Raw genomic sequence first — 288,358 nt, 5'->3', positions numbered from 1 at the left:
TCAAGAAAAATCCAAACATGTGGTATTTTGTCATTTCAATGATATCTACATAGGGCATAAAATGGCCTCGAATATTTGAATTGTGTCACACATCCATCAAACCAAACATATGTTTAACTATTGTTATGCCTCTCTCTTTCAAATTTTCAAAAAACTTCTTAAAGCAATATTGTACAAAAAGTGTGACATGATCCTTATCATCACTGATATAGAAGTGGTACTCTTTCTTAATGACATGACTTCCAAATGTACTATCAACACCATACAAATACATTTGTGCATGTCGATAACACACATGCACCATAATAGTGATTTACTTTGAAAAGTAATACTCTGATTGAATCTCTTTTTGATGTGCAAAAGAGTAATTTTCTGCGAAGTCCACTATGGATAGAATAGTTCTAGGTGGGAAAGTGTCTCTTAATGTTTAAAATTTTTGTGCTTTCCACTTGGAAAAAACGTCATGGTATATGTATGGTTTTATCAACTTATAAAAAAATTTCATAAATGTTCCAATAGGTATCTCCTCTTCTACATAATCTAACCTTGTAGATTCCTTTCCAAATTTTGTTTCAATTTTTTTGTACTTGTAACTCTTGAAATTTAGCCAACTCCCCACATGTTCCACAAATTCCTTTTATGTAATTTATTTGACCGGTTGCATTATCATTTGATTTGTCACATAAGATGGATGCTATGAATTGACTTGTTCATTTAGGAGGAGTTTTTCATAACCATCACTATCTTCTCTAATCTTTTGAAACACCTGATAGTATAGATCAAATTTGATGTGATAACGACAATAACAGGTTTTGAAGACTTTGTTTACCTTCACATAATATGGCCTTAACCTTTCAAACATGGTTTGTCCAATCTTTATATGAGGGTTTGTTTTAGTAAACAACACATACAATTCATGTTTTGTTGTGTCTAACCAATGTTTTACATGGAGATCATAATGATCAGGGCCAATCCTTTTCTTGCTAACATCTCTATTGTTTGATGAAGGACGAGTATTATCATTCCAAAAAATTGTCACCAAGTTCCTAACAAAATCTTCAATTCTATCAGAATGAGGAGCTCTACACATAATTTCCCAATTCCCTTCTGAGCTAGTATCATCCAAACTCCTTCTCCTTTTCACATATTTTGATATTTTCCTTCTACTAAAACCAAACTCAGATGACAGTGAATAGATTTTTATTTTTTGATTCAATCTTTTATTTACTAAAGATGTCAACATCACTCTTCTTGAAATGGTCTTATCTACTGTTCGAGATTTTTTACAAATATTCACCAAACCTTTCTTAACATTATCAACAATAGATTTGTGCAGCTGAGAAGTTTTCCTCTTTCAACTTGTTGTATCTATACCCAAAAATTTTAGTGGATCTATTAAGTCTTTACAAGTACAATTGATAACAATTGAGCTTTATGTAGTGTAGTATCAAAATTATTGAAATGAGAAATTATTTATTTTGCACTTTTATTCATTGACCTCCTTTTAGTATGTCTAGGTTCTTCATTGAGAAGTTTCAAATCATTCACATCCATTTCAAGTAAATCATCTAAATTTTTATAAGAATTATTTCTCTTTGCCTATTTAGCTAGATCCACAATATGCTCATCCATATCGATAGGAGGTAAGGAGCCTGACCCCTCTCCTTCGACTTCCATTGGTTCAACTTGGGCAAGATCCTCCCTATGTTCTTCAACTATAATGTGTTCTTTAATAATTTTGTTTTCCTCAACTCCCACTTGAGAACTTCCTTCTTCTCAAGCCCATTTTGCACATAATTTAACATGACAAAGAATATTTTTAATGCAACGAAATTCCAAGTATAATTTGAAACCAAATTTCCAAGTCATAATAAGACCTAAATATTATGTCATAATAGGTGGACTATTATGTCATATTTAAGACCTATTATTGCATAATAGGTTCTAATATCACATGTAATAGGTCCTAATATCTGTATAATATAGGTCTTAAGGGAACTCTTGAGTATAATGTGAAATGTTTTTGCATATGTGGTCATATTAAGTCATAATAGAACCTATTATGACATAATAGGTTCTATTATGTCATATTTAAGACCTATAATCTCATAATAAGTCCTAATATCACATAATAGGTCCTAATATCACATAATAGGTCCCAATATCACACAATATAGGTCTTAAGGGGAGTTAATTATAATGTGATTTTTTTTTGCATACGTGGTCATATTAAGTCATAATAAGACCTATCATGTCATATTTAAGACCTATTATCACATAATAGGTCTTAATATCACACAATAGGTCCTAATTTATATCACATAATATAGGTCTTATTATGACTTAATGTGACCACATATGCAAAAACATTTCACATTATACTTGACTCCCCTTAAGACCTATATTATGTGATATTAGGACCTATTATGTGATATTAGGACCTATTATGTCATAGACATAATAGGTCTTATTATGACTTAATATGACCACGTATGCAAGAACATTTCACATTATACTTGAGTCCCCTTAAGACCTATATTATGCAGATATTAGGACCTATTACAAGTGATATTAGGACCTAAATTATGTGATAATATGTCATTAATATCACATACATAATAGGCCCTAATATCACATAATATAGGTCTTAAGGGGACAAGTATATAATGTGAAATGTTTTTGCATACATGGTCATATTGTTATAATAAGACCTATTATGTCATATTAGGTTCTATTATGTCATATTTAAGACAAGTATTATCGCATATAATAGGTCGTAATATCACATAATAGGTCCTAGTATCACATAATATAGGTCTTAAGGGGACTAAATGTTAGTCCCAACCAGTGCCGAGAGGGGAGGGGTGAATCAGCACTTTACCAGATTTAACCAATTAAAACATTTACTTTAAGTTCAAACTAATTTACCATTCATCAATGTAAACATTTACTACAAAAGATTATGCATACATGAAAAAGATACACAATGACACACGGATTTATCTTGTGGAATCCCAATAGGGAGAAAACCACGGTGTGAGTAGGAACTCACAAAATTTGTACTCTTCTGGAGTACGCCCGGTTAAGAGCCATCCATGTTAGGGGATTACAAAGACATTGTTAGGTGCCCCCCTATTAAGGGATATTTTTCAAGGTTGGTTAGTGCCTTTACCCCTTTAAGAGTAGCCTAGTTAGAGGAATTAAGAACATCAATTAAGATGTCACCTAGTTAAGGGATTTTTACAATGGGGTCGGTTAAAGTCCATCTGGTTAAGGGATTTATGTTGTAGTTGTTAGAAAGAAACAGATGGATGATCTACTAAAGTTGCTACTCATTAGCCTGATCAGATCATACAGAAGAATCATTTCAGGTCTACATCAGTTGTGTTTAATCTTCACAACTCTGAATTCCTCAATGCACTTTCAACTCTGCCTTCTGTCGATTTGTTGATCCTTGGATATAACATTGTCATTCCTCTGTCACTCAGCTCTGTAGTCTCTTAAACTCCCCCTATATCCACTTTTACATTATCTTCATTCACCTTGACAACAACCATCTCAAGAATGAGATATGTGTATTTATTGACCCTTAAGTCTATCACCATCTTTCCCTCCAAAACATTCCTTTCAAAAATCCATTATCATGCCTTAAATCACGTCTCTGAAAAACATTGCAGGAATCTTTGTCAATACAGTCGAACATGCCGATAAGTTCATCAGTTGAGTGGAGAAGACTCTCGATTTAGCTGAATGTAACTGAACATTACCAGTCTGTTGGTTACAGACTCTTTCAGTGAACCGATCAAAACATGTCTAGCCGGTTTCCTCATGAATACCGGTATGTTCTTTGTTTAGCCGATGGACCTCTCTTGTGCCAATCTACTCACCGTTACTAGGTCTATTTACTACTTGTCGGTCTACTCATTGCTTGTCGGTCTACTCACTGCTTGTCGATCTACTCACTCTACTCACTACTTGCCGATTAGCTCACTACTTGTTGCTCTACTCACTACTTGTCAGTTTACTTATTGCTTCACTGATCTACTCATTGTTGCCCGGTCTACTTATTACCGATGAACTATGAAGGCTAAGGAGATGATGTTGCCAACAATGACAACCATATCACTTATCGGTCATACAAAATAGTATCAGAATGCCAACAAACTCCCCATTTGGCATTGGTGGTAAATACTACAAACCGCTACAAAACTGTGTCAGTTCTAGCCCCTATTTTAGAAAAGATTCCAAAATTTCCAAAAAATCCCCCTTTTGCCATCAATGGCAAAGACTATCCAAAAAGATTTATCAAAATAAAGAAAAAATCTCTGTGAATTTTTCTTGAGCCACTTTCAAGGAAGATTCTCATGAATATTGAACCTATTTCATGGTGGTGAAGTGGCCATGTAAGACTACAATGAAGACCTCCATATCATCCATTGTCTTATAGTCAAGTTCATTTATTAGGCAGTCTACTTCTTTAATGTTTAGTTGCATTAAATCAACAATTGGTGCTAAATAGCACTGGAGCTCTAACAAACTAAGAGATCTTTTGTCTTCATCTTTCAACCTTTTGATTTCATGATTTAGCATTTTGACTTTTCTAGTAAATGTTGATGTTGAACTGATAAGAGGATCAAAAGAGCTTACTAGATCTTGAATTTCCTTTTGAATCTGATTTCTTTTGTCTTCTAAGTCTTTAATTAAAGCAAAAAAACTTGAAGATTTCACCAATAGTTGACCAACTTGCTGCAGAATATTTTTAACTTATTCAATTTTGGTGGAAAGAGCAACTTTTCCAACTGTTATTTGCTCCATTAAGTTAACTCCTCATTTTTTTTCATATTGCCTTACTACAACCTTCTCCAAATTGGTTGCCTCTGAACTGATTGCTTTAACAAGAGTATCCAACTGGTCAATAATGGGTGTAGTATCATCAACTGCAATGTCTGGGATGAGGTCAAAGAGAATTGTCTTGGCAGAAGTGAGGATTCTTGCCTTCTTTTCCTTTCCTCTCAGTTTAACCTTTTCAGCTTAGATTCTTAGTTTTTCTGAGACTTTCATCAATTGCTTGGGGGTCATTTTCTTTATATCAATGATCGAGACACCTTCTTCTTCCTCCTCTGTTCCTTCTTCCTTTTCTATAGTCTCAATTTTTGAGCTAGTTGTTGTGATGATTCTTACCTTTTTTATTTTCACTTTCATTGTTTAATTCTAATTTCCTCTTTGCCAAAGGGGTATTCATCACTGCTATGTTATCCTTTACTTTCTTCTCTTCCTCTTTTCCTTCCTCTGCTTTCTTCTCTTCCTCTTTTCCTTCCTATTCTTTCTTCTCTTCCTCTTTACCTTCCTCTTCTTTCTTCTCTTCCTCTTTTGCTTCTTTAGAGAGAATAGGATTTGGTGACAGTGAGGTGTATCCTCATACAGAATGTCTTCAACTAACACTTCATCTTGACTGGGAGGCTTAGTTTGATTAGCTTCCTTCACCGGTGAAGTGTGTACAAGTTGTTTGATACCCTTTGTCAGATTGGGGATGTCTAACACAACATTTCCTATGATGTCCTCAACTGTGAAAGTATCAAAGTCTTCAATGGAGTCTTTTTCCTTAGCTTTTCCTTTGTCAAGGATAGCTGCACCTTTGCCCTGTTTTGTTTCCTTTTCAATTTCTTCTTCAGCTTCCTTTTGTTGGACCATAATTTCCTTCCACAAGGCAACACCTTCAATGTGCACTACTTCAACTTCACCTACTACTACTCTCCCATTTCTATTCATTATTTTGAAGTGTTGAATGCATACTTCAACCACTAGTGAAGCTTGATCAAGGTCTAAGTCATGTTGCACTTCCATGAGTGCTTTTATTCTGAGCTCCTTTTTAGTAGCTAGAGTTGTCTTCCATCTCCCTTCAATTTGATCTTGTAAATATGATCGGATTATGTCATATAATTCACTAGGAGTCCTACAAAAATTGTGCAAGTTCTAGATCAGGGCTTCCTCAATTTTCCTTTTGTCTTCTTCATTACAGAGGGATTATCTCCTTCCAACACCACCCATACCTCCATATTCTTTTATCCCATGCACCAACTCATCAATTGTTGGGGATTTGTTCCTTCCACTTCTTCTAACCTCCTTTATTTCCACATCTGATGGAGTTTCAGTGACATCACCTTCATTCTCATCCTTTTTAAGCTTAGAATCGCTCTTTTTCTTTCTGGTGTAAGTCACTCCTACAGGTCTGTCTTTACTTGGTGAAGACATAGGAGTACCTAGATCTTTTTCCTTTGAGTATGTTGTAGGCTTATTTGTTGCAGTCCCCTTAGGTTTTGTCTTTGACACTTTCTTCTTTCCACTTGTTGATTCTTCATCTTTACCACGTGTGACCCCTATTTTCTCACTAACACCGGTGGAGGTAGTGGCACCAAATGCTACACTTCCATATTTCTTGTCAAGGGTATCAATCATTTTTCTTACTTTTCTTTTTATGATTGGCACCTAAAGTTTCTATTTTATTTTGGAGCTTGCCTCCTCACATGTTCCAAATCTCTTTTCCTTCAAGTCTACCAGTTTAGATAGGAGCATATTAACATGAATTTTAACAAGATCTGCTGCAACCTCATCTCTCATAGGTGGAACCCAAAAAGTTCTAGGTTGAACTGCTTGAATGATACAACAATTTGTGTCTACAAGGAAACAAATGTTGTCTTTGTATTTTTGTACTATTCCAGTTGGAATTCTTTCCCTCTTGTGTATAATAATTTGGATTTCCTTAAAGTATCCCCACATTGTTTCTCCCAATTTAGTTGAATGTAACTAAAAGTTACCAATCTGTCAGTTACAGACTCTTCTGGTGAACTGATCAAAATCTGTTTAGTCAGTTTCCTCCTGAATACCGGTATGTTCTTTGTTTAGCCGATGGACCTCTCTTGTGCTAATCTACTCACCGCTACCTGGTCTACTTACTTCTTGTCGGTCTACTCTTTGCTTTCCGGTCTACTCACTACTTGTCGGTCTACTCACTGCTTGTCGGTTTACTTATTGCTTATCTGATCTACTCACTGCTACCTGGTCACTTACTACAGATGGAGTGTGAAGACTAAGGAGATGATGTTGCCAACAATGAAAACCATATCACTTATCGGTCATACAAAACAATATCAGAAAGCCAACACTCAAGTATAATGTGAAATATTGTTGCATACACTTGAAAACAAAGTAGACACAATGTTTGTTTGTTTGAAACTGTTTGATTGCTATGATCATGCAAGCACAAATCTAGGGTTGGTCGAGATAATAGTTGTTGAATCTCACTTGGGGGGTTACCCTAAGCTATGCAATTCAGAGTGGATACTTAGGTGCTTGACCCCACTGGCTCCCCTCCACGACACTCACTTCTCTAGGGTAGCCAAGCACCAGTCCCCACGAAAACTCCTCGTGGTGAACTTTGTATCTCTACTAAGAACCATATGTGTGTGAGCTGCTCCAAAGGTCTGACCTCCTGCCCCAACAACTAGAAGTTTTTGGGCTTATAACACAAAAAAGGCACTAGTAAGGGAATCCATTCAGGTGGGCATAGATCTGACGAGTTAATGTCGCTATGTCATTCTACCACCCGTTGCTCGCAACTTTTGTTACAATCACTTTTATTTATAGTGGTTTGGAAGAGCTTGGCTTTATCTTGTTACCACTTTGGGTTGTTCCCTCTTACCGAGCCTTAAGGGCTACTCGGGAGGTAGGCCCCTTTCTAAGGATTAAAAAAAAGATCCTATTGCTCAAAACACAAAACACAAGTTTGTTAATTTTAGAGCACCAATTGAAATGTTTGCTAAACTAAAAAGACACTTGGTTTCAAAATCTAAATTAAATTATATATTTATTGTAATTTCTGATACTCAATATAAAGTACAGATGTGAATAGCTAACAAGATGAGAGGGGGGGGTGAATCATACAAACTTAATCTTCCATAAAATCAACAGATTCAACCTCAGTAACTTAGACTTCAGCAATATAACCAAAAACTGCTAAACATGCAAACTCATAAACACATAATCATCATAACACATATGACACCAGATTTAACGTGGAAACCCAAATAGGGAAAAACCATTGTGGGATTTCAGACCCACTAAGAAATATACTCTTCTAGAGTATGCTCTATTAAAAGCAAATCATGTTAAAGATTACAAACACATTTCTAGATGTGACCCGGTTAAGGGATTTCCCTCATATATGTTAGGATCTTCACTTTGTTAGAAGTGACCTTCTCAAAGTATTTCAAACACTCATTTAGAATGTTACCTTGCTGGAGGGTTTACAAATAAGACTGTTAAGTCCACTTGGTTAAGAGATTTCCTGTCACTTACAAAATAACAGTAATAAAAATATATCTGTAACTTCACATCTAAAATGCTAAAGCGGATTCTTATTTGCTCAAAACAATCTAGTCATAGGACTTATCTTGTCCCTCTACTGGGCTCCCTACTCTGTTATTCAAACAGGGCTTCAAGCTTCTGTGCTCGGTAATCACTATGTAGCATCCCTATGCATACACTTGCCCGCATACATTGTTTATCAACAATTCCTTATTTATAAACAATTTCTAACCACTTAATCTCCTTGATCACATTTCCCATGATCAATCTTAGCCGTCAGATCTTCAATCTTGACCACATTCAATGTATCCTTCTGATCTAAAAATGTTTTACCTTGCCTATGGACTTGCATTCCTTTCTTGGAACTTACACAAGGTTATTGCGGTTCAATCTGAGCTGTAGATCTTCCTGTCGATTTTCCTTTGCCATAGATCCTTAACAAACTTCATGCGCGGCATACCAATCATTCATACATCTTCAGCTAATCATTATCTTTCATTAAATAATGCTTTTATCCATCCAATGTGATCTGTCATAACTCAGTTGCAACTTGGTAAATACTAAACTTTACTCGGTAGACATTAAGCCTTCATTAACCGATATCAATAACCTTAGGGTTGACCGACTAGGTTCCTTAGGGTTTACCGACTAGGTTCTTTGCTCGGTGACATAGTATAGTATTAACCTTACAATCAACAACATATGTAGGACATCAAAGCAATCTAAACATCATGATCTCATCATTGTCTAACTCGGTAATAGTTGCTCATTGAATAACTTATTTCTCCCCTTATTCATCACATTATTTTTGTGTCTTTTACCAACATCTTAATTCTCTTCAAATCAATCTTCTTAAGATATGGCAACATCATACTGAATCAGGAAATCAATTTCTTGACATAAATGACAAAATAATGTTATAAAGATAGTTATCATCCTTTTTCAGTTATATCAATAATCTTCAACAACCTTCTCAATATCCTTATTGAAATGCTAACAATCTTTCTTACTGAAATGCCAACAATCTCCCCCTTTGGCATTGATGGCAAAACCTATAATTAAATGGTAATACCAACAAGATATTCAAATTGATTTGGATTCATATTGTTGTAAGACTTCTCCTGTTATCCTTGAGCTATTAAAATCTTTTGAAGTCTTCTCCTTTTTTTTCATTAGGCTTCTGAGTTGTTGTCTTGCATATAGTCTTCTCTGTTTTTGCAATCTTCTCCCCTTGTCATTAGTCTTCTGTTATCTTCTTCATTTAGGGCTTTACCATTCATTCATTCAACCATTTAGTCTCATTCAGTCAACCATTTAGTCTTCTCCCCCTTTGACAACAATGCCAAAAAGAAAAAGAACTAAATCATGATTTCTTCCCCTGTGAAGTGATTTGCTTTGCTATGTATCATCTCAGTCTCAGTCAGAGAAACTTGTCTCTATTCACTATTTTCTGCACACCTTTAGAAAACCTTCTAAAGTGTGTAAAGCAGCATCAATCCACACATAATATTCTGTAGATTCATTGAATTGATGCTTTCACCGAACTCTGTCAGTGAGTAGAAGATAGGGGTAGGACCCCTAACTTTCTTCTGAGATACTCAAAAGTGTCCCTTGGCAATGGCTTTGTGAAGATGTCTGCTAATTGCTCCTTTGAACTGATATATTCCAGCACAACTTTCTTCTCTTGAACTTCTTCTCTGAGATAATGATACTTTATAGATATATGCTTTGTCTTTGAGTGCATTACTGGATTCTTTGAAATGTTAATGGCACTAGTATTATCATAGAATATAGTTACTGGCTCAGTAACTTTCTCATTTATACCTTCCAATAGTTGTTTGATTCATGCTATATTGGTCCAATTCAATGCTGCAGCAACATATTCAGCTTCAGTTGTTGACTGTGAGATACATCCTTATTTCTTGCTAGGCCAATTCACTAGTCTTTCTCCCAAAAAGAAAGCTCCACCAATTGTGCTTTTCCTACCATCTATGTTGTCTGCCCAATCAGCATCAGTATAAACTTTTAAATCAAAATCATTCCTCTTTTCATATACTAAGCCATAATCTTCAGTGCCTCTCAGGTATCTGAAAATTCTCTTGATTGTTGTCATATGGGTTTCCTTGGGATCTGCAGAGAATCTTGCAACAATACCTACTACATATGCTATATCCGGTCTACTATGCACAACATATTGCAACTTCCCAATCATAGATCAGTAAAGTGTCTCATCAACAAATGCAGATTCATCATTCTTTGATAGTTTATAGTTAGTAGTCATAGGAGTACTTACTGGTTTAGAATCCTCCATTCCAAATTTCTTCAAGATTTCCTTTATGTACTTGGATTGGGAAATGAAAATCTCATCTTTCATTTGCAGTATTTGTAAACCTATAAAATACTTTATCTCACCAATTAGTGACATCTCAAATTCTTTGCACATTTCATTTCCAAAATTCTTGCATAAGGAGTCATTACCACAAAAAATAATATCATCAACAAATATGGCTAAGATCAATATTCCATTGTCCTCATCCTTCTTCATGTACATATTGTTGTTTTCACTTGTCCTTATAAAACCAATCTTGATTAAGTAAGAGTGCAGTCTCTCATACCATTCTCTAGGTGCTTGTTTCAGACCATATAAAGCTTTGTTCAGTTTGCATACCTGATCTTTACTCTTGTCTTCAACAAATCCTTTAGGTTGTTCTATATAAACTTCTTCTTCTAGTATACCATTCAAAAATGTAGATTTAACATCCATTTGATATACCTTGAAATTTTTGAAAGCAGCATATGCCAACAATATTATTACTCCCTCAAGTCTAGCCACAGGTGCAAAAGTTTCACCATAATCTATTCCTTCTTCTTGAGCATAACCTTTGCAAACTAGTCTTGCTTTGTTGCGAATGACCTCACCTTTTTCATTTAGCTTGTTTCTAAAAATCCACTTTGTACCAATTACATTTTTTTACTTTGGTCTTGGGATCAGTGTCCATGTGTCATTCTTCTTGATTTGATCAATCTCTTTTATCATAGCATTTACCCAATCTTCACTGTTAAATGCCTCTTTTACTATTCTCGGTTCAAATTTAGATATTAGACATGTGTTCTGTCTTAGTTTGTTCCTTGTCATCATTGTATCATCCTTATCTCCTATAATCTGACTTGATGCATGATGTCTTCTGACATATTTGGCTAATATAGGCTCGGTAGGTTCTATATGATCTTCTTCATCACTCGGTAACTGGACATTATCTTCATTTTCTTCAATAGCTTTCTCGGTAGGACTTCTCGGTTGAACATAAACAAATTCTTCATAATCTTCTAGTTCTTTGGAATTTCCTTCATCATTTCTTTCTACAAATTCATCAATTTTCACATTTGCACTTTCCACTATTTTATTAGATGATTTGATCAAACATTTAAATGTTTTACTTCTAGAAGAATAACCAAGAAATGTTTCTTCTTCACTTTTCTGATCAAACTTTCCATTTCTGTCATCTTTGTGAACATAGCATCTACTTCCAAAGATTTTAAAATAACTTACATTAGGTTTCTTGTCATACCAAATCTCATATGGTGTCTTCATAGTTCCTTTCTTCAATTGAACTCAGTTCAAGGTGTGAACTGCAGTGTTCATTGCTTCTCTCCAAAATGTTTGAGGTGCCCTCTTTTCTATCATTAGGGTTCTGGCACAATCTACAATTGATCTATTTCTTCTCTCGGCTATCCCATTTTGCTGAGGTGTTCTCGGTGCAGACACTTGCCTTTTTATACCATGATTATTGCAGAATATGTTAAATTCATCAAAAGTGAACTCTCCTCCTCTATCAGATCTAAGACATTTCAATTGTCTTCCTGTTTCATTTTCAACTCTTGCCTTGTTTCATTTTCAACTCTTGCCTTGTACCATTTAAACATTTGAAAAGCTTCTGATTTTTCTTTTGAAAACATAACTGACATCATCCTTGAGTAATCATCCACAAATAACATGAAATATTTATCACCATAATAACTTTGAACTTTCATGGGATCACAAAGATGAGTGTGTACTAGATCTAAAATTCCTTTAGAAGTGTAGGACTTACTTGTAAAGCTTGATCTTGTCATCTTACCCATCTGGCATCCTCGGCACATAGCATTCTCAGGTTTTTCCAGACTCGATAGACCTCTTACTCGGTGCTTCTTTCTTATTTTGATCAGATTATCAAAATTTACATGATAAAACCTTTTATGCCATAACCAAGTATCATCTATCTTTCCATATAGACATTTGTTCTGAGTTGAGTCAAGATGAAATGTATTACCTTTTGTTTGTGTCTTGGTAGCAGCTAACTTTCCATGCTTGTCATGAACTTTGACAATTCCTTTCTGAAATTCTATTCGGTATCCTGTATTGTTTAGTTTTGCTACACTCAACAAATTGTATTTCAAACCTTCAACCTAGTATACATCATCACATTTAGCATTGTCAAGAAGTGTGATAGAGCCTTTACCTTTCACCAGAGATGGTGCATCATTACCAAATCTTACATAGCCTCCATCATAGTCTTCTAATTTAACAAACTTGTGTTTATCACCTGTCATATCATGTGATAATCCACTGTCTATGATCCAAGAATCATTATTATTTATGTGAGATATTAGGGCTTTTTCTTCAAACCTTTCTTCATCAGATCCATCTTTAATAGCCACATAAACAACTTCCTCTGTATCAGTTTCATCAGATTTGTCATTGTTGGATTCCTCATCAGCTACTAGACATGTCTTTCTATCTCTCCTTCTGAAGTCTCGGTGTCCTCTGTATTGGTTGTCTTTCTGCCTGTTATCTCAGTATTCTCTCTTTTCACTAGATTCCTTGTTAGGACAGTTAGAAGCCATATGTCCTATTTTATCACAATTGAAATATTTTAAAGGTAGCTTTCCTTTATACTTACCTTTTCCTCTCAATAATCTTCTGGCTAATAATGCTTCAAACTCTTCTTGCTTCTTGATTTCCTCATATAGTTTGTGTACTTATTCCATGTTCTTACGAAATCTTTTACTTGCTCCACTGTGATTCCCTTCAGAGTCATTCTATCATTGTAGTCATCAGATTCACCAATATGAAAAGAACTGAATGCAGATTTAACTTTATTTACTGAAGACCCACTGTTATCAAAATTACTTAACTCAAATGCATGTAGCTTACCAATAGTAGCATCCAAAGAAACTGGCATGTTAGGTACAGACCTCAATTCATTGATTGCAGAGACTCAAACAGCATAAGCTAGTAGAAGGGTTCTCAACAACTTACTTGTTACATCTTTTTCTTCAATAGTTCCACCTACTCCTTTAATTTGATTGACAATCTCCTTTAGCCTTGTATTGTATTGGGTTATGTTCACCTTCATTCATTCTCATGGATTCAAGTTGTCCTCTTAGACTATCTACTTTTTCTCTTTGAACATGTTCATCGCCGCCATACACAGATATAAGCTTGGTCCACATTGCTTTTGCATCATTACAGCCTTCTAGGTCATTAAACTCTGAGTCAGTCAATGCTGATGTTATTTCAATCATAGCTTGAATATGTTCTTGCTTTGCCTTTATCTCTTCCAAGGTCATAGGGTTGGTGCTCAGTGCAATGTAATCATTCTCCAGATAATATGTTGCATATTCTCCAATTCCTAATAAATGCAGCTTCATCCTTTTCTGCCATATGGAGAAACTTGACTTGTTCAGCTTCGGTGCATCCCTTTTATACATCTTCGGATCTTTGCCTCAAGTAACTTTTAACTTTTCTTCCAGAGTCCAAAGCTTTGATACCAATTGTAAGTTCTGATACTCAATGTAAAGTATAGATTCCAATAGCTAACAAGATGAGAGGGGGTGGGGGGTGAATCATACAAACTTAATCTTCCATAAAATCAATAGATTCAACCTCGGTAACTTAGACTTTAGCAATATAACCAAAAACTGCTAAACATGCAAACTCATAAATACATAATCATCATAACACATATAACACCAGATTTAACGTGGAAACCCAAATAGGGAAAAACCATTGTGGGATTTCAGACCCACTAAGAAATATACTCTTCTACAGTATGCTCGGTTAAAAGAAAATCATGTTAAAGATTACAAACACATTGCTAGATGTGACCCAATTAAGGGATTTCCCTCAGATCTGTTAGGATCTTCACTTTGTTAGAAGTGACCTTCTCAAAGGATTTCAAACACTCATTTAGAATGTTACCTTGCTAGAGGGTTTACAAATAAGACTGTTAAGTCCACTAGGTTAAGAGATTTCCTGTCACTTACAAAATAACAGTAATAAAAATATATCTGTAACTTCACATCTAAAATGCTAAAGCAGATTCTTATTTTCTCAAAACAATCTAGTCATAGGACTTATCTTGTCCCTTTGTTGGGCTCCCTACTCTGTTATTCAAACAGGTCTTCAAGCTTCTGTGCTCGGTAATCACTATGTAGCATCCCTGTGCATACAGTTGCCCGCATACATTGTTTATCAACAATTCCTTATTTATAAACAATTGCTAACCGTTTAATCTCCTTGATCACATTTCCCATGATCAATCTTAGCCGTCAAATCTTCAATCTTGACTAGGTTCAATGTATCCTTCCGATCTAAAAATGTTTTACCTTGCCTAGGGACTTGCATTCCTTTCTTGGAACTTGCACAAGGTTATTGCAGTTCAATTTGAGCTGTAGATCTTCCTGTCGATTTTCCTTTGCCATAGATCCTTAACAAACTTCATGCCCGACATACCAATCATTCATACATCTCCAGCTAATCATTGTCCTTCATTAAATAATGCTTTTATCCATCCAATGTGATCTGTCATAACTCAATTGCAACTCAGTAAATACTAAACTTTACTCGGTAGACATTTCGTCTTCATTAACCGATATCGATAACCTTAGGGTTTACCGACTAGGTTCTTTGCTCAGTGACATAGTATAGTATTAACCTTACAATCAACAACATATGTAGGACATCAAAACAGTATAAACATCATGATCTCATCATTGTCTAACTCGGTAATAGTTGCCCATTGAATAACTTATTTCTCCCTTTATTCATCACATTCTTTCTATGTCTTTTACCGACATCTTAATTCTCTTCAAATCAATCTTCTCAAGATATGGCAACATCATACTGAATCAGGAAATCAATTTCTTGAAATCAATGACAAAATAATGTTATAAAGATAGTTATCATCCTTTTTCAGTTATATCAATAATCTTCAACAACCTTCTCAATATCCTTATTGAAATGTTAACAATCTTTCTTATTGAAATGCCAACAATTTATGGACTATCTAAATTAAATTATAAATGGGAAAGAGAGGTGTTCTAAAGATCTAAAGTTTAAATTAAAACCATCTATTATAAATGGACTCAAGGGGGGAGAGAAATGTCAATTACACAACAAGCAAGTTAATGAAATTTGAAATGCAAATACACATTATTTCAAATTAAAACAAAAATATTTTTAATTAAAACAAGACTATTTTTAATCCTATCATTTCCAATTTATTTAATTAAAATAACATCATTTAGAATTAATTAAGATAGAATTATTATATAAATTAAATTAATTAAATTAAGCTAACATTATTTTAAATAATTTTCGTAAAAATATAACATAAAAAATGTTTAACTAATACTATCAAATAAACACAATTTTTGGTAGGTAATACATATAAAATTAAATAGAAATTGAATAAAAATGCATACTTGCATCATAATATCTTTGCCTTCTTTTTTTTCGATATCTTTGTTCTGTTTCAGGTGAATAATTCCTTGAAGTCTTATTTTGCCTTCTCTTCTTGTTCCCCATGCTTTTCAAATAACCTTCAAATATCTTCAAATTATTGCCCTCAAAATAACTTTCAAATGTCTTCTTTCATTCAAAAATGCGAATTGTTTTGATCATTTGTGTGTAAAAAAATGAAAAAACATGTATATTTATGTGACATAGTAATTGTTAAAAAAATGAAAATTTGGGTCGGTTGGGGTTCGAACGAATGCCAGTTGTTACAAAAGGTCGGGTTCATTCGAACCAAGTCGTTATGTGAATGTTTGTACCATTATTTTGCCTAGGGGATTCGAATGAAGGGGGGTTCAAATGAACCCTGTATGGTTTGAGCGAACCCCCCTTCGTTTGAACCCCTGTTCATACGAACTACCCTTTTTTGACATTTCTCCTCAAATTCTTCAAAATTCTAAGAAATTTTGGCCCTCAAACCTTTGTTTCAAGGCTCAAATGAGATAATCTTGATAAACCAAAAAAACAAGATGGTAGTGCTCATAGCAATCTTTCCAACGAGTATAATTTTAATACATTGTGAATTTATTATGTTCTTGTTTTTTTAATTTTATGAAATATTGGTTTTTCACCGAACATGAACTTATTTGTTCAATGTATTGGGAAAAATAAGAAACTAATTCAAAAAAAATCTGAAAAATATCTATGCCCTAGGTATTGATGTCTTCTTTCTAACAAAAAAAAAAGAATTTCAATATATATAGAACAAGTTATGTGTTCAAACGTACACCTATGTCTAAAATATAATTAGTCAGACTTCAAAACTTAATAAAATGAAAAATATTCAACATATCACTCTCAAACCAACTGCAAGCCCTAGATATTGATGTTACAAACCAAAATTCAAAAAAATTGAGTTTTTATCATTTATAGAAAAAAAAAAGTTGTGTTTCGGGAGCATGTCACTCTTAAAAAATGTAGTTTGTTGTAAAAAAACTACTTTTTGAAGGAGATGGAAAAAAATTGAAAAAAATTGAAAAAAAAATTGAAAAAATATATATAGAATCTATAGACAAAATTCTACAAATCACTAATTTACATCATCTTCAAATTCTTAATAGTTTAAAACTTATAGTTGTCGGAAGTTGAAGATTATTTTAAAAATGTTCATCTCAGTGTCAAAAGTTGCAAAAAAGTGGGAACCATTATTGTGAATTCACCCCCCAAGTTAATGATGAGGATTCCTTCATTTGATCAAAGATTAAATGCTAGATGTTTGAGAAGAAGAAATAGTCCCGGTAGTATATATCCTATACAAAATAGTTTTATTATTATATAGTGATGACATCAATTGATGACCAAAGAATTATTGGATGGTTGCTCACTTTATAGAAGCTAATTGTAATAAATCCTACAAGTATCATTCCACCTTTCATCTCCACCACAATGAATGATAATTCCTACCAACATTTTAGGAGATTGCTATACAATTCTTCCCACAACAATGAGATGGGTGTGAAAGATTGAGAAACTCAAAACATTTCTTAACACCTTGAGAGAACATGTAGAGACTTTGATCCTATGGTTGAGCAGAGTTTCTTCTCCATTAATCAAGAATGATATCTATTTCAATTTTAAGTTAGACAATAGATATTTCTTAGGACTTGAGAAAAGATTAAGGCAGTTTGGGTATGAAAAAACAATTGTTGTAATTAGAGTAGTGCAACATCATCGTGATAGTTCATCACTAGGGTTAACTTGAAAACCTAGAGTCATTTGGAATTAAATAATTGCTAACAATAAGATAGCTTATGATGATTTTTGTAAGTTTATGGATCTAACATTTATCTAATGACAAGTTTCAGAAAAATTCGTTCATCATGAGACTGGTTTTCCTTTTATTGATTTTCAAGAAACCATTTTCTCTAGTGTTAACCTAAACTATGTTATTAAGTTATGGTGCTAAAAGACTTGGGACCCTAGTATCAACTTGACAATTTAAGAATGCTTTTGGGAGGCATTTTCAAGGAAGGCAGACTATAATGTCCCCAAATCCAAACAAACGAATAGGAAGAAATCTAAGTCTCAAAGCTACCCAAATATATAGTAAAGGAATGTTTCAATACTAGACGCAACAATTATAAGAATATGAAAGATTGCATTTAAAACAAATATCATATGTGGAAATAATATTTGAAGATATCAATATGAGCAATGTAGAAGATTAAAAGTCCAAGCTTAACTCATTTTCTAATGATACGAAGATGAAAGCTTGATAACTTTATAATAATATGGGTCTTCATTATCTCTGCCAAAACTATTATCGAAAGTTTGACCTGGGCTAAAATGTAATCTATTGTAATTTTATTGGAGAGTGATTGGTGACATTGCTAGGGTTTGTCTTACTACTCCAAGCTTGTTTCCATGCTTAATTGATAGGAGTTGCACTAGGGTCCCAAGTTTTGTGTTCATCTTCACTTTTATATGATTCCAAAATAGCTTCTTCATTCAATTCAAAAAGTAGATTATTGTAGGATACATAAGCCTCAATCTCAAATAAAGGATTATTCATAAGTTGAAAGTTATCCTTGCTTCAAACCTGTTAGAACTGAGAGGGGTGATGAATAGGTCTAAATAAATAATTACTGAACATATAAAAAATTACAAAACAACACATAACCAACACATGAACATCGATTTGTACATGGAAAACCCAAACTAGGAAAAATCACAGTGAGCGCTTGCCCACAAAAATATATCCACTATGAATATTAGATTACAAAGAAAAGAGTTAACTTCTCCAGACTTGTTATCCTAGGCTAACTGCTCGTGGAGTAAGATACAAAAGAGGAGTTGCAAAACCTAAACCTAACTATTCAAGGAAAGATATAGAAAATGATATGGAAAGAAGGATCTCCTGATCATGAAGTTGTCCTTGAACTCTGCATCAAGCGACCAACATCAGTAGACCTAGACTACCAACACTCTGTCTCATAACTCTGCTATAGTCTCAACATAACTTGCATATCATTTGAACACAACTCTTTTTACTACTCACACTTCCTCTGATTTTCACCCTTTACCACATCATCTACACTCACTCACATCTCACACTTACTACTCAAACACACATGTCTTATATATAAGATAGATTGTCAAAGCTTGAATCAAGTCAGCCTAAATCAAAAATATACTTTTCGAACCAAAAACACACATGTTGATCCATGAGCTAGGAGAAAGAGGAGACCAAAACACATCCTCCAAAGATCAATTCACCAATCCGCAATTACTGAAACCTAACCAACAACATATCCACACGCTACACATCCATCTAAGCATTTATCGATAAAAACATACTCTCCAATGTAAGTAACTCAAATCTAGATCACATGTACAGTGAGACCCATAACATATCAACCAAGCTTCCACAAATCATATCCAAACCTAAGGATAAGTCAAACATAAAATACCACAACCAACAACGAACAATGCCACAATACCTGAAGAACAAAAAGATGTTTCCGGACCACAAAACTATCATATCCATGATACCAAAACCATAACCAATGAAGATAACAATAATATACAACACCAATACCACTTTCCAAAACCAAACACTTCCGAAACAACCAATAAAACAACTTGAACATCAACACGACAAGATAACTCAACACCACAAACATTCCAGACCAAACCGGAACAACAAGTTTGACATCAATGACAACCATAGCAACTCATCAACATAAACTTCCAACAAATCATTCATCCTCTATTCATTTAAGTGCTCACGCTTTTCACTTTTTCTCCTTAGGTCAAGGTGATGATTTCTACATCCTTTAGGAAAGTACTTCATTCTTAAGTCTATGTAATCTCTTAGAGACATGTCATGTTGTAAACCTCCATTTACCCAATCTTATTGAAATTGATTTTGTAGATCAATCAACGTGGGTTCTTTATCTTCGTGATATTCTGGTTTAGGTGGAAATGTTGATATTATTGGCCTCAAGCTTGTTGTAGGCATACGTTTTTGTGGAATTTGATTGTTGATGGATTAATTTGTATTCCCTCCTTTGTTGCCCTTATTGTTTAGTTGTGTTAGCATGTCCAACAATTGAGTCAATCTTTCTTTAGTGTCTTTATATTGTGCCATGGATGGATTCATTTTTTGCTTATCTAAAATGTGTTCCCACTTTCTAGCAAGTTCATTACCTCAGATACCACTTGTAAATCCCCTTATGTAAATTCTAAGGAATTAAATCTCTCGAAATCAATTGCAAGAGACTTCTTTCCAATCAAAGACTCTAAAATCCTTTATTAAACTTATATTGATAGTTATTGGATTTATTTTTTTTAGATAAAATGCACAGAGCATATAATATATTAATAATAGGGAAAATAAATTATAGAAATACATAGATTTAACAACTGCACAAAATATGGGAGCAAGGCTCAACCATTGAGGCAGCAGAAATTAACTAAACCGGAGGAATACTCACCTAGCATTTATGTATTTCAACTAATAAAGACTAAGGCTCAGAGAATTCAAAGAGTCCAACACCAGGTGATTGGACTGAAGACACATACAAGAAACAAAATACTGAGGAGCGACACTAAAACAAACCAAAACATGAGAGAGAGGCGCCATTAGAGGGGGCCCTTAATTAAACTTGGCCACAATTGTGGCAAGGCCTATAAAGAGATCCAAAATCTTATGCTTGTGAGCTTCCGAAAATAAATCCTCATTGTTTGAATAGAAGATGTTCATGGGCGCATAGTCATCATAGGTTACACATGATTTGAAGAGGTTCCATGCCTCCCTCATTTTATCTTCTTTGCCCTCCCTTGAAAGATCAAATACTTCACCTAAAGAGCCCGAGATCAAATCAGCATCAATACCACCCAAAGCTTGAGCTACATTTGGCCAATATTGGTCAGCCACCAATTTAATACCCACCATGCAGACCCAGTCTAGGAATGGGACTGTTTGGAATAATGGGGTGAAGAAAAACTCAAAAACCTGACCATCGTGGATATGAGAGCCATCTCCACCAGTGCTGTGCTTGAGGATAAGGGATATTGCCTCCCAAACTGACTCATCCTCAGAATGGAAGAGTCGGTGGCATTGCTGATCCAAGGTCTCATTGTCACAATTGCATGACACACCAAAGTATGTTGACATTTCGGAAAGAGTGACAAATCTACTAAGATACACAATGAAGCCCAAAACGGAAGCAAAATATCAGTTCTGAGATGGGCCTGCTTAATTATTACCACTTATAATATGGTGATCTTGATCACTATATGATATAGCACTTGTAAATGAATATTTTTGGACAATATTAATCACTGTATGTTAATCCAGAATTTAGATCTGCCATAAGGTGGATAATCGTTGCTATCTCTGATATAGAATATGGAGATTATGCAATGCTGATCTCTTGCTAGACTCTAATCTACACTTTGGAGTTAACTCGGTTATTTCTGATATACCAATATGAATCGTGCTGTGAGTCTCCTTCCAAATGCTTGTTGCTATTTCTGATATACCAATGTGAATCGTGCTGTGAGTCTCCTTCCAAATGCTTGTTGCTATTTCTGATATATTGATGTTGGATATGCCGTAAGTCTTTTCAATATTGCTTGTAGTCCTTCCTGATATGGCAATATGGAATATGCTTAAGTCTGCGTTCTATGACTTATAGCGATGACATAATTTCTTGTTTCTGATCTAGACTTTATTTCAATATCGCTTATAGCGATAAGCTAATTGTTGTTTCTGATTTTGCCTTAGAAGTCTGCAAAGTATGATATTGTCTCTGATTGATAGCCTTAAAATGTATGCCACCTGATTTTGTGGCAATAAGGCAACTGCTCCAAGAGAGCGATTCAAAGAATGATTCGTTGATTTGAAATGATGTTTCAATCTCCCTTTAATAAGTCATGAAGGGATATGAGTGTGGTTGCAACTCTTAAATCACATTATTTAACATTGGACTCTTCATGGTACTCGCACCTCTTAGTGATTAGTTTATTAATTGTTGGTCAGCAACAATGACGGTTCTAATGTTTATTTGTCAAACTTGTATTGTTGCTTTCCCATTGCCCTCTTCCTTGTTTTTGTTAAAAAAATAAAATAACTACTTTTTAAAAATAGAAAGTTTGTGATTTTTATGCTCATCTCTTCAATCAAAGTTATGTTAAAAAAGCGAAAAAGCGAAAAATGGTTTTTGGTTTAATTTTTTTTTAAATCTTTGGAGTTTATTAAGACTATTTGTTTTATATATTGGACCTTAGAAGTGAAAATTTCATAAATTCGAAGATGATTTTTATATATGATTCTATCTCAATATGCCAACGAAGATTTGTCTTAGTCTTAATCCTTTTTACTTGTACCTAGTATCCATGATCATAGGTTTTTTTTAACTTCACCCTTATTTTTGTTTGCTATTACTAAAGATCAAACCTCTTTAAAGATTCATAATTTGATATTTGTGACAAGCAATTTGCATACATTGTTAGTAGACCAAGAAATACCAACACCTAAAGACTTTAACAACTTTGATAGGAAAAATAATATAATTAACATTGATATAACAAGAATGACTTGACATTTGGCTAAAAGCATGATTTAAAACAATGTTTTCTAGGCATACCTAAATCTATACCAACATGTTAATGCATATAATACATGAATGTTGATATTACATTTATAGAATCATAAATATGGGTATATAGAGTGCCAATTACACAGAGAAATCACATATATTAATCTATACCCTTTTTTTTTCTTCATCATCCTTAAGAAAACATTGAAGTACTTTTTGTTCTCACAAACAAATATTATTTACATAGAATATTGTAGTATGAGTAGTGTCCTCCAAAAATATTCAAACTTCACAAAAAAAAAAGTACCTTTTGGGGCCTTTATCGCCTTCCACATATATTCCAATTAGACCAATTAAGCATGATGCAATGACAAATGACACCATTACCTTAAATTTAGATACCAAGACTTGATCTTCCACTTACTTGCCCCTTAGTAGGTTTATTGACAATTGCAACAAATTTGTGTAAATTAGATTACCAATTGTATAGTTGACTACATATAAAAATGTAGGCATGTAATTGTTTATCATGTCCCTAAGAACTAGATATCTTGGAATAGGATTTAAGGGGTTACATAAATGACATTATTTCTCTACCTCCTTGCTTTCTTAAACCCCCTTATTCTTATATCTTGCTCCTTTTCATATATCTTCCCTTGCACCTTTTCTTGTATCTTTCCTTACCTTTGCATTATCTCTTGTTGCACCTTTTTTTGCTTCTTCATTGTATTCTCATTTTTTTAGATCTCCCTCTCAATAGTTTTATTCATATTCTCATTTGTTTGTTATTAAATTTTGTTGCCTTTATATTTTCAATCTCTTTCTTTCTTTCTTTGCATTCTATGAACATCTAAATGTACTCATCTCCAATTAATATATACGATTTTTAACTCAGTCTAATTTTGCCACTCATGAGAACGTTTCTCATTCACCCTTGAAATTGGTACCTTTATAATAGATAATAGTAAGTTATGTGTTTTTTTGTCTTATAGTTGATTATAATATGGATTTATAATATTTTATTGTATCAATTCCTAATAAAATCCCGTCATCTTTTACAAGCCTCTCTTTGGTTCTTATAGTAATGAACTACATTATTGACTGGGAGATATGGTGAGATTATATTGAGAGTCCTAATCTTCATTGTCAATTTCAAAGGTTCACTCCAAAGGTTTCTATCACTTTATATTATGTAATCTACTATGTTCACTTAAGTAGGAACATTTAAATTTGTTTCATCTTGAGTATTGCAGTTCATATGATTTGACATGTTTGTTCTTAGTAGTAGCATCATGTTCTAGTCGTTTATCAGTAGCATAATTTTTTTGGTGATGCGCGAGCATCCATGGGTGTAGGACAATCTTAAATCATCCAAAAATATTATTATTTTAGTTTTCTATTTAGGCCAAGTAAATAAAAATAAATTAGGCAAGCATTTGTAAGTCTCCATGTACATAGAAAAGTGTCCAAGGGGACATATAGTGTTGAAATTATGTAATATTTATGACATATGTACAAAGGCAATTATAATTTCTAAGAAGGCACATTTTTTTATTATTCACTATGCAAATCAAGAAAAACTCTATCTTGGTGTAGAAATGGGGAAAAGTGGAAGTCATGGGAAGGAATAGTGCTAAAGACACCTTTCTAGGAGCCCAATTTGTGAATCCTCCTTAGCTTCCCTTTTGGGAAAGTTCTAGGGACTTCTATGAGCTATATGGAGCATTTTTTGGTTGCCATGTGTTTCTCTCCAAGAGGCAGTGTAGGATTTATAAGAGGCGCAAGAGAGCTATAAATGGGAGGCTTGGGCTAGTGTTTAAGAATTCAAATTTGATTCCTTTAATACATAACTTAAGTAGCAAGGCTTGTACCTAGCTCTGACTTGTAGATTTGTAAAGCCAGTTTTGCTAATATTCTGTGAGTTTTGAATATTGCAATTTGCTATGTCATTGAAGTAATAAGAAGCAAGAATTTTTTCTTGCATTTCTTATGTTGTTGAGTTGTTGTAGGGTGGAGTTTCATTCCTCAAGTGGTATCAGAGTAGGAGTTCCCGAGTGTGGAGATAGAGTGCCAAATGTGAGGAAGTTTGCACCAAGATTTGTGTGGTTGTGGGCTTGTAATCAAGATGCCTTTGTGAGTGATGTGTAACTTATGTGTGGTGGAAGAAATGTCATTTTAAAAGAGTATTTTAGAGTCCTTAAGAGTAGAGCCCATGCAATGTATTAGGAGTTACATAGAGGAGTGGAGTGAAGAAGACAAGATAAAAGTGAAGTTAAAAATGATTCAGGAAGGACAATTCAAAGAAGATTGAGAGTTTATGAGAGATCCAAAAAGGATAGATTTTTAAGGGCCATATCAAAGATTGGGAAAAGGCCAAATGTGGAAGTTTATATATTTTTTGGAAATCTAAATCCAAAGGAGTTGATCAATTTGATCAATGATATAGAGGAATACTTTGAGTATGGAGAGGTGGAATATCCTAATAGGATCAGATTTGCAAAGATGAAATTGAAGGGTCATACCAATATCTGGTGTAGAGAGCTTTAGTTGGAGAGAAATAAAATAGGTAGATACAAGATAATGGACGAGATCATATGGTGGACAAGCTAAAGAGACAATTCATCTCCACTAACTATGAGCTTTAATTATCGAAGAAAATGCAAAGTTTAAAGAAAGTAAGAAAATTTGTCAATGAGTATTGGGAGGAATTCTATTGGGTCTTGATTAGAATATGCCATTTTGAGGCCAACAAGGAGAATGTAGCCCATTGCATCAATAGGCAATTTTCCTTAAAGGCAGAGAAGTTGAATAATATATTTGAGAGAAATAAATGAGGAATAGACCAAGGAGGAAAGATTGGAGGATAACCCTATGGAGATCAAAAGAAGATTGAAGAAACTACCAATCACTAGAGCTAGAGGGGAGATAATGCCCATCGTCCTAAACATCAAAATAATGATCAAAGAGGAAGAGGGAGGTTTGAAAAAGGTCCTCGAAGACATGAGGACTTTGTGGGACTTGTGTCTAGCATGAAGAAGGACATCAATTCTTTGACTGTCCTCAATATCAAAGGGAGGACTAGTAGAAAACCTGAGGCTAATGCAAGAGTTGTGCATGTAGAAGAATATGTTGAGTCTTCACATTTGGGTATGTACACAAACATGGTGGTCAAAAAAGTGGACACCACCTAAAAAAACATGGAAAAACAAGCAGCGCGTATGTGGTTTTAAAATTTGAAATTCCCGCGTACCCACTTAGGTTTGTTCTTCCCAAGCCTAGAGAGGATAGCACATACGTGCTGCTTTTAGGAAAATGAGCACGTACATGCTACGCCTAGGAAAATGAGCGCATATGCACTAATAATCCAAATATAACCGCGTACGTGGTGCCTAGTAAAAAAAGTTTTTTAAAAAAATTTGGGTCTCATTTACCCGTGAATAGCGCATTTTTTACTTCGTTTTTTACCCATTTCTTCTCCTAAACTGCGAACGGGGTGCTAGATTTGTCCTCCAAGCTATTGATCAAGGTTATTTTTTGTTTATTTTTGTCTTTCTTTCCCGTTTGTTCAATTTTTTTTACATTTTGAATTTAATTTCATTAATTTTGATTAGGTTTTTTCATTTTTTGTTTCAAAAACCAAATTCTTCTAATCCAGAACAAGAACAACCAAATGCACCTCCTAAAAACCCACAAGAATAACCAAATGCACCTCCTAAAAACACACAAGAGAAACCCCCAATTCCTCCTTTTGACCGCACACTCAAAACACAGGAGCAATTAATTAATCAATTAGGACAAAATACGTCTAAAATCAATAGACTGATTGTTAAATTAAAAACTTCTGAACTTGAGCATCATCAATCCCTCATTGTGAGTGTATTTAGGTATTTACTTGATTAATTAAACAATATTTGTTTAATTATTTAAGTTCCCTTTATCTCTTTTACACTTAAGCTAACTTTAGGTGCATAATAATTAATTCTTTTATTAATTATTATGTCCAAACCTAGGTTTTCCTTTTTAGGGTTTCTTGACCTATTAAAGGTCAATTTCTTTCTTTGTATTGTAAGGATTATCACATTACACATTTTTGTGAATATTGAGCTCTCGTCTTTTTTAGCTTATTTTCTATGTATTTGTTTTATCTGTGATTTGCTTCCTTGCTTCTCCTTGTAACAGGTTTTTCATCTTGCAGAGATGATTTAGGCTCCTGTGGTGTTGTATTTTCTCAACTCCAATATGGTATTAGAGCACAGATCTGCAACTATTTGTTCTTGTTTTTTAGAATTTTTGCATTGGAAGCAGATCTAGGGTTTCAGAAAAAAAAAAATTGTTCTTAGGGATAGGCTTTTTTTTCTGAGCACTTTGGGCCTAAACGGACCTCACCATCGTGCTCAAACGACCTGAAAACCCCTATAGTCATATGAAACTTGCCTAGTTTTGGCTCTTGAGCCTCTCAGAGTATTTTTCTCCAGATCTAGGCCATACACCCTTGGCACACAGTTCACGAAAAAAAATATTTTTTCAAAAAACAAAATTTTGCCTTTTTACGGCATGCAAGCCGAATGATTTTTGTTTGAAAAAAATCAATTCAAAAAAACAAGGCAAAATTTTTTTAAGGAAAAATAAAAAAAGTTGTTCTTGGGGGGTTCCCCACGGTACGCAGGGTACCATGGGGCCCCCTGACGCTGCCACAGTCTTGCCCTGGCCTCGGGCCCTACACCACCATCATCCAGTACCTTGGTTTCTAGCCCCGTCGGCCCCCGCCGCCGCTGCTCTGCCAGTGCTCTTCCTTGTCGGCTGCTTCCTGTGCACTCGTGCCCACCAGAACGCATTGCCCAGCCACCGCTACTCCACCCGGCTACCACCAGAGCGCCACCCACTGGCCACCTCCCCCAAGCCCCTACCACCAGACTACCCCTCCCTCTTGTTTTGAAGAAGAATTTGGTTTTTTGGCCATATCTTGGGCATACGGAGTCATTTTTTTGAAAACGAATAGGCATCAGAAAGCTGGTTCTGAGATGGACCTCACGATGTTGGAATTTTTTTCCAATTTTTTTGTTTGACTATGTTTTTTTCTAGTCAAAGTTGGGTCTCTTTTTTGCACTCTAGGAGCCATAGAATGAGCATCCGAACTCCATTTTTCAAAAACTTTATATCGTTGGAAAGCTCATCCTGTGTAATTTCCATCTATATGAGTTTTCTTTCTAGATTCTGATCCAGAAATATTTTTTTTCATTTTTTTTCTTTTATAGCATTCTGTGGATATCTTGGTTGTTTCAGGTCCTGAGATCTCTTCTCTAAGTAGGATGTCTCTGTTTTGGTTCTCTTTTCTATTTTCAATCTTCTTATCATTGTATCATTTCATTTATGCAAACGCACTGAGATGAAGTGTCATCATGCATTGTTTACTTGGGATCTTGCACATCTTGTGTCTTATTGTACATGCACTACTTATAAAGTGCCATGAGGGGGTTGATGTTTTCCTTTTGTTTGCCATCTACCTTTGTCCATTGAGTGTTCCTTCCATGGTATTGGCCTCATGTTGTGTGTCAAGTGAGTGTTCCTTCCACGACACTATGTACTGTCTCTACACCTTCGATGTTCCTGGTTCTTCGTCGTGCAGTTCTTGTTGGCCGTTCTTTTTAGTGTACCTATCCCTCTCCCTCTTCAACATTATGGGGAGGTTTATCCTGTTGGTTCTAATGCTTTTGTGGTTCGATTGATCAGCTCTTCACGCTTTGGTGTTTTCATGCCATCTGTATCTTCGATTTCAGTTGTTTTCCTTCTTTGCCTTCTTATTCGAGTAGTGTTATTTGAGGGCACTCATACAGATTATAGTCTTCTCTACCTAGTCATGTTCTATTTCAATGGAGGTTCTTCAGATCAGCAGTTATTCTTCGACAGTGTTTGCAGGTTCTTCATGCTTCAATGTTGTTCTTTTCCATCTCTTTTTGGAGTAGAATTTTTTTCCCATGTGGTTTTCTCTATTTCTCCGGTTCATAGAGATTTGGTTGTATTTGGGTACTTGATCAGGCCTTGTTGTCGACACCCATCTTTCTTGCTTTCAGTAGTTGTTCTAGGTTTTAGCTTCTCCCTAAGTCTAGCTTAAGGGGGGGTGTTAGAGTATTTAGGTATTTACTTGATTAATTAAAAAATATTTGTTTAATTTTTTAAGTTCCCTTTATCTCTTTTACACTTAAGCTAACTTTAGGTGCATAATAATTAATTCCTTTATTAATTATTATGTGTAAACCTAGGTTTTCCTTTTTAGGGTTTCTTGACCTATTAAAGGTTGATTTCTTTCTTTGTATTGTAAGGATTATCACATTACACATTTTTGTGAATATTGAGCTCTCATATTTTTTAGCATATTTTCTGTGTATTTGTTTTATCTATGATTTGCTTCCTTGCTTCTCCTTGTAATAGGTTTTTTAGCTTGCAGAGATCATTTGGGCTCCTGTGGTGTTGTATTTTCTCAACTCCAATACTCTCCACTAGCCTAGAAACATTAACATATACTTCAGCACTATAACCAAAACTGCTAAACATGCAAACTCATAAGCATATAAACATCATAACACTCATAACACTAGATTTAACGTGGAAACCCAAATAGGGAAAAACCACTGTGGGATTTCGGACCCACTTAGAAATATACTCTTCTAGAGTATGCTCGGTTAAAAGCAAATCCTATTAAAGATTACAAACACATTGCTAGATGTGACCCAGTTAAGGGATTTCCCTCAGATCTGTTAGGATCTTCACCTTGTTAGAAGTGACCTTGTTAAAGGATTTCAAACACTCAATCAGAATGTCACCTTTCTAGAGGGTTTTACAAATAAGACTGTTAAGTCCACTCGGTTAAGAGATTTTCTGTCACTTTACAAAATAACAGTAATAAAAATCTATCTGCAACTTCACATCTAAAATGCTAAAGCAGATTCTTATTTGCTCAATACAATTTAGTCGTAGGACTTATCTTGTCCATCTGTTGGGCTCTATACTTCGTTATTCAAACAGGTCTTCAATCTTTTGTGCTCGGTAATCACTATGTAGCATCCCTATGCATACACTTGCCCACATACATTGTTTATCAATAGTTCCTTATTTATAAACAATTTGCCAACCGCTTAATCTCCTTGATCACATATCTCATGATCAATCATAGCCATCAGATCTTCAAACTTGACCAAGTTCAATGTATCATTCGATCTAAAAATGTTTTACCCTGCCTTGGAACTTGCATACATTTCTTGGAACTTGTGCTAGGGTATTGCGGTTCAATCTACGTTGTAGATCTTCCTGCCATTTTTCCTTTGCCATAGATTCTTTAACAAACTTCATTCACAGCATACCAATAATTTAATCATAGCCAGCTCATCAGCTTCCTTCATTAAATAATGCTTTTATTCATTCAATGCATTCTGTTATTACTCGGTTGCAACTCGGTAAATACTAAACTTCACTCGATAGACATTCTGCCTTCATTAACCAATAGCGATAACCTTAGGGTTTACTGACTAGGTTCTTTGCTCAGTAACATAGTATAGTATTAACCTTACAATCAATAACATATTTAGGATATCAAAACAATCTAAACATCATGATCTCATCATTGTCTAACTCGATAATAGTTGCCCATTGAATAACTTATTCCTCCCCTTATTCATCACATTCTTTCTGTGTCTTTTACCGGCATCTTTATACTCATCAAATCATACTTCTTAAGATATGGCAATATCATACTAAATTGGAAAATCAATTTCTTGACATCAATGACAAAATAATAATATTAAGACAATAAACATCTTTTAGTAGTTATATCCACAATCATCAACAACCTTCTCAATATCCTTATTGAAATGCCAACAATCTCTCTTTGTCTGTTATAATGCCAACAATCTCCCCCTTTGGCATTGATGGCAAAACCAATTGATATGACCTAATTGATTTGGATTGCTATGAGATTTTGAAATGCTCTCCCCCTATCATCAGTCTTCTCCCCCATACATTATTCTTCTCCCCTTTTCTTCAATCTTCTCCCCCTTTGACAACAATGCCAAAAAAAATAAAGAACTAAAACATAATTTCTTCCTGTATGAAGTGATTTCTTGTTGTTATGTGTCAACTTAGTCTCGGTCAGAGCATTTTGTCTTCAATTCTTGTTCCCTATTATTGTTAAGTCCACTCGGTTAAGAGATTTTCTGTCACTTACAAAATAACAGTAATAAAAATCTATCTACAACTTCACATCTAAAATGCTAAAGTAGATTCTTATTTGCTCAAAACAATCTAGTCATAAGACTTATCTTGTCCCTCTACTCTATTATTCAAACAGGTCTTCAAGCTTTTGTGCTCGGTAATCACTATGTAGCATCCCTGTGCATACACTTGCCCGCATACATTGTTTATTAACAAATCCTTATTTATAAACAATTGCTAACCGCTAAATCTTCTCTTGATCACATTTCCCATGATCAATCTTGGCCATCAAATCTTCAAAATTGGCCAGGTCCAATGTATCCTTTCGATTTGAAAATATTTTAGCTTGGCTTGGGACTTGCAGTCCTTTCTTGGAACTTGCACAAGGTTATTGAGGTTCAATCTACGTTGTAGATCTTCCTGCCGATTTTCCTTTGCCATAGATCCTTAACATACTTCATGCATGGCATACCAATCATTTATACATCTCCAGCTAATCATTGTCCTTCATTAAATAATGCTTTTATCCATCCCATGCGCACTGTCATAACTCGATTGCAATTCGGTAAATACTAAACTTTACTCGGTAGACATTTCGCCTTCATTAACCGATATCGATAACCTTAGGGTTTACCGACTAGGTTCTTTGCTCAGTGACATAGTATAGTATTAACCTTACAATCAATAACATATGTAGGACATCAAAACAATCTAATCATCATGATCTCATCATTGTCTAACTCAATAATAGTTGCCCATTGAATAACTTATTTCTCCCCTTATTCATCACACTCTTTCTATGTCTTTTACCGACATCTTAATTCTCTTCAAATCGATCTTCTCAAGATATGTCAACATCATACTAAATCAGATAATCAATCTCTTGACATCAATGACAAAATAATGTTATAAAGATAGTTATCATTCTTCTTCAATTATATCAATAATCTTCAACAACCTTCTCAATATCCTTCATGAATATCAACAATCTCCTGATATTGAAATGCAAACAATCTTTCTTACTGTAATGCCAACAAAAAGAAGTTATTAAATTATATTGCAACTTCCATTATATTAGAAATATATCTTATTTAAATTTTAGTGAAAAATAAATTAAATTAATTTCATTTATTGTTTCCTAGAATTTTTTTTTAAAAAATTTAAAAATAATAAATAAATGAATAAAAGAATAAATTAGAATTAAAGTACTGCTTTAATTTCTTTTTTTAGGAAATTAATTAATTTGCATGAGAAAAGAAAAGAAAAAAAAATGATTTTTACTTATTGCATGTTAATTTATTCCTTTGGTGGGAATTAGGAAAGAAAATAAAATTGCTTTTATTACTAAAATTAAATATTAGGGTTTTTTGGGAAAAATATGTGCAACCTAAAATTTTAGGTTATAAGGGGAATATATCTTTTTCTTTTGGGGGAGTCACGGGAAGGAGGCAGAGATTTTGGTGAAGAAAAATTATTTTTGAAGAAATATTTTGTTGAAGAAAAAATAATTAGAGGATTGTTGGAAGAGGGATTGGCTTGGAAACCTTGTTGCGGGAGAGAGCTCATCCACGTGAATCTTCCAGGAAAGCTTCACAGGTTGGGTTTCTTTGTCTGGTGTTCTTTTGTCTTCTTTAAAAAAAAATTCATTTAGTGTGTTGAATCTCTAATCTCTGTTGTGGAGATTCTCATGTTTATTGATTGTTTTCCTGTATGTTTTAGTTTTGGTATTGTGAAAATCATAGGGAAGAAATAATTGGATTAGGGAAGATATTTGTGTAAATAAATATGGAGTAAGTGGGGATGCATTAATTTCTATTTCTGTTAAAAATCAATCTTTTTATCCCTATGGAATTTAATTTTAAATCCATGTGAAAATTTGACTTTTAATTCTCTGTGAAAATGGATCTTTATATTCTGTAAAAATTTGATATTTATTTTATATATTCTCTGTCAATATTTACCTTTTAAAAAAAGGGGGGGTTTGTGAAATTTTAACCTTTGTATATGATCTTGGCATTTATTAAAATTTAAATTTCTTTTAAATTTAAAAATATATATATATATATATTAAAATTGGGTTTTGCATGGCTCGGTAGTTACTACCGGCGGTAGTAGCTGCTATCGTAAGGTAGCAGTACTACTGATAGTAGTACCTACTACCCATCGGTAGCAGTGCTAACGTGCAGTAGCACCTGCTACCGTAAGGTAGCAATACTACCTCGATAGTATTGCTACCATAGGGTAGCCAATAAAGTTGCCATGACAAATTTAATCCACCCTGGTTTGCGTGCTTCGGCATTGATGAAAATTCAGTTTGTTTTTATTAATTTTGTGTGATGTACAATATATATATATATTAATTTATTTATTTATATATATGTTTTTTTTTTTAAACTTGGGCATTTTATTAAATAAGTTGTATTAATATCATGCAAATTTATTTATGTTTTAATTCAGATAAATTTAGTAATATGAATATATGTATATGATATATATATTTGGTGAATATATATATTAATATACTTATATTATATTATTTTATATATATAGTTAATTCGAAATTTGGTTATTTCCACAAAAGTTTACATATTTTTAGATTCTATATTTATTCTTGGAAATACATTAGAAGGTAAATTTTTATGTGCTTAATTTAGCCTTGTTGATCAAATGACAATTCTGCTTTTCTTTACTCAATGAGGTGTATCTTTTCTGAAATGTCGACAATTGCAAGTAATTAATGCTTTTTACTGTTTTAAAAAGATTGACTATTATAGGATCTTTAGAATAAAGGGTATTCTCTGGAAAAAGAATATTTCGTTGTAAATCTGATTTGAGTTATTGTTTTTTTACTAAGGTTGCTTTACCCCTTAGTCAGGTGTCATTGTATAACCCTGTTGATGTGAGTCATTGTGTGTTATGTTTCCAAATGGTCAATCTTGGGTTAGTGATTGTGTATCCTTCACCTGTGGTTTGTTAGGATTAGATATGGCTGTTAGTTTCGCCATAGAATTCTTGTAGAGAGACCTTTCTTGTTAGTGTCCCATGAGAGAGAGTGGCTTTCGAACGGGGGCCGCACCCAAAGTGGATGGCAAGATAACCCCTCGAAAGTGATTTAAGAAGTGATAACCTAATAATTGATTAGGGGGTGGGTAGCTAAAATATTAACTAAGATAATGTGCCTCGCACATGGTTGAGTGCTTGTATAGGCTCAGGATGTGGTGAGAAGGTTTGGAATGGCAAACCTACCACCTTGTCTTCATGAAAGGATTGGTAGGGTCCACATGATTCTTAGATGGAGCTAGGGGTTCAGGAGAGGTTACCAGGATAACCTAGGATGGGGGTCGAGACCTATGGAGGCCCACCTAGGGTAACCATCATAAGCCATGTGATGACACTCTCTCCTTAGAGTCACTAGTGTTTATGAGTTGAGTCACATGGATGTTTGCGGAGTCATATAGTTCTATCGTATTTGTCTTATTTTGCTTGTTTGAGGGTCTTCTACTATCTCCTAGCATGGTGGGGTGGTTCCATTTTGGGATCACATGGTCGCGTGGTAGTACCACTTCCCATTGGATGTTCTAGATTGTATCTTCAGGCAAGGAAAGGCTTCGCTGGTGTTTCTTGGTTCATGGTTCATGTACTAGCTCATGTTCGTGATCATTGTTCAGTTGAGACCTTGTAGTCATTGTATCAAACATTTATGTAACCTTGGCATTGTAACTTTTGGATACTGTGGTATTTTCTTAGAAGCCATGTATTTATAGATATTGTAATATTATATCAATGGAATGTATGTTAAATTCAGTTGCTTTAATCTTTTGTATATATGATCTATGGGAAAATAAATGCATTGGAATACTTTGATTCTTTCATTATGGAATTTAGATGCATGACTCATGAGTATGTTTTTAACTTAAGCATTTAATTTTTCTAATTAGATGGATAATTGGATTAACCATGTTGTTAATATACTATACAAATTAATCTTCATTGGTAACCCTTAGGAAATCATGTGTTAGACTTTCGTTGTGTTATTAAACGTGTAATTGTTATAATTAATGCACTTAATCTTTTTTAAAAAATATTTCACCCTTTAGTTGTCTAGTTGTGTTGTTTTCCTTTAGGGTTTCTGGCAGGGCACTACATTTGGTATCAGAGCCATGTTTCAACACTGGGTACTCTGGGTTTGTAGTGAGCCTATTTAGTTTGACCTTGTTGCTTAGGTCTTAATGTTTATGTTTCCCTTGTTTTATCCTTGTCGTAGATCTGAACCATTTTCTCTTTCACAGCGCTAGGTCATGGCTAGGAAAGCTAGGGGAAGTGGTCGTATGGGTGGTTGCAATAGAGGTAGAGGTGGAGGATGGGGCCGTGGTTCTGACTGTCATAGTCCTTCACCACCACCTACTCATGTGAGTGTTGAGCCGAAGCAATCTGTTCATCAGGATTCATAGCATGCAAGATAGCAAGTTCCTGAAAGGGAATAGCTGAGATAGATGTTTCAGGAGGTTCTAGCCAGGTTAGGCCCCAGGTCTGAGGTTGATCAGCCTAATCATGTTCAGGTTGAGGAGTCACATCAGCAGGTTCTAGAGGAGAGAGGGAGAGAGAGAGAGAGAGAGATCACCCAGGAGGAGGGAGATCCCAGCTGACAAAGATCCAACTTCCTTGGGTCACATAAAGGACTTGATGAGGTCCAACCCTCCCTTCTTTGATGGTATGGGTACCGGTCTCAAGGCAAAGACCTGGCTTATCAATTTGGATCAGTGTATCGCTATGTTCCCATATAGTAGCAACACCAAGGTGAGATGTGTTATCATGCATCTTGATAGTTTTGCTTCGATCTGGTGGAGATTAGACGAGGAGAAGATCAGTGTGTGCATTAACACCATAACATGGGACCTTTTTCTAGAGAGATTCAAGGCACCATTTCTCTCACCCTAGTGGAGGAAGACTCGGGCAAATGAGTTCTATGCTTTGCGTCAGTGTGGTATGACAGTAGACCAATATGAGCACAGGTTCTATGAACTCAAATAGTATGTCGGGATTGGTAATGATGAGGCTATGCTTGTTCAACACTTCTTGAGAGGTTTGAATGACTGCATCAGTGGAGGAGTGAGGTTGTTTGAGCCAGCTTCAGTTGAGATAGCCATGGCGAAAGCCAGAATGGTTGAGTTGAACCTTAGCCATGCATTAGGTGGTTAGTTAGGTGTGCAGATAGGGAGTGCACCTTCCAGTGGGAACAAATTTTGTGGGAATCAGTCTCAATCAACTGCACCGTTTAGGACTCCTCAAGCACCCACTAAGGGTGGATAGCAGCAGCAACAACAACAACCATCGAGACCGAAATAGTTCCAGGGCCAGCAGGGTGGCAACTCTTAGTATAGGAAGAATAGGAACTAGCAAAGGAGCAGACAGGGCCCTTCAGGGAAGTCCTCATAAAGTACATCTAATGCCCCTAGTTGAGGAAGTTTCCAGAAGTCTAGTGGGTCGTTAGGTAGTAGAGGACCAGGTAGAGGAGCTTGCTTCTCTTGTGAGCAGTTTGGTCACATAGTCGCGTAGTGCCCTTAGCATTCCCACCATACAGGTAGTCAGAAGCTTGCAGCATCAGAGCCTATAGTGGGAGATGTAGGTAGATCCCATAGAGTGTTTGCAGTGGTGGATGACCGCCAAGCTGATCATCAGGGTACAGTTATTGAGGCAGCAGGTGTGTTGTGTGGAATTCCTATCTCTGTACTTTTTGATTTTGGTGCTTCAGATTCTTTCATTACTTCAACCATTGTGGAGCAATGCAGACTCATGTCTGCTAGGCAGGTGGATAGGTGGCAAGTAGAATTGGCTACAGGTGTCTGTGTCTCTATAGATGCCTTTATTCCCAGTTGTGAGTTGGACCTAGGATCCCTCGTTACTTCAATTGACCTTTGAGTCATTCCTTTGGGTTCTTATGGAGTTGTGTTGGGGATGGATTGGCTATCATCTCACAGTGCTCATGTAGACTGTCTCAAGAAGACAGTGGAGTGTTTAGATGACCTTGACAGGGAAGAGGAGATTGTTGGAGTTCAGAGACCAATATCCCTACGTATGGTTTCCACTATGCAACTTAAGCGGTGCATGCGTAGAGGGTGTCAGCTTTTTGTAGTCACTCTTGAGGATGTGGATGAAAAAGAGAGTCGATAAATCACTCTTATATGGTCACCCTATTCTTCAAGAGTATGATGATGTGTTTTTGTTGGATATTCATGGTATGCCTCTGAAACGAGACATAGATTTCCGCATAGACTTGGTTCCTAGTGTTGAACCTATCTCGAGAGCTTCCTATCGGATGAGTACTTAGGAGTTGAGTGAGTTGAAGTTGCAGATTGAGGAATTATTGGCCAAGGGGTTCATTCATCCTAGTGTTTCCCCTTGGGGTGCGTTTGTTATCTTTGTTAAGAAGAAGGATGGTTCTCTTCGGTTATGCATTGATTAACAACAACTTAATAAGGTAACCATCCGGAATCGATATCCATTGCCTTGTATAGATGATCCTTTCGATCAGGTAAAGGGATCCAAGGTGTTCTCTAATATTGATATGAAATCTGGATACCATCAGTTGTGCATTCAAGATGCAGATATTCATAAGACAGTGTTTCATACCCGTTATGGCCACTATGAGTTCACAGTGGTGCCATTTGGGTTGATGAACGTGCCTTTAGTTTTCATGAGCCTCATGAATGGGGTTTTTTGCACCTACCTTGATCGTTTCACCATTGTGTTCTTGGATGACATATTGATTTATTCTAGAACTATGGAAGAGCATGAGGGTTACTTACGTCAGGTATTGCAGTGTTTGAGGGAGAATCAGCTTTATGCCAATTTGGCAAAGTGTGACTTCTTCCAGTCTAAGGTGAACTATCCTGGTCATGTGGTTTCGGGAGAAGATGTATCCATGGATCCTTCAAAGATCCAAGCCATTATTGATTGGCCAGCGCTGACCAATGTTTTAGAAGTTCAAAGCTTTATGGGTTTGGCCGGATATTACCGTCGCTTTGTTCAGGGCTTTTCCTTGATAGGACACCCGATTACTTCTCTTCAGAGGAAAGCGAAGAAGTTTATTTCGTCAGAGAAGTGTGAGTCAGAGTTTTGGACCTTGAAGGAACTCCTTGTCAGTGCTCCAATTTTGGCAGTTCCTGATCCATCTAGAGATTTTATTGTATGCACAAATGCGCCTCTTTGGAAGGTATAGGTGCAGTGCTTATTTAGGATGGACGTGTGGTTGCTTATGAGTCTCGCAAACTCAAGAACCATGAGTTGAACTATCTAGTTCATGATTTAGAGTTGGTAGTTATAGTTCATGCTTTGGTTAGATGGTAGCATTTCTTGTTAGGGCATTGGTTTGAGCTACATAGTGATCACCGCAGTTTGCAGTATATCTTCACATGGCCGAACTTGAATACTCGACAGTGGAGATGGATGGAATTCCTCTGTGAGTATGATTTTGAGGTTCATTATATTCAAGGGAAAGAGAATGTGGTGGCAAATTCTTTGAGTCATAGGTAGCATGAAGTTTCAGCATTGTCCCTTGGAGTTGACTTGAGAGGGAGGATTCTTGGAGTTCTTTCTCAGGATACTTGGTATCAGGATGTTAGAGCCGTGATAGAGTCTGGAAGGCCTTTAGAGGGTAAATTTTTTGGATATAACCTTGAGGCAAATAGACTTCTTTGTCACCTTGGATGGATCTATGTACCTCCTTTGGAGGGTCTTCACGTTTTGATCATGACTGAGGCCCATCGTGCACCTTACTCGACACATCCAGGTGTCAAGAAGATGCATGCAGATCTTAGATAGGTTTATCATTGGGCTGGTATGAAATGTGACATTGCTGATTTTGTGTCGAGATGTTTAGAATGCCAGCGAGTGAAGGTAGAGCATCAACACCCGGCAGGGCTTTTACAGCCTAATTTGGTATCGGATTGGAAATGGGATATCATTTCCATGGATTTCATTATTGGGTTGCATGTCTCTTTGCGTCATCATGATGTTGTCATGATCATTGTTGATAGATTCACAAAGGTTGCTCATTATGCTCCTATTCGAGCTTCCTATAGAGCAGCAATGGTGGCACGAGTCTTCTTGGAAGATGTGGTGACATTGCATGGGATTCTGAGGCGGATCATATTTGATAGAGATCTTGTCTTTACCTCAACATTGTGGACCTCACTTCAGCATGCTTTGGGGACTCAATTGAACTTTAGTTCATCTTATCACCCAGAGATAGATGGTCAGACCGAGCGAGTGAATCAGGTTTTAGAGGACATGCTTCGCATGTATGTTATGGACCACCAATTACATTGGGAGGATTATATCTATCTAGTGGAGTTTTCTTATAACAATGGATATCACAGCTCCATAGGTATGTCCCCCTTTCAGGCATTGTATGGTCATCCTTGTTGTACTCCTTTGAGTTGGGATCAGCTAGAGGATAGGGTGCTTATAGGACCGGATATTCTTCGAGAGATGGAGCAGCAGGTTGAGCAGATTCGTGAGCATTTGATAGTTGCACAGGATAGACAGAAGAAGTATGCAGATGCTCATAGGATAGATCATCAGTTTTTTGTTGGCGACCGTGTGTTCTTGAGAGTGCATCCATGTAAGAGTTTGATCCGTTATGAAAAGGGTTCTAAGTTGGTGCCTTAGTTTGTTGGCCCTTTTGAGATCTTTGAGAGGATAGGACCTATTGCCTACCGTCTTGCCTTGCCACTGAGTATATCCCGCATCCACGATGTCTTTCATGTTTCAGTTCTTCAACCTTATCATCTTGTTGTGACACATGTTCTTGATAGGAACTCTTTGCAGGTCGAGGACAGGCAACTTTCCATGGAGCCCATGCGCATTCTTCAGTGTCGGGATTTGACCCTCAGGGGTCGCACCATCGACCATGTAAGGGTCATATGGGACCCAAATGATGAGACCTCTGCGACTTGGGAGAATGCAGCAAAGATGAGAGAGCTTTATTCTTATTTGTTTTAGGCTTCTAGGAGTAAGCCTAGTTTTTTTGGGGGGGGGATGTAGTACCCCTCCTCGTTTGAACTTATTAGACTCATTTTTTACTATTTTTTACTTTCAGTGGATACATTACCATGATGTGTTATTCAGACTTATATGACATTATTTCATGCTTTATCTGGATATGAGATGCATAATTTATTTGCAGTATTTCAGTACTTGTGATTTATGGTATTTTATGGATTATTGCTATGTACTGACACTTTACTTTATCTATGCAATGTGTAATTACATGTTGCATGTTTGCGAGTGTATTGGATGCAAGGGGATGATTTTCTTTCACTCACTCCAGTGAGACAGGGAATGTCGTGATTCTTCTTCATCGGTGTGCATGTCGTGTTTTCTATATTGTATATATACATGTGTGGTTTGGTGATGCCGAATATTGCAGGTACAAGTATTGGGTAGGTACGGGGTATCATCTCCACTTGGCTTCATAGGTCTGAGTATGTCTTATATTTCTCCGATGGAAGTGGAGGAAGTAGTAGTTGACCCTATTTTACCCAGTTACACTCTTGTGAGTGTCGTCAGTTGGTTGTCCTGTCAGTTTGTTCGGCCTTCGTGTATTGTCGTTTGACTTTTTCTAAGTCTTTGCTTGGGGTTTGCTCAGTTTGTGTGTTTAGTGAATTTAATTAATTAATTAAATTTATGGAGTTATCTCATAGTTGGTATTTTTGAATTATGTATTTTATGCATTGAGATTATAAATTTAATTAATTAAAAGAAGTTATTAAATTATGTTGCAAGTTGCATTATATTAGAAATATATCTTATTTAAATTTTAGTGAAAAACAAATTAGATTAATTTCATTTATTGTTTCCTAGAATTTTTTTAAAAAAAAATTAAAATAATAAATAAAAGAATAAAAGAATAAATTAGAATTAAAGTACTGCTTTAATTTCTTTTTTTAGGAAACTAATTAATTTGCATGAGAAAAGAAAAGAAAAAAATGATTTTTGCTTATTGCATGTTAATTTATTCCTTTGGTAGGAATTAGGAAAGAAAATAAAATTGCTTTTATTACTAATATTAAATATTAGGGTTTTTGGGGAAAAATATGTGCAACCTAAAATTTTAGGTTAAAAGGGGAATATATCTTTTTCTTTTGGGGGAGTCATGGGAAGGAGGCAGAGATTTTGGTGAAGAAAAATTATTTTGGAAGGAATAATTTGTTGAAGAAGAAGTTATCAGAGGATTGTTGGAAGAGGGATTGGCTTGGAAACCCTATTGCAGGACAGAGCTCATCCACGTGAATCTTCCAGGAAAGCTTCACAGGTTGGGTTGCTTTGTCTAGTGTTCTTTTGTCTTCTTTAAAAAAAATTAATTTAATGTGTTGAATCTCTAATCTCTGTTGTGGAGATTCTCATGTTTATTGATTTTTTTTCCTGTATGTTTTAGTTTTGGTATTGTGAAAATCATAGGGAAGAAATAATTGGATAAGGGAAGATATTTGTGTAAATAAATATGGAGTAAGTGGGGATGCATTGATTTCTATTTCTGTTAAAAATCAATCATTTTATCCCTGTGAAATTTAATTTTAAATCCCTGTGAAAATTTGACTTTTAATTCTCTGTGAAAATGGATCTTTATATTCTGTAAAAATTTGATATTTATTTTATATATTCTTTGTGAATATTTTCCTTTTTAAAAAAAGGGGGAGTTTGTGAAATTTTAACCTTCGTAAATGATCTGGGCATTTATTAAAATTTAAATTTCTTTTAAATTTTAAAATATATATATATTAAAATTGGGTTTTGCATGGGTCGGTAGTTACTACCGACGGTAGCAGTACTACCAGCGGTAGTAGCTTCTACCGTAAGGTAGCAGTACTACCTATGATAGTACCTGCTACTCGTCGGTAGCAGTGCTACCATGTGGTAGCACCTGCTACCGTAAGGTAGCAGTACTACCGTGGTAGTACATGCTACCGTAGGGTAGCCAATAAAGTTGCCATGACAAATTTAATGCGCCCTGGTTTGCGTGCTTCGGCATTGATGAAAATTCATTTTGTTTTTTAATAATTTTCTATCATGTAAAATATATATATTTATATATATGTTTTTCTTTTAAAAAAAATTGGGCATTTTATTAAATAAGTTGTATTAATATCATGCAAATTTATTTATGTCTTAATATAGATATATTTAGTAATATGAATATATGTATATGATATATATATTCAGTGAATATATATAATAATATACGTATATTATATTATTTATATATATAGTTAATTCAGAATTTGGTTATTTCTAGAAAAGTTTGTATTTTTAGATTCTATATTTATTCTTGGAAATACATTAGAAGGTAAATTTTTATGTGCTTAATTTAGCCTTGTTGATCAAATGACAATTTTGCTTTTCTTTTATCAATGAGGTGTATTTTATGCTTTTTTGAAATATCGGCAATTGCAAGCAATTAATGTTTTTTACTATTTTAAAAAGATTGTCTGTTATAGGATCTTTAGAATAAAGGGTATTCTTTGGTAAAAGCATATTTCGTTGTAAATCTGATTTGAGTTATTGTCTTTTTACTAAAGTTGTTTTACCCCTTAGTCAAGTGTCATTGTATAACCCTGTTGATGTGAGCCATTGTGTGTTATGTTTCCAAATGGTCAATTCTGGGTTAGTGATTGTGTATCCTTCATCTGTGGTTTGTCAAGATTAGATATGGCTGTCAGTTTCACCATAGAATTCTTGTAGAGAGACCTTTCCTGTTAGTGTCCCATGAGAGAGTGGCTTTCGAGTAGGGGTTGTGCCCAAAGTGGATGGAAGGATAACCCCTCGAAAGTCAATTAAGAAGTGATAGCCTAATAATTGATTAGGGGGTGGGTAGCTAAAATATTAACTAAGATAATGTGCCTCGCACATGATTGAGTGCTTGTATAGGCTCAGGATGTGGTGAGAAGGCCTGGAATGGCAAACCTACCACCTTGTCTTCACGAAAGGATTGGTAGGGTCTACATGATGCTTAGATGGAGTCAGGCGTTCGGGAGAGGTTACCAGGATAACTCAGGATGGGGGTCGAGACCTATGGAGGCCTACCTAGGGTAACCATCATAAGCCATGCGATGACACTCTCTCCTTAGAGTCACTAGTGTTTATGAGTTGAGTACATGGATGTTTGCAGAGTCATGTAGTTCTGTCGTATTTGTCTTGTTTTTCTTGCTTGAGGGTCTTCTACTATCTCCTAGCACAGTGGGGTGGTTCCATTTTGGGATCACATGATCGAGTAGTAGTGCCACTTCCCATCGGATGTTCTGGATTGTATCTTCAGGCGAGGAAAGGCTTCACTGGTGTTTCTTGGTTCATGGTTCATGTACCAGCTCATGTTCATGATCATTGTTCAATTGAGACCTTGTAGTCATTGTATCAAACATTTATGTAACCTTGGCATTGTAACTTTATGATACTGTGGTATTTTTTTGGAAGCCATGTATTTATGGATATTGTAATATTATATCAATGGAATGTATGTTAAATTCAGTTGCTTTAATCTTTTGTATATATGATCTATGTGAAAATAAATGCATTGGAATGCTTTGATTCTTTCATTATGGAATTTAGATGCATGAGTATGTTTTTAACTTAAGCATTTAATTTTCCTAATTAGATGGACAATTGGATTAACCATGGTGTTAATATAATCTGCGAATTAATCTTTGTTGGTAACCTTAGGAAATCATGTGTTAGACTTCTGTTGTGTTATTAAACATGCAATTGTTATAATTAATGCACTTAATCTTTAAAAAAAAAATATTTCACCCTTTAGTTGTCTAGTTGTGTTGTTTTCCTTTAGGGTTTTTGGCGGGGCACTACATGTTGTTAATTGTGAACTATTTTCTACAAAAGAAATCTAACTTGGCTTTTGAATTGTTGTTTTGCAGCCATCTACAGAACCGCGTACTACATTGAAGAGGCTTAATTTTGATGATCCAGCACAAGTTTAGGATCATATAGTGTTAGTTTTGGTCCTAGAATGACCAATACATGTAGATATATTCTACATTTTTATTGTATATCGATTTGAAAATGGCATATGCTACATTTTTGTAATACTTGTATTGACTTGGCAGACATGCCTTTTTTTATATATATAAATATCGATATTCGATCCAATAAATGTGTATTGAGTTCATTATTTTGTATTTGTTGTATTTTGTGGTTGTCCTTTTATAAATTTAAATGAATATGTTCATATGTAATCAACAATATGAATATAAACAACAAAAATATATGATACAAAACATTGCAATCGTGGAATATGATTTGATAAAATTTCTAAAATGTTGAATTAACCCTACAAAACTCCTTGTATTTAGTTCATTGTTGTGTATTCGCTATATCTGGTGGCTGCCCTTTTATAAATTTAAATGAATATTTGCATATGTAATCAACAATATGAATATAAACAACAATATGTGTTTGGTGCGAGAGAACCCTCACGCTTGCAATGGTCAAATTTTGTTCATCGTGTGCACAAACCGATGTCGTGAGCATGTCCAGGTGGGTAGGTTTACGCTAGGCATGCCCTTGTTGTGCATCCCAAAGAGTTGGAAAGTCGAGAGTCATACCATACCGGTGTGATCTCTCAAGTGCCCTGAGTCAAAAAAAAAATCAAAATTTGACGGATTTTTTCTTCAAATACAGGACACATATGGTCGATCTGTTTGAACTCGTGGGGTCATGTGAGGCTCCTCTACAATGGTTTGTCTTATTTTTTGATGAGTCGAAGCTATTTTCAATTGGTAGCATTTTTTCGCCTGCTGCAAAAACCGTCAGTTACATGCAATGAAAAGTTTCTAGATTGGCTAGAATTTATTCGGTTCGTCGTGTGCACAAACCAACATCGCCACCATGTCTGGGTGGGTAGGTTTACGCTAGGCATGCCCCTGTCATGCATCCCAAAGCATCGGAATGTTGAGAGTCATACCGTACTGGTTGGATCTCTCAAGTGCCCAAAGTCCAACAAATTGTCAAAACTTGACGGACTGTTTCTTCAAATCCAGGACACATATGGTTGATCTGTTTGAACTCGTGGGGTCACGTGAGGCTCCTCTACAATGGCATGTCTCAGGTTTTGATGAGTCAGAGCTATTTTCAATTGGTAGCATTTTTTTGACTGCTGCAAAAATTGTCAGTTGCATGCAATGCAAAGTTGCCAGATTGGCTAGAATTGATTTGGTTTGTCTTGTGCACAAACCGACATCGCGAGTGCATCATGGTGGGAAGTTTTACACTAAGCATGCCCCTGTCATGTATCCCAAAGCGTTAGAATATCAAGAGTCATACCGTACCAGTGCGATCTCTTAAGTGCCCTGAGTCCAAAAAATTGTCAAAACTTGACAGACTATTTCTTCAAATCCAGAACACATATGGTCAATCCATTTAAATTTGTGGGGTTGCATGAGGCTCCTCTACAATGACCTATCTCATTTTTTGACGAGTCAGAGCTATTTTCAATTGGTAGTATTTTTTCACCTGCTGCAAAAACCATCAATTGCATGCAATGCAAAGTTGCCATATTGGCTAGAATTGATTCGGTTCATCGTGTGCACAAAACAACATCACTAGCGAATCTGGGTGGGAAGGTTTACACTAGGCATGCTCCTGTCATACATCCCAAAGCATCGAAATGTCAAGAGTCATACTGTACCGGTGCGATCTCTCAAGTGCCCTGAGTCCAAAAAATTGTCAAAACTTGACGGATTATTTCTTCAAATCCAAGACACATATGGTCAATCTGTTTGAACTCATGGGGTCATGTGAGGCTCCTCTACAATGGTGTATCTCAGTTTTTGATGAGTCGGAGCTATTTTCAATTGGTAGCATTTTTTTGCCTGCTGCAAAAACCATCAGTTGCATGCAATGTAAAGTTGCCAGATTGGCTAGAATTGATTCAGTTTGTCGTGTGCACAAACTGATGTCCCAAGCATGTTCAGGTGGGAAGGTTTCCACTAGGCATGCCCCTATCATGCATCCCAAAGCATCAGAATATCGAAAGTCATACCGTACTGGTGCGATCTCTCAAGTGCCCTGAGTCCAAAAATTTGTCAAAACTTGACGGACTGTTTCTTCAAATCCAGGACACATATGGTCAATCTTTTCTAACTCATGGGATCACGTGAGGCTCCTCTACAATGGCCTGTCTCGGGTTTTGACGAGTCAGTGCTATTTTCAATTGATAGCATTTTTTCGCCTGCTATAAAAACCGTCAGTTGTATGCAATGCAAAATTGCCAGATTGGCTAGAATTGATTCGGTTCGTCGTGTGCACAAACTGAAATCGCAAGAACATCCGGGTGGGAAGGTTTATGCTAGGCATGCCCCTTTTGTGCATCCCAAAGCATCAAAATGTCGAGAGTCATACCGTACTGGTGCGATCTCTCAAGTGCCCTGAGTCCAAAAAGTTGTCAAAACTTGATGGATTGTTTCTTCAAATCCAAGACATATATGGTCAATTTGTTTGAACCTGTGGGGTCGCATGAGGCTCCTCTACAATGGCCTATCTCAGTTTTTGATGAGTTAGAGCCATTTTCGATTGGTAGCATTTTTTTGCCTACTGCAAAAACCATCAGTTGCATGCAATGCAAAGTTGTCATATTGGCTAGAATTGATTAATTTTATCATGTGCACAAACCGACGTCACGAGCGCATCCAAGTGGGTAGTTTTACGTTAGGCATGCCCCTATCATGCATCCCAAAGCACCGAAACGTTGAGAGTCATATCGTACCAGTGCGATCTCTCAATTGTCATGAGTCCAAAAAATTATCAAATTTTGACGGACTATTTCTTCCAATCCAGGACACATATGGTTGATCTGTTTGAACTTGTGGGGTCGCGTGAGGCTCCTCTACAATGTCTTCTCTCAGTTTTTGACGAGTCAAAGCCATTTTCAATTGGTAGCATTTTTTTGCCTGTTGCAAAAACCGTCAGTTGCATGCAATGCAAAGTTGCCAGATTGGCTAGAATTGATTTAGTTTGTCATGTGCACAAACCAATGTCATGAGCACATCTGAGTGGGTAGGTTTACACTAGGCATGCCCCTATCATGCATCCCAAAGCACCGAAACGTCAAGATTCATACTGTACCAATGAGATCTCTCAAGTGTCATGAGTCCAAAAAATTATCAAATTTTGATGGATTGTTCCTTCCAATCCAGGACACATATGGTCGATCTATTTGAACCCGTGGGGTTGCATGAGGCTCCTCTACAATGTCCTCTCTCATTTTTTGATGACTCAGAGCCATTTTTGATTGGTAGCATTTTTTTGCTTGCTACAAAAGTCATCAGTTGCATACAATGCAAAGTTGCAGGATTGGCTAGAATTGATTCGGTTCATTGTGTACACAAACTGACATCACGAGCATGTCTGGGTGGGAATTTTTATGATAGGCATGCCCCTTTCATGCATCCCAAAGCATCAGAACGTCGAGTGCCATACCCTACTGTAGACATATAAAAATGGCCATATTCCTAAATGAATATTTTATGTTCATTTCCCTATTTAGTTAAATCCAATTTAATTAAATTATCCACATTCTTCTATTTAATTAAGTAAATCATTTCATTAAATTCACTATACCATTTAATGAATAAATCATTTTATTCAATTAAATCCCCCTAGCCACTTTTAATTAAATTCAAATTTAATTAAAAAGTTATCCTAAATTGAATAAATCAAATTTATTTAATTACAACCAAATTGAATGAAAATCAAATAATTCAATTAAATCCTATTATCCCCCCATCCACTTGCAAAAACCCAAACCCCTTCCTAATCCCTTCTAGAATCTTCTAATCGATTCTAATTAACCTAACCCTCCTCTAAACTTTGTCACATCCCTAAGCAAAGGGAAGTCACTTCTCAAATGGCCCAAAGTCTTGGATAACCATTAAAGGTTTTCAACCTTCAACCACCAAAACCCTTAAAGTCTTTGAAAACCATTGAAGGCTTCCAACCTTCAACCACTTAATCCTCAAAGTCTCCAATAACCATTAATGGTTAATTCAAACCCTCCCACATGGTTAAAACATTTGTTTTGACTCAACCTCTACCCAACCCAAAGGTCTCATCAGGCCATTAATGCTTTGACCATGATTATCTCTTAATCATTTGCACAAAGGTTTATCTTTGGATTAGATCTTAATTCATTGGGTAAACCTAACTTAGACTTGACCCTTAGCCTTTAGATAACCATGAGGTCTCCTCAGGCCTTTAATGCCTCCAACCTCTTTTTTCAACCCAATCCTGTGTGGACACTTGTCACCATTTCATTGGTGCAAATTGTGCACATGGATCCCCAACTTTCAAACTTAGCCCTTGATTGAATCTTTCAATCCTGACCATCCATTGCCCTGTTTGTGCTATAAATAGAGCTCTCATTCCTCCATTTTTAACAATCATCTTTCAAATTTGAAGCATCACACTTATGCTCAAATTCTTTCAAGCTTTCATATCATTTTATGCTCATCATTTAGCCTCTCTTTAAATCAGGAATATAGACTAATATGCATGTTTAGAGTAATGTATTATCATTTTATCTCAATCATAGACTAAATATAGTATGCTAGGATAGTATTCATACTAATCTTGTCATCTTATCATTTAGCTTATTGCATTTTAGCATCATACATAGCTTACAACACATCTCATACTAAAATCAATTAAAAACCTCTCTCGTTCTCATATTTGCCATCCCTAAACCATTTTGCTCAGTAATCTGAGAGCAAAACATTGGTTTGAGGGACATTGTGAGATAGAGAACCATGGGACCCTCCTTGGGAAGCTGAGTAACACTACGTTACTCCATAGCTTGCATCAAGAAGTCCTCTGTGTGTGTGTGGATTGGTATCTCTCGTAATTTTCACGTTTTAAGTTTTATTCACCCACTTTTCCACCATACATTTCTGGCGCCCACCGTGGGGCTCGACCCCCAATAACACATCATTTTTTTAAATTGATGACTTTTGCAAGTCCACGGGAAACGAGAATCAATGCGTCGAAAAGATATTTTAGCGCATCTGCCTAACAGTTTAGCGCTTCTAGCCTACTATTTAGCGCGTGTGCCTTCTGTCTTAGCGCGTGAACACTATTCCTTAGCGCATGATACTATTTAACCAATTTTCCTGTAGGTGTCGATGCCGGTGAAACACACATTAGCGCATATACCTAACAGATTAGCGCATCCGCTTAACCTTTTAGCGCGTATAATACATATTCCAGCGCGTTGAAACTAAAAGTTAGCGCATCAAATTCAAATTTTTCCTGCATAACGGACCGCGGGAAAGAGGAAAACACAGATTAGCGCGTACGACACACAGAGTAGCGCATCCAAGTAATAGAATAGCGCAGGAAAAAGAAACTGTAGCGCATCCGCAGAATATTGTAGCGCGTACAGTTTGTTCTGTAGCGCATCACAGACAAAACAAACAAAAAAAATTTATTGTAACCGAATTAAAATTTTAGACTTGTAGAAGTCCCCCGAATCAACTGACAATCTTATCATTTTGTTTATTTGCAGGGTTTTAACGGTTTCTTGCAGGTAAAGCGAGGAAATTTGCTTTTACAGCAAAACAATTTTCTTTTGTTGACCTCCAAAAAATCGAATTTGCTTTGTTGACTATTTCTTTTCCATAGATTAGATAATCATTGCTTTGAACAAATAAAAAGAACATCATGTTTTTGTGGAGCAACATCTCTGCATAGATTTTAGAAAATCACTGCTTTAAAAGGCTAAAATAAACCTCATTGTTTGCTTTGTCTCGAAAGTGGAAGGTATATGCTCTCCCCTTAATTGGGTGATCAAAAAGCCAAACCACTCTTACGCTTTCAGTACTTCAAGCAGTTAAAACCTTTAGCAGACCTGCCTTCCCGAGGAGTTGCAATCAACTCTTAAAGTCGTTTATGGCCGGTGTGAAGGGAACGACCTAAGTGGGGAACGACTTTGATGCCAAGAATTCCAACCCACTATAATCAAATGTGGAAAGTGACGAAAGTCCTTTTCAACGGTTGCGCACAGTGAGTAGCCTTCCCCCAGTAACCTCGAGATACGTAAAGCCTTTGTTCTAAAGGTTGGGAAGCCTCCTGAGGGAGTTTATCACTGACGGCCGAACGGGAAGCCTAATTAACAACCTTAGCATTAGAAACTTTGAGCCGAGTCAGTATCCAAACATTTGTAACATCATAGTGCAAGGGTGGGGAAGAATCCGCCCCCAAGATTACTCACCATATATCTCCCAAGATAACTACTCAACTGTGAAGCAATTCACTTTGGGTTAACTTCTGGCAAAAGGCAAAAAAACGGGCGCCCTCTAGGGGGTGACACGGCTGTTTGAGCTGACGGAGTATCGAGACTAGTGGGCTATTGTGTTACTTATGACCCTTGAATAAAGAGTCTTTCTGAAGTGTTTTATTTTGTATCCAACCTGTTAAAACATTGGGGATTTGAACACATCCTCGACAGAACATACACTTTCTGTTAGATTAGGCAAAATGATTGTACTTTGTGTGCCGTGCTTGCATTTTGTATTTCAGAAAATCATCTATCACACTTGAAAATTCACTCAACAAAATTCAAAATCCTCACAAAAACACCAAAAAGGAAAAATCAGGGTAGTTTAGCGCGTAAGAGCAACATCTTAGCGCGTGTAACAGTTCTTTTAGCGCATCCAAAACACAAAATAGTGCGTACAACAAAAACAGTAGCATTTCAACTCTAAAGCAAAACAGTGAACAATCCTTTAGCGCGTGCAAAACAAATTTTAGCACGTCTCAGGACAATACTAGCGCGTAGGTATCCAAAGTTAGCGCATTAACAAAAATAGATAGCGCGTAGGAGGCACAATGTAGCGCGTTGTTTTCCCAAACAAACTTAACAGCAAAATTCAACAGCCTGTCTTAGCGCGTGAAACAAATAGCTTAGCGCGTGGAAAGCCTATTTTAGCGCATTAGCCGAAACAGTTAGTGCATGTAAAGCCTAGTCTAGCGCGTGGATTTTTCACCTGTTAGAAGAAAATTTTTGCAGAAATCAAAATTTTAGCGCATAACCGGGGGCAGATTAGCGCGTCTGGGAAACATTTTAGCGCATCAGGAAAATTCAGTAGCGCATTAAACTTCTGTTTTAGCGCGTGAGCCCAGGAAGAAAAACAGAGAGTTGAAAAACCAAAAATTTTGAAAATTTCAAAAATATTCTAAAAACAGTTTTTCATCAAAACACATCTTTTATCAAACCAGAGTGACAAAAACAACTCATTAAAACTATTTCTCAAGTCAAATTTGTGTCAAACAATGTTGTCAGAATCTGAAAACGAATCGAGCAATAAAGGACGTCTTTCCTATCATAATCCGGAACATTTTCATCATTAGTATCAATCAAATCCTTTAAACATCTTACGGATTTTATCTCCAAAAACACTTGTCTAAAAATTTTCAAATTGTCAAATCCAGTTTCCAGATCGGGAAGCTTTTATCCATATCATTTGACACGCTTTATCGTGAAGGGATATCTAAACCTTCATTCTGATAAAGTAAAGATTTGAAATTTTTAAAACAAGAATCAACTAAATCCAAACAAATCAAAGGAAATCATTGATCACTCATGCATGACTAATCCCCTTATTTTGAGAAGAAAGAACCTCTATCGTAACATCACGTTGAAGAAACAACAACCTAGCTTTTCCAAATTCATCAAGAGAAATAAGTTTTTATACATCAATCGTCAACTCTTCAAATCCCATCGGGTATTTCTTCATCACGTCAAACGTTATATCCAAAACAAATCCAGTGAATTTGACAAAGAACCCCTAAAAACAAGAGCATACTGTCAAAAGTCTTCTTTTAATCAAAAGATAAACCGTGGAGGAAAGATCAATCCAGCATTCCTACCCGATGAGTGCATCACATATAACACATCTCGACCAGAACCACCAACGCCAGAGCAAAACATCAACGAGGACTTTGTTCCTTTCATCACTGAAAGTTTCTATTGAAATGCCTGTCACTCGCTCTCAACGAAACAAACAAAGCGAAGCACCCGCAGAATCAAGTATGAATCGCAGATTATCGAATCCTTTTGAAGTTCCATCCTCAGAAGAACCTGAAATTACTGACACAATTCTTCGGGAATGTCAAGAAAATCCTTCATTCCAAAAACTCATCGAAAAACTCATAGAAAATGACAAAGAAAAATATTTGCTCATGCTTACGAGTAAAGGTGTCAAACTTCCTGAAGATTTTGACGCAAACATCTTTCAAACCGGGTCTCAACAATATACATATCAAGAACGACAAAGGGAAGAAGAAACTCGCGTACCTGAACAACATATTCCAGAACAACGCATACCAGAAATGCGAATACTTGAACTTGAAACTCCTGAACAACATATACCATTTACTACACCTTTTCAGTTAAGGACAACTACGAGAGAAGAACTCTTCCCTCGGCAAGATAATGCGCCCTTGGTTGCTCTTACTCAACAAATGCAAATGTTGCAAAGACAAATGCACGATATGCAACAAGGGACAACAGTGCGGTACTCTATAAACGAAATCTGTCCTTATCCATTTGACAGAAGCTTAAACATGGTACCTTTTCCTCCAAACTCAGACATTCCCAAATTTGATAAATATGATGGGAAAAGTGATCCTCGAGATCATGTTCGAGAATTTTGTACTATGAGTCTTGAATCTTCTCATAATGACACTTACCTGATGAGGTTATTCCCAAGAAGCCTGGGAGGACAAACAATGGAATGGTTATCCAAGATTACACCCCCTGTTAGATCATTTGACGAATTGGTTAACAAATTCATCACCCATTATTCTTACAACATCCAACATGCCATAACTATGCTAGATATTTGCAACACCAAACAAAAGAACAACGAAACATTCATGTTATTCCTTCAACGTTGGCGACGCATGGTATCAAGATATCCTCGAGATATTCCTAAAAAAGAGAAAATGGAAATCTTCATTGATAACTTAAATGGTGAAATGAGTTACAGACTCAAACTTCAATGCATACCATCTTTTGACAAATTAATCGAAAATGGCATCCAAGTAGAGGAAGCTTGTGTCAAAAAGGGAACACTCAAGTTCTACAAAGAAGGCACAAACTCATCAAACTACAATAACCAAAACAACACCAATCTAGACAAAACTCGATTTTGGACTCAAAACAAAAACGAAGGCAACAATGAATCATATGATCCCAAATCTAAACAGCCAGTGCTTGCCTTATCAGGAAATACTCAAAATACGAAGAATCCTAAAAATGCTACTCCCAGTGCTAACACATATGCACCAAACAATGCTCAAGGAAAACTCAATACCAACAATGCCAACGATAATCAAAACAAAAACCTGAATCCAGGGCCTAACAACAATTCACGCAACGACACCAACAATTTCCAAAAGCGTATCTTCACACCATTGGGCCAATCATTAGAGTCTGCATTCAGAGAACTGTTGGCAAACAAGATTCTTTCTTTGCCTCCAATCAACAATTATGAACCCCCAATCAAACCACCTTGGTGGAATGATTCACACTATTGTGATTTTCATTGCAACAAAGGTCATAGAACAAACGAGTGCATGAGATTGAAACACATAATCCAAGACATGATTGATCGAGGTGACTTAACAGTGGATGGTCTCAAAACAAATAATGATCACGAAGCCTTCAAAGATCCTCTCCCAAATTATAACAAAGATGGAGCATCAACTTCAAATGATACACGCGGAGCTCGTATTAATCACATCTACAACAACACAATCAATCACATATCAGCCGAAGACCATCAAGTCAATGTTATAACCATTCGAGATAAACGTGATCATGAATCTGTCAATGTAACAACCCGGACTCAGAAATATGTCTTGAAGGGACATACTGCACCTCCAACTGCCACACCAAAGATCCAATACGACTTGGTTAACCAACTACGCAAGACTCCGGCTCAGATATCTATCCTGGAATTGTTGAAACTATCTCCAAAACACAAAGACATATTGGAGCAAGCGCTATTAGAAACAAATGTACCTCAAAATCTGGATACAGACAGATTCCAAGCTATGGTTGCCCATATGACAGAATCTCATAACCTCACCTTCTCAGAGCATGATAATACTTCATTAAGTCATCTGCATAATACTCCTCTACATATTGAAGTCATTGTTTGCAAACACCGCGTCAAAAGAGTCTTAATAGATGGAGGAGCCGGACTTAATATATGTACTTTAAAGCTTATCTGTGCACTAGGTTTCTCAGAAGAATCTATTGATCCTTGTAAAAAGATTACTATAAAAGCATATGATGATAAGGAAAGGTCCTCTAAAGGAACAGTGATATTGCCTATTCAAGTAGGACCAGTGCAAAAAGATACTATATGTCAAGTCTTAGATATTGATCTCACCTACAATATCTTATTAGGCCGACCCTGGATACACGAAATGCAAGCAGTCCCTTCTACATATCACCAGTGTGTCAAGTTTCCTTATGATGGACAAGAAATCTCCATATCAGCTGATCACAATCCATTTCAACATTGCAACGCAATGGGGGCAGCCCAAGACAGTTTAGTTCCTTATAACAGAGAAAAGCAGTTGTCTTCGACATCCGATCCACCAACAGCAAAATCCAACTCCTTATGGGGAGACTTCAAACAGAAAATGCAAATCAAAGACCAAGGCATGGGCGAATATTCTATGGAACCTTTATGTTTGACCAGATTGCCAACATCACCTAGATCGCATGGTTTACCTACTATATCAACACATCTGGCAACTCAGCCCATAACTAAATTTGATGGTACCTTCATCCAATTGGGGACTCTAGCACATGAATCAGAAGATAAGGATGTTCTTAACTGGCTATACAAAGATGAAGAAGAAGCTAATAGAGCAGCCGCTCTAGACATTGTTCTACCGACGCACCTGTATGGAAAAGGCTACTTGATCATGAAACAAATGGGATATGGCGGTAAAGGGCCTATTGGGAAACGCAAAGAAGGAGTCACTGAACCTATAGATCTTCCTTCACAACCTAGTAGAAATAAAGCAGGATTAGGTTCTAAAATCACTTTCCTATTGAAACGGCCGCCACACACAAATGCAAAACCTCAATGGAAGGAAAAGAAGAAATACAAGGAAGAATCCTGGCAGGAAGCTCTCTTTGAATCAGCAGAAACAATCCGCAAGGCACGAGAACGTCAAGATCAGAAGATATATCAGGGAAAGCTTTTGAATCATAAGAAGGCCATATCTGCAGCAGTGGCTCATATTCACACACCAATGGCTCAAGCACAAATCATGTCATCACAAGAAACCATCATTCCTCCCCGGGGAAGCACAATCTATGAACAAATCCAGACTATAGAAGATGGATCGGATACAGAATCAACACAGAATATCAAAATAGTATCTATCATCAAAGATTTGTTTTCGCCATACAACGTACCTGTTTGCAGTACAGATAGAATTTGGGATGATGCCTATGAGACAGATTCAAATGAATATGAATGGGGTGCTTGCTCTAATACTACTACAAATATCCCAGATGATACTAATTTCATATCCATTTCTCAAGAAGAACATAACGCAGAAGATAGACCTCTTGAATTTGGACCACAACATATCTATGACGTTCAGGAAAGCAAACAGAAATATTACGAACAAGTCTATGTAGAAGATAATACCATTGAAGACCTCGATGAAACCCTAGACTTCTTTAAAAACAAGACCCATCATGATGATAACTCTATCCTAACACTTACAATAGCTGAACTTGATCCGCCCAATGATTCCTTACCACTTGTCTTCCCTGATCTCATCGACTGGACTGAACCTGAGACTCATGATATCCCAATTTTTCCAGATGATGAATCTATTATCCACTACCTATGTACCGTAAATCCCGAAACAGGCTCTACCAGTGAACCAAATAACGATGTTTGTTCTTCAGGGAGTGCCAAGTCTCTCAGTCGCAAAAATGAATCAAATACAGAATCTAATGCTGAAAACCAGTCAATGGCAGCAATAGATCCCAAAAAAGTAAAAATAAAGGACGCATCTGAGGGTGAAAACCTTTTTAAGGCACCTAACGATGGGCGACTTGACACTCTTCCTGAACATTTTCATGAATGATCACCCATATTGATTGAGCCCACTCAATCAATCAACATTGGTACCACCGAAGCAGCCAGAAACATTCACCTTGCAGAATCTCTGACAGAGGAAGAAAGATCAGCATTCATCATCTTCTTTAAAGGACAGCAAATTAACTTTGCCTGGTCATATGCTGATATGCCTGGAGTTGATCCACACTTAATCATGCATCACTTGTCCATCTCTATAGGAGTCAAGCCAGTCAAGCAAAAGCTACGAAAGATGAACCCACAAGTAGCACTCATGGTCAAAACGGAATTAAAGAAATTATTAGATGTCGGATTCATCCGACCTATTGACTATGCAGAATGGATTTCCAACATTGTTCCAGTCTCAAAACCAAATGGTAGTATCAGAATATGCACTGATTTCAGAGATGTCAATAAAGTTTGTCCAAAGGATGATTTTCCTCTGCCAAGTATTGATATAATTGTAGATCTCACAGCAGGCCATGCAATGCTCTCCTTAATGGACGGTTTCTCAGGCTATAATCAAATCAAAATAGCTCCTAAAGATCAAGACAAAACAACATTCACCTGTCCTTGGGGAACATACTGTTGGAATGTTATGCCTTTTGGCTTAAAGAATGTCGGGGCCACTTATCAAAGAGCAATGACAACCATATTCCATGATATGATGCACACATTTATGGAAGACTATGTGGATGATTTACTAGCAAAATCTTTCACCAGAGCTGAACATCTTGGCATCCTAACAAGGATCTTTGATCGGTTGCAGAAATTCAAAGTCCGACTCAACCCTAAGAAGTGTGTCTTCAGGGTTACATCAGGCAAATTACTAGGTTACATCGTCTCAGCTAAAGGTATTGAAGTTGATCCAGCAAAGGTACAAGCCATCATGGATATGCCACCACCAAATAATATCAGTCAACTTTGATCTCTCCAAGGACGACTTCAATCAATCAGGCGATTCATCACTCAGCTAGCAGATAAAAGTCTACCATTTAACCACTTGCTACATAAAAATGTGCCATTCAGATGGGAGACTAAATGTGCAGAATCTTTTTACCAAATTAAACAGTACCTGATGAATCCACCAGTTCTAGTACCACCAATTGCAGGAAAGCCTCTTATATTGTATATCTCAACAACAGATGTTTCACTGGGGGCACTATTGGCATAAGAAGATCAACAAGGAAAGGAACGTACCATATATTACATTAGTAGAACATTGAATGGCTATGAACTCAATTATACATTCATTGAAAAGGCTTGCCTAACAGTTGTTTTTGCGTCTCAAAAGTTCCGACATTATATGCTAGCACACACTATCAAGCTAGTAGCCAAAATTGATCCTCTCAAGTATCTACTCAGCAAAGCAGCTCTCACAGGCTGATTGGCTAAATGGGTCATGATTCTCAGTGAATTTGACATCCACTACACAGAAAGACGAGCCATCAAAGGACAAGCAATTGCAGATAAGCTGGCTGAAGCACCACTACCAGGAAAACAAACCATGGACATTGAATTTCCAGACAGGGACGTTTTTGCTCTTTCCTCCAAACAATGGACCCTATACTTTGATGGATCCTATACACAACATGGTTCAGGGGTCGGCATTCTATTCATCACCCCTGAAGGACACACTATGCCAAGATCATATAGACTTATGTTTCCATGTACAAATAATGTGGCTGAATATGAAGCATTGGTCATAGGCATCAAAATGGTTGTCGAATGGAAAATCACAGAATTAAAAGTCTACGGAGACTCACAACTGGTCTGTTGGGACTGATTAAAATTGAGTCAAGTTTAGAGGCCCAATCCAAAAATTTGCTCTAAGTACCTAAATAAGTCAGTTTGAATGCTTAGTTAGCAAGGGGGTAAAATGGAGCTGGTTGATTTTCAGAGGTTAAGGCTCGGGATTCATGTACTACACATTTCATTTGGCCTATTCAGTGATGTGCAACTTTCAAAATTCAGTTTGGATAAGTTTACTAGGTACCCATTTCGAGGGGTGAGCTGAAAGTGCATTTTAGGCACAAATGCAAATTTTATGGAATAGCCTTCTTTGAGCGATTACATCTTTTTCCCTATTGATCGTCATGGAGAAATTCAAAATGGATTCAATTATATGCATAAATGTGAGTCAGCCTGCAAAATTTCAAGTCCTAATGAATCCGTTTGCTCAGTTTTCAAAGCTCAATCCGTTTGTAGTTTGTGATGTTTGCACAAGTGTAAAAATGTTTTGGTGAGCGTCATGTCAGAATGTTTGTTCCGAGCTAATGTTGGTATAAATGGTGAGATACATTTCAAATTTCAAGCCTTTATCAATCCGTTTGATCGGTTTTCAAAAGGACTCATTTTGCCATCAAATTCAGTTATCCGCACTTCCAGTGTTATATCAGTTAATGTAGCCGTTTTGGTGAGCGCGCCATTTGCATCCTGTCAGTCAGGTGATCAAAATGAGAATTCAAAGATTCAATATGTACTTAAAGGTACCTATGTTCCGAATTTGAGAGCCTACGGAGGTCATTTGGTATTTTTAAGAAAGGCATCATGTGTTGCCAGAACATTGACTTCATCAGGTCCGCAGTGTCGACAAAGCCAGTTGGCCGTTTTCGGAAATTAATATCTCTTCGCTCGGGACTCGTCTTGAGAAACCGTTTGGTAGATGTCATCCTTGTATATCAAAGTACATGCCTGTTAGATGGCGAGCTCCAGAAAGGTGTTTTGACAGGTTTGAAAATTAAGTCTTCGCGATTAAATGCGAAAATTGTGGCGTAATTGCCTGAAGGATGTAAAATGCAATTTTATGGTCCGAAAGTGATGCCGATCGTTCCCAGAGGTATGTTTGAGGTCCGTGAAGCATTCCAGAGGTCAGTGGCATGAAAACGAATTTTTTTTTAATCGGACCCACTTTGGGGCCCGACCTGGATTATGCCTGTGCCTTATTATTTTTATTGACGACTTTGTTTAATAAAGGATTTTCAGAATATCTGAGTGCGGATTGTGATTATGTGACATGTCATAAGAGTTGAAAAGACTGTAGACCTCCAGGCAATTTTAGATTGGCGATTTTAATGCCAAATCCTCCTTCAACACAGAGAAGAGATAAAAAAATGCAAATGTATTTGGGAGATGGTGTGGAATGGAGAGTGGATTGATCATTCAACAAATATAATTGGCATGTGAAATGCCAGCCAACAATATTCTTGTGCATTAATCATGGTTTTGAGAGATTTTAAAAACCTCAAGCAAATTTCAATTGGCATGAAGCCAAAGTCTCCCTGCACAAATGAGAAAGGGGCAATTTAGAAATTCTTAACAGCAAATGCAATGGTGTGGTTTAAAAACAAATTGAAACTTCCAGCAAGTGCATAACGCCCAATTCTCCCTCCTCCTTGCCATGAGTTAGAATTGATTGCTGAAAGTTAAAATTAAACAAATGAAATGTAATGGCTGGAGAGTGAAATTAAAAAAAAAATTGAAACTTCCAAGTAATGCTCCAGCAAATACACTATGTTGTGTGCGTGATGTTTGGGAGACAAATAAATAAACTTCAGCCAAATTCAATTGGCATAAAGGGGGCCTTAGAATTTTTTTAAACAAATGTGAAGGTAACGTTGGAGTTCAACAAATGCTGAAAGAGCTTTATTAACTCTTAAGCCAAATCCATTGGCATCTCCTCCTTGTTTGTGGCATGATTGGTGTTTGAAAGGTTGCTAAAAAACAAAACAAATGCAACAGTAGTCCAATATTTCCCTCTGCTAGGTTCTATGTGGTGTGACAATTGGATGGCACAAGGCAGTGAAACCCAGCAACTTTACCTTCTCCTTTGGTCACATGGGGGTTTTAAAACATATAAAATGCAATTGCAAATGGTGGCATAATGCCCAGCCAGCTCCTTTGTGTTGCGTTTGATGTGGAGTTTGAAGAAGGGAGCATGTAGAAGCCTCCATGCATAAGGAAACCAGAAGGCTTAAAGCCTTGCCAGCATTTATCCTCCCCTATGTGGTATGTTCTGTGGGGTTCCAAAGTTCTTTTTTTGTGTTAAAGTATGCTTTCAGCAGGAGATTTCCCCTCACATGCCCTCCCAAAGCATCCTCCCAATAGTTCACGTGGAGATTGGAGAGGGAGCTGCAAGAGAATTCCAAGGTGGACGTGGTGAGTGAAGAGGGAATTAGAAAAACTTTCAAACAAATGCACAGGGCAGCATTCTCCATGGCATGGTGGATGGAGAAAGAAGTTTAAAGAAAATTAATGTATATGGAAAGTACAAATTCGACCTTGGTAGCAGTCTCTTTGTGTTTGGTATGAAGCAAAGAGCTTCGAATTCCAAGCAAATGCAAAGAAATCGCCACTAAAACTCAGGGAGAAAGCTTCAAAGTGCAGCTACAGGCAAAACTTAATATCCCACATTGGCTGGGAAATGTTCTTTTTTAATGTTTATATCCAAAAACACACAATAATATAATGTCTAAGCCATAAAGGCTTTTGACACAAGGTGCCCATGGGCGCCCAAGGCGGGCCCACACACGAGCATGTTTCCCGAGGCGACAGAGGAGTTGACTGGACGAAGACCAAGTGGACCCCACGCAGGCACGCTTCCCGAGGCAAACAGGCGAAATTTTGCAGACGAAGGCCGGGTTAACGAGCGAGCAAGTCCGAGAGAGATCAACGGTGCGCGCTATTTCGCAAAGGGAAGATGCACGCGAGTTAAACCAGCGAAATAGCGAGGATGAACGTGAGCCATCCACGTGGCACGTAGGTGGTGAGTACAGCCAACAGTCCAGCACGCGGGTCCCGGTGAGGTGGCGATGACGTGGCATACAAGCAAGCGGCCAAGTGGCAGTGACGAAGCAGATGACGTGGCGATGATGAGGTGTCATCCCAGGTGGCGTCCGGTCAACCCCATCAGCCAGTCAGAGGCCGCCACGTGGCAAGGCGTCAGAGCACAAATGGAGGCAAAAATCAAATTTAAAATGATTAAATGATATAGTTTAAACTATAGAGAAATTCGAAATATTTAAATGACTGAGCACAAATGAGAATTAATTCGCCCAGGGTTCAATTTTTTGCCAACATATAAAGTATTATATATCGCCGGAAAGCTCTCGGAGTGAGGAATCTGAATATGAGGTTAATTTTGGCAAATGTGGGATATTTTGGATGCAGTTTTCATGAGAATGAAATTCAGTTAGAGAAGGGACACTTGGCAATTCAGTTGCAGATTTGATTTTCTTCTCTCCTCTTTTTATTCCGAATTCTTCTCAGTTGTAAGGGTTCCAGAATTCTGTGAGAATGACTCCAGTTTTCATGGCTTCCAATTTTGAGCATTTTTGAAGATTGTACAGGGCAGGGCTTTTCCTTCAGTAATGGAGTTCAATTCTTGTTATAGGTGTTTTTAGTTGCAGGGTCTTGTGTATGTAAGGCATACATAAATTCACACATGATTGTCTCTAGATTTGTATTTCCATTTTATCAAATCAGATCCTCAAGGAGGATGAAATTTGTTATCTCAAGGAGATAGTTATGATTGTTTGCAGGGATTCTTCAAGGAAGGATTTAAATTCTACAACAAATCATAAAAAATGGAATATAGTTTCAAGATCTGATGATTTTGTGAATGATCTTAGTAATGCATTTATGCAAGGCATTAATGCATGAATATTTAATAATGAAGATGGATTTGCAATCGAAGCTTTCATTTATAGTTTGATGTATGACTCTGTTTCCCTTGGATAAGGCACTGATCTTGCAATTAAAGGGGTTCTCAAACCAATTTAAAATCCAATCAGAATACCTTTAGTTTGTGTTACGTTTTGAAATGTTTCATCTATCTCATGCTCAAGTATACTTGAGTTTTATGTGTAGATCTAGCCCATCTGCAATAAACTACTTGTTTTGGAGCCTTAGTGAGATCTATCTGTTTATGTTGATGCTGTCATAGATGTGTAATAGGTTTAATTCTAAGCATCAAAGGTATACCCGCCTAGGTTTTGCAGAGCCTGAAGAGTAGAAGGATTCATATCCTTGTCATGTTGTCCAAGCCCTGAAGTTCTTCATAGATTGAATTGGCTACTTCATAGATCAATTGCAGGTGTTCTTGGGTTATCACTTTTGGTGAACAACATGGTCATCAATCAAATCAATAACAACTATCAGACAAAGGATGACAAGTTATTACCCTACAAACGGATGGTGGATGATTTCAAACAGTATTTTGTGCACATCACCTTTGAACAAATACCAAGGTTGAACAACAAAGCAGCCGATGCAATGGCTACGATCGCTTCATTACTACAAATTCCAGAACAACAGAGTCGTTATGAGTTCCTGGTAGAGTAACTGTTCTCCCCCGCCTATGACCACTCTGAATCCCAGGTTATATATGCCTTGACCGGTTCAGATTCTCCGTTATATGGACCAGTATACGACTACCTCAAGCATAATATCTTACCCATTGACCAATCCTGTAACCAAAAACGTAACTTTATCTGACAAGCTGCCCGTTACACCCTTACCGCTGATACCTTATATCGTCGAGGTCTAGATGGTATTCTTCTTCGTTGTCTTGATCGTAATGATTCTGATTCAACTTTACACGAGCTTCATGAAGGTATTTGTGGCACACATTCAAGTGGCACTACTCTTGCTAAAAAGCTTCTACGAATGGGATACTACTGGCCTACAATAGAAAAAGACTCATATCATTTCGCCAAGAAATGTCCTAAATGCTAGATCCATGGCAATCTGATACATGCACCAGCACAGGAACTACAGCCATTTACAACATCCTGGCCCTTTTGTCAGTGGGGATTGGACCTAGTAGGCAAAATACATCCTTCATCTTCCAATGGACACAAGTTCATTATAACTACAACAGAATACTTTACCAAATGGATCGAAGCAGTTCCCATGACCACAGTGACTGGGAAACAAATTGCCTCTTTTATCCTAAATTATCTGATCTGTAGATATGGTATTCCAAGTTCAATCGTCACAGATAATGGACGACCTTTCAAAAACCAAGATGTGCAGGAACTATGTGAAAAATTCAAAATCCAACATCGGTTTTCTACACCATACTATCCACAGGGAAATGGTCAAGCAGAAGCATCTAACAAAACAATCCTAAAAATCCTCAAGAAAACAGTGAATGATGTAGGCAAAGATTGGCACGTATAACTCAATCCAGCACTTTGGGCCTACAGGACCAGCATCCGCACACCTATAGGAGCAACACCATATTCATTGGTATATGGATCTGAGGCTATTTTACCCTTGGAGGTAGAAATTCCATCTCTTCGAGTCTCTTTGAAAGGTTTGATCCCAGATGAAGAGTATCGAGTTAACCGACTGCAAGAACTGGAACTATTAGATGAAAGATGCCAACATGCTTATGCTCATCTCAAAGCATATCAGCAACGCATGTGCAGGAGCTACAATCATAAGGTCATTCCTCGCAACTTCAAGGTTGGTGATCTAGTCCTAAAAGAAAATCCAAGAAATCAGCAAGATAGAGAAAAGAAAGGGAAATTTGAACCTAACTGGTTGGGTCCCTATGTCATCATTTCAGTCTATGGATCAGGTGCCTATCAGCTAACAAATTCTGAAGGAGATGTGCTTGATGATCCAACTAACAGCATTCATCTGAAGAAGTACTATACTTAAAGCAGCCTAGTGCACGGAAAAAGCCAAAAACAAACAAAAAAAATCAAAAAATCTAGAAAAAGCAAAAATACGAAGTACAATAAAAACAAATGGTGAAAACCTGGTAAACAGGCGCTCTTGTGAAAGACCGGCTCCTTTATCTATATCCATGCCATTTTATCCATCAAAACACTATCGGCCATCGCCCGACACTTAGCATATATCTATTCAGGACATACTTAGCGTAGTCACTATCCTGAGTTATCCATCTCTATCTATTCTCTTATCGCATTTCACCATGGCTTGGAAATCACTGTACATAATCATATCCAGAGGTACACTCAGCTAGGGGCATTAAATTGTTCAAAAACTTGCAAACATTCAAGACATGCCAACTATTGCAAAACTCAGACACATGACATCCAACAAACACAACTACGCTTCATCACAAACAACCAAAACACAAACAATACACAAGAAACTCAAGGATGGATGATTTTCTGAAGTACTAAATGTTGCATTATCGCATTAAAGTCTTGATTATTTTGCATTTTGAACTTTTTAAATTAATTGGAATCTTCTCCTTATCTCATCAAAAGCTTCAAAGCCAGAGATCATGAGGAACTTCCAAAATTTTCTTAGTCTTCTATCTGGGAGGCGATCACTTGTACTGTGTGAATATTTGTCTCGAGACGTGATACATTACATATCACTGAAGGCCTAATTCCATTTCACGCATATAAATGATCTACTCTTGTATGTTTTCGCAATACGCACTCAAGTCGTCCTGGTTCAATTATACCTTGACGCTTGTGCTATCTTGCAAAATTAAATATCATGTAAATTTTACTCAGGTCATTATGGTTCAATTATACCATTATGCTTGTATAAATTTTCAACATATCCAAAAATCAATAAATGCTTCGTGATGATATTTACAAAGAAAGCAAATAAATGGTTATATCAGATGGCAAATATAGAATGAGAGATGCTCCAAAAACAATTAGTTGCATATCATTTTACAATTAGTTGCATATCATTTTGCATTATTATCCCACATCATTTTGCATCATTATTTCATCATTTTACATCATTTCATATTACATGAAGCAGCATATTAAATCATACATCTCATTTTCAAGATACATCTCATAGCATATAAAAACATACATCTTGCATCACACATTACATCATATATGTAAACATTACATCATCGTATCAAAGGAAGTAGCACACATAAAAATGCATCCATAAAAACATCACATCGATCAAAAATGGTGCTCCGTATATATATATCTCTCAAAAAATGATCAAAATCTACAAAATGTGTCTCAACACTATGTCCAGTACAAAGAATACAATGCTCAAAAATACAACGGAGACCATGTCTCTCAAGTGTGACTATCCCCTGATGGAGATGGTCTGGCTCCAGATGCACTTGCCCCTAGATCTCCAGGAGGATCCTGCCTAGCTCCCGAAACACTCGCCCCCGGATCTACAGGAGGGTCCTGTCTCGCTGGCCCCGTCACTCCTCGACTCTCAGATCGTGTCCCAGCAGTTCGAAATCGACTCAATCTCGACTGTGCAAAGCTCTCAACACGTCGATCTCTAGGTACTGCAGCCTCATAGTGCCGCCTGTAATACTTTGCCTCCTGGACACTCTGTGTCAGCTCTCTAAGGGTGTCTCTCAAAGAACCACCCGCCGCTGCTCTCTGCACGGTCGGTAAGGCCTCCTCTGCTCGACCCTGCCACTCTATCTCCATATCTCTCTCAGTAATCAACTGAGAAATTTGCCGCTGATAGGTCAAAATCTGTGCCTGCAGCTGCTGCACAGTGATCTGTAGGGTCCGGATCTGTGCATCCTCTACATGACCCGGCACTCGAACCCGCAGTGGTACCTGTGTTGGCGCCACTCCTCCCACTCGGCCTGTCCTAGGTACGGGAGGTGGGAGTATATCTATCCTCCTCCTCTGTGCTGGTCTCCCCACCTCCTCCTCTCCCCCCACTACAGCTAGCACCTCTGTCACTCTCCCCTCTCTCCCGGTGCCAATGGCCAATCCTCCTCTCCCCCTCTCAATCCTACCCTGCCGTACTACTCTCTGCACACCTCTGCCAACCTGCCTCCCCCTGGCTTCTCTACCTCCTCCATCATCTCCATCTCCTCCCTTGTCTCCATCATCTCCCCCCTCCTCTCCATCTGAATCAAATGCTGGCCTCATCTCCTCTGGATCTGAGATCCTCGCCACGGCCCAAGCAGCAAACAAACGAGCAAACTCGTCAGTCATCCCAGCATCTTGTATCTCTGGGGCATAGTCCCAGATCTGTCCTGCCAGCCCTGTGAACTCCTCTATGGCCACGGCACTATCAATAGTCGGCCCCCAATCGGCCACATCCTGCTGCCGCCGTGCATACAAGCACGCTCCCTGTGGAATCCCCTGCTACCTCCCGAACTGTCGCAAAACTCGGGTAACCAAAAACCGCTCGATAACAAACGGAGTCCTCCCAATCAGATACCTCGTCATGAAAATGAAAGGCATCTCCATACCATCCTCCGCCCACACCTCACAGTCTGTATACGGTCTCCAGGTGACCGTATCTATGTCATCAAACACTCTCCTCCAGTGCTCTAGTTTGCCCAGCTTACGCTGGACAACTAGGCCTCTATATCCATAGGCGTATGCTGCGCCTACGGGCCTATCCCTGTCTGCCAATGGCCTCGCTACTGGGATGTGCTCCCAGCACCATACTTATAATAAGGTCACACCTGCTGATAAGCTCCCATAACCGAGGTATACTACCTCATGCAGGCTCCTGTAAAGATGGGCCAGCATCGCTGACCCCCAAGCAAATCTCTGACCCTGTGTAACCATCTGCTCCAGGACTAACCCCCATCCTACTGAAAATCCCTTTGACCTGCAATCAGGACAAAGGAATCCCCCAATAAATCCTGCCAATACCGATGGCAGCGGTGCATAATCCAGATCCAAGAACTCCTGCCAAGGGATCTCATAGCCACAGACACTCTCATCATGAAATATACGGTGCAGTGCCTCTGTGCCGCCCTCCTCTGTCTGCTCATACGGTAATATGGCTCCTACCACAGGAATGCGCAAAATCCAGTAGCAATCCTCTGGTGTCACTGTCATCTCTCCAGTGGCAAAATGAAAGGTGTTCGTATCACTGTGCCACCTCTCTACCAATGCTGTCAAAAGTCCTCGGTTCACAGTGAACCGAGGCATATCAAGAAGCGAGGTCAATCCACATCTCTCAATAATATCCAAGTCTGCCTGTGACAGACGTGGTATCAATGTCCATGGTCTCGGGAATCTCTCCCTCGACTGCACAATACCCAAACGCTCCTGTCAACAAAACAAAACATATCCAATATCAGTTTCCACATCAACACGAAGATTTCAAAATCAAACTTACATCAACAACATGAAACAATTTGCTCATCTACAATCAAAGTTCAAAATCCTATCATTTCATATCAACTTGTAAAACAACTCAAGTTCTCAAAAACCATATCAAAACTTGTAAAACAACTCAAGTACCACAATCACATAAACTTGTAAAACAACTCAAGTTTCCCACCCATATCAGCTTGTAAAACAACTCAAGTTTCCAACCCATATCGGCTTGTAAAACAACTCAGGCTTTCATACACATTGAACTTGAAACAGATAACGCAAATAATCATATTCTGATCAACACAAACAGCCTGATATCTATACATAACTTGGAAAATTGCAAATCAAAACAAGTTATACACATACTCATCTTGGATAAATTCATCAACAAACACGACAGGAAAAGAAACTTACATTTTCAACTCGGCCAACACTGCAAAATTTTTTGGATGTGCTAAAACAGACCTTCGCTGCGCTAAAACAATCCCACGCGCTAGGCTGCTTGTCCTACGCACTAATCTATCTATCCTATGCGCTAGACTCTGTCTACGCACTACTCTTTTCCTCCATTGCGCTACCCAATATAACCTATGCGCTAGAATCTTCCTACGCGCTAATCTACCCTTCCTAAGTGCTCCCCTTTTCATCCTATGCGCTAGGTTAGTCCTACGCGCTAATCTACCCTTCCTAAGCGCTACCCTTTCAGCCCTATGCGCTAGGTTAGACCTACGTGCTAAACCCCCTTCCCTATGCGACCTCCTGTGGCCCCTATGCGCTAGGTCATACCTATGCGCTAACCTGTTAACTAGACGCGCTACCGAAACCTTTACATGCGCTATTTTCAGTTCACGCACTAACCTAAAAATCCTATGCGCTAGCAAAACATTTTCGAACGCGACCTCTAAATTTAAACCTGATGCGCTACTTCGCACTGCGTATGCGCTAATCTATGCCTTAAACGCGCTAAACCGAAAAGCCCGAACTTGAAAATTCAAAAAACACCTAAAAACGACAAAAATGAAAAATCCAAAAGGGGTCAAAAAGGTTGACTTACTGGTGGTCCACGTGCTGCAGGTCTCCGATATCTCCGGACGCGCTCGAAACGGTGTCTGTGATAAGGAATAGGCATTTTCTCTCCAGAGCAAATTCTCTTTTCTTCAAAGTCAACAAAGCACAAATGACTTTAAATCAACCCCTTTTCCCCTTTTATAAGAGGAATATGAAATTAGGGTTAGCCAACTGGACCTGTAATATGGTCGCGGTCTCCAATTTACCAAAATAGTTGTAATTTATCGGGAGATGAATCAATCTACACACTTTTTACCTGCACGAAATCATACACATCATACGAACTTCATCAAATTACATCAAATTTTTTTTCAAAAATATTGATTCATCTCCCGAGGGGGCATCATCATCAAATCTTGAATCTGGGGCATCACATCAAATCGAATCTGGGGCATGACTTGCAAATCAAAAGAGCGACACAAAAATTGCATTTGATCATAAAATCATAAAAACACATCATTTTCTTTGAAATAACATGTGCACACACGTCACTTCAAAGAGGGGCAAAATGTAGATGTATAAAAATGACCATATTCCTAAATGAATATTTTATGTTCATTTCCCTATTTAGTTAAATCCAATTTAATTAAATTATCCACATTCTTCTATTTAATTAAGTAAATCATTTCATTAAATTCACTATACCATTTAATGAATAAATCATTTTATTCAATAAAATTCCCCTAGCCACTTTTAATTAAATTCAAATTTAATTAAAAAGTTATCCTAAATTGAATAAATCAAATTTATTTAATTACAACCAAATTGAATGAAAGTCAAATAATTCAATTAAATCCTATTATCCCCCCATCCACTTGCAAAAACCCAAACCTCTTCCTAATCCCTTCTAGAATCTTCTAATCGATTCTAATTAACCTAACCCTCCTCTAAACTTTGTCACATCCCTAAGCAAAGGGAAGTCACTTCTCAAATGGCCCAAAGTCTTGGATAACCATTAAAGGTTTTCAACCTTCAACCACCAAAACCCTTAAAGTATTTGAAAACCATTGAAGGCTTCCAACCTTCAACCACTTAATCCTCAAAGTCTCCAATAACCATTAATGGTTAATTCAAACCCTCCCACATGGTTAAAACATTTGTTTTGACTCAACCTCTACCCAACCCAAAGGTCTCATCAGGCCATTAATGCTTTGACCATGATTATCTCTTAATCATTTGCACAAAGGTTTATCTTTGGATTAGATCTTAATTCATTGGGTAAACCTAACTTAGACTTGACCCTTAGCCTTTAGATAACCATGAGGTCTCCTCAGGCCTTTAATGCCTCCAACCTCTTCTTTCAACCCAACCCTGTGTGGACACTTGTCACCATTTCATTGGTGCAAATTGTGCACATGGATCCCCAACTTTCAAACTTAGCCCTTGATTGAATCTTTCAATCCTGACCATCCATTGCCCTATTTGTGCTATAAATAGAGCTCTCATTCCTCCATTTTTAACAATCATCTTTCAAATTTGAAGCATCACACTTATGCTCAAATTCTTTCAAGCTTTCATATCATTTTATGCTCATCATTTAGCCTCTCTTTAAATCAGGAATATAGACTAATATGCATGTTTAGAGTAATGTATTATCATTTAAGCTCAATCATAGACTAAATATAGTATGCTAGGATAGTATTCATACTAATCTTGTCATCTTATCATTTAGCTTATTGCATTTTAGCATCATACATAGCTTACAACACATCTCATACTAAAATCAATTAAAAACCTCTCTCGTTCTCATATTTGCCATCCCTAAACCATTTTGCTCAGTAATCTGAGAGCAAAACATTGGTTTGAGGGACATTGTGAGATAGAGAACCATGGGACCCTCCTTGGGAAGCTGAGTAACACTACGTTACTCCATAGCTTGCATCAAGAAGTCCTGTGTGTGTATGTGGATTGGTATCTCTCGTAATTTTCACGTTTTAAGTTTTATTCACCCACTTTTCCACCATACACCTACCAATGCAAAGTAGAAGTTGCTTGACAACTTTTTTGATAATTTTTTTGACAAGAATGACAATTTTTGCTCAAATTGTATCTAGTCTCAATCTATGACCCCTATGACTTGATAATAACTCAAATAATTCTCCATGATTATACAAGAATAAAAAATGCTCATGATTGACCAGGGACACATCACATATACTCAAAACATAGTCACAAAACATTGACACACAAAATAGTCACAAAACATTGTCACATATTATTCAAAAATTTGCCTCTAAATATGGTCAAATCAGCTCTTGGCTATTTGATTATACAAAAAAATGTCTTACAAATCATCTCATGGGCTTTTATACAAAATTTGGCATTACAATATGTGTGATTCAACTCATCGCCATTTTAATATAGAAATCATCTCATGGGATTTTATACAAAATTTGGCATTACAATATGTGCGATTCAGCTCATCGCCATTTTAATATACAAAATTTAGCATGTACATTTGTACAAATCAACTCATTGCCATTTAAATATACAAAATTATGCTCCTAAACATGTAAAAATCAGCTCATGGGCATTTATATATACAAAAAATGAATATAGAACAATTTGTCGACGATTTATACAAAATTCTCAAAATCATTCTACTCTGAACCGTAGAACCAATCAAGTGAGCCTTCAAGATAGGCTCTAACTCGTATTGTGTCAAGTATTGCCTCGTGGTCATATTCACGAACTTTCCATAAAAACTTGTTATGAGGTCCACCACGATACTTCATCAAATGAATATTTGTTGCAACAACAAGGTTAGAGAAATGAAGAATATGTCTGTGTGTTTCAAAGTCCTCGAACAACCAAACATCAGAATTCTTGATAGGGTATCTCCGAAGCCATGTTCTTGTCAGGACAATAGACCCTATTGGGTACTCAATACCCTCTCCGTCAATGATTGTGGTTGTTAATTTTCTTTTAGGCTCAACACAATGACACAAATAGTAATTTGTTCCTTCTTCATTGTTCTCTTCTGCAACAACTACATACACATGACCTACATTTTATAAAGTGTTAATTAATACCAAAAATAAAGTATGATGTACAACAAAATGAACCAAAAAGAATACTTGCAAAAAAATTAACTCAAAAAATCACCTAAATCCACTAGGTCGGATACATGGTCAAAATCCATTGATGTCTCCATCTGGCTTAATTATAGTGCTTTGGGAATTTGATATGAATCAATGGGAACCAATGGTCTACAAGACCATTTGTCAACCCACTCTTGTGACTCACATTCTTCCCATAAACAATACATGCATGAAGAGAAAAAAACATACCATCTGTCTCGTATAAATTACCAATGAACTTGAATTTGAACTCATAAATGAGTGCATGTCACTTGATCCTGCAACTATACAACAATCTAGATAGTTTTAAATGTTAGATTCAGTGATCAACCAAAAATATCTATGAACCATTGACGTACCTGGATTACCCGGACCCATCGTAGACTTACACCATTGCACAATTGTTTCTACATCTATCAACTCAACACCACCTTTGTACTTCAATTATTCCCTAGATAGGGCTCTTTTCACACATGCTCCTGCACCATCGTGCTCTCCCTTACCATGTCCAGCCTCAATGAAATTCCAAAAATGTTGTACACCACTTGTCATATGCATCCTTGTCAACCAATAAAACATCCTTGCATTCTTGAATCGTGCAGTGCAATTATTTGACCATATTAAGTGTTGGTTGTATCATATATTCCTTTCCCTTAAACTATCATAGAAAACTTTAAAGCAACCTTGTACAAACTCTGATGAATGAGTACAATCATCACTTATGTAGAAGTGATACTCTCTTACAACCTTTCTATCCTTCTCTATGCTATCATCTGCATGCATGAATGCTATGTGTACAAAAATAGAAATTTGTGTACAATGATAGTACATGGATTGCACTTCATTTTGAGGTTGTAGTGTATAATTTTTAGTGAAATCAACGATAGAGACAATGGTGCCAAGAGGAAATGTGTCCTTACATAACTTGAATTTCTCATCTAACCATCGAGCTCTATGTGTATGCATTATGTACTCATAAACTAGTATCTCTTGAAACATTTCCATAAATTGAGCTATACATATATCATTTTTCACTAGCTCACATCTCTTCAAATCTTTTCCATCTTTAACTCCATATGTGACTGTCTTGTATTTTCCAAAAGAAACTAGTTTCGTACCAATTTCATGTGTGCTCTCCAAATGTACGCATCTTGGTAAACGTTGCAAACCACCACATATAGCACAAGAACCTTCCAAACAAGACATCTTATAATAAATGCAACCATCATGTCTATTACATAGCACACTTGAAATAAATTCTCTTACCAACTATTATTAGTGTGAAAAGTAGAACAAATATGAAAAAAAATATCATAATGCATGGAAAATTCAATATGCATCCTACAACAACACGTGGTGCGTACATGATTAATCTTAATATAAAAAGGTTTTGCCATTTCAAAAAATCTTTGAGAAATTCTTATTTGAGGAAACTTTTGAAGGAATATTTTATAAAATTTAGTTTGAGTCATATCCAAATAGTGTTTTGCATGTGGCTCGTGATTTGTAGACCCAATTTGCCTTCTAACAATATCTCTTTGGTTGGGCGAAACTCTTGTGTTGTCATGCCAAAAAATTTCAATTAATGTTTTTAGTGCATCAACAACAACATTATCTTTGCATGGTAGTCTACCCAAGAATGCCCAAAGAGAATTATTGTTAGGTTCCTCTATTTTTTCCCGCCTCTTTAATATTTTACTTAATGTTGTTCTACTAATGTTTAATGACTTACTTGTTTTTTTTATCAAACGATGTTTTTTTATTTTCTTGCTCATTATGGTTGATGTAATGACACGTCGAGTAGCATTAGAATCTTTAGTACGTGATTTTGAACCAATAGCTTGATATGCATCAAATAGATTTCTCACAATAGTTCTTTCACTATTACTTTTAGATGATATTAGGCCTAGAATTTTCATTGTCTCTCTAAAATTCAAATTTTTAATCATTTGAACAATTAATTGACATCTTGTGGTTTTATTTAAGTTATTAAAATAAATTTGCCATATTCTTTTAATCATTCTCCTACAAGTTCGTTCATTCATTTTATTGGGCATTGACTTCAATATATTCTCATCAATGTCAATTAGATACTTTGGTTTCCTACGATTCATTCTAGGAGGTGTTAACATCGGTGCATTATGTACATTCAATTCATCAAGTAGAGAAGAAGTAATGTGTTCATCATTTAATTGATTATTCAATGCGCTATCTTCTTCAATTTCATTAGGTTCAAATAGTAAATCAAATGTCTCTTCTTCAATTGCATTAGGTGCATTATATTCGTTTGGTAAATTGAATTGAGATGTTGAGGATAACATACCTTCTTCTCTCATTGTTCTTATGTCACACAATTTCTTCATACACTGCCTTTGTCTTTCCTTTTGAGCCTCTCGTTGTTCCATCGTTCCTCACTTGTTCTTTCCCATGGTTGATATCGGTTGTCCTAAATAGAATCATATTACATATATATGTAAACAAAAGTTCATAAACAAACAAATAACCATAAATATGCATCTTATCACTATTTTTTGGAATCAAACTATTAAACAATCACAATACTATCTACAAAAACTAATAAGAACAACAATTTAATCATTTGAAATCATGCAAAAATAAAAAATTCACTTACTTCTATGTATAAAACAGTTATAGAAGTGCAGACACAGTTCCAATGGGGCCTTCAACGACCTCAAAAACTTCTTTCGAGGTCATTGAGGCTCTTGGGAAACTAAAACTATGTCTATAAACCGCGTACGCGCCACATTAATAACCGTGTACATGCTATTAGTCCATAAAATGTTGACAAGCCCAACGACATTCTTTTTTTTCCATTCTGGACTAATAAGTAGCGCGTACGCACTCTTAAGCCTAAAAATGTTATCGCATGGTAACAAATAATGGGCTCGATAAAAGTAATAAGTACCGCGTACGCGCTCCTTTGCCTTAAAAAAGTTATGGTAGTGCAGTGAACTAATAGCTTAAGTACCCTGTACGCATTATTGGTAGTAGAAAATATGTGAATGAAAATGGAGGGAGGGAGAAAGAGAGAGAGAGAGGGAGAGGGGGGAGAGTAGGGTGGAGGGAGAGAGGAGGGGGGCAGAAGGGAAGGAGGGAGGGAGAGAGGGAGGGAGAGAAGAAGGGGTATGGAGGAAGGGAGAGGGAGAGTAGGGAGAGGGAGGGAGAGGAGAGCGGAGAGGGAGAGAGAGAGAGGGGGGGAGGGGGAGGGAGAGAGAGGGGGGAAGGGAAGGTAGAGAGAGGGAGAGAGGTAGAGGGAGGGAGAGAGGGAGAGAAGAGGGGGGAGGGAAGGAGAGAGAGGGAGAGAGAGGGAGAGAGAGAGAGAGGGAGAGAGAGGGAGAGAGAGAGAGAGGGAGAGGGAGATGGGGGAGAGGTAGAGGGAGGGAGAGAGGGAGAGAAGAGGGGGGGGAGGGAGAGAGAGAGAGGGAGGGAGAGGGAGAGAGAGAGAGGGAAGGAGGGAGAGGGAATGAGAGAGGGAGGAGGGAAGGTAGAGAAAGGGAGAGAGGTAGAGGGAAGGAGAGAGGGAAGAAGAGGGGGGAGGGTGGGAGAGAATAAGGGGTATGGAGGAAGAGGGAGAGAGAGAGAGAGAGAGGGAGGGAGAGGGGGGAGAGGTAATTGGAGGGAGAGAGGGAGAGAAGAGGGAGAGGGAGAGAGGGAGAGGGAGAGGGAGAGAGAGGGAGAGGGAGAGAGAGAGAGAGAGAGGGAGAGAGAGAGAGAGAGAGAGAGGGGGGGGGGAGGTAAGGTAGAGAGAGGGAGAGAGGTAGAGGGAGGGAGAGAGGGAGAGAAGAGGGGGGAGGGTGGGAGAGAAGAAGGGGTATGGAGGAAGAGAGGGAGAGAGAGAGAGAGAGGGGGGGAGAGGGGGGAGAGGTAGAGGGAGAGAGAGAGGGAGGGAAGGAGGGAGAGGGAGAGAGAGGGAGAGGGAGAGAAAGAGAGAGAAAGAGAGGGAGAGAGAGAGAGGGGGGAGGGAAGGTAGAGAGAGGGAGAGAGGTAGAGGGAGGGAGAGAGGGAGAGAAGAGGGGGGAGGATGGGAGAGAAGGGGTATGGAGGAAGGGAGGGAGAGAGGGAGGGAGAGAGAGAGAGAGAGAGAGAGAGAGAGAGAGGGGAGATTAGGAGGAGGGAGAGAGGAGGGGGGTAGAAGGGAAGGAGGGAGGGAGGGTAGGAGAGAAAAGGGGTATGGAGGAAGGGAGAGGGAGAGTAGGGGGAGGGAGGGAGAGGAGAGGGGAGAGGGAGACAGAGAGGGGGGAGGGAGAGGGAGACAGAGGGAGAGGGAGAGAGAGAGGAAGAGAGAGAGAGGGGGGGAAGGTAGAGAGAGGGAGAGAGGGAGAGGGAGGGAGAGAGGGAGAGAAGAGGGGGGAGGGAACGAGGGAGAGGGAGAGAGAAAGGACACAGGGTACCATATGACTGATCTTGATTGTGACTATAGAAATTAAAAAAGAAGATAAAGAGGGAGGGAGAGAAGAAGAGAAAGAGGGATGGGGTATGGATGAAGCGAGAAGGGGAGAGAGCGAGAGAGAGGGATGGGGTATGGGGGAAGGGAGAATGGGAGAGAGAGAGAGAGAGGGAGAGGGAGAGGGAGATAGGGAGAGAAGAAGGAGGGGGGACAGAGGGAGAGGAAGAGATATCGAATCTAGGACACAATATGACACTATATGACACTATATTATCCCTATATTATCCCTATAGCACACCATAGGACCTATAACGACACCAAATGGTTTCCTAAGGGATCATAAAATATCATACAATGAGACTCCAAGCGAACAAACAATGAGGCTTCGCTAAAAAGCAAGTGTAAGAGCTTGACCTAACCCTAAGACTATTGCCTAAGTTCTAAAACATATGATGCTATTAAATTTGCAAGGTTATAAGATTAATCTCGATTGTGACTATAGGAATCACACACTTGATTTCTTTCATGGGTATCTACTGTTCCAAGTTGTTTGACAAGTGATGATCATCATATACTACCACTGCCATGCATACAACAAACTTTAATTTCTTTAGGTGAGAGGCGTTGTGTAACAACATGGGAACTCTCGCATATCCACCACTATCATTCTAAAGGATGTCATTTGTGTTACTCTCCCTCTTTTTCTTCCTACCTATTGTTTCCTTCTGAAAAACATATTGCAGGTACTCTGACTCATCATGTTACTTTGTTGACACTATTTTCCACATCTTCTCTGCTCATTAAAAACACATTCAAGAAGAATATTGTCACAGGTTTCCTTGTTTGTCACGGTAATACACCTATGGTTCAATTTCAAACCCTATTCCTCCTATTCAATATACACACACAAATCTATCAGTCAAATTTCTTAGGAGAGCATACATGATAAAAATCAAAGAGGAAGTTGCAGACAAGAAATAAATTCACTTAATTCTATAGAAGTGCAGACACAGCTGCAGTGGGGGATGGAGGGAGGGAGGGAGGAAGGGAGAGAAGAAGAGAAATAGGGATGGGGTATGGAGGAAGGGAGAAGGGGAGAGAGTGAGAGAGAGGGATGGGGTATGGAGGAAGGGAGAAGGGGAGAGAGCAAGAGAGAGAGGGATGGGGTATGGAGGAAGGGATAAGGGGAGAGAGGGAGAGATGGGGTATGGAGGAAGGGAGAAGGGGAGAAAGAGAAAGAGAGAGTGAGAGAGAGACACCTTGTATGTGTTTGAGAGGGCAAGACAATACACTTACATGTGTATATATATATATATATTATATATTATATGTATATACACATATTATATATATAATATCATATTATACACATTATATATTACATATATTATAAGTATATACACATATTATATATAGAAAATCATATTATACAATAGCGCGTACGCACTGTTTATAGTAAAAAGAGTGCGTACGTGCTGTTTATAGGAAAATGAGCGTGTACGTGCTGCTTACACCATAAGTACCCCGTACACGCTTTTTAAACTTGTAGTACCTCGTACGCGTTTTTCACTGTTTAGGCTTGGAAATAGGCCTAGATGACAAAGCTACAGTTTGGAAATTTGATTTCCCTCCATTTCTCTCATTTTTGACGTGTTTTATTTTATCGACTTTGTCATCATCAGGTTTACACTTCATCAAGTGGGTATTTCTAAAATTGCCACCATATTTTTACCCATCTTCTGAGCTTTCTAACCATATAATTTTTTTTCAATTTGAACAACAATAACATATTATTATTGAATTTACTTTACCAGTGTCTCCATAGTTCTCACAAACATTGGTGCACCATTTTTTGAATAACTTTTTATATACTTATCCAAATTTAAAAAACTTTATATATTATTTTAGTGCACTTGATTCTTTACAATTTTAAAAAAAAAATGTATTTTTGATTTATTTAGTGCAACTTATGCTCCGTGCATGAACAGGTACCTAATTTTTCAGGATGTGCTCGATTGGAAAAATCATAAAAAAAAAAAAAATTAAATTAAAAAAAAAATTTTAAAATTAAAAAATTAAAAAATTAAAAAAAAAAAAAAAAAAAAATTACTCAACAAAAAAATACACATCTTCTAGTGCTTACTCTTATCTATCTTTTTGCCAAAGGATTTGTCAAAATACTAAATCTAACTATGACTTTTTTGATGCGCACGTTAAACACTGTTATGTTTTTTAGAAAAATCAGGGTCAGTTTTTTGTTCGCGAAGGATTTGACCCCCTTAATCTTATCCAATTTTGAAAAATTTTAGTAGTTTGGAAACTAGATTTAGAGTACTACAATATTTGTTCTTTTATTATCTTCATATCTTGAGTGGATGACTTTCAAATTTTGCCTCCAAGTTCAAGTTCACCTGATTTCAGAAAAGAAAAGAAAAAAAGTGTCCACTTATACCCCCTTTTTTTACCACCATCTTTGTGCACTTACCCATTTTGAAGATGCAAAAGGAGGAAAATATCTTGTCACAAGAAGACCCTTGGTGAATGAGGAGGTGGATTCAATTAAGAGGAGGAGCTTGTTTCACACGAGATGCAGATGCAAAGGAAAAGTTTGTAATGTGATCGTTAATGATGGTTGCACTGACTATCTTGTGTCAAAAGAGATGGTTAGCAAGTTAAAATTGAAAAGGAGGAGACATCTGTAGCCATATCATATTGCATGGTTGCAAAAGGATCATAAGGCTTTGGTCAATGAGAAATGCGTCATAAATTTCAAGATTGAGAACTAACATGGGGTAAAAGCACAATGGTGTGTCACACTTTTATAAAGGAAGTGTCCAACGCAACTAAAACCATTTAACTTCGACCACAGAAAAGTGACATTTCTAAATTGAATTTAAAAATGATATAAACTAATAAAATGTAGAAATATTAATGAAATTTATGTCTATTTTTAATTTATTTTTTTTTAATGATATTCTTTATATATTCAAAGACATATTTTTTATTGCTGAAAAATGTTGAAAATCAGAGGTTCTAGCCAACATCACCAAAAAAAAAATGAAAATGAGCTTATTTTTTCCTAATTTTAATTTTCCAAATAGAGGACATATATATGTAGAGCAAAAAAAATATTAAAAAAAAAATTGATGTTATTTTTCTCGTAATAATATTTTAAAGTCCAACATAGCTGAATTTGGTAGTTTTCATTCAGCGTCACCTTTTGTCTACTAAATTTATCATTATCAAAAAAAATTATACCCTTTTGGAGAATATTCTCTCATATAGTGAAAAATATTTATTGTAATTTTTTTTAATATCATTTAATATTTTTTTAAATTTCAAAGCAGTGTCTTTTTTAACTTAGAAAAACTACTTGCAATGTTTTAAAAATTAAAAATATTAAAATTAATCAAAATATTGAAAAAAGTATATGTCCAAAGTCTTGACTTTGAGCTCTACAAAAAGGTATTTTTTGATTTTTTTTAAATATTCTACCTAAAGAAAAATACAACATGAGTGAAAAATTTCGGAACCACAGAGAAAATGGTGATTTGGTTGTCACATCACCTGACACATAGATGAGTTTGGACGAACTTAGTTCAGCTGAACTTTGCCAAACTTAGTTTGGCTAAACTTTGCCAAACTTAATTCGGCCAAACTTTGCCAAACTTATGTAGTTGGGTCGAACTATCTCTCGCTGGTTGTGGTCCCCTAGCTGACCAAGTGACTAAATGTCATGTTTTTTGGTTTTTTTTTATCTTTTTAACAAAGTCAACCTAGGGTTAATTTGAAGGTCATCATGAATGTATTTTTGTGGGCGACTTTTGAAAGGTATTCTTTTATCCAATTTTATATTATTTTATGTTAATTTTAATTTATTAATGTAGAGAATGGTTCAATATTTATATTATGTCTGTAATTTGACATATTTTCTTTTAAATAATGCCAAAAAATTAGAAAATTTGTTTACATGCGTGTTTGTCTTTTCTTTTCTAGTTTAATTAGGCTCACATATTTTTTGCATTTTGGGGTTAATTAACTTGCTTGAAGTGTCTTGTGTCATTGGCATGCTTTGTGTTTAGATAGAACCCTAAAGGTGATAACAAAAGTATCCTCTCCCCTCGCCTTCCATTAGATCTTGGGTGTACGAAATTGTTATCATCTTCTTTGTAGGTAGGAGGGCTTGCCTCTTGAGTAGCCAATAGGGCCTTGTGGAAGGAATGACCCAAGTGGTACTTCTTTACCCTGCTATATAAATTAATACATTAGGCGAAAGCCGTGACAACTTGGTGAAGTTGGCCTATCTGATAGGTTCCCTTAGTATCCACACTTGTGTGAGATGCATAAAAATCCTCTTATGAGGACTGGGATAGATTCTTAAGTGGATCACCACCACATTGATAAGCACCAAGGAATGTTGAAGTTCCCCCACTAAACACCTTAGAGTAGTGGCCCACCCTTATTTTTGTCCGAACATGACGATAATTTTACTGCAAGGGGATAGTTGGTTTTTATCAGAGATTTGGGCAAAATATTATGCAAAATAATTAGCACACAAATAAAAATGATATTTCTATTTGTTCTCACCTTTTGTTCAAAACATATTTACCAATATATAGGATTTACATTTCCTACTTTATAAGAAACAACTCTCTTATAAATTTTGAGTTGTTTGTAACAACTCAACATATACCACTATTATAATAACTTACCAAACAAACTATAACAAACCTTGTGACTAATAATAATATTAAGTTGTTTCTCAACAACTTAATATTAATATCACATTAATCAACACCCCCTAAATATTTTATGCTTAATTATTTATGCATCTTATGATGCAATATTACCACTTATGTGAACACTAATTCCCAACATTCCCCCTTAGTGTGAACATGGGGTGAGAGTACATCACAATACTTGATGACCAAACATAGTAGCTCACCAAACATTATAAATATAAGAGTAGGGACAGACACATCTACTCATGTCAAGCAATAGTGGAACTAGCCTCACTATGCTCACTATACTTTCATCCAAGGATAGGGACAAACACATCTACCCATGGAACCAAGGATAGGGACTAACACATCTATCTAAGGACTTACATCAATTTTGAATAGGGACAAACACAACTACCCAAAAACAAGGTCATGATTAGAGACATACACTTCTTCTCATGGCAATTATGATTGGGGACAAACGCATCCAATCATAATCACCAACTCTTGTGACTAGGGACAAATGCATCCAGTCATCTTGTGAATGGGGACAAACACATCCATTCAAAAACAACCAACAATAATGATTGGGGACAAACACATCCAACCACTTACATCATCTTGTGAATGGAGACAAACATATCCATCCACAACTTACAAAGCTTGAGAACCAAGTCTTTGTTGTTGTGTATGCAGCCACCATTTGAGATCATTGTCACTCTAATCAAAAATGATATGAGACATTTGTTGCTACCACCTAGAAATTGATCTTGGCTTTAGTCATTTTTCCACAAGTTGTTTTGTCACTAATGCTTTTTCACAACCCCATTGCTAGTGACTGACGAGAGGTCACTAAATTTCCTCTAACCTCCAGTGCCTCCAACCTCCAAAATATTTGCTACTTGCTTAGAAAATTTAGATTTTGAGACTCGTTTTATCAATTATGAGGAAAGAATATATCCTCCCCCCTTGATTTGAACTTCTTACAAGGAGTTTCGGGTACCACCGATCATACACTCCAATTATAATTGAAATCATTTTTATAATTTTATATATTACTTTTGACACTTTTACATCTATTAAATGACAATTAACGACTTGTAAAAAAGATGCTATTCTAAACCTGATTCAATGTCACTTAGAGACACTCAAATGATAATAATTTAACTTTAATAATCTAAAACTTGTCAGATATTTGTGGATAGCTTACCCAAGCCTTAGCAAGATGTGTTGTCACAGAAATGACTCTATAATGTATTTATTGGGAAACATTCAAATCATGTCAAAACTCAACATGTAAATTTTGAGTTGTTTGTAACAACTCAACATATACCACTATTATAATAACTTACCAAACAAACTATAACTGTAAATCTTGTGACTAATAATAATATTAAGTTGTTGAAACAACTTAATATTAATATCACATTAATCAACACCCCCCTAAATATTTTATGCTTAATTATTTATGCATCATATGATGCAATATTACCACCTATGTGAACACTAATTCCCAACAGTTTCCCCCCAAGATACTCACCATATGGCTCCCTTGAGATGAGACAAAATTCCCTGTCTTAGCATAAGCTACTTGTAGATTTTTGAGGAGAGGGTGATTGGGACATCTTTCCAGTCCTAGAGGCCTCTACTTGTCCTCTCTCAAAAAGACAAAAAGTTGTACATGCCCATCTAGGTGTGATGACACTTGAGTCGACAAAGATTCCAAGATGTGGGGTGTTATTATTGCCATGAGGCCTTAACCTTAGGATAAGAAGTGTTTAAACTATTTTTGATTGTGTTGAGACCAGTGGAAATTGGGCTGAATTTGTCCTACGGACATACACATTGACGCAAATTTTTGGACTCTCACTAGTTGCAACAACCATTGTGTCTTCTTGTTCGCAGTGTTTGATCTAATTGGCTACAAGAAATTTATGCTCAACACTTCTTATTTAAAATTATTTGCAGGTAACATAGATATTTAGTATGTGTAACATAATTTGTACCTAACACAAATATCTAGATGATTTAGTACATATGACATAATTTACCTGAGATAGATATCTAGATTATTATTTAGTACATGTGACAGAATTTACCTAACATAGATATAGATAGATGATTATTTCTAGTACATGTGAATTTACAAATACATGAAATTCATATCCAAAATTAAGGTCTACTTCTAAAGGAGAGTCCATAAGTTTCCTGAGCTTCATGGTTCGTTGGTAATGTAATTCAAGCGTGTACTAGCCACTAGCTTTTGTATTCGATTCAAATTTTGTGTATTTATATTTCAACCATTTACTTTTGTGTAACATGACAATATGACCAACAAAGCCAAACGGTTGAAATGTTACGTAAAATTTGAATTGATTACATAAGCTCACTTTAGTAGTACAAGCAACTTATTATGTATTACCAACAAATCATTGATCTCATGCAACTTATGACCTATCCTCATTCACCTTATGTAAATGGATATATGAATCATGTATAAGTAATCACATGTAAGTATAAATAATCATCTAGATATATATATTTTAGGTAAATTATACAGGGTGATCCCATAATACGGGGTTATAGTTTTTGGCCAAACTTGACACTGAAATCAAAATTTTACATCAGATATTTACTTTCTAAAACTTGTAGCAGCTAAATGACTAAGAATTTAAAGATGAAGTAAACTACTAATTTGTGAGATTTTTCATATAGATTCTAAATATATATATTTTTAAAATAATAAAAATCAATTGTCCATATTGTTATGTAACTTTTAATAACTTAATATTTATAGTAATCAACATTTTTTAGAAGTGACATTTATTCCATAATGCATAACATTTTTAATAGCAAGAAGGAAATTATAATTTTTTAAATATAGAATTGTCACACCAATATCTAGTGCATGGATATTTTTCATAATTTTTTATTACATTTTTTTTTTTTTTTTTTTTAAGTCAGAGTAATTGTAACTTGGATAGAGGTGTATTTCATAATGTATAACTTTTTTATATACATTTGAATTAACTTCTTCTTTTCATGTTGAAATGAGGATATCAATACCTAGGGAAAATATATTGTTTATAAAAAAAATTCTCCATCTTTCAATTTTTCCACGTCTAAAAGACAATCCTTAATGTTTGATGAAAAGCTTACATTCATAAGAAATAAAACATAAATATACTAAAAATTATACTATTTGGAAATCTTATAATAAGGACTAAATACTTAAAAAAATAAAACTTCTAAATGAATTCATTTGACCCCCAAAAGCTAATATAAAAGTGGTTTTTTATTAGTATTTTGATAGGTGCAAAGGAGACTCCATTGCAGGTGTCATTTAGAAGTAGAGAGTTTCTATCCAAGACATTTAGCTCTAAGAGCCTTTGATCTAACTCTCTTCAACTAATTACTTCAAATGGGACCTCTTACAGCTTAAATCATTATATTTTCTAAAAAATGTATGATTTCAAAAAAAACAAGATGTACCAACAAGTGTAACCCAATATTGTGGGATCACCCATCACACATGTACTAAATATATGTTAGGACCTTCTTTTGGAAGAGAACATGTATAAACTTGTACATTCATGTAAATGAACATTGACCACTTATTAGATCGGTTAAGGGGACCATTCATTATCAGTTAACAAGAGAGTCATTATCAACCAAGTATTCATGTAGACCATTGATTATCAGTTAAGTGGACCATTCAATATCATTTTGTACATGGACTTGACAAGTAGAATAACTTAAACATGCATATTTAAAGTTGGGTCTAATTCACTTGACATATATGTGCATGTGTGCATGTGTATATAAGGGTTTGCAGATTTGAATTGCTTCTCCATAGCAATTTGTCCAATGGGGAATAAAAGGAGTAGATTATAGAAGTATGATTGAATAAAAGAGACAAAAAAAGGGATACAACACCAGCTCAATACCAAGTTCCCATTGACGATGAAGTGGTTGCAATTAGGAGTGACAAGAAATTGGTCCTACTCAATCCAAAAAAAAATTCTTTGATTTGGGCAATTTGATGGAGATGGATGAAGGCTCTCTTTTCAATGAGATTTCAGCCGAAGATATGGTCCTTGAAAGCACATTAAAATTACACTGCAAAAAAATATGGGATGAATATTTTCAAGATAAATCTCTAATTGGAAGAGCACAACTATTTGTAAAGTTATTTAGGAGAAAAGAAATGACTCCTATTTTCAACTTGTTGGGTGTTGATAACAAGAAGAAATCATCAGACAAACTAGTAAATCAAACAATGATTGAAAATTTGCAAGAAGCAAGTGTGAATTGTATTGAGAGCACGAGTCGAGCTATTGATTTAAGTGTTGTTCATAAAGCATTAATGACTATGATTTCTAATAAGATTATCATATAGAAGAAACACTCAAGAAATTTCCCAATTACTAAATATCTCTAGAAGAATTTGTTGGCCATTTGGAAGAATTAATTATGTGTTGCATTGATGTTTTGTCATTGATGTCAACACTAGTTGTTTTTTATGCTTTACCAACACCCTTATGGTCCCGATAGGCTATGTGGTTTCTAGTTGGTTTGGATCTGGCATGATCTGGTATGCTCCAGTATGTTTGGTTATGGAATTGGCTTACTCATGTTCATATTAATTTAGTTGGTTTTAATCTGGTGATTGGATGATATCATGTTTGCTTTGAAGCTTCTTTGTGGTTCTAGCGAGGGTTTCACTGGCAGAACTTTGATGAAGATCTTTGATGATATGCATAAGTGGTGTTGGTGTGGCTTCTGGTGGAGTTTCGGGATGTTGATGGTGATCATGTTCGAGACTTGGCAGATTGGGATTATTGTTTTAGCATGTATGAACCTATATTGGGTCCTAGTTGATCTAGGTAATGGATCGGCTTAATGTAACACATGGATTGGACCTCTCGATGTGTTTCCAAGATGTCTTATGGGTTGGATATTATTTGTTTGGTCTAAGGCAGACATGTTTTGTAATTATGTCATTGGTTTATTGTCTGGTGACCGACCTTATTGTTTATGGTCGAGGGTTTGTATATATATGATGTAAGATCTCATTGTAGATGATATTAGGATATAAAAAAGGCATATGGGTATGTAATGTGCGAATAATGTAATATCATTCAGGCAGAGGATTTGGTTGATCATTGGAGATCGAGTTGGTTTTATGTAAGAGGATTTAGTCCTCTGATATTGAGCTTAACAGGAACTATACTCAGGCATAGGAGATGTTATCTTTGAAGTTAATTCATTCTTCTTGATTGTAGTCTGGATTTCTATGTAGTCAGTGAGACTCCTTTTGTGATGAGCAATGTGCTCTAGGCTATTGGCCTTCTTGCAAGTGCAGGCCCCTCAATTGTAGTTCACATACTTACTGCATAAGTATTATCTGACTATGGGTAGGCTTCCCACCGTGGTTTTTCCTTTTATCGGGTTTTCCACGTATAAATCTTGGTGTCATGTGGATGGTATTTATTCTTTGATTATTGTTTATGCTTAATTGATTTATCTGTTATTCCGGTATTTGGTTTGAGCATTCTAGTATTAATGTTTTGGGTTCCAGTATTAAAGTCTTAATTGCTAATGATTCTAGTAATCTATGACAACTGATTCACCCCCCCCCCTCAATTGTCTTCCGGTTATTTGAATTGTCTAACAGAATTGTCCATAGATATATTAGGAAAAGAAATAGGTTGGATGAGAATATTGAAAATAATTGGGTAAATATTTGTAGGGTTCCTCAAAAAGACATAATTGTTGAAGATGTAAAAAGATAGGTTATTGAATACTTGACCACTCACTCTAGTGTTTCTTCCAATAGAAGAGACACTATACATATGAGGGATGAAGATGGTACAAAAATTTCACATCCATTATAGTTTATAGATACAACATAAAGAGAAATTTTTGAAGCATTCAAGCAAGAATTTCTAGATGTCAAGATTTCTCAAAGGATGTTTGAGGGATTACGACCATGTTTTGTACATATAAATAATGTACTAGAAACTTGTTGTCGAAATCATGTTAAATTTCATCTACACTTGCAGTCATGTATAAAAAGGCAGTGGCATAAACTAATCCAAATTTAGTCATCCCTGCAAGTACAACACAATTTTTGAAGTCTATTTTATGTGAAAGATTAGAAGATTTAGATGAGTTCAATATACAATATATAAAAAATACATTTGGTGACTGTGAAGATTTGAAGAAATTTTTACAAATGGAGAATGTTGATCTTTCAATGCAAGTTATGTGGAAGAGATTTGAATATGAGGAATACCAGATAAAGTCAGGAGTCGAATCCAAAAATGTTATGTTAAAAGAGAGTGAATTGCCTTACAATGAGTTTATGTCTGGATTTTAGAATATGATATATCCACATATCCAACATTGTCATGGTGCAAGATGGAAAGCTAAATAGTTTTGTGATTCAAAAAATTGTTTTCCTCGAGGTTGTATTCTCTCAATTGTAGAATTCTTTGAGAACTATACATTCAGTCCTCACACAAAGATTCAAAGTCAATACTATTATTCTGATCAAGTTATAATCTTTGTACAAGTGTTGTATAGACATGCAGAGTTTCATGTGGACAATATAGAAAGTGGCTAAGATAAATGCATTATCATTAAGGAAGTTCATTTTTATATCAGTGTCATCTGATACTAGTCATGGTAGGAGTTATGTAGCCCATTGTTTTGGGATTTTTTTTTTAAATATCATACAACATAAGATAAATACTTCACAACATTGGATTTGGTTTGATGGATGTGCTAGTAAGCATACTATTGATTTCAATTTTTTGTAGTCTTTTAATTAACTAGTATAATTAAGTTTTGTAAACTAATATATTGGATTTGATTGTAACTTCATGGGATAATTTAAATATTCAAAAGTGTTCAATTGGTTGTCACAACAACATGCTAAATGTGGTGTAAATTTTTTGTGGAACTTTTTTGAGAGTGGACATGGAAAAGGAGTGTATAATAGAGCAGGAGCATGTGTGAAGTATGCACTTCGCCAACATGAACTTGCAGGTACATGTTCATGTTGTGAAATATGGATCGAAGAATAATGACAGTGATTCTGGAAGATTGATTGCCGTAAGTTATTGATCGTCTCCATCATTGAATCCAGTTTGTAAATACAAGAGGAAAGGTTGCCTACATAGGGACATGTCCATACGTGGCAGTTGCCATGTATGGACATGCCCCTATGGAGGCAACCGTTCATAACAATTAGTTTGTTTATGTTTAATTTCCGAACTGCATGCTCCGTTAATATAATGCAATCGAGAATCACATGGGCACGATAACTATCGTGCCCACTGTGATTACATTACAATGCGTATTGTAATGTAATCACAGTGGCATGATAAAAATCATGCTCACTATGATAATCATCACACTATATACAAAGTTAATGTCCATCTGCATATCGGGACTATGTGTTAATATATCACTCTCCAGAATGACTTTCAGGCATCGATTTAATAACCATATATATATATATATATATAAAATAATCGATTTACCATCAATTAGATTCATGAGGGCTATATCTTAACACTCCCTCTTAGTAGGAGTGGATCTAAGTAATTTTCTTGGGAGCATATTCTGTCATGACTTCCGACACAATTCAGGACAGCATTTAATATAGTCTTGTCATGACAATAAACTCAATATCATGATATCTGGCTCAGTCCAGCTGAATCACTTAAGAAGTCAATCATGAGATGATCACATACTTTGGGATCAAGATATTTGGCACAGTCCGAGACAACAACTTAATGTAGTCAATCTTGACACTTGGCCAACTATTGTCAAGATCGTCACCTTGAAATAGTAACCTTAAACATAAGAAGATTTTCATCTTCTTGAACACAGTTACAATATTGCAATATACATTTTATTTATTTATTCATGAACAAATTACACATGGTAGGAATTTCATCCTAATAATCTCAATTATAATCTAGTCATACCAAGTTTACTTCTGAAGTATTTTATCTTCAATCTTGCAAGTGGCTTGGTGAAGATATCAGCATTTTGTTCCTCAGTACTGATGTACACTAGTTTTATGACATTTTGATCTACCATATCTCTTATGTAGTGATAAGGGATCTCAATATGTTTGGATCGATTGTGAAAAACTAGATTTACTAAGAGCTTGATACAGCTCTGATTATCACAGTGAATTATGGTTGAATTCAGATTTTTTCCAAATAATCCAAATAATAACTTTCTTAGCCATACTGCTTCACGAGCTCCCATGGAGGCTGCCATATATTCTGCTTCGGTGGAGCTTTGTGCAACTGCTGACTGTTTTCTACTGAACCAAGATATCATAGCAGAACCAAGACTGAAGCAACACCCTGTAGTACTTTTACGGTCAATGGTACTTCTAGCCCAATCAAAATCAGAATATCCTTCAAGTTGAATCTCAACATTTTCATACTTTAAGCCAAGTTCGATTGTGCCTCGTAAATATCTTAGAATGTGTTTAGCAGCCATTAGATGTATCTTCTTAGGTTCACGCATGAAGTGACTTAATACACTTGTAGCATAGCAGATATCAGGATGAGTATTTACCAAATACATGAGTGAAACGACGATTCATTTGTAGAGTGTGGGATCTGTAGGTTCTGAATCTTTTGCCTCAATTTTTAGCTTGTGAAAATTAGTTTCCATTGGTGTAGCTAATGGCTTATGCTCCATCATCCCAAATCTAGTTAGAATATATGTGGTGTACTTTCCTTGATTTAGGAAGATATAGTTTTTCTTCTGCCATACTTCTAATCCCAGAAAATAATGTAGAAGCCCTAGATCCTTCATATCGAATTCTGCTGCTAGATCTTGCTTACATTTAACAATGAGATTATCCTCTCCTGTTATCAAAAGATCATCCACATAAAGGTCCAATATAATCATATTGTCATTTGAAGCCTTGAAGTAGATGTTGGGATCTGCTAGGTTCTTGGAGTACCCTAGTTTGGAGAGATAGTTGTCTATCCTTGCATACCAAGCCCTAGGTGCTTGTTTTAGCCCATTGAGAGATTTTTTTAGTTTACAAACATAGCAATTTTTATCACGTATGGTGAATCCTTCTGGTTGTTCTATATATAATTTTTCTTCAATTGAACCATTTAGGAAGGCAGTCTTTACATCCATTTGGTGAATTTTCCATCCTTTGGATGTTGCAATTGCAATGATTGTTCTTACTGATGTATACCGAGCAACTGGGGCAAATGTCTCTTCGTAATCAATTCCTACTTTCTGGGAGAATCCCTTGGCCACAAAGCGAGCTTTATGTTTTTCAATGTTGCCATCAAATGCATATTTGATCTTGAATAACCACTTGGATGAGACAACTGATTTGTCTTTTGGTCTAGGCACTATATCCCAAACATCATTCTTTAGTATAGATTGATATTCTTCAACCATAGCATCTTTCCAAGCCTGTTTTGATAAAGCTTCTCTGACATTTGTTGGTTCAGAATTTGTGAGTTCGGTTAGAAGTGCAGCATAACATTTTAGAGTTCTTGTTCTCTTATTTTCTTTGGAAATTTCATTTGGTTCTACATTATTCTCTTCAATCATTTTCCTTTCCCATAGAGGTCTTTTCTTGTTATTGAGTGTTTCAATATTTTCATCAACAAGAGGTTCAAAAGCTCTTATGATGTCCTCCCTCTCAGTGTCTAAAGGTTCAGAATTTTCTATGATATTCTCCCTCTCAATCTCAGTTATGTGATCTTCTTCTTCTTTAGTAATGTTATCATCCTAAAGTTCTTTGAGTGTAGTGTTTTCTTCAAACTTTACATCTCTACTTATCTCAATAGATTTTTTCCCTGGAATGTAAATGCGATATCCTTTAGTATTTTCACTATAGCCAATGAAGATACCTCTTTTTCTGAATGGTTCTACTTTTGTTCTCTTTTCTTTAGGAACATGTATATACACGGGACAGCCAAATATCCTTAAATGACTTAAGTCTGGTTTGTTCCCTATAAAAGCTTCTTCAGGAGTTATGTTTTCTAGAACTGAGTGCGGACATTTGTTTTGAATGTAGACTATTGTATTTGAAGCTTCTGCCCAGAATGAAGTGTGTAAGTTTTGGTCATGCATCATGGCTTTTGCTACTTCAATTATGGTTATGTTCTTTATTTCTGCTACTCCATTCTGTTGTGGATTATATGGTAAAGTATACTCCCTCTTAATCCCAACAGAATTACAAAAGTCTTTGAAGTTGTCAGATGTATATTCTCCCCCATTGTCGGATCTTAACACCTTAATTTTCTTCCCTGACTGGTTTTCTACTAGTGCCTTGAATTCTTTGAACTTAGATAGTACTTCATTTGAGTCTTTGCACTTTAGAAAATATATCCATGTTTTTCGAGGGTAGTCGTCAACAAAGATTATGTAGTATAAGGATCCAGTTAGGGATGGTGTTGACAAGGGACCGCATAGGTCTGAGTGAATTAGTTCTAAAATAACTTTTGATTTGTGCTCACTTGAGGGAAAAGAAACTTTCACATTCTTTCCAAAGGCACATCCTTTGCAAATGCCTGTGTGTTCAGATTTTAGTTGGGGCAATCCTAAAGTAATCTTCTTTATGTTGGATAGAGAACTATATCTTAGGTGTCCTAATCTTTTGTGCCATAATTTATTATTGTTTGAAACTTCAAGATTTAGTGCTTCCTTTTGATCACTGCATAGTTTGTATAGGATACCATCTCTTGAACCTACTGTTATGGCATTTTTTATATTTGTATTTTTAGGCTAGAGTAGAACTTTATCTTCATTGAAGGTAACCCGATATCCTTGATCAGCTAGGCCTAAGATTGAGACTAGATTTCTTTTTATTCCAGGTACAAACAAAACATCCTTTAATTGTAGAGATACTCAATTTCTTAGTTTGATAGTACAGGTCCCAATTCCTTTCACAGGATATGTGGAGTTATCTCCAATAGTAACCTCTTCACTTGAGTGCCCATCAAGTGTTTCAAACTAATTTTTGAATCTAGTTATATGCCTTGATGCTCCATTGTCTACAATCCAAGTGTTTTTATTTGTATTTATTTCACTTGATAGGGCTAAGAAGAAAAGTGAGTTTTCTCCTTTGACTTCGGCTAGAGTAGCTTTCGTTTTCTTCCTTTCTGGACAATTCCTATGAGTGTGCCCATATTTGTCGCATTTGTAACACTGAATTTTAGACATATCTCTTTTCTGATGGTTTTTATTTCCTCTCTTCCATTTGGATAACTTTTTCTTTTTGTTGAAGGTATTTGTATTAAGTGCTTGGATTTCTCCTTCTTTATTTGGCCCTAATCCTCTTGAGATTAGTTGAGATTCCTCTTGAATGCACTCATTCTTAAGTTGTTCAAATTTGGGTAAGGAGGGTGTTCTGCTAATACATTGAATGTAGGATTCCCATGAAATTGGTAATCCTCTTAGGGCTATGAGAGAGATTTCTTGATCATCTACCTCATTTCCAATAGTTTGTAATTGGTCTTTTACTTCAGATATCCTTGAAAAGTATGTAGATATTGTATCATCTGTATTCATCTTTATGTTTAAAAGTTGTTGTTTCAAGGTTAACATTCTGCTCGCATTGTTAACTTCATATGTATTTTTAATGGTTTTAAATACTTCATATGCTTTAGGCAGTCTGGCTATAGATGGAAGAATATGATCTTTCACTGAGTCAATAATTATGTTCATTGTTTTATTATTATGCCTTTTCCAGGTAGATTTCTTTGGTTCATCATTTGGCATGTCTAGATTTTCTTTTATGTAAGACTCTAATTCTAGTTCTTCAAGAATGGCAATGATTCGTATCTTCCAGGAAACGAAGTTGGAGGCTCCTTCGAGTCTATCTTCCACTCTCATATTACTTGACATTTTGAATATTTTCTTAGTCGGATATATCCTCTACATATATAACCTCTACGTCGATTTGTTATTTACTTCCGATAAATTCTTATGAGTAATATGGTTGTCTAATTTATTCTCTTAATATGTTGGCTCTGATACCATGTTGTGAAATATGGATCGAAGAATAATGACAGTGATTCTGGAAGACTGATTGTCGTAAATTATTGATCATCTCCATCATTGAATCCAGTTTTTAAATACAAGAGGAAAGGTTGCCTACGTAGGGACATGTCGATACATGGCAGTTGCCACGTATGGACATGCCCCTACGGAGGCAACCATTCATAACAATTAGTTTGTTTATGTTTAATTTCCGAACTACATGCTCCGTTAATATAATGCGATCGAGAATCACATGGGCACGATAACTATCATGCCCACTGTGATTACATTACAGTGTGTATCGTAATGTAATCATTGTGGCACGATAAATATAGTGCTCACTGTGATAATCATCGCAGTGTATACAAAGTTAATGTCCATTTGCATATCGGGACTGTGTGTTAATATATCACTCTCCAGAATGACTTTCAGGCATCGATTTAATAACCATATATATATATATATATATATATATATAATAACCGGTTTACCATCAATTAGATTCATGAGGGCTATATCTTAACAGTTCAATGTATATGTGTACTTTATTTTAAAAATCTCTATTTACAAGTATGTATCTTATGGCTCAGAGTTAAATTGTTAAAATGAGTTATTGTGTAGGTAACAACACAAAGTTCATGAGAGATAGTAGAATGGTGCAAAATTCATTTTGGTGCTCGTGATGCAATATACAACAAACAATATTTTTCAGAAGTTAAAAATATTGATCAATCCAATCCTTATAATTTTCAAACAATTAATGGTATTATAAGTTTGCAACAAGTGATTACTACAGGACTTAGCAAACCTCTTGTGATTCAAGTAAGAGAAAGATCATGTTTTTCTGTTGATTGCATTGAAAATAAGTCATGACTACAGGACTTAGCAAACCTCTTGTGATTCAAATAAGAGAAAAATCACGTTTCTCTATTGATTGCATTGAAAACAATGCAAATATTCAATAATGTCAAAACATTGGAGATGGATATGTTTCACAATGGGAGATGAAACAATTAGTTGCAATGCATCCTTATGAAGATAGTGACATTGTAAATATTCATGATCCTCTATATTCATCTAATTATGAACGTGGAATGATTTATTTGTGGCAGGTACACTTGTATTTTATTTAAATATCCTTTTTTTTTTCATGCACTTTATTTAAATTTAAATTAAATTTGAATTCTTTATACATTATAGAAAATACTTTATAATTTAATTATTTGTAATTTGTGGTCTACAGGTGATATGTTTTTCGTGGTTGCAGATCCTGACAATGTAGAAGGTGTTGACTATTATCTACTAAGATGAAAAAAACCAAAATGTAAATTGTCAGAATTAGTGGAAGATGATGATGGGCAATAATATCCCATTGGATCAATCATTGTTGAAGGCACCTATTATCAACAAACCAAGATAGATAATAATGGTGTTACATTTACTAATTACATGCCAGGCCAAAACAATTTGTATTACATTCACTTAGTTATAGCGACAAGATTACATTTTGACACTTTACCAAAAAGAGGTCATGGCCCCCAAAAGTGCAGGTTGCCTATTGAAGATCATGAAAGGATTTTAGAGATAATAAAAGAAAGAGAGGATCCAAATTTTATGTACTGGGTGAGCTTACTTAACTTATTAGTTCAAATCCACTCATATTTTTTTGACCATGATACATGTATATATACACATTCATGTCCATTCGAGTTATTTTTTTGGATCATCATACATATATACATATGTACACATGTACATTCGAGCTATTTTTTGGACCATGATACATGTATATATGTATGTATATGAGTTATTTTTTTGGATCAACACACACATGCGTGCGCGCACACACACACACGTGCACACACTCGAGTTATTTTTTTGGATCATCATACATATATACATATGTACACATGTATATGTGTATGTATACAAGTTGTTTTTTTAGATCAGCATACATACACACACTCAAGTTATTTTTTTGGATCATCATAGATATATACATATGTACACAAGTACATTCGAGTTATCTTTTGGACCATGATACATATATATGTTTTGTTCAATTATTATTTTTCCCATATTTAATATTGTGGATTCATAATGACATTAGATATACATAATATGTCATATGATGAATGCATTGTTTATTAGCACATTGAAAACATCGCATTGCATATTGTTTGGATCATTAAAATTGAATTAAATGCATTTTTTTATGTATCTCACTAAATTCTAGTTTCACATAGTGTCTCTATGCATACTCATTATATAGAATCATATGATAGTAATGAAAGTTCTTTTAATACAATGATTATACTATGTGTATCAACAACATGTAATAAGTCATGTGACAACTTGTTGATGGATTATATCTTGATTACTACTATAGTTTATCTTATCATTTAGGTAGTCAACCATTATAATTAATGCTATTTATGATTATGGAATTCAATTATTATGTAGATTGTTTTGAGATAATTATTATAATGTGGATTATGAAATTCAATTATCATGTGGAAATTGTACATGCAAAGAGTATTGATTAGCATTCATTTTTATCTTTTTGAGTTAAATATTTTAAAATATAAGAAATATCACCACCATTATAATAATGCATCTCACTTGTTTATCATCCTAATTTTTATCTAAAATGACATATTTTCTTAAAAAATTAGTGGTTTAAGCTTAGAATATAATATATATTATTTTATTTTTTAACATTTAATAATGAATGTAGGTCTATTAGAAGAAAATAATGATCTCAATTCAAGACACTAAAAGTAACAAAATATTAGAAAAACATACATGGTTTTTTTTAAATCAACAATTCTACTAACTAAATATAAAGATTTATCATCTAGAATAATTACGAACTTTCTTCTTAAAATCAACAATTCTATGTGACATCAACTAATTATAAAAATATAACATGGGCTCATAAAAAATGCATAAAACAACATACACATGTCAAATAAAACATCATGTACATCTACAACATATATGTATAAAATAAAGTTCGAGCAAATAAACAAAGTGTCAAATAAAACATCATGCACATGTCCAACATATATGTAAAAAATTATGTATTGTATATAAGCTCATCAAACATACACATACACATACACATACAATATATATATATATATATATCTTTGAATTAAAATGAGCTCTCTAGATATGTATCTATTTAAACCTTAAAATACTTGACTGTGAGCATGTGTAGGATCGGGAGGCTATGAATCTCCCAATGTCTCCAACATAATAGGACGTTGTATATAATTCAAAATTCAAATTGTGTTAACAATTTTTAAGTTAAAATACACTATTTAAAATCAATTAAATAATATGGTTGCAAAGAAAACAATTGATGCAGGAGCATCCCTGGTTCTTGGCAATCTCGCACAAACCAAAAACATTTTCTTTAGGTTTTGCAGCTTCAACATTTCTTTCTGTGTTTCTTTGCATTTGCACGCTAGATCTTACATAGATTGATTTTTCTTGTTTTCAACACTGCAGCAAACTGAGAGGGGGGGTGAATCAGTTTGCACAAAAACTCTATAAAATTTAAACTTAAATTCAGATTTGATAATTAATAGTTAAATCACAAATTAATACCACATCAATATCACACATAACACCAAGATTTTTTACATGGAAAACTTGGTTAAGGGAAAATCATGGTGGGAACCTACCCACAATGAGATAATACCCTGTTAAGAGTAAGTGAAATATTACAATGGGGAATGCACATGCATTTAGGCTCACTGTCTAGAGATCACTGCTCAAATATAATAAGGGATACAACCCTAGGGAAGACTCATTGTCTTACTAAAGATTCAGACAACAATTTGAATTATATGAATTGATAAAATAGCATCTCCTAATGCTTGATTATAGTTCCAATTAAGCACATATACTCAAACTCTTCTCTTACACATCTGCACACTCTTCTGCACTTCTTTGCTCTTCTCTTCTGCTACTAAGTGATCAATACAATATTTGCACGTGCAAATGCCTCTCACAAATGAATATTACATGAATATATACAAATCATCAACCTATATTTCAAGGTCGGTTAAACCCTCAATACAAATTACAAGATAATAACCTCACATGTTACAACAACATATGTGGACCAAAAGAATGTCGACTAAGACATAGTCTAGACCCAAATCATCACCACAATTATGAAACACCTCCAAGAATTGTGCCTTGAACATCCGCAACAAGATACAACTCCATAAATGTCATATAACACGAAGAACACCACCAGATCAAGAAAATGACCAATAACACGCACAATGATCAATATGGACCAACAACACAGATAAACCACAATCTAGGAACTTTCACAAGCAATGTGAATTGCACCACAATAATTGCAACAACTCGGATTACTAGAATCATCAACATCTCTTTACCAGAGCTCATGAACACAAACACAATTGACTGTCAACCTAAAATATTTTCTTGTGGAATTCCAAATCATGAACCACCAAAATTGAGGACACACCTGAATGCCCCAAATACTCTACCAAATCTGCAGACCAAGATATTGCAATTTTGGAGCAATGCAAAGCACGAACCAGAACATCAAATAACACGAACACTGAATAAAAAACTTCAATATCAAACCTCATACCTCAATCAAATCATCATGCAGACCACTAAAACTTATACTGAATCAACTAGAGATAAGAATCTCTAAACCTATTAAACCACAATAGCTAAATTGCAACACACTGAAAAAAACAATTCATTTAATTTAACTGCAACACTGGAACACACAAAAGAATATGTTGACATCAATGACAAAACACTATTCCAACAAACATCTCAACAATATAGAACAATCTCCCCCTTTGGCATTGATGGCAACATATGAATGTGAAAAAAAATCAATGCAAAGAAATAAATCAACAACAAACAACTCGCAACAAATTCCCCCTAAATTCAGCATAGGATATAGTAGTTTTTCACATGCCTCTCTCCCCCTTTGACAAAAATTCCAAAGACAAATCTCAACAATATCCACAATTGAACATCTGAACCACCATACTAACTAGTCCCCCTTAGTAGCAACCACCACTCATCAATCCGGAGCACAAAATATATCTGTAGAGTTCACCGGACTGATGCAACTCCATGCATCTTAGTTCTTATCAGGAGGGGCAATTACCCCTAGCTTCCCTCAGAGATATTCAAAAGTATCTTTATGCAAGGGCTTCGTGAATATATCTACAATCTATTCCTTAGTAGGTAGATACACTAATCTGACTTCCTTCTCATTCACCTTCTCTCTCAAGAAATGAAACTTATTTGATATATGCTTAGTCTTATAATGCAGCACTGGATTCTTGGAAATATTAATGACACTTGAATTATCACAATTTATAGCAATAGGCTCATCAAAAATAACTCTAATATCCTTGAACATTCGCTTCATCCAAATTACCTGAGTACAACTGCTAGCTGGAACAATGTATTCAGCTTCTGGAGTAGATAAGGAAATAGCATTTTGCTTTTTACTTGACCATGCATCTAGTCTATTTCTGAGGAAAAACGCACCACCTCTAGTACTCTTCCAGTCATCCACATCACTAGCCCAATTAGCATCTATAAAATCACTCAAGTTAAAGTCATCATCTTTAGGATACCACAAACCAAAATCAACTGTCCCTTTCAAATATCTGCAAATTCTCTTTATAGCAACAACATGAGATTCTTTAGGATCAACTTGAAATCTAGCAAAAAGACCAACAACATTCATAATATCAGGTCCAATCTGAGTCAAATACAACAATCCACCAATCATAGATCAGTATCTAGTCTAATCATCCTTTGTTAACTTACATCCAGTTACCATAGGAGTACCAATAGGATATCATCAAGACCAAACTTTTTCAACAATTCCTTGTGCATATCATTAACAAACTTCTTGCACAAGCCATCATTTACACCAAAAATAATGTCATCAACAAATACTTCAACAATTAAGATGTTATCGTTATCAATCTTGAAATACGGATTACTATCAGCGGTACCTTTATTGAATTCAAGCTTCATCAAATACATGTCCAATCTTGCATACCAGGCTCTAGGGACTTGTTTTAATCCATATAGTACTTTCTTCAACCTACACACCATATCCTTTTCCTTTGTCAACTAAGATCCATCTGGTTTCTCAATGTAAACTTCTTCTTCCAGCTCACCATTAAGAAAGGCTAACTTGATATCCATCCGATACACTTTAAAATCTTTGTAAGTAGCATAAGCAAGAAATAATCTAACAACTTCAATTCTAGCTATCGGAGGAAAATTCTCCTCAAAATCAACACCTTCCATCTATGATTAACCCTTACAAACAAGTCTAGCTTTATTCCTAACAACTTCACCTTGTTCATTCAATTTATTTCAAAATACCCACTTAGTTCCAATTACATTTTTATCTTTAGGTCTGGGAACTAAAATCCATGTATTATTCTTTTCAATTTCATTCAGGGCTTCTTCGATTGCTCTGACCCAATTTTCATCTTTACAAGCTTCATCAACATCCTTAGGTTCAATCTTAGAAATCAAGCAATACTCTTTAGCAATTGTTCTCCTAGTCATTAAAACTCGTTTCTTATCTCCTATGATTTGATTTTCTGAATGATTTAACTTTACATACCTGGGAGTCTTAGGATTATCTTTGTTTTTAGACTCTTGAACTCTCTCCTTTGCATTAGCTTCTACACCATTCTCAAGCTTTTCCAGAGCATTCTGAATTTGATTCTAGGTTTGCATTTATTTTCCTTTATCTGTACTAACATTTTGATCATCTAAATCATATCCGCAAGGTCTAGGTTGATACATATTTCCTTCATCAACTTTCACATTAAGACTTTTAACTATATTTCTCAATATTTTGTTATAACACCGGTAGGCCTTACTCTTAGTAGAATAACCAAGAAAAATTCCTTCATCACATCTAGCATCAAATTTTCCTAAGTATTCATCTCCTTTGATATAACATTTAATACCAAAAATTTTGAAATATCTAACAGTAGCATGACCAAACCACAACTCATAATGAGTCTTATCGGTGTCACCTTTGATATGGACTTGATTCAAGGTATATACTGCAGTATTTATAGCTCCTCTCTTGTAGATTTGCAGCACATTTTCTTCAACCAGCATTGTTCTAGCACCTTCTTGGACTGTTATATTCTTTCTCTCCACAATGCAATTCTGCTGAGGGGACCATGAAGCAGATAATTGCCTCTTCACCCCATGCTCTTCACAAAACAAATTAAACTCACTGAAGGTAAATTCTCCACCTCTGTCAAATCTCAGACACTTCAACTTCAATCTAGTCTCTGTCTCTACCATAGCCTTGAAAATATTGAACTTCTCCAATGCTTCAGATTTCTCCCTTAAGAAGGTAACCCACATGATCCTTGAAGTCATCAATCAGCAACATGAAGTACATGTCACCCTGTTAGCTTCTCACTCTAGGACCACACAAATAAGTATGAGAAAGATCTAATATTCTATTAGAAGTAAACAATTTTCTTTTCAGAGAAACCCTTGTCAACTTCCCTAACTAACACTCTTTACATACCAGATTAGAAGGCTTTACAATATTAGGCAGATCTCTCACAACTTGAGTGGAACTTATCTTAACGATGTAGTCAAAATTTACATGGCACATCCTTCTATGCCATAACCAACTTTCATCAACTTGAGCAATTAAGAAACTTTTACCACCAAAATTCAAATGAAAGATATTACGTTTAGTCTATGTACTTGATGCAATCTCAATTTCGGAGCTACTCAAGATCTTACATTTTCTATTCTTGAATTGCAAGTCATATCCCTTGTCAACCATCTATCCAACACTTAAAATATTATGCTTTGGACCTTCAACAAACAAAACATCATCAGTCTTATGCTTACCATCAAGAGAAATAAAACCTCTACCACGGATTATACCAGCTTTATCATCTCCAAATCTCACTATACCACCGTCATACTTTTCCATACTCACAAATTTACTCTTATCACGTATCATGTCATGAGAGAATCCACTGTCAATAACCCATTCCTCTTTCTCTTCAATTTTAGCAGCCAAAACTTCCTCTTCAACATTGCAGCTAGTATAATCAATAGTCACCAAATCTTCTTCCTTGATAGCAATGAACACCTATTCATCTCTCGATTTTCCCTTCTCAGACTCATCATCTATAACACCTTTGTCAGTAGCATAGTAACACTTCTTCTAATATTTAGGCTTGCAAGGCTTTAATGGCTTCGTAGGATTTCTATCTCTTTTCGAGCATCTAGAAGCAAAATGTCTAATCTTATTACATGAAAAACATTTAAGAGGCAAATTACCTTCATACTTACTGGCACCATTAGGCAATCTTCTAGCAATTAGGGCTTCAAGCTCTTCAATATCTCTCTCTTCTTCTTCAATCTCTTTCATCTCCTTCTCATATCTAGATATTCTTGTAGATATTTCTCCCAGGTCATACTTCTGCTACCTGGATACAATATCTTTGAATGCAGATTCAAATTTAGGAGGCACTTCACCAAATTCACTCAACCCAAAAGCAGTAACCTTTCCAATCAACATGTCTCTGGTCACATCTGTCACAATTCGGATCTCTTCTATAGCACAAGCCTTGTTCTTATTGGCAAGAGGCAAGGATCTCAACACTTTAGTTATAATCTCAGATTCTTCTAAAACTCCATCGGCACATCTAATGTTCAATACAAGCTTGTTCAGCCTTTGCATAAAGGATGTAATGTTTTCATCTTCTCCCATCTTCAACATCTCATACTTACCTCTCAGGCTCTGCATCTTAGGAACTTTCACATGACTATCACCTTCATATAAAGTCTCTATCTTATTCCAGATTTCATGCATGGTCTACAGATCCATTACATTATTCATCTTAGAATCTGTCAGGACACTCAACAATGCTTCCTTCTCTTTAATCTTGAGTTCAGGTTCCTTAACTTCATCTAGAGTAGTAGGGACATTCAGGGGAACATTATACACATTCTTAGTGATCTTCCAATAGTCTTCACCGATACACCTCAAATGGCATTCCATCTGGTTCGTCCATAGAGTATAATTTGTTCCATCGAATCTCAGACTATCTTTATTAAAAGAAAAGGTTGACATCTCGGATCTCCTCAAGTGGTCAAGCTTCTTATGGAGGATCTAGCTCTGATACCAATTGTTGGCAATAGTGCAACAAACTGAGAGGGGGAGTGAATTAGTTTGCACAAAAACTCTACACAATTCAAACTTAAATTTAGATCTGATAATTAACAGATTAACCATATATTAATACCACATCAATATCACACATAACACCAAGATTTTTTATGTGGAAAACCTAGTTAAGGTAAAAACCATGGTGGGAACCTACCCACAATGAGATAATACCCTATTAGGAGTAAGTTAAATATTATAATGGGGAATGTACATGCATTCAGGCTCATTGCCTAGAGCTCACTGCTCAAATACAATAAGGGCTACAGCCCTAGGGAAGACTCGTTGTCTTACAAAATATTTGGACAACAATTTGAATTACATGAATTGATAAAATAGCATCTCCTAATGCCTGATTATAGTTCCCGTTAAGAACATATACTCAAACTTTTCTCTTACACTTTTGCACACTCTTTCACACCTCTTCGCTCATCTCTTCTGCTACTAAGTGATCAATACAATATTCACACATGTAGATGCCTCTCACAAATGAATATTACATGAATATATAAAAATCATCAACCTATATTTCAATGTCAGCTAAAACCTCAATACAAATTACAAGATAATAACCTCACATGCTACAACAACATATATAGACGAAAACAATATCCGCTAAAACATAGTTTGGACCCAAATCATCACCGCAATTATGAAATACCTCCAAGAATTATGCCTCAAACATCTGCAACATGCTACAACTCCATAAATGTCACATAACACGAAGAACTCCACCAGATCAAGAAAATGATTAATAACGTGCACAACGATCAATACGGACCAACAAGATGAATAGAACATGGTCTAGGAACTTTCACAAGCAATGTAAATTGCACCACAACAACTCGAATTACTAGAATCATCAACATCTCTTTACCAAATCTCAAGAAAACCAACACAATTAACTGTAAACCTGAAAGAGTCTCTTGTGGAATTCCAAATCATGAACCACTAGAATTGAGGAAACACCCGAACATCCCAAATGCTCTGCCAAATCCATAAACCAAGATATTGCAATTCTGGAGCAATGCGGAGCACAAACCAAAACATAGAATAGCATGAACACTAAATAAAAAACTTCAATACTGGAACTTATAGCTCAATCAAATCATCATGTGAACCACTGAAACTTATACTAAATCAACTAGAGGTAAGCATCTCTAAACCCTTTAAACTAGAATGACTCAATTGCAACACACTGACAAAAACAACTCATTTAATCTAACTGCAACACTGGAACACACAAAAGAATATGTTGACATCAATGACAAAACATTGTTCTAGAAAACATCTCAACAATATCCAACACATCTACCTTATCCTAAGTTTGTGGGAAATTTGGATCTTTTCCAAAAAGCTATCGCTTCCGGAATTTGGGATAGTTTTCTAGCTCAAAGCATTGGAACCGCTTGGACCTATTTGATAATGGAGAATCTTGTGGATCTTTTTTGTAGCTTGTGGAGCCTAATTTAATTGCTTCCAATGTTCCTTGGCCTGTGAATGACCTTCCCTTGGGTCTACACATCATTCTATGTTGTTTCCAGAGGGATTCTTTTGGTAGAGGCCAGCCTGGTTGTTTTACACGTTACATCTTCTTTATCGGCATTTGTTCCATCTTCGGCCAATATGGATCATCCTTGAGATATGAATTTCATATAAATCAATGTAATCAAGCAGATAGACACAATCTTTGGCAAGTAAGATAGGGATAGGAGTTCTGGAGCTGGCTTGCATTCTTGCTTGAGTCTGAATGTTGTATTTGAGCATGTTTTTAATCAGGCTTGTGTGCCAAATCTTGTAAGCCCACATGTTGCTAGCTAGTTGTACTTGAATTCTTGATATAATATAAATCTCATTTTGCATTGCCTCCATCACGTTGAGTTGTTTATGTTGTGTTTCAATTACTACACAATCCAAACTATTGTCTTTGAGGACTTACTCCTGTCATGACTGCACCAAGTGGTATCAAAGAAATTTTTCATTCTTGAGATTGTGAAGTCGTGTAAGAATTTTGTTGTGGCATGACGGATTGCAGATCCAGCCTACAACTGCAGCGGACTTACGTAAAAATGGCCCGAAGAGGAAATATTAGAGGTGGTGGAGCATGTGGAAATGCAAACCCTTTTGTGATGGAAACGTTGAGAGGAATTGAAGCCTAATTGGAAGCTATTGAAATGGCCCAAAGAAGAAGTTGACATGTTGAAGATGTGAGCGATGATGAAGAAGAAGAAGTGGGAGTGGGAGAAGTAGGAGAAAATCCACCGATGAACGATCTGGATGAAGAGAGGTTCATAAGAGCCTTAACAAGAGTGAATACCAGACCACATTTTAACCCACCGAACTATGATGGCAAGTTAGATTCGGATGAATTTCTCGATTGGATTACGGAGATGCAAAAATATTTCAATTTTTAGAACACTGTTGAAGACAAGAAGGTAATATATGCTTTCTCTAAGTTGAAAGGACATGCATCTCTTTGGTGGGAACATTTGCAGGTAGATAGACAAAGAAGAGGTAAAGAGAAGATTAAATCTTGGGAGCGGATGGTTAACAAGTTAAAATCAAAGTTCATGCATGTCGATTATCAAGTAAATCTGTTCCGAAATTTGCAGAACTCAAAGCAGAATGAATCTAGTGTGAAGGAATATACTGAAGCATTTTATAAGTTGAATATTAGATCCAAACATACTGATGATGAGATTGATCAAGTTGCTAGATACCTGAATGGATTGCGGATGTCTATACAGCATGAACGTAGTCTAATCAAATTGTAGAGTATTGAGGAAGCTTATCAATATGCCCTAAAAGCATAAGAGAAGCTGAACAAAAGACATGAGTAGAAGAAAAGAGGTAGAGGAGGAATATTTCAAGGAGGAAGGGCCTATACCGAAGGAAGAGGACCCTGTGCGGATTAGAACAAAGACAAGGAAACTAACAGAGATGGTAGTTCATACTGGAAGAATGACAAAAAAATTTACCAAAGGAGAGAAATTAATGGTTGCCAGAATGAGGGTTATGAAAATGAAGAAAGAAGACAAGATAAGAGAGTGTTTAGAGGAACCTTCTTTAAGTGTGGAGGAGAAGGACATCGTTCTTTTGAATGTAAGAAGACAGAGAATACTCGAAGAGCAACATTGGTGGAAGAAGAACTTGCCAGACCAACTAACAAACTAGAAGATGGAGAATTATTGGTGATGAGGAGAGCATTATGCCACACCGGAGATGATCAGGAGCCCTTGTAGAGGGGGATTTTTTTCAAGACAAGATGTAAAGTAGTCAGTAAGTGTTGTAAAGTTATATTTGATAGTGTAGTTTAGATAACCTTGTTTTAGAGGAGATGGTGACTAATCTGAATTTGGAGAGATTGAAGTGCCCTAACCCTTATCAGATAGAATGGATTCAAGATAATCATAAGATACTAGTAAGTGAATAATTTTTTGTAAAATTGAAGATTGGATATTATCATGATGAAGTTTTGTGTGATATTATTCCTATGGATATATGTCATATCTTGTTGGGTAGACCTTAGCAGCATGATAAACAGACAATTCATGATGGAAGGAAGAACATATACACTATTGCGGAAAATGAGATGAAACAAACCTTGTTGCCCTTGGAGGAGCCTCTTAAGAGTGAAGTTTGTACTAGTGCTAGGATTTGTTTAGTGGATGGAAGGAAATTCCTGGATGGGATGAGACATGAGAATGTGTTTTTCTTTAGTCCCTAAGAATACTGAAAAATCCAATGCATGAAGAAGAACAATCGGAGGAGATAAAAGAGTTGTTGACAGAATATGGAGACATTATTTCAGATAATGTACATGATGGATTACCACATGTGAGAAGTATCAATCATTGCATGGACTTGATTCGTGGAGCTAGTTTGCCTAATAAAGCAGCACACTAGATGACACTAGCAAAAAATAAGGAGTTGAATAGACAAGTGCAGGAGTTGTTGAAGAAAGGTTTGATCCGAGAAAGTTGAGCCCTTGTGCAGTTCCAACAATATTAGAACCTAAGAGGAAAGGAGAATGGAGGATGTGCACCAACTCTAGAGCAATAAACAAGATCATAGTGAAGTGAAGATTTCCCTTGCCTAGGATGTATGAGATAATGGATTGTTTAAGTGGAGCCAGATACTACACAAAGATAGACTTAAAAAAGTGGATACCATCATATTAGAATCAGACAAGGAGATGAGTGGAAGACATCATTCAAGACAAATGAAGGATTTTATGAATGGTTGGTGATGCCTTTTGGACTGACTAATACACCGAGTACTTTCATGAGGTTGATGAATGAGGTATTGAAGAAATTATTGGGTAAGTTTGTTATTGTGTACTTAGATGACATCTTGATTTTCAATAGGACAAAGGAAGAACATATGTTGAATTTGAGACAAGTTTTGCAGAGATTGAGAGGAGAGGGGTTGCTGACAAACATTAAGAAGTGCAGTTTCATGAAGGAAGAGCTAGTCTATTTGGGGTTTGTGATATTTGTGGATGGATTGAAGATGGATCCTAAAAAAGGTAAGATAAATCAGTGAATGACCTACACCAAAAAGCATTGGGGAGATAAGATCATTTCATGGATTGGCTACTTTCTACTGGAAGTTCATTAGAAATTTTAGTTCAATTTGTAGTCCTATGATAGAAGCAATGAGGGGAGATAGGAAGGATTTTAAGTGGACATCTGGAGAAAATAAGAGTTTTGAGTTGTTGAAGCAAAAGGTGATAGAGTGGCCTGCGTTGGCTTTACCAGATTTTAGCAAAGTATTTCAGGTAAATTGTGATGCAAATGGGAATATGATTGGAGCAATGTTAAGTCAGGAAGGAAGATTGGTAGCATATTTCAGTGAGAAATTGAATGATGCTAGAAGGAGATATTTTGTGTATGATCAAGAGTTTTATACCATAATTCAAGCATTAAAGAAGTGGAGACATTATTTGTTTCATAAGGAGTTTGTGTTGTATATCGATTATCAGGCTTTGCAGTACTTGAACAATCAAGGTAAGTTGAATCAGAGACACATGAGATGGGTGGAGTTCTTGTAGAGTTACACCTTTAATTTGAAGCATAGAAGTGGGAAGTTAAATAAAGTTGTTGATGCCTTGAGTAGGAGAAACTTGCTGATAGAGATGAGAGTGGAGGTATTGGGTTTTGAGGAGTTGAAAATTTTGTATTAGGATGACCTGGGTTTTGTAGAACCTTGGAGAGCTTGTAGAGAATAAATTATGGTGGACAGGAGCAAGTGGCTAGATTATTTCATTCAAGATGAGATGTTGTTCATAGGAACTCACTTGTGCATACCTAGGAGCTCTTTGAGGGAGAATCTGATAAAAGAGAAGCATAGTGGTGGATTAGCAAGACACTTGATGTTGATAAGACGATAGCCTTGGTTAGTGAGAATTACTTTTGGTCTCAAATTAATAAGGATGTCAGGAAATTTATGCAGAACTGTAGAATTTGTTAACTTGCAAAAGGTAGCAATTAAAATATTGGATTGTATTAGCCTTTGACATTTCCAAAAAGACCTTGGGAGGACATAAGCATGAATGTCATACTTGGATTACCTAAGACACAGAGAGAAAATGAAACTATATTTGTGGTGGTGGATAGATTCTCAAAGATGACATATTTCATACCCTATAAGAAGACAACAAATGCAGTTCATATAGCTGACCTATTTTTCAAAGAGGTGGTGAGACTACATGGATTACCTAAGAGCATAGTTTCTGACAGAGACACTAGTTTGTTGGGTATTTTTGGAGGACAATTTGGAAGAAGATGAAGATAGATTTAAAATTTAGTTCTACTTTTCACCCACAAACTAATGGACAAATAGAAGTAGTAAATAGGAGTTTGGGAAATTTGTTGAGATGTTTAGTTGGAGAGAAAACTAGAAGTTGGGACTTGATCCTTACACAAGCAAAGTTCACCTACAACAATTTAGTGAAGAGGAGTACTAGAAGAACACCCCTTGAGATTGTTACCGGGATACACCATAAAGGCATATCAGAGTTGAGAGACATCAGTAATTAAGTTAAGAGGAGTGCAGAAGCAAAGGAATTTGCAGAATATATGAAGACAATGCATACTCAAGTTAAGCAACATTTGGAGGACATGAACAACAAGTATAAGGAGAAAGTAGATGAAAAGAGGGGACACAAGGAATTTGAAGTTGGAGATGAAGTGATGGTATATCTTAGAAAAGAAATATTTTCAGTTGGAACCTGTAATAAGTTGAAGATGAGGAACCTAAAATGGATATGAAGTGGAGTTACCAGATGCTTTGGGTATTTCACCTATATTCAACATTGCAGACCTTCATCAGTATCATGAGGCAGACTTCAGTGAAGACAGTGCATTAGACTTGAAGACAATGCATTAGACTTGGAGAAGAAGATGCCCCAAAGGGTATTGGACCAGATTGAAGATATTTTGGATGATAGAATTGGGCACAACACCCAAGACAAACAATACAGAGAGTATCTTATGAAGTGGAAGGGAAGACTAGTAGAAGACTCACCATGGATTTCTCCGAAAGAGGCAGACCATCTTGGTTTTCCTCTGACCCCTGCCAAATGAGGGACTCACTTTTTCATCAACCCCAGATGTCTAATGTAGGAGCATCCCTAGTTCTTGGCAATCATGCATCCACCAAAAATATTTTCTTTTTGTTTTGCTTTTTGTTTTGAAACTTCTGCATTTCTTTGCATTTTCACACCAGATCTTGCGAAGCAGGATTTTGCTTGTGGACATGTTCATCTACCTTATCCTAAGTCCACAGGACATTTGGATCTTTTCTGACAAGTTATCGCTTCCAAAATCTAGGATAGTTTTCTAGCTCAAAGCACTAGAACCGCTTGGACCTATTTGCTAATGAAAAATCTTGCAGATATTTATCATAGCTTGTGGAGCCTAATTTTGTTGCTTCCAACATTCCTTGGCTTATGGCTGACCTTCCCTTGGGTCCGCACATCATTCTATGTTGTTTTCGGAGGGATTACTTTGGTGGATGCCGACTTGGTTGTTTTACACGTTACATCTTCTTCATCGACATTTGTTTCATCTTGGGATGACATGGATCATCCTTGAGCTATGAAATGTCATATAAATCAATGTAATCAAGTAAATAGACACAAGTTTTGGCAAGTAAGCTAGGGATATGAGTTTTGGAGTTGGCTCGCATTCTTGCTTGAGCCTGGATGTTGTATTTGAGCATGTTCGTAATCAAGCCTGTGTGCCGAATCTTGTAAGCCCACATGTTGTCGGCTAGTTGTACTTGAATTTTTGATATAATATAAATCTGATTTTGCATTGCCTCCATTGTGTTGATTTGTTTGTGTTGTGTTTCAATTGTTGCATGGTCTGGACTATTCTCTTTTAGGACTTAATACTCTTGTCATGACTGCACCAACAATGTACCTCATGTGACTCTAAGACTCTCCTAATCCTCTTGACCTCAGATGAATGGAAGGACATGTGGTCAATGTCTATATCTAGAGATGCATCATCTAAGTCAACAAGCAAACTAGTATAGTAGCCTCGACCTTGAGTGAGAGGTGTAAAATCATATTGCCTATGATGTGGGCGGGGTTATAGGAACATGCGGAAGTGGTATATGTTGTGGGGGATCAAGTGTGGGATCGATTAGTGTAGGTTGAGGAGGAGGTGTGGGATCAACTAATGTCTTTGGAAAAGGGGTTGTAGGATGCATTGGAATATCCTCATCTCTCCTCATATCACCCCAAAATGCTTTGCCACCATGGCTTCTAGATCCACCTCTATGAAGATGTGGTCTCATATGTGACGATACAGAGTCGAGTGGGATCAACCTCTATCAACCGTGCAATGTCAAGGGGAGATGGTATGTCTGCACAGATGTAAGGATCATAACTTCTTGATCACACATTTGTAGCCTAAGGAATGGTAGTCTACGACTGCAACAAATATCTCTCGACATGATCAGATGACATTTGATCGACCCGAGTGGCAATGTGTGCAATGTTGGAGAAAATGTCTCACCTGGCACAATCAGTTGTTGTACCTGTTGCCTATACTAATTCCAAACATTTTTGTAGAACCAAAAGGTTTGGACCAATTAATGCCCATTTATTAACAAGCACTGGTGCATCAGGTGATCTATATTTATCAAGAGCCTCCCTCTCCCCTGCCCAACATGTGATGCTATATTTGTGTAATCTACATCCAACTGCATGTCAAACTCTGCAAACAATTTTTCGCGAAAATAAAGTAGCAACTCATCCTTTTGTGGCCATCTATGATGATATGCCAACCATCTAGGATAGATGAATGGCGCCACAAGTGGATCACTTCATCTGGTGACTAAATAAGCCCTGACCTTACAGTCTCTCCCTGCATAATAGGGGGACATGGTAAGCACTTGTGTTGTAGATGCATCCTTTGAGATGGTTTTCCATATCATCGTGCCAATCACACTATGAGAGAGAGAACTATAGAAAGAGTCTATGGATATATCATCATATGGATTATATGATTGAATAGTTTCAATCATATTTAATAACTCATCTCTAATGATGTGTGTCTTGCCCCTATTTGGTTGGACAGGAGCATTCTATAATGTATTATCAAGATGATGTAGGGCACGCTATAGAGCCTGAAGGGTTTAAACAAAATGTTGAGCCCTATCATCATTACCATCCAAGGGCATTTGACTAGATTAACTAGATGTCTAGTCACCCTCGCGATGAACACTACCCTCAGATGGATGATCAACCACGTGGAAAATATTTGCATGTGTAGTTATACAAGCAAAGAATTTTAAAACTAATTTAAAGTAATTCAAACCGATTCTGAATACTATTTTAAAATAATTCAAACATATTTGAAAATATACAATTCTAATTTAAAGTAATTCAAACTAATTGAAACTATTTTAAACTAATCCAAACAAATTTCAAAATGATACAATTATAATTTAAACTAATTCAAACTAATTTGAAAATGATGCAATTTACTAATTGAATATAAAACATTTGATACAAATTACTTTAAAGAAACATTAAAACTAAATACACATACATACACATACACACATACATACATATATACATATATACATAGAAACACGTACATACATACATGTACATGCATGCATGCTTACATACATATACATAGACACATAATACATGCATATACATAGACACATAATACATACATACATACATACATATACATAGACACATAATACATACATACATACATACACACACACATAATACATACATACATACATACACACACACATATACACATACACATACACACATACACACATACATACATACATACATACATATACATATACATACACACACACATACATACATACATACACATAAATACGTACACATACATATACATATACATACTATACATATACACACATACACTATTTTAAACTAATTGAAACTATTTTAAACTAATTCAAACAAATTTCAAATAATACAATTCTAATTTAAACTAATTCAGGCTAATTTGACAATGATGCAATTTACTAATTGAATATAAAACATTTGATACAAATTACTTTAAAGAAACATTAAAACTAAATACACATACATACACGTACACACACATACATACATATATACATAGAAACACATACATATACAGTTTCCTTGCAACAATGATTAATTCTTTGTGGACCCTGACTTCTAATAATTAAAAGATTTATTAAGTTTGTTTCAACACTCCCTCTTAGCTAGGGAAGATAAATGGAGATCTATGTAAACAAATCATCTAATTATATAGCATCACATTTCTCATAATAGAATGTATTACATGACCTCGTAATACCAAAGATCAAGTCACATATGCTCGTGACATGATGTATCACCTAACACGTGATACAAAAATATATCACATCATCTACTGATATAGAGATATCACATAGCACATGATATCAGTATCGCATAACATGCAATACCTTGGATATAAAATAATTTGAGAATATTGAATTCTCTTATATCCAGGTCATGGTATGTGCACTGACATTACGTCACATAATGTCTACCATAACATATCATGGCACATCCATGAGCCAAGATGATATCAAGTCAGAATGATATCAACATTACAAGATCGTCACCTTGTAATGTTCAGTACAAGTGTTCATTATCTAAAAAATCGTCACCTCTTAGAAATGGACACAGGGGGAGGAGCCCATAAAGTCATAACACGACAAAAGAAGTTTACACATTAAACATCTTATATATTAGTACAAATTATAAAGTAAATTGCAATTCAATCATACCAAGTCCTTTCTTGAAGTGTTCAACTTTTACTCTAGATAGAGGCTTGGTCAGTATGTCTGTTGTCTGGTCTCCTGTACTGATATGCTGCAACTGAATCACATTCCTATCCACCATATCTCTCATATAGTGGTAAGGAATCTCTATGTGTTTGGATCTATCATGAAATACAGGGTTCATGGAGAGTTTTATACAACTCTGGTTATCACAAAGAATTATAGTAGGCTTCAATGGCTCACCGAATAATCCCACAAGTAGTTTTCTAAGCCATACAGCTTCTCGTGCAGCCATGGAAGCTGTGATACATTCGGCCTCTGTAGAACTCTTAGCTATTGAAGATTGTTTCTTGCTAATCCAAGATATCATGGCTGAACCCAAATTGAAGCAGCATCCTGAGGTGCTTTTCATGTCAGTCACACTTCCAGCCCAATCTGAATCAATGAACCCATGAAGATCCAAATCAACTTTCTCATACTTGAGTCCATAGTTAAGAGTACCTCAAAGGTATCTCATAATATGTTTCACAGCCATAAGATGTATCCCCTTAGGTTCACACATGAATTGGCTCAAGGCATTTACTGGATAACAAATATCAGGTCTAGTATTGACCAAGTACATTAACAATCCAAACATTTGTCTATAGAGAGTGGGATCTACCAATGGGGAATCTGTTGCTGCCTCCTTCAATTTGTGAAGATTAGTTTCCATAGGAGAAGACATGGGTTTGCCGTTCATCATACCAAATCTCTTCAATATGTCTAAGGTGTATTTTCCTGGATTAAGCACAATAATGTCAGAGTTTTGCCAAACTTCCAATCCAAGAAAGTAATGTAGAAGGCCTAAATCCTTCATATCAAACTCCTTTTCAAGGTCTTTCTTACATTGTTCAATAAGGTGATCTTCTCCTGTAATCAGAAGATCATCAACATATAAGATCAATATCAGCATATCACCTTTGACTTTCTTGAAGTATAGATTTGGATCTGCATCACTCTTTGAGAATCCCAATCCCCAAAAATAGTTGTCAATTCTTTCATACCAGGCCCTAGGAGCCTATTTTAAACCATATAGGGCTTTCTTTAATCTGCACACGTGTCTCTGCATTGTGGATCTCAAACCGTTCTGGCCTAGGCACAATTTCCCACACATCATTGTTAAGTATGGATGTATATCTTCAAACATTGCATCTTTCCAAACTTGATGTTTAAGAGCTTCTAGTACACTAGAGGGTTCTGATTTGGAGAGATCATTCATAAGGGCTACATAGCTAGAAAATCTTCGGGGCCTCTTACTTTCTCTAAAAGTCCTTGAAGGAGCTGCAAAGTCCCTTGCATTCTCCATTGTTTTGTGAGCCGATAGAGGTCTTAGGGATTTCTTGGGGAGGCATTTGTACTTCATTTTCTTCTGAACACTCCCTCTGAATCTCAGGAGTGGGATCCTCTTCTAGGTTTGAAGATGGGGCATAGATTTCTGACTCAATAGAGTATTTAGCTCTTTTGAAGGTTGTCTTTTTCAAATATAACATCTCTATTAAGTTCAATATTGCTATGTCCAGGTACAAAAATTATGTAAGCTTTAGAGGTTTCACTATATCCAACAAAGATTCCTTTTCTTCCAGAGGGTTCTGGTTTTGTCCTTTTCTCTTTAGGTATGTGAAAGTAAACAGGGCAGCCAAATATTCTAAAGTGGGTGATATCTGGCTTTATCTCGATGAAGACTTCTTCAGGGGTCTTGTCTTCAATGTGGGAATGAGGACATCTATTTTGTATGTAAACAGCAGTGTTGGAGGCTTCTGCCCAAAGGAGTTTCTAAGTTCTGATCAAGGAGCATGGCTTTGGCTGCTTCTACAATGGTTCTATTTTTCCTTTCAACAACCCCATTTTGTTGGGGGTTGTAAGGAACTGTGAACTCCCTCTTAATCCTAGCTTCTTTACAAAATTCCCTAAAGATGTCTGAGATATATTCCCTCCCATTATCAGTTCTTAGGACTTTTGTTTTCTTTTCGGAAAAGTTTTCAGAGAGGGATTTGAATTCCTTAAATCTCTTGAGAATCTCTTTAGATTCTTTACGTTTAAGGAAGTAGATCCAGGTCTTCCTGCAGAAGTCATCAGAGAATATTACATAATAAAGGAACCCTCCTAATGATGGTACAGACAATGGCCCACATAGGTCAGAATGAACTAGTTCCAAAACATTGCTCGTTTTCCTAGAACTATTCTGAACGGAACTCTTAGTATTTTTGCCTAGGGCACACCCCTTACATATACCGGAATGGTATTGTTTTAAATTAGGCAAACCAATTACTAATTTTTCCATTGAACATAAAGCACGAAAGTTTAAATGACCTAATCTTCTATGCCAAATTTCATTTGAATCTGAAATCTCATGTAGTAGGGCTAGGTTAGATTCAGTACATACGTCGTATAAGTAGCATTTTCTATGCCCTATCGTTATAGCCTTCTTGATGGAAGAGTTTTGTGGCCATGCTAGAACTTTACCATTCATGAAGGTTATTTTGTACCCATCATCTTCAAGTGCAGATATGGAGATTAAGTTTCTCTTGATGCTAGGAACGAATAGGACTCCGGTGAGTTGGAGGGACATGTCAGATTTCAGCTTAATGGTGTAGGTACCGACGCCTTTCACTGGATGTGCAGAGTCATCACCAATTGTTACTTCTTCATCAATTTCTTCTAACATGGAATCCAATAATTCTCTATACCTAGTTATGTGTCTTGAAGACCCATTGTAAGTGTTAGATTTATTGGATACTCGACTAGAGAGGGCAGAGTAAAATACATGCTTCTCGAAGTCATGTTCTTCCCTTTTCACTTTTACAAATGTAGCTTGTTGTTTGATTCTATTCGAACATTTCGCTGCATAGTGCCCATATTGATCACACCTAAAGCACTGAATGTGGGAGATGTCTTTCTTAGATGACCCTTTCTCACGTCGGTTCTTCCTCTTCTTGAAATGTTTCTTCTTGCTTTTCTTGTTGGAGTTTGTATTTAGTACATGGAGATCTTCATCTATATTCTTTTGTTTGATCCCTTTCTTATTTAACCTTGACTTCTCTTGAAGACAATCTGCTCTTAGCCTCTCAAATTTCGGATATTTAACCTTTGCACTGATACCTTAGACGAATGTTTCCCATGTACTAGGCAACCCATGTAAGGCAATGAGTGTTAACTCTTTGCTTTGGATCTCATATCCAAGTGTTGCCAGTTCATCCCTTAGGGCTGATATCCACATGAAATAGGCATTGATTGATTCTCCTTTGTTCATACTTATATGATTTATTTCTCTTTTTAGAGCCAAGGTTCTACTTGCATTGGTTATCTCAAATGCACTTTCAAGTGCTTTGAACATATGGTAGGCAGTTTCATGTTTCGTTATGATAGGCATAATATGATTTCTCACTCCATCAACTATGATTTTCATGGCAGTTTCATTACCCTCGATCCATGTCGATTTGTCAGGTTCATTCTTTGGTTCTTTAGATTCAACTCTTACAAATGATTCAACTTTATTCTCTTTTATAATCATCTTAATTCTAAATTTCCATACTGAGAAATTGTCGCCTCCTTCAAGTCTATCCTCAAATCTCATAGCGTTAGCCATGGAAATGTGATGTCTATATCCTCAATTTGAACTTCTCAAATTTGAATGCCTTAGGTTCGATCAATCTGGCTCTGATACCATGTTAAAGTATTCAAATTTATGTTCAAAAGTGGAATGTTAAGGATTTTGTCTTTCTTTTAATTCCTTAGACAAATATTCAATGCTATTAATGTATGCTCTCTAGTTATTTCTGATTATGAACTGAAAGTTCTTTGTTTGCAGGTGGCTGTAGATAATATTTATTGATTTCAATATTTCTCCAGCATTATTCACAGCACATATATATAGGCATTGCCTTGTAAGATCAAGGCATGCCTTGACCTGACATGTCTCATGACATGTCTTGATCAAGGGTGGTGCCCCTTCATAATGCAAACCAATAACTATCGATATATATATATATATATACCGATACATAACAAATGATAATCGATGCTAATCCGTTTGTGATTTAATGCAGTTGGATTATCATTGTAACCGATAATGAATCGGTTAGATTCTAATGCAATTTTAGTTATCATTAACCGATCACTAATCAGTCTATTCTTAATGCTATTTCATGGTAATCGATGGTAAATGCAACCCGATTATGGATCGGTATAAGAGCAAAAATATGCTAATACGATAACTATTGTAGTTATCATATGGCAACACTAATTAGTGTTGTCATATGACAACTAGAATAGATATGCAGAACCGATTACAATCACAGCATATAAATGAAATCATTGCATAGCAAATACGATTATATCTCGATCGATGATAGAAATGCTTATAAAGATGATTATGATGTCTACTATCTCTCATTCAATCATTTATCTTACCAAAGCTACATTGTTTCAACACATTCAATGTTATAACATATATCAATATCATTCTGTTTAGTCACTATATATATATATATAATTTTAGAACATACATTATACTTGCAAGCAATGCAACCATGGTAGCATTCCATTTGCGTGGCACTGACATGGGAAAACTAGAGTGTGAATGGAATTGAATTGCACAGGTTATGTGAAAACAACAATTTGAAACAAATAAAATATGATGAAAAAAAGGAACTGGGTACTTCAAAGCGAATTGCAGAGTTACAAATATTTTCATCAAAACCCAATCAAATGTCAAAAAGAAAGACTTGCTGGTTTGACAAAATGGAACTGGGTACTTCAAAGCGAATTGCAGAGTTACAAATATTTTCATCAAAACCCAATCAAATGTCAAAAAGAAAGACTTGCTGGTTTGACTTGGCGTGCCCTTACCTTTTCTCACGAGTAATAATGTTCTTTTCGCATTTTTTGCTTCTATGCTTGCAACAACAGTTAATCACATTCAACAACTCATCAATTCAGTGGAAATTCCCTGTAACTGATTCATGTATTCATCTTCTCATCGTGGATCCAACTTCAGCATCCTCGTATTCCAACAATCATCTGCAACGAGTTCCATCACCAATTCATAATGACCACAATAGAAGACGACATGTTCCAGCTCTACATCAACTTTTGGGAGTCAGAAATTAAAACTGGGCATGCTAGCCAACAATATGTTATCACATTGTCAACAATATCCATGCTCAATTGAGATTAATGAAATAACAAGGACTATCATTAATTGCACTCATCACTTATGTTATTTGTTAATGTTTTGAGAGGGTGGACAATCATGTGTAGACCAACTGACACTTACTGAACGTTAATCATTCTGTCATGTGGATTCAAGGACGTTCAGTGTAATTTTGATGAAGGGGATTACTAAATACCTTATTAATTAAAAGAGGATATTTTAAAGATCAAATATCTCCTCAATGAGAAGAGGAGGCAATTCCAAGGTGAAACAAATAAAACAGGATCTGGATATTAGATGCCAAATCAGAATTATTATATAACTCAATATATAGGGCATTTTAAATGCTATAATGACGTTGAAATGAAAAATGATAACGTTCATGCCAATGTTGTTAAGATCGGAACATTTGAATGAGATACTGCTTTAGACTTTTATAAGGACTTTAATTATTCTACCTTTGTATCCTTTTCCAAATTCCATATTGTAAATCTTCCCTTAAAAATAGTTCATCTTGAAATTCTGTCCGAACTTTATCAAAGCAAAATGCTTTCATGGCATGATGCTTTTAATGTAAATACCAAGGAAATTATTTTCTGATAACCAGATAATTTGAATGACGCCAGTCAATATAAAATTAATGGACATGGGTTCTTTTAACTGTTAAATCTCATATAGCACTTCCTCAGTCGTCAAACTCAAGTTGAAAGGTTCTGATTTCCATAGGCGCTAATTCCACAAGATATTCATCATTCATTATTTTGTTTCTCTTAGGTGCCTCGTGCATATCATTCTCTTCACCTTCAATTCGCCAGTCCAATGACGTCATTTCTGACTTTTTCTGAACCCCTGAAAGGTTGAGCTCGACAACTTCTTCAATCTACAAAATCACACAAAAAATTGTTTCAATAATATTTTTCAACAATTAAGTGCAAATATGCCCTTTAATCTTGACTCGACCATTTAAAATCATAAAATGGACCATAGCTCTCTACCGTTCTTCATATTCTGACTCAAAAAAATGTGAATATGCGTACATGCTATTTTTTAATCCCCTTATGTGTACATGACTCAAGGAGTGTCTATGCAACAAACAGAATTGCTGCTAAGTTTCATATTTGAGCACTTCTAATAAAGAATAAATGGGCCATTCTCGCTGGATAGCCATTTCGATGGATCAATGCAAATGTATCAATCACCCATGAGATGTGAATGAAAGATGGGAGAGTAAAGATAATGCACGGACCTAAAAGGCAAATATTTAATTAGATAAAGCCATAATGATATATTCAATCGTATTTGTTATAATAACTCTCCATTAAAAATTTCTCTGGAAAAAAAATACCAACAATAAAGGGTAATCATATATTATGCATGAATTATTCTCCACAATATTTTAAATTGTTATGATTACATTTTCAAGACCTTATTCCATTCTTAGAGCTTAGTGTGTTTATTTTCTCAATAGTTATCATAGAATAAAACGTAACGAATCGACCAAAATGACATAGCGATTGAAGCTTGGTGATAATATGGTCATATGAAACACACTGACATCATATTTATGAAGAGAAGTTATAAAACATGTATATATACTAACTAACTAGAGACATTAAATTAAGACAGTTTTTGTACATGCAAAATCATAGCAGTAAATTGTTTAATAATGAGCTTAAGAGATAAAGCATCAAGAAATTCATATGGACAACCCAGGTTCAACTATTCAAGAGACACAATAACAGAATGAAACTGGGTAAAATATGATATCCATATTGCAGATGTGACATGCCCTAACAGTCGAAGCTGAGTGCAAGTCCCCTCAGTTGACATGCCCCAATAATATGTTTATTTATTTGAACTTCAATTTTCTTTTAAATGACATAAAATAATAAAATCACAAGGAAACAAAAAAATAATATCGAGAAATCAACTGCACAAACCCAGAGTGTTTACTTGCTGCCTCATCTATCTAATTCAAGAACATTTATTTCTAGAGTGTCACAAATATTTGTATGAATGACTTCAATATTCCTCTTCACAAGTCACCAATAAATGTCAACAGCCATCAAGGCCCTAACTTTAGAACACTATATACTCAACATTTGAGGTTTTCCCAATGGGACAAATAAAAGTCTTTATTTATTATACTCATTTATTGCATTCGTTAAGCCTACCAAAATTGTTGGAGATCAAATCACGATTCCACGATCAATACTAGGTCGTATCTGTCACAACCCTCCTTTATCACCCTTGGATTTAAAATACAAACTCTATTATATTTCTTTTGGATAAACTATTGAATGAATATTATAAAGGGATAAAAATAATAAAACACACACACACATGGAAAATATACTTTTTTTTAATTGTTTATTTAATTTTCCTCACCCAAATTATGGCACATGTTGTAGGAAGAATAAGAAGCTTCTAGAGGCTTCTCCACCACCTTGCATGTAACTCCTCCCACTAAGTCTAATCAATTTGCATGAAGGCCAAAATTGGGAAAGAATCTCTTTTTTTTAATTAAAAATTTAGGTAGTGGAATAGAGGGATTTTTCTTATAAAAGATATACAAGTTTTCAAAAAAGGGAGTTGGTTATTCCATAAAGAAATTCTTCTCTCAAGTAATCTTTTTCTTTGGTAGTCATATTTCATTTTGAAAATAGCTAAGATTTTCTTTGGAGGAATTTTTTCAAGTTTGAAGATCAAGGGAGGCTGATTGAAGGATTCATAGGGGATTCTTCGTTTGCAAGTATCCAGGTTTTTCTTCTTATTTAGTTTTATTTTGAATCATGCATTTTTACTTTTGCTATGAATTAAATTAGATCAATCTTGGTTTAATACATTGCTAAAATTAGTTTGAAATCTGTTTTCAATTCCTTACTATAAATTGGATTTTGTTGTGGCTTAGTTTGAAGAATTAAAATATTGTCTTTCAATAGATTGGATTTTGTTAGTTTGAAGAATTAAAATCTTGTTTCTTATCTAATTGTTGTATATTAGATTAATCTTATTTTATATGCACACTGTGAATTAAATTTAAAGAATAAAATCTTACTTTTTTTCTTGCTATGGACGAATCAAATCTTCCTGTAGGAATAAGTTAGCTTCCTTGCAAATCTCAGTATACTTGTTATTTTGGTTGTCTCTGTAAATTTTAGATTGAAAAATGGATTGTAAATACACCTTATGAGCTTGCATTTACCAGCATAATCATCTATCTTTCATCTGTACATGGCTGGAAACGATTTATTTTCTCTGGATTATCTATCTCTGTGAGGAAGCAAAATATATGTTTATCTCTGTAAATTTTAGATTGAAAAATGGATTGTAAATACACCTTATGAGCTTGCATTTACCAGCATAATCATCTATCTTTCATCTGTACATGGCTGGAAACGATTTATTTTCTCTGGATTATCTATCTCTGTGAGGAAGCAAAATATAAGTTTGTCTCTGTAAATTTTAGATTGGAAAATGGATTGTAAATACACCTTATGAGCTTGCATTTACCAGCATAATCATCTATCTTTCATCTGTACATCGCTGGAAATGATTTATTTTCTCTAGATTATTTATCTCTGTGAGGAAGCAAAATATAAGTTTATCTCTGTAAATTTTAGATTGAAAATTAGATTAAAATACATTTCCCAGCATAAGCATCTATCTTTTTATTTTCTTGGATTGTTTTATCTCTGTGAATAACTCTCTGGGTTATTCACTCCTGTGAATGAACTCTTATTGTTTTATCCTTATTGTTTAAAAATCTATTCTCTATGTCTAATTAAATTAAATTAAACAGTTATTTGATTTCCTATATTATTCATGTTTTATTTTCATAAGTCAATACTCCTTTGTTATATATATATATATATATATATAAAAAATTCGTTTCGAATAAAAGAAAAAAAAAAAAGATAAGGCGAAATGCATATTAACGCCGATGATTAATGGCAGTCAAAGCTAATAACTCTGCATGGTGTAACGGACGGTCATTGTAACCACCGGGGAGGGACAGCGGTACCCCCCACTGCCCTACGGTCACTGTTACGGCAGTGATCCGTAGGGGAGTGGGGGGGCCCACGGAGTCCCCTCAACCCCTACGGGCCTGCGCATGCAGGACCGCAGGGGGTGATGGGACCCGCGGTCCCCATCCCCTATTTCAGCCCATTTACTATTTAAACAATGCGTTTTTTATATATATCATTACACTTGGAAATTGCGATGGGTTTTTTTTTATAATTTTAATTAAAATTTAAGTTAATTTTATTTTTATATAATTCTTTTTTTTTTAAATATATAATCATTTTAATTAAAGTTAATCTTCATAATTGCATAGTTAAATTTTAAAGTTAATAAATTAGTAAGAGATTGGAATCATAAAATTATTATTGTCTCCATCCCCTTAGGGATTTATTGGATTATTTGATCAATGACTTTTGACTCACTTAAAAACAAATAAGTCTTATTATTTCGATTTGATCCAAAATTTCAAAAAAGTATAAGCTAATCACTCATGTGGAATTAGTAACTCTATAATTAATTAAGTCTCACGATAGGAATAAACATTTCTTCATTTTGTATGTAAATGACGCTACTTTTGCATGGCATTTATATTAGTTCGCATTCATTATCTTCATACAATTGCACGTAAGTTCACAATTATCATGCCAATACATGTATTAATTTGTTTAGTTGTAGAATAATGATATTTCTCTTTTTCAAATAGTATTTAAGTGTCACCAAAACTCGCAAAGTTTAAGTTATGTACATCCATTTCATAATTATATTCAAGCATGATATTTTCATAAGCTCTTAGTTTAGAAACTAATCAAAGGAAGTTGGAAAACCAAAACTAGCAACGTTCGATATATACGGTGCCTCTGGGTCACGCTTACGGGTAATGTCGTCGTGTTGAACTACTGCACTTAACGCCTAATAAAGCTGCATCAACGACGTATGTGGCATCGTCCCTATAAATCGTCGGGGAGTAATAAGGGACACTTGGAAGTTAAAATCCAAGGGGCGGGTAATCCCCCTTGGATCGATAATCTAATAAGATAACTTGAAAATGATTTCACATCTGTTGAGGTAAACCATAGTAAACCCTTTTAGGGATGGTTAAGTTAAATGCTTTTACGAAATTGATTTCTTGTTTTTATCTTGAAGAGATATTGGTGATTTGGTCAAGGGTGACGCCCATGATAAGAATTAGGATCTAGCTATTTTTTTTTTAGGCCACAAGCAATAGGCCATCTTGAGCCTTAGCTTAAGCGCTACCATCGTGGGTAGCAACCGCAGAGAAACTGTCTAGGACATTGACCCTAGAAAGGGTTGCGTACCCACAAATCAGTTTGCATCAAACCATAGAATAGAAAATAGAACTACATACTTTACGCCTTAATCCTGTGCCGAAGCGGGTATGTAGGCAATCTTGGGACGGAGTTGTCCCTCGTACTCAGGCGTTCGTGGGTGGGGTCTGGGCTTGGTTGAGTAAGAATCCTATTTGTAAGATAATATAATTAAATTGAAAAAAGAAATTCAATGCATACTCGGAAGGAATCCCGTATGGATTCGCTTGACTTCTCGAGGCTTTAAGCCAAATTCCGAGGCGGAAATCAAGCTTGTATTATTTAATTACTCCTAAGGACGGCGACCTCGGTGCACTTCTGTTAGAAGAGTGTAGTACTTAGTGAGTGGCTCAGGCCCGAATGGTCCCGATGAGTCTAAGTCTCTGGCCAGAGCATCTCCTATCCCGTTTGGATAGATGCCTACCCCGTATGGGTAGATGCCTATCCCGTATTGGATAGATGGAACCTTATGTCCCGTATGGACAATTGCCTAACCCGTATGGTTAGATGCTCATCCCGGATGGATGAATGCCTAATCCTAATGGATGGATGCCCAAAGTATGCAATTGAATAAAACATAATGATTGAATTAAACACAAACAAAAAAAATATATTCAATTTTGTTGAATCAATTATGGTGGGTTATTACAGTATCTTCAAATTGAACTAGATTCCCCAATGTCTGTATTAACTTGAAAAATTATTAATCAATTGAAAAGACATCCTCTGTAAAGAGTTTCCAACTATTGTCCTCGGGCTTTCCAGTTGTTTTATCATATCTAAAGACCATTTTAAATTTCAACATTCAAAGGTTGATCCTTTTTTACCCAGCAGATTTTTTGTATAATCCATGCAATGTATGGTTATGACAAAAACAACATATCTTTCAATTTAGAATACAGAAACAAAGTTTCATTATCACTTTTGTACTGAAAATAATGACTCTGATGAGGTGGAAAGAACCAAAGGGAATTAATTTTAACTGATTTCCTGCGATGCCCCCTGTAAAGTGTATTTTACAAGCCAAAATTAAAGAAATATACAGCAGAACTCGGTTTTGAAAATTGCATTGCATCAGTGACCCATTTAATGATACGTATAATATAATCCCTGAAAGTTGAAACATACGGTTTTTTGGTTGTGTGAAGACAGTGCATTGGAATAAATGTTTTAGGCAAGTATTATACAACTAAGGAAAAACACATGCCATCAATCTTACAAAGGTGTAATTGGATATCCACACAAAAAAATAGGTAATCAGAAGCTGGTAAGGTCTATTTGCAAAAGAGCATACCTTGCGTCCTGGAAATAGATTTTGAAGATCGACTCTTGCGGGGGTCGAAAATTTGTCATCTTCTCCAATCTGCACAAGAATGCAGAACAAAAAGCAGACATTTTGCCAAAAAAAATTATCATGTTACAATTTCAGACCATTGTTTTGTACAAACAAAATGGTTTGGTTGACAGAAAATTCAAATTTACCTCATAGAGATGCGCTAAACGCAATAAGGTAAGCTTATCCTCCAGTTCCTGTTCTCCAAATTACATGCTCAATGTATAATACAGACTTAAAGAGGAAAACTAAATCTAAATGACTCTCCCAAACTATCTACTTGAAATAAATATTAAAATCTTCATCATCCTCTCAAAAAGAATGCGAAGTCTACCTGAAGTGTAATTATTGCAATATTTGGTGGTAACTCATAACCTGGAGGCAATGCCGAATACTGAGGGATATTTATCAGATTCGTTTCTTTTTCCTGCATCATAGAATTTTCCTATTTCATTTTCAATTCATTCAAGGCAAAAATTTCCATAGATTTCACACTGACTTTTTTTATATTGTATAAAGGCAACATAAGTATATCCAAAACTAAAGCAGGATAAACATGAACTTGGTATAAACATTTGATTTGTCAAAGAAAAAATGATACAAGAACTCAAATAATTTTGCAATTTTAGTAAGTTTCTTGGGGAAAGTTATATAACTTTAATTTTTAAATTATGAATGTACACACAGACACATCATTAACAACCTGAAAAACACTAATACAATTACATAATTTACTGCATCTATAATCAGTTATTCTTATATTATAACTCATATCGTTGGAAGCTGAGTAATGGTAAGGGTATAGGATTGGGTTTGGGTTTGGGATTTGGGTATTACCAGTACACCAATTTATTTTTGTGAGTAAAGGTATGTCTGACTCTGTGTTATATGCAGGCATATATACAATTTTTTAAACAAATATTGCTAGTAACTATACAGAATTTAAAATATATTTGATAATTGATACTAGAAGTAAGTTAAATAACAAAATTGAAAATACATTTCACCATTCATTCAATGTTATATCATGTATCTATATGTCAAATCTTAAAAAAAAAGCCAGAGTAGCCAGATACACCTCTGCCACTCCCTAGGCACATGTATCCCCATACCTGATATGGATACAGATATGATACAACATGGATACATGTTAGACACCATACCCACACATGCCCAAAAAACCTTGATTTTCCAACCATGCCAGATACTGTTTGATTTGATTTTAAAAAAAATTGACATAAATCTTCCTAAACTTAATTTTAAATACTTCAATCCTTGAATTTTTTTTGGTACAAACAAAACCTACACCAAATGAGGAAGACATGTGAAATGTTTTTCTATTTCACTGACCCATTTTTGGGGTATCTTCCAATGTACTCTAATATTTTTTGCATATTGTAAAATGTTAAATCTACTTATAATTATTTATGTAGCAATTATGTGTCTATATTGCTTTTGAAGTGATGAAAATCTCCTCTAATAACTTAGCAAACTGTGTTAAATATATGTGTATGTGTTTTTTATGAATGTTGTATCCAGTCATATCCATATTAGGGATCTTCAAAAATAGCCGTATCCATATTTGATACTGTATCCATATCCATGCAACTTTGCAAAAAACTTGAAAATAATAAAACATTAGAGCTATGAGATTTCCACAATCCATATTTTTGATACACTTATTGCTTATGGATTCGATTGTGTGAGCAATTTTTATCATCAACGTTTCGAATCACACTATGTGATTCATCATTAGGATGAACAAGAATTCAAAGGAGATGAAATATGATGATAATGATGAATTCTTGTTCATCCTGATGATGAATCACGGAATGTGATTCGAAACGTTGATGATAAAAATTTCTCACGCTGAAGCAATAAGTGTATCGATAATAAAACAATCAAAAAATTGTATCTTGCTCTTCATCAAAAGCATCTAGATCTAAGTCATCACTTGGTTCAAATTTGTAGGAGCCTTGTGAACATCATTTGTAGTAGCCAGACCCAGTAGCTACATGAACATCATTTGTAGGAGCCTCGTCATTAACTAGATTGAATTGGAAAGCTGTAAAATAAATGCATCCAAGTTGGCACACTTAGGCACTATATCCCAATTCTCCATTGCCCCTTGTAGTTAACTTCCTTATGTGATAGGAAGCACAAGTTGGAATGGACGTAGACCAGATCTTCTGCTTCTTTTGCAGCCAACTGGCTGTACTTGATTGGGTGGATAAAGAAGCACCTACTTTCAATTCCACTCAATGAAAGAAGTACTCACAACTTGTTGAAATTGGAGAGAATGTCAATATGACTTAAAACTACAAAATAAGGGTAGGAATGTTAGAAATTATAAATTATAAATTATAAAAATGCTAACCTGTGGTAGAATTTTGATTGCAAGAGGTTGGAGGAACATGGAACTCTACCAATGGAGGTATCACTATATATGAGTATCCATCTTATATTTGTCTCAAAGAGCACAAAAATTATGGTCTCTTCCTATGATGAACCTGTAATGTCCCCTTTTCAGTAGGAGGTAATAAGTGGTCCATTAGCCTATTTTGGAAACCCTTAGGCTGACTGGAGGAATGAGAAATTAGGGTTTCCTATTTTCTAGGAGGATTCTTCGTAGTTTTCAGGGATGTTCTGGTTGGAGTTTGGAAGAAAAATTTGAGGATTCCTGGGTTTTTCGAGAGCTTCACGGCAGTTTGACATGCATTCTATTCCGAAGTGATTTCTGAACTTACTATTTTTAATAAGTTGGTGGCAACTGACCGGATTTTAAGGTTTTTCTGAATTATCCGAGCTCTCTCATAGGGTTCAACAAGCATGTCTTTCGGAGATGTTTTCATGACTTATTATTTTTAGTAAGTGCCAGTTCAGGCTGTGCTATTTTTGGCAATCTTGAGCAGAGCTCCAATCCAGTTCAGATTAGTGTTTTTTGCACTTTAGTTCACATGGTTGATTTGGCAGCAAACAGTGGTTGATTTATAATTGCTAATTAAATATTATTACTTTATTCTAAAGTTTGACATTTAATTATTTCACTGAATATTTTTGGAGGTATGACTTTGGAAGGAAAAATTATATCATTTATCCTAAGTCACATTTTATTTCCTAAGTCAGGTGGGCGCTCAAATGAATCATTTTACACTTTATAACATTCCCTCAAGTTCGAACTTGTGTTCCTTGGTAAAGTTCGACTAGGGAGGCTGGAAAAGTGGACACCATGTCTTAAGGGGGATATGTAATGAAATGAAATGAATTTCAAGTGAGTTTGGCACCATTTGCATTTGAATTTCAAATGGACAAATCTATAAATACAAGGGATGGGCTCCTCATTTGATTATCTTGAAGAAATCATATTGTTATGTTGTCGGAATGGTGAGTGCACTTGAGCTTCGGAGTTGTGCTCCCTAGTTTTGTCAGTTTCGTACTTGAGACAGAGTACCTAGCTGGGTGGTGGAACGTTGGTGAAGTTTTTAGTGTGCATCTTCAAATTTTCAGTCTGTGGTGTGGTTTTCAGTGTTGCTGGTTTTGGTGTGGCTGAAGCGAAGATTGGTTCATATCTCCCTGCCTGTGCAATCGATCATTATGGATATTAGCTCGTTGGGAGCGTATTTGGAGGGCGATCCTTCTTCTACTTTGGCATCTCTTTTGGTGTGCATTCTGATTTTTGGCAGCAAATCGTACTTCCTTGCTGACCGTACTTTTCCTGGGGCTTTCTTCGGTTGCATGCAAATCATTGGTGGTGTTCGTGGTGCAGGATTGAGGTTCTAGTTGCATCGCCTCAATCTTCGCTATCATTTGCTTCTATTTTTTTGTCATTCCATGAAGTTTTAGGCGAGTTATGAGCATAATAGTGAATTTGGTAGTGGCTGTTTTCTGCGTGTTATGCGAACAGCAGATTGTATTTTTAGTTTAGTGATCAATGGTGCGTTATTTCTTTATAAGTGTGTTTGAGTTTGCTAATTGTGTTAAGCTTGGAGGTATTCATCAGTATTGGATAGTATAATCTCTCGTTTCAATGCATTGTATCTATTTATTGTAAGGCTGGATAGTTGTACTAACAGCTATTTCTGGATTGTAAAGCAAACCCCCACTAAAAAGTGGAAGAGGTTGGCTTGCCGCCTACATTTGTCTCTATAATACTGTCCTCTCGCTGCACAAGCGGTAGAGTGATTGTAATTTTCATTCATGTCCTCCCGCTGCATAAGTGGTAGAGTTGATTTGTAACTTCTTTGTATTGTCCTCTCGCTGCATAAGCGGTTGAGTTGAGTTTGTTTAGTAATAAGTCCTCCCGCTGAAATATCGCGGTAGAGTGATTTGTGCTTGAGTGTGTTTTTGTTTACTTGGATGGTTTACCGCCAAGTTTCCTTATTTTACCCACTGGAAAGTGGAAGGGGCTAGCTTGCCGCCCATTATTGTAATAAACATTTTCAAAAGTTTGCATCAAACGATCTCCTGCCACCGTATGCTCTCACCCTCCCAGCTTGGGCTCTCGGTGATCAAAAGGTGTAGGGTTCCTTTCAGTTGGTTTAGATTTCATTATTCTAACCCTAATGAGTGTTGGTGTGCTTGTAAATATATTAAAATCAAAAAATTGGGGATATTACAGTGGTATCAGAGCCACTCTTCTTGCCAGCCTGTGTGATAAGGGTTCTCCATGAGTGACAGAGATACTAGATACTACAACAGAGAGCAAAGAAGGCAGGAGTTTCAGATACCATCAGTGCTAGTGGAAGAAACCTTTTCAGAGGTTTTGAGAAACAAAGAGAAAGAGGTTGATTCAGTCGATTCAGTGGATTCAATGCAAGAGAAAATATCATATCAAAATGGTGCCAATGGGGCTGCGGGGAGAGTTGAGAAAAATTTTGATACTATGATGGACATGATGTCCCAGTTGCTGGCCACATTAAATCAGAATACTAGTGGGGGTTGAAGTCAAAATCAAGACACCAATGGACACCATGTTAGTACCTCTAACAATTCAAGAGGTAATGGGAATGGCAGCAACCATAGTAGCAACAATGGTGGAGTACCAGTTGGTTCGGTGTCAAGACCCTTGCACCCTGTATTCCTTCCAAAGGAAGCACCGCCACCTGTGGTAGAAGTCCCAGTAGCTGATGAGATACGAGCATGTTACATGGAGTGCTCATGGAGTATGCTTCACTTCCCACAGAGATCCAAGACATTTTGTCTCTTGATCAATTCATGAATCAAAACAAGAGAAGGGAAGGGAGGTTTAAAAACAGATACTCCACTCCAAAAGACTTTCAACAAGCTCTTGGGAAGGTCACTCTAGCACATTTTGATGGAAGCAATAAGTGCACAGCTAGAGATTGGGTCCAGAAGTTGGACAATTATTTGTCCTTAAGGCCAATGCCCAAAGAAGACGCCATTAAGTTTGCTACCCTGCACTTGGATGGTGTTGCTCAGGAATGGTGGTACCATGGGTTGGTCACCCTTGGACACAATTTGATAACTACATCTGCTTAGTTCACAAACAAGTTGATTGAAAGGTTTGATTCTAAGGACCCAGAGGTTAAATTTAGAGAGCTTGCACAACTCAAACAGCAAGGCTCCTACGACAACTACATAACCAAATTCAAGAATCTTTCAGGTATGGTCAATAGTATTTTTGAGAAGAGGCTAGTGGTCTTATTCACTGAAGGACTTCAACAGCCCTTGAAAGGTTGGGTAAAAGCTTTTGATCCGCCCACCTTAGCAGAAGCAATCAAGAAATCAAGGAGTATGGAGTTGGCTGCTCCTAAAACTAAATTTCAGTCCAAGCCTTTTCCTTTCCAAAAGGATAAAAAGAACTTTTCAAATCAGACCAAGAAGTTTCCCTCTCGGATGGATGACGAGCTCCGCCAAGAGCTCCGGAGGAAGAATTTGTGCTATTCTTGCAGAGAACCTTGCGCTTTGGGACATAAGTGTCATGGGAAAGGTAATTTACATCAAATGGAGTCCTATTCAATTGATGGATCAGATTCTGAAATCTCCGAACAGCAAACTGAAATTGAGGACAGCAAGTATGAAGAGGCTCCTGAAGGGCCTAAGTGAACAAGATGATAGAGGTGTGGTTGCTCAACTCTCAAGCCTTCACAAGAATGAGTCCCAAAGTTAGGGGAGTGTTGGGAGAGCACCGTGTCATAGCTCTTATTGATATAGGAGCAACTCATAACTTCATTGATGAAAGAATTGTTGCTAAGAGAGGGCTAGTGACTGAAGAAGTTGAATAATTCAAAGTCATAGTAGCTGATGGCTCCACCATATCATGCAATCGAATGATTTCCAACATGTCCTTGAAGTTGGGAAATCATGAGATTCAAGATGACTTCTTTGTGGTGAGCATAGGAGGGACTGATGATGCAGTCCTTAGCATTGAGTGGCTAAGATCTCTTGGTGAGATCACTCTAAATCTGCAAACCATGGAATTGAATTCATGTCCGATGGGAAGAGGGTAGTGTTGCGAGGAATGTCTAATGGTGGTCGCAAAATTGTATCACTGAAGAGGATGGAGCGGCTGATCCGCCATGATCAAGTGGAATGGGCAGCAGAGTGTTTGATAATGCCATCAAATCCACTTGAAGAAAGGGAAGCTACTCTGCAAACATTCAAGCACTAATCACAAAAAAGAGGAAGATTTTTGGAAATCCCCCTCTTGGTAAACCTCCTGAATGCATGATCATGCCATCTAATTCACTTGAAGAGTGTAATATCCCCTATCTAAAGATGACTGAAAACAAGGAGATATTTGCTGATACACTGAGTGTAATTCTGTTAACTGCTGCTGTCTCAGTAGTTTTCAGATTTATAAAGGTCTCAACAATCTTACATTTAACATGAAGGAATAACTTCAATTAATTCCTCGAGGGAGATGACAGCCAAGCAAGCTTATATAACCATAGTATGTCATTTCATCGTTCAAATCAAACATCTAATAGCTAGTAGGCATTATGTTAAACAGCTGGCACTCGTCCTCATAATATGAAGATATCATAATGAGATGCAATAAAAAAGACTCCCTTATTCTTATTGCATATGATAGACGAATTTCATGGACAATTTCCAAAACATTTCATGAACATTATGGGCTACCATAAAAGACCAATTCTCAGTTATTCTGAGGACATTCAAACTGCAATTATACTCCTGCATTACATAGGAGAATTAACTAGCAAATGAACCTGATATCAGCGATGTGTAGAATCAAGTGAATAATCCTCCAATGTGCCTCCAATCTGAATTACTCCTGAAGCTGTCTTGCTGTTGTAATATTCAGACTGAGATCTCCAATGATAGTAACCGAATCTTCATCAAACTTGCCCCCAGAATAGTCGCCAAAGATGTAGAAGTATATCGCCTTGCTGGTAAATCTGCAGTGGTGTAGGAAGCAATACAGTGGTCAACAAGCTTCCCTAAGTGCCAAATAGCCCTTCTTATGTGACTGTCGAACTACTGTAAGGCTGAGGACACTGCTGTAGTCTGAAGACACTGAGATGTGTTGTTGATAATACCCAAAACTCCTCCTCCAAGTGCCTGGTTCTTCCACTAAAGGATTGCGATGAACATCTAGGAAGGCTTGGTTCTAAGTCGATGTAAAAAAAAGCTCATTTCAGCTGCCAACCTGCTGCTGTTGAAAATGTCTCAGAAATACCACTGTTGCTGCTGTTAATAGCCTCCAATAATCACTGAAACCAAATCGAAAATTCCTCTAAAGGCAGTGCCTTCCTCCTTAGTTGATTTTCCAAGTATCCACGGTCTTCTAAAGGTGAGATCGAAGGGGTTTAGAGCCACAAACCAGCTTCAGGTCTGAGTCATCAAAACTATCACAGTGGACAGCAAATTGCCCTCCTATTTGTCCCCAAAGGATCGCCTTCCTTCCTTGTGAATTTTGGAACCAATGCAATACAAAATCAAAAGAGATATGAGAGATTATGTTCAAATCATGGTCCCAAGGAGATGGCAGACCTGCCAGGGCTCGGCCTCTCCAAACAAAAAATTAATACACCTTTTCCACCAAATAAAGCCTCTAAAAAGATCACCAAAGCTTTACCTTCAATCTGCAACCAATAATGGGCAAGATCGATGCATAAATGGGATGATATGAGTGAAAATGTGGGTCTGCTACTGTTCACGACACTATAGCGACGGCACTGTTCACAACCACTGTTCACAGCAAGGTGAAAAGTCCTTCAATCTGCTCCAAAACTCTTCCAAATTCTTCTTCAAATCGCCAATAGATTGCCAAGGTTCTAGAATGAATATTGCCGATGTAGAATACCTTGAACCACCTGAAATCTGATATGTATCTCCAATTAGCTCAAATGAGATGACTGAGATGTCACCTCCTCTACGCAACCCCTCGAGAGATCTTTCACCCTCTCAACTATGCGATCAATTGGGAGGTTTCGTTCCCAAAGACCCTTAGTCTGCAAACACCAACTTGGTTCTACAAAACCAATTCAATCAACAATTCATAATCCAAGTCTTCTTTCCTTCTCTTACCCTCTTCTATTTAACCTTTTCCATAACCCGTCATGAGACACCTTCTAGAAGGGGGTAGGTATACTTTATTTATTTTTAATAAGTGACTATTTAATTAATATTTTATTTTTATACTTTAGTCACAATTAATTAAATTAATTAAATAAAGTCACTTTTTAATAAATAATTTATTTTAATGACTTTATAAGAAATTAATTTAATTAATTTCTCCTTATTACTCCTATTAGCCAAAAGGCTAAAATTGGGGACATTACAAAGAGAAAAAAAGTTATCCTGATGACATTCAAGCTTTGATTACAAAAAGGAGTAAGGCATTTGAGAATCCACCTCCTGGTAGACCTCCCGAACGAGGTACTGAACACATCATTGAGTTAGAAGAAAGAACTAAGCCCGTTATGACAACTCCTTATCGGTACCCAAAGAAGCAAAAGGATAGGATTGAGAAAGCCATTAAGGAGCTTCTTGACATGGGGTATATTAAGCCAAGCAAGAGCCCTTTTGCTTCGGCTATTGTATTGGTGAAGAAGAAGGATGGGACCATGCGCATGTGCATGGATTACCAGGCACCCAATCAGAAAACCATCAAAAATCGATACCCCATTCTGAGGATTGATGAGCTCATTGATGAACTACATAGTGTCGTGTTCTTCTCAAAGATTGACCTCAGATCAAGCTACCATCAAATTAGAATGAGGGCATCAGATGTTGAGAAGACTGCTTTCCGATGCAACTTTGGGCCTTTTAAATTTTTAGTCATGCCTTTCGATTTGACTAATGCTCCTGCCACATTCCAATCTTGCATGAATAAGATCTTCCAGAAGCAATTAAGGAAGTTTGTGCTCATATTTTTTGATGACATCCTCATCTTCAGCAAGTCTTGGAAAGAGCACTTGCAGCACTTGAATGAAGTGCTCAGTTTACTGGAGTCTGAATCCCTGTTTGCTAAGGAGTCCAAATGTGAATTTGGAATGAAAGAACTGCTCTATCTTGGTCACATTATCAGTGCAGAGGGTGTGAAAGTTGATCCTGAAAAGATAAGGGCTATCATTGATTGGCCTCCACCTGAAAACAATACACATTTGAAGGGTTTTTTGGGTCTGTGTGGTTTCTACCAAAGGTTTGTGAAGGGTTACTCTCAGTTGGCTGCCCCCCTCACGAATCTCACGAGGAAAAGAGCCTTTGAATGGTCTATAAAAAGCCACAAACCATGTTTGATCAGTTCAAGGAGATTATGAGCTTGTGCCCTGTTTTGGCTTTAGCAGATTTCACCAAGCCTTTTGAGCTACAATGTGATGCATCAGGAGAAGGTGTTGGTGCGGTTCTCATGCAAGACAAACATCCTATTGCCTTTGAAAGCAGGAAGTTGAGAGGAGCTGAAAGGTTATATTCCATATATGACAAAGAAATGTTTGCCATAATGCATGCTCTTGCGAAGTTTAGGTAGTATCTTGTGGGGAGTAACTTTGTTGTTAAGACTGATCATAACAATCTTAAGCACTTCATGCACCAGAGGGACTTGAATGAGAGACAGCAAAAATGGGTGAGTAAGCTACAGGCTTACGACTTCGACATCGAATATGTCAAGGGGAAGAATAACATTGTGGCCGATGCTTTGTCTCGAAGAGCCCACTTGAGCTCTTTGTGTGAGCTTACTGCAAATTGGAGGGACTTGTTGCTTGCTGATTATGCCAAAAACCAATTTGCAACCAATATCATTGAGGTTACTTTTCATGATGAAAAGTACAAATTGGTTGGTGAGTTGATTTTATACAAGGGAAGGATCTTCATTGTGTCTGAATCTAAGCTCAAGGAGAAGATTTTGCAGACCTTCCATGACATTCCTCTTGCTGGTCACCAAGGTTATTTCAAGACATACAGGCAGATCCAAGAAAGATTTTCTTGGAAAAGATTGAAAAATGATGTCTTGAACTACATCAAGGAGTATCATACATGCCAAAAGAACAAGGATGAGAATACATTACCGGCTGATTTGTTACATACTTTGCCCATTCCTAGTCAGAAATGGGAAATTATATCCATGGATTTCATCACAGGGCTGCCATGGGCCATGGGGAAGGATTGTATATATGTTGTGGTGGACAGATTGACCAAGTTTGCTCACTTTTTTGCCATCACCAGCTCATTTACAGCAGCTCAAGTTGTTGATGTGTTCTTTCGAGAGGTGTTTAGGTTGCATGGATTGCCGAAGAACATTGTAAGTGATAGGGACAGCAAGTTCCTAAGTACCTTTTGGCAAGAGATTTTCAGATTATGTGGTACTCTGCTCACTCCAAGCACAAGTTATCACCCACAGACAGATGGGTAGACCAAGATTGTGAATAAGTGGTTGGAAGGCTATCTCAGAAACTATATCTCGGAGCAGTAGAACGCATGCGTGAGATGGCTGCACCTAGGGGAGTATTGTTACAACTCCTATCACATGTCCATCGAGATGTCACCATTCATGGCACTATATGGTTATGAAGCTCCTAGCTTCACTGATTTGTTATTTGGTGATAGCAGAACCCCTTAGGCGAAGGATATGATGCAGCAGAGTCAGGATATTTTGAGGTCTTTGAGGGACAATCTCCAGCATGCACAGAATCAGTTGAAGTTGTATGCTGATCAGCAGCGGATTGAACGCACCTTTGAGGTGGGCGACATGGTTTACTTGAGGCTCCAACCTTACAGACAATCTACTCTCAAGAAGAGTGGAGTTGAGAAAAATTGAAGCCACATTTCTATGGGCCTTTCAGAGTCAACAGGAGAGTTGGGGAAGTGGCGTATGAGTTGGAACTTCCGGCGAGCAGTAGGATTCACAATGTATTTCATGTGTTTCGCCTTAAGAAGGCTCTTGGACATAATGTTGTAGCTTCAACTGAGTTGCCTCCACTTGATAAGGAGGGAGAGTTGGTTTTGATTCCTGAAGCTATCATTGACTTCAGGGAGCATTCTTTGAGAAAAAGGGTAATCAAGGAGTACTTGATCAAATGGAAGAACTTACTAGTTGAGGATGCCACTTGGGAGAATGAGGAGATTCTGCAGCATCCAGGCTTGTGATTGCTTGAGGGCAAGCAATCTTGGGGAGGGCGGACTGTAATGTCCCCTTCTCAGTAGGAGGTAATTAGTGGTCCATTAGCCTATTTTGGAAACCCGTAAGCTGACTGGAATGAGAAATTAGGGCTTCCTATTTTCTAAGAGGATTCTTCGCAGTTTTTAGGGATGTTCTGGTTGGAGTTTGGTAGAAAGAATTGAGGAGTCTGGTTGGGTTTTTGGAGAGCTTCACGGTGGTTTAACATGCATTCTGTTCCGGAGTGATTTCTGAACTTACTATTTTTAGAAAATTGGTGGCAGCTGACCGGATTTTGAGGTTTTTCTGGATTTTCCAATCTCTCTCACAGGGTTCGACAAGCATGTCTTTCGGAGATGTTTTCATGACTTACTATTTTTAGTAAGTGTCAGTTCAGGCAGTGCTATTTTCAGCAGTCTTGAGCAAAGTTCCAATCCAGTTCCGATTAGTGTTTTCTGCACTTCAATTCACATGGTTGATTTGGTAGCAATCAATGGTTGATTTATACTTGCTAATTAAATATAATTACTTTATTCTAAAGTTTGATATTTAATTATTTCACTGAATATTTTTGGAGGTATGACTTAGGAAGTGATGCAGGAGCATCTGAGTAGTTCATCCGGTTGGAGCAATTAGCAGTGGAGTTGCTTGGATATTGTTGCGTTTCTTCCTGTTTGAGAATTTAGAGTTACGGATTTGGATTTAGCACCTGGAGATTGTTGTCTTAATCATATCCGAGATTCATGGCATTTGGATTTGATTCCGATGAGATATCAATTCCGGTATTGATGTGTTCTTACCGGTTGGGCTTGCAGTATGTGGAGCAAAGCAGAATTGGGTTGTGGATGGTTTTCGTAACTTACAGATCATTGGGAGATGTTGTTTTCGACCTAACCGATGTTCTTGGAGGTCCGCGCGAAGTTCTAAGCATTGTTGGAGATGTTCTTGGTGATTTGGGCCGACATATTATTGTTTGCACGTTTCATTATGAACTGGTGGATCTTTGGCCAACTTGATCGAGTCGTTGTTGCTTGCGGATGGTATAAAGAGGAAGATAGGAGATTGATTTGAGACGACAGAGATCCGTGAAAGAAAAGATTTAGAACAGATGTAGTTTCCAGAGAGATTATAGTCCGAGGGGACTAAAGTCCAAAAGGATTGAGGTCCGAATCAGTGCAGACAGGGCAGACTGTTACCAGCGGCTAAATTGTTGAGCAAATGATCTGTGGATCATAGATTTGAGTTCTAAGAATTGTTGGTCGTAAAATGGACTTTGTACTACTTGTTAAGCTACGTTGGTTAAGTATGTTAGTGTCGTCGAGAGTAGTTGTTTGTTGCACGACAGTTCCCCACGATTGGTAACCGCAACCCTCGACCGTATCTTTATATATGCTATTGTACTTGTTGGATACACTGATGCAGAGAAGGATTATTGTACTAGACATTTTGGCATTAATGAAAGCATTGCTCTGAGTTTCTGGTTACTTTTCTATCCTATGGTTATCGTCTGACTGTTGATATGCAATATTAATAACACACCCCACGGGGTAAACATCTGGCGCCGTTGCCGTCTGAATTTGGGTAGCCACGGAGCGAGAATGGCCTACGGAGGATAATGGGCCAGCCCATTGGCAATAGCATCGAGGGGGATGATAGCCGATTGAGAGAACTTTACGAAGGGGAGAACGCATTGACAGGCGACTTCGTGATCCGGTTCTAGGCGGCTATAGAGACTTTCGTACGAGGGGAGGCTACACAGGAATAGGTACCCGAGGGTGTAGTCTAGGACGCTCTCAACGTCAGTCCGGTGGCAAATAGGTTGTTGCACCAACTCTCGCGTCTCCGAGCCCAAGCAACCCTTGCCCACCAACACTGAAGCGAGGAAACCCAGTGTGAGGAGCGATGCCAATAGGTCCTCCAGGAGTACGAAGAAAACAACCGTCGCTGGGAAGAGGAGTGTAATGGCAAGCGACGACGGGAAACTTGAACCTTGAGCCTCAGGGGCAGAATAAAGAACACTCCTACATTATGTACGGGAATTAATTCCCAACTTATTAAATAAGGATAGAAATAATAAGGCACAAAGTGAGAAGTGGAAGGCTGCATAGACAACCCAAATTCTGGAACAACAAGTAGAACATAGATGGAGGCTGAGGCAACTTGCCGAAGGGTTGCCCAAAGGGAACCAAGGAGGTGTCACGGAGGGTGCAGGAGCAGGAGCAGAAGCCGAAGGAGATTTCTACGTGTCGCCAGAACACCGTAGGGTGAGAAGCTACAAAGAATTTTTCGAGGAAACAAGGCTACGAAGAAATCTGGTCAAAGAGACCCAAGATCAGTTCAGGAATTTATCCCTTACACCGCACACGGAGGACCACCGAAAGGAGCGAACAGACGACGAGGGTGAGAACGGAGGGGAGGGCAACCGTACGACCATAGGTGCGGATGAGGCACAAGCACACAGCAAGCAAGACCCCCTCTTGGGACCCATCACACCAAGCACGTGGGTACAAACCACCGTACCCCCAATCACTCAAACAGCACACACCACCAGCACGGGTGGGAGTGGTGCAGATGCACGACAGGTGACACGACCCCCATCAATGGCCAGTAAACAGAAGTTGCCGAAGTTCAACGGCGACGAGAAGGAAGATCTCGTCCACCATTGCCGCACTTGCGAAACCATATGGTTAGCGAACAGTGTTACTGACCAGGATGAATGGGTAACACAATTTCCAGCAACCTTAAGGGGAGTGGCCATCGACTAGTACTCCGATACGGATAAGGCCAAAGTCGGCACATGGCCCAACCTGAAGGAGTTCGAGAAAGAGTTCCCCCTCCTCAGAGACGACAATGAAATAGGAGCCAAAATCTATGGCACAAAGAAAAACAAGAACGAGACGGTCTAAGCCTATAGTCGACGGCTCAAGGAACTGTTGGGGAAAATGGAGAGTCAACTAGCGGATGGGTTGAAAAAGAGATGGTTCGTGGAGGGACAGAAACACTCCCTCCGGAAGAAGATGAAAATTGTTCCACCAACCTCGTACGAAGATGCATATAATAGAGCAATGGATCTCGAGAGCGAGACTAAGACATCCAAGAAGAAAAAAAAGGATAGCTCATCCGAGGATGATGACTCTTCCGAGGGAAGCAGCAGCAATGGCGAGTCCGGCGAAAAGGTGCAAGCCCTGCAGAAGGACATGCTGAGGATGATGAAAGAGTTGAAGGTTATGAAGGGAGGTTCGAGCAAGACCGACGAAGGGGAGCTTTGGTGCACGGAATGTAAGACAGACAACCACACGAAAGGCTCCTGCCCAAAGAAGGCCTATTGTGATGTATGTCAGTTGATGGGGCATCCCACCAAGGAATGCCCCTACAACATGAAAACACGAAACCAACAAGTATTGCTTACGCAGGAACAACCAACTACATCGAGCGGTACCGACAACTCCCAGGCGAACAACAATGCAACATCGGGAGGCTACCGAGATAACCGATGGGGAGGACGAAACAACAATAACAACACAAGGAGCCGGATCCAATACAACTCCAAAGGCTGACCGATGATACAATGCAGAGCGTGCAGCCAATGGGGGCACTTCGCCCGAGACTACCCGAAGGGACAGGCCACACAATATTTGTGCAAATGGTGTGGACCGGGAGACCACGAAGATGCCACCTGCACGAAGTCCGGCGTCAACTTGCTCAATATCGAGGAAACCAAAGAAGAGGAAGTGTTGGTCATAACCCGCGCCCAAGACAGACAAGCAACGTGCCTAGACCCGGAGAAGGAGAAGCGAAGGGTACGGGAAGCACGGGAAGAAATTGAGAAAGAGATACGAGAGAGGGCGAAGGCGAAGGGTACGGTGGGTACTTCCAGCCAATCGGAGGCAGAGGAGGCTATACTAAATCAAATTTTAAAACTGGAGGTGCCTGTGAAGGTACACAATCTCCTCCAGACGATGCCTCAATTACGAACAGCATTGCTGAATAATCTCTCCCAACCACGCACCAATAACAACCACCGCACGGATGTTCCTGGGGGGTCTGCAATAGACCCCAGGCTGCTGGCAATTAACACTAGAAGGAACCTGGCCATTGTGGAGATGGGTATCCTTGGCACCATTCTAACCGATACCATCGTCGATGGTGAATCGGGAGTGAATGTTCTTCTAGAAGAAACCTGGCAGAAGCTGGGAAAGTCGACGCTGTGGCCATCTACATTCAATCTGCTGGGAGCAGATCAGCATGGAATCAAACCCATCGGGACACTGATGGGCCAGCAAGTTACCATCGGGGCGTAACCCTTCATACTGGACTTCGTGGTAATCCCACTAAAGAAAAAAGGGTATGATGCAATCTTAGGGAGAGGGTGGTTGGTGGCAGCCAAGGCCACCCACAATTGGAAGAACACTGTGTCTATGGAGAATGGAGCAAGGAAGTTTATCATAGACCTTGGGACGCAGTTGGTTAGTGAGGAACTGGCATCATCTTCGGAATCGGAGGGTGAAGGAGAAGGTGACCTAAGGGACGAAGGACGGGGCTGCATGGAGTCCAATGACGAAGGGATTCTCAAACTAGGAGTGCTCCGAGGATGAGACGGGGTCATTGAACGAGCTCTTCCACTAGCAGATGGAGGATTACGAAATGTTCCAGAGCTACAGGCTCGAAGTAGAGGAACCAAAGCAAGTAACAGAGGAGGTGTACCTGCCAAAATAGAGAGAATATTGGCAGGGAGACGCTCGTGTGAGTGACACCACCGCACACCAGTTCCCGAAGGAAGAACCCATCAAATATTTGTTGGTGTTTGTTTTATCATCTACCAAACATTAGAATAGGATACCCGAAGGTATTCTATCCTCTCCTGAAAAATGACTACTGATTCCAAGGTCTATGTGTGCGAACAAGCGACTTTAGTGGAATAGCTTCTTGGGTAGTGTATGCTGAAAATCTCAAGGGGGACTTACGTTTAACAACTGTCTTTAACTACTGGACTTAGATGGATTTAGCAATTTTAGGCTCTTCTTTTTTTGGATTTTCTGGGATTTAGACTTTCAAAAGAAAGGGAAAAAGGGATAGGGTTTGAGAAGGCTAATCTAATCCTACGAATTCTGGAGACGGTATCAACTGGGTGCTCTCGAGAAACCAAACCTTGCTTCGCCACACTAAGGAAAACTACACAAAGTCGGTCCGATCTTCGATGGGTTGTGCTTATGATCGTGATGTTGGGATGCACAGAGGACGGGCTCAGACTAACTTTGCACGGTAAGATGGAAATCATCCATTTACCAAAAGTATGAGCAGAGATACACCATCAATTGACACTTATCAAATCCTTCATTCATATTAACAACAATGAAAGCAAATCTAAATTAATTCTAACTAAGTGTTGAGGAAATTGAAACCATGCAAATCATTCAAACAATAGGGATTACAAAGCAGCGCACATGCAATATATTATCCGGAAATGACCTTAAGCAACAATACATCAAAAACCTCACACTCTCCAAATCAGAGGAGGCAACCCTATATAGTTTTTCAAAATAAATGAATGGCCGAGATCAAACGGCGATCAAGGGCGAAGATTGAAAGTCCTAAACCCTAATTAGGGTTTCCCAAAATACTATCAGCTTAAATGAATAGGAAAGTGACACATGGCGCAGCTGCTAATCTCACTGAGGTGAGTGTCCACTTTCTTCTTTCAAAGATTCAACGTATCTGGACACAATGAGCTTGACCTCCTCCATGGTGACACTTGGCAAACCGCCAATCTAGAAGTCGATGATGTCCACCTCATTGGTACATGTGGCAAGAATGCCTTCCCACTCAACTGCTTGGGTAAGGAAGTTCTCATCGATGGAGAGGAAGTTTGCAATCTTTGAAAAATCACCTTTGTCAATCATCCTTGAATCCTTGAAGAAGCTTGCCTGAATCCTGGCTCTTAGGTTCTTTGCCTGCAAATGTTTCTCCCTTAGGCTTTCCTTCTTCCAGATCTCTGACGCCACACGGAATACCTTGCCCAGGATCTCTCTAACACTTTCCTCTGTCTCAAAGCACTTGGTCTTGGATTTCTTCAAAACTTCAATCCGAGTGACCAAAGTATAGTACCATGTGTTGAAGTCGTACCTGTCTCCTGTCTGTATGATACCTGCATCCACTAAGCTTCTCTTCGACATGCCTCGGATAACCTTCAAATGAGGGAGAATTTCAATCTGAATTTCATCCACCTCTTCCCAATTGGTGGCTAGATCCTGGATATGATCGATCAGTAAAGAAGCTGACTCATGCGCCAATACTAAATTCTCTACCAGTGTGTCAGCATGCACCGAAGCGTCTGAAATCCACTCCTTTGCTTGAGTGTACGAGTCCTTAATATCATCATAGTCCTTCATTGATCCCTGTTGAACAGCCTGTGGCGAAGTAACCGGGACCTCACGGTTGAGTGGGCTGGTAAGATGGAGAACGTACTTTCTCCACTGCTGGTTCTCTTCTTCAACCTTCTTCCTCTTTTCTTTTTCATAAGCTAGACTCATCTTTAGAACGTTGCAGGAGTTGTCAAAATATTGGACCTCTTGGTCCTAGGTGGGCTTACCCAGCTCTATGGTGGTAACCTTGTAATCATCCGCGGTGACATTGTCTCTAGTCTTCCCTTCTTTGGGCACCGCTATCTGGACCGTCCTAAATCCTGCACTGTCTCTCTGAATTAGGGAAAACTTCCTGGCGGGTTTGGGTGGTTTAGTTATAGTGGACTCATTCACCTTCTCCAGAAATGTTGCAGTGACCTCCTCGGAGCGGGCCTCCTTGGGAACCTTGGCCTTTATCCTTTCTCTCAGCCAATCCGAAATGGTTGACTCCTCTATAGTGTTCCGGTCAAACTCATCATCTGCCTCTCCTGGGTTTGCTGGTATGCCATCCAAGAAGACTGTAGGTGCTTCAGTTTGCTCTCTGTCTGGACTTTGGACGACCTCTTCCACTACTTCCCTAACTGGTTGAGAAAGCACTCTTACTTCCTCATCAATCATGCAGATGTCCATCTCTTGCTCCCCAATTGCATTCTGATTGAGCACAATGAAAGCAGCACTTAAGATGGAATGGACTTCGCTAGACTGTCTTCTTTCACCTATAACCCTTTTCCCTGTGACCTTTGTGGAGCTTCCAACCAACTCCTTCCTCTTTCGAGACCCAACACTTTCTGGATTTCGAACATCACCAGCAAAGGTACAAGGATTGATGGACAGAGTATCATCTACTCCCATCAATTCGTAAGTCAAGGTCACACCTTTGGCCTTCAACTGCTTTGTCTTTTCAGACATCCACCACCTTGAATACTCAACCACCGACCTCATGAGGTCTACTAGATCTGATTTTTCAACCTTTGTCCAATCTATTAAAACTAGGGATTCGTTTTTCATCTTTTCAAAGCCCGAATGCTGAAGTTCTAGGCTTTCTTCTACCTGATCGGCAACTCTGAATACTTTTGTTGCTCTCACCATGCTCAAAGGGATTCTTGACCAGAATCTCTTCCTGATCTCGAAGCTATCGGCTGCATTAGCCCAGTAGTCTTCTAGATCCAATCTGTGCTCAAACGTTGTTCCCTCGACCTTCTTTATCCTATGGAATGGATCAAAATTCCTCCTTGCTTTGTATTGATAGAAAGGATACCAGGCTAGCTCCTTGTCAGCGGTTGTAGCAGCTTGAGATGACGGACATGTTTCCAGCCAATTGCCAATTGTAAGTGAAGACATTCCTGCCTTTAAATCACTATATACTCCTCCAATTGTCTCACAACCTCGAGCAACACCACTCGGTTGGTAGGGTAAGCTGGAAGCTTGTATGGAGGCTCAGAGAATCCCTGAATTCGGAGGTAAGTGAACTTTGGATATTGGATGTACCAATACCCAAACCGACCGATGAAGTCCATAGACTCTTGAGAGAGTCTCTGGTCCAACCCACCTTGAAGTGTCCGAGTAATGTGCATAAGGAAAGTATCATTCACTCTTTTGAAATGGAATTTCTCTTCCATGTGGAGCTGGGGATAGCAATCATACGCTGGAAACTGGTTCTCCTTGTTCCCTACTTCTCCTCTACAAGTCAGACCTTTGTATCTGTAGGTCCTGGCCAAGGAATAAAATAGGTAAGAACTCATGAAGAAAGTCCTACTCGTCTCCAGGTTCCTCAACTGGCTATCTAGGTTGTCGCTGATCATCCTGGCCCAGTCTATCATTTTTACTCCATTGATTATTTCATTAATGAAATAATACATCCATGGTTCGAATGGAGCTCCCTGAGGGTTTCCCATTATTCTATTGAGCAGGACAATCATGTCCCCAATGTCTTCCTTGAAGTATGCTCGTACTAGGCTCTTCCTCTGAAGTTTGGAGGCACCCTTCCTTGGCTTGTCTAACCAGGAATGGTTAACTATGGCATCATATTCCTCTAGGTGGTCTTGATACAGACTATTACCTTCGTCCTTTGTCATATACACTGTGTTGTGATATTCCGGGATCCTAAAGGCCTCTCTGATGGCCTCATCACTGATATTCGCCAACACTCTTCCATCAGGTGCAACAATGTCCTTACTGATGGGGTTGTAGTGTTTGGCACATTCGACTACTAGTTCATTGCACTGCATGGTGGGGAGGAAGCCAGCAGCATGCACAATGCCACTCTTCATCATCTTTCGCACAATGGTGGTAGGCACAAGGTTGTCCAGACCAAACATTCACTACTTAATGTCTGAGGTTGGTGTCGCTGATGTTCTTCCATTTTGAAGTCATCCTCGACTCCGGAGGAGCATCTTTATCCACCTAAAATTTCATAATGTTTAGGGCCTGCAAACAAACAATGAAATTTTAAGTTAGAAAATAATTTGCAAAGTTTCAAAAATAACGAGGCTGCAAAATGGTAAGTGTTGGAAAATTTTCATTTTATTCCCATACTTAGCCAAAAGAATTGAATTTTCACCTCAAAAACCCTCAATCTTAAGGCTGGTTGTGGTTACCACCAAGTGTCAAAACTTGCAAAAAATTTCATACTTGGCCAAAAAAAAATGATTTTCTTTCTCCAAAATTTTCGAAAAAAAATCATTTATTAAATTCTGGAAAATATTCAGAAAATTCATAATTTTAATTTCACCTTCGACTTGGATAGAAGGCTAGAATTTTCTCCAGAACACTCAGAAAATTCAGAAATGTTTAAATGATCCTTCCTCGTACTAGTTGCCTTTCTCCAAAAATCTGTGAAACTTTTGTCAAAAATGTTATCCAACTTCCAGCAATATCAAAATTTTCTCCAGGTGATCTTCAAACAGAAATACTTTACTAAGCTCTCCTTAGTAACTTTGAACTTCTTGGTGTAATAATGAAGTTGATAATGAAGTATTTGTAGACAAGGTTAAATCCTCAAGTAGAAACCCTTAAAATCTTCCAACTCATACTTCTAATTTTAACTTCATGTTTCCAAGTTTTAAGAAAATATCTCAAAAAAAACTTTCCATTTTGATTTAAGTTTGAAAATATCCAATAATCCTCCAATATTCTCTTTCAAAAAAAAACTTTCCATTTTGGATTTAATTTTGAAGATATTCAATAGTCTTCCAATATTCTCTTCAAAAGCTTTCTATCTTGATCTTCAAGTTCGAAATCTCTGTGGATTTTCCAATATCCCCTTTTTCAAAAAAAAACTTTCTATTTTGGAATTAAGTTCGAAATCTTGTAGGATTTTCCAATATCGCTCAAGCTTGTTGACATTGCTTGACTTTTCATGTGTAGGTGGACTCTTGATGATAACTCTTATCACCTTCAAATTTTGGCAGACTTTTGGAGGTCTCTAGGCTAACATGGCGGAATTTGGAGGTGGTACCAAGGGTATGGCGGACTTTGATAACTCTTCCTTTCACATTGTATCTACTTCCTTGGGCCGAGTTTTGAAGGGTCCCTTCAACATGGAGGGCGGACTTTGAACAAAGCTCAATCAAGGTGAATTTTTGGCTAAGGCATATGGCGGACTTTAGAACACACCCCCTTATGGCGGACTTCTAGTCATCTCCAACATGGGCGGACTTCTAGACCTCTCCATCATTTTGCTAGGGTAGGGCGGACTTTAGGAAGGACTCCAACATGTTCTTGGATAGGGCGGAGTTTTGGTGTTACTTCCACCAACATGGGCAGACTTTGGAGTCACCTCCACCAAGGCGAACTTTGAAGGCTCCAATATGCTTGGAGGGCGGAATTTAGACAAGGCATCTCCTTTATAGGGCGGACTTTAGGCAACATCCCCTAGGGAGGACTTTGGTGACTTCTCCACCATGGCGGACTCTTGGACTATCTCCCCATGGCGGACTTTGGAGAGTCCTAAGACATGGTAGACTTTGGTGGCATCTCCCCATGTGAAGACCTTGGGCGGACTTTGAACACATCTCCAACATGGGCGGACTTCTAGAAGTGGCTCTTCCTTCATGACTTAGCATCTTGGGCGAAGTTTGGACTAGCTATCTCACATGGCCTAGGGCGGAGTTTAGAACACATCTCCCTAGGGCGGACTTTAGAACACATTCCCCCGAGGGCGGACTTTAGAACACATCCCCTTTAGGCATCACACATATGGCGGAGTTTGAATGCATGTCTAGGATGGCGGACTTTGGAGGGTGCTCCCACATGACCTCCCACACACACATGGCGGACTTCTTGCATCCCTTGGGCAGACTTTGAAGGGTTCTCTAGTTTGGGCGGACTTTAGACAAGGCTCCTACATGGCCTAGGCAGACTTTAGAGACCACTCTCAAAGCTTCTCCAAGACAATGGCGGACTTTGGAGTGTTGGCTATCATGGCCTCTTCAACACATGGCGGACTTTAGGAGGGTCTTCTCTTCATGGCCTCCCGCATCATGCAAAAACCCTTGTTAGCTAGACTTAGAAGAATTCTTAAAAAAAATTCAAAATTTCACAGCTTAATCAAATTTAACCGAATTAACTTGAAATTTGAAATCCATGCCTAAGTGGATTATCTGGAGCAATATGATCCCTAAAATCTAGGGATTTAGCTTTTTAGGTCAAAACTTGGAATTTTTTGAGTCTCGGTCGAAGCTAGTTAGTGGTGGCAATGTAAACCCTAAGTTCGCATCCTGAAAAAGCAAAAAAAAGCCTAAAATCTAGGGATTTAGCTTTTTAGGTCAAAACTTGGAATTTTTCAGTCTCGGTCGAAGCTGGTCAGTGGTGGCAGTGTAAGCCCTAGGTTCGCATCCCGAAAAAGCAAAAAGTAGGGATCCCTAAAATCTAGGAAAAACTTTCTAAAAATAGCCACACCGAGGATCGGGCTGAAAATGCCAAAAACCAAACTTCCTAAAAAATAGGAAAAAGCAAAAAAAGCAAACTTTCTAAAAATAGAAAGTTTTCCAAATTCGTCCAAATCAATTGCGATCTTCGTCCATTGGCCTTTCTAAGCACTCTGGTGGTGTTTATATTTTGGAATCACATAATTTGCAAAAACTAACTTTCAATTGTCAGGGCCTGAAATGCTCAAAACTGGACAAGGCTTGGTGAAACTATAGCGGAAGGTCATAGGACACTAACAAAACCCTAGAAAGTAGGAAAAGAGAGGGTCCCCATTTGCAATGGGGCGATGTGGGAAAAAAGGTCACAACAATATCAACAGGTAAAATTGAAGAAGACAAACCTCGGTGACGTAGATAATCCCAAGATCATTCGTGTCGGCAACGATTGGAACCCTGTGTGGAAGGCCGCAGCCTTCAAAATCTTTATTCTTCTTCTTCTTATGTATGGGAAGGAGACCATGGTCCCTGTAGAATTTATGGTTCCGGGTCTTCGGATGGCCATTGAAAATAGACTTGCCATCAACGGGTCCAAATTGAAACCCTGCCACGAGAAGCGCACAGGGGACCCGAGAGGCCGGAAGGACACCCGAGAGTCTGGAGGGGGACCCGAGAGGATGGAAGGGGACTCGAGAAGTCAGGCAAGCGACTCAAGAGGCACGGGACCAAAGTGGGAGACTCTCGAGTGAGGCAAACCGAGAAGGATGAAGGGCGATCCCAGAGGCACGAGACCCGAGCTGAAGACTCTCTGGACAATTAGATTAGGAAATTAATTTTTATTTTTTTAAATTGAACAAACAAACAAAAAAAAATCGTGGCCACGGTGGAACCACCGTCAGGGGGGGCTACCGCCAGTGGAACCACCGTCGGGGGGGGGGGGGCACCATACAGTGGAACCACCACGGTGAGACCACTGTCAACGAAGGTCACCGGTGGTGGAATACCACCATAGGCCTGAAGGAGCACGGCGACAACAACGGCGGTTTAAAAAGGGGTGAAAGGAAAAATACCACGGCACAGCAGGGATAAACGATGGTGATGGCACATGAAAAGAAAAAATGCACCGACATTCAAACAAGCATGCATTTAATTTAAAAAAAAAAAACGACGATCAGATTTAAAAATCATTCGATGGAGTATGGAGCCAGGATGCTGAAAAAATTAGAGTCGAGAAGAAGGTTTTTGGCATCTTAAAATATCACAAAAATGATGTGCGCCATGGACTTCCGTGTGGTTCTGACGGTTGTAAATTGGTGTTGGCGGCCCCAAACCCCGCAAGGGGCGCTGCCCCTCGACCCCGCTGGGGCGCTACCCTTGACCCCGTCGGGGGCACTGCCCCCAGACCCCCAATTTATTTTTGAGCTACAATACACTTTTGAGTTGGGCGAAGGGCACCAGAGAAGTCACAGTAAGTGTTGGGGTTGTTCCGTACTGTGAGAAAGAAGCCTGAAGCTAAGCATTGGTGGGGAAGCCATAAGCCGTAGAGGGAGACGGATTTGGAGGTTACGAACAAACAGAGTTTGAGGGAAGGCATTGCAAGAACGCAAAGTCGTACAGCACCAGGGAGTTATTCAGTTCAATTATCAGCCTTTGGGGTGTGTGATGGAGGATTTGAGGCATCTCCTAGCCTTTGTGCCAGAGGGTTGTGCCCACTTCCAAGCATGAATGGTACGCTTTGAGTAACTCGGAGTATGTCTCGACTGGACGTGAGGTTGCCTTGGTGGATGCACAGAGGGCTCGGGAGGAGCTGACCACCAAGTTGGAGGCAGTAGTAGCATGAGACTTAGCTCAGTGTACCCAAGAGTTGGATGCCAAGAGGGCAGCGCGGATGGCTATCGAGGACAAATTGGCTAGGGAGACAGTATCATTTGAGTAGCAGTTGGTGGAAGCTAAGACTGAAAAGCGTGTTTTGCAGACAAGTTTGGTTTAGGCACAGGAAGACTATGATGTCAAGGAAAAAAAAGAACTCCTTGCGGAAGCAATAATGGTGAAATCCGCACTTGAGCATTGGATGGTAGCAGAAGAGGGTTTGCAGGCGAGGACGCAGCAGGAGTATGAGTTTCAAGCTCGACTAGCATCAGCAGTTCCTGCATCTTCTTCATCAGCGATGCAACTACCACCTTTAGGGACGCCCCCTCAGCCCCTTCTTCTCAGTGATTTTCTTATTGTATATAGTGTACTTCATCCCCATTTTGTTGTGTTAGTCCTGGATTTTTGTCCTTGTCATCCGGAGACGACTTTTCTTAGGAAGGGGATGATGTTGGTCGTAAAATGGGCTTTGTACTACTTGTTAAGCTACGTTGGTTAAGTATGTTAGTGTTGACAAGGGTAGTTGTCCGTTGCACGACGGTTCCCCACGGGTGGTAACCGCAACCCTCGACCGTGTCTTTATATATGCTCTTGTACTTGTTGTTGGATACACTAATGCAGAGAAGGATTATTGTACTAGACATTTTGGCATTAATGAAAGCATTGCTCTGAGTTTCTCATTAATATTCTATCCTATGGTTATCGTCTGAATGTTGATATGCAATATTAATAACACACCCCACGGGGTAAACAAGAATTGTTTTGTAATCCTGGGCTGCGGTTCAGGATGTGTAAAGCCTGTGGGCATATGTAATTCATTAAACTATTATAAGGATTTCTCTTTTCTGTTTTCCACGGTTATATCTTGTGTTGTGTCAACCAATTACCAGTATCATTCATGGTGATTGTGTTATAAGGCTGCAAGGCAAGGTTGGCCTTCATTGGGTCTCCCTACCTTGTCTGCACCAACTGGTATCAAAGTTGGTTATGAACCTGTTGATAAAGGAAGAGCTGGTTGTGAACTGGTTGGATGAAAAGAACTTGAGGCAGCTTGAAGACTTGTTCAGATCACCGAGCATTCAAGCAATACAAGGCTTGCAAGCAGACCGCCGAACCTAGGAGCATGAGCTTGAGGCAATTGACAGCTGGACTTGAACAGATTGCCAAATTGAGGCAAGGTGCAAGGTTGTAGAGTAGATCACCAAGGAGAGGCAACTGGAACTTGTAGTCAGACCACCGAACTTGAGGCAGTTGCAAGTATCTGTGAACAAATCGCCGAAACAGATTTGATGTAGCATTGGTTATCAAGTGATGGGACTCACTTTTCAATTAACCCCGAGAGTCTGATGCAGGAGCATCTAAGTAGTTCATCCGGTTGGAGCAGTTAGCAATGGAGTTGCTTGGAGATTGTTGCGTTTCTTCCTGTTTGAGAATTTAGAGTTGCGGATTTGGAATTAGCACCTAGAGATCGTTGTCTTAATCATATCCGAGATTCATGGCATTTGGATTTGATTCCGATGAGATATCGATTTCGGTATTGTTCCAGTATTGGTGTGTTCTTACCGATTAGTCTTGCAGTATGTGGAGCAAAGCAGAATTGGGTTGTGGATGGTTTTCGTAACTTGCAGATCATTGGGAGATGTTGTTTTGGACCCAACCGATGTTCTTGGAGGTCCCCGCGAAGTTCTAAGCATTGTTGGAGATGTTCTTGGTGATTTGGGCCGACATATTATTGTTTGCATGTTTCATTATGAACCGGTGGATCTTTGGCCGACTTGATCGAGTTGTTGCTTGCGGATGGTCTAAAGAGGAAGATAGGAGATTGATTTGAGACAACAGAGGTCGACGAAAGAAAAGATTCAGAAAAGATGTAGTTTCTGGAGAGATTTTGGTCTGAGGGGAATGAAGTCTGAAAGGACTGAGGATCGGATCAGTGCACACTGTTACCGAAGGCCAAATTGTTCAACAGATGATCTGCGGATCATAGATTTGAGTTATAAGAATTGTTTTGTAATCCTGGGCTGCAGTCCAGCATGTGTAAAGCCTACAGGCATATGTAATTCATTAAACTAGTATAAGGATTGCTCTTTTCTGTTTTCCACGGTTATATCTTGTGTTGTGTCAACCGGTTACCGATATCGTTCATGGTGATTGTGTTATAGGCTACAAGGTGGGGTTGTCCTTCGTTAGATCTCCTTACCTTGTCTGCACCAAGAAGGAAAAATTATATCATTTATCCTAAGTCACATTTTATTTCCTACGTCAGGTAGGCGGCCCAAATGAATCATTTTACTATTTATAACATTCCCTCAAGTTCGAACTTGTGTTCCTTGGTAAAGTTCGACTAGAGAGGCTGGAAAAGAGGGTGCCATGTCTTGAGGGGGACATGTAATGAAATGAAATGAATTTCAAGTGAGTTTGGCGCCATTTGCATTTGAAATTCAGATGGGGAAATTTATAAATACAAGGGATGGGCTCCTTATTTGATTATCTTGAAGAAATCATATCATTATGCTGTCGGAATGGTGAGTGAACTTGAGCTTCAAAGTTGTGGTAGTTTCGTACTTGACACATAGTACCTAGCTGAGTGGTGGAACGTTGGTGAAGTTTTTAGTGTGCATTTTCAAATTTTCAATGTGTGGTGTGGTTATCTGTGTTGCTGGTTTTGGTGTGGCTGAAGCGAAGATTGGTTCATATCTCCCTGCCTGTGCAATCGATCATTCTAGGTATTAGCTCATTGGAAGCCTATTTGGAGGGCGATCCTTCTTCTAATTTGGCATCTCTTTAGGTGTGCATTCTGATTTTTGGCAGCAAATCATACTTCCTTGCTGGCTATACTTTTCCTCGAGATTTCTTGGGTTGCGTGCAAGTCGTTGGTGGCGTTCGCAACTTAGGTTTGAGGTTCTGGTTGCATCGCCTCAATCTTAGCTTTCATTTGCTTCTATTTTTGTGCAATTCCATGAAGTTTTAGGCAAGTTATGAGCATAATAGTGAATTTGGTAGTGGCTGTTTTCTGCGTGTTATGCAAACAGCAGATTGTATTTTCAGTTTAGTGATCAGTGGTGTGTTATTTCTTTATGGGTGTGTTTGAGTTTGCTAATTGTGTTAAGCTTGGAGGTATTCATCAATATTGAACAATATAATCTCTGTTTTCAATGCATTGTCCTTATTGTAAGGCTGGATAATGTTTAGTCCTTACGGTGAGGTTGGTAAACTCACGGATAAACAAAGATATTCCACAAATACCAACAATTCATATAACAAGAACATTAACATATACTAAAGCATAAATAACAATTACAGTACAGCTATGGCAGAATAATGATATCTTTATTGGATTCTCAAATATGCCAGTACAATACTAATTTGCCGAGGCTCCATCCATACATTATATAGACTGGACAGTTGGCCAAGTTGTCAACCGTCACTAACTACCAACTACCCCACGGGAACCTGTCGGCAATTCATGCATAACAAAACATAAACAGCCAAACCAACTATAAACTAATATGTGTTATTGACCCCTAACATTAGCCCCCCCAAAAAAGTAGTCTTCTAGACGACTAAGACAACAGGAGCTGGAATAACAAAACAAAAGACTAAGACTGAGGAGGGGGAGGAAGCGTCCCTGTAGTGGTCGAAGAAGAAGGTTGTCGTCCTGTATGGAGTTTGAGGTTCTTCTCCGCAGTCAGCTGCCGCTCTCGTGCCTTCTTGACCATGTGTGCAGCCTCCAATAGTTTTTTGTCCTTCTGCCCCATCTGCAAAGTGAGGTCAGCCACCTATGCTGTCAGCGCCTGTGCCTCCCCCTACATGCTGCAACGGGCCTCATAAGTGGTCACCTGTCTCCAGCTCAATCCTCAAGTTCTTCTCTACTGCGGCTAACTTCACACGCTTCTCCCCTTTCTTCTCCAAGTTTGCTACGTACAGCCGCTTGGTCTGTTGCTCTATCTAACTCTATCGCATCTATATGTAGACATTTCAGAACAATCCCTCCATACTGCGGCAAGGTGGCTCCCAAGGTGCCCACTCCCTCCACCAATCACATGTGCGTCCACTCCTGTACTATCTTCGGCGTACTGCATTCTGGCCACCCCTGCTGCTCAAAGTGGCGTGCAAACTCCTCCGCATATTCGGAAGCCATGAAGTGGAACAACTTCTCAATGTCAGCTGAGTTGTTGGCATCCATCTATCCAGTCAATTGTGCCATACCTTGTACTATATCTAAGATCCCCTATAGCTCCCCAAGGAACCGCTAGAGCGAGCCTACTGGATCACTAGGGTCTAGCAAGGTAAGGCAAAGACCTATCGATGGTCCTCCGGACCCACTCTCCGAGACATCAATGATCTTCAGGTCATGTCTACCACCTCAAGTCGCTCTGTTCTGCCCCTCTGCAAACATCATCTCCTCCTGATCTGTGATAAGAGTGGTCCTCTGTTGTGTCTAGTTCCGTCCAACTGCCATGGCATGCGGTGAGGGCGAAGTGGGAAGGTAAGGTGTGAGTGCCAACTGTCCCAACCACCCGTCCAAAGATGCATCTATATCCTTGTCAGCTAGTGTGTCCAATACTGCCAACTCCTCCAGACCATCTCCTCCTGCCATTGGTACATCCCCGGACTCATTTCCCCCTGTTGGTACCGTATTGCTCTCAACTACTACAGTCCCCTTCGTACTAGTACATGTCGTACCACTACCTATCTCTTGTACGGCTACTTCCTGCACAACTGTCTTCGGTGCAGCTTCCTCTGGTACGACTACCTCTTGTACTACTACCTCCGGACTATGTTGCACGTCCTTCTCTGCCATCGTATGGTCCATATTCCTACGTCACCTAGGTCACTACCCGTACGGTCTGCTGGCCTACTGGAACGCTCTGCTATTGGTACGGCTTGTGATTCAAGTATGGCCAAGCTAATCTGCAGCAGCAACACTCGTCGTTGTGTTGGAGGTTCCCCTTCATCAACTCTCCTGAACAGAACTCCTACTGGTCTTACGTCGCCTACCGGCTTGGCCACTGTGAGTGCTTCCTACTGTACCAAGTGCACAAAAGGAGGTAATTTGGGGGGTGTAAATTTCACCCACGTCGTTTTCCATTGTGCTCGCAATCCTCCATGTTGCTCTTCCTCCTCCTCCCCTTCCTGTTGCTGTGATTCTGCTTCCTCTTCTTCTCCGGCCGTGTGTGGTGCCATTCAGAATCCTTCATCTCCACTCTCCTACTCCTCAGTTTCTTCGGCCTCCTCATCCGAATCTTCCATGTTGCTATACTCTTCAACCTCGACTGCTATATCCAGCTTCCCCCTCTTTGTTGGTTGTATGGTATCACCGAGGGTGTCTAGGTGGGCATAATAGTACATGGATGGTTTGTTGGGTTCCATCCTACCACGTGGTTCAAAAGTGTTGGTTTTAATTAGGGAGAAGAAAACATAATCAGAATATCACTATCTTCCATCTTGCACACAAGCAAAGAAAGATCCTTAGATCTGATTATGTATTAAGCATAATGATCTGATTACACATACATCAATTGTGAAATTCGGTCTGCAACCAGCTAATGCGAAATACATCAAAAAGGTGCGAATTCATTTCCAGTCAAGTGCGAACTTTGTAGCTCGTCCTTCATTGTCATCTTTGTTGTTGAAAGTGCGATCTCCATCCAAGTAGAGGTCTTGGCCCTGCATATTATCTCAAAACTGTAGCAAACCTGTGAATGCTGAAAGAACAGATCTGATTGTTGATTCATCCACTAAGGAGAAGTGCAGATCTGAACAACAGACTACAGACCTATTGTTGATTGATGAAGACAACCTAAGAAGCAGCTTGTGTGCTGACCTAATTGCTGAGTGAACTCCTTCATCAAAGCCCTAAAAGATAAGTTGTAATCAGAACATTATGCTTAATACATAATCAGATCCGAGGATCTTTCTTGCTAGGTTTTTCCTCCTAGGAGGTTTTCCCAGGGTAGTTGTGTGTTGTGAGTTCATTTTGTTCATTTCTCTACTTATGCTTAATTCTGGAAAATCCTAACACTAACAGCAATCAACATTAATCTGGAAATTTAGATAGATTTCTATTTTCTGAGTATTGTATTAATCTGAAAGTCTAAAAATTAACATGGTATCAGAGCTATAGGCTAGATCAACTTTCAGATCTCAAAATTTAGTACTCTTTTATTTCCAGATTGTTGTCTCATTCCCAGGTCAGGTCAATGGGACTGAAAGTTGAAGATAGGCTCGATGGAAATCTCAACTTTGCTGCATGGAAGGTTCGCATCATGGTTGCCCTAGAGGAAGAACATCTTCTTCACTTCCTAGAAGAGAAAGAGCTAACTGAACCTACAGATGCAGCTGAGCTAAAGCAATTCAAAAGGAATGTTGTCAAGGCCAAAAAGCTCCTTATTGATTCAGTTAAAGATCACCTAGTCACCTCCATTTCCTCATTTACTACAGCAAGAGAAATATTCAGTCATCTAAAAGGTACTTATGAAATCAAAAATCTCTGTAGGGCAATTACTTTGAGGCAGCAATTACTTAATATCAAGATGTCAAAAGAAGATTTTGTTATGTCTTATTTCATAATGATTTCAAAACTAAAGAATCAGCAAGGTACAAGTGGACATAACATGGAAGACAAGGATCTTGTTATGATTGCTCTAAATTTTCTACCATACTCATGGGATTCCTTTATTCAAACCATAGGTGGAAGAACTGAATTACCTACCCTTGATCATCTTAAGAATGATTGCATTCAAGAAGAGTCGCGTCTTATCACAAGGGGACAACTCAAAAGTCCTCAAGTGAATGATCAGCATGTACTTGCAGCCCAATGCAAGAAAGGTGGCCATTGGAAGAAGAATAATCCTAAGAGGAATAGAGACTTCAGATTATCAAATGCTCAGAATACTTGGAAGAAGCCAAGAGATCTCTCTCGTGTTCGATGCTTTAGATGTGACAAATTTGGTCACTATGCTAAAGAATGTCAGAATGAACCTCCGCAAAGAGAAGCCAACCTAAATGAAGTCTTAGATCAAAACAAGGACTTCCAATTCATTTATGCTCTGTCAAGCATCATTCCCACATACAGTAACACATGGTTGATTGACAGTGGTGCTTCCAGACACATCACAGGCTATCGTGAGCATCTTTCAGACTTAATAGAGAAAGATACCAGTCTACATGTAGTAATTGGTAATGATGTTAAATATTCGGTAAGAGGTTCTCGCACTACTTCTCTGAATTTAGATTCTGGTATTTCTCTTCACCTTAGTGACATCTTATTTGTTCCTAGAATTAAAAGAAATTTAATTTCTATTTCTGCGCTAGAAGATAAAGGTTATCAAGTTGCATTTTCTAAGGGTAAAGTCCTTGCTTGGCCTAAGAAGGCTAGTTTTAAATCTGCTCATGTAATTGGAAATAGATATGATAGTTTATATAAGCTCTCTGCTAACCCTGTTCAAGCCCTCATTAATGAGGCTCCCGAATCCTGTGAGCTATGGCATAAAAGACTTGGACACTTACACTTTCAAGCACTTCCCTCCCTTGGAAAGATTGTCAAAGGTATGCCTAAACTCACTCAAATTCATGATGATACATGCAAAGGTTGTGCTATGAGTAAAAATGTTAATAGTCCTTTTCATAAAAGTGAAAGTAGAGCTAAAGAAAAACTAGAACTTGTTCACTCTGATTTATGTGGTCCTATGTCTGTAGCATCTCCTAGTGGATTTCTTTATTATGTAATTTTCATAGATGATTTCTCTAGGAAAACTTGGATCTACTTCTTGAAATCTAAAGAATCTGATGAAGACTTAAGTAAATTTAAAGAGTTTAAAGCATTGGCTGAAAACATTTCCGGTAAAAGAATTAAATGTTTAAGATCTGACAATAGAGGTGAGTATACCTCTAGTAGCTTTCATGATTTTTGTGTTGAGATAGGAATTAAGAGGGAGTTTTGTGTTCCCTACAATCCTCAACAAAATGGGGTCGCTGAAAGAAAGAATAGAACAATTATTGAGGTTGCAAAGGCTATGATTCATGATCAAGATTTGCAAACTTTTCTATGGGCTGAGGCTTCTAAAACAGCAGTATACATTCAGAATAGATGTCCTCACCGTATTCTAAAGAATATGACTCCTGAAGAAGCCTTCATTGGATCCATACCTAACATCAGCCACTTAAGAATTTTTGGAAGTCCTGTATATGTTCATGTACCCAAAGAAAAGCGAACCAAGTTGGAGCCTTCGGGAAGAAAGGAATGCTAGTTGGATACAGTGAATCCTCCAAAGCCTTCAGGATCTACATTCCAGGTCAAAGGTATGTTGAGGTAAGTAGGGATGTTACTTTTGAAGAAGATATTGCATTTAAGAAATCAAAAGGTTCTCATGTTATTGATGAGGCTAACGATAATCAAGATATGAATGTTGATACTAACCTTGAGATTCGGAGGGAGTTTGTTGTGCCTCCACATCAAGAAGTGCATAATGATCCACCTGAGCCTATGGATCCCACAGATGTACCTGGTGACATTCTTGTTAGCAAAAAGAGGCCACTTTGGGTGAGAAACACCATTCAAGAAGCTGAAAGATTTGCAGCCCCCAGTGGTACCTTCAGAGAAAGCAAGAGACCTCAAGTATTCTCCAACTACGTTGCATTGATGAGCAATCTCATTGAGTCTAAGCCATGCAATGTTGAAGAAGCCTTGAACCAACATGCCTGGAAGTTAGCCATAGATGAAGAATATCAGTCAATCATCAAGAATGATGTCTGGGATATTGTGCATAGACCTAAAGGTAAGTCTGTTGTTTCCTCTAAATGGTTATTTAAAATTAAACATAATGTTGATGGTAGTATTGAGAAATATAAAGCTAGATTTGTAGCTCGTGGTTTTTCTCAAAAGGAAGGCATAGATTATGAAGAAACATTTGCTCGTGTTGCTAGATATACTTCTATTAGAACTATAATAGCCATTGTTGCAGCTAAAGGTTGGAAGCTACATCAAATGGATGTTAAGACTGCCTTCCTTAATGGAGTCATTGAGGAAGAAGTCTATATTGAACAACCTAAGGATTATGAGATTCATGAAAGAGAAACTCATGTTTGTAGATTAAAGAAAGCACTATATGGCCTCAAACAGGCCTCTCGAGCTTGGTATGAAAGAAATGATAAGAGTATTTGGTAAGCTTAGGGTTTTGCAAAAATGATGTTGATTCTAACATTTACTTTAAAGTATCTAATGATGAAATGCTAATTCTGGTTCTATATGTGGATGATTTATTTCTTACTGGTAAAGATGAACTCATTATTAGATGTAAGAAAGAATTAGCTTCAGAATTTGAAATGAAGTTTTTAGGTCTAATACATTATTTTCTATGTCTAGAAGTATGGCAAAGACCTAACGAAATCTTTTTAAGTCAAGGAAAGTATACTATTGATATTCTGAAAAGATTTAGAATGATGGATTGTAAACCTATGTCTACTCCTATGGAATCTAACTTAAAGAAGTTGAGTGTTTCTGCAGCTAACTCTGATTTTGTAGATCCATCTGAGTACAGGCAGTTGATTGGATCATTGATGCATCTAGCTAACACTAGACCAAATATATGCTATGCAGTGAATGCTCTCAGCCAGTTCACAAGCATGCCTAAACATGTTCACCTTGTTGCAGCCAAACACATCCTGAGATACTTGCGAGGCACAGTTGGCTTTGGGTTGAAGTATCCAATGAAAACTCCAATAACACTGGAAGGTTACTCAGATGCAGATTGGGCAGGAAGTGTAAAAGATAGGAAAAGTACTTCAGGCATCTGCTTCAACTTAGGATCTGCAGTGATTTCTTGGGCTTGCAGAAAACAGTCCTCGGTGGCACTAAGTACAGTTGAAGTTGAGTACATTGCAGCAAGTGTTGCTTCTAGGGAAGCAGTATGGCTTCGTAAGCTTCCCACTGGGTTGTTTGGACAACCTTGGAAACCCACACTCATCCATTGTGATAATTTGAGTTGCATAAAGATGTCTGTCAATCCAGTGTTCCATGACAAATCAAAACATGTGGAAACTCATTATCACTTCATTCGGGATATGGTGCAAAGAGGGGCTATTCAGCTGAAGTATGTCAGTACTGATGATCAGATTGCAGATATCCTTACCAAGCCTCTATCCAAGGTGAATTTTGTGTACTTCAGAGACAGGCTTGGCATTTCGGAAAATGAAACCTTGGTTGAGAGGGAGTCTCAACCTCAGTGATGCATTGTGTTGCATCAACCACCCTCTGCGGGCAATGTAAGGTGGTAATCGTCTCAGGGAGAAGAGTAATTGTTACCATCCTTTGCGGACAATGTAAGATGGTAGAAAAGATCCTCGCCACCCTCTGCGGGCAGTGTAAGGTGGATTCTGTCTATGCTTGTGTGCAAGATGGAAGATTTTTGTTATGTAATTTCATTCTATGCTTGTGTGCAAGATGGAAGTCTACTATGTTCTGATTATGTAATCCATTCTTTGCTTGTGTGCAAGATGGAAGATAGTGATATTCTGATTACGTTTTCTTCTCCCTAATTAAGAGGGAGTGTTGGTTTTAATTAGGGTGAAGAGCGGATTCCAATTGCCTAAGGCAACATTGGAATCCGCCCTAAAGGGTTGGGCCCTTTAGCCTCTCCTCTAGCGTGTGGGGCTGGGCCCTCTTTACTATGTGGCATGTTCAAATAAAATAGGGCCAGCCTCTTAAAAGGACACGCTACACTAAATCAAAAGATAAAATATCTTTGGCGCCAAAATACCACATTCTAAAGCCAACCTAATTTAAGGATAAGATGGATATAAATAGAGATGCAAAATGAAACATTACACACACTTGCAACACATACATCAATTGTGAAATTCAGTCTGCAACCAGCTAATACGAAATACATCTGAAAGGTGCGAATTCATTTCCAGCCAAGTGCGAACTTTGTAGCTCCTCCTTCATTGTCATCTCTGTTGTTGAAAGTGCGATCTCCATCCAAGTAGAGGTGTTGGCCCTGCATATTATCTCAGAACTGTAGCAGACCTGTGAATGCTAAAAGAATAAATCTGATCGTTGATTATCCGCTAAGGAGAAGTGCAGATCTGAACAAAAGACTACAGACCTATTGTTGAATGATGAAGACAACCTAAGAAGCAGCTTGTGTGCTGACCTAATTGCTGAGTGAACTCCTCCATCAAAGCCCTAAGAGATAAGTTGTAATCAGAACATTATGCTTAATACATAATCAGATCCGAGGATCTTTCTTGCTTGGTTTTTCCTCCTAGGAGGTTTTCCCAAGGTACTTGTGTGTTGTGAGTTCATTTTGTTCAGTTCTCTACTTATGCTTAATTCTAGAAAATCCTAACACTAACAACAATCAACATTAATCTAGAAATTTAGATACATTTCTATTTTTTGAGTATTGTATTAATCTAAAAGTCTAAAATTAACAAAAAGTACCCCACATCTCTAGAGGTACCTGTAAACGTACTGCATCCAGGAATAGACTGATGGCGTGGTGGCACATATAAAATGTTTTGTGCTCCAGTTTGAGGAAATCATAAATCCTCTCAGCTAAAAGTTGTCCCCAACTGTAAACTTTGTCACACTTGATGCCATTCATCAACCCTATCATCCAAATGGCTATATAGGATGCACGGCAACGACGCCAAAATGTTTAGTCCTTATGGTGAGGTTGGTAAACTCATGGATAAACAGAGATATTCCACACGTACCAACAATTCATATAACAAGAACATTAACATATACTAAAGCATAAATAACAATTACAGAACAGCTATGGCAGAATAATGATATCTTTATTGGATTCTCAAATATGCCAGTACAATACTAATTTGTCGAGGTTCCATCCATAAATTATATAGACTCGACAGTTGGCCAAGTTGCCAACCATCACTAACTACCAACTACCCCACGGGAACCTCTCGGCAATTCATACATAACAAAACATAAACACCCAAACCAGCTATAAACTAACATGTGTTATTGACCCCTAACAATAGTAGTGCTAACAGCCATTTCTGGATTGTAAAGCAAACCCCTGCTGAAAACTGGAAGAGGCTGGCTTGCCGCCTACATTTGTCTTTGTAATATTGTCCTCCCGCTGCATAAGCAATAAAGTGATTTTAATTTTCATTCATGTCCTCCCGCTGCATAAGTGGTAAAGTTGATTTGTAACCTCTTTGTACTGTCCTCCTGCTGCATAAGCGGTTGAGTTGAGTTTGTTTAGTAATAAGTCCTCCCACTGAAATATCGCAGTAGAGTGATTTGTGCTTTAGTGTGTTTTTGTTTACTTGACTAGTTTACCGCCAAGTGTCCTTGTTTTACCTGCTAGAAAGTGGAAGGGGTTGGCTTGCCACCCATTATTGTAATAAGCATTTTCAGAAAGTTTGTATCGAACGATCCCCTGCCACCATATGCTCTCACCCTCCCAGCTTGGGCTCTCGGTGATCAAAACGTGTAGGGTTCCTTTCAGCTGGTTTAGATTTCATTATTCTAACCCTAACGGGTGTTGGTGTGCTTGTAAATCTGTTAAAATCAAAAAAAAAAATTGTTGGGGATATTACGGAACCTACCAAATTTAGTCCTAACCTTATTCCCCACTTTTGAATCTAAGAATATTCTTTGAAATGCTTTCATGTACACATGAACAAGTCAATTGTCATGGTGTCATTCTCCCTGGCAAAGAAAGTATTTCTATGTTGTAATATTTGGGAAATAATGCATGTGCAAGGAAATGCAAGGGCATGGTCATCTTGTTCCAATAGTTGAGAATTTCTTTTACCCTTAAGAAAAATGTTCCTTCAAGGTCATTCTCCTTCTCTACTATTATGGACTTTATTTTTTCTACCATGGAGTTCACGCTATCATAGATGTCTCCCAAACATGACTGATCTATATTAGCAAACTTGACATAGTCATGATAGCTCAATAAAACTCAAAATGTAGTCCACACAAGCCCGTCGATCATTATCTAGGATCAATCATGACCTTTTGGGCCCTATGTGAATTCGATAGCCTTATACCACTCCATTGGTTTCTAATATGTTGCTCAACACCTTTCACACCATCACAAGTTATCTCAATATGATTGTGTGATGTGAAATAAGTCTTAACAACCTAGTGCATTGTAAAAAATTGTGTTACCCCAAGTTTCCAAGACAGGGACGAGGGGACAAGTTTCAAGGATGGCAATTTTTTGAGTGATTTTTGGGGACGATAGGGGAAGGAAAAGGGTACAGTTGTATAAAAATAGAAAAATGTTAATCTATATAAGAAATTTTTAAATATTCATATGATAACATTGATAAAGATTTGATATATACATTATAGATCCTTAAAACATAGCATTTGTGTTCAAATGAAAATTGACATGAAAGTCAAGAACGCAAATGTCAAAACTAAATTTAAATTGCTTTCATAATCCATTGTCAATATGTATGTGATATTAAAGAATAGAATATAAGTTACAACAAAATGCTTGAAGGCTCCAAGTTTCACTTTCAATTACAATATGAAAATACAATAAAAAGCACATTGCTGCCCCTAATCTGTATCTCCAAACGTTGCATCAAAATCAGAGTCCTCTAAGTCATTGTCATTGTGAGGGCCAACCTCATCCAATGAAATCTCTCGTGTGCCTCCTAATCAACTTGGGCAGTGTCTTGGGGATCAACATCCCACTCTATAGCTTAAGTCTCTCAATACTATGAAGTCTAACAACGATCCTAAAGTCAAAGAGCACTATGAACAACTGCTAGCTACTCCGCTCATCTAGAGGTAAATCTATTCCTCTTGATGGAAATGATAAAGGCATATGTTAACCGATTCCTCTCTACAATAGAGGGACTAGCAGTCTATGAAAGGAGGCGAATGTCAAGCATCCTGAACTGTGGTGTATCGTTCATGTGTCGTGTCCACCATCTAGTATGGTCAATTCGAGCTAATGTAGCTCTATCTATCTTTGCCTCTAGTTTACTAAATGTTGGACTACAAAGAATTGTGAAGGCAAGCCATTATGTGTGATGTACTGTAGACTCCTCAATTGATAACATCTTTCCAAAGGCCTTAATTAGCCCTCTTTCACCTCTTTGTCATCACAAGGAGGCAACCTTCTAGGCTTTGGTGCATACCATTTGGGATTTAGAGCGAAGGTTACCATATGATGCAAGGTGTTCATTGTGTTCAACCTCTATATCACAATGGGGTTAGTATGTTGTTCATATAATCCCAAAGTAAGATTCTTAGCCAAAATTGTTTGCTTTATCTTTCCAAGCATGTTGTCAAATGTCTCATAAATGTTTTTCACTATTTATATGATTTTTTCAGCATTTTTAAGTTTCCCGATTCGCACTAGATTTGAAGAAATATTAAGATTCACTATCTCTGATACAAAACATTGGACAACATTACAACTTAGTGCAAATTTTAGCTTCTTCAACCCATATTTTTTATATAAATGATAAATTGTAGCTTCTTTAACTGCTTTTTGTAATTGATTTTTCAAATATTAATTTTTATATATTATTTTAATAATCAGTCCCGCTCCATTAGCCAAATCCAGAAAAAATTGCCCATCCCTAAACCTCAAATAAACACTGGTGCTTCTGGACCTGACTAATTATCATATTTAATTTCCAATATTTATGGTCTGTATGCTAGAGTCATCATCAGGATAAAAAGGTTACAAGCCAATTTAACATGAGCCCAGCAGAGGGACCTGTTGATGTGTTTTTTATGCACATGCGAACACAGAATAAAATACCAAAGTATCTTATTCTCTCTTCAACAAAGTTTCCCCAAATGCTGAAGATTTCACCTTAAGGATCAATCTAGGCAACTCCAAGGGTCTTATAGGTAGGGTCTCTACATGTGGATAAGCTTTTGTGGTGTGATGTGATTATGCTGGAATCACAAGGGGACTTATGTTTGATGACCTAAGCATTTGATTTGCTGGAATCACAAGTCCTATCTACTGGCTGGGAGATAACGAAATATCAAAAGATGAAAGGCTTAGAAAGTCTAATCTAGAATGTAAGAAGATGGATGAATGACTAGGTGGAGTCCTACTAGGCTGGGTCTCACCATCAGATTGAACAACCCAACACCAACTTAGTGCAATCTTCTAAGGGATGCTTCAAATAGATTCAAATCATACACCATCAAACACTAATCACCATTCAAGATAACGAATGAACAATAGACGTGTAATGACTTGAAATTAAGTTCATTCTATGCCAGTTGACCACGCAAGGCGCCCTTACAGTCAACAAGAGGCTAGTGGTTTGGACTAGGCGGATTCCACACGAGTGCATTCAACAATTTTCTCCATTCAATCTAATTATTTACCATCTAACACGAAGATTCAACAAGAGACCATGCATATTGCAAAGAAACAACACATTTCACCATGATTTCACTGAAAATGGGGTTTATTTACAATCAAGGGCAACAGTTTCTTGCCTTGTCCTCCTAATCTACTCTAATTGCTATTCTATCTGTTGACCATTCACTAACTCTCTTTTAGTTAACTCCCTAATTATCATCCATTAACCTTTACAAATGAAGAGCCAGAGCTTTATAAAGGGAGCTCTTTACAATTCAATGTCTCTGATTGATTTACAATCAATGGCTAGGATTACAAGATGGAAACCCTAATTAGGGTTTGTTACAACAAAATCCTTTAGCCAATGAGAAAATTACATTCAATGAGTGTGGACCAATAGGACGCAAGGGTAGGTACATCGAAGTTTGTGCCATCATTAGTGAGTCAAGTACATTGAATCTGGACATGCCAAGGTGGAGCTATCCGACTGGAGGAAAAGTGAGTGAGATGCCACCTTGTCTGACGTTTGCGTCTTGGTTAATCTTCCTCTGTCTTTTGATGTGGTTCCTTTGTGTGGCGAAGTGAAGGTTTTGGAGAGAGCTTGCAACTTCTCGAACACTTGTAGTCTTCCAACGCTTCAAAACACCTTGAGTCCTCTATGCATTTGGAATGTCCTTGATGATGATGGGACTGGAATAGGTCATCCTTGTTCTGGCCTGATCCTCTTCCATCTACAAAACAAACCAAAAGATGATTAAGTACACATGATATATTTATCTTGGTCATAGTATCTCTTACCTTAAATCATTAATAAGAAGGCATCAAAATGAAATTTGCTTTAGGATCCTCCCCAGGAATAGGCCCTATAAGAATTTCGCTCTGGACCCTTTGGAAGGGTCGGGAGCGATTTTTTTCTATTTTGCTCAATTAGACCATTTCCTTCAACATTTCACAATCCTAGACTTAACCTTCAAACCTCCTCCCATCGTGATCTCATAACTAGCCCTTTGCCCAGCTCAAACAAGGTGAAAAATAGGAATTTCAAAGGATTTCGCCCTGGACCCTTTGGAAGGGCCAGGAGCGATTTTTATGATTAGGTCCAAATTCCATCATTTCTTTACTCCAAATTACTTCCCAAGACAAGTATATACTAGTCTTCTCTCCACCAAGGCCTAGGAATCCATATTTTGGCCTCCATCATGAGAAAATTAGGTGTTTTTGAGAATTTCACTATGGACCCTTTGGAAGGGTCAAGAGCAAAATTCAAGATTTGCTTGTTTTCTCTCACTTAACTCTATCCTTCATCCCTTAAGTCATTAAGAACAAGTCTTTGGGCTTCAAAATTGTTTGGGAATGCACCAGCTTGTAGATTGGAGCAAGGAATAGTGTCTTATGAAGAAATTCACTCTCGACCCTTTGGAAGGGTCAGGAGCGATTTTCTTCCTTTAGGTTGAACTCTACCTTCTTCTTACCTTGCTATGCCATGATTCTCACCTTTGGATTCCTCTCCCATGAAGACAACACTTGCTCGATTCTTAGGAAGGCCTGAAAGGAGAAATTTGCTCCAGACCATCGCCAAGGATAGGACCTATTTAGGATTTCACTTTGGACCCTTTGGAAGGGTCAGGAGCGAAATTCATGCTCTAGCTCAAAATCTTCACTTTTGGTGATCACAAGCTATTCAAAGGCATGCCTAGGGGTATCTTCAAGTTCAACTCACTCTGATCAACACTTGGCTCAACATGAAATTGGGAGAAAAAAGAGATTTTGAGAATTTCGCTCTGGACCCTTTGGAAAGGTCAGGAGCGAAATTCAAGTTCAAGGCTTGATCCTTCATTTCTTCAACTCCAATCTACCTCAAAAGGCTAGAATACATCACTCCACCCTCAACCACGCCATAAGAGCTAAGGTTTTGACTTCACACAAAGGAAAAAAGGTGCTTTTGAGGAATTTCGCTTTGGACCCTTTGGAAGGGTCAGGAGCGAAATTCATAATCTTGGACAAAATCCTTCATCTCCTTCGCTTTCAATCACTTCAAAAGGCAAAAACATATCAATCCACCCCCACTATGTCCAAGGAACAAGGACTTTGGTCTAAACGAGGAAGAAAATGATGTCTATGGAGAATTTCACTCTACACCCTTTGGAAGGGTCAAGAGCGAAATTCCTATTCTAGGTTGATTTCACACTTCTTCTCTCCTCAAATCACTTCAAACTTGATCAAACCCATCTCTCCTCACCACAATCAAGTCAATTTGTCATCCACTTAGCTCAAAACAAGGTCTTTTTAGTGCATTAGGCAAAATAGAGGGTCAAGTTGAGGATTTTGCTCTCGACCCTTTGGAAGCGTCAAGAGCGAAATTCCTATTTTGAGTTGATTTTCACCACTCCATTGCCTCAATCCACCTTTCAAAGGCAAGAACACATCAAAATCTTTCCAACCATGCCTTAGAAGTCAACAAATTTGGTCATATCAAAGAGCAAAATAGAGGATATGGGAATTTCACTCTGGACCCTTTGGAAGGGTCAGGAGCGAGATTTTTCCTTGAGCTTGTTTCACACCTCCTTTCTCCTTTCCTAGCCTTGGATATAACTTCTCAGGCCTCCTCCTATCATCATCAAGTTCAAATTGGCATTTCGTTAGGATTTTATGTAGAAATAGGGTCTTACAAGAATTTCGCTCTGGATCCTTTGGAAGGGTCAGGAGCAAAATTCACCCTTAGGCTCAAATCTTGACTTCATCTCCCATATTTCTTCATCCAAACAAGTGCTTTGCCCTCACTAATGCCTAGGAATGAGTTAGTTCCTAGTTTGGGTCAAGGTGGAATGTCTTATGGAGGAATTCGCTTTGGACCCTTTGGAAGGGCCAGGAGCGAAATTCCTATTCTAGGCTCAATTTACCTTGAATTTGACTTGACTTTGCCTTAGACTCAACCTTTTGATGCATTTCCTTCCATATCCTTGCAAACGATCAACCACTCTTTGACTTAGGTGAAATCTTAGGTCCTTTAAGAAATTTCGCTCTGGACCGTTTGGAAGAGTCAGGAGCAAAATTCATGATTAGCTCAAGTTTCTTGACCTTTTCCACTCAATTTCACCAGGTCTGGCCTTATCCAAGGCATTCCAGGGGATAAATAAGTCAACTTCACATCAAATCATGCCTAGGACTTCATCTTTCATCAATTGGACCAGTCCCAAGCCCTTCAAGATGGTATTCACTTACAAATCTTCATTAACTTCCCCAAACTCAGGCTAGTCACACCTAGGAATAAGAGCAAAACTTGACCTAAAGAAGGTTTCCAAAAGACCCTGACTTAGCCACCTACTGACTCACCCTAGCACAAGTAGAGCCTGCTATCAAAATGGTCTCTCTAACAACTCTCAAAATGCAAAGGCTAATAGACAAGAACCTAAAAGACCTAGAAAACAAAGCCCAGAAAGCAAAAAGTAGGGGTCCCCATTTACAATGGGAGTGATATGTGAATACGTCACAACAAGACCCAAAATGCCTCAAAGTACACGATATACAGTTGATTAAAAGGCACTAATGTAATGGACACCCTAGAATGCGCAAAAACTAAACCAACTGCTGATAGGAATGTAGTCAAATAGTTTGCATCCAACTCCTTATTTCTCCGTTTAATGTTCAAACCCCCTTATGGCTTCGGAAATGAAATGTTTGTTTGTTTTTTAGTCTTTGCATAGATTTGAAATCACATAACATGAACTAGAAGGAAATTACAATAATATGCAACATGAAGATTGAACTACTGCTGATATGATATTATTTCCAAAATTAATAAAATCAAATACATAGCAGATTTTTCAACTCACTAAATACTCCAACATTTTTGACATAATGTTCCAACAATGACTTCCCATCTTGCTGCTACAGTAACATGAATACTGTCGCGCTACAATAACGTGAATAGTGTCGCGCTACATTGGCGTGAATAGTGTCGTTCTACAGTAACGTGAATAGTGTTGCGCTGCAATGCTGCTACAGTATTAATTAGTCTTCAATCAGTCCAATATCTTCATAAAATCATCCCTTCAGAATGCCATAAGCATTTTGACAAGAAGTGAAGAAGGTATGAGCAAAAACACCAAATCTGCCTGTAGCTGGAGATGCACCCAATCTGTCGGCTAATGAAGCTGATAGCAATGGATTCCAAAGGCCAAACCCCAAAGGAATGACGTCTAGAATGTCACAAGAGAGGATAGACGTCCCCTAATGCCAAGAACGGATCTGCAACTCACACATCAATTTCTTCTCATATTCAACATGCCGAATGAAGCCACAAAAGCTTCCTTTTATTCTTTCTCCAAGGGTCGACCCAACTCACTTGAGCAATGTGGGATAAAAGATGTGCAATATAAAACATATTAAAATATTCACTTATGTTTCCCTTGGGTGCCCCTTTGATTTGCACACATCCCCATAAAAATAAATATTAATGTAACACTTTAATATTTTACAATTAAATTAAATGTTACTTTAATAACACTTCAGGCATTAAAATATATTAGCAATCGGACTCCGAATAGCACGAGTAATAGCTCGTCGGAAAGCTCTCACCGAGGAGTATCGAATCCAATCACCAAAGCTAGCCTCCGTTGTGTCCTGCAAACTTACTAAAAATAGTAAGTATCCCTGAAACTAAGTAAATCAACTCAGTTTTAGCCCAAACTGGAAATGACTAGGCCAAAACACTCCAGGATCCCCTTAAACCCTTCGTTAGCCCTCGAGACCATGTCGAGCTAGGCTAACGCACATACACTTGGTCAACTGCTAAAGTGGGGACATTACAACTAAGCAAAAGATGAAGCTCCATTAAACTTGTATTGAAATTGCACTTTATTAAGTAAAAGAGAAGCAATTTCTTGCATCCTTAAAAATACCATTTGCAAGAAAAATAGAAATATTAGTGTAATTGTCGGGAATTGAGCGGCAAAGCTATTGCCAAGGTGTTTGGTCAATCACAACTGACATTTAAACTGCATTTCACATCTAGAATCCACATAAGAGAAAACACAACCTTAAGTGTCTAATAATGTCTCATTATACTATAATAAAAATGTCACAATTCAGAGAAGCACGTTACTAGTTACTTGAAATTTCAAGTTCAAAGTTTGGCTAGACATATACCTTCACAACTTCACAACTTTTTGTCATAGTTTGAGGACTCGTGGATTCGCCATGGACTCGTGAGTCCAGTGGCTCCACAAGTCGACTCGCCAAGGACTCGCGAGACAAGTCCTGTCGAGTCTTTTTTGAAAGACTCGTGCGAGTCAATTACACGAACTCGCGAGTCTTTTGCAGGGACTCGCGCGACCCAGTTATGACACCCAGCAATGTTAAAAAGTGATTTTTTTGGCATTTTTTCGTTCATTTGCCTTTCTTCCTTGGTGAAAACAGGTTTGTAGGGTTTGAAGGAGGAGAGCAAAGAAGATCAAATCAGCAAAAGAGATCTAGGTAAGGATTTTTCCCCTCTTTTTTTTTTTCATTTCCATGTTTTGAAAATCCAAAAAATCTTGCAAAACAAGGGTATATGCTGCCGAAAAAATTTCTATTTCCTTTCCTAACTTATTTCCTAATATTTTTTTTCTTGTTTTTGAATGCTATTTTTCCCAAATGATTCATTATCATTTTTTATTTTTTTTTCCACAAAACCCTGCTGATTTTTTTATTTTTCATGCTAAATCAGCAATGGCAACTTCAACTCCAAGGTCAACCCCAAGGCCGGGAAGACAAAGAGATAAAGCATGGAAATATGGGATTCCTGGAAGCAAAAAGGGGGAAATCACTTGCACTGAATGTACAAAATGGATGACGAGTGCAATCAATAGATTAAAATACCACCTTGCACAAATACCTGGATATGGTGTCGACATATGCCCCAAATCAACTCCTAAGATTATTAGAGAGATGAAGGCCCTTCTTGCTGAGCATGATTGGACCGTGAATGAACAAAATGATGGTGATGATGTCCTCCTTACCGAAGAAGAACTTGCAAAAATAGAAAGGAGCATCACAAGAAGCGGAAGGAGAAAGATTGGAGGAAATGGAGGAGGACGAAGATTAGGATGAAGATGAGGACTTTCATTTAGAAGAAGAATCATCTCACCATTCAGATACCACAACACCCACTGCTACTTCTTCTAGCTCAAGGCCTGAAAAATTGAGCTATATTAGGATAAGTGCAAAGAGGAAGATGTAGTCTTCTCTTTAGTTTGTTTATTGTTGTTTTTCACATTTGGAGTTGGACATATCATTATATGTAATTTTGTAAACATTTATAAACTTATGCTGCTATCATACATTTTAGAGTTTGAAACTATGAGTAATGAGTATGATTCTATGAGTACGAATGATAAATTTTCAAATATTGAGTGTTTGGAGATCATATGACAAGTGTAATGTTTCAATTATGGCTCATATGTTCTCTAAATGCATTAATTTCTTTATGTTTTTTTGCAAAACTACGGGTTTTTTTTTTGCAGAGTCTTTCACGAATCCGAGTCCGAGTTCAGTTTTTTGGTTTGCCGAGTCCATGGCGAGTCCGAGTTTTAAAACATTGCTTTTTGTCCAAAAAAATATTAGGAATCCTAATCCTTATGAAGGAAATCTAATCAAATGATCCTCGAGAGTCTAGACTTTCAAAGTAGGTTAACTACTCTTAAGAATATTATTTTGATTCTTTCTTGTCATGTTTAAAGGAGCACCTCTGCCAATTTTGCTGACTCCATACCATGTATCTATCAATTTGAATATTGACATAAAATCCTGTTCTAAGCTCAGCTGTGAAAATCATGAAAAAGAAGAGAAATTAATGTTAATCTGTAACTAGAGGTTGAGAAAGATAGTATTTACAAATTACTATATAAATTTCAGTGATTAGATCATAAATTAAGTATCCTACAAGGCAAATAATTGTTGTTTCAAACTGTCCAAGTATGCCATTTGCTATTATTTGTGTCCTGGAAATCACACTCTTTGCATTCATGCATCATCAAATTTGTTTCATTTGTATGATAAAGTCTGTATTACATTTTTTCTCAATTCAAAATGGAGTTTGTTACAAGTCAATTTCAGTAAACTTACTTCTAATGTTGCAAATGAAATTTGAAGCGGAAGTGCTACTTTTAGTCCCTTTGTCCTCCTCCACTCTGAAGCTTTCCTTACAGGTCCAACATTCAGATATATTTTACCTTGAACCTGCACCTCCCAAACAGCAGAGAGACAAATTACAAAGCATGAAAAAAGAGCATTTCTTCCAAGTACTTAAATCTCCATTTACCAATATTGGTGATCTGTTATTCCTTTCCTCCCATTAACCAATTGATAACATAGATAAAAGACATGTCAAATAAACATAACCAAGAAGAATATTAATCCACTTCTATTTACCAAAAAAGTGTATACAGTCCAACAATCAACTACACCGAAAAGTTAATAATCCCAGGGAGAGAATCTTCAAAGGTTTTTTTGAAAGTCGCCTATTCTTCCATTCCATCATGTTGCTATCAAAGGCAAAAACCATCCTGAAGCATACCATTGGTAGGGTGTCACAGAATGCCTCCATATTTCCCTATATTCATTTGCATCTTCAAAACATGAAAGTCCATTCAAGGACCAGGATTCAGCACTCTAGGTTGTAAATTTATTGCAGTGGGATCATGTCAATGGACCCCTCAAAAACATGTCTGATGGCTTGGAGATTGCACTAAGCATTGTCTAGTTCAACTCATCTGTAAAACCACGGCTCTCTCTACCTTCATATACACGGGATTTCTAGACATTAATGTGCAGACTCTGGTTTTGTTGGCCACTAGCAGTATAGAAACGGTTCAAAGGTAGGTTGATACCAAAAAGATCCCAATGTAACTGAGATATCAAACATCATCAGTACTTTGCTCCATGTCCCTTCCCTCTTATAATAATCCCCTTCCATTTGGATAATTGAGATCCACACAAATGAAATCCGAAACTACACACACAATTAAGAAGGATAAGATTCCCAAAAAGTCTTTGCTTTGAAAGACCTATGGAGGAGTAGTTGATTTATTCCAAAGTATCTTAGAAGCTAGCATAATGTAGCCTAAGATGAAACAGAGTTGATCAACAAGTTTTGCCCAAAGATGATGTGCATAATTATCATCAGCATTTTCTTTGTCACTTTCAAGATAACTCAAACTGGAATAGTATGTGAGAGTAAACCTCGACACACAAAATAAGTCGGTTACCAAGCAAACCTGCAACTACAAATTTGAAAAGTGATGATGGGCAGGAAAGGGTCCACTTTGAAAGTTATGGTGCCAAAAAAAAAACTGCTGGAAACAATATGACACATGCTGAGAAGTTACGCGAGGAATGGAAACACACGAGAAAATATTGGGTATCAAGGTTTAGCCATACCACTAGACACATACTATCGGTAAGGGCATTGGGTGTTGAACAACAAGCATGCTGATAAAGGCAAGTACGAAAGTTTGACAAATACAATGGTAAAGCAGGGGACAGATGGAAGGCATGACAGGATTAATAAGATAAAGTTGAAACTCTGACAAAAAGAAGGGAAGATTGAAGTTGGAAATCTGTAAGATTCCTATCTAATTTTTCCTTTTATTTTGTCAAATATTTGATGAAATATCAATTATTTGGTGCTGTGATATTTCACTAAATATTGGATATCAAGGTTTAGCCATACCACCAGACACATACTATAGGTCAGGGCATCAGGAGTTGAACAACAAGCATGCCGATGAGGGCAAGTTTGAACGTTTGACAAATACCGTGGCAAGGCAGGGGACAGATGAAAGGCATGACAAGATGGATAAGGTTGAAACTCCAACGAAAAGAAGAGAAGAGTGAAGTTGGAAGTGTGTAAGATTTCCTATCTTGTCAAATATTTGACGAAATGTCAATTATTTGGTGTTGTGATCTTTCACTAATTCATCTTACCCCATGATAAATTAATAATACAGTTGGGAATGATAAATTAAAATAAGTGGACTATAACTCCATAGATCAGACATTTCTTTGCTTTGCAAATCTTACAAAAAATACATATTATCACCAATTTAAGCACAACTATGAATCTTGAATGAATCCACCTATAGATTGGTGATGAGGGTTTTCATCCTTAACCAATTTTGAAGGGTTTTTGTCCTAAGCTAAAGATGAATAGTCGCTCTCTTCTCCAAAATGAGATTTGTAAAATAAAAATGCGAAAAAAGCCTTTTCTCTTATCAACTCCTCCTTTTATACAATTGTTTCCCAAAAATAACAAAATAATATTTAATTTCCTCCTAAGTTACTTTATTAATTTAAACTTTATATTTTAGAACCCCAAAAATCACTTTTTTCATTTAATTGTTCACTTTATAAAAATAAAATAACTAATTAAGTAGAAGTTACCTGAACTCAAACAACTTAATTTAACTAATTAATTATTCCCTTTTCATTCCCAAGTAGCTTATGGAATAAATATAGGCTAAGGGTCCTTGACTTGCATTTACACCTATGAAGGGGACACTACAAAGTAAAGGCATACCTAGGAAAGGTAAACACACAACAAATGGATATAGGGAAGACACAAGTACAAACCCGTATGTATAGACTTAGATTGACTGGAAACAAGACATGACAGATGAGAGTTCTCCTTTCAACATTAAAGCAAAAAATGGTAGAAAAAAAAGAGGATATTAGAGACAATGGGAGCCTCACCCACCTTTTACAATTCTACAAGTCAAACACTAAGAAAGATATGCGGGGCTTTTCTACCATTGGGTGACAAATATGAGGATTAGGCAATGTGGGCACCAACATCCACAATTAAATTTTTGTTCCTCATAACACTCCTTGTTTGCAACCTGCATTGGAAGGTACTACATGAATTATTGAATTGCATCACGAGCTAAAGTTGACATGTGCCAAATTTTGATACTACAATAGTATTCCCTTTAATGTCATTTCAAGTCCTTATTGGAAGGAGTTGTTTATTGCATTGACTATGGTAGGAAAGGGGTTCAAGGCCCCAACCATTTATGAATTGGGTGGTCCATTATTGGACAATGAGGTCCAAAATAAAATATATATAAGTTAGTAGAGGAACAAAAATGGATTTGGAAAACCAATGGCTAAAGAATTTTATCTATTGGGTGGACAAATACCAAGAATAGGACACTTGTTAACTTCTGAATGTCATCGGGAGGAATATTAGTATTTTGAAGTTAGTTGATGCCTATGGTGATATAAAATATGTCGAGACCCTGTGTAGCTTGTTGGATGGGATGATGAAGTAGGTAGGAGTGGATAATGCCATCCAAATAATTAAAAACAATGCATCTGCATATGTGGCAAGTGGTATATTACTAGAGGTGAAGCCCCCTACATTGTTTTGGAAGCCTTGTGCCACCCATTTCCTTGAAATTCTCCTTAAGGTAAGGTTATTGGGTCCTTCCTCGGCACCCTCAAGGTCCTGGTCCAATTCAAACTAGGTTCATAGTTGGGCCAGTATACTATGGATCTGAATAGGATACTAGATCGAGCCTATGGGTTTGGCACTGCCGAATCCAGGCGGACTCCAGATGTATTTGCCCCAAAAAATTTGCAACCAATCGAACCTAGGCCGAATTTCCCTTCTTTTAAAAATATTGAAGTGCTTTTTTTTTTGTGAAAAGTCTAATCCAATCCCCCAGCTCTACTTTTGACCACTGAAAACAACAAAAAGGAAAAACTTATCTCATTTATGCTATTGTGAATGAAAAACAAAGACATTTTGCTCCATTGCTGAACTCGTTTTTTTGCTTGCCATTGCACAAAGAGAGATGAAGATTGATCGTTGAATGCTCCAAGCTAGTTGTTGTGCTATTCCTACGCATTTGCAAGTGTTGGTTTGTTCTCAAAGAGATTGTAGAGGACAAATCCTTCAAAAGAGGTAGGTTTTATGTTCTTTTTTTTTTTTTCCTCACTTTTTTTTAACAAATTCACTCTCTAGTTTTGTTTTGAAGTTTTTTCTGTTTTGGTTTGTAATGAAATAACTTGCACAAGTGAGGAAGATAATATGAAATATTTTGCACATACTTTATTAAATCTGAAAGCACTTGGCCACTTTGAGGGGGCAAACCTCCAAATTTCTCCAATGAGAATACACTTCACAATATGATCCAAAAAGAAGACTCACTGCCTCCTATATATATCCTACTTATGCCTAGGATATCACCCATGCCGACCTAAATATGACTATATAGGACCAATGCTGACCTAATCAACTAAATAGCAATGTAATAGAGATAATATAATTTATAAAGGAGTTGAGGTAGCCACAAGATGACTACACATAACCATATGTCCAGTCTAGGATTAAGAGCGTAGCATGCCCCCCCTCTTCATAGAAGCATTGTCTATAATGCTAACCAAGTGTGGATTCTTTTGAATGAACTCTTCATCTTCCCATGTGGTACCTTCAATAGGTAGATTCTTCCACTAAATGAGATATTCATTGAGCGTTCTAGTCCTCGGATTCTTTGTACGTGTTTGGAGAATGAACTTTGGTTCCAATATGATTCTTCCTTCTTCATCAATCTTTCGTAATATTGTTTGTATGGTGATGTTATTCCCTATTTGTTCAAATAGGAAACATGAAAAACTAGATATATCTTGGTTGTTGGAGGTGACTCCAACTTGTAAACAACACTACATCTTTTGCATGATCTTGTATGGGCCATAATATTTTGGTGATGACTTATTATTCTTTTTTTGTTGCTTCAACGATGTTTGCATATAAGCTTGCAATCTGAAGAACACCAATCCCTCACTTCAAAGCTTCTTTCACTATAATGCTGATCCACGTGTTGCTTCATTCGATTTTGTGCCATGGCCAAATTTTCATTGGGTTGTAAAAGTATTGGATGTTGATGAATTATGGGATCCTCCACAACCTGAGGTCTTGGTGACACTCAATGATGATGTGATGGAAGGAGGTTGACATCCATATAGTGCCATAAAAAGAGACATTTTTTATGAGCTATGGAAGTAAGTGTTATACCACCATTATGCTAGCGGTAGCCAATCTACCCATTGTGATTGCTTATTTTAAGAGAAACAACGTGGATATCCTTCCAAACACTTATTAACAACCTCAATTTAGTTGGAGTTTTGACATTGATGAAGGAGAATGGTGTACTAGCTACTGGTTGTCATTGATGTCAACATACTTCTGTTGACTTGTTCTGTTGCTGCTCCAGTATTTTGGTGATTTTGTCTATCATGTTTTGCTCCGCCTTGCTCCACAGTTGTAGATATGGGTTTGCGGTTTGGGTAGTACATTTATAGATATCAAATGCACCTATATTCCAGATTTCATGTGTTTTGGATCTCCAAAAGGTGAGATGTTTAGTCCGGCAATTCAGTCTGTCAAACCTCTTGTTCCTCCGGAACAAAACAGTTGGTTTTGGCATCCACATTTCTTTAATTAAGTGATTTTAATCTTGCGGTTTTGGGACATGGTTAAACATTGTGGATAACATGCATATCCTAGTTGGCTTTAATTTTTGTTATACCTTTGGCCAACATATGAAAGTGAAATGTGTGATGTATTTTGTAATAGCGTGTAAGGCATGTATGGCCAACTTGATATATGGATCGATATATATATATATATATATATATAAGATGCATATCTTTTGATATAGGTGATAGGTGTGGATGTATGCGAGAGATATAGAAGGAAATGAAGATATAAAGACAAAAATGTGACTGAGTGATCAGATTGCTAAAGAGCGAATAAAGTTTCAAGTCAATCTACTAAACTTAATTGGAACTATAATTCATGCATATGCAACCTTAGCAGTTCATTTTGTTTATTCTTTTGGATGGTGAGTCCTCTTGGTAGTGAGCCTCGGGCAGTGGGCCTTGCAGTGAGCACTTGTAATATTCTATAACTAGTTATATTATATTGAGAGTTAACCCTCTCCGAGGTTTTTCCCTAACAGGTTTCCACGCAAAAATCCAGTGTTCTCTTGTATATGTTGTTGTGGATGATATCTTTGTTCTACTATTTATTTTAATCACTCATTTTATTTGATTGAAATAAACCTGCAAAGTAGTAATAACAATATTGTCTTAAAGAGTTTTAGGGAATACCGATTCACCCCCTCCCCCCTTTCAGATTTCCAACTGTTCAACAATTGGTATCAGAGCTTTGGTCCCTCTTTTTAAGCTTAACCACTTGAGGGAGATCTTGTTGATTGAACACAGATGCATGTACCTACGATATGTGATTGCATCTTGGCAGTGGAATATATCAGATGCCTGTACCTACGATATCTGGTGCCCAAATCAGTCCCAACAGCATCCAGGCATATTCAAACCCCAACAGGTCCTAAAAGAGTTTATAAAAAAGCAGGACAATTTTTTATTCCAACATGAGGCACAACACTAATACTTGATATTATTATACTATCTGTCTAACAATTGCAGAAGACTCCTGTTGGCTCTTGCTTGCTAAACTCAACTTACTGTCTTGGAGAGGTAGTTTCAGTTCAAGCCATAAAATTATCATGCAACTTAATTCTTAATTTTCTACAAATATCAGAGCACATGTAATAGAAATAATTGGCACGCTTTAGTTAAAAAGATAAGATCAGAATTTGAGAGATTATAAATGCAGATGCTCAGCTTACAGTTAAGCCCTCGCAGGAATTTGTTCCATTAAGGCATATGGATTCATTAAGGGCCTCACCAACACCCCTGCCATCATCATGGAGCAGCCGCCTGAAGGGATGCAATTGAATATCAGTTTCAAAAGAGAGGAAAAAATAGGAAAGGCTTGTGCACAAAAATATCATTTCATATACCTGTGTAGCATTAGCTCTAATTCTCCATCAAAAATGCTTGAACCCCCAAGAGAACGATCAACAAGTAAAGAAAAATCAGTCTCATTATCTTTCAAGTACATACCTAGATTCACCTGTGCATTACAAAAGTGACTGAGCACACTCAATTTGAATGAAATAATAATAATTTGTTTTTTTAAAAAGGTTATCAATAACTTAAAACAAATGTTGAACGATCATTTTAAGTAAGTATTCAGTGCATCCATGGCAAGAAAATACCAACCCCTCATTCCAAATCAGTGATAGAATAAAAAATTTAAAATGATTTCTATCATCTTGTGCTAGAAAGTCATCTTCCAAACGATAAATACTACAAGACAATCAAAAAAAATGCATGTACGGCATAACACATGAAAACCTGCCAATCAATCAATCAGACTGCCAATGTGTAGTAGCTAATTATTGCCCTAAACAGTGGAAAGGACAAACATAAGGCATAATACAATGAGCCAGGTCAAAGAAAAGCATCCAAATTGTATGGCTGTTGCATGGGACAAGGAATAAGAATGAACATATACAGTTAGAACAATAGATTGTACTCTATTTTAGACCAGTCCAAAAAATTCTATTGAATTAAACTGTTTTATCCAATAGAATAGACAGAAAAATGCATCCTCTTTACAGTTCAGATGCATTTATGGTAGTTTATATGAATGGGGATTCTTTATATATAATGAAATGCAGTGGCCTCAAATATGTTACTTGGTACCATTTCTTTGAAATTTCTAATATAAAAGATTTAACCAAATTGTAATAGAGCTCTTTTTCCCATCACAATCAATGATGTGACTTAAGTTTACTTGATCATTAACATTACAAAAATTTATCTAGACCCTATTTGTTTATTATGATCTACCTCTTTTCATGCCCCCTTTTGCTTATCACTTAATTATATTTCTTGTCCTCCTGCAAAATTTAAGCTCTGGCAAATACTTGCTGATGTGGGAACAAACTAAAAGACTGTATTTAAGCAATAAGAAAATGCAGAATAAGCATTCTTTTTAACTTGCTGGCAATGCTAAACAAATGCTCTTAATTAGTTGATACAACAAATCTGGTAACAAAAAAAATTGTGTGAAGTATGGGAAATGGTTGAACAGAAGTTAGGTTAGTCATGTATTATGTTTGCCTGCGTAAGACCAGTTTAAGTCAATGCCTATATGGGATCAATGAAAGAAAGGAAGAAACATGGGGTGTATATACAGGAAGACTGGCTATGAAAGAAAAATCATCCAATATGATAAGCTCAAGACAAATCACATTTTAGAAGCATTATTTAGTCATGTATAGCACATTGCTCATTTTTGCTCTATTTTTTCTCCACTAACATGATGGCTTAAAGTTTGGTACTCCACTAGTCCTTTTTCCTACTAAGATCCTTCAGGTTTATGTTGTCTAGTCATTCCTTTATAAGATGTATATTCACATTAAGCATCATTGTCTACTTAATAGGCACAAGGCTCCTATAAAAGAAAAATAGAAATGTTAGGTCAATCTCAGAAACCTCTGCTTATTGTTTGATAACATTTACACATCTTTTTCATAAAGAAGTCTTCAGAAAATAAGTGATATTTCTTACTGGCAAAGTGTTTAATAATGAATTTTATTTTCTATAGGTATTTGATAATGAATTTTATTTTCTACGGATATTTATGCTAATAGCTTTCATGTTTAAAAAAATTGTATTGTCATTGATAGCTATGTTTTGTTTTGTATTTTAAGATATGCCCGCTTCATTATTCACAGGCAATTGAAGCTTGTATTTTCTCATGCCATACTTGTGTTCTATGATCAGCTCCCTATTATATGTTTTCCATTAGCTATACATTTGCATTTTAGTCAAAAAATTACCCTTTGTTTGGAGATTCCTGCAGCATTTATATCCCAACATTCAAAAAGGTGTTCATTAAATTAAAATTTTCTAATCTGAAAATTCTTATTAATTTATGTTCCTCTGCCAATGTCATTGGAAACTTCAGTTTTTAAATGTCCATAACAGCCCTGTATTTTTATAAAAATAGGCCTATAGGTATTCAAGCTTGACACAAGTAACCTACCTTAAATGCTTTGCTCTCTTTTGTCATGGTATGAGTTTAAACAATTTGTGATAATTTTTCTCAATTGAAATATTGCAAGTAAAATTTAAAATAAGAGTATGCTTCCATAATAACCTGGAAGGATTAAGCTAAGGAACTAAATTTCTTTCTGCTTACCGGGTAATAATTTCCAGCAATCTCTTCATGGATATCCAAATCCCATTCCTTCCTGTAATTTCTTATCTGCAATAATCAGCACATAAACATGACACTAAATATTATAATGGAACCCCTGTTTCACATAAGCAAATCTAATTTACCACTATGAAATTAAATGGCAAAATACCTGAAATATAGTCTAGAAGAAACAGGGAGAAAATATGTGTCCATAACTGACTAAAACAGTCAAAGGCACTGGAAAATATATAGATGCTATACACCAAGGAGGGCATACATATCTCGGTCACATATAGAGGAAATTTCTTCTGCATTACACTCAATCAGATAAGAAAGCAATTTTATCTAGTAAAACATAGGGTTAATCTCTTCCTCAACTTGGTGAACAAACAGAGCACTACATTAATTGACTTTAAACTAACAATTTATAAGCATTTCTCTAATTCCAGATTAGAATTCAACTACATCCATATGCTGTTCATGTTGATTCTCATAATTTGTGCAGGAAAACATAATTCTCATTTGAAGAGATGCTTTCACCCTTATTAGAATGAGCATATTCAATAACCTCACAAGAATTGTTAAATGATCTTCTCATATAGGCATGATTTATACATAAAAGTGTGAATCCTTGAGAACTCTTGAATTTAAGATGAAGAAACTATGGTAACATTCCATTGACACAGCATTGACATGGTATGGCAAAAGTATAAATGGAGTTTAATCATCTAAGAGGACTTAAGCAAAAGACAAAAATCAGAAGTCCTGTTCTAATATAATAGAAAATGCTGTCATTGACCACTGCATAATATTTTAGGGGTAACCGTGTGGTTTTTAACCAACTGTGAATACGGCATTTATGTTAAAAACCAACCCTCACTAGAGTTAAAATTTCAACTTAAAAGTAAATCTGTCCAAAGTAAAGCAAAAAAATATGTATGTCCTAATCCTAAATCCTAAAGTAAAGGTATTCTGTTTGCCTTGTATTATTTTACCTCTGTGTAAATTTAGCCAAAAGAAGAGACAGGTATATATTATTAAAAAAATAGAATGAAATCTTGAAAAACTAGGGAGGTGGCACAGCAAATGCAGCAGGTCCCAAGTAATCTCTGTTGAAAGGTAGATGACATTCTGTGTTGGTATTGTTGGTTAACAGATTTGCATTTTCAAAATTACAAATAAATTGACTCTCTTTTGCCCAAATACAAAGACAAACTATTAATAAACAGTTGGTTAAACTATTGATTAGTTTCCCTCTGAATTTTGGAAAGGTACAGCTCCCTTCGTACGATCAAAATTTTGGATTTTTAAATATGTAAACAACTCAGGTGTACTTTTAACCAAAAAGTAGTGAAGTTACTAACATTTGTCTATCACCATAGAACAAACACGAATAACAGAGAACTGAAGAATTATATATGTATAGCTTTAGGATTGCAACTCAATAACACAAAGATTATCACAACATAGAAGAGGATTCCAAACATAAGCACCAACTCAAAGATTGACAACCAATGTATGGACAGCACAATTGACAGACTAAAACACCATCTGATTTCCTAAAAAAAATGAATAACACTCATGTGAACACCAACATTCAAAAGAACATGAATTGCCTTTTCAAAATTACAAATAAATTGACTCTCTTTTGCCCAAATACAAAGACAAACTATTAACAAACAGTTGGCTAGATTATTGATTAGTTTCCCTCTGAATTTTGGAAAGGTACAGCTCCCTTCATATGATCAAAATTTTGGATTTTTAAATATGTAAACAACTCAGGTGTACTTTTAACCAAAAAGTAGTAAAGGTACTAACAGGTATGAAGATGAATTGCAATATATTGAGGAAACCACCTTGTTACTAGTACCTTATTGATCATTTAAAATTTAGGGTAATAATTGGTTTGAAAGACAGTCCTCGTGTTTATAGTTACTAAATGAATATCAAGATTCTGTTACTGTTGACAATCAAATTGGTTCCTCTCAAGAATAACTGTCCTTGAGTGAGAGTTCTATAGTGTAAAATGGTAGAAGAGAAATACATAATGTTTTGCATGCTTAAAGTTTTCTACTTGAGGGATGAAGCATGGTAGCTTGTTGTGCCTTACACAACACATCCCGTTTTGCTTTTGGCAAAATAGGGAACCCCTCATTTTTCTTAGCTTAGACTATTCCCAAGTAACAGCTTTGGTTTTCTAATTTCGGTCAAAATCCAAAATGGTTCATTTTCAAATTTCAAGTTTTGATCCCTTCATAATCAGATGAAGCATTAAAAATAAGCTTAAGTCTCTTTTGGAAGGTTGTCAATAGAAGCTGAGGAGTAAGGAAAGAAAGGAATTGCCTTGCGGACTTTACCCTTTGAGTGGAGAAAATACAGTTCACATGGCCTTTTGCACAAAATCCAATTCGCTTACAAATGCCCACAATAGGTAGTGATGTGAAGAACTTTCTAAGGTTCCCTTTTGCAGAAACCCCGATGTCCAATTGAACATGATTTGTAATGAAAATTCAATTCACTTCAGTTTTAGGGTGGGGTTGCTTCAGTGTAACAACCTCAAAATCAAGGTAGTACCCACCTATTTTTGGTCAATTTTACACTGTTATTGCTTGGAGCTGCTCAAACCAAACCCTGCCATACTGTAGTAGACACCATAGGCATGGGAGAAATTATGACAGGCAACCAAACCAAGGTTTTGGCCAAGGGCATTTTCAAATTCAGTTGTGTGAGGGCACCAAAAACTGGTACGACCAATCTCCCGAGCAGACAGTCACATGGATAATCAACATGGATCACCCACTGAGATTAATGGAATAGAGGGTTTATCCAGATTTGCCTAGGTTCACCCAGGTTCTGTCCAGCTTCATCTGGAACAGTTCCAACCACATTTGACAGGACCCTACGCATCCCCACAGTAGAACCAAATAGGAATCTGGATGGAGTTCAAACTGGACCTGGATCCAGGCCTGCAGGCCAACAAAGTGGTAACCAAAGATTTTTTAATAGCTTCTTCTTGCCAATCATACAAATGATGCTTAAGATACAATCTATAAGCTATCTTATAGTAAAAATGAATCCTGATATTCCCTGCCAAAACATAATCTTCAAAGAAAACTTGAATGCTGGGATCTATACTGTGAAAGAAAAGAAATGTTGTTGTAAATTAAATATTAAAAATTACTTCTGAACATGTAACAGAAAGTCACTCTTAAACAAAAAAGCAAAGGTTGACAACATTTCGAAAGTGAAGTTATTCTCAAAAACAAAAGACAATTGTACAATTTCTAGATCAGAACAGATAACCGATAAAGTAATTTTTCAAAGATCATATAGAGACATTTAGAAATACCAAAGCATATCACATAACAATATCAATCAACAATCAATATAACTTACTCTTTTTAGAAAATCTCGGCCATTGGAATCTGTGTAAAATTCTTTGCTTGATGAAATGTTTGTCATGAACCGTGCCACTATCTCCTTCCCTAGATTGTCATCAATTGGAATTGGCCCAACCTGTTAATTATTGTAATTTAGACAGATAAGTTCAGTAAACAACTGCTCATTGAAAAGAGAACCATTCAGACAGAACTACACACATACACACATTCAAAGGTGACAAGTAATTGAATATATATGGATTACACAAATAATAAAACTCTCCTTCTTGGGACTGAAGGAATACACCCAGATTTTGATGAATAAGTTGATATCTCAAAACTTCTGGAGATAGCTTTCTGTCCTCTTCTAAAATTTTCAACGGAAGCAATTAACTCTTTTGAAATCAATGCAATATACTAGATGTTTCCATATAATGTTATTGAATTTGGGGTCATGCATATATGGGATCCATATGAAAAAATATCATCTCATCAAAAGCTACTGAATGTGAAATGATGGCTGGAATATTTGTGCTCATTGGGAATATACTGGTCTAGAGAACAATGGAGGGAAAGACCACATAATTACCACATTAAGAGGAACCACAGCATCCCTTAGCTTGTCATTACAATTAGGAGATTCTGGTGTAAAGGAGCCAAAGAAAAGCTTTAATTCTTGGCCTTGTATGGGGTTGCTATCATTTAGACCACTTCATATGCGATGTGTCTGCTTGGAGACGTATATTCTGGTAAGCTTAAAAATCTTAGTGTTCATTGCTCCTCATCCCAATGTAATAAGTCAGACCCAGTAAATAAAATGTTAGAACCGTTACATCCTAACTCTATACTATTTTGCCCATTGTATTTAGTCATGGTATAGTTAATTAGTTAATAATACATTGTGCGGATTTATTCCTTATTGGTTGGAGCTCATAAGTCACGGTTTGTAAGGAATTTATAAAGATGTTGTAATAAAGCAAATATCATATGGGAAGCAAATTTTGTAATAGAGCTTTGCTCTCAAGGAGGTTGCCCCTTCAAAGAGGTCTATGATTCATGGGATCAATTTAAGCATATTTGTAGCTGTTTTCTAAGCAATCTGTTTTTTTCACATGTTCTTGTTCTGTTTGATAATATTTTTGCAAGTGAGATCCTAACAGAGAAGTGTTGTTTCTAAGTTACATGCATGCAAATACATGTTGATCTCCCAATTCCAAGTTGGTTCCATTGACGCTGAAACAAAATGTGTGGTGTCCCCTTTTCCACTCTAGTTTGTTTTGGGGACTGTTGGCCAGTCCCAAGACCCGCTGATCAGTCAGAGGCAGAATTAAGGTTTCCTATTTTCTAGGAGGATAATTTGGCAGTTTTAGTGGCTTTTTTGTTGGAGTTTTACAGTTTTGATTCTAGATTCCTTCTAGGTTCTCAAAGAGCTTCGCGATGGTGTGACATGCAAATGAATCTGAAGACTTTTTCGGACTTAATATTTTTAGTAAGTTGTGACAGCTGCTCAAAATGTGGTTAAAATGCATTTGGATAAACTTACTATTTTTAGCAGTATGCTATTTTTAGTAAGTACTATTTTTGGTGGTGCTATTTTTGGCAGGTTTTAGTGGTCCAGTTCAAAGGCTATTTCTGGCAGTGCAGTTTTCAATACTTTTGGCCTTCAGTTCAATATGGCAGTTGTTCAGCACATGGGAAAAGTATTTTTTATATTTTTTTATGCCCCTTGACCTAGGCGTATGACTTATGTATTTCTGGTTATGACCTAAGGGGACGACTTGAAGTGATAAAGTATTATTTTATGTCATAAGGTTGGGCAATTCATTGTCGAGGGAAAATATTTTATAAAGTGAAATATTAATAAGGCAAGATGGACGCCTTATGGGAAATAAGTTAATTTTATAATATATTTCACTTATCTACCTTGGACACCACATTATTATTTTATTGTCGTTTTTATAAAGTATATTTGCTTCTATGTGAAGGTTGACTTGGAAAGGAGGGGAAATGAAATGCAAATTTCAAATTAAGTTAAAATTAGTGTGCATTTGGGTTTGGCGTCCATTTGGAGGGAATGTGAATTTGAATTTGGAGACACCAAGGTTATAAATAAGAGTGTTGGGCTCTTGTATTGGTATCCATGAATATTTGTAACAAAGTGCTACCGAATTTGTGTCAGACTTGTGCTTCGAAGTTGAGTGTTTCCTAGCTTGTGTCAGTTTCGTGCGTGATAAATAGCACCTAGCTGATTGGAGAGCCTATTTCTCATTCAGAGGAATATATTGAGCTACATTGAGATGGATTTTGTTATCGCATTTTCAGTTTTCTGAGTGTTGGTGTGTTTTTGTATGTTGCTGGTTTGTTCATGGCTGAAGCAGTTTTTCGCTCATATCTCTCTGCCTGACTGTCTGTTCGTTATGGGTATTGGCTCGTTGGATTCCTCTCTGCTAGGCATTCCTTCTTGTAAAGTTTCATGAATTAAAGTGAAGAGCTCTATTTTTAAGGCAGATCGCCCCTCTCTAGGCAGGTCGTACCATGCTGGAGTAACATTGGAATATGTGCATTAAAGTTTTGAGGCTGCTTGGCTTAGTTGGTGGTTTAGAACTTGGGTGTACCCTTCCTAGCTCTCATTCGCCACTGATTTGGAGCCATTCGGAGGTGTTATGACGGAGTTATGGCCTTCCTATGCTGCTGGTCTGATTTTGGTGATGCTGGTGTGTTATTTCAGATTTGATAAAGTGTTCATTTGGCTTGTGTTTTCCAATTTTCTTGTTTGTAGCTTCTTGGAGTACCTTCTTGTATCTATTAGAGATTGGAGCTTTGATGTACTGGCAGTATCTTGCAAAGTTGCTCATTGTAAGGCTCTATTCAGTAGTACTGAAACAATCCATTTCTTACTGTATTATACTTTCTTGTATTGCCCACTACATAAGTGGAAGAGGCTGGCTTCGCTACCTATCTCTATTTCATATTGTACTCCTATGTAATGTCCCCATTTTTGGAGTAAGAGTAATTAATTAATTTAATTAGTTAAGTTGTCCAAATTATTGATATTTCTTATGGATAGCTTAATTAATTATTTTAATTAATAGTATTAAGTTAATTATTTATAAAGTTATCAAATAAATCAAAAATTAAAAGATGATTTTATATTTAATTAATTTAATAAAGTGACTTATATTTTATCATAAAGTCACTTAAGTGAAATAATATTAAATTAATATTATTTCTAGAAGCTTCTGGATGATGAATTGAAAAAGTATAAAAGGAGGTTTATCTCAGCTTCTAATCATCGGGGAAGTGATTTGATATTGATTGAGTTTTGTAGAGCCAAGGGATTTCTGCAGAATATTGTCTTTGGGAACAAAAACTCCCATTGATAGCATAACTGAGGGATGAGGGAGTGAAAGATCTCTCGAGGGGTTGCATTAAGGAGGTGATACTTCAGTCATCTCGATTGTGCTTCATTGGTGGCCAAAGGCCAACTTGTTAGGTTCGAACTTGAGGAAGACTTTGAAGACCTTTGGAAGTCATAGGACCTCATTGTTAAGGAGCTGATTACACCTACTTCATATCTGAAGTCAATCACAGTAACTTTCAGACTTACATCAGATTGGAGAAGAGCCACGATTTGGATCCTTTTTGACCTACATCAGCATCTGCATTTTGGGGGAAGAAAGGCGATTCCTCTAGGAGTGATTCGGAAGAGTTTTGGGGTGAATTCAGGTTGCATATCAGTCTGAAGTAAATTCATATCAGACCTCCATTGCCACGATTTTGCTCATAACCTTTGGTTTATGCATCGAACTTCCCATATGATGGCAGTGCTATGATTGGAGGAAGGCAGCGATACTATTCAATGACTCAGAGGGAACTTGAATGCCAGCAATTAATTATTATCAGTCATATTTGTCTGCAGCAGGGGCGATTTGGGAAACAATTAGCTTTGGCAAAGTGAAGGCTCCAATCGACACAATATTGCTTGCCTCTTCAAACACAAGCCTAGGTGATTTTATCAAGTTCTTTTGGCATCAATTCTCCCTTGTAATTATCAGTTGTATGCATACTTCAATTCTATCATGTGTCTTCAGATTATCTGAGAATTCATTGTTGATGTTGCTAGGTCATTTGGCACTTGTTTGACCTTTGTAATGAATCTATTGTCTCATGAATAAAAGAAGTAATAAGGTGCATCGCATTTGTACCTTGTTTCAAGGTTCCATGCCAACTGTTGGCTTAAATTACAGTCAGCTGTAGGTGTATGCTTTGCACCCAAAATTGGTGTAATTACTTTAAAACTAGTTGCACAATCATCCTAGGAAATTATACCATCATTGAGAAGTTGTTTGTGAGTTATACTTTGTTGAAACTTGTGCTTGATACCTTCCAAAACAAGCTCGCTCGTAACCCGGGCACGGGTGGGAATAATAGTATTAGTTTGATAGCTTGTTCGAAAGCCATCCCTCCTCACCTTTCCGATGTCAGGTGAGCCATCCCTCCTTGATTCTGGTCCAGTTGGAGTTTCTGTCTTCGTGGTCTCTGCTGCTATGGATCGAAAGCCGGCCCAAAGAACGCGGTAATTACTTTAAAACTAGTTGCACAATCATCCTAGGAAATTATACCATCATTGAGAAGTTGTTTGTGAGTTATACTTTGTTGAAACTTGTGCTTGATACCTTCCAAAACAAGTCTGAAACTCTGTGACAGCCATACAGCATAACACGCAAGTTATAAAATCCGCATAACACGCAGGTTGACAGCCAACTGTTTGTGAATATTCCTTGTATGCTCAGTCTAATAACTGCAAGGGATACTTCATCCTATCCTCCCGCTGAATAAGTGGTTGAGTGATAGTTTTGTTATTTCTAGTCCTCCCGTTGAAAAGTGGTTGAGTGATAGTTTGTTGTTCCTAGTCCTCCCACTGAAAAGTGGTAGAGTGATTGTCATTTGCTTAATCTCAGTCTTCTTGGCTTTGTTATTGGCTGGTTATACCGCCAAGTAGTGCATTAATCTTCAGTATTTCATTATCCCGCTAAAAAGTGGAAGTGGCTAATCTAACCGCCAACATGTATTGCTCTCAATATTTCATCTTGCTAACGCTAATGGTTGAAATTATTGTGTTTGAAAATTGAAAAAAACTAAGGGGGACATTTCAATGTGGACTGTGGAGATGGCTAAATGATGGACTTGAGAAGAGTTCTGGTAATCAATTCCAATTTACTTCCAACAATTATCCCAAAAGTGGGTGTCTGTCCCACCATTTATTCTTCCAAATGAGGTACATTGTAGTAAAATATAAACATATTGCATATGCTTCCAAATTTCTAATTTGGATTTATCATGCCAAGAGCCATTCTACAGTGGTAGCAAGGTATGGAGTGTCATCTCATGACTATGTAAACAAAAAACAAAACACAGCTGACACATACTTAAGAAAAAACTATGACTATAAAATAACTCTCATGTAAATATTAACTAAAAATAGCTCTTCAAATAAAAATAAAGTAAACAATGTAAACAAAATAAAAAATTCTTAAATAGTTCTAAATTAATGTGTGGGGAATAGGTCTAATTCCTAGTTTACATAGCTAAACTTGTAAACTCCTATTTTCTTACATTACACTGCGGTATCGTGTTTTGTTGTTGTCTATGTTTCAAAAAAGAGGTGTTCCATAGGGTTTTTCCTTGGTCCTTCAACAGGACATTATGTAAACCAATAACCCCTCACAAATTAACCAAAGAGCATAGCATCGTAAAGGAAATTAAGGTATGCATGTTGACCTCGTTGAGAGATAAGGAAATAAATGTATGTTGGCTGACCTGGAGGATAAAAATATCTATGTTGGGCCGACATCATCTAAGTTAGCCCCTAATGAGCAGCGATTATAATAAGTTTAAATCAAACTTATCCTGGGCCGACCACCTTTTGGCGTCTAATCGACCAAGTTAATGAAGATTTAAATTGTATAAAGGTTACATCTATATTGATCAAAGGAAGGACTTCATTAATAAATAAAATGATTCAAGTGGAGCAGCACTTGACATTGACTAAGGCAGCGATTAAGATATATTTAAGCAGCGATTAATAAAGGTAGCAAACTGAGTTTGTTAAGGCAGCACTTAATATATGAAGCACTTAACCCTATTAAGGATGGCCGACCATGGACAGATAACTAAGATTAATAATCTAATAAATTAAAGCAATAATCAAAGGAGGATGGCTCATTATGAAAAGGCAAGATTAAAGGTTTATTAATAAACGAACATGACCCTTTGAATAGATGCCTCTATTCATATAATGAGGATATAAATTGCAGTAAGAAAGGAGTGAAGAAGGGAGTTTTTGTAATATCCCCCTTGATTTTTTTTTTAAATCTTTCAATTTTCAAACAACACAAACACCCCTTATGGTTAGAATGACAATCAAATACTGCTGAAAGTAACCCTTCCACTTTTTGATCACTAAGAGCCCAAAGTGGGAAGGTGAGAGCATACAATGCTACGGGGATCGTTAGCACAATTAATTGTTGGAAATTACAATGCAAGTACAATATTGGGCGACAAGCCAGCCCCTTTCGCTTGTCCAGCGGGTGAAAGAACTTATACAGCAGTTTGGCAACGCAACCAGCCAATTTACAATATTCCAAGAAGTTGAGAATAACAACAATCACTCCACCACTTATCTAGTGGGAGGACTGAAAATGAAATTGCAAACAACTCAACCGCTTATTCAACGGGAGGACAGTGTTACAATAATTAAGAAAAGCGGCAAGTCAGACTCTTCCACTTTTTCAATAGATCCTGAGCAACAATCTCAAATAGATAGTTGTTAGTACTACTAATTAGATTTACAATGGACAATATGGATTTCAGATTAATAGATATCACTATCCAAAGATATGCGGCAAAGCCAGCCTCTTCCACTTATGCAGTGGGACTAAGAGTGATCAAGAGAATTGTTGTTAGTACTACTAATCAGCTTTACAAGATGAATATAAATGATAAATCAAGAACTGATATCAAGTCTAACAGCAGAAACTAATAAGATATTCACTCCCAAATCAACATAGACCAACATCACCCTAAAAAACACTCCACACCAACAACTTCAGAATCTGATATCCAAACAACCTGCTGGGAAAACGCAGACCAGCAACTACAAAACTCACAAATTTACTCAACTCTCTACCCACAACAAAAAACCCCCGAATGGATGCAAATGAAAGATACAAGGTAGGGGATAAGGATAGAACCAACAAACTGCACCCCAAACCCCTAAATTAATTTATGCACGCATCCCGAGCAGCCCAGCATAGTACGACCTAGGCAGAAGTTCGTTTTGCATTATAAAAATAAACACTCAACATCAAGCACTACTAGCTTACAAACATAATCGCCTGGGGTATAGGGAAAGAACGAGCCATTACCCAGAATGAGTTGAAACACGAACAAAGAGCTACGAACGAAAACATGCTACAGCCACACCAAACCAGCAACCTGAAAAACACACTGACAGCACTCCAAAATCATAACACCACAAAAATCTTCATTTTCGTTGCCCTCAATCTGCTCCTCTGGATGAGAAACAATCACAAGTTCAGCTAGACGCTATCTCTCAAGCACGAAACTGAAGGCACTAGGAGGTATGCATTCCTCGAAGCAAGAGTCTGACAGTATTTCAACAGCACTTCATTATCATAGCAAATGGATACCAAAACAAGAGCCCATCACTCTTATTTATCTAAGTTACCGGTACTTCCCATTTTGCCCACGAATCCGGATGCGGTGCGTATCGGATTCGGATTCGCCCCGGAATCCCTGTGGATTCGGACAGGGTACCGATTTTTTCCCCCTGAAACGTATCCGATATTTGACTCACGAATCCCGACGCATCCGGTGTAGACGTGGCGATTCCATACGGTTTTTTTGACGAATCCGCATCATTCGCAAATTTCGAGGGGTTTTTCCACGGGTCGAATATGTCGTTTAACATTTAAAACCCTAAAGCAAAGGCAAAAATAAAAACTCGTGAAAACCGAAAAAACGCGAAATTTTGAAACCATATCGCGCGACGGCACAGGGGTTTGAGGACGCGCGATGGCACAGTGGTGAAAGAAGGCACGCAAACACAGAGGAAGCGCCACGGGCCACGGCAGGAGGCAACGGCACAGAGGAGGCCCGCGACGACGGCGGGAGGCGCCACGGCAGGAGGGCGAAGGCACAAAGCAGGCGCGCGACGACGGCGGGAGGCGCCACGGCGGGAGGGCTTCGGGATCAGGTATGATATTAATTTTTTTATTATAGTGTGCTATATTTTATTAAATTTTATTATAGTTAAAAAAATAATTAAAATTTATTAGTTTGTTAAATTTTAATATTTATTATAGTTTTTTTTTTTTTTAATAGTTTGCTAATTAAAATTTATTAGTTTGTTAAATTTTAATATTTATAATAATTTTTTTTTAAAACTACTCATTTTTAAAATATTAAAAATAATAATAATTTAATAATAGGTATATTTTTTAAAAACTATATTAGTTTGTTATATTTTTAAATATTTTAATTTAATAATTAAAATTTATTAATTTGTTAAATTTTAATATTTATAATTAATTTTTTTAAAAAACTACTCATTTTTAAAATATTAAAAATAATAATAATTTAATAATAGGTATATTTTTTAAAAACCTAATAACTTTCATAATTATAATAATTTCACTTTTATTTTAAATAAATTATTAAATTTAATTTTATTATTTATATATTTAACATTTATAATCTATTGTTTAATATTAAATATTAATATTTTTTTTTTAATTTGTTGTAGAAATCATAATGGCAACGACTACTAGCTCTACTCCTCAAAGCTCTACTCCTCAACGGAGTTTCAAAACTGACCCAAATTCACCTTTATGGAAATATGTCAAAATAATAGACCAAGTAAAAGGTGGTGGAACATTTTTATGGATATGCAACTTCTGTAGTACGAAAAAAACTAGCTCCTACAGTCGTGTCAAAGCCCATTTTTGTGCCATTCCCCAACAAGGAATCAAACCATGTCTAGGAAAGAATGGAAATGGGATGTCACCTCAAGAAATAGCAGGATATATTAGAGAGCAAGAGGAAGCAGATGCAAGAGTTGGTCGTGCCTCAAACCATCCTTTGTTGACAAGAAGAGGAAGTAAATCAAAGAGGCCCCCTACTTCTCCATCTTATAGCGATTTTCTTGATATCGTGGTAGAGAGCCACCCATTCTTGGACCCAATTAGTGAAGAACCTGTTATTGTGAAGAGAAGCAAGGGACCATTAGAGAGAGCATTTAAGAATGATGCTAGAGAGATTGCAGATCAATCCGTTGGAAGATGTCTATATGCAAACGGTTTGTCATTTAATGTGGTACGATCACCATATTGGCAGGATATGTTGAAAAAGGTAAATGAGGCTCCACAAGGGTACATAGGGCCAGGTTATGAGAAGGTGCGTAGCACCTTACTAGCAAAGGAGGTAAAAAACATAGACAATGCATTGGCTCCCATTAGAAATTCATGGAAACAAACAGGGGTGTCCATCATTTCAGATGGATGGAAGGATACCAAAAATCGGCCATTAATTAATGTAATTGCAGTGTGCCCTAAAGGGGCAATGTTTCTGAAAGCTGTGGATTGTGAAGGACAGGTGAAGGATGCACAATTTATTGCTAACATCCTTATACAATGCATTCAAGATGTGGGACCTCAAAATGTTGTCCAAGTAATAACGGATAATGCAAAGAATTGTAGAGCTGCAGGTATGTTGATTGAGACACGGTTTGAACACATATTTTGGACACCTTGTGCTGTCCACTCTCTCAACCTCATGCTACAAAAGATAGGCAGGAAAATAGATTGGATCAAACAAATTTATGTTGAGGCTGAAGAGATCCAAATGTTCATCACAAACCATAACATGTCACAGGCCATTTTCAGATCATTTTCACAGTTGGAGTTGCTAAAGGTAATTGAAACACTTCAATTTTTAAAATCTGCATTTCACTTTGATGGTTACTTAATTTTTATTTTTTTATCATGTCTTCTTTGTATTCTAATTTTTATTTTTAATTTTTGAATAGGTTGTCGAGACCCGATTTGCATCCAACACAATCGTCTTGAGGCAACTTGTGAAGGTGCGACAGCCACTTGCTAGCATGGTAATTAGTCAAAGTTGGTCCCTATGGAGGCAATCCAATACTGAAAGGGCAGCAAATGTAAAGCGCATGATCCTAGATGACACTTGGTGGGATCGAGTGGAATATCTTTTGAGTTTCACTGAGCCCATCATGAGTATGATCCGTTATACTGACATGGATCACCCATGTTTGGGAGAGGTATATGATGGCATTGACTCAATGATTGAGAAAATGAAAGCCATCATCAATGCAAAAGAGCAAGATCCCGAAGAAACTTTCTTCAAAGAGGTTCAATCAATTTGTGTTGAGCGGTGGAACAAAATGACCACCCCACTACATCTTCTTGCATTTGCATTGACTCCCAAATTTTATAGTGATGAAATGCTTGCTAAGCCATCAAGGGTACCACCATATAGAGATTCAGAAGTCAGTGAAGGGTGTAGGACAGCACTTACTAAACTCTTCCCAGATTCTGAAATGGAGGATTTAATGACAAGTGAGTTTGCTGATTTTGTAGCCTCCAATGGTCAAAGTGTTTCCGCTCTCCGTGACAAGTATAAAAAGGATTCTCATGCTTGGTGGTACCTCAATGGCCATACATCACCAAACCTTCAAACTCTTGCAATCAAAGTTTTATCGCAAGTAAGTTTCTTAATTTTTATTGCTCTCTAAATTTAGATTTTTTACTATTTTATAATTGTCACCCTCTCACTTTGTGTCAATTATTCAATAGGTTGCTAGTTCCTCTTCATCTGAGCGAAATTGGAGCACATACTCCTTTATCCACTCAGTGAAACGCAACCGACTGGCAGCAAGTAAGGCAGAAGAGCTCGTTTATGTGCATTCAAACTTGCGCCTTCTTACTCATAAACAAAATGAGTATAAGGATGGGAGCACAAAGTTTTGGGATGTAGATCCAGAGCGAACTGATTTGGATTTTTCAGCTGCCACACAATCTTTACTTTCTGGGGAGTCTGATAGCCAATGTGCTGCTAGTGCAAGTGGCAGTGAGGCTGCATGTGGTTCCAGTACTCTACCTACATCATCTAATGTCAATGATGATGTTGATCTTGATCTTCCTAGTGACCCATATGATGCTATTGCTGATTATTAGTTGTGTCATTTTATTGTTGAACGGTTGAGCCAGTGAACAATGAATTCGATATCTATCATAACATTCAAAGTTTGTAATTTTGTTATAGACTTATAGTTATATCAATATGAATCATATATGATAGTTCCAAGTTTTGTTTAGCATATGGATGATATGTGGGATTCTAAATTTAATTTTTGTTTCTACTTATTAGAGTGTATATATGTATATATTTATGATTTTTACATTTTTTTGTACGGACGTACCCATACGTACCCAGGCCCCCCCTAAAAAAAATGCCGTACCAGCGTACCGTACCCACGTACCCGTACCCGTACCGGCAACTTAGTTATTTATAGCTTTTTGTGTCTCCAAATTCAAATTCACATTCCCTCCAAATGGACGCCAAACCCAAATGCACATTCACTTCATATTATTTTGAAATTTACATTTCATTTCTCCTTTTCTCCAAATCGACCTTCACTAAGAGGCAAATTAAATATACTTTATTAAAAATATCAATAAAGCATAACGTGGCGTCCAAAGGTGATAAAGTGCATTATATTATAAGATCAACTTATTCCAATATGAATAAGTGAAATATATTGCAAAATTAACTTATTTCTCCCTTAGGCGTCCATTATGCCTCAGCTAATATTTCACTTAATAAAACATTTTTCCTCAACAAAGAATCGCCCAGCATAAGCACTTGTCTACACATTTTTAAAGATTAAAATCTTTAATAAAATATTTTAAGATGGACGCCCCCAAAAAGCAGAAATAACTTAAGTCATTTAATTAATAAATGACTAGGTCCATTTGATCATATAATCCAGCTAAAGAAGCTGAATCCAATTTGCTTGTCAAAAATAGAACCGAATCTCTAGATCATCATGCCAAGCTAGACTGCCATAAATAGTCTGTGTTGCACTGGCTCAACCCAAAACCCTAAAAATAGTAAGCGTCTCCAAACTCTGCTAGGGTACAAACCAGAAAGCAACTGTCACTTACTAAAAATAGCATATTGTTGTGTCCAAATGCAATTTAACCACATATTGAGCAGCTGTCACAACTTACTAAAAATAGTAAGTCTGAAAAAGTCTTTAGATTCATTTGCATGTTACACCATCGTGAGGCTCTCTAAAAACCCAGAAAAGTATGTTGCTCTCGCCTCCACTTACTAAAAATAGTAAGTTTGTCAAACTCCACTACTTGCTATGCATGTACCATCATTGCGAAGTTTTTCGGAAACTCAAAAGGAATCCAGAACCCAAACTGACAAACTCCAACATGCAGGCCACCAAAAATGCCAAAACATCCTCCTAGAAAATAGGAAACCCTAATTCTGCCTCTGACTGACCAATGGGTCTCAGAATTGGCCAACAGACCCCAAAACAAACTAGAGCGGAAAAGGGGACATTACAGTTTTTTTGGTAGACTTTTATTACTTATTATTTCCAGATTTGGATAGCTCTATATGGGCAGCAAAAAGTAAACATGGAAACACATAATTTAAAGATTTAAATCAAGGGAGGCTTCATTATTAGACCGCATATATATAAGGAGATAAATCAGAGAAAGTGAGCAGACTAAGGCCTATAATATTTATCCAAATATAGGCAGAAATATATTCAAATTGATGCATGGTTATAAGGACAACATTCAGGAGCAGCAATCAATTCATTATGATTATCGGAGATCAAATTCTTTTATACATAATCAGTGGCATATTGTAATGTCCCCCACTGAGTTTATGCCTGTTTAACCATAATTAATCCATCTCAACATACTTATGACTTAAACTAAATTGATTTGGAGACAAAACTATCTTAGCATGAATCCAATAAGTGATAACAGAGAAACATAAGCCTCTTTCTGATATTGAATTGATAATTCAATCTGATTTATAATCTCAGATTTACTTGTTCATTCAAATAACAATTTCTATATATATATATTTATTCTCAGATAGTATTATAATATATAATTTACTGCAAAGCAGCTCTTATAAAATATTATAATAATTATAATCATTATAATATTTTCTATAATCGTATTATTATTCAGTTCTGCATAAGAACATTATCGTGCTTCATATATTAAGCATTCATATTAAACACATCCCCATGCATACCACCAAGAAAAAGGATGTTACTGCCTGTAACTTAATAACAATTATGTTCTGATCTGATAGATGGTGATAAATATATATTTGTCTTCTGTAGTTTTTTAAACTTATATCTGTTGTGATGGACATCTCCATATAACTCCTCATTAATGGGACACATCTCTTCACAAAGGAAGAGTCAAACTTCTTCATAATCTTTAACCAATGCTTATCTTAAAATTATACCTTTTGGTTATAGGAAGTACATCCGTGGGTATTTGTGAATCGCTGTTTTAATCCCTTAACACATCTTAAGCATAGTCGCTGCCTTCTCTCATAATATCGCTCCCTTCTTTTATTGTTGACTTAGTAATTATTATTAATTTAATCACACCTTTTGTTCAGTAACCATGGATAACTTCCTTGTTGCTTAATCGATGCTCAACACACCATACTATATCTATTAGACTAATCGTTATATCATATATGTGTTTATTAGTCTTATCCACTGTGTATTGCCACAAGGATCAAGCTATAATGTATAATGATAATCGATTGATAGTCTTTTGATCCTCAATTGATCCTTTGAATGCACGGTAATATATTCCCTTTTGTGTGACTCCATTAATACTTTTTTAGATCTGTTGTTTGGATGTAATCGTTACTTATCAAGATGCTTAGTAAACTTAATCGATGTCATTACTTTCTTCAATGTATATGCCTTAGTTGTACTGAGTACTAATCCTCGATCTGCATATCCCATCGTGCTTGGTATCTTTAAAGACATGTCTGACTTCTTCATGTATGACTGATCTGCTTATTCCATAATGGTATATTATTGATATATATAAAGATTACTTATATCTATAATTTATAATATATAAATTATGTTTATAATATAATATTAATTTATTTTATTTTGAATATTTCAAGAATATTATTAGTAATAAATATTAAATAATAATAATAATTAATAGGTCTGGGATCTTTAAGGTTGTTAACAAACTTAAGATTATTAAGCAGAATCTCATTCAATGGAATAAGAAGCACTTTGGTAATATCTTTGACAATAAAGCTCAAGTGGAAGCTGCGCTGATAGAAGTCAATGAGGAAGTAATGAGATTTGAGATGGATGAGACTCTGTTTCTCAAAGAAAAGAAACTCCTAGCGGATCATGAATCTATTCTTGCAAAAGAAGAAGTCTTCTGGAAACAAAAATCCAGAGAGACATGGTTGGAGGAGGGTGACAAGAATACCAAATTTTTCCACAATAGTGTTAGGATGAGAAGAGTTAGAAACCACATCTCCAAAATTAAGTTAAGCGATGGCTCAGAGGTGGATAATCCTAAAACCATTGCGAAAGAGGTTGTTGATTTCTTTTCTCTTATCCTAAACTCTAATTGGAGCCCTCACAGCTCTGTCCAGGATAGGTTTATCAAGAGCATCCCTAAGCTTCTGAATAAGGAGCATTCGGATTCTCTAACTGCCAAATTTTCTTTAGCAAAAGTAGAGGCAGCTCTTAAGCAGATGAGCCCAGATAAATCCCCTGGGCCAGATGACTTTCCGACTTGCTTCTTCCAAAAATGTTGGCCCTTCCTAGGTGAGGAAGTTACGACAGCTCTGGAAGGAATGAGAAACTCAAGCAACATCCTCAAAGAAATCAATAACACCTTTTTGGCCCTTATCCCAAAAAAGGATAAACCGGAACGCTATGATGAGTTCCGACCTATAGCCCTATGCAATACTATCTATAAACTTTTCTCTAAAACTCTAGCTAATCGGCTTCAAACTCCTTCCCTTGCTGATTAGTGAGGAACAGACAGGTTTTGTCCCTGGAAGATCTATTTACAATGGGGTCATTATAGCTTAGGAGGCTATCCACTCTGTCCAAAAGAATGGAAACCCTAGTATGCTCTTAAAGCTAGACATTAGGAGAGCATGTGACAAGGTGAATTGCAGATTTTTATGTAGATGCTTAGAAGCTTTTGGTTTCCCCGCAACATGGATCAATTTGATTTTTGAATGTATCTCCACACCTAAATTCTTTGTTCTGATCAATGCCACCCCTAAAGGATTTTTCAATTCTTCTAGGGGTTTGAGGCAGGGAAACCCCCTATCCCCTTTTCTCTTTATCATCATGGCTGAGTCCTTGGGTAGAATGACTTCTAGAGCTAGGGAGGTTAGTCAGGTGACGGGGATTAGAATTACCAGTAACCTTGACCCTATAACGCATCAGCAATTTGTGGATGACACTATGTTATATGGGTGTAGTGATCTAGGGGAGGCCAAGGCTTTTAAGCAAATCTTGGACTCCTACTCAAAGGCCTCTAGTCAAAAAATCAATCCAGCTAAATCAGAAGTCTTCTTTTTTAACACTCAGGCAAGTTTACAAAATAGCATTTGTGGTATTCTGAATTTCAATCTAGGTAGTCTCCCCTGTAAGTATCTTGGTCTGCCCTTGGATAAGGGCTCGGGGTCTTTTAATTTATGGGATGGAGTAGTAGAAAAGATCAAAAATAGGATAGCAACCTGGAAAGGAAAGTGGTTATCCTCTGCGGGCAGAGCTACATTGGTTAAATCGGTTCTGGCTGTTATGCCTATCTACCAGCTATCTTGTTTTAGCCTGCCTCAGTCCAAAAAGGAAGCGTTAAATAGACATCTAAGATCCTTCTTTTGGCAAGGGGCGGAGGAGAAGAAACAAATCCCCCTTATGGCCTGGGATAAGATTGGCAGGCCTAAGTCAGTAAGGGGTATTGGGATTAAGGACATTAAGGTTCAGAGTAGGGCATTAGGAGCCAAATTAGTATGGAAAATGTTTAGGTCTCCTCATCTAAAATGGCCCCAAATCCTCTTTCATAAGTATCTCCGAGGTAGGGACCACATGAGCCTCTTCAAAGATCCCTCACCTCCGAGAGGTTCGCGTATTTGGAACTTTATGTTGGATTGTAGGAAAATCATCTTGGACAAATTGACTTGGAATTTAAGCAAGGGAGATAAAGCCCTTTTCTGGTCTCACTCTTGGGGAGGTTTTCCAATCCTTCAGCAACAGGCTAACTTGGAGTCTTCAAGAGTAACGCTCGAATCTATTTGGGGCAGGTATGTCAAGGACTATATCTTGCCCTCTGAGGGTGACTTAGCCATGGGCTAGTCATGGAGATCCCTTGAGCAGGTAAACATCTCGGATGGGGAGAAACTGGTGCTTAAAGACATCCTTAATAAGAGGATGGTCTCTTTCAATTTAGGGTCGGACACTATGGTCTCGGATGGTTCGAAATCGGGGGAATATACCTCAAAGGATGGTGTAATGTCCCCAACTTGAGATTACCTGAATTTTGCACTAAATTAGTAATTCCACAATATAGTTTATCTTTTTTTTCAAATTATGAGAGTGACTTCATCTAGTCGTTCAATAAATTTAGGATTAGACAAATAAATACATGGATTAGTAGCAAATATATTACACAGAATGATAAACATGTCTTTCTACCCATATTCAATCATAGTTTAGTTTGGTAGGAAAGCCTTGTGAGGGCGCCTGTAAACTACTCAACCCAACTAAGCCCAAGAGCGCGCGGCGTCCTACTATGACAACTCACCTCTTGGCCCACAAGAGGCAGGAACGTCTCACTATGACAATTCCATCCCTTGGGGTGGCCTACCTAGCTTGGGAGAACCAGTGAACTGCAATTCCCTAACGTACTTCCTCCATTCATTCCTTTGATTGATTACGAGATAAGACATACGCACATATATAAATAATCTAACGAAATATAATCAAGTAACTAATTCATTATATCCAAAATAATATATATACATATAATCTTATCAATATTATTTTAAGTATATATATATGTATATCAAACTATTATAAATCTTGCTAACAACATTATCATATATAACTCTATTATCCTTATTTTGTACTATATAAATCTATATAAATCTTGTATGTAATATGAATGACTGTCATACCTATTGCAGTTTATATTAATATTACTATTAAATTCTGAATAAGAATATTATCAGGCTGCATATATTAAGCATACATATTAAGCACATCCCCATGCATTTACCAGGAATAAGGATGTTACTGCCTGTAACTTAATAACAGTTCTGGTTTGATCTGATCAATGATGTTCAATCAATATTAAATCATGAATCTTTCTTACCAATAAAGATTGGTGACTGCTGTTCTAATGTTAATTGACCGAACTGCCTTTCTCCTTCCCCATTCGATGCCTCCTTAGATGCATGGCAATGAGTCTCTTATACCCTCCCTAATCGCTGAAAAATCGTGTCTCTAACCGATGGTTATACCCATTGGAAAAAGACGTCTGTTTACTAATCTCTATTAGTTATTTGTTGCGCTCAACAAACTATTATATTCCCTTAATCAAATTGCAGCATGTAAACGTATGACTTAGAATATAATTTAACAAATGTTAATATGATCATTGCCTTTTAATGATTTAATTGATGCAAAGGGTAGACAGATCTGACATGTGTCAGATATGTCAGATCTGGTCTGCCATTATTTGAATATGCTGAATGATTATTCATTTGTTTCCTTAATATTTATTTATGGTTTCTATGATAATCATTTCTTTTTTGGGATTTGTCAATTAATGATCTTGAAATATTAATAAGAATTTTAAAAGATGTTATTTAATGAAATATATAATATAATAATCTGTTTATTATTAAGAGGTGCATTCAAATATAATAATATTTAATTCAAATGAACAATAAATTCATAATTTAATAATTGATGCATAATCATATTCAAATATAGATTACGATTATTTGACAATATGGGAACATCACAGATGGTTATAATCTTCGCTTGAGTCAGCAGCTCTCCTCTGCCACCTCTGTCCCTGCAGCCTTGTGCTGGGACAAGATGTGTCTTCCAAAGGCTGGGGTGTTTTCATGGTTAGCCCTCCAAAACAAGATTCTTACAGCAGATAGATTTAGAAAGATGGGCTTTGAAGGTCCTAGTAGATGTCCTCTGTGTGAAGAGGCGGAAGAAGATAAAGACCATATCCTTCTCAATTGCAACTATGCATCAAAATGTTGGCTTTGGTTGTGCAACAAATTAGGGTGGTCGTTTGCTTTTCCCAACTCCATCCTTGGAATGTTTCAAGCTTGGCCAGCCCTTTTTATGAATTCCCTTTATGGCGGCCTGTGGAACCTAGCTCCATCTCTGGTTATCTGGGAACTTTGGAAGGAACACAACAGGAGACTCTTTAAGGAAAAGAAGATGGAGTGGACCCTTTTAGTAAAAAAAATAGAAGCTTCAATAGTGGAGCTTTTAAATAGCAGAATCTCTAAATTCCCTATCCATCTCTCAGAAATGACCTATTGGGATGAGCAGATGAGAGGGCGATGGTTTGGTTTGAGGATCCCTCCCTTTGTTGGTACTGGCAGCTCTAATAATCAAGAGCTGAGGAATGCCTATAAGTGGAAAGCCCCTAAAAGGGGTTGGTTTAAGTTAAACTTTGATGGAGCTTCCCATGGGAATCCAGGTCCTGCAGGCATTGGTTGTTGTCTGCATGATGATGAAGGGAAGGAAGTGGCTAGGGCAGCTAAACCTATAGGGCATGTATCCAACAACAAGGCTGAAATTTTAGCCCTCATTGAAGGTCTTCGTCTTTGCCAAAACACAGGCATTCGCAAATTGGCTATTGAAGGAGACTCCGCTATTATTATTAATGGCCTTAGAAAAGGCTCTCTATCTGATTGGAAGCTAAATGCGCTCTTGGCTAGAGCTCTTAGTCTCCTAAAAAATTTCAAGAAATTGACCTTCAACCATATCTATCAAGAAGATAATTCTAGAGAAGATGAATTAGCAAATGTAGGAGCTGATGGACAGTTTATTAGTTAGGAGAAGGATCCTCCTCTGTTCTAGCCAATTGGATTCCTAGGCCTTCTGCTTGTAGTTACTTTTCTTCTCAGATTTCCTCCCCGAGCCTTATGAAATTTTTGTCTATTAGTATGCAGAGGTATATAGGGATATGCATATCCATATAGACATGCATGTATATATATCATTACTATAGATATATATATGCCTGGATATATAGGTATTAATATTCATATAGACACTTTGTATTCTACAAGGATTAAAAGATTATGGGTCTCAAAAGAGTTAGCTTTATCTATCTTATCTATCCTTTTAGCCACAATTTAGATTAAATTTTACCTCCGGCTTTAGCCAAACTTTAGTGGGAGTTGCTTCCCTCATGGGACATCTTTTGTCAGCAACTCCCCTCGATTAGAACCATTTCGATGGTATTTTAGTAATAATGATTTGACTCCCCTTCTGCGATTGAAAGCAAATTGGGGATTGAAAGCAAATTGTTTCCCTGCTTGTTCGTGTTGAGGCGGTGGTAATTATTACATAGATCATGGAGATTGCTCCAAACACATCCTGACCCTCTGATCCCGGTCATCTATCTATATCTATCATTTCGCTATGGCAAGATGAGCTGTATTTCTTGATTCACTAAACTCTTGCTCTATTTAGTTTGTATGGCTTGGGTTTTGGCTTATTTGTTTTAAAATTGCTCGGATGGATACTCCACTAAGGCTTATAGGGCCCAAACGACAAATGGCCTTTCTGGGTGAAATCAAGGAGGAGAGAGTGAAGGGTATCCTGGTTCATCCTAATCCCCTGGTTACCGGAGCGGTTATGAAAACCCTGGGGAAGGATTATATTTTGAATGAGGGCCGGACCAGAGCCAATTCAGACATCGCAGCTATGTTCCTGGCAGTAGCAATGCATCTTGAGAAAGATAGGAATGTGGTGGTGAAACTCTTTAAAAAAGTCTTCAAGAAGGAACTATTGGGGGAATTGGAACGGGCAGTGGTCAATATTGACGAAGAGCTCACAGCTCCGAAGCCTCATGATTATGATATCCTTATCAGGATGAACAATCCGGTGCCGCGATACCCAATTCTGTCTATAGAAGATCCACAAGCTTTTGAAGCCTATAGCCCAATCAAGCATAGGAATTTTTTCTTCCTTCAATGGCTTTTGCAGGTTAGAAAACCGTCGAGCAACAAATGGTTTGTTAATTATCTCGAAGCGGAGAACATTGAAGTGGTTGCGGACGAGGTGGCTATTCCTCCTTCCCCTGCTTCCCCCTCTACAGATTTGTCAGCTAGCTCTAGAGCCAGGGAAAGGAGAGCCTGAGCTGACTAATGAAGGTTGGCATGTCTTTATGCCTCTCGTTCCTTTTTGCCTATTATATGTCTCTAGTTTGCTTCCTTTCTTAAGTAGCTAAAACTCTTTAAGTCTTTTGATTGTTATGACAGTTACTCTTTAAATCTATAGTGATGTTTCCTCTCTTGAGTCTTTATCGAAATCTGGACTTAGATTTTTGGATTTATGGTTATTTAAGGTTAAGTTTATAGTCCCTACTCTAATAGCTGCAATTTTGGATTTATGCTTTAATGAGTTTATGAACTGAAATTTAAATTGTAGCTTATTTATATATTCACAGATTCTCGAATTTAATCTATATATCTATATATACATATATATATATACATACATACATACATACATATATATATATATATGTATATTTATGTGTATATATAACATTACATCCTTATATATATATATATATATATATATATATATATATATATATATATATATATATATATTCTATCCTCTGCATATATGTGATGTCCCCTTCTAGATGACATTTGTCAGCTGAGTAGATTACCCTATCACTGACCCTCGTAGGCTGATGAGGTTGGGTAGAGGGTCCTCCAGAGTTTGATTCACCATCTTCAGAGCGAGCACTCCAGGTCTGGTTTTCGTTTGAGGTCTCCAGGACTCCGTTTGAGATACTTTCTATTTTTAGCAGTCCTGCTATTTATAGCCAGTGGGTTGGGCAAGGACAGAGTATGGATTGGCAGTCTCCAATTCAAACGACAGGCATTTCTGATGAATTCTTAGAGAGATATTAATATTTAATTATTTTTAACTAAATATTAAATGGCGAACTTTAACGTTTTAATGTTTTAAAAGTCACTTTAAGTTATAACTTAAGTGAGGGTCTTTTTCTCATCAGATAGGGCCAGTGTTTATATTAAATAGAAAATGATTTATTTTTGACACTTCAATAGTCAAAAAATAAATAATGAAAGTTAAAACTTCATTAAAGGCCAAATCGCACCCTTCTTGGGAATCGCACCAACCGTAAGTGGAGAAGATTAAAGAAGATTTTAGGTCTTCTTTTCATTATGCTAAGTTTTGGATAATTTGCTTTGGAGCTCTGAAAGGAGTTTTGGCCTAGGGTTTCAGCAGAAGATTCTTCTGCAGTGATCAGAGGTATCGGTACAGGAAAACGTGGGATTCTTGTGCAACAAAATCAGAGGTTGTGAAATATCAGTTGATCTTGCTCTTCCAGTTGGTTTCATTCAGGAGCCAAGTTTGTGCTTATTAATTAGAGAGGCACCGTCTTTTCTCCAGTATTAGGCTGCAGCAGCAAGAGGGAAACAGAGGCATCCATGGGAGATTTTTTATTAGTGGTTGTACGGCTGCCTGGAAAGTAGCGCCAAACACCAGAAGGGCTATGATTTTCATATTGGAGGAAACAAAAAAATATTAAAAAATAGCAGAAGGGACGCCTTGCCTATGTCTCTCTATCGGGCTAACATGCAAGTGATTCGGGTCAATTGGGAATAAATTATAGCTTGCTGTCATAAAAACTGTGTATGACCAGCAATAAGGAAATAAGGGTTTTAACAGAATGTCCTGGTATTTATCAGTTCTTCTCTAGCTTTGTTTGTTTATGTATTGAGCATTAATAAATGATGAACAGATGTAATAAGGGTTTGATCAGTATTGTTGAGTTATAAATTGATTTCCAGCAAATACCCATAGTTGTTTTTTGTGCTTAAGTTTGTCAAAATTATATTTGTTGTTACAAATTTGCAAAGAACACACTTGAAACGCAACAGGTTCAATTAAACGTCAGTTGTCTCAGTTGAGGGCCTTTTAAGGTTCCTACAGTGGTATCAGAGCTAAATCCTGCCATCCTAAGGCTTTAGCAGTTACATGCAGTCACAGGAATAGGGTTCACACAGGTATTACACACGCAGTAGAGCCCTCCTTGAAGGAGAACAAAGCATTAACAAGCAGTCAGAAACTATGGGTGACAGGCATGCAAGAAGTCCACCCAGAGGCCACAGAACTGAGGATGAGGAGACAAAAGAATTTTTTAGGACTATGGCTACGGGGCAGCAGCAGGTTGCTCAAGCTTTACAAGCACTCACCACCATGATGGAACGTATGAATCCTCCAAACCGAAACAATCAAGAACCAGAGGACAATAGGAGTGTAGCCAATATTCCTAGACCTCACAGGGTAGATACATGCACAGTGGACAGGCCTTCAAGGCCTAATTTCTTGGCAGAAGAACCTGAGGATGTTGCTAGAGCTGAGGCAGAGCCTGTCTTTGTTGATAATGTTATGACGGTACATGATGAATGGAGTCTTCTTCCACCTGATGTGAGGCAGAATCTGAATTTTGATCAGTTCATGAGGCAAAAACGGGAGGTAGAGAGAAACAGGCAAGAGAGGAGGCCTCGTTTCCAACATAGAGATCTTGAGTTTCCCACAAGCAAGCTCACTCTACCTTATTATGATGGCAGTGGTGCAGTTACAACTAGGTCTTGGATCCATAAACTGGATACATACTTCACACTAAGACCCATGATTGAAAGGGATGCAATTAAGTTTGCAACCTTACACTTGGACGGTACTTCACATGAGTGGTGGCATAATGGACTCATCACTCTCCAACATGATGAGATTACCACCTACTAGGAGTTCGCTGATTTGTTAGTAGAGAGGTTTGATAAGAAAGATCCTGAGTCATACTTCCGAGAGTTAGCACAGCTGAAACAAATAAGGAACTTGGAGGTGTATGTTTCAGAGTTTTTGAAACTGTCATGCATGGTAAATAACATGTCAAATCAGCGGTTAGTAGTTTTGTTTATAGAGGGACTCATGGAGCCCTTGAGAGGTTAGGTAAAAGGCATTTGATCCCCCAACACTTCTACTCGCCATTAAAAAGGCACGGAGTATGGATGTGACAGCCACTCAGAATAAATTTGGGTCAAAAGGATCAAAATCTTTCAAAGATAATAGGAATTTCAACAAAGGGAAAGAAAAATCAGACTTTAGAAATGATTACAAACCAAAGCCAGCAGCCCCTCCCTTAGATCGGAAGACACTTAACGATTTAAGGCAAAAGAAACTCTGTTTTTATTGCAAAGGTCCATATGATGCCAACCATGACTGTCCTTTGAGGCCTAAGGGCAGGGCAAACAGAGTAATGTAGGCATATTATGAAGATTCTGAATCTGATCATGAAGGACATCCTGCCGGTCATGAGGATTTAAAGGCTGAAGATGACACACACGGTCCTCAGAGACTTGACAAAATGGATGCAAAAGGTGATGAACACATTAAGGAGGCACTTCTCACGAGCATTCAGCAGGAAGGGTCACTCAGAATGAGAGGAGTACTTGCTGGTCAAAAAGTTATTACACTGCTGGATACCGAAGCCACACATAACTTTATTGATGCCAGGTTGGTGGAGAAGAGAGGAATCCAAACAGAGGAGTTTGAGGGCATTCGTGTGAGGGTGGCAGATGGTTACACTTTAAAGTGTAATAGGATGATTACACAACTCCCATTACGTGTAAACAATTATGAATTCAAGACTGATTTCCATGTGGTTCAGATGGGAGACACAGATTTGGTCCTTGGTATGAAGTGGTTGCATGAACTAGGGAAGTTTACACTTGACTTGCAGGAGATGGAGATGTCTTTCACCGTTGATGAGAAAACACATGTGCTTCAAGCGATTAAGGACAGCAATTTCAGAATGATTACACTCAGGCGGATGGAGAGGCTTGTACGCCATGATCAGATTGAGTGGGCAGCAGAGTGTATGATCATGCCCATACAGCAGGATGCTCAAAAAGCTGAATATCATCCTGACATTCAAATACTGAGAACCAAACATAACAAGGTTTTCAGTGACATACCATCAAGGAGGCCACCAAATAGGGGTTTTGAGCACATCATTGAACTAGAGGAGGGAGCGAAACCAGTGATGATTACTCCATATAGACATCCGAAGCACCTGAAAGATGAAATAGAGAAAACCATATAGGAACTTCTGGCCATGGGACATATTCAGCCTAGTAAGTCCCCCTTTGCTTCTTCAATTGTTTTGGTGAAGAAGAAGGATGGCACATTGCGGATGTGTATTGATTACAGGGTCCTTAATAAGCGGACGATCAAAAACAGATATCCCATTCCGCGTATTGATGAGCTCATAGATGAATTACATGGGGCCTGTTATTTTTCAAAGATTGATTTGAGATTAGGCTATCACCAGATTAGTGTTCGTGAGCAGGATATTGAGAAGACTGCTTTTCATTGTCATTATGGACATTTTGAGTTTGTGGTTATGCCATTTGGGCTAACCAATGCTCCTGCTACTTTCCAGTCCACAATGAACAAAGTCTTCAAACATCAGTTGAGGAAATCAGTATTGGTGTTCTTTGATGATATACTGGTTTACAGTCGTACTTGGGAGGAGCACCTCAGTCACTTAGATACAGTTTTGAGCATTTTGAGTAGGAAGTCCTTGTATGCCAAGGAATCCAAATGTGACCTTGGAATGACTGAGTTATTGTACTTGGGCCATATTATCAGTGCAGAGGGAGTGCGGATGGATCCCGAGAAGATCTGTGCTATTGTTGATTGGCCTACTCCAGTGAACCTTACTCAGTTGCGTGGGTTCTTGGGCCTATGTGGTTTCTACCGCCGTTTTGTTAACGGTTATTCGCCTTTGAAAAACTTGATGAAAAAGAGTGCCTTCTTATGGACTCCTAAGGCCCAAGAGTGTTTTGAGAGGTTCAAGGAGCTCATGACTTCATGTCCAATACTTGCTACACCTGACTTCTCGAAGTCATTTGAGTTACAATGTGATGCCTCTGGTGAGGGCATTGGGGCGGTGCTTATGCAGGACAAGCACCCTATTGCTTATGAGAGTAGAAAACTCCGTGGACCTGAGAGAATTTACAACATTTATGATAAGGAAATGTTGGCCATAATGCATGCACTGGCCAAGTTTAGACAGTACTTAGTGGGCAGCAAGTTCTGCATTAAGACTGACCACAATAGTTTGAGACATTTCCTTGGGCAGCGTGACTTAAATGACAGGCAACAAAAGTGGGTCAGCAAACTTCAGGCTTACAACTTTGATATTTCCTATATCAAAGGCACACAAAATGTAGTTGCAGATGCCTTGTCACGTCGTCCCCACCTGAATTCTATGGTCTAGATAGCAGAGGATTGGCGGCATATTATAGTGGCTGAGTACGCCAAAGATAGCTGGGTTGCAGGTGTGGTAGAGGGGTCAGTAGTGGACAGCAGGTATACAATTGTAAATGAATTGATCATTTACAAGGGGAGAGTGTACTTGATCCCAGGATTGGAGTTGAGGAGTAGGGTACTGCGGTTTTGTCATGATGAACCGATAGCAGGACATCTCGGGTTTTTCAAAACCTACAGACAAGTTCGTGAGCACTTCACGTGGAAAGGGCTCAAGGCGGATGTTCTGCAGTATGTTAGAGAGTGCCCTGTTTGTCAGCAGAATAAACAGGAGCATACATACCCTGCTGGTTTACTTCAGCCACTTCCAATTCCTGATAGGAAGTGGGAATGTTTGTCTATGGATTTCATCACAGGGTTACCGAGAACGCAGGGACGTGATTGCATATTTGTGGTTGTGGATCGTTTGACGAAGTATGCTCACTTCTATCCAATCACCACCACTTATTCAACATTTCAGGTAGCAGAGTTATTCTTCAGAGAGGTATTCAGATTACATGGGTTGCCTCGGACTATTGTCAGTGATAGGGACACGCGGGTTTTGAGCCACTTTTGGCAGGAGCTTTTCAGACTCTGTGGGACCGAGCTTATACCGAGCACCAACTACCACCCTCAGACTGAGATAGTTAACAAATGGGTGGAGGAATACCTCAGGAACTATATTTCAGGGCAGCAAAAGGCGTGGGTGAAGTGGATTTACCTCTGTGAGTACTGTTACAATACTACTCACCACATGTCCATTCAGATGACTCCATTTACAGCACTGTACGGGTATGAACCTCCCAGTTTCATTGACTTATTGCTGAGTGACAGTAGGGTGCCTGGTGCGGGAGACATGATACAGGAGAGTCAGGACATTGTGAAGACTCTTAAGGAAAATATAGCCAAGGCACAAAATCAGCAAAAACAATATGTTGATCAGAAGAGGACAGAGAGGTCATTTGAGGTAGGAGACATGGTGTATTTGATGTTGCAGCCTTATCAGCAGTCTACTCTCAAGAGGAGTGGAGCAAAGAAGCTCAAGCCTCGATATTATGGCCCTTTCAGAGTAACCAGGCGTATAGGTGAGGTGGCTTATGAGGTGGATTTACCGGCAAATAGCAGAGTACACAATGTGTTTCATGTGTCACGTCTCAAAAAGGCGTTGGGACACCGTATTGTTCCTTCCACGGTCTTACCACCCGTGGTTGATGAAGGGAAGTTGACACTCGTACCTGAGGCTATCATTGAGTTCAGGGAGAGGAATTTCAGGAGACGTACTATCACAGACTACCTAGTGAAATAGAAGGATTTGCCGATAGAGGATGTTACTTGGGAGAGCAAGGAGATTTTACAGCATCCGTAGTTGAGATTGCTTGAGGACAAGCAATTTCAGGAGGGGCGGACTGTGATGTCCCCTTCTAGTTGACATCTGTCAGCTGAGTAGATTAGCCTATCACTGACCCTCGTAGGCTGATGAGGTTGGGTAGAGGGTCCTCCAGAGTTTGTTTCACCATCTTCAGAGCAAGCACTCCAGGTCTATTTTTCGTTTGAGGTCTCCAGGACTCCATTTGAGATACTTTCTATTTTTAGCAATCCTGCTATTTATAGCCAATGGGTTGGGCAAGGACAGAGTATGGTTTGGCAGTCTCCAGTTCAAACGGCAAGCATTTCTGATGAATACTTAGAGGGATATTAATATTTAATTATTTTTAACTAAATATTAAATGGCGAACTTTAACGTTTTAATGTTTTAAAAGTCACTTTAAGTTATAACTTAAGTGAGGGTCTATTTCTCATCAGATGAGGCCAATTTTATATTAAATGGAAAATGATTTATTTTTGACACTTCAATAGTCAAAAAATAAATAATAAAAGTTAAAACTTCATTAAAGGCCAAATCACACCCTTCTTGGGAATCGCGCCAACCCTAAGTGGAGAAGATTAAAGAAGATTTTAGGTCTTCTTTTCATTATGCTAAGTTTTGGATAATTTGCTTTGGAGCTCTGAAAGGAGTTTTGGCCTAGGGTTTCAGCAGAAGATTATTGTGAAGTGATCAGAGGTATCGGTACAGGAAAACGTGGGATTCTTGTGCAACAGCATCAGAGGTTGTGAAATATCAACTGATCTTGCTCTTCCAGTTGGTTTCATTCAGGAGCCAAGTTTGTGCTTATTAATTAGAGAGGCACTATCTTTTCTCCAGTATTAGGCTGCAACAGCAAGAGGGAAACAGAGGCATCCATGGGAGATTTTTTATTAGTGGTTGTACGGCTGCCTGGAAAGTAGCGCCAAACACCAGAAGGGCTACGATTTTCATATTGGAGGAACCAAAAAAATATAAAAGAATAGCAAAAGGGACGCCTTGCCTATGTCTCTCCATCGGGCTAACATGCAAGTGATTCGGGTCAATTGGAAATAAATTATAGCTTGCTGTCATAAAAACTGTGTATGACCAGCAATAAGAAAATAAGGGTTTTAACAGAATGTCCTAGTATTTATCAGTTCTTCTCTAGCTTTGTTTGTTTATGTATTGAGCATTAATAAATGATGAATAGATGTAATAAGGGTTTGATCAGTATTGTTGAGTTATAAATTGATTTCCAGCAAATACCCATAGTTGTTTTTTGTGCTTGAGTTTGTCAAAATTATATTTGCTGTTACAAATTTGCAAAGAAGACATTTGAAACGCAACAGGTTCAGTTAAACGTTAGTTGTCTCAGTTGAGGGCCTTTTAAGGTTCCTACAATATATATAATATATAGATAAATATACATATATAAATATGTATATTTATATATGCATGTATATGTATATATATTTATTTATGTCTCTATATATATACACATTTTCTCTCGCATTTTTCCATACATTTCACAGATTTATTTATTGCTTTCTGAAGTAGGATTCGAATGTTTAAATTTTTGTTTCAAAGGATATAGAGGTTGATGTCTGACTCCATCTTAGCAGTCTGAGGCTGTCATTTTCTTTTAAGCTATTAATTGATTAAGTTAGTTGTTTATCCTTATCTGCATTCGATATGTTAGAAGGTGATTATGGGAGTTTCTTTCTATATCTCGGCTCTGGGATTTTCCTTGCATGTAAGTCTAGGCTCGCGAGGAGGTAGTTCTCTCGATGTGTCTTTGTAGGATAAGGGAGGGAATTGTTGGTTCCATATCCGTAATAAATGGCTTGTATAATATCTCCTACAATATCTGTGGAGTTTTGCAGTTACATTATTAAGGTTGGAATCACTATTTGGATGGCCTTTGGTGCTAACATCTTGTTGAGTACTTGTAGGAAGATTTTATGCAGGTTTTGTTATGATTTGTCTAGCAGGGCCTGTCCTCTGGACAACCTGGGGTTTTAATACTCTTTCAGGGAGTCTTCTTGATAGTGCTCTCTTAATCACAGTTTTACAGTTTACTCTATGTTATTGATCCTGGCTGATAGACCTTCTGCAGATCACTGGCATCATGCTTCTAAAGATTAAGATCCAGGCCATTACGGGCATAGCAGTTATTTTGTGGATCATGCAGCTATCTCAGAATTCCGCTTCTTGTAGCTTGGGCATATAGCTTAGTCGGCTGGGTTCAACCCGAGAGCATTTGTATCTGCCTCTGTTCCTTTTTCTTTCTTTTCTACTCTATGTATCATTAGATTCTGATCCCATAAGAGATCTGGGCGAAACCAGAGGTTTTCTTCCTCCATTCTTTCCTACCGGTGCCCACACTGAATGGAGTATGTAATCTTTTTTAAAATTAATAAAAAAAATTCTCAAGCCCCGGCCTTTTACCGATCAAAAAAAATAATAATAATAATTAATAAATAGATAAATTTCAAATAATCATTCGTTGGTAATTATTATATTAATTAATAATAATAGTTGCTTCATTTAAGATATATATATAACGATCAAGGAGGGAACATGACACATATTCAAGCAACTTAAAAAAGGAATATGCTTAATACTATTATTCAATAAGTTTCCTATATGATAAATTATCTCAAGCAGGCTAATCTGATTCCTTCTTTTCAACAAATCAGGCTTTATATCAGACTTTCTTTTATAACAAAAGGATCATTATAATATTTTTTTCTTATCATTTATCTAGAGATTGTTCATTTATCAATTATATTGCAAATCTAATTCGTATTCTACAAGTGTTCCTACATGGGACATTACACATTACAACATTAATATTGTTGTTTTAAAGATCAAAGAAAAACTAAAAGTAGGAAATGACTTGTCTAGTAATTGGTTAACAACAGATTAATTCAAACAACTCCATTTCCACTCACTTTTCAATTTCCAGAATTGGTAATAACATACACTCAATATTACAAATCAAGTACCAGGCGGATCAGAATGTCCCCTTCTAGCTAGACTTCAGTTTTCAGCTGGATTAGCCTATCAGTTGACCCACGTAGGCTGATGGGATTGGATAGAGGGTCCCTTGCAGCAGAGACCTAGTCATTGAATGGTTTATTTCTTCCCCAGAGTTCAATGGATTCAGTTTTGGCCTTTGTTTGGTGGTGCAGGGCTCAGTTTCACACACTTTCTATTTATAGTAAGTCCTTGGGGTCATGAGAGTCCAGAGTTACTATTTGTAGCAGGGCACCTGGATGTATTAAGTTTGGCGGTGTCACTTTCATTTCTCAGTTGGCTTGAAGAAATATGAATATGGGCCTAAGTGATAATGTTGATTATTATTAAATGATTATTATTAAAGGTGACTTTAATAATAATTAATACTTTGTTATAAATAATGTTATATTTGCACTTTAAGTTGAGGGGTCAAGTCATCATTAAAAGGGGGCCATGTTAATTAATTATTTGGGTGCCTAGACCGAGGGGGATATTAATTGTTATTAAAGTGTAAACATGTAATGTTATTAAGTGTTTTACAAGATGCTTTTTAGAGGGAAATTGACCTCCTCCAAGAGAAATATATAAATTGCCAAGAGAAGGTCGAATTTCTCATTATTGAGTATTTGTATCTCTTCATTCATGAGCGGTGGGAAGAAACCAAGGGTTTACAGCACTTTCAGCCATTGGAGAACGTTAACTCTTCAGTGTTGCAGCCATTCTGAGGTGGTGAAATATCCATTGAAGGTAGCAATCAGAGTGGCTTCACTCAAAGGTCATATTTGTGCAAAATGGAGAAAGATTAATCGAGGGTTTTAAGCAGATTTATGGTGAAGAGCAGAATACTTGTAGGGCTGTGTTCATTCATCGCTGGGCACATTAATTTCAGGCCATACAGCCTTCTTATTTCCAGCCGTACCATCTTCTGCCCTAGGTGTGTTCATTCTAGGCAAATCGCCTAGCTTTTTGGGTTCAATTCCTCATCAAGGTTGGCACCCAATTCATTGAAAGTATTTGGTGTGATTTTTGAGGAGGATGAATAATTGTTTGCTGCAGGAAGAACTTCTGATCAGATTTGCTACAGCTGCCTGCAATTCCAGATTTTGCAATAAAATATCATCACTTAATCTCCGGTTATGCATGTTAATGTATAAGTTTCAGAAGGAAGAATAAATAAAGTTCTTTTAATTGCAGCTTTGTCCTTATTATTTCTTGATGAGCATTTCATTTCCAGCATTTGTTTGGTTTGCGATTATATTCCCAAAAACACCAAAAAAAAAAGTACAAAAATTAGAAAACAAAACAAAATTTCAGAATTCATTCATCAATAGGCACAGGGTTTTTGGTTTGGGAGTACTTGGGTACTCTACACAGATCATGCTTTCAAATAATTGGGTTATATGCAACTTGAATTTGGATACTATTTGATTTGATCTTGGATTTGCAACCTTTCAAAGAGACTCTGTTGATTGACTTAAAGGAATGCAAAGAACGATACAATAATAACTTGATAAACATCAAAAGAAGATTGTCAAAAAAAAGATGATTGAATCCAAAGGATTTTCACAATTGCCTAACTACTTGTGCTGAAAGGATTTTAAAGAGGAGCTCAGTTTAGTAAGTCACATTGCTAAATAGAACGACAAGGCAAGTTGAATCATGGACTTTCAAAATTTGATATTCTATCTAAAAAACCTAACATACAAAGGGAAAGACACATTGATTGGAGTTCTCTTATCAATAATTGCATTCATACCCTGTAAATTTTTCCAAGATCTAATCTTTTCCCATGATGTCATATTTGGTATACTAGTTGGTACAAGCCCAAAAGCATTCAACAAATTGGATAAAGTTTACAAAAAGGTGAATGATGCTTTTCTATTGTTAACTATCAAAGATTTAGGATGGAGAACTATGTTCATATTTCTGACAATGCTAGAATGGTTATTCACAAGTGAGTTGATTGGTATTTCCAATTTCCCACCTTCACTTATATTGAGGTATGCAGTTTTAATTCCTATCTGTACAAGCTACCTTGATATCCAAGCAATCAGATTGTTTGGACAGAATTTTGTAAGAATTTATCGACTGCTACTAATTATTGCAAGAAAAGGCATAAGTTGGGAGCTAATTTTCCTATACAAATAGGGATTTATAGGCTTCCTAATGATACTGATGCTAAGAGTCTGAGTGGTGAAGTTTCTAATTTCAATCTCCTGTCAAAAACTACAACAAATCTAGAGACCACAAGTCATAAGAAAAATTGTAAGAAACTGCATGTTAAATATATACAGAAATAAAAATATAGAATAGCTTATGAAATGAAGAATACATATGACAGATATAAATATCCAGATGACAGGGCACCTTCCATAAGGCATGTCCCATTTAAGTGTTAATCTTTTATAATTAATGGTTCAATCAAATAAATAATATAATAGACATAGTACTTGCCATTTATATTATTACTCAGATAAGAAATGTTATATAAATAGCTATAGTAGTACGTTAGTAATAATAGGGAGGAAAGTCAAAAGAGAGCTCCCCAACAATATTGTAGCCTTGGCCATGTACAGAAAAATTCAACTAATTGATGCATCAGTTGGATAACTGTCTAAAAACAGCATAATGGTACCAACCATAATCAAGAAATGAAACATGTTCGCACATCATTAACACGGGTCATTTGTCACACAGCTAGTAATCAACCAACCTATACAAATTATGGAGCCAATCCAAACTAATACAAAGATGAACTTCATTTTTACCATATCAAAGTGTATGCACAAATCAAATAGAGAAATGCACAATGAACATACCAGGAAATCAATTTCGACATCGTCTGCATTTTTGTACAAGCGAACTACCTGGTTGAATTTCAATTCAATTTATCAGGACTTTTCCTACTACCTTCCCTCAAATATTTAAAAAATAATAATTACAGAACTGTGAGTACATGTACATGTGCATGTGTTTCTATCAACCTGCTAAACATTCAATATTTAGGCATCATTCAACATTTAGGCATCGATAAAATATGATGAGTTGAAGGAACTGAAACCTATGTATGCAATGCAACTTCAAATATCATTTTCAAATTAGAAATGAGATAATGGCAAAATATTCTATTTATTTTGTTATAAAGAATGTACCATTTAGTAGCCACATCCAACAATTACAGGGACTGTCGATTAAGAGCAATCTGGTTATTTTCTTTCTCCAAATTTAAAGTTAATTAAAAACAAGGTACCATGTACCATGTTAGAATTGCTAGTAGTTGTAACTTATGATTCTTTAGGATCAAACAATCAAAATGTGAAGGCACTATAAATATCTAATTAGTTTCACAAACCGAGAAAAGCCCATGGACTAAAAGTAAAAAGGATTATTAGCATGCTCTAGTTTTTCTTCACATCATTTAAATAATACATATTTTCTCAATTTTCTTTGAAATTTCAGTAATTACTTCCTTGGAATCTATGCACAAGATTTCTTATTACTTTGGCCAATATTACATCATGTTCGAAACAACAAGAACAATAAAAATTGCAGTTAATTTTGAAATTTTACATAAAAGTGTAGTCAGAATTGTATGTTACAAGGCTGGACAGATAGGGCAAACCTCTTGCAGTATATTTAGAGGTGTGACTATTAGGAATTTACCATTCACGGGCGTGGGGTGCTCCCCATGATTTTATATAGTCCCTACAGCATCAAGATCACCTACCTCTAGCAATTAGTGCATATCCTTTGTTGGATGATATCATTGCAATCAAGCTCAAACTCACGTTTCATAATAAGTATGGGCTAGTATTTGAGCCTTGAACCTTGCCAACTCAAAATCAAATACTTAGTATTTACATCTGATAATTAGTCAAGGTCATAATTAATTCAATGTGTCTAATGGTTTGGTTCCTCAATTTCTCCTTTGAGTGTCCCATGATAGCTTCTAGTATCAAAATGAGTTTTCCTTCATCATTCTAAGATGGCAAACCTTTGGAAAGTGCAATATACTGCCCTTTTGAGGCAAAAAACATAGAAGACATTGTGAACTCTCCTATTCTCTAGTAGTTATAACTCATAAGCTACTTCTCCTACCTTCCTTATGATTTGATAAAGACAATAATATCTTGGCTTCAACTTTTTTGCTCTTTTTTTTACAAAGAAGATTGCCTACATAGCTAAAGCGTCAAACAGACCATGTCCCCAACTTCAAATACTAATTTTGTGCATCATTGGTCCACATAGCCCTTTGGTTTATTCTAGGCATGTTCAAGATAATCCTTAAGATATCGCAGTACCTCTTGACTTCGCTTGATCATACTTGTAGCTTCAAACACCCTATTTTTGGTGATTACCAAATCCACAAATGTTAAAGCATTATATCCATATAAAGCCATAAAACAAGACATACCTATGCACATATGGTGGCAGGTGTTATAAAAGTGTTCTCACAAACGCAACCACTTTACCCAAGTTGTTTGCTACATGTTGATGTGTCTTTTGTACACGACCAAACACAAAATAAAATACCAAGAGGTATCTTATCCTCTCTTGAGTAAAGTTCCCGAATGCTGAAGATATCGCAGAAGGATCAATCGGAGGAACTTCAAGGTTCTGTTATGTAGGATCTCTACTCGTGGATAAGCACCAGTGGTCGTTGTGTTTGCTGTTTTACAAGGGACCTTACGTACTTTCAAGGAAAGATTGTTCGTACAACTACTTTTCTAATGAGGAAACAGGATTCTCTTAATACTAACTGATGTTTCAAAAAGATCAAAAGATGAAGATTTTAAGGAGGTGATATTTAAACTAATCCTAAAGAACAACTCAATGAGGACTGGTCTTGATAAAACTCTACCAATTTCAGTATTGCCAAAGATTACAACTCCACTGGAATTGGTGCGATCTTCTAAGGGGATTCAATGGTTTTCAAATCATCAATGGGATAGATACTATCAATTAGATACATATCAATACCACAACAATGATTGAACTTTCAAACAATCTTAATGCCTCCAGTTGACCACACAGAGCTTACAATCAGTAAGGAGCCAGTGGTTTGGATTATGAGTTTTACCGAAAATCAAGCACAACATTCGTCCTTCAATCCTAAAACTTAAATGCTATCTCTACTAAGAGTGATTCAAGAAGATAAACAACCATGAAAATAGCCACAAGGATTGCAATAAAACACCATAACTTCAATATTTCATTGATCTCATAGCCAATTAAAACAACAATTGTTCAACTTTCTCTCTTCACTACTTATTTCTCTGCTGCTAACAATATTAAACTTATTTCTCTTTTTTAATTCTAACTCTCTCTCCAACTCTTTGAAATGAAATGAGTGAGGGCTCATATAGCATTCTCAATAACAATGAACGGCCTGGATCAAAAGAAGATCAACGGCTGAGATTCTGACACCTAAACCCTAATTAGGGTTTGTTACAAAAAAGTCCCCATTTAGATAAACATTATCAATCCATAGCCAATAGGAATTGGCACAAATAACGAGGAAACATAGTCCAATGGGAATAAAGTTGCCACATCATTTTATAACAACTTTTCATCTAGAACTTTATTCCCTTTCCTATGCTCTTTTCTAGCATATTCAATGAATCTGGACGTAATCCACTCAATCTCAGCAATTGGAATCTCATGAAGATTCTTCATTCGTTCTTCCAGGTGGAGGACTTGATCAAAAGCAGTGAGAAGAGTCGTCTCCCATCCAGGTTCTAGCTCTTTTGTTTTCTCAATCAGGAACATAGTAGCATACATCCGACCTCGTTGCTCCTCTGTGACCAAGTACTCTTCCTTGCAAAAAAATGATCCTGATCCTATCTTCCAACTCTTGGACATCCACATCTGTCTCGATCTCAATCCTTTTGTCAAGGATCGTACACAACACATCAAACACCTTGTCTTGAATAGGGTGGATGGTGTCTTCAACTCAGCTGCATCTGGTATTGATATCTTCGAAAAGAACTTCCTTCATCTGGAGCAAAGTTGACCATTGCAAAAGGCTATGGGCTTCTCCATCCATTATCTTCTCTTGTGCTAGAATCTGTCTCGATGTCCTTCTTATCACTTGCAAGACCGGTATGACAACATCTCTAGTGTGAGCAAATGCATCCACAGTTATCAATAGATTATGAATGATCTCAAGAACCTGGATAGCCTGATGGACTGTCTTCATCATCCTTGTTGCAAATTCAATGGCGACCTTGGAAGATTCATCAATCCAAGAATTCATGAGTTGGGCTAAGTTCTTCATCCTTTCTGCCTCATTTACCAATTCAAGAGGAAGTGCCTGCAAAGGTGACATTGCTGGATCTTGTCGTCTCAATGGCTGACTAAGATGACTAAAGTAATTTCTCCAAGCACTAACCTCTCTTTCTAGCTTCTTATTCTTTTCCATTTCTTCCTCGAGTTTGTCATTAAGTGCTCTCACTAAATCAGTTGCTTCTTCCATAGCTTGTTCGGAGGTAAGTGGACCAAGATCAAAAGTCTCTAGATCATATTCCTCTGTTAGAATCTCATCCTCATACTTGTCTACCACTGGTGTAGCTATCTGTACCTTTCTGGATCCTGCTTCATCTCTAATTACCTTTGACATCTCCATAGCCTTTCTCTTTTCGACCTCTTCATGGGAATTTCCTATGAGACTTTCCAAGTCGAACACTTGTTCTTCCTCTTCAACCACAACTACCCTTGTCAGTCTTTCTTTTAGCCAATCTGGAATAGAAGACTTTCCTTCCCTCACTTGTATTTCCTTAGGCAGAGGTCTATCTTCTCTAAAGGGGGATGTTGCATCATCATCATTCCTTCCTTCTTGTTGCTCATTAGCCCCAACCTAGAGAGATTGACTTGATGAATGCTGAGGTGTTTGTCCTTTACCTTGTTTATCATTCTGCACCATGGATTCCATAGACTCATCAATCTCATACACTATCTGTCTTTGATCTTCTCTTTGACTTGTTTCTTTTTCATGCCTAGAAGATGTACTCAGTGGACGATCAGGATTTACTTTTTGCTTCTTCTAAGAAGGTTCTCTCTTCTCAAGTCCTTCCTTTCTCTTCGATCCCTTGGAATGAGAAGCATTCTCACTCACACTTGCTTCTCCTTCCTTTGTTCTTGTTTCTAGGGTGAATGTCATAGATACATTCTGCTCTTTCAACTTTTGATGTTGTACGTCCACCCATCTGCGAGTGCAAGTTAAAACGGGATCCATCAATGCTCTTAAGTCTGCAACTTCGGGCTCGTTCCAATCTACCTTCACCTCTTTATCCTCCTTCTCATAGGAAGATTGGAGATATCTACCACTGTCCTGGGCTTGATCGGCTACTCTATAAACCTTACATTTCCTGATGAGATCCCAGGGTAATCTAGAATGCATCTTTCTTTTCACCTCTATATCATCCTGAATATTCATCCAGAAGTCCTCTACTTGAAACTCATGCTTGTATTTCTTCCCGACTGTCTCTTCCATGTGACCATGAGGGTCAAAATTCTCCCTTGAGGCAAAGGATGTGAACGAATATAGAGATAACTCCTTTTCTGCATCCTCCGCAGCTTGAGAATTAGGACATACTTCAATTGAATTCCCTAGTAGAATGGGTATAGGGATTCCATTTCCATGCTTATGTCTCGATGCTCTAGCATAGGCTGCCAACTGTCTGGTCACCTCAAGTAATATTATCCTATCTGTAGGATACCTTGGCAACATATAGGGAGGTGAAGGGCATCCATGGACCCTGATATAGGTGAATTTTGGAAACTGAATGAACCATGCCCCATGCTTCTTCACAAGTTCTTGTGCCTCCGGAGACGATCGGTGATGAATCCCTCCTTGCAATGTCCTAGTGATATACATCATGAAGGTGTCATTGATTAGCTTGTAGTCATTCCTTGGCGGATGATGTAGTTGAACATAAGCATCACAAACTCTTATTTCTCCAGGTCATCTTCCAACAACTCCTCTATGTGGTAGCCCTGCATACTCAAAACTTCTGACTAAGGAATATATAACATATGAACTCATGTGAAATGACTTGGTAGGGGCTAGCCTCCTCAACTGTACGTCCAAGTTATTACTAATGATTCTAGCTCAATTGAGCTTTCCTTTTCCTTGGACAATCACTTGTATGAAGAAGAACATCCATTTGTCGAAGAAGAAGGCTTGAGAGGCACCAGTAACCCAATTGAGCATGGTTATCGAGTCTTTGAATTCTTCTTGGAAATCAATTCTGTGCGGCGTATTGGGAATCTTGTTCAAGCGAGGTCTACTCTTGAGTAACCAATTCTTGTTGATGAAGTTCAGACAGGAATCAGGATCATCCTCGTAGATGGACTTAGCTCCTTCCAAACTTTTGTAGATCATGTCTCTCTGCTCCGGGAGATGAAAAGCTTCACTTATAGCTTCCTCTGAAAGGTAGGCTAAGACAGTTCCATCCTCAGCTACGATCGTCCTGAATATGAATCATAGTGTCGAGCACATTCAATCATCAACTCGTGACACTTGACTGCAGGAGGGAAACCTGCGGCCTTGATGATGCCACTCTCAATTATCCTCTTGGCAACAAGCGACGACTTGCCGACGTAGGGCGCTTCCTGAAACTTCTTCACATTGAAGTTCCCTAGATTGGTGTCTCCAATATTGCTCCACTTGGACACGATCCTGGTCTCCAATTCATCGTTCTTTTGATCCTCTTTGATGAGAGCCTATCGGGTAGTGGATCCACTGGCTTTGGGGGTCGTCATTTGATACCTGCAAGAAACGCTTAAGTTAGGTTTGAGCATGATATCTTAAAATAGGAGATTTGAGACCTTTCAAGGAAATAAATAGATTACAATTTGAAAACAATGTGATAAATCCTTAGAATTATGAATTTCCAAATTGATATTACTTATAAATTAAATCAGATTATGCAAGACTTAATCTTACAAAGGATTGATATAGAAAATTAAATCAAATCTTCAACATGCCTTCAAAAATCTGATTATACGTACCTCCTCCTTGATTTTTAGCTATCAACCTTGAATAAATGGATAAAGGAAAATGGAAATTTGCTGGATAAGAGGTCTTTGATCTGAATTTCAGGTCCTTCCCTTTGATGACTTAACCTCCAATGAGCTTCCAGCCAGCCTCTAATCAGCCTTCAAGCAAGAAATTCGCCTTAACCAGTTTTCTTTAATCAAAAAATTCGCCCAAGTCTGTTGGAATTCGCACCTTTAGCTCTGCTCTTCCAAATTCGCATAGGAGAAAATGAATGATTGATTAATGATTTTAGAACACACCTCTCCTTTATAGGGCGCTCACCTCATTTTGCCAATAGGCCGACTTGATTAGTGCATAAATAAATAAAATAAAAACCCCTCTACAAGCTGGCCGACTTGATTATAAAGCAAAAATAAAATGTTTTAAGTGCCAAAGTGTGGATTTTTTAATTTTAGGATAATTTCAAAGCCTAAAGGTTGATTTTAGGTTGATTTTGCCAATCTTAGGAATTGCTTAATCAAGGTATATTTGCATTATTTATCAAAGATAAGGCTTAGCGAATGATTTGAAATAGGAAAAATGTGCCTTGAAGAATTTCGCTTGTGAATTATTTAAAGAGACAAGGTAAATCAAGGAGATGCTTTTCATAGTCACTAGAATGTCCATGATATGAGAGAGGTTTAGATCACTCCAAGGAGGCTTGTTTAACTATCTCACTTAGTTATATTTACTCCATTCATCAATATCTTTACAACCTTGTCATCATTTCTTTGCAACTTGCCTTTGTCTTAGTCCAAACAAGGTGAAGAATAGGCATCTCCAAGGATTTTGCCCTGGACCCTTTGGAAGGGTCAGAAGCGATTTCCTTGATTTTGCCTCAATTGCCTCATTTTTACTCCAAATTCCTCTTAAAGGTGAGCATATGCTAGCTTTAGTTTAACAAAGCCTAGGGATCCAAATTTTTAGCTTCCACCATGGGCAAATTAGGTGATGATAAGAATTTCGCTCTAGACCCCTTGGAAGGGTCAGGAGCGAAATTCCTTCTTTAGGTCAAAACTCACCTTTGTTTCATTGACAATCTCTTCTAAGGCAAACTCTAAGGTCCATTCACCTTGATCACTAACTTGGCTCAACATTATCTTGGAGGAAAACATGACATTTTGTGAATTTCGCTCTGGATCCTTTGGAAGGGTCAGGAGCAAAATTCACCTTTTAGGCTTAATTTTCCATCTCCTTCACTTTCAACTTATCTTGCAAGGCTTAAATAACCTCGCTCCAATCTTTTCATGTCCTAGGGATCAAAATCCTATCTTGACACAAGGGGGAAATAGTGGTTTTGAAGAATTTCGCTCTGGACCCTTTGGAAGGGTCAGGAGCGAAATTCACCTTTTCCTTGCTTATTCACACTCAATTTCATTTTCTTCACTTCAACTCATCTAGACTCCCTCATTTTGAATCCACTTCTCAACTTCGCAACATTTATTTGATCCTCACAAGGCTTAAAAAGGAAAATTAGCTCAAAAACCTAGCCAGGGACAAGACCTATCCAGAATTTCGCTCTGGACCCTTTGGAAGGGTTAGGAGCGAAATTCACCTTTTAGCTCAAAATTTGCATTTTTGGTGATCAAAAGTCCTTCCAAGGCAATCCAAATGGTTTCTCTCACCCTTGTCTAGGCCTGACTTCATGCAAATTTTGGAGAAAAAGGTGGTTTTTAGGGTTTTCGCTCTGGACCCTTTGGAAGGGTCAGGAGCAAAAATCTTGTTTTAGGCTTCTTCCTCCATCCTTTCAACTTGAATCAACCTCAAAAGGCAAGAAAACACTTCTCACTCATTTACGCTATAAAAACTCAAGGTTTGACTTGTCTTGCAAGGAAAGTAGATGATTGTAGAATTTTCGCTCTAGACCCTTTGGAAGGGTCAGGAGAGAAAATCTTGGTTTTGCTCAATTCCTTCAAATTCATGGATCACTAGCAACTTGAAGTCATTCCTAAGGACCCCTCCCATCTCAATTTACTTTAGTTTGCAATTGCCTTGGCATAAAATTGGGAAAAAAGGTGGTTTTAGTGAAATTTCGCCCTAGATCCTTTGGAAGGGTCAAGAGCGAATTTCCATTTCTAGGACAAAATCTCTACCTTTTATCGCTTTCAAACATTCCCAGAGGCAACAACATGTCCATTCTTCCTTTCAACATGCCTTGGATATCAAAACTTGGTCAAACAAAGAAGGAAATGAGTTCTAGGTAGATTTTTGCTCTGGACCCTTTGGAAGGGTCAGGAGCGAAAATCATGTTCTAGGCTTGATTGTTCATTTTTCCAACTTCAATCTTCTCTGGGAGGCAAACATAGATCATTCTCCACCTAAGGAACAAGGTTTGAAGCCCAAACAAGGGAGCAAATGAGGTTTATAATGAATTTCGCTCTAGACCCTTTGGAAGGGTCAGGAGCGAAATTCATACTTTGGGCAAAATCTTCATCTTTCAAAGCATCCAACTCCCTCTCAAGGCAAGAACATACCAATTCACTCCCCAACATGCCAACGCCTAGCCAAAACAAGGAAGAAAATAAAAGCTATAAGGATTTTCGCTTTGGACCCTTCGGAAGGGTCAGGAGCGAAAACCATGTTTTGAGCTTGATTCTTGATTTTTCAAACTCTAATCCTCTTTGGGAGGCAAACATAGATCCTTCTTCTTGCATCTCCACCAAGATCCTCACTTTGGCTAAGGGAAAAATGAGTGTTTTCAAGAATTTCGCTCTGGACCCTTTGGAAGGGTCAGGAGCGAAATTCACCTTTTAGGCTAGAATCCTTCATCTTTTCCACCTTTACTCACTCCCTAAGGCTAGAACATTCAAAAACACCTCCAAACATGCCTTAGAAACTAGGAAATTGGTTTGGACAAAGAAGAAATTGAGGTGCATAAGGATTTTCGCTCTGGACCCTTTGGAAGGGTCAGGAGCGAAATCCTCACTTTTGGCTAGTTTCTCACTTCCTTTCATCTCATTCTCGTCCAAACTTGATCAATTCAACTTCCTTCTATCGCAATCAAGACAATCCTCCGTCCAACTGGGTCTAGGCAAGGTCCAACTAGGTTTTTAAGGCCAAAGGAAGGCAAAATGGAAGATTTCGCTCTGGACCCTTTGGAAGGGTCAGGAGCGAAATTCTTCTTTTGGGTTGATTTTCATCATCCCAAGGTCTAAAACTTCCTCTCCAAGGAAAACATACATCAAAACCCTCTCATCTATGCCTCAAAAGTCTACAATTTTGGTCATATCCTTGAGCAAAGTGGAGAAAAAGGTAGATTTCGCTTTGGACCCTTTGGAAGGGTCAGGAGTGAAATCCATGCCTTAGGTCAAAATCTTCATCATTTAATGCTTTCAATCACTTCTTAGGCAAAAAAAACCTTGACCTCAAGACTTCTTGAGTAAACCAGGAGAAAAAAAAGGTGTCTACTTGGAATTTCGCTCTAGACCCTTTGGAAGGGTCAGGAGCGAAATTCATCCAATTAGGTTAAATTCACACCTCTTTCCTTCTCAACTTACTTCAAACTTGGTTAAGTCGACTCTCCTTATCACCCTTATGTCATCTTGCCATTCAGTTAGCTCAAAAATCTTCATTCTCCATGTCTTAGGCCAAAATTGAGGGTCGGGTGAGGATTTTGCTCTAGACCCTTTGGAAGGGTCAGGAGCGAATTTCCTCTTCCAGGCTAACTTTCGTCATTTTGTTGCTTCAAACCTTCTTCCTAAGGCAAAAATGCATTCCAGTCTCCAACACCGTGCAGTAGAAGTTTCGAACTTGGTCAAGACAAGGAGCAGAGCAGAGGAAACATGAATTTCGCCCTGGACCCTTTGGAAGGGTCGGGAGCGAAATTCATGGTTTTGGTTCATTTTACACCTCAAACCTCCTTTCCTTGCCTTGGATATAACTTTCCAAGACCTCTTCAATCATCATCAAGTGATTTTGCTCATTACTCCCTGAAATCACCTCCTGAATCTCCCCTTGGCCACTGACTCTGCTTAATAGGCTCTGACCTGGAGGAAAACAAGACTCTAACAAGAAACCCAACATTCCAGACCTACCCTGACCTGAGACCTATCATCTATTTCAACCAATCTATCCATCTTCATTCCCCTGAAAGGTAAAACACCTCTTGCGACAACCCTAGGGTTCAAGGTAGACAACCTATGACCTCCCAAATCCAGACTTTACTCAGCTTTGAAAGAAACCCTAAGACGGGCTCTTGGAGAGAAACCCTAACCTACCCAGCCCAGGCGACCACTCACTCACTCAAAACCTAGCAAGCAGAGAGAAAACCTAGCTAAAGAAAAAGCAAAACCTAAGAAAAAAGAGGGGGTCCCCATCCTAATGGGGCAATGTGTGAAATGGTCACAACACTACCCTAACACAATTTCTTAGATATTCCTCAATCCATTTTTTGAAAATCTCAATTTGCCCATCTATTTGGGAGTGGTAACTTGTACTAGGAGTAAGCTCTATCTCTTCCAAGCAAGATAATTCTTACCATAAATGACTTAGAAACCTACTATCCCTATCACTAACAATATTCTTGGGAAACCCATGCAATTTAAATACCTCCTTGAGAAATAAATCAGCAACTTGGGGAGCTTTAAATTTTAAATAAATAGCATAAAAATGTGCATATTGCATAAGTCTATCAACTACCTCATAGATGCAATCTTTACCATTCACCTTAGATAACCCCATGATGATATCCATGGAGATGCTTTCCCACTTTTGCGTCAAATTAGGTAGTAGTTGGAGTAGACTTGCTCTGCCTTATTCTACTAACATCTAGAATATTCCTTAATGCATTTGAGCACATCCTTCTTCATTCATTTCTAGAAGATCACTCTTAGATCTATCTATATGTCTTGAAATATTGTGAATGTCCATCTAATGAAGCATCATGTATGGCTATCAAGACCTTTTCCCTCATCTTTGATTCTAGAATCAAATATATTCTATCTTTACATAGGATGAGATCTCCCATTACTTTTAAACTATCATCATGTACCCTCTCATCCAACAAATTAGAAGCAAAATCATTCTTGGCATATTTAGTTATGATGAGGGTGATTCGATCAAAAAAAACATCAAAAATGGAACAAAAAATGAGCATTCTGGATAATGCAACAACAACTACATTATGCTTGACTTTCACTTATTCAATATCAAAATTACATGTTTGTAGCTTTCTTACCCACTTCTGTTGTCTATCATTTAAGTATTTTTATTAACAAAGAACTTAAGAATATTGTGCTTTTTCTTGACCAAAAATTTTCCACAAACCAAATATTGTCTATACTTCACCAAGGTGTGCATGATTCCTAGCAACCTCCTTATCATGTATACAACATTTCTTTTTTACTTTTTCTATTTGTCTATTTTCCAAAGCCATCGAATGTCATTGTATATAGAAAACTTTATTGTGTCATTATTCTGATATTTACTCTAATATCCTCTTAATGATAAACAAGAAGAATCTAGAGATTTAGCCATTAAATTACAATATGGTTCCTCAAATTTTCAGAAATGAGAAGAAATATCTATGCAAGCAACTTTGTGACAACAAGCACCTGAGAAAGATATGCAAAATGAACAAATGAAAACGCTCAATAGTGGAACCAGTAATTTATTTTCCCTTTCACTAAGGTAGTTCACCTAATTGAGGAAGTTCATCCTCGTATACACCTCCCAAAGTGGAATAATACCACTTAGGTCTCTAATGTGCCTTTATGTGAATGCTACAAAGATAAGAGCTCAACTATAGCCTCAGCAGGAGTGTAAACACCTTTACTCATGTGTTTATAATAGACAAGTAGAAAAGCTAGCCAAAGGTTAACGAAGAGGCTAACTCGATGAATTGAAGTGTTCATATTTCAAAGATATGAATACTAGATTCAACAACTTCACTAACCTCCTATAACACCCAAAAATTATGGCTCTGGCTCTTTTACATCAACGTCTCAACTAACAATGACTTTATTAGTAGAAATTAAATAGGGTTGTCTGTCTTAGATTGTTCACTATAACCAATAAAAATCATCTGATACTTTTGGAATCTTTCTTGTCTTTTCTCCTCAAGAACTAATGTGTAAGTAACTGAACCAACAATAGGAAAATGATGTTAACTCGGCTCTATTACCAAACCAGGTTTCCTCCACTGTGATATTCTGCAAGGACTTTGTTTAGGAGATAAGCCATTGAGTTCATAACTTTTCCCCAATACCAATAGGGCGCATTCCTGCTATCCATCATGCACCATGCAATCTCCTTGATAATTCTATAACCTTTCAGCCACTCCATTCTACTGTCGAGTGCATGGTGCAATTAACTACCATTTAATACCTTTTTCATAAAATTCTTTGAATTGATTAGAGATAAATCCCCCCAATTATCAAGCCACAAATTCTTGATCCAACACCCTATGAGTGTTTCCACCAACGCCTTGAATTTCAAGCAAGCACCATATCAATCGAATTTCTTCTTTAAGAAGTAAGCCTGCATCTTTCTAGAGAAATCACCCACCAATAGTAGAAAACACCTTGAACCATTGATGTGAGTGATTTCTAAGAAGGCTTAAAGAGATTGACATGAATGAGATCCAAAAGCTCTTAGTACACCATATAATTTCTATAGAAAATGATTTTCCCTTGTACCTTCCAACCACACACCCAACACACTAATCTTGTTTTTCCTATACATGGGACAACCCATGAACCATATGAGCTCTATTAAGTTTGATCAAAGATTGAAGATTTAAATGACCATATCTTTTGCCAAAAGATACTTATATTATCTTTGACAACTAAGGCATGCAAACTAGTTGTAGCGAGATCAACAAACTCATACAAGCCTTCTTACCCAGTTCATAAGGCAATAACTTTGCCCTCTTTTACATTAGACACAATTCATTTATTTCCATAGAGTTGAATGTTAAGATTGTCAATAAACTAACTAATAGATAACAATTTTTTGTTCATGGCTGGAACATACTGAACATTTCATACTAGAGATTGAGTAAATAATAGAGAGATGGAGAGATTGAGTAAATAATAGAGAGAGAGAGAGAGAGAGAGAGATATAAATAGAGAGAGAGGAAGAGATAGTGACATAGATATAGAGGGGTCGAGAGAGAGAGAGAGAGAGAGAGAGAGAGAGAGAGAGAGAAGAGATAGAGAGAGGGATGGCTATATAGATAGATAGATAGATTGGGAAAGGTAGAGGGGGGAAATAGAGAGATGTGAGAAGTAAAAAGATAATAGGGTAGAGAGATAGAAAGCAAATGAGGCTATTTTTTCTTCTAGCAAGTTTTTGACATTTCCTTCTCTGGATTAAATAATTGGTTTGTCTTTGTGGTCTCTATCACGTGTAAGTAACTTCTCACTGATGAAATAAACTTGAAATGTGCTACGAAAAGAATTGAAATGAAATATATATATATGTTTTATAGATTATTTGCATGCTTTATTATATTAATTGTTATATGTTAACCCATCTCTAATTTATTCATCTAAATTTAACTATGGATTAATTTAATATGTATTAGATTAAGTTAAAAATATATATATTATATAATGTAATATAAAATAATAAATATATAATATATTTATTTATATTTTATCCATATGATTGTTCCACACATTATAATAAATAAAGTAAATATAATTTAATATTGATTGTAGATATAATATTATATATTCAATATTATGTATATTTTATTATATAAAAGTGTAACATAGTTAATGAACTTCTAAAAATAAGAAATACGTTACATCAAAAAAATCTATGGAAATCATAAGATGTCAAAATTAATATAACTTTTTTCTAGAGAGAGATGTCAAAAAAGTTTTAAAATTAAAACCACTCTTTATTCAATGAATTGCTTTCGGCTTTGCCCAATAAATAATATCCAGCTTAATACAAGATAAAATAAATACAACACATTGCACGGAACTGAGGCCAATGGTGTGGTGGGAAAGCAAATTGTGTCATGCTGTTAACGAGGATAAAAATGAGATGGCTAAGGGCATGTTCCCATGCGGCTGCTTAGCTTATTTTGGCTAGCAGCCGCTGCTCAACTGTTTTAGGAAATATTTTTGAAGCTAGTGGCCCCACGAGTATCTTTTTTTTTTGCTAATTTTTACGCGACATCTTAAAATTGGTATTAATAATATTAGTAATAATTTGTGCACAAGAAAAAATAGAAATAAAATGTTAAAAAAAAAGAGGGAAACAAATTTGTGAAGCCACATGGCATTTTTGGCAATAAGCAGTTGCTGCTTATTTCCACCCCCTCCCTATTTTCCCACAGCTTATTTTCAATTCTTAAATAGTAGCTGCTCCACTAAAATAGCAAAAGATTCTAAATTATCCTTTCCCAACAATTTTAAATTTGCATGGGAACACTCCAACTGCTTAAAATTAAGCAGAAAATGGACTTAAGCAGCCACATGGAAACATAAGGTAAAAGCCTAAAACAGTAAGGAAAATCGGCACAGAAATGACTTCGAAAGGTTGTTTGTCCCAGAAAAGATGCCAACAGAGGCGGTAAAGAGTGAATGAAAATGCAAAATTCAGTTGTTCTTGGAAAACGTGAGTGAAAAAGTTAAAAAAAAGTAGAAAAGATCTAATGGTTGTAGACGACACAACTGGGTTGTCAATTTTCGAAGTCAGCCGATCAGGTTCAAATAGGGAATGCCTTCAGCATAATAAAAGCAAAAGATCAAGCCCACAGTATGTGACTTAATTTCACAACACACGTCACCATCAAACAACAACCTATGTTTCTATGGGTTCAACTATAAATACTAGCTAAAATCCAATTAGTTGTCCAATATTTTACAATCAAGAAAATTGATTATTTTGGCTACAAAAAGTTGTCATTCCAGTTGCTTGAACAACAAAACTCAAAATAAATAGCAGTCTACGTAATCAAACTTCACGAGTATCATAGATCACTATATGGCAGCCAATATCAAACACTAGCATAGTATTTTGAAATATATTGTATAATAAAACCATTCAAATGAGAAAAATAAACACTCCAAATTAATTGTCTTTTTCACCATGTTTGACATCTTTAACAAATGTTCGAAGTACAATGAAAAGTGGATGGTAACTCGTTCCAGAAACAAACCTGTGAAACCCAAGGGGAAAACTGTTGATATATTTCGGTCACAATATCGCCTTGCATAACCGACTGGATAGCCTGTCCAATTTACAGTTGGTTATAAGTAAAAATCACTCATAAGCATGGCAAAAAGCACCCTTTTGGCAGCATTTTATGAAGTTTCAAGGAATGTCTACATGATATAATAAAATGGGTGCATTGGTCAATTTTATGTTCAGATCATCTTTCCTTGAAATAAACAGCAAGATGAATGTGTGTGTGTATATATATATAAATAATGGGTGCATTGGCCAATTTTACGTTCAGATCAACTTTCCTTGAAATAAACAGCAAGATGAAGATGAATATATATACACACACATAGATATACATATATATGTATATACACATGTATATATATATACACACACACGTACAGATACATATAGATACATACAGATACATATAGATACATACAGATACGTATCTATACGTATCTGTGTGTGTAGATGCATATATGTGTGTGTGTGTGGAGATGCATGTGTGTGTGTGTGTGTGTGTGTGTGTGTGTAGAGAGAGAGAGCTCTTATATAGAAATAAAATCTAGATTTTCTTTTCCTGGGACTAATGAAGGCCAGACGGTTGTAGACCTGTTCACTTGTATTCCCAAGATGAAAGCAGCTTGAACTGTTAGGACGAAAAACATAAGCACCAGAAGCCTGTGGACCAAACCAAAAATGTAATCTGTAAAGCTTGGATAAGCATTTCCTTTAGAAACTTTTTGAGAAATTCAATAAATAACAAGAACAAACGAAGCTTACAAAAGTTTTTTTGCAAATATCATATCACATTATTACCCAAATTAAAAGCATTGTAAGATTAACGTTTTCTAGAATAGAGTATAAAAGAAATTCCTAACTGCTGGTATAAAATGATTAAAGTGAAAAATCATCATAAGATTACAAAGACTTTGTCATCAGGACTAATTTGGGATCATATGTCAGTTTTTTCTGTTGGAAGAACATTGAAATAGTCAAAGATACATTTTTCCTAGAAGCACACAACAAACGTGTAAGTTAGCATTAACTGTTTAAGACTCAGAAGCCATCAAGCTGGTGGTATGCCGTGCCTTGTTTTACAGTTTTTCGTGTAAGGCGGGACACGGGGCGGTGTCCACATAAATATTAAGATGCCTGCTTAAAATTTTAGTAGCTCTTCTCATTCTTATATCGTATTGGAATATTTCAGCTTCAATGTCTGTGCATAAAAGTGACATAGAGAAGATTGATAGTAGGTTTAATATAGTAATTTACTTAACAAGGTTTGCATGAGACAAAAGGGTCCTGCCTGAAAAGAATGTAACTGTAAAAGATTTTGTGATTTTGTATGGATCCTGACTAATTGACCCAGAGTTAGGCATATGACTGCACACCATTTGAGAAACAATTCATAAAATAATAAATTACAAATGGCAGGAGATACCTAGTATACAGTTTAAACTTTAAACAATGTTACTGAGCTCGAAGATGATGTATTCAATTCATTTAATCACTTAAAATTGTGAGACACAAACGAAGCAATTATGCTGGTATATCGCAAATGCAGATTTGTAAGATGAACTAGACACGTTGCTGGTAAACAGGAAGTTCTTAATCAGGCACACACATTGCTGAAATATGTCCGGATAGGATTTTATATTATCTCTGATTAAATTTATTCAGTAACCATTTATTTTATCATATACAATATAAGGCGCATCAAAGATGCCTTCAGAGAATCTGCCCATGGTGAGGAGTACACACACACACATGCAAGGATTAAAAGAGGCATCTAATTTGTATATTAGATCTGATCATGTTTGGCATTGACCACAGTAGCTAGAAATTTTCTAGCGTTTTTATTTATTAACTGTACATTATATGCCCTTCTATCATTTTTCAGGCCATGCATGATAAGTATCACACTTTGCTTAGAATATGACAAGGCTTATAATGTTTGATAAAATCATAGTAGCAATATCATATTCAATGCTTCAGACATCCCTGCTAATCTAGAATAGAACACATTTGTGGGATGATGGCATTGAATCTAGAGGTTACTGCTAGCTGATGAAAGCAGTGCAAGATTTGCCATGATTAAATTGTTAAGGTCAACCTACAGTTGAATACAAGCTAGACATGATACAATCCTACGCTACAGCTAAAGAAACAAAGTTTTGAGCATGCACCATTGCAACGGTGCACGGTTTGTGTAATAATCCGATCAGACAATAGATGCTTTATTTAGACCACCTAAATTTTAGTTGTAACAATAGTATGAATATGGTCAACTTAAAATCAGTGTTCTTATCTTTTTTGGAAAACATTTTGGTTGGAGCTAGTACTTCTGGTATCATTGGTCACGATAGGAGCTATGTATTGCTTTTGCATGCAGTAATCTCAGGTCATAAACATTGTCCATACCATGCAGTTTTAAACCCACAACCTCTATGTAGAGGTGCCTTGTTTCAATGTAATAGTTTCTCAACACGAGGTTAATCCATAACCCATGGAAGATATTTGCTGATACTCTAAAGATTATAGCAGAAACGCATAGTATCTATAATGGTTGTGAATAGTTAAATACTAGAATAAAGTAGTGATCCAAAGTGGATGAGATGAATGTAGGTCACTTGGATATCAAGAATCAGACCTACAAGCACTGAACAATTTGCCCGGGACACTAATGCAGTATTAAAAGCCATGATTTAGTACATGGGAAAGCCACCTGCTCAAACCCAATCTGCAACAGCACCCTTAATGACCACACAGCACAAACCAAAGGCATCACTAAGACCAGTAACCTGTCTGTTAGTGTGTGGCATGCAAAGATTCAGAAAATGGAACTCCTAATGCAAGACAGATTCATTGGCCAACAAATAGGTAGCTAGACTCAAAAAATTTATGGTAGTCGTTTCCAAGTTTCCAACAAAGAAATGACTGGAAAGTTTTAGCAGGATGAATTTGAAGGTCAACTAACTCTAGAGCTAGCAGGTGAGAGGTATTATAATCTGTTCAATTTTTCATTTCATCTTAAACCTAATATTAATTCTACATAGTGTTGTGCCTTGCACACACTCCCTGTTGCCGACAGGGTCCCCCCCTTTTCTTTTCATTTTTCTTTGTCATGCCCTCGCTGAGGCCCCTGAGTAGGGAAATTTTGGTAGATTCACAGAGAGAAGATGCAGCATTGAGGAAGTTGAAGCATTAAGGAGGTGATCCTACACAAGACTGAGCCAGGTCCGAGTCCTAAGTCCTATAGAATTCGCACCTTAAAGGTTGATCGCAATTCTGTTCACAGAGGGAAGGTGAATAAAGAGCCTTAAAGTAAAATCGCAAATATGGGCAAGGCAACGTGACTGGTGAGCAAGTTATGTGAAGCCACTCTCAAAATTCGGCCTCTAAAGCTAAATTCGGCTTAAAAGGCCAAATTGAGAGACAAAAAAGACAAATCGGCCTCAAAGGCCAAATTGCGAGTTGTAAAAATGTTTTGTAAGGCCGAAATCCAAGTTAAAATGCCACTTAAAGGCTAAAATCGGCCTAACAGGCCAAAATGAGAGCTCAAATTGGCAAAATCAGCCCCAAAGGCCAAAATTCAAACTTCAGAAGTTCAAAATCGGCCTCCTAAGCCGAAATGAGACAAAATTCGCCAAAGCACCTTCATAAACCGAAAAAGGTAATAACAATTAAGGCTCAAAATCGGCCCCAAAGGATAAAATGCAAGATAAGTTTTGAAATGGCCCTTTAAACCGAAAATGACAAAGACTTCCAAAACTCGCAAAAAGGCTCAAAAGGCCGAAAACGCCAAAGCTCTCAAAATCGGGATAAATGCCGAATAGGCTAAAGGATATTAATCTCGCACTTTGACCGTGGAATAAAGTCATCAAATCGTGCAAAAGGTGCTCCAAGGACGAAAGTAAATAAACTCGCAAAAGTTTCTTTTTAGCCAAAAAAAGTAGAAGAGCCATTCACACAAAATCGGCTTTGAGGCCGAAATTTTCTTTAAGTTGAAGCTTGCGAAATCCCTTTCTAGATCGAAATTGACTGAAGTTTAAAATCGCGCTAGGGTCTTCTAAATACCGAAAGTCATTCAAAACATATCTTACAAACCTTGCTTTGCGCCGAAGGTGAGTAAATTAGCAAGATGACTTACAAGCCCGAAAATCATTAAAGGCTCTATATCTCACAGAATCGGCTAATGAGCCAAAAAGGTAAAGGCGAAAATCATTAGGGTTCAAAGTCACACAAAATCTCTAATTTGCCCGAGTTCCAAACGAAAGGTGATATCATTTCTACACACATTCACACGAATCCAAGGCTATATCGTTTGAAATGCAAATTCACACACTCGGTTTCAACAAGCCAAAAATGAAGAAATAGGTCAAATCCCACAGCCCGAAGTTTGGAGATAGGAAGGTAATGGCTTGCACAGTCACGCGGGGCTCATCATAATTGTATACGGCAGCTTTGTAACCCAGATTCATAAAGGGGCGTTTAGATAAAAAGAGACCCAAAATTGCTTATAGTCTGGTGGTCAGAATTTTGAAATTGCTCAAGGAAGAGTCAGTAGGTTTTCTCTCATTCTCATCAGTAGAACCGAATCTTGCTAGGGCAAACTCAGCTTTGCTTCATATTTTGAGAGCTAGCCGAAAATCTTGAGTGTGCAAAGAAATCGATTGGGAAAGAAGGCCGAAAAATCACACCTTATATAAACTGAAATCAAGAGGAGAATTCCAAAATTGCACAAGAGAAGTCTTTTTCGTCAAAGTCAAACAATTAGCAAACTTCTTCAATTCACTGTTAGGTAAGTCGTAAATTCCACCCTCCAAATGATTTAAATTGTGCAAAATTTATCGTGTTACTTGACCTAAGGTTTAGTCTGCAGAGTAAATTCAATTTAATTTTGAAAACTTAGCGCCCACGCAGCAACATTCAACCAAAATCGGCCTTTCACCAAAAAATTCAGACTTAGGCAAATTTAGGAATCCTGGTCCGAAACTGTTCAAGCACACGATCATTGAAAATTTAAACGCTTAATCACACAAGCCCATAACATTTGCAACTTTTGTTGTCAGCAACATAGAGAGCAACATTTTCAAAATTTGCTCAAACCAACTAACCAAAGAACCGACCAACTTTTAGTGTCATGATCGTATTTAATTCCTAGCATAGAATTTAAATTGTTTAAAAAAGCCTGTTTCAAAACGCTTTTAAATTTCAAAATTGTGTGGCTGTTTAAATAACTTCTCATGCTAACGCCGTTTGTGGGCACTACTAACCCATATTTTCACATTAAGGCTTGCATCGTAATCCATGTCTAGGTGTGCAGGATAAATGCCTAAGTCGGAAGCAAAGTCTTCAAGGGTACCTGACGCGCTAGGAGCATCGCAGACCTCCAGAGTTGACATCCCTCGCAAGCTCAAGAAAATGAAATACCAATATCACAGCGGAGTAATCAAAGAGTCAAAAGACAAAAGTATTTGGGACAATATAGGGGATAAATACTTGGACACATAGACATTCAAGACTTTAGAAACAGGGTGTACTCTCCCAATGCATATGGCAAACCCAGACGGATGTTGGAGAGTGGTATCGCTTAGGCTGCTGGTTTCCCACCGATCGTGCAAAATTATGAGCTTGTGGTTGAAGCCACTAGGCATTACCAGCCGGAACTAGATTAGTGGTGGTAAGAGGGGCGGTGATGGCTGACTTCACACCTGAGGCTATTGGAGAAACATTTGATATCCCGCTTCCTAACGCGCCACTGCAATAACCATTGATGAAGCCCAAATCGCTTACGATATGAATCCTAGTCAGTGCAAAACACTGATAAATGAAGAATGGTTTAAAGAAAGAAAAGCCCCAAGCACTAGGATTGGCAAAAAGACCCGCAGAAGCGAGTTTAACAACGAATATGGGAACATGGTTACCTTGCTTAGCTAGGTCATGGGACTTCCCCACTCCAACCTATTTGAGGAGTGGATGTTCTACTTTACCGAGCAAGTCTTCGATGGGAAAGCTAAGTTTGACTCAGCTCAAATCATCAGCGACAACATTCATACACAACTGGTTGAGCTCGAGGAGAAAAAGTACTCCACCATGACCTCCTACTTAGTCTATATGTTTGCTCGGCATCAACCGCTACCAGGATTGATCAAAAGGGGTGAGATTGGGAACAGGCCAAATCAGGTGAAAAAGTATATGACTGCTACCCCCAGCTGCATTATTATGACATAACTCAGAGAGAGAACAACAACATTGCATATGCGATTGGTCAATATGAGCATGTAAATGACGCTTTTACAATGCGCATGGTCAAGTTAATGCAAGGGGGGTTGCACATAAGACTATCAAAGCAGGCTACCACACTGATTCGAAAGTACGGTGCATGGTTCATTAAGTTCCCTAGATTCTCCTACATCAGGTTTTGAGGGAACACCGTATCAGCTTCCCCGTTACCCATCAGACAGATTGGTCCTTATGGAGGTTGCAAGACAGGCACACCCAGCAGGCAACATACTCAGGGACAAAAAGCAATCGAGATTCACATTCCCAATGATCATAGGTAACCTTGATGTGCACTTCAAGAATTTTGTGCAAGCCGAGGAATCATTCGATGAACTGGCATCATATTGCTTACAGGAGCACTTCCCCAGGAAGTGCTTTGATCCTGCTGGATTGGGAAAGAAGGCCTATGGCAGGCATTACAAGGCTAAGGCGTCCATAGAGGACTACTGGAGCAATTGTTCAAATGACTTTGAGGTCCACCGGCGCGAATACTCAAGGTTGAGTGTTCAACAAATGCGACTTTATGAGTACCGCCAAGTCCCAGATCAGGTGACGGACTATGGGAATTGCTTGCAAGTTCAAGAGTTCGAGGTAGTCAAAGACCTCCCGCCAGCCATTGATTGGGCTCAGGACCCAATCATGGACTTTGAAGCCGTCATGAAGGGTCCAAGAAGATATACAGACAACTAGCTAGCCCAGCAAATAGAGAGGCCAACCCATGAGGGAACCCAATTTACATATATTATGATGGATATTCTGGATTCCCAGTCTTCAGAAGACGAGGGAACATCAAGCGCACCAAGGGAGGAGGTTGAAAAACCTGAAAAGAAAAGAAAGAAGGCAAGGGCCAGTAGGGGAACCCGAACGTCAAAAAGGACAAGAAGGGAAAAGATACTGATCAGGAGGCCAGAAGTTACTACCTCATCCAAGGACCCCAGTTTGGAAGATGATGTGGTCGAGCTTGATCACCTACCAACTCCACCTTCACAAAATGATCCGATTGCATCAGCGGCAAATGATCCGCAAACACAAAGTGAGCAAGAAATAGAGGCACGGATCATTGGTTTGGAGGGACCTGAAAATCAGGTCAAGGATGGAGAGATTGCACCAAATCAAGGCGCTGACAAACAAGAGTCCACACAAGGGAGCAGACATGAGTTGCGGCAAGAGGAAGGTGGCAACAAGGATGATACCACAGTTAAGGGAGAAAGGGAAGAAGATAGAACCCAAGAACCCAGTAGAACTGAGGAGCAGCCACTACTAGAAGCTACCTAGCAATTGCTCAATGAAGTGGGAGAAAACTCAACCGTGAGTAAAGGATTGGATACTGCACCCATTCCTCCTTCTATGTCCGATCAGTAGCGGATAGGCAGTGAATCGATTGAGGCATCCAAAGAACAGAGTGGGGATTTGGTAGTCACGTCTGGACAAACTACCCCTCATGACTGGTTGATAGCTCGGGCATAGCGGAAAGCGACTGTCAAGTCATTGATTAACTTGGAGGATATCTGCTCTCGGATAGGAGAAATAAAAGCTAAAGGAAAGAAAAAGCAAAAGACTTACTCCAAGATTACCAAGGATGAGCAAAGGAATCAGACGATTCATATTGCTGCCCCACCTACAGATAAACTAGCAGATCAGGTTACATTAGCCAATTATAGCATCACATCCATCCCGATAGGAAGAGCAACCAAAGAACGGGAGAGAGAAGAATTCAAAGATTCTGTGCAGAATGTGCTCACACAACTAGATGAAATAACTGTTGAAAGGGATATGTATCGAGCTCATGCTGAGCAAGCCGAGGGATACATAGATCACCTGTTAAGACCGCTACAACATATCGCTGAGTCCCATGTTCCCCCATTGGCGTTAGCACAAAAAATTACAGCTGAATTTCAAGGAGTGTGTGACACTGCCAAGGCAGTCAAAGAATGGATCTGAGGCATTAAGGCAAGAGGAAAGAGAATCATCGATGATGTATTTGAACACTCAAAATACATTCAACTTGGCTGAAGATGGTGGAGGTAGAGAAAGAGTACGCCAAAAATCCAGGAGTCAATTGGCATGACTCAACCACTCATGAGGGCTCTTTTCTGGACTCGCGCTCAGATTCCCACACTGCATACTATCCTGGATACCTATGACATCAATACTTTCAAGGAGTGGTTCTGGATTGTCAGCATGAAGATGGACATGGCAGACATTGTCAAAAAAACTCAGGAGGAATGCGAGGAGGACTTGTCTGGTATTGAGAGCATTGGTGAAGATATCCTTAAGGCATTAGTCATTGGCTGGAAGGATACCATGGGAGATGTTGATGTAGTGTCATGATGGAATGCCAAGTTGAGGGCCGATAAAACTACATGATCTGTGGAAGACATAGAATGCATCACCAAGCTGCACGCAAACATAGTTTGTTTTGGGGATCATCAATCAGATTGGCACGAGCGGCTGAGAATAGTGGACACTCATCTCGAGGGCACGCGGTTCAAAATGCGCAATCCTCCTTTTCCCTCTAGTAAGGAGTTGTTCCCTATTTGCACAAGGTTTCAAGAATATGTTCGGGAAGAGCGCATGGCAAACCGGGACATTTGGAAAGGGTACTTGCGCGAGGAAGTTGAGTTTTCGGTGAAAGCATCTGCCTCGGGAAAGGAAAAAGTGCTTTCCTAGAAGTATTTGTTTCTTTTAAATTCCAAATGTGCTTTTTCAAGATAAAGTTTCTTTCCAACTACCTGTTGTGACGTTTTCACACATCGCCCCATTGCAAATGGGGACCCTTGCTTTTTTGCTTTTTAGGGTTTGTTTTTTTGGTCTTTTAGGGTTTTGTTAGTTAGCCTTTGCATTTTGAGTGTCGCCCAGGGGATCACATGGATAAGCAAGTCCGGCTTGAGTGATGTCCTGATCCTGAAATTTTGGCTAAGTCTGAATGTCCTGATCCTGAATTTGACTAAGTCTGGAAACTGAAAAACCTCCAAAAACTAGATTTTGCTATATAACTCCTGGAGGTCTGAAACCACTCTCAAACATCCTGAAAGTATATATGGAATATAACTTAAAGTATAAGTGACATTTTGGCTAAGTCTGAATGTCCTGATCCTGAATTTGACTAAGTCTGGCTGAAAAACCTCCAAAAACTAGATTTTGCTATATAACTCCTGGAGGTCTGAAACCACTCTCAAACATCCTGAAAGTATATATGGAATATAACTTAAAGTATAAGTGACATTAAATGTCACTTATACTTAAATGTTATATTCCATAAAAATTGTCCTGATAGAGAGTTCAAAAAGTCAAATTTCGCTCCTGTCCTTCACTGAGGATCCAGAGCGAATTTCGCTCCTGTCCCTCTCCAAGGGACCAAGGCAAAGCGCTCCTGTCCCTCACCAAGGGTCCAGGGCGAAAAGTCTTATTTGAGCCATTCCTGGCCTTGTTTGGTCAAATTGAAACATCAAAGACACAATGAAGGACCAAATGAGCATGATAGAGCATCCAGACTTGACAATGAAATGATGAAGTTTTTTTGCCTAGAAGGTCAAATTCGCTCCTGTCCCTCACTGAAGGACCAGAGCGCTTTTCTTTATATGCACAATTTTAGACCTTTTTTGGACATTAACTTTTATTCATAGCCTGAAGTAAGGTCAAATCTTCCCTAGCAAAGAAAATTTGAGATGAAAATTGTAGTGATTTGGCCTTGAGGACAAAAATCGCTCCTGTCCCTCACTGAAGGACCGGAGCTTGAATTCCGAATTTGCATTATCCTCGCAAGATTTAAGTGATTTCGCGATTTGAAGAGGTCAAAAGAAGTATGTTTTGCCCGTTGAATATAACTTGAATAGGCCACAAAAGAGAGAACAACCCAAGTTGCACTAGGCGCTCCTGTCCCTCACCAAGGGACCAGGGCGAAAAACACATTGGCTAGCCTTCCTCTCCAAATTGGGACGAGTCCGGATCAAGGCACAAGATTGGAATGTTATTTAAAAGTGCTTCAAGAAGGAACGAAGTTGCAAAGACCACAAGATTTGGTGAAAATGGGCAAGGGTGCTCCTGTCCCTCTCCCAGGGACCAGAGCGAGGTTATTAACAAGTTGATATTTTTGCCATGCCTAGACGCCAATGTCCTCCAAACCACACTAGATGCCAAGTTCGCCCAAAACTTCGAAATATTTTTAAAATTTTTAATTAAATTGGCATTTAATGAAAAACGCATAGCATGTAATAATTAATTTTAAGCCTTGGAAAATCGTTTTTTTTTATTAATTGAGGCATTTGAAATTAATTATTATTAAATTAAAATTAAAAGATGAAGCGCTTCAGGTATTATTTTTATTCATTTTATCAAGTCGGCCTCTTCTTTTTTTTAATTTTATTTTTTTTATTTTTTTTGCCTTTACTTGCAAAGTCGGCCTATGGGGAGGTGAAATGGTGAGCGCTCTATATATTTGGGGTGTGTTTTTCATTATTCAAATCATTCACTCATTGTTTCAAGTGCGATTTGGAGAAGCAAGGAAGGAGGTGCGAAATCTAGTTTGTGTGGAGTGAATTTCTACCAAGTGTGGAGGCTAAGGAAGGCGAAATTCATCTTGAAGGCTATTGGAGAGGCGTATTTCTTGCTAGATTGGAGGATAAATTCCAGATGTTGTGAAGACATTTGAAGGCGAATTTCCAGATTTTTGAAGAGGAAGGTGGAGTTTTTTTCCAAGCTAAAGGAGGTGCATTTTATCCAAGGGAGAGCTTTGATCTATGCTTTGCCTAGCAAAATTCATCTATTTTTACATCATTTCTTAGAGTTAATTCCCAAGTGGAGGTATGGCGTAATCACCTTGGCACCATTTTTGAAGATTTAAATTTTGCTTTGAAAATCCTAAATTAGGAAATGATAACTCAAGATTTATCATGAAGTTTCCTAATTAAAATCTTGAATCTTCCTTTTAAAGTTTAATTTTTAGATTTCAAGATATATTACTAATTTTGAAATGTTATGTAGGCATCAAATGGAGATCCCGGAATTGGAAAATCAAGCCAGATCAAGGACGATCAAGCAAGGACAAGGACGACTTTCTTCGATCCAGCCTAGCATCGACAAGGGCGACCTCTTCCAATCCAGCATTCCAAGGCGAGGTACATCATCATCCTGCAAATCAAGGACACAAGAAGTCAAAACAAGGGTTCGTTGAAGAAGCAAATAGTTCCAGATGAATTAATTAAAGCTAGCTTCTCAACAACATCAAGTTGAATATTTACCAAGTTACAAGTGTCAGACGAGGTGGCATCCTAGTCATCACTTCTCCAGTCAGTGTGGTCCACCTCAGCATGTCCAGATTCAATGTACCTAACTCATGGAAGGTGGCACAAACTCCGATGTACCTACCCCAGCTATCCATTGGTCGAATTTTCCAGAGAGGACATGTGTCCAAGCAATACAATTTTATCATTGGTCAAGCATTAAATGTTATGTAATGGTTGTAACAAACCCTAATTAGGGTTTTTATTATTGAATCCTGGCCATTGATCTCAAATTGATCTTAGCCATCGAATTGTATTGTGGGCACTATATAAGCCCTGGCATTTCATTTGTAAAGGCAATTAGAAAATAGTTGGAAGCAGTTAGCAGATAGAGAGTAGTTAGAAGGTGATCAGCTAGTTGATAGAATAGCAATTAGAATAGAGTAGAGAGAAAGGCAAAGATTGTTGCCAAGATGTTGTTGTAAAAGACTTGTAACTTCATTGAAGAAATGGTGAAATTTATGGGTCGATTCAACAATTTGCATGGTCTCTATACTTCTCGTATTTGATTTCATGTTATTAGATGAGTGGAAGAAATGTGCTTGATTGATGGTGAAATTCGTATATCCATACTACTAGCAGTCTGTTGATTGCAGACTTGCCTTGCGTAGTCAACTGGAATCGTTCAGCCTAAGCTCAACTTCAATTTGTCGCTTCTTCATTGATATGCATCAACCTGATGGTGTCTATGCCTGCAGTGATGATTTGAACATCATAAAGCTTTCCTTCGAAGATCGCACTAACCTTGTGGAGATGGTCCTGGGATGTCAAAACAAGACTTAATTAGAATTTCATCAAAGATCATTCATTGCTCCTACATTCTTAGTGTTAGAATTAGATCCTTTCCTCACCCTCATCTTTTTCCTTTTTTTCAAATCAGAGGCAGTAAAATCCTGTGTTCCAGCAATATTAAAAGTAGATCAGACGTTCAATTATCGAATGTAAGTCCCCTTGTGATTCCAGCAAATCACATCATACCACAGAGAGCTTATCCACACGTAGAGATCCTACAACGAAGAACCTTGGAGTCATCCTGATTGATCCTTTTCCACGATATCTTCAGCAATCAGAGGCTTTACTCAAGAGAGGATAAGGTACCTTTAGGTATTTTATTCTGTGTTTGATAGTGTACAAAATACACGTCAACACTACCCAAAGTCATTGCAAATTTTGAGCTCCGTGCAGGTGCACTTTTTGGGGAGCGACTTTATATTGGGTAGTTGGTAGTTATTAGTTAGTTGGTAGTTGGTGGGGGATATTTTGTTCCTCATTAATATGTATGGGCAGCCATATTTTGTAGGATGAATCTGGGCCACTTGTAAGAATAGATCTTGTTCATTCATCCATTTTGAAAATCTATATAAAAGATGGTTTCTCCCTCATTTTGTAAGAAGTTTAAGATTGTTGCTGAAACTCTGGCGAAATTTATGCAGAATTAATGGATATTAAAGTTGTCTTGTTTCCTCGTGAGTGCATGGTCTCCTTCTTCACCTTTTAATTTTCCTGTTATGTACTTTGATTTCAGATAGTATTTTTAGGATCATATTTGATAGAAACCTTAGTGTTTATACCATTAAGGATTGGTTGATTGCCATTTCCTCTTGCATGGTTAGTCTGAACCAATTTTTATGCTCTTGTTCGATTGTTAAACATCACATAAATGGATGTCTGATTCTGTATTTATGTTTAATAACATGAAAATCCAACTTCCTTCGAAGATTGCACTAGATTTTACAAAATTGTGTTTTATTAGCTGATAATGTTAAATCTAGTTTTTTCAAGGTTTCTATCTATTTTTCTGAATATGATATCTTAGGTAGATTAATTAGATATTTTTTCTCTCTTTCCCTTCCCTTTTTTTTCCTTTTTTTATCAAAGTTGAAGCCTAAACAGCATCATGTTAAAGGTAAAAAATCTGATGGAATCAAGAACGTAGAGTCTTAGGGAACCCGTACGAACATAACCGATTCTACCTTACCGTAAGTCCCTTTTGTGTATCCAGCAAAACACATCAGACCATTGAGTTATCCTACAGTCATGATCTGACAGTCGAAACATTGAGGTTATACCCAAGTGATCAATCCAAACAGCATTAGGGATTTCCTTATTTCAAAAGAGGATAGGATACTCAACTAGTAAATTCTATTCTGTGTTGGCCGAATAGAGTTGTAGCGATACGACTTTAGCCACGTCAACACATAGTTGTTAAGCTTGTTATTAAAACTTATCCCAGAAATGAAGTAGAAGGTTTAAGGAATGTACTCAAAGGCCAACTAGTCTTAGAGCTAGCAGGCAATAGGCATTGTAATGTGTTCAATTTAGCATTTCATCTTCAACCTAACACTAACTCTACAGAGTAGTTAGTAAAACTGATCCAAGAGTGGATTAGTTCTAGGTGGACAAGAGTGGTCAAGGTGCATGATACCACCCATGGCAAGGCTGCAAGTCACCTTTAGCAACTTGCTAAAGCTATGGGAGGTAGTGCAGTCACCTGTAGCAAATACCACATATTCAAACTGCTGTAGAAGTCATCCATAAGAATAGAAGTGATATGCCACTCCAAAGATGACTTTGCTTCTATTTACCAACTAGAACACATGTAGCAGATGAATAGTATTGTTGTAGCAATCCTAATAATAGGACCCAAGGCTTTATTGAATTCTGTAGCAAGTGCTATGGCCATGACAATAATGCAAGGGCATGTTTGATCAAGCAGACTCGGTATTGTCTAGCAGTTGCAAGAAGATGAAGTGCCATGTGTGAGTGCTGGAAACAGGTTTAAGGTGGCAAAAAGAAAAGAGTAGATCAAAGAGTTACTTAGGGCAGCAACTGACTTCCTTGGGCAGGCAGGCAATCCCTAACAGGTGCAGGATTTTCCTCCCAGTGAGTGGCTGTCAGGTTCTCTAATAGCTGTTATTTTCTGGTTAGGTGGCACCTATTAGTTTTCCTTGGCAAGCAGTTTGTTGTTGGAAAACCATTTGTATGTGTTCCTTGTGCATGCCTACTTTGGCAGGCAGTTACATCTTACCTGCATGTGTCATATCTCTATCCTAGCAGGAATGCATTTTTACTTACTTTGGTGGCCACTACTCTTCGCTAGCATCACCATTTCTTCCTATGCTGAACACGACTATTGCATTACTGATTGGCTGTTGCTTGCAATAGTTGGAGCAGCATCCATCATTGGCAGGCAAAAGATGAGAATTATCAATTAATGCAACGAGAAAAAAAAGAATCAAGATAAATGGTCTAGGAAGCCATTGTTGGGAGCTCCAACTTGACAGAGTTGATGAGCAACGTGGTTGTTCAAAAGAAAAGCCATGTGGGTCAACAGTGCTAAGAGGGGTCAATTGACTGGTTATATAAGCTAGAACAAAGCATACTATCCGGCAGTGTTTTGTGAGAGCTGAACAGATGTTGGCTAAGATAGCCATTCCCATCCTAGCTGACTGAAGAACTAAAAAACAACTGGTAGAGGTAGAGCATGTTGAATGTAGAGAAGCATCATGTTGCAAGTGTAGGGTAGCTGCCATAGACATCTTATTCAGAAAAGGTTGTATGCTGAGCCATTGGGACTGATGCAACATATTTTGGATTAGTTCATGTGCAAAACAGAACCTGTGTGTGGATGCAAATGTCCTCTATTTTCAACTATTATGAAGAGTTACAAATCATAATCATCTTCCAGGCAATCTACAAATGTGATAGAGCCCAGTATGAGATGTAGAGCTTCTGCAAAAGCCCACAAGGCGATGTAAAACATCTATGACTATGGATTAGTGGCTTGAGGTGCACAGCTCACTAATAGAATTTTCTGCCCAACTGAGGATTTCTCAAGAGTAGATTTGTGTTGTATGTTTTGTGTGGGTAATGCAAGTAGCTTATTTCCACATTTTAGATGCTTCCTATTTTAGTCCTTATTGCATATGTCATAGGCAGCCATTATAAGTGGTTAAACTCATGCAAAGGTAGCTGAGAAGCATCTGCCCCAAGTTTATGGATCAAAAACATTAGGATTCTTTTTGTTGCATGAAAGTTCCTTTTGGGCATTCCAGCAGCATTTAGCAGCAGAGTGGAGGATGTGAGATTATTTTAGCGTTGGATGAACAAATTTGGGGAATACTTGCAACAAAATTTGCCTTCTTTATATGCTTTTTTCCAGAAAAAATTGATTTTGATTACACAAATCTTCATATTTGATGCCCTTGAAAAAAGTTGATTTGTATTATGATATCCCTATTTGACTATCTTGTCATATTCTTACTTTCATACATGAAGTGAAAATACAAGAAGAAGCAGATAATCTACTAAAAAATCCATCTCCGTTAAAAGTAAGAGTTACAAGTGAAGGTTAAGAAGTTATAACTCTGGCACTTTCATCAAGTAAGCCCAACTAACAAAATAAGGAAAAAGGCTGAAAACAGGGAAATTAAAAATAAAAACTTCAACATATCCTGTTATACCAAAAATATTCTTAGCATAAACAATTTACATATGCATACAAAAAAGATGAATTCATATGAATATACCATATAGGAAAATTTATTATAATTTGCAAAAAGGAACCATGAATTGTGCACAGAATAAAACTATCTCATAATAAAATGTACCTGGATTCTTTTCTCACCGGTATTGCCATCACTTCCATTATACCAGCAAAATGACTGCTGCATAGGAATGGATACCTAGATAACACAGAAAGGAAAAACATGTTACAACTTTTTCCAGCCCTAGTATTGGGAATATCTATTAAAAATTTCATTTCCCCTATGCTGCACATTTTCAATCCATATTTAAAACACAGACAGCTAGTTACCATACAAACCATCCCAATGCCATATGTCAAAAAATAGCAATATTATTTATAACCCACATTGCACCCAGTTCGATTTCCAATTCCTATTCACAATTGTTTTCTAAAACTCCACTGTCTGGAACGCCCCAGAAAAATATCTCCTGTGTCATTTACGGATATCAGGATATGTTTCCTCAAAATTTTCAGCCTACGAGTAAGATGTATCCATGAAACATTCAAAAGAAGGATTTCCAAACTACGGGGTATTGTTATGCAACTCGGAAAACACTTAAAATGGGAAGGGAAAAAATCAAAACTTATATACAAGCCTTCTTAGTTATCATGACCCACAGAATACCTACACATAAAACAAAAACCATGGATTGTTTTATTATGGAATGAACCAATGCTTGGGCAAGGAGTGCACAATTAACCACTTCCTTAGAGTTCCATGTAATTGAGAGAAGAATCATCTCATATGTTTTTCCTAACTAATCTGCAAGCAACAAAGCAAAGGCAGCCAATATTATAGGAATATTTCGAGTATTTTTTATATCAACTAACCTCCTAGTGTGTAACTTCATCACATAAGGATCTGTGCAGGACTTATGCGGCAGGGCAGTAAGAGATTAAGAAACATTAGGAATTTTCTATTCAGGATACCAATGAAATTATTGAGAAGATCAGCAACCATATTTTGGAGGGTAGTGGGGAAAGAATTAAACTAAATTTGCTCTAAGCACAGGTATAAAGATATTTCCAGTCAGATTTTTCCTTCAACTGAAATTCTGAGAACAAATCAGGTTTGTATTTATGATTTGCAGTTGATTGCATAATGCATGGCTGCTATAATTTGGAACTAAGGATATGTATGATCATATGTGTGTATGCACACACATGCATGACACACAGACACACATATCAGTATTCCACATGTCCCCTGCCGTCTGGTGGACTAGGAGGACATTGAAGTAATTTCAAGGATGCAATGAGTAGGGTAGGCCATTCCTCCATATCAACATTCTTTTTCGCGTCTCCGGTACATTTCAGATTTCATTTTGGTGTCTAGGGAACATTTTCTGTTTGGAGGTGAGATGAAATATCTGGGGATTCCTGAATGACAGCTATATGCCCCACAAGTACATCAAATCTTGCAACATAATCAAGAGAGGTGAAACACACATGAAATAACAGAATTTAATGATTAGAATCAAGGTTCCCCCCTTGTAGGGAACTTAGAATGATGAGGACCACTTCCTGAAGTTGGCTGCCACCTACTATATTGTGATGTCCCCTTTTCAATTAAAGAATGAAGAATATTATTTCCAGTTGGGCCTAGCAATTTTATATTCAAGGGACCAACTTAATAATATTATTAGAATTAATTTTTAAAAAAATTTAAACACTTAATTATAAAAAAGAAATTTTAATCCATGGGCCCGTTTTGGAAAGTTGTAAAAAGGTGGCACTTGGCTTCATTTGACATCTTGAACTCATTTGGCATTTTTACTTTGGAGCATTTCTGTTCACAACTGAAGATAAAAACCCTTCGCTGTTTGGAGGTCTCAGAGGACAAAAACCCTCTTGGACTTTATTTTGGGAATTGGTAACAAAAACCTTCATTTCCGTCTAGGGCATCCTCACAGAGGGGTTGCATTTGAGCTGATTTCTAGAGAATTTATATCAAGTTTCCAGATTGGGCAATTTCATTTGCAAGCAAATTTGTTGGTCATCATTTGGAAGAGTTTCACCATTGATTTCCAAAGTTGCTGGGTTCTGTCATTTTCATGAAAATTCTGAGCACCACATTGAAGGAGAGGTTGCCATCCATACCCCAGGTTGATTAGAGGATGGCACGCATTTAAGGTTGTTGGTCACCATCATTTTGCAGGTATTGTGCCTGAAATAGGGCACCATTATCGGAGGCTGGACCAACATTGGAAGGTAATCATATGGCAGATCTACATATTCATTTGCAGTATTTCTGAAGGCTGCTACTATTCATTATGCTAGCTGAGCTGTTCCAGTCAGATTGCTGCCTTCATAAGCTGCTGCAAACTACCAAAGAAGCGTGATTGACATTTTGGACCAGAGCAGCTGAAAAGGGGAGTTTCCAGGAGCATTATCTGTCCACTGAACTTTATATGGTCCTGACTGCCTGCCGCACCTTGCACTCTTATTTGCCACCATACAACAACAGTCAAGGGTTTGTTCATGAATGCCCATTGTCATCAACACAACCACATCATTTAGTGAGATCAGAATGCTGTCATAGGGCTGCCAGAGACATCGAAGGCTGATCACAGCAGTTAGGGAATTATCACACTCCCAGATCTGAATCGTGGAATTTTTGGGGGCTTAATTATACTTCCAGATCTGAATTGTAGAATTTTCGGGTTCTTAATTGTACTTCCAGATCTGATCACAGCATGCAAACTGTACACTGGACTGCCATATTTGCAGTCTAATTGTGAGTGCAGAATTACCTTCATTTTTGCAGAAACTAGATTTTGTAAATCACCTCCTGATCTGATGTAATCCAATTCAGATCTAATCAAAAAGTTCTTCAGTATTGTTGAGGGTTTGGAGTACTTGTTTTTCCATTTTTCAGTTGCAATTCTATTCAATTTTGTTTCAAAATTAACAGAAAAATACAAAACAATCACATATTTCCATCTATTCTAGGTAAGGACAATACATACAGCATTTATCCCTGGCCAAAATAGGCCTTATATAGTTCTATGACAACCATGAAATGCAAAATATGAGGCAAAATAGATGGTAAAGAATGTGGAAAAGAGTTGCCATTAACCCTTTTTCTAGCAAAAATAAACCCCAAATGAGCTTGAAGATATGTAGGTCATCCTGTGCTGATCTAGGATTATGTCAGTAGTGAGATGTCTCCTACGTTACCCTATCTTTCGGGGACAGGATAGAGTGGGAATGGGGAGCCACATTTCAGGAATAGGGACTGTTGTGCGTTGGACACCCACCCCGTCTGCGACAGGGATGCCCCTCTGTTTTTGCCCACTTTGCCAGAGTCCTACATCAAAATCAGTCCTGTAGTTCGGGGAGAAGGGATAGAGGAGGAGTCACAGGGAGAGTTAGGTCTAGAGTTCAAGGGAGATAAAGAGAGTGAGATAGAGAGAGTGAGAGAATGCTAATAGGAGCCTACTGATTAGTGATATTTGACTATCTGAAAACTTATAAGATCTTCTAAAACCTATAAATTGCATTATATATCCTAGAGATCTGAAACCACTCTCAAACATCTTGCCAATATATACATGAAATATAACTTAAAGTAACTTAAATGTTATATTTTATGTATATTTTGGGGGCAAGTCATAAACCACAAAAGCATTAAAATTTTGAAAGTTTAAAAAAAAAAAGGCAAAGTCTTAGGCCCAGACTCACCAAGTCTAGGTGAACCCCAAGACTCTACGAGTCTAGCAAAAGCTCGGCAGAATCCGAGTCCAAGCTCGGGAAACTCACCAGCAATGCCTCACCTTGCGATTCATGAGTACTTGTGAGACTTAGCGAGTCTCATTTCTATGAATTGGGGAATTTTAACCATAAAATAGCATTTTGTTTTTACAAATTTAGTTGTCATGCCATTTTAAACACTAAGTGATCCTGATTTGTGCCATCTTGATATTTGTTCATTTTTGGAAGTACAATAAAAAATATTTCTTGATAACAATCATTCTCTCCATTATGCCTTGGATGTTTCATGCAGGAAATAATGCTTTGCACTTAGAAAGGTGTTTCCCAAGATGTAGCCATCTTAGAGAAAAGAAATTCATATTATCATGTGTGTTAGAAGAAGCCTAGGTCAGCCCTTAATGATCTAGGATTATGTGAACGTTGTGTGGTGCTTATGTAGGTGTTTATTTGCCTATACATGTAATTAGATAATTCCTTTGGTGCATCGATTCATTTCTTGGTCTTCTATAGGGATTTTAGGATTTTAACCATAACATAGCTTCCATTTGCCCATTCAATTGTCATTGTGAACCATATATGTGCAATCTTGACATTTATCTGTTTTTTTTATGGAGGTATAACAACAAATATTCCTTTTCATGAAAAATAATTTGTGCTACAAAAGATATTCCCTAAGATTTAAACCTCCTAGAGCAAAGTAATGTACAGTTGCAAGAGCATATTAAGCATTTATCAAAGTGATTTGTCATTTCTATCACTTAAATTTTGTCTTTTAAATTATGAAAAGGCCCCAAAGGCCAACTGACCCCATATAGAGACCTTGAAATGTCACTGCATCTATTTGAATTTGGGAAAAGTTGGAACTTTGGACGCTTGAGTCATAAATTTATTTGGTGTTTTGCAAAGGATGCCTCTCAAAATGGGGCAGTCGGACCAATGTGGACTTACAGCTACACTCCTACATTAATTATCTACTCTCTACACTGCAAATCTTGCTGCTATAATGCCCATACATACAACTGTTTCAACCATCTAGATGTCCATACACATAGCTATTTCAAATTTTCATGTATTTAAACTCCTTAACAGCTGTTTCAGTTATAGTTTGGAATTCAAGCACCTCCACAAGTTGGAGAGGAACCATTAGAAGGATATGGTTTCCTTCTGGCCTGCTCTTGGAAGCCTGACAGTTGTATATTTTATTTATCCATGTAAAATCAGAAAAATGAAAAGTCATCATCAAATGGGCTAATTGTATTTATTATTTAATATTTATAACTTTATTGTATATGCTTATGAATGCAGATATCTCCATATCTCTATCCAATTCCTTTACAAGCTACTTTGCACATCTTTCCTCTTTTACAAGTTTCCTTCTAAAGGTTTCCTTGACCATCATTTGCACTCTTTATATGTACACAATAATAATGAGTGTACAGTGTTTACAGTTGTAGCAATCTCATTGTATGCCTTACATGCTTTCTAGTACTTCTGTATATCTGCATATCGCTATTGAACTTCCACTTATATCAGAAAATGGAATTAAATTCATAAGCTATAGGACAAAACCCAAAGGCTCAAGTGCTGGATAAAGAGTATGGATAGACATGAAGAAAAATGGCATGAAAACTTATAATTAAATTGATACCCTGTCACTAGCATACATGCATGTGTAGGAATTCTTCAACAGATCAATATTAGTGAACATGACTGCCAGCATTGCCTTGTGTCATGATATCGAAAGCCATCCATAGAAAAGAGTAAAGCCCACTGCATAGGTTGAAAAGGACCCAAAGTTCTGAGAAAGTTATGGGATATATTGGAGATTTTATGCAACTTTTCTTTGATGATCAGAGATTGATCCATTTCATTGTCAGTTCATAGTTAAATCAATCCAGACTGTGTCATCGTTAGGACAGGATAATAAGTTATCTGCTAGCAAGGTTTCCCAGCTACAAGGGATTTTTATGGTTAAATTGTGCTAATAATTGGATGGAGTACCACTGTACCACAGAGGAAGGTTCTGCTGGCCATACAGAATGTCCCTAAGGGCTTTTCTCTTTGTACAGATAAATTGGGTAAAACTTAATAATTCACCTACCTAAAGTGTTTGCATAGCCAAATATCTAGATTCTATAATTACTGCTATGAGGACTTCCTCCTTGTCTTTTTGTATTCAGGTATCAAAAGCCCACATCTAACATGAATCATAAAAACAAGTTGATGGTATACATCTGTGATCTAAAAGACAGATAGGAACTTGTAACCAACCTGTTAGAGATAATGTGCATTATAGTCCTGCAAACAGATGTAAGGAAAATCAAAATACTTACTTCATCTTCATAGTTTCTAATCTGCTTCAATAACCCTGTTGAATTCGAGAACACCATCTGTATCCTGGTTGAGTCTAGAATTATGTCCCCATTGAAATCTTGCGGCTTCATTGCAATAGTCCCTGAAAATAGTTTGTCATTTTAAACATCCTTGGTGTGTGCCCAAGGAATGCTACTATATCCAAATTCACAAGCATAAACTAAAACATTAATTCAGAAGCGATAAAGTATAAACAGATCACAAGACTTGTCTTTATAAAAGGTCATTCATTTCTTACAGGATGCTTCAGTTTTTGTAGCTTTCATGAAATATACAACATAACCAAGAGATGGAACTGCAACTTCAAAATACAGGTTGAACAATGCTCCATCTTGAACTGAGGCTTCTTGAAATGCTGTTGCATAATAATCATGAACTTTTCTCAATGTGGGATCGATTGGGACAAATTGTGCTTGTATTTTGCTCCCATTAGAATCCAGAATTTCGAAAGCAGAACTCGATACCTGCTCAAACAAGTAGCAGTTCGATTAGATCTTTCTAATGTCAAAAATTCCAACCTTTTGTTTAAAATTTTGCCCAATAAGTAGAAGACAAATCCCATCACATGTATGCTACAAGTTAAACTAGTTAAAAATTAATACCATACTGAAACAAGTTTCTATGTGAAGTTTATTGCTATAAAAGCAAACAACATAGTCATTGAAAATGTCTAGAGAGTAATGAACGTGACGTTTTTAATGTCCATGAGAATTGAGCAGAAAGCTTCTGGAAAAAATTGTGTATGTTTCACCTGTATCAACATTTCAGATCATAATCCTGATGATGAATCACAGAGTGTGAGCTAAAATGTTGATACAAATTAAACATACGCAGTTTTTTCCAGAAGCTTACCACTCAATCTCTAGCGAGCAAATGTTATTTCAGAATGATGTAAGTTAACCTTCCTCTCAAAATCTTTTCAAATGCTTTTTAAAGGGTTTCGAGTACCAAATGTAATGGCATTGCTTTTCTCACCCACCAACCTGCTATCTGTGCAGAGAGCTCCCCCAACTACCTTGCCCACCTTGCACAATTGTCCTTCACCTAAGACGCCCATTTTCGGAAGAAGTATTTCTTTGCCATTCATTTGATAAAGCTACATTATTGCAAATTAAAGTTTCTCTTTGCTGCTGTTTAATACCTTTTTGGGGCTCATCTTCAAGGATTGGATAGCGCAGAAATACAGGCAAAATAGAGAGAACAGTCAAGGGTTCATTCTTGAAAGAAAAACTAGTTCTCAGAGCATCTATAGGGAGGCAAAGAGTGTATCGAACCAATACAGAGGTTATTGTGCACTTGTATTCAATTTTATTTCTCCATAGCGTATGAACAAACTCAGAAAATATATGTATTGTGAGATATTTTCTTCAACACACTTGCTTTGATGTAATTGTCATTTGATGAATGAGACAACATTCTAAACCTATTACATCTTTGTGTAATATATCATTTTATGTTTACATATGACTTTGTGCAACTCATTAAAGGATAAGTATGTGAAATCAGTAGCACTATATTCTGATGCATTTAAATGCTTAGGTCAATATATGTTTGTTGCTTTCGCTTGCCATTCTCTCCATATCAATTATGACTTTGTAGCATTATATTCAGTAGTTTAGAGATAGGATCATTTGTTGTGCATTAATGATATTGTATTACAACCAGGGAATCAATCTTGAAGAGAACTTGAATGGACTTACTTCATGTGAGTTATGTCTACACAATCATGTCATCTATATAGAGGTTATTGCAACCAATCTTTCTTGACCTGGTGATAGTATTTGAAATCAAATTTGTAATTGGGTTTGGTTGTTCTTATTTTTCATTGTCCATTTTCTTTGATTCAATATCATTTAGGTATACCTCTGGGAACACCCTCTTGAATCTAAGTCGAGCTTGAAGTGAAGGAGAAAAAACTCACTCTCATGGAGTTGACCTTTAACCCTCTGTGGATGAATAGGTTTCACCTTCATAATGACAACCGTGACCTTGAAAGTGAGATCTTATTCTAGGAAGTGGGGCAGCGATTTTGGGACCCAACAACATCCAAAGAATGATCATGTGGGTCAAGGAGTTCAAGAATGCATTTGTGCCAAGGTAGTGTCTTGATGCATTGAGATCCTCCAACACATGCCTTAACAAGAGATGAAAGTTTGCAAAATTTTCAAAAGGCAATGTATTACAAAAGGGAATCAAAGACACACTCAAAGAATGATCATGTGTTTTAAGGAGTTTGAGGATGCATCGGTGACAAGGTAGTGTATTGGTGTGTTGGGATCCTCCAACATGTGCCTTGACAAGAGATGAAAGTTTTCAAGATTTTTAAAGGCCGAGGTATTGCTTTGGTGTGCACCAAAACAAAGAATGACACAAGGCAATTCATAGACATGTGAAAGGAATTGTAAGCACACCAAATTAAAGAAAGATAAAAACTTTGCAATGTAATGATGCACGCCTCAAAAAAAGATAGGCTTCAAAGATTTAAGTCATCAATGCATTGATGCATCAACAAAAGCTAGCACAAACGAAAAAGATTATTTTCATGCATTGGTGCATGCCTAGGATTATCTTTCATAAGGATTTAGGCACAACTTCACAAGGGCTCAATGTTAACCTTAAAAAAAATAGAGTAATGGAGTGCACGTAGCAGTTGACATGCACCAAAACACAATAAAGCTTTTGCAAATTAGTTTCCGATGTGCATAAAATAGGAGGGAGGTATCTGATCAAAGGAACTCAACGATTAAGTTTTTTTGCAATGTAATGATGTGCACCTAGCAATTGGCATGCACCAAGGAACAAATGTGTGCCAATGTAAAGAAGCTTTTGAAATTAAAACTACCTATCTATTGTATAGGTGCGCACTCAAAAAATGGATTGCACCAATACAAAGGAGTGTAATTTTTAAAAGTTTGAACAGGCTACTATATGGGTGTGTGCCAAGATACAAGAGAATGCCAATACAAAGCAAGTCTTTTTTGTCAGCCCACATTCAGGAGTGCCTGACAGCAAAAAGACATGCCTATACGAAGGAGGGATGCATGAGTAGAGTTTCAAGGTTTTTAAAAGGGTTAGTTTGGAGTCACATATTATGGGATTCACTATTTTTAGCAATCTCTATGTCTAGCACAAGGAGCCAATTCTGTTTTTAGCGTTCATTATTTATAGTTTGGAGTCAGCTGTCTTTAGATCACCTATTTTTAGATCTCTTGCCATGAAAGAGGTGTGAGTATTAATTCATAGCCTGTAATAAATTCAATCTAGCAAGCCATCATCACACTACAGGTACCATATGAAATCATAAGATTATAGAATATTCAAGGACCTGACTGACGTACCCTCCAGCTTTGCTACAAGAACCAACTTGCTCCACAGGGGTCACAAGTAGTATGCTAGTTTGGGATAAGGAACAACAATTCATAAACAAATTTGGGCTTCTCCATACCCTTGCACCTCTTTAAAAGATCCACATAACAAATGAGGTCCATCTTAAGTCCATAAGAATTCATCAACAAGCATCCAGGATCACAAATGTTTAGAAAAAGGATAAATCATCCAGCCAGAAAAAGAAGCTCGCATACTCAATCTGTAACAAGCTAGGCAAAGGTAATAGTATGATAAGATATCAGTGAAAGACAAGAAAAATGACATAAGTGGAGTCCCATACATACCTCTGTGATGTCCCCATTTAATAAAATAATTCAATAAAATGGCTAAGGAGGTGAGCGACCCAGCAAGTCACTTTGTTTATAAAAAGTACTTTTTATTAAAAAGTAAAATATTATAGAAGTGACTTTATTAGAAATAAAGTGGGGAAAAGCATATATAAAAAAAAATTATTTTCATTTTGCCTCATATGGGTCAACCAGCTTATGGAAGTAAAAAAATATTAAATGTTTCCTTTTTCTCTAGAAACTTTCACAAGGTCTTTATAAGGACTTCATCTTCATTTTGGAGGCATGATTGAGTTTATTTCTTCTTGTGGAAAATTTTCCTGTTGGCTGTAACTCAGTTTCAGCTTCAATCCAAGGAAACCCTTGTGAATTTGGTGGGTTGGACGGAAACCTAGCTCATTCATTGGAGGTTCCATGACAGGGATCTACTTGTGTTTCATTGTTAATTGATTGGTGAAAAGAACAGAAATTCCACATCAGATTTGAAGATCAATATTACGGCTTCTTCATTTGGCGAGTTGGGCTATTATTTGCCTAGGGTTTCACCCTAGATTTGGAACGCCATATTGTAGAAGGGGGCTGAGTTGCCCTAGAGGACAAATTGGGTGATTTTTGTGGAGCTTAGGGTTTATTTTCATTTTCAGATTTGGGGCAGACCTGTTCACCATCCTTGGAGCAGCGATTTTGATGCTTGTTATCATCATTTAATTAGGGTTTTGCCCTAAGATTGGAGCATAATTATCTGAAGGAAATTTGTGAGTTGCTGGAAGACATTTTCACATATAGAGTAGCAAACCCTAGCTGATTTATAGCAGACCTGAGCACCTCAATTTGGAGCTGCATTTTAGGGCCTTTGTATTTAATTGCACTAGGATTTGAAACCCTCATTTTGGGCGTTATCATTTGGCCATCATTTCAAGGACAACTTTGCATGTTTGATATGCCTATAGTTTATTTCTGCTTGTGGACAGCAGACTTCTGGGCAAGTTGCGTATTAAAATAAGCATATCTATCTCTATTTTATCTCAGAAAATGCAAGCGAAGTAGTTGTTTTTCAATACTGAACATTTCTAGGCAGATATTAACTTATTAAGGTGGTTGTTGTATGTTTCTAAACTAAGAAAATAATCTGAAAACTATTTCTTTAGTTGGTAAATTCAGATCTGATTCTTACATAATATCTGGGACTGTAATTGAGGTTTTTTACCTGCAAATAAATTTTCAAAATGTTGTGCCCTAGTTTGTAGAATTTGTTATCTTTTCCTAGTATCACTATTTGGGGATATCACACCCTCATATTTTCAACCATAATAGTGCTAGAGAATCAAGTAGATATAGACTTCATAATCAGAAGAATAATATTAGAAATTGATATCCATTGTGTCTGCTTGATTTTGACAATAAAGAACAACAAAAAATTTCTTGTCAATAAAGCATTAAAGTTTCCTTAGATAAACCCATCCACCACTAGCTTAGACACCATTTCTGCATGCTTGTGAATCGATAAAGAAGATAATGTTTGGTTATAATACAAAGATGCAAGCAAAAAGGTTGCATGTACTCTACTCATGGAAAAATCCAAACCTAAAGAAAAATCTATGTTAGACTATAAGTTCATGAGTGTTCATCTATGCAATGATTTAACATTAACTTGGCCAGATTTGTCTACAATTCAGTTTCTCAGGAAAGAAAATTACCGGAAGTTTAATGACTTCATTGCGTGTCCATCCCAAAGGGTTATATATAACAATTGCCTGAAATAAATACATCATATTTAGAACAAAAACTTAGCATAAAACCGTACAATATACATTAAAAAAACAGCTCAAGAAAAGTGTAAAAACCAGATTTGTCCCAGCTTCCATTTTAGATTCAGTCTTGGGGCAGTAGCTGATATTTAAGAGAGGGCACTGTTCAAACAGAACATTAAGTGATAGGCTTTAGCATTTGTGTCTGAACCACTGGAAAAGAAACAGAAATACAGACTGAAGCCATAACAATATATGTTTAAAATGGTGGTGCTCCTAGCAAAAAAGAAATAATTTTACCTTTATTTGTCACCTTCAAATGGATAAATCTAAAGCAGACAAACCAATTATTGGAAAAAAAATTAACCAGATATACCTGTTCAAGCACTAGTCTTCCTGCTTCATACTTGGAAGTGCTAGAAGAGCCTATCTCTTGCAGTGAATGTCCCTCATGTGGCTTCAAACGAGTCCTTAGCATAGAGGAACTATTGTCTGCACAATTCAACTTACCACTCATAAGGCATACTAATGCTGACTTCATTACATCCTCAGCCTGCGAGTAAAAGAGAATAAATGCCCAAAGATTACAAGTATATCTTAACGATGCCGTTTAAAATTTTGAACAATCTATTTTTTTATGGACCACAAAACGTTTTTCAAGGAACACAATTTTCATTTGTTGCAGACCTGATTTTACACTTTGTCAAAAAAAAAATCAGTCTTTATTCAATATGCAATAGAAGCATAAATAAAGATTGACAAATCATAAGACATATCAATGAAGAGAATATGGTCAAATTTCAAACAAAACGAGCTATGAGGATTGCATTTACATACAAGGCCACCAGGTCCAAACCTCTATAGAAGCACGTGAAAGGCGCAACGCGTAGTCATTGGCAACATGTTGTTTCTCAGTACCACTTACTCCATCATGGTGCTGCAAAACAGCCATTGCTTCTTCCAAAGAATCGGTGTTAGTAATTCCCTTATTTCTGCCTACAATAAACTCCAGCTGCCTTGCTGCCTGGAAATGTCCATTCACAAAGGTAGTTACAAGGACTCTAAAAAGTATTACATGCATAAACATGGAAGAATTTAAAAGATATAGCATAACTGGAAATCAATCCCAATGCTTTTAAGCTAATACAAACCTGGAGAAGGCCAGAGAGTTTTCTCACATAACCTTTTAGAGCAGGCCGGCTGGTGAAATATCCAGTCCAGTAACAATGCTCACAATCTGCGTATCTGTTCCAACAATGAATTACTTCAAAGTTGATATTTTGGTACAATATTTTGTACAGCTAAAATTCATGCCCTTTGCACTAATACGTGATTATTTAATTATATTTTCTACAAGACATCATAACAGCTTTTTTTCATCCCCCATGAAATCAAGGGATGGTTACAAACAACTTATGGTCTTCCAGATTCTATTTTTTCTCATCAGTATATCAAATATTTATTTAGATCTCAACTGAAATATAAAGCCTCCCTTTGCATCGACCCTGTTCATGTCAGGAGGAGGCAAAATGGTATTTCCATAGTGAGACTAATAGAACTACCATGCGTATCAGTCAAACCAACAAATTGAAAGTTTTTATTAATTCAGTAAAAGAAAGCAAGCCCAAGTGAGCACTTTCAGAATCATGACACATAAAAGGTAAAACCAAGAACAAATATTAGTGTTACAAACAAACTTCCGTACCTAGGAGAAATAAAGAAATACATTACAAGGTAAACACCAACATTTGATACCATAAGGACTGTGATCCAAAACGTTGATACAAAAAATTGCACACGATTTAATCCAGAAACAGCTTTCTAACCATAAGGAGTGTTAAAAAAAATTCTTTCCAATATAAGGTCATCTGTCTGATCCTAACATACAGAAAGAAAATCATTAATGTTCATCTACTAGTGTAATTTGGACCATGAATGGAGAATCGATGACTATCTTTCTACATTACAAGTTTCCAGGACGGGGACGGCAGGAAATGGGGGGACACATTTCCGGGATGGCAATTTTTTTTTGCCAATTTTGGGGACAGCTAGGGGATGGGGCAAAGGGGAGGGTTATATAAAAATAGGGGAAATTAAAAAAAAAATAGGGAAATTTAAAATATTCATATGAAAACATGGATAAAGCATGCACATATACATTATAGAACCTTAAAATAAAAGAACTAGCAGAATTCTTATGCCAAATTTGTGTTAAATTGAGAGTCAAAGTCAAATTGCTTATAGAATTCATTGTCATTATGCAGAATTTATAGGGACGTCCCCTAGGCGTCCCCTGTCCCTAGGGCATCCCCAAGATAGGGACACCTGAAAAAAAAACTCAAGGACACGTCCCTGGGTAATCCTGCTATCTTTGTCAGATGTAAAAACATCTAAAGCCTAAATGTTGCATTTTTTACATCATAATTGTATACATCATAGTTGTTATCTTGCAAAGGGTGTGATTATCTAAAAAAAAGTGTTAGGCATGTCATCTCCCCTTATCTAATTAAATTCATCAAGGACTTGTTTCTTCATTTCCTGAAGGTAAGGGGTTACGGTAGGGAAATGATTAATAATACCATTTTAAGTTGGGCCCAATAACTTTATTTTATAAAGGCAAATTAATAATCATTACATTTTAATAAAGAGATCATCTAAATAAGACATCATAAGGCCTAATGTAATATTTAATTTAAAAAGTATTTGTAAACACTATGGAGAGAATTTTTGGAGGGAAAAAAAAAACAAGCTTAAGGGGAGCCAAAAAGAATTTATAAAAAGAGAGCAAATGAATCAAAGGTATCATCCATTGTTATACCAATAAAATCAATTTTGGAGCTTGAGCACTTGTGTTCATCTTCTCATTCAAGGATGAAAATCATTGGTGTGGAAAAACCCTCTTGGTTTTCAATTGGGATCAGCTAATGGAAACCCTTTTATCCAAGTGAGGTGATTCCATCTAAGGATCATAATTGTGTTGAATATTGCAAGTTTAGTTCCAGCTTTGGGCAATTAAAAAATATTTTGAAGGATTTCAATCATAATGGAAGTTCAAACCAATTCAATCCTTCTGTTGTACTCGCACTTTTTTCTCTCTACTTATAGTCAAAAAGAGTGATTGTTGATAACCGTTATAGGTTGTTTGTTTTAAGTGAAAAGACATAAAAACCTCTCAAGTAGAAGTGTTCATAAGCCTTGTGCCTGTCCCTGAGCACTAAAAGGGAGGCAGTTAGTTTCTTTTTAAAATGTATTTTCAAAGCCCTAAGAGTTAAATTGTATATATTATAAAAGCTAGAGGTTGTGTTCTTAGGTTTTAAAGGTTTTTGATTTACCTCTGTTATAAGGAGCTTCTCCTTCCAATCTGAAGAGAGCTTTATCCTCATACACTTTTCCCATTTGTGTTGCACCTTTTTGGTGCAAATTGAAGTGCTGACACTATGCAGCTCTATTTGAGTAATATTTGCAGATGGTGTTTCCCACAATTGCCATTTTTGAAGCCCTTCATACTTTTCTAAATGTCTGTTTAGATACCAATCAGCCTCCACATGAATTCATATTCACTTGTGATCTTTTTGAGAGATTCAAGGGCAAAATCCTCAGGCTATGTGCTATAAGTTTCATTCTTGCAGGAATTCTCTGAACAAATAATTTACAAAATTCAGTCTTCAAATTTGTTCATCATTTCACTAGATTTTGACTTCCACATATAACCCCCGATTCTGACCAGGCCATTCTTCCATGAATTTTGATCAGTTTTCTCGGTTTTATTTTTGCTATCAGTCTTCTATTAAAATTTTGTGAAAAAAATAATGCATTAGTGTTTATTTGAGTGTCTCCACACATACTCAATGCAATCTTCTTTTGACCTTAAACCACATTGGAATTTTCATAACAGAACATCTTCATATCCGGAATATTAGCATCTCTGTGTGAACACCCATATTAAAAACTTTTCAATACTTGAGTAGCATTCAACAGGCATCTCTAGCAAATAGAATTACTGCTGTTTATAAACTGCATAGGCCACATTCACAACTTACTTTGCAGATCATTATATCTAAGAAAAAAGCAACCTTGCATACAATAGTTTCCTTATGAAAAATCCAAAAGTTGCCCATGCTCAAACCCAAGAAAATTCATACGGAAAAAAGTCGTCTGTCTTCAGTGGCCAGCTTTCATTGGCTGCATGTTTTTGTAAAGTGTAGATTGTTGGAGTGGAGTAGAAGACATTCACACGGCCATCCTGATCAAAGATCAAACATGTTGAGGATATTAAATGCTGATCAAGACGAAAGGACCTTGAATATTTCAACTGAAATAATTTGAAACTGGCTTTGTCTTTAAAATCATTCCCAAGCAGAACAACAATGCAAAAATACGTGTACTAGGCAAGAAAAATTTAATATTATGCCTAATCACATGCCAATCCGAAAAATGCAGTCCCACAAGAAAATACTTTTTGTCATGCCAAAATTTCATATACTACATTATAATGGAATCATAGTAATCTTCTTACACCTCCTTAAAAGCTCTAACTTTTAGATCTATTGATTTCCACACATAAAGCATCCTACTGATATAAAACGAAATTATACTGATTCTTGAGAAGCCAACAGTAAGACATCTAGAAGAAATGCAAAAACCAGAAGAATAATAATCGATAGGATGTAGTTGAAAAGTTTCCATTGGACACAAAAACAATTAAAACTGATATAGACATTATTTATGAGGAGTTTTCAGCAGTCATTAATCAGCCTACAGGTGAACAAAGTTTCAAATCAGCCATTGAAGAAAAGCATGTTGAAGATGTCATGAAGAGATATGATTTGAAGAATCAATCTAACCTTGAGGCATCTGATTGGGAGACACATATTGAACCAGCGCTTGATAGAGAACATATATCAAGGAAGGAAGAGGTGTTTTAGGATGTTGAGTACACAGCACAAAGGTATGAGACAAGTCTTGATTTTCTGATTTGGAACAGCAGTCCCTTACCATTGCAGAATCGTGAGTTGGCAGCCCTTACACATGAAGATGATAATGTTCCAATATTGGCACTCAAGTTTGGTGTGTTAAACATAAGAATGCATTGTGGATTCAAGCCACAGAGATTCCAATTTTGTACATGATACCATGGAGGATGGTATGAAGACACAAGATATGAGTAATGGGTGGATGAAAAGAGCTAAGGAGGCTAAGTTGTTGGCTGCCCATGTAAGACAGCACCTTCAAAAAATCAAAGAACAAGTTAAACACATGGGTCGTGCAAGACAACAAAGGGATGATACCATAGAGGCTGAACATAAAATGAATAAGTCTCTTATGACAGCCAAGCATAGAGAGCAATCAGAATTGTGTAAACATGAAATAAGGTATGAATAAGAAATTCCATGTTGTGAAAATGATTTTGGGCATAACGTTGAAGAAACATGTCATTTGGAAAGTCTAATGAAGACTCAAACCATGGTGGAGCAAGAGAAAATTGACCTTACATGATTTGGATCAGCCACCGAGAAGGTACATGAAAGTGAATTCATAGTTTCCAGCCACATGCAAGGTATGACAACCCATAGCGAGATTGATCTTCCTTGTTTCATACACGTGACTGCATTAGAGGAACACTTTTTAAGATCGTATGAGGCACATTGTATTGGAAAGCTGATTGTAGAGATTAAGGGATTGCCTAGCAAGAAGGTCCTACAATTTGATTATGTTTGGTTTGTCAAGGATATGACACCATGAAGTTGGTTGGAATCAAAGAACATAACAGCTACGGAGGTTAAGGTATGAATCAGTTTTATGACAGCTAACGCAGATAGGAGAACATGTGACTTTCAGCTAAACACACTTCTTAGACCAACACATGGAGGAGCAACTTGCCTTGGAAGAAGATGCAATAGAGGACAACGGAGACACTTTGAAGAGCTATGAACATAATTCTGATTTTCCGAGTTCAATCAGCAGTCTTTTGTCAACACGTGAGCCTAAATCTGAACCTTGCATTGAGGACATTCAAGATTGGATAGATAAGTATAAGATCAACTTCAAGCCATTTCAGTTGACACCAGTTTATGATGTTCGGTATATAAGGGACTTTATTTGATGCGTGGCTAAACAAAACATTAACTTCGCACTTTCCAATGAAGATGCACTAACTTGTGGAGAAATCGGGTCTTCTTTTGAGAGCATAGAAGAGAAAGTCACAGCAGCTGATAGGAGGAGATGGAGAGGTTTGTATCATCCTTTCTTTGTTGGAGGTACTTGTTGTTTCATTTGGAGTGAAGTTCTCAGTTGGATAGATGCTGTTCTAATTTATAACAGCAGCATATGGTATATTGGGATGACTGATTATGCATTTAGGATTTTCATTTTGCACATCAATGGGAGATCATCCGGAGTTGGATAGTTGTTTGCTGTTAATAGCTTTTTGAGATATTTCTATCTCCTCTTATTTTATGGATGTGACAGTGTGATGACTTGGGATCGAGGCATTGGCATGTGTGGTGCATTACTTCAATGGGATTATGATGAGTTGCTTCACAACTCTGGTCACAGTGATGTTTCTAACAGAGTAGTGCAGCAAAAGTTGGGTAAGGTCAAGGATTGTATTAGCGAGTTTGCTGATTCCATTCAGAGGACCTTTCAGCTTGCATCCAGGAGAGTTAAGGAGGTAGTACTTGAAGTCAGGGCATAGCATAGAGCTTTTAGCAGGTATTCGTACCAGCCTCTACGATTGGTTTGGGATCCTGGTATTTGCTTTAAGTTTACAGGTACAGATGACAGTCAGTTTTTGTTGTCGGATTGCTTGACGACAAGCAGTCTCAGCGTGAGAGGACTTATAATGTCCCCTTTTTACCAGTCATAAATGAATAAATAAACGATTGATTTAATTATTATTTTGCCTAAAATATTTTAAGGCAGTTAATAGTTAATTTTATATTTATTATTGACTTTTCAAAGTGAAAGATTAAAATATTATTAAAGTCCCTTTATGAACTAAATATTAAATTATTTTAATTTAGTATTTATTATCGAATCAATTACCAATAAGTTATTGTAAAAGGTGGTGGAAGAAAGGTTTGACATCATTTTGGAAATTATTCTACTGGAAAACATTGGAAAGCTTTGGCTTTCAGAAAGTTGGAGGACGGAAACCCTCTGTAGTCACGTACAATGCCTATTGTTATGTTCGATAATATTGGTTACCTAGCAATGTATTAATTGGCAGATAGTTTTCTTTAAACTATAGTTATCTGCCAATGTATTAATGTTCTTCAAAGCATATAGTTTTCTTTATATATTTAAACTTTATATTTACATTCTCTTCCTTCTTTTTTGTCTTTTCTTTTATTTATTTGTTTGTTTTCTGTTTGTTATTTATGTATATTCTTATATATATTATTTTTGTTCCTCCTTTTAGATTTTTGTGCCGATGTCCTTGAACCTTTTTTTCCCATCCATTTAATCATCTAGGTCTGCTAATATCCTTATTTTTTGTTCTCTTTCTCTCTCACTTACTCTCTTGCCCTGATGATGGATCATGCTGTTTGATTCAAAACATTGGCAACAACAAAAAGCTACACAATCAAATCCAGAAGAATAACAAGCAAATGTATTAATTGTTTGTATTAAGTGGGTTGTAACTCTCGGGTAGTTATAAGCGTTGGCTGGTTGACGGTTGTGTTCCTCTTGGCAACCGTTGGGTCCTTTAAAGTAAGGTAGTAGGATAGAGTCAGATCAATCGTAATCCTTGGTCATCCATCTCTGGTCTTCTTCTCTGTAATAATTTCATGTGCAAATAAAGATATATTTTACTCTTGTATCTAGTATGCATTGTTATTTGTATTATTATTTCTTGTATTTAATTTGTTAGATATAGCACTAAACATTTGGCGTCATTGCCTTGAAATAAATCATGTCAGATTGAGTGATTCATGCCCTTAGATCCCAATAAAGGCGGGAAGAGGCCACAACGTGGTCAAGACCAAGCGATCAAGAGACCTTTACAGATTGCAGAACAAAGAGAACAAAGAAGAAGATTATGAGAAACATTTGAGGAAAATCCAGTTGTACAATCAAACAATTTGTCTGTACTATCAACATTGAATGATGAGTATGAAGAGGGGAATCCTAAACTCGTAGACATATTCTGCCAACTATCCATCTCAGGGAAACCAAGAATTGAAGGATCCGAACCGCAGAGCCCCAACGGAGCATAGGAACAAGATAGAGCCTGGAAGTACCCAAAGTGTTGGTGACGCTAGAGGTGGGCGTGTAGAGGACACACATGTGGCTGAGAGTGCAAGGAAAGTACCAAAACATAGTAGTCAAAACAGTCCACCTAGGTCCAACACACAAGGGTACTAGTAGGCAGGCAAGAAAGATGGTGACTCCTCCGACGAGTCTGATTGTAGATCAACAAAAACTACCAAAATTCAAGAGAAACGAGTCAGAGGATCCTATGAGGCACTGCAAGATGTGAAAAATCATTTGGTTGGCAAGCGGTTAATTAGATAGAGACTACTGGTTGAGGGCGTTCCCTACAACGTTACGAGGAATAACCATCAACTGGTTCTCAAAACTAGAAGAGAAACACACAAAATCGTGGGATAGCCTAAAGAAGGCATGCCAAAAGGAATTTAAACTCCTGAGGGATGACAATGAAATTGTTGCTGAAATCTATAATACCAAACAAGGAAAGCATGAGAACGTACAATAATAAAATCATAGGCTCAAGGAGTTGTTGGGTAAGATGGAGAACCACCCAACCGATGGGTTGAAGAAGAGGTGATTCATCAAGGGACTGATCCTCTCACTACACAAGAAGATGAGAGTAGTGCCTTCGTCCTCATACATTGATCCTTACAATCGAGTGATAGAGATCAAGAGTGAAAACGAAACATCCCCCCGAGGGAAGAGGAATACTGACAATGACAACAGCACCGAAGGTAGTAGCGATGAAGAATCCAAAATGGTTCAAGCCCTACGACGAGATATGATGATCATGATGAATGATGAAAGAATTGAAAGCCAAGAAAGGAACCAATGAAGAAAGTAATGAATTGTGGTGTATTGAGTGCAAAATTAAGCGGCACACGAAAGGTAATTGTCCTAGAAAGATGTTTAGTGAGATTTGCCAAGTGATGGATCATTCAATAACCCATTGGAGGATTCATCTCAAGATTCACACGTGGGCTTCAATGGTGTAATTTTAAAAGTTTTCTACAAAGAAAATGATTTTATATGGCATCTTGAAATATTATTACTACAGTCTGTGCTTTGTGGATATTGTGAATTATTATATTCACCACAATGGAGTATTTGTGATGAATGTAATCATATTATAGTCAATGTGGAGGAAAAAGAAATTATTTATGGTATCGTTAGCAGAAATAACATAGTGCAATTCATTTCATTGGGGAGACTGTGTGGGTCCCTCTCTTGGCCCTATTTCATACATGTCGTGGGATTAAATAATATTCAATCTATTTCAATAATACAAGGATGGCATTCAAATGCTTTGGCCGTCAATTATATTGACCCTCAAAAAAATTATCGTGTATGGTGAAATGGGAAAGTTCAATATTTATTGAACTTTATATTATGAAGTTGAGCGATTTGAAAAAATATTGGATGGAAGTATGGGACAAGGATTTCACTAATTGATGGATGCAAACACCCTTCCTGGCAGGTTGTGAAGATTGAAGGATTTGAAACCATTCCTTGGTGATACAAGTTACCTTCTAGGCATAAATTCGTGTTTCAAATCATTATCATGGCTTCACAGGACAAAAGTTCATTCTCATATTTGGGCTTTGGCATTGAAGCAGTTAATGATCTTTGCGGAACTCTGTTAAGAGTGCCTTCTTCTGCATAACCTTGGTTTCATTCTTCACCATATGATTGCTGTTTAAGGTTCTTGGTGATACGGGACTATTGGAAAATATTATTGTGTGCGACTTTGATATCATTATTCCCTTGTCTGAGTGTAGCAACACGGTGATAAAAGCCACCTGAAGGATCTCTGCCATCAGCAAGCATATTGATTATAATATTTAGGCTTTCATTTATATTTCTGTATCGTCGAGGAAACGGAGACAACAATATCAACTTCAGATTTCTGCATGGTCGATATCTGGAAGCTCTGTTTGATGGGCTGAATGAATAAAGTGCTTGGCAATGTACAGGTCAGAATAATAAGTCTTTACATCTGCAATTTTGCATAGTATTATGCCTTTGTAATTTCTGAATATTCGATCAGAATTATATTCAACTGTTATGCTATATATGTTAGGTCATGAAACTATTGTATACTTCTAGTTCTAAACAAATCAAGTCAGCACTCATAAACAAATATGAAACACCTTATTGAATAACAAGCAAAGTGTTTGACAAAATGTCTTTGAGTGGAAAGTTGAAGGGCAATAGTCATTAGGGGTTTTTACGTATTCTATAATCAGCCACCTAACATTTGGCTTCTCATCAATAACAAATTTGAGTCTGACTGCATAGAAATCCAACTCGTGCCTCATACAATTTATACAAGTTCCTGCCCTGTTTATTCATATACCATTATGCTAACCTTTTCTTTCCTTCAAAAATTCTGATCATCCTTTTCATCAAGCAGAATAAAATCAAATAATTCATACAACATGAAGGAATGAATGATATGAAATGAATCATCACAACAAAAATTACTTTAGATTCATGCCAACCAGAAAATCACCAACCTTATTTACATAATGTATGAGTTTATCCATTTGCTTGAACCATGTATTTGCATTCTCATAAGCAAAGTCCTCTCCCATTGTCCACATTATATGATTTGTACGAAATTGTTTGGCCTGTTAAATTTGCATTCATATATATCACTGATTATAAGAAATTTGGTGAACTATTGAATCCAGGAAAAAGAGATTTTGAACTAATATTTAAGTGGCACTTGAAATCACACAAGTAACCCTTACAAAATACAGATTTTGATCCACACCTGCTCCTCAGCAAGCTGGACAAAAAGATCAACCCGTTCCTCAACATTATAATCATATAGAAAAGGATCATCCTGCATCACAAATAAATGTTGATATTGATTTGATGCATCTCTCAAAGAAATTGAAAAATCATATATGGCAGAAAAAAATGACTACCTGAATAGTTGTTTCTGTTGTCTTAATATCGTAGCGAAACTCAGGAGGAGGATCATAGTGATGTGAAAGAATTCCAGTGAAAACCTGATTAAAAAAATGGTTTACTGATATAAAAAGGTGTTGGAAACCTTATGGTAGTCTTGATACCTTTTTGGTCAACCACCAAGCAAGCTAAAGCAAGAGAATGAAATAGAAGTCCAAAAAATGGTAGTCTCGATCCTTTTGGGGTCAACCACTGGGCAAAGCTAAAGTAAGAGAATGAATTGAAAATCCAAAAAAAAAATATGTTTACTTGAATAAGTTCATGTGATTGCATTTATGAAACTTGTCAGTGGCAACTAAAATAGAAAAAATTAGCTAAACAATTACTCGGAATACTAAAATGTGTGATAGTCAGAAAAATGATTCTACTATATTCAAATATTCATAGTATCAAACAGTTTTTACCTGTGCAGTAGATCCAAGTGACTTAGAAGCACGCCATATCATCTCCATAGTGCGGTCTTCTCTTCGTTTGGCAATGTCTTGATAGTCAGCTCTTGCAAAGAACAATGCATCAAAACCAACCTGTAATGATAATCCCTTATAAGGTGATATAACAAAAAATATACCTCATTTTCATGACAGTTGCATCAATGTAATGCTTGAAATGTGAAGCTCATAATAAGCTCTAGCAAACAAATTTCAATCAAGTTCAAATTCTCATTACATCCTCTTTTTTCTAAGTAGCATTGGTTTACTTGCAAAATGTCCCTTTACTTTTAACTTCAATAATACTTATAAGAATCAAGTCCTTTTTTTTATCAAACCGTGTACCCAACAGCTCAATAGTTTCCAAATCAGGGCCACTGAAAATCTGAAACGTCATGTTCTAATATTATGGGTGATTTTCATTAATTTTGTTCTCAGGATACTGGTATATCTATGTTTCTTTTGTTATTGCATGCGTTGATGAATTTTAGAACTCTAAGACCACAAGATCCTAAGGTCATGGCAAGTGTCTGTAGTTAGTATGCAATGCTTATTATTATGTATTGATAATATCGGTTATCCAATCATGTACTAATTTTTTGTCAGCTTTGGGTAGTTATAAGAATCGGTTGGTCAACGACTGCCGAGATGGTTGTGTTCCTCTTGGCAACTGTCAAGTCCTTTAAAAATTTAAATAGATTATGTATCGTCAAGAAAAGCAATATGATCTCTTCAAATAGATTCTCCTTGTGGCTTTCCCAGAGTTCTGCCCCAGGACTGTAAGTTAGGCCCAATGCAGAACCCTGGACAAATCAAGGCTAAACCTGTACCCAGTCTGAACCAATCCAAGTTAAGCCAAAATAGAAACCTGGGGCAAAAGACCCCATATCTATTAAATCATTCGATGCATGTTGAACAATAATAATTGCTGAGGAATAAGAAAGGTCATAGGAGACACTACCAATTTGCTTGTAACAATGTTGTCCTTTCAAACCAAGGCTGAACCATCCTCAATAGGTGTAAAAAATGTGTTGATAAAACATCCACATAAAATCTAGTACCAATTTGTAAGAATAGTCATCATACTGAGATGTTTTCATAAGCATGGCATACGAACTTTTAAAATGATCAATAGACCCCAAACTGCAGTGTGATCTCAAGGATTGTATCTTTCCAATGTGAAGTTTGAGGTAAAAGACATCATGTCACTACTTGCATCACTTTTATCCTCTATACACCCATAGTAGTAATATGAACATGTGCATGACATTAAGGATTTGGTGTGATGGTTAGAACTTGGCATCATTTTTGTTGCCAACAAGGTTCAGAATCCTACTGGGCTGTTGAGCTCATGGGCTTTGTGCCCCTGCTGAGCCACTGAGCTTGTGGATCTAAAGCATCTGCAGTAATGCAGACGATGAGGTCACCCATTTGTGGCCTCACCCTGATCAGGCCAGACTAAAAATTCCTAAGGGTCCAATTAAAAAGTAATATGTATATGAACATGTGCATAGATATCATTCAAGGGATGTAGGGCATGTATAATGATGTCCACCATGAATTGTAACACCACTCATAATATTGGGCAGGATAAAGCATCTTTTCCTCATATTTGAAATTTAAATAATTACTCTAAATTTAAAGACATCAAACTGTGATAGCAATGAGTTCTTGAAACATATTTTTAGCAACCAACCGTCACTTTATCTCTATGGGAGTCAATGCCACAATTTATATAGATATATTTGGCCCATATCAAACAATGATGAAATTTTTCAAGATTTGTATGGAATCCACAAGTAAATCATTCACTGCTATACAAATCATCCTATTGTAGTAACTCTACCCTGGATTAATGAATACAACTATCTGTTAATATTTTATATAGTATATTTAGAATTACAACTGTCTGCTAATGTTGTTGGTGGTATTTTAGAATTTTTTCCCAGAAATGGTCATTTAGAAGAGTAGTTGATCATTGCTATGAACTGAATATGGGCTCTATTCTACTAGCAATGTAAAATATGCATGATCTTCAGCATCAAGTTCTAACAGATACAGGTCAATATGCAGGGTAAATGTGACATGAGATCCATATCATATTGCTTATTGCAGCTCCTGTCAAACTCCTACGTATCAGATGATGATATATCTATGAATCATGACAGACGAGAGAAAGTCTGACAAACCTCAGCACTGAGAAGATAAGCTTGAACAGCAGAATGCCCAAAGGGATCAATCTGCCACCCTATGCGAGGAACCATTCCAAACTCTTTCTTGATAAATCGATGCCCAAGTGTTGTTTGATCTATCATGTCAACATAATAGGTAGATGCTTCATCATGCATGCACCAACCACCATTTCTGAAAAATGGTAGAACTAAATCACCTCAGAGATTCAATAATTGACACTCCAAAATATATGCAACTTGCTAGCAAATCCAAAACCAATTTAAACAATGAGATGAATTTTGATATTTGATAAGCATTACTAGATTGAAATCAGAATTTAAATAGTAAGCAAATTAAATATTCCAGTTACATAAATTCAAGCTGGCCGGAATCAACAAGCTTTCGAACAATTTCCCTTTTCTCTTTACTCTGTTCCCTCCACCACCTTTTGAAGAAAGCCTGAAAAAAAAAATGTGTGATTTAAATGTAAAGCTAAATCGAGACATTTAGAAAAACTCTATGCATAGACCTCACAATTACTCTTCTCACCACTTCAACATAAATAAACTTGCGGTTTGGATCAATCTGCAGGGCATCAATAAATGAATCCAAGATGTATTGCACTGCTGCCACCTAACATTGAATTAATAAAAGCTGCACATTAGTTATATCTTCATAATTCAATATTCAGTTTGATACAGTCATTTGGCAGAAACAGCAAAATGGCAGCATTATCAATTTTATTGAACTATTGCACAAAAAAAAAAAATTAAGAAAAGTAAGATACAATCTTGTCTCCAAAATTTAGATGGTATATATTGAAAATTGTTTACTGCTCTCGCTGATAAGATGAATACATGAATTAATAATAGAGATGACAATGTATACCAGATACAAGAGTAAAATATATCTTTAGTTGCACATGAAATTATTATTTATTACAGAAGAAGACCTAAGATGATCAGCCAAGGATTAGAGTTGATCCAACTAGATCATACTGCTTTCCTTGATGATATAATATATATTTAAAAGACTCGACAGTTACCAAGAGGAACACAACCGTCAACCAACCGATGATTATAAGTTATAACTACCCAAAGCTGACAATTAATTAATACATAGTCATATAACCAATATTATTGAAACATAATAATAGACATTGTATGCTAACTACAAAAATTATGATTAGCCATGATCAAAGCAAAAGTTACAAAATCATCAAAGTCATCAAAAGTTCCCTATCCAAAAATCTATTTTTAGCCATCATCATTTTCAAAGAGAATAGCATATTTTGGAATTTGCTATTTTTAGCCAGATATATTTATATCATGTGTTATTTTTGTTGGGAGGTGTGCACCCTTTGTCCCCTTGGTTGTTCAACACCGCCTTCAAGGATTCGCGACATGGCTTAACCACCTCCCATGGTTTGTTTATCTCTAGTGTTTGTATCAGACAAGTCGATCTTTCAGCACAACAGCAAACCTTGGCTAACAAATGGTATCAGAGCTCAAGTCACGGGTATGAATCCCTCAATCATGCTAGGGAGGATTATTGGAAGGTGTGCGCCCTTTGTCCCCTTGGTTGTTCAATGCCACCCTCGAGGATTCGCGACATGGCTTAACTGCCTCCCGTGGTTTGTTTATCTATGGTGTTTGTATCGGCCATTAACAAGTCGATCTTTTGGCGCAACAACAAACCTTGGCTAACAATTTTTAGCAATCTCTTTAGGGCAAGGAGCCCATGTTAGTTTTAACCTTCTAGCATTCACTATTTATATCCTGGAGTTAGCTATTTTAAGATCTTTTGTCTTGTGAGAGATGTGAGTAATTGATTAAACACTTGGTTGAACATTGGCCTTTGTGAGTGTGACTGTCCTCTAGTCACAGTTTACTGTCCGATGGCTGTGATTGGGTACCAAACTAAACGTGAGTTGATTGTCATAAAAATGTATAGAGAATCCACACTGAATTAAAATGCTTACCAAAAGGTGAGAGGCGCCATTTAAAATGCAATCCCACCTATTCATCTATACAAAAACCATCAAATGTTACAAATGAAATTCATCTCAAGTTGCCATAGCAATAAGCCCTCAAAACTTTGACAAGGAATTTAAGTCTCTACTGTAAGACGACCTATACATGCTATGCTGCAAGAAACAACACAAGACTCCTGCATCTCATGCCACCTGGCATTTCAATTTTTGTTGTCTCGCCTTTTCAGTCAAACAAGATCTCATGATTCTCATCACAAATCAAATGCAAAAAAGATGTATTACAAAGACTTTGTCGATGACGATAATGATGAGTTGCTTCTTGAGACCCTCAAGGATGATATTGAGGCCCTCTTAATGTAGAACAAGTGCAGATTGTAATGTCCCCTTCTCACTAGTACTCAGACATTAATGCAGTTTGGCCTATTACTTGACCCTCGTAGGCCAAGGAGTTGATGAGAGGGTCGCTTGGGCAGTGCTTGTGGCTTTACATTTGATTTTTATATGATTTTTGGAGAGATAATGTACTCTCACGTATGATGTTAATTGCACTTTATATTTTAATGATATTTTAATATTATTTTAAAAGTGCAAATTAATTATTACATTATTAGTGAATTATTAGAAGCTTCTAGATGGCCGACTTCAAGAGGAGGTATAAAGAGGGGGGAGCGACTAGGCTGGAAAAGGATTCGGTTATTGTCATTTGCATTGATGAGATTTGTGGAGCCAAGGGTTTCTGCAGGTTGTCTACTTGATCTTTGGGAACGGAAACTCCCATAGATAAGCATAACTGAGGTGGTGAGAGATCCACCGAAAGGTTGTTGCAGCTATCTAAGAGTCGATTGCATCTTCCATATTCTGAAGTAAAAACTCAGTCATTCTCAGACTTCATAGCAGCTACAGGAATACCACGATTTCACTCATGGAGGCCTACTAATGCATCGATTTCTCTTCCTAGCTGGAGCGCTCAAATTGTGAGAGCATAGCGATGGTTTTGGGTGCTTGAGAGGGCACTTAGAGGCTGCAAATAATTTATTATTGACTATTTACATCAGAACAGGGGCGGCTAGGAAAAGGCATTGATTTGAGCCAAAGAGGGACTCTTTCCATTGGATATTGATTGCTTCTTCAACTACGACATTGGGCTCTTCTATAATCAGGTTCCTATTATCATTAGTAGTTGTTTACATTGCCAACTTAGCCTCTTAATGTTGCTGCTGTAGGTGAGCATACATAGTCTGATACATGTATCATGTAAAGCAAGAAGCTTAGTAATTTGTACTTGGAAATGCATTCAATAAAGGGTTAAGATTTGGTGCCATATATTTGATGTTATATGCATTTATGCCTAGCATATTAGATGCATGCCAACTGTTTGACATAATGTCACTTGGCTGTAGATGTTAATTTGTATTTGCATTAGCCATGTATTTCTTTCATGTAGTTTAATCAATTAGCTTTCAATTCAAGGCTTTGCATCTTTATGTTCAAAAATTCAGAAACAATCAAATTGAAAACATCATTTGGCGTCAAGTAAACACAAACAAAGGAATCAGGACTTTTTAACAGCAGGTTAAAGGATTGAAGGACAATTGTTTGACAATATTCCTTGAGTTCAAATTCAACAATTTCAGACATATATCAGCAAGGGATATTTCACAGATGAGGGTGGTAGGCATAGCCCTAGAACTACTAAAAGTTCTATACAAGGATTTTGTTCTACAGAAAGGCAGTCATTCGAGATGAATATTTGATAAAAGTGCTAGCAGCCCTTTTCTGTGATGTAGCATCAAGTTTCAATCATGTTGTTACTAGTTTAATCCATATGCTTCTACTAATTCTCAGATTTGTACCCATTTGGCCCTTAACTTTCATTGTCCAGTGACAATCGAATTTGATTTTTGATGAATACAAAATATTAAGATGTTCACTACTCGCTTCTATGTTGTTCATGACTGTGAAATAGCAATGAAAATAATTGATGCAAAACTAAGGCACTATTCAATTGTTTATAATTCTATGTATAAATTTAAGAAACAACGATTTTTTTGTACCTAGAGATCCTCTACCCTAGGCCTAAGAGCGCATATACCATCCCTCTTGGCCTCATGTGGCCCTTGCCATCCATATGAGGTGGTGTACCTAGTGAGGTGTCCTATAGCCATTCCCCTTCATCATGACATCCTTTTCCGCTTCCTCTGTGATCCGCCATGATAGAGGGTTGGGGTGCATTACAAATAGGGTGTCCCGGAAATCCTTCCCTTCTAAGCCCAAGGGCTGCACTCCTTGTACCCACTTGGCCTCATGGGACCCCTGGTCACCACCATGAGGTCGCGTACTTAGAAGAGTATCCCAACATTGTTTCCCCTCCTTGTAAACCCTTAAAATCCCTATCATGGCTGATAATAACATTTAAAATTCATCAATCAACAGTGAGCAGTCGTGAACAAGATTCATTATGCTATGTATATCACAAGAAACGCATACGAAAATCACAATATATGATCAATCTGATGTATGCCTTAATTTTTATCAATATCAAATCTGATATCTTTGATTGAATAAATTACTTTGATTATATGACTCGGAGTATTGGTGAGTCATGATTAAGTGATGGTTGATTAGGCGATTGAAGAGTGATGATGTAATGAATGCTGGTTTCATATATTGGTGAATGATGATTGACTGAATGCTGATTTCATAGTATGAGTTGCTGATCTGTTGTTTGCTTGATTTGATAATTGATGATTGCTTTTGTGAATCCATGAGTGATGAGTAATGATTGAGTTAGTCACCCTCGAATGCTTGGAATGATCTCTCCTTCATGATTTTAAATACATAATTATTATTTATAATTAAATCCTATTTCAAAATGGGGACACTACACATATACATATGTATACATTGTGTATATATGTGGATAGAGGTGACAGTTTACATTTCAGCCTGGCCAACATGCCTCTTGGGTGTACAAGACATCCTTGCAGAAAAAAGGGGACATTGTCACTTTTTATTATATATATTATCTCAAGTTATCATCCATCAGGTGTCAACCTTGTGATCAAGCTTGAGCAAACCGAGAATTCTAGTTCACCTACTCTATAAGTATACATGTGCAAATATGCGTGCATATCGACCTGAGTGTAGGTGGATTGGCAAAGTTCAAATTCCTCCCAAGATTGTCAGAAGTTAAAATCCAGGGATAAAAAGTTCAAACAATATATAAATTAGTTGGGAAGAAATCCATACAGGGAGCATCATTCACCAATTGGCAGTCTGGCTCAGCCGTGACACTTGCATATATAAATATTATAGATGCAAAACATATATTTATCATTTCTTGTGCTTTCTAGGTTGCTTGCATCATAGCCTATATGGAACTCAATAGTACAGCCAAGCTTCAAAGCATTTACAATCTATAAAATTGCCTGTGACAACACTCTCCTGGTTCCATAATTGGCAACCTGAAAACGAAGAGTCCATTGCACTCATCACTCATGCATTTCAAAAACAGGATTGCCGCAGTAAAAAGTAAAAGGGCAACCTGTAAACTGAAAGGACTGTATAGCTCATGCCTAGTATCCGTCAAAACATAACTACGTAATACCACAACAGCCTGATTGACGTGAAAAACTAACAAGAGGAATACCACATAGTGCAAACTAAAAGGGCTTCGAGTAATGAAAAGTGTATAAAACTTATAACCATTACAAATCACCCATCAAAACATAATTACTTCATACTAAAGCCACCTAATTGAAAAGGTTATATAGCTTATCCATAATTGACTAAGACAAATTTATTAGTAAAGCTCCTAACAACAGGCATGCCACAGAAAAACTAGAAAGGAACCATATGAAATGAAAAGGGTATATACCTTATAAATCATGTCTGATAAAGAAAATTCGTCAAGACATGACTAAGTTATACGAGAACTGCCTATTTGAAATGGGTATACAATTTATGGTCAATTGACTTGAACAAATTTATTAACAGAGATCTTAATAACAAATATCTAGTCCACTAAGATTCAAGACTTTGACAGACTAAGAAAGTTATATTCCCGATAATCCCGACCAATAATAATCTATTTACCTGTATAGAGCTGTTGGAGCCTGTATAGTACTGATCAACTGTTTTGAGCCACCCAACATCATCATGAGTGTGAGGAACTAAGTGAACATTGAGTTTGCCTTCCACAGGCCCTCCTTCAGTGTTGTATTCGATTGGAAAACAACGGCAAAAGCATAAGAGAGCACTGATCAGTAAGCATTGAAGCCATGCTTGATTCATGTTTATTTCTTCTGCTACTCTTTTTTTTTGTGTCGATAGTTTCCAATCACGAGATATATAGGTAGAGGATGGAGCGGGAGAACGGGGCAAGTATTGGGGCAGAAATATGGGTCAGGATGCGATGTGATGTGACATTAGAGTGGGGACATATAGATTGCTTTGCAAGGCGGACAAAATTTTTTAATACAGTTGTTGATCAGCTTGAAGTAATCATTTCATTTTTATTTTTTTATTAATTTTTTAAACGTAAAGCAGTGGGAAATATATAGGTATACTTGTGTCGAGTGTCATTTCATTTGTTTTGTTTTGTTGAATATTTAATTTTGAATTTATGTTGTATTTATTTATTATTAAAATTTATGTTAAAGAAGAAGAATAGATCATTATTGAAATATAATTTTGTTATATTTAATTAATAATGTTAATTATTTTAAATAATTTTTTTATTAGATTAGGTGTATAGCTGCAGCAGTATAAGAGTTGTAACATCAACATTACAACAATAAGAACTTAATAAAATGACAAAACAATAAAAAATTGTACTTGTTGTTAAAGACAACTTTAAAATAAAACATCAAAACTTAAATATAACTTCTTAACAGTTGATGTTGAAGAATTTGTTAAAATATACAACAATAATTAAACATGGCTTCTTAATAGTTCTTTTCATTGCCAGAACAAAAAAAAACAATGTCGTAGAGATAGAGTAGCAAATTTTGGTAGAAGGTTGAAGCTAAAAATAGGATAGCAACATAATTAAACTTGAAAGGTATGCTTAAAGCACTTCCCAAGCCATCAGATGGGTAAGATAAGACATGTAAGTCAATAGAAGAACCCATCTTGTTGTTTATTTCCATCACTTGTTGAAGAAGCAAGAAGAGAAGAAATTGAGTTGAAGCACATTGTAGTTGGCTTAACTTTGTCTCATAGTTGTGCATGAAGATTTTTAGTATGTAGATTAGTTGCATCATTGTGAAAAGAGGAGACTAGGCAAACCATTTGAGTTTGTAGATTGGGGCATATTGTTTTAATTTCTATTTTCAGGAGGAGAAAAGAGTGAAACGAGGCAGGTTGACATCGAATCTTCCAAATATTTTTAATTATGATAAGCATGCATGAGTTAGAAATCATGTTGTGGGCATGAGAGGATCCGAGAAGAGTAATTTTCCATGACCATGTGAAATAGAAGAGAACAAATATGGAGGCTTTAAGGGTATTCCATAACATTCTCACATGAGGACTTAGCCAAAAATAGTGAATGAAAGATTCTCCTTGATCACAAATGGGGCAAGATGGGGGCGAGATGAGGAATTTAAGATGAGATCCCATTGGAAGTATAGCAAGGAGTTTCCAAGCTATAAATTATGGTTAAGCATTGGCTTTGGTTTTCTAGATTTGAAGACTATGTTTATAGATCACTTTGAGGGGAAATGCTCCAAAGTTGCAACCATTTGAGATAGTGATTAAGATAGGCAAATTAGGAACAAGTTGTTTATAGATCACTTTGAGGGGAAATGCTCCAAAGTTGCAACCATTAGACCACCTCCAATCCTTGTCTTTGTAGATTAAGTCAAAGAAGTGTTTGAGTTGAAGCCATGATTTCCATGTGAAGCTTGAGGAGTCCCAAAGGTCTGTTGCAAGTTTGGGTAGAATGAGTTATTCGTGTGTTATCATTGATGTCAACATGCTTTGGTTTTCATTAGTGACTGGTTGTACAGTTGATGTTGAGTTTCCTATGTAGTTGTGTCGAGAGATTTGCTCCACATTTCCTCTATATTGTACATCTATTCATGCAATTTAGATATGTTGTTAAGCAATGTTTAAAGATGTTAGATTCAAGATTTGGTGTTCTGATTGCAGTGTTGAGGAAGTTGCATTCACCAGTGTGTGGTGATGTTTGATAGTGTTTCCGAGTTCATGAAGCAGTCACCGGTGAGGAGGGACCTCAAAGAGATCAATACGGACCAGTCAGCAAGAGTAACACAACGGAAACACAAAGATATGATGGAGGCAATGCAGTACAAATTGTTTTATTTCATGAAAATTGATTACAACCAACCGGTAACAACCGGGTTACAGCATAACCGACTCACAGGCCCGGTAGAACATACAAAATAGGTCACAACTAGGACCTTGAATCTTAAGATCTATCTTCTACGTACAATCTAGCTACCTGATTCTTCGATTGATTACATTCTAATGTGCAATAACAATTATATATGAGATCCAAAGGATCCAGTCAGCCCAAAAAGGGATCAAAACCTAAAGAACAAGACCTAACATGTAAAATAAACAAGGTTGGCCTCCACCAAGAGATTCCTCAAAAAAATCCAAAGGATGAAACGTAGATCGCTAAAAAAGGTCGGCCACACGCCAAGGAACATTGGAATCAATGCCCAAGGTTCTGCAAGCTTTGGAAGGGGTTCCGGTAGATCACCAAAATAGGTCCAAGCAACCGGTAACAAGAACTATCAATCAGTAACAGGAAACTGACAAGGAAACCGATAGCGATATCTTGTCAAAAAATGATCCAAATGTGATGCGGTCTGGAAACAAGAAAGATGATCAAGTCTTCAAGTATAATCTAACTCCACTAGATCTAGTGAGCCAAAACCAAGACACACAGACAGAAGAGCTGAAACTGCAAATAGAAAGCTAAACAGAAAGAAAATGTTTTTGGTTGATGCAAGATTGCTATGAACCGGGAATGCTCCTGCATCAGACACCCGGGGTTATTGAAAAAGTGAGCCTCTCACTTTGCTGGGGTCAAAGGAAAACCAAGGCGGTCTACCTATGCCTGAGAAATCCAAGTTGAATCTCCAACTAGTCTATCCTTCCACTTTACAAGATACTCCTTATACTGACTGCTCTGGGTACTATGCCCAATTCTACTATCCAAAATTTCTTCAATCTGATCTGGTTCCTCCTGGGGCAACTATTTCTCCAAGTCTGCAATATTATCCTCACTGAATTTTGGCTCATGATACTCATGAAGATCTGCAATGTTAAACATAGGTGAGATACTCAAATTATCTGGTAACTCCACTTCATATGCATTTCCAGAATTGAACTTCCTCAAAATCCTGCAAGGTCCAAACTTCTTCATCTGCAATTTGTTATAAGTTCCAACTGCGAATCTCTCTTTTCTCAGATATACCATCACTTCATCACCAACTTCAAATTCCTTATGTATCCTATTCTCATCTGCCTTCTCCTTATAATTGTTGTTCATGTCTTCCAAATGTTGCTTAACCTAAATGTGCAATGCTACCATGTGATTTGCAAAGTCTTTTGCTTCTTAACCTCTCTGGTCTTCACTACTAATGTCCCTCAATTTTGATATACCTCTAGGATGCACTCTGGTAACAATCTCAAAAGGTGTTCTTCTGGTACTCTTGTTCATTGAATTGTTGTAGGCAAGCTTTTCTTGTGCAAGGATCAAATCCCAACTTTCAATTTTATCTCCAACTAAACATCTCAACAAATTTCTCAAACTCCGGTTAACAACTTATGTCTGTCCATTAGTTTGTGGATGAAAAGTATAACTGAACTTCAAATCTGTCTGCATCTTCTTCCAAAGTGTTCTCCAAAAATAGCCAACAAACTTAGTGTCTATGTCTGAAACTATGCTCTTAGGTAATCCATGCAATCTCACCACTTCCTTGAAAAATAGGTTTGCTACATGTAATGCATTTGATATCTTCTTACAAGGTATGAAATGAGCCATCTTCGAGAATTTATCCACTACCACAAATACAGAATCATTCCCTCTCGGTGTTTTAGGCAATCCAAGTACAAAATCCATGCTTATATCCTCCCACGGTCTTACCAGTACTGTCAAAGGTTTATGCAATCCCACATTTTGACTAGTACCCTTTGCAACTTGACAAACTCTACAACTTTGCACATATCTCTTAACATCCTTACGAATCTAGGGCCAAAATTACTACTCACTCGCCAATGCTATTGTTTTGCCAATGCCAAAATGTCCAGCTAGTCCTCCACTGTGTTTCTCCTTTAGCAGGTTCTCTCTCACAGAACTCTTAGGTATGCACAACTAAACTCCTTTGAATAACATCCCATCTTATATGAAGTAATCTGACCACTTGCTTCTGTCGACCATAACCGGTTCTCCACATTCTTTCCAAGGTTCTACAAAATCCGGGTCATCATCATACAAGGTCTTCAATTCTTCAAATCCTAATATTGTCACTCTCATCTTCGTCAGCAAATTCCTTCTTCTTCTCAATGCATCAACAACTTTGATAGATTTTCCACTTATATGCTTCAACAATTCAAAACTTTTGTTTGCTGTGGTGGTCCACTTGAATTCCTTCTGGTCTCCTCTCATGGTCTCAGTCATAGAGTTACAAACTGAATTGAAATATTTGATAAACTTCCAGTAAAAACTAGTCAATCCATGAAATGGTCTTACCTCTCCAATGCTTTCTAGCGTAGGCCACTCAACAATTGCTTTCACTTTCTCAGGGTCCATCTTCAAACCATCCTCAGATATCACAAATCCCAAATAGACTAACTCGTCCTTCGTGAAAATACACTTCTTAATATTTATCAGCAACTTCTCTTCTCTCAACCTCTGCAAAACTTGTCTCAACTGCAACAAATGCTCCTCTTTTGTCTTACTGAAAATCAAAATTTCATCCAAATACACAATAACAAACTTACCCAAGAATTTCTTCAATACCTCATTCATCAGCCTCATGAAAATACTAGGTACATTAGTTAACCCAAAAGGCATCACCAACAATTCATACAATCCTTCATTTGTCTTAAATGTTGTCTTCCATTCATCTCCTTCTTTGACCTTGATCTAATGATATGCACTCTTCAAATCTATCTTTGTAAAGTATTTTTCTCCACTCAAACAATCAATTATGTCATCCATCCTAGGCAAAGGAAATCAGTATTTCACTATGATCTTGTTTATTGCTCTGGAATCAGTGCACATTCTCCACTCTCCATTCTTCTTAGATGCTAATATTGTTGGTACTGCACAAGGGCTCAGACTCTCCCTGATAAAACATTTCTTCAACAACTCCTGCACTTGTCTATTCAGCTCCTCATTCTCTACCGGTGTCAACCGGTGTGCAGTTTGGTTAGGCAAACTAGCTCTGGGAACCAAGTCCATGCAATGACTAATACTTCTCACGGGTGGCAATCCATCAGGTACATTATCTAAAATGATGTCTTCATTTTCTGTCAGCAAATATTTTATCTCTTTCGGTTGTTCTCCTTCTAGTTCTAGTTTCTCAGTCTTCTTAGGAATTAAGGCAAAACACACATTCTCATGTCTCAATCCATCCAGTAATTTCCTTCCATCTACCAAACATATTCTAGCATTCGTATAGACTTCATTCTTCAAAGTTTCCTCCGAAGGCAACAAGGTTTGCTTCATCCCATTGGCCACAATAATGTATGTATTCTTCCTCCCATCATGTAATGCATGTCTATTAAACTGCCAAGGTCTACCCAACAAAAGACGACAAATATCCATAGGCATAATATCACACAAGACTTTATCATGATAATTCCCAATTTTCAATTTCACCAAACATTGCTCACTTACCAACAACTTATGTTCGTCCTGAATCCATGCTATCTAATAAGGCTTAGGGTGTTTCAGTCTCTCCAAGTTCAACTTATTCACCATCTCTTCTGAAACAAGATTATCTGAACTACCACTATCAATAACAACTTTACAACACTTATCGGATACCTTACATCTGGTCTTGAACAAATTCTTCCTCTACAAGGGCTCTTCATCTCCTCTAATATGACACAAAGCTCTTCTCATCATCAATAGTTCTCCATCTTCTGGTTTATTATTTGATCTAATGGGTTTTTCTTCCACCACTTCTTCTCTTTCGGTATCCTTTGTCCACTTACACTCAAATGCATGATGTCCTTCTCCTCCACACTTATAGCAAGTTCCTCTAAATGTTCTCTTGTCTTGTCTTCCAAAATTATCATTTTGGTAGCCATCCGATAGAAATTTCTATCATCTTTCTGGTATGAATTACCTCATTTGTTCACTTCCTTGTCCTTGTTCTGATCTGTACATGTTCCTCTACCTCTGGTATATCCTCTTCCTCCTTGAAACCTTCTTCCGGTAAATCTTCCACCTCTGCCTCTCTGCCTTTACTCATGTCTTTTGTTTAGCTTCTCTTCCCCCTTTAGGGCATACCAGTAAGCTTCTTCAACACTCTCCAATTTGATCAAACTTAGTTCATCTTGTATAGACATCCGCAATCCATTCAAATATCTTGCAACTTGTTCAACTTCATCATCAACATGTCTAGATCTGATGTTCAACTTGTAAAATGCTTCGGTGTACTCCTTCGCACCAGATTCCTTTTGTCTCAAATTTTGCAACTTCTAAAATAGATTCACTTGATAATCAGTTGGCATAAACTTTGACTTCAACTTAGCAATCATCTGATCTCGTGTCTTAATATTCTTTGTACCTCTTCTTTGTCTATCGATTTGCAAATGCTCCCACCAAAGAGATGCATGACCTTTCAACTGGGTACAAACATATTTCACCTTCCTCTCTTTTGCAATGTTTTCAAAATCAAAATACTTCTCCATCTCCGAGATCCAATCCATCAATTCATCTGAATCTAACTTCCCATCATATTTCAGTGGGGTAAAATGCAGTTTAGTATTCGCCCTACTTAAAACCCTCAAAAACCTTTCCTCATCTGGATCAACTGCCAGTGGGTTTGCTTGTTCTGTCGGGGCTTCTTCTCCTTCATCTTCACTTACATCTTTGATATGTTGGCCTCTTCTCTGGGTTGTCTCCACAGCTTCCAACTGGGTTGCTATACCTTGCAACATCTCCATTATAGTAGGGTCTGCATTCCCACGTGCTCCACCATTCCTAACTCCTCTTCATTCCATCGTTCACGCCAGTCCTTTGCAACTGCTAGTCGGATCCGCAATCTGCCACCCTACAACAAAAAATTCAGGACACACAACTTTCGCAATGAAACTTCTCTCTGATACTACTTGAAGCAGTCACTGGTGAGGAGGGACCTCAAAGAGATCAATTTGGACTGGTCAACAAGAGTAACACAATGGAAACACAAAGATATGATGGAGGCAATGTCGTACAATTTTTTTTATTTCATGAAAATTGATTACAACCAACCAACCGGGTTACAGCATAACCGGCTCACAGGCCTGGTAGAACATACAAAATAGGTCAAAACCGAGACCTTGAATCTTAAGATCTATCTTCTACTCACAGTTTAGCTACCTGATTCTTTGATTGATTACATTCTAATGCGCATTTCCAATTATATATGTGATCCAAAGGATCCAGTCGGCCCCAAAAAAGGGATCGAAACCCGAAGAACAAGACCCAACGTGTAAAATAAACAAGGTCGGCCTCCACCAAGAGATTCCTCCAAAAAACCCAAAGGATGAAACGTAGATCGCAAGAAAAGGTTGACCACACACCAAGGAACATCTAAATCAAAGCCCAAGGCTCTGAAAGCTTTAGAAGGGGTTCCGGTAGATCACCAAAATAGCCATAGGAAATCGGTAACAAGAACTGTCAACCGGTAATAGGAAACTGACAAGGAAACCGATAGCGATATCTTGTCGAAAAATGATCCAAATGCAATGCAGTCTGGAAACAAGAAAGATGATCAAGTCTTCAAGTATAATCCAACTCCACAGGATCCGATGAGCCAAAACCGGGGCACAGAAAGAAGAGCTGAAACTGCAAACAAAAAGCAAAACAAAAAGAAAATGTTTTTGGTTGATGCAAGATTGCTATGAACCGGGATGCTCCTGCATCAAAAATACATGCTCTGCATTTCTCTGCTTTAAGGTTTCTGGTGTTGTGATTTTGGAAATAAGTTGATAATGTCCTTAGATTAATTCTATTCAGTTGGCATGATTTCTTGGGCTTTGGATGCATGGTTTCAAAGTTCGATGGCGGTTACTCTAGGTTTGGTCAACCTCAGATGTTTACACTTCACATTATTGCTCCAATGATTATGGATCGTTGTATAACATGTATGATGTTTATTTTGGTCTCAATTAAGATATGTTGTGGTCCAATTTACATTCTTTTTCATCGTAAGAATGTTTAGCGCCAACCTAATTTGAATTGTGTTCGGTTAAGATGCTTAGCCAACCTTGGGAGATTTTGCATATGTGAGGATGATATAAATAAAGGATAATTTTTTGAGGATGATATGGTTGTTGTGTGTTGAATGTGAAATGGAAAGGAAGTGAGTCATGGCATATGTGTATGCGATGAAGGTCTGTGAAAGAGGATCTTGTAGACACCTAAAAATGTCTCATTAATTCTACACTAATTATTTGTCTATTTAATTAAGTAATTCTTTAATTATTTGATTAAATTAACTATTTCTTCTAATCATTGCCCTTCAACACTTATAATTATTCTATTTCTATTCTCAAATCATTTTAATCAGTTAACCCTATTTCAATTATTAATAAAGTATTAATTATTTAATTAATTACAACCTTTTCCTTAGTTAAATAATCTTTATTATTTAATTAGTTCAATCTCCTAAGTTTAAATAATTTCATTTAAATTATTTAAATTAATTAACTTATTCATCCAAATCCCCAAATTACAATTCCATCTAATTTCATTTTATTTTCTCCCAAATTCAAATTTCAATTGATTTCATCTAATTCCAAATCATCAAATTCATATTTCACCAAATTTGAATTTCAGTTAATTTCAGCATTTGAATGACCAAATTCAAATCCAAATTGAAAATGAAAAGCAAATTCAATTTCAAATTTCTACAAAACACGCTAAAATTAGAACTGATTGATCAAATTAGTTGTCTAATCAGTTAACTCAGTTAA

The 288,358-nt window shown here is 37.2% G+C and overlaps 1 protein-coding gene across 1 annotated transcript; it reads right to left on the bottom strand.

Moving 5' to 3' along the window:
* Positions 1-117,529: 117,529 nt before the first annotated feature.
* LOC131076799 (alpha-mannosidase) lies at positions 117,530-279,606 on the bottom strand. Its single transcript, XM_058014130.2, has 29 exons — positions 279,284-279,606; positions 273,745-273,828; positions 273,566-273,654; positions 273,213-273,387; positions 271,000-271,119; positions 270,553-270,636; positions 270,396-270,467; positions 270,136-270,249; positions 263,548-263,648; positions 260,557-260,650; positions 260,262-260,429; positions 259,782-259,958; positions 259,502-259,567; positions 259,355-259,411; positions 254,222-254,447; positions 253,944-254,065; positions 247,979-248,053; positions 232,411-232,479; positions 231,788-231,859; positions 216,452-216,499; positions 183,509-183,628; positions 180,113-180,178; positions 177,861-177,973; positions 177,687-177,777; positions 171,103-171,216; positions 124,282-124,374; positions 124,097-124,144; positions 123,909-123,977; positions 117,530-118,143 (listed from the first exon to the last, which is right to left on the bottom strand). Exons 1-29 carry the CDS (start codon positions 279,479-279,481, stop codon positions 117,949-117,951), a joined length of 3,120 nt encoding a protein of 1,039 aa, XP_057870113.2. The 5' UTR covers positions 279,482-279,606; the 3' UTR covers positions 117,530-117,948.
* Positions 279,607-288,358: the final 8,752 nt, after the last annotated feature.

Source organism: Cryptomeria japonica, chromosome 11 (assembly GCF_030272615.1).
Source record: "Cryptomeria japonica chromosome 11, Sugi_1.0, whole genome shotgun sequence".
Classification (NCBI taxonomy): Eukaryota; Viridiplantae; Streptophyta; class Pinopsida; order Cupressales; family Cupressaceae; genus Cryptomeria; species Cryptomeria japonica.
The sequence above is the reverse complement of the archived record's forward strand: the minus strand, read 5'-3'. Positions and strand labels throughout refer to the sequence as shown.

Bases quoted from the DNA above. Each gene is read 5' to 3' on its own strand.
- LOC131076799 (XM_058014130.2), bottom strand. From the start codon at position 279,481: ATGAATCAAGCATGGCTTCAATGCTTACTGATCAGTGCTCTCTTATGC. The intron at 273,655-273,744 runs GTGAGAAGAGTA...TTTTTTTTTCAG, and splicing joins AGTTTATTTATGTTGAAGTG to GCTTTCTTCAAAAGGTGGTG. The intron at 270,250-270,395 runs GTGTGGATCAAA...CAAATTTAACAG, and splicing joins TCCAGCTTGCTGAGGAGCAG to GCCAAACAATTTCGTACAAA.